This window comes from Bos indicus, chromosome 19 (genome assembly GCF_029378745.1).
Source record: "Bos indicus isolate NIAB-ARS_2022 breed Sahiwal x Tharparkar chromosome 19, NIAB-ARS_B.indTharparkar_mat_pri_1.0, whole genome shotgun sequence".
NCBI classification, from domain to species: Eukaryota; Metazoa; Chordata; class Mammalia; order Artiodactyla; family Bovidae; genus Bos; species Bos indicus.
The window spans coordinates 20,315,933-20,601,545 of NC_091778.1; the positions used below are offsets into that span (position 1 = coordinate 20,315,933).

Below are 285,613 nucleotides of genomic sequence, written 5' to 3' on the forward strand. Positions count from 1 at the left end.
CAGGCAAGAATACTGGAGTGGGGTGCCATTTCCTTCTCCACGGGATCTTCCTGACTGAGGGATAGGACCAGTGTCTCCTGCATTGGCAGGTGGATTCTTTACCACTGAGCCACCAGGAAAGCCTGCGGAGACATACACAGAGGCAAGACAATATGAACACACAGACACACAGGGAGGGGGCCGCGTGCAGACCGAGCACGGGTTGGAGCGGTGCATCTAAAGCCAAGGAAAGCCGAGGGTTGCCAGTCACCACCAGAAGCTAGGAGGAGGCGGGCAGGCCCTCTCCCGGGGACTTCAGCGGGAGCAGGGCCCTGTCGACCCTTGGATTTTGGAAGTCTGGCAACTGGAGTTCTGAGAGAATAAATTTCTGTGGTTTTTAAGCCAGTCAGTTTGCGGTCATTTGTTATGGCAGCCATGGGAAACTAATATAGGGGTAGAGAGAGGGTTAACAAAGAGGCACTGGGAGTCTGGAACCATAGACTAGACAATCTGAGACCTAGACAAGCACGGGCTCAGAGACATGGGTGTTCATGTCCTAGCTGTGTGAACTCGGGCAGGTTGCTGTAGCTCTCTGAGCCTGGACTTCTACAAAGTGACGGTCAATAAAGTTTAGGGCCTGCTAGAGCTCTTGGCTGGGAGAAGAAAAGACAGGGCGGGGAGGGGAGGGCGGATGCAGCCTTTAAACAGATGAAGGCTGTCATGAGGACAAGACGCTCAGTCCGTTCTGTGTGACAGGAGCCTCAAGGGAGAAGTGAAGCCAAGCAAGGCCAGGACTGAATCAGGGAAGAGCTGTCTCTCAAGGAGACCAGCCCAGCTGTGGCAGGGGCTGCTGGGAGAGGTAACGAGCTCCCTGTGACCAAAAGGAGGTGACGAAGAGGCCAAAGGAATGGCCATCAGTGAGAAACCCTCCCACCACCCCGAGTGATCCTCTGCTATGACACAGCTAGGATGTAACCCTGAGCAACCTGATTTCAAAGCCCATTTTCTTAACTATTAACCTCAGCTTTCTTACCTATTAAAGAGGCTTCCTTGGTGGCTCCACTGGTGAGGAACCTGCCCGCCAGTGCATGAGATGCAAGAGAGGTGGGTTGGATCCCTCAGTCAGGAAGATCCCCTGGAGAAGGAAATGGCAATCCACTCCAGTGGTCTTGCCTGGGAAATGCCATGGACAGAGGAACCGGGGGGGCTACACTCCATGGGGTCAAAAGAGTTGGAGATGACTGAGCACACACACGCATGGTGGAGACATCGTGAAAAGTCAGTGTTTGAGGTCCTTTCTGGCTCTGAGGGTTTCCCTGGTGGCTCAGAGGCTAAAGCGTCTGCCTGCATTGTGGGAGACCTGGGTTCGATCCCTGGGTCAGGAAGATCCCCTGGAGGAGGAAATGGCAACACACTCCAGTATTCTTGCCTGGAGAATCCCATGGATGGAGGAACCTGGTGGGCTACAATCCAAGGGGTCATAAAGAGTCGACATGACTGAACGATTTTTTTTTTTTTTTAAATTTTATTTTATTTTTAAACTTTACATAATTGTATTAGTTTTGACAAATATCAAAATGAATCCACCACAGGTATACATGTGTTCCCCATCCTGAACCCTCCTCCCTCCTCCCTCCCCATACCATCCCTCTGGGTCGTCCCAGTGCACCAGCCCCAAGCATCCAGTATCGTGGATCGAACCTGGACTGGCAACTCGTTTCTTACATGATATTTTACATGTTACAATGTCATTCTCCCAAATCTTCCCACCCTCTCCCTCTCCCACAGAGTCCATAAGACTGTTCTATACATCAGTGTCTCTTTTGCTGTCTCGTACACAGGGTTATTGTTACCATCTTTCTAAATTCCATATATATGCGTTAGAATACTGTATTTATGTTTTTCCTTCTGGCTTACTTCACTCTGTATAATAGGCTCCAGTTTCATCCACCTCATTCTAGCTCTGAAGTTTTCTTTTTCTTTCTTTTTTTTTTTTTGTTTTCTTTTTCTTGTAAAACTCTTCATGTGTGTGTTTTTTTTTAACTTTACAGGGGACTTTATTTTATTTTTATTGAAGCATAGTTGATTTACAGTATTAAATTAGTTTCAGGTATACAACATAATGATTCAGTATTTTTATAGATTACACTCCATTTAAAGGTATTACAAAATAATGGTTATATTTCCCTGTGTTGTAATACATCCTTGTTGCTTATTCATTTTATACAGAGCAGTTTGCATCTCTTAATCCCCTTTTGCTCTTGCCCCTTCCCCATCTCTCTTCCTACTGGTAACGTCTAGTTTGTTCTCTGTATCTGTGAGTCTGTTTCTGTTTTGTTACAGTCACTTGTTTGTTTCATGTTTTAGACTCCTTATTTAAGTGATAACACGGAGTACTTGCCTTCCTCTGTCTGATATTTCACTAAGCATTATATCTCTAGGGCCATCCACATTGTTGTAAACGGCAGAATTTCATTCTTTTTTGTGGCTGAGTAATATTCCATTATATATACGTATAATTTGATTTTTGTTGTTCAGTCACTCAGGTGTGCCTGACTCTTTGCGACCCCATGAACTGCAGTGTGCCAGGCTTCCCTGTCCTTCACTATCTCCCAGTGTTGGCTCAAATTCAGGTCCTTTGAGTTGGTGATGCTGTCTAGCCATAATTTGATAGGGACCGCATTAAATCTGTAGATGGCTTTGAGTGGTATGGACATTTTAACGATACTAATTCTTCCAATTTAAGAACACAGGATATCTTTCTGTTTCTTTGGATCATCTTCAATTTCCTTCATTAACGTTTTATAGTTTTCAAGTATAGGTCTTACCCTCTTGGTTACCTTTATTCCTAGATATTTTATTCCTTTTGATGCAATTTTAAATGGAATTGTTTTCTTGCTTTAAACTCTTTAGCAACTAGAAACGCTTTTAACTAGAAAGTTTTAGCATTTTCTAGTTTCTTCAGGTAATGGGAGGGTTTCTTAAGGCAGAAACCTGATTTTTTATTTTAGATTTCTTCTTTCCCCCGGTAATATGTGCATTCAATGCTATAAATTTCCCTCAAAGCACTGCTTTTACTGCATCCAATAAACTTTGCTATTTTGCATTTTCATTTTCATATAGTTTAAATATTTAAAATTTTCTCCTAAAGCTTTCTCTTTTGACCTATGTGTTGCTTGTTTAACCTTCCAATACTTTGGGATTTTCCAGCTGTCTTCCTGTTATTGATTTCTAGTTTAATTCCACTGTGGTCTGAGAACATAACTAAAAAGGGACAACAGGACACCTTAGACGTTGTGCATGTTTCATTGTAGGGGCTCTGGATACTGTTATGGTCTCAAAACTGCTTGATATTTTTTTAGACAGTTGACTTCAAACTCTGCTCTTTGGATGGCAGCCCAGATCTCAGTTCATTCCTGCCATCCCTACCCTCCACCTCCAGCTGAAGTCATTTCCATGCATTTGTAATTCAAGGATCAACCAGAGATTTGAACCAAGTTTATACACAGGACTGAGGCGCTCCCTCTTCGGCTGAGGCTCCTTCCTCACTTTCCGGTGCCTGTGGTTGATCTGAAATTTGTCCTTTGGTTCCTCGAGCCAGAAAGACTGCAGATTGTCTGTCTGTGTTGTGCTGGCTGTGTCTGCTCTCAAGTTCAAAGCCATAAAAAATGGCTAACTTCCCCCTTGCTGTTCCCTTTTTCCAGAGTCTATTTGCTTTTATGTTCACTCTCCAGTGCCTTGAGGGTGTGTGTGTGTGTGTGTGTGTGTTTTGTCAACAGTCATTATCTGTGGGAGGGTCAGTTCAGTAAGATCACATGTGGTTACACTAGAAAACACCCAAACCAAGTCATAGAGAGGTATGATCCCCAGCTCAAGGCCACCAAGCCAGCAAGTTGAAGAATCAGCATTCAACCCTGGGCTAATCCACTCCACTTCCTGTGTGTAGTTATTATACAGATCTGTTTTCCACCCCTTATTTGCCAACCAAAGCCCAGGACTTCACTTTTTTCCTCCCTCACCCAGAACTTCTTAATGTTCAGGTGACAGTGGTGGGGCTTTCCAGACTCTCTGTCTTTTCCTTTGTGTAAAATCCATTCCAGTCAAGAAGGGGATTTTATTCATGTGCATTTGGGGTTTTTTCATTTGTATTTTGGGTTTTTTGGTTGTTGTTGTTTTTGGCCTGTACGTGATCACCAGAGAAAGACTTGGTCATCAAAGTGAGTCAACGTTGAAGAGAAAGTCGTCTTCTAGTCCTGCTCCTGACTTGCATGTGACCTTGGGCAATCAAGTCAGTTTCCTCCGTATTAAACTGGAGGAAATTAAAAAGATTGTGGTGAAGGTTAAATGAGCTAGTTCACAAAAGATCAAAGCTCAGTATCTGCTGAAGATGAAGCAGTATGGCCAAAGTATCACCTGATGCAAAGAGCTGACTCATTGGAAAAGACCCTGAATCTGAGAGAGGTTGAGGGTAAAAGGAGAAAGGGGCGGTAGAAGATGAGATGGTTGGATGGCATCACCGACACAATGGATATGAGTTTGAGCAAGCTCTGGGAGATGGTGAAGGCCAGGGAAGCCTGGCGGGCTGCCGTCCGTGGGGTCGCAAAGAGTCGGACACGACTGGGCGACTGAACAATAACTGTGCCTGAGAGAGAGCGAGTACCGGCCAGGGTTTCCTTCTTCCCTGAGGTAGTGGTGGTCACGGTGGGATGCCCCTCGAGGGGCTTCACCGAGGGAGGGTGCAGCGGGAGCCTGGGACCCTGACAGGACACTGCTGACCTCTCTGATGGGACCGGGCTTCTGTCACCCCAGCCAGAGTGGCACAGGAGCCTGGAGGGAGATGATCGGGCTACGTTTGTGGGAAAAGATACCTAAACCCGGGTAGATTTCACCGCCACCTGAGGCCCCTAGCGGAGCTGGGAGGTGAGGCAAGCCCTCTGAGGTCCACTCCCTGCATCAGTGATGTGTTCATTCTAGAGGCCCCTCGCCTCCCAGGTGGAGCCTCAGGAGCAAGGGGTGGGCCCGGGGGGTGGGAGGGCTTCTCGGGGTCCCGGGGCCCAAGAGGAGGGGGCTGTGAGCGCTGACACACTGGAGAGTCTGAGGAGGAGGTTTCCGCTTTATTCTGCTCCAAGGTGGGGGTGGGGGTGATGGGGGACGGGAGTGGAGGGGGCGCTGGAGCAGTGTCTAGAAGGGACATGGAGAGACACAGGGAAGCCTCTGAAGGAAAAAGGAGAGGCGTGGAAGGAAGAGTCGGGGGCTGGTGAGTGGGAAGGCAGGGAGGCAGGAAGAAAGGGAGCGGCTGTATCCAGGCTGGTTGGGGCCTGGACGCGGGCCAGCTGGCAGCAGCCAGTGCAGGGCTGCCAGCCCCTCCTGGGGAGCTGGCACTGCATTGCGACAGGAAGAGAGGGCAGGGAAGGGCACCCAAGGGGTGGGGGCGGGTCTGCTCGCCCTCTCTGCCTTGCCAGTGTAACGCCCGTGCACTGAACACTGACCATGTTATGCCATCTTATCCATCATATTAATTTCATTTTCCCCCAAATCCTACCCAGCTACTTGGGGTCTCTTTCTTGTATTAAATAGATGGGGATTATGAGGCTCAGAGAGGTTAAATGGGGGAGGCTGAAGTTACCCAGCATGTCGGTATAGAGCTGAGATGCTCCTCGGCCTCCACCAGCTTCCTCTACCATCCCGAGCTGTGGTTTGGCTGGGGGTGAAAAGGGTCCACAGAGCAAGGCTTTCTTGGTCTTGTTCCTCTGCTCACACCTGGTAGGCTTTCCCTGAAAATCACCCTCTCACATCATTTGCTCATCCATTCATCACTCCTGAGTTCTAGACCCTGGGGAGCAAGCTGGAGGTGGCCCTTCCTATCAGAGCTCACAGGCTTGTGGGATCTCACAGGAAATTCAGAATGATCCACAGTAAATATTATTTTTTAATTTTATTTATTTAAAAATTTTATTTATTTTTAATTGAATATTGTTTTGGTTTCTGCCATACATCAACATGCATCAGCCATAAGTATACATATTTTTTATTAAAAAAAATTTTTTTTTGGCCATGCTGTGTGACATGTGGGATCTTAGTGCTCCAACCAGGGATTGAGCCTGTGTCCCCTGCAGTGAAAGCGTGGAGTCGTAACCATTAGACTGACTGGGGAGTCCCTGGAGTAAACTTTAAACCCAGCCTCCGAAGTTCAGTTCAGTTCAGTCGCTCAGTTGTGTCCGACTCTTTGAGACCCCATGGACTGCAGCATACCAGGTTTCCCTGTCCATCACCAACTCCCGGAGTTTACTCAAACTCATGTCCATTGGGTTGGTGATGCCATCCAGCCATCTCATCCTCTGTTGTCCCCTTCTCCTCCCACCTTCAATCTTTCCCAGCATCAGGGTCTTTTCAAATGAGTCAGTTCTTCGCATCAAGTGGCCAAAGTATTGGAGTTTCAGCTTCAGCATCAGTCCTTCAAATGAATATTCAGGACTGATTTCCTTTAGGATGGACTGGTTGGATCTCCTTGAAGTCCAAGGGACTCTCAAGAGTCTTCTCCAACACCACAGTTCGAAAGCATCAATTTTAGGAACTTACACACACACACAGAGTCCATCTATCCTTTGAGGGTCGTGGAGAAGGCAATGGCAACCCACTCCAGTACTCCTGCCTGGAAAATCCCACAGACTGAGGAGCCTGGTAGGCTGCAGTCCATGGGGTCGCTAAGTCAGACAGGACTGAGCAACTTCACTTTCACTTTTCACTTTCATGCATTGGAGAAGGAAATGGCAACCCACTCCAGTGTTCTTGCCTGGAGAATCCCAGGGACAGGGGAGCCTGGTGGGCTGCCGTCTATGGGGTCACACAGTCTAAGACTGAAGTGACTTAGCAGCAGCAGCAGATACTAACTTTAGCCCTCAGCCTGGGTCACGCATCTCTCCCCAGCCACCAGGAGGCGCTGTAAGGGCGGTGAGCAGGATTCCTGGGCTGGAGCCGCGCCCCCAACCCCACTCCCACCCGGGGATGTCAGCCCCTCAAGCTCTGTGCATCCTGCCCCGCAGGGGTTTCTGGGATTTCTCCCCACCTGCTGGCCTCTCGGGTCCCCATTTCTCTCCCCTCCTTCTCCAGCCCCATGGGGAGGACCTTTCCGCCTTCATGATACCAGGTCTTGATGTTGTCACAAAGCCAACCGAGGAAGCTCTTGGATCAAGCCTGGGCCCCAGCCATCAGTGGAGGTCGCGTTTTCCCCCGTGAGCTTCCAGAGTTCCTCATGCAGACAACCTCTCCCCCGTCCAGCCCTCCTCCTCACAGGTCCGCATGTCTGCGGTCGCTCAGGCTCGAGCGGAAGAGACTGCTCCCCCCTCCCTCATTGACCGGCCAGCTCCAAATCAGGCAGTTCGGGCTAGGAGTCCCCCGTCATCTGAACCTGAACCCGAACCCAGGCTCTCTTCCTCAAGCTGATGCCCTTTCAGTGGCAAACCTTAGAAACCATAAGGGGCGATGGTTGCAGCTCTTCTGGCCTTCAGTGGTCCAGGCATCTGCAGAGGTAAAAGGGAGACAGACGTGCCAATTTCATGCCAGGTGCTGTGTTGTGGGAGCTCTTCAAACATTCTCAGTCCTGATAGTGACTGTGGCAGGACCAACTTTGTATTTTTACAAGGTAAGAAATGGAGACTCAGAGAGGTTGATTAACTTGTCTAAGGACACACAGCTAGGAAGAAGCAAACCTGAGATTCCAGCACCTGTGTTCCTGCCCGTTCCCCACACGGAGTGGTTTCTGGTCCCCCTAGCCCACTCCCTGGCAATGCAGACAGCACAGTATCCTCCTCCTCTCCCAGTCCCCCAAGCTATTAGACATTGCTTCTCATCTTTTCCTCTATTGCCCAGCAGGCAGTCAGCGTTGCCTTTCTCTGTAGTGCTGGAGAAGCTTTGAAAGAGAAGCACAGCCCCTTCAGGCCAAGACAGGCCAGGATGCCATGGCACAGGTGACTCCAGAAGAGAGCTGTAGGGAGAGCTTAAATGACCTCTTTCTGAACCAAATCACCCAAGCTACAGAGATGCTGGACCAGAGCCAAGGGAGGAGAAAGAAAGCTAAAGGGATGGTTTGGAAAATGAAATGCTGTGATGGATGCCAGGGGCCTCTGGGGCTGCCCACGTGATGGGAGACCAGATTCACAGCCCATCCAGCCCCAGCCACGGCTGCTCTAAGCCTGGGTTATAAATAGCTGGGAATAGAAATGGTGGGCAGGGAGAGAAGTGTCCAGCTTGCTCCTGAGCTGAGAAACATAGAGTCAGGGTAGGGGTCATGGCTGATCTGGATCCAGACTTGAGGTTTGCTGGAAGGATCTGTCTCTTCTAGTAGCAGCTGTAGGAGAGAGCTAGGTCTCTAGTGGCCCTAGGATGGAAGCCTCCACAGCACCCTGGGATTCACACGCATGCTGCTCTGGGTACCCGAAGGTGCCTAATTCCATCCTAGACAAGCATGGACTCTTCACCAGGATGAGGATGCTCTGAGGTCTCTGCTGATGAGGAGGAAACTCACATGCATTGAGTACCTGCTGGATGTTGGGCCCTGGGCGTATCATGATGCCACTGCTGAAGCGAATGCATTAATAACAACCACTTCTGGCATAGCTGCCAAATCAGGAAGTGTGTTAAGCCCTGTATGCACAATGATATTGTTGTATTATGATTACAGCACAATCAACAGAACCTACAATTTCCTGAACATCTTTTATGCTTCAGACTCTAGTTTGGGTTTTACAGATTATTATCACCACCACCACCACCACCACCATCATCCATCATCATCATCACCATCACCAGGCTGCCACTGTTCTCTACTTACAGCTGCCGTGTTCAGCATTTATTAAAGACTCTTGTTTGTCTAGTTTAACTTAATTCTTACGTCTACCTTATGAGATAGGTATTCTTACCCCCATTTTGCAGATGAGGAAACTGAGGCACACAGAGATTAAATGACTTGCCCAAAGTCACATGGCTAGTAAGTGGCAGGCAGAGATTTGAATTTGGATCTCTGACTCCAAAATCTTTGCTTAACTCCAAAACCTTCTGCCCATGACACATCCCTTTCCAAGGGAACAGATGCTGAGAAATGCTTTTTGGGTGAATGAATGAATGAATGAGCGATGGAACATGTGTCTGTCAGAGGCAATGGGTGGAATTTTTAAGCCTTGAGAGGTTAAGCAGATTCAAGGTCACAGAGCCAGACAGCAGCAGAGTGGCGAAGGGGGCCTGGCTCTGGTCTTTTGGGTTGGTGTCCTTCACAAACTTCTTTTTTTTTTTTTGGCCAGGCCACGGGACATGAGACATTCAGGATGCAGGATCTTAGTTCCCCAACCAGAGACTGAACCTGTGCCCCTTGCAGTAGAAGCCCAGAGTCTTACCCACTGGACCACCAGGAACGTCTCTTTTACAAACAAGCCTTCTTGGTACTCCAAGCAAAAGAAGCTTCTTTTTGGCAGCCCTTGTGTTCTTGCTCAGGCCTAGGATAAAGGTGGGTTCTGATTTCTAGACTGCATTCCCATCCTTCAAGGAGCCTGGCAGGAGGCCCAGGCCCAGGCTGCCCCTTCCCATACAAGCAATCCAGGGCAACTGGCCGGCCAGTCATGGGAGAGTCATTTTATTATCTCTTCCTTCTCTCAAGGAGCTTCCAGCTGGAGGGATCAGCATTCCTGCCGAGTGGGAAGGGGTCCCTTGGGGCCTCAAGCCTGGCTGGGTACCTCCTGCCACCCAAGTCCTCTGTGACATCTGCCACGGAGGGTCTGTGCAGTGGTGTGGGGACTGCTTGGTGGCTTTGGGTAAACCGGAGACCCTGCTGGGGGTCTCAGTTTTGGCTCGTCCCCCCAGATGCGGGGATTGGGCCAGTTGGCCCTGCCGGTCTCGCTCTGTTTCCTGGGCTTTTCCGTGATGGAGTGTCTGCAGCTCCCCCAGCCTCACTCTTGCTTAGAAGTCGGGATGGGGTGGGGGTGACAGGGAAGGAGTCGGGGCCTCCTGCCAGGCTCCCTGAAGGGTGGGAAATGAGTCGGCCAGGAAATTAGAATTTTGCTGTTAATCCAAGCATGAGTAAGGGCAAAACGGTTGCCAAAAAGAGGCTGTTTCTGCTCCAAGTAGCAGGAAGGTTTGTGGGGGAAGCCTGTGCCGAGAGACCAGAGCCAGGCCACCGCATGCCCTGATGCTGGGTTCCTGTCCTGCTCCTGTTTCCTCAAAGAGCAGACCCCTCCTCCTTCCCTTGTGCAGTCGCACTTAAAAAAAAAAATTATTTTTAATGAATTTTTAATTTAAATTGTTTTGTCTTATATTGGAGTATAGCCAACGGACAGTGTTGTGATAGTTTCAGGTGGACAGCAGAGCGACCCAGCCATGTATGTGCATGTGTCCATTCTCCCCTAAACTCCTCTCCCACCAGGTTGCCATGTCAGCCCTGCTTTTCCCAAGGGGATCTGCACAACCTGCCTTCACATCCTCAGTGTTGCCCTTTCGCCTTGTGCAGTAGAGTGCCTGTCCCCTCTCTCCTGTCCCCCGTCTCGGGTCTCATCCCCTGTGACTGTTCTGTGGCAGCTGGCCTTTCTGAGGACGCCATTGCTATTGTAGTGCCCTGCCCTTGTCTTCCTTGGATGTTCACTGGCTGCATTCTCTCCATCCCTTCCCAAATATTCACTCATTTTTTTTTTTTTTTGACTGCGCTGCAAGGCTTGTGGGATCTTAGTTCCCTGACCAGAGATTGTACTTAGGCCACAGCAGTGAAAACACCAGGTTCCGACCATTAGACCCCCAGGGAGCTCCCTCCAAGTGTTCACTCTTAAGTACCAGTCTTCCCCAAGTCTGCGCTCTCACCTGACTTCCCACCCCTCAAGTCTCTCATTCACGCCAAAGACTTAGCATGACCCCCACGATTCTGCCTTCAGCCCACGTTGCTCTTCTGAACTCTGGACCCAGGAAAACTCTGATTTCCCCACTTTTTTTGAAGGATGGCTCACAGCTTCTCAGGTTCAAGCTGTCACAGCCTGAACTCAGCTTCTTCCTCCCCAACCCTGATTGCTTTTTGAGGGCTCCGTCATCTACCTGGCTGCTAAGGCAGAATCATGAGTTGCTCTAGGTCCTGTTGTGCCCCCGCACTGCTTCTCAGCCCCTCTCCCACAGCCAGAAATGCTTGAAAGCCTCCACTCTAGCCCCATAGGTGTCCAAACCGTGTATGTTTAATGATCAAAAGAGCAAATGAGTGGCGTGGCTGTGGCCTGGCAAGGTCTCCCAGTTTGCTGGATTTCTCAGGATTCATGGCATTTCAGCTCAGAAAACAGTCCCTCCCACAGCAGCAGCAGGAAGAGCCCACTTCCTATTGCCCACTTCCTTTCAGCTGAGATTCCAGGTTGGCAGGTTCTCTTCAGTCAGGTCTCTGTCTTCCCAAGTATATATCTTGACACACCAATCCTTGGGATTTCTCTGTGTGAAAGACTACAAAGGAAGTCTGGTTGCACCAGGTCAAGTAAAGATGAATAGTGGTCTTTACTGCAGGACTTCTCAGAGCCTTTAATATGCTAAGGGACATTGTGAATCTAAAGAGGGACATAGAGCTGCTGACATCACTCTTCAAACTTACGTGAACATCAAAATTTTCATCAATCGTAATAGCCAACAAGTGGCAATAACTCAAATATCCTTCAACTGATGGATACATAATCAAATGTAAGATACCCATACAATGAAATATTATTCAGATGTAAAAAGGAAAGGAGTGCTGACTCATGCTACAAAATGGTGGAACTTTGCAAACATTATTAAGTGAAAGTGAAAGTTGCTCAGTCGTGTCCGACTCTTTGCAACCCCCATGGTCTATATGGTCCATGGAATTCTCCAGGCCAGAATACTGGAGTGGGTAGCCTTTCCCTTCTCCAGGGGATCTTCCCAACCAAGGGATCTTCCCAACCAAGGGATCAAACCCAGGTCTCCCACATTGCAGGCGGATTCTTTACCAGCTGAGCCACAAGGGAAGTCCACAAAGACTGAAATGGGTGGTTTATCCCTTCTCCAGTGGATCTTCCTGACCCAGGAATTGAACCAGGGTCTCCTGCATTGCAGGTGGATTTTTTACCAGCTGAGCTATCAGGGAAGCTCCACCTGAAAGAAGCCAGACACAAAATAGCGTATGTTATATGATTCCATTTAGATAAAATGCCCAGAATAGGCAAACCTATGGGGACAGAAAGTAGAAGAGTGATTATCTGGGACTTGGGAAGATGTGGAATTAGAGGGAAATCTAACGGGATTCAACAGTCAACATGGGAAATCAACATGGTTTTCTTTGTGAAGACAGCCAGAATAAGAGTAAATGCTCTGCATCCTTAGATTCCCTCTAAGGGCAGCTGAAGGGTAGCTGAAGGGCAGAGTTTATTTTAGGCATGATGAAATGTTCTAAAATTGATTGTGTGTGATGGTTGCACAAAAACCATTGAATTATACGCTTTAAATGTGTGAATTGTATGGTATATGCATTATTCCTTAATAAAGCTACTGTGGTTGTTGGTGGTGTTTAGTTGCTAAGTCATGTCCAACTCTTTACAACCTCATGGACTGTGGCCCGCCAGGCTTCTCTGTCTGTGGGATTTCCCAGGCAAGAATACTGGAGTTGGTCTCCATTTCCTTCTCCATGGGATCTTCCCGACCCAGGGATTGAACCCATGTCTCCTGCTTGGCAGGCGGATTATATACCACTGAGCCATCTGGTATGCCCCCCAGTAAAGCTGTTATACAACAGGAAAAACAAGAAAAACTTTCCTCAAGGAGCTTTTTGAAGGACTGATGTTTTAAGGAACTTGGAAGAGAAAGACCTAAGTCAGGCCATCTGGGTCCCCCTGGTGGCTTGGAGGACAAGTTTCACCTGCGAGTCTTGAACTTCCCCATCGGAAATCAACATGGTTTTCTTTTCGAAGAGAGCCAGAATGAGAGGAAGTGATCTGCATCCTTAAATTCCCTCCTGAGGGCGCAGGGACAGAGCCAGGCCTGGGCGTCCCCCTCTGGGACCCGTAGATGGGACTGGGCCTCCACTGGTTGATTACCAGACTCACCTGGGAGCCGGCAGGCTGGGCCGAGCTGGTCGGAATTCGCCCTCTGTCCCGGTGGGGAAGCCAGCCCAAAATAGCACAGGCTGGGACACCAGTTGGGAAACCAGATGGAAACGTCTGGGGCTTGGGAAGGAGCAGACGTGGGTTTTGTTCCCAGCTCTGCTCCTTTTCTGTGTGACCTTGGGTGCAGTACTCAGTTTGGGTCTGAACTTTCCTTCTTTGGAAAAGAAGTGAATGTCTTCCCTTTTCCCTCAACAAACCTTCTGGGGGAATCCAAGCCGAAAACTGTTAAGGTTGGAAGGAAATTTGATGCTTGAATCTGCTTTCTATTTTTCCCACAAAGTGGACCTGCTTGAAGCCTTCCAGTGCCAGGGATCTCACTACCTCTAATTTCATTGCTTAATAACTGGTCCTCTGACTTCCCTTGGTGTCAGGAAGCCACTCCCCTTTCAAGGCAAGCTCTACCCATTCCTGCCCATTCAGGGCCAGTGTCCTGCATCATTCCAGCCCCCGTCCTGTCCCAGCCTCCCATCACCTCTCTGGTGATGCTGTATGATGTCCCTTCCCAGCTGTGACTTCTGTATGTTGCTCAGGTGAACACTCCTCCTGACCTCAGCAAGGAACCCTCAGCACCCACTTGGCCCCGGGGGGGCCCCTCCCCATCCCACTGGGCCTGTGGCTGGTGTTCCTGGGGGGTGTCCCAGCCTCTGCAGAGGGGGTCTGACCTCCCCCTGGGCAGCCCATGGACTCTTTATAGTGACCATGCCCGTTTGTGTCTGTCTTCCCATCCAGTGGCAAACCCCAAGTCCAGCTGGCCCCTCCAAACAGCCCACCCTCTCCAGGAGTACCACTACTTTTCCACCTTCTAGAACCCACCTTCTATTTCTTTTGTATTTATTTATCTATTTTTGGCTGCACTAGATCTTCGTTGCTGTGCGAAGGCTTTCTCTAGTTGGAAGCGAGGAAGGGGGCACTAAAGTTGTGGTGCCCGGGCTTCTCATTACCGTGGCTTCTCTTGTGCAGAGCATGGGCTCTAGGTGCATGGGCTTCAGTGTTGCAGCGTGTGGGTTCAGTACTTGCAGCTTTCCAGCTCAGCAGTTATGGCGCAGAGGCTTAGCTGCTCTGCGGCACGTGGGTTCTTCCCCAGCCAGGGATTGAGCCCATGTCTCCTGCATTGGCAGATGATTCTTAACCAATGGACCACCAGGGAAGTCCCCCACCTTCTATGAATGCCTAGATACGTAAGATCACAGGGAGGGGAATACCCTTGGTCCCTAGGAATGCCATCCTCCTTAAATGTATCCATGTGGCACCATTGTCTCCCTGGTTCTATGCTCTGATGGGCGTGAACATCTCTTCATATCTCCAATGATATGTGAAGTCTCATTGGATGACATCCCCGGGATGGCTCCCTCCCTTGCTGTCTGACCTTGCCTAGTCCTTCACTCCCTAGACCCCCCAGGCCTTCATTTCCTTCTCTGTGCATTGATAAGTTGGGTTCTGCCACCAGCAAGCCTCTTCAGCTCTTCAGGGCAGCCCGGTGCCCAGGCCGTCCTACACTGGAAATCCCTGCTGTGTTGAGGGGGGGATGTCTCAATCTACTGTGTCCCTTGTCTGGTTGACTAGAAGCAGCCACATCCCACACCTGGCTGCTGTCTCGTGAGTCACTGTACCATGGCGTGTTTATTAGGATGGCGGGAGCTCATTTTGCCAACTTTGGAACCACGGGAGCTGGCTAAGTTTAGAACAAGCCTTGAGCATGAGGACGCCGTGTTCCTTCTCCTTCTGGCAAAACACGAGACTTGAGCTATTCTTTTCATCTTCATTCTCCCAGATGAGTCCCAAGCTTCATTTACCACTCGATCTTCCTTCTCCCAACACAAACTCCTCTGTAATTAAGCGGGGGAGGGAACACCGCCCCCCCAAATCATCCTAACGTTGAAAAACAGCAGATCATTGGGCTATTTCAAGGAATAAAACACAGGCTCCAAAAAATAGGATGCTGTTACACTTCAAGCAGTGGTACTTAATCCTGTGGAAGGGCATCATGGGCTACGTGTGTCCCTGCTAAGTCACTTCAGTCGTGTCCAACTCTTTGTGACCCCATGGACTGTAGCCTGCCAGGCTTCTCTGTCCATGGGATTCTCCAGGCAAGAACACTGGAGTGGGTTGCCATTTCCTCCTCCAGGACGTTCTTCCCGACCCAGGGATTGAACCCAGGTCTCCTGCATTGCAGGTAGATTCTTCACCACTTGGGCTACCTGAGAAGCCCTCATGGGCCACAGGACCCCCTAAATACTTGGATGAATGTGCTTTTCCCTGGGAAAATGGTCCACAGGTTTTATTCGATTCCCAAAGGGCTTCATGACTCCTGCTAAAAATGACAAATCTCAGATTTAGGAAAAGATGACTGCCCTGTTTTTGTGTGGCAGAGTCCTCCCCAGCTTTGGGGTTTCCATTATTAGATATTAGATACCCCCTTGGGATTGGCACTGGGAGTGAAATCCCCAGAAGCTGGATCAGGCCGGGTTTGCTGAAACTGCACTGATGGGAGGAGAGAGGCCTGGAGCATTTGATCTGGAGGGCAATGAAATCACCAGCAGAATTTGAGGAATAGGTCAGACAGGCCAGGGCTGGTGATTCCGAATTAAAAGGATAATAAAAAGATGTGAGAGGCCAGCTGGGCTGTGCTACCAGCTAAATCAGACGCTGAGATGGGTCCAACACGAGCACTTAAAGGGCCAAGGAATGTTGGTCTGTTAACTTTCATTTATCCTACTCAGCGATTTGCTATTTTCCATCCTGGAGAGCTCATAGTTTAGATTTGATGGCACATGCTTATTCTCTTGGTGGCTGCCTTAAATCACCTGAGCTCCTTCCTGTCCCCTAATCTCACTGCCTGAAACTCATGTGTTCTGCAAACATGAAGCACACGGCGTTGACACGATAATTCGTGTGAAAGTAACTGAGATCCTTCGTAACTGGGAAGGTAAGTCTGCTGTCAAAAGAATATACGTGATTAAGCAATACGTTCCAGTGTCAAATGCTGGTGACCGTTTGGTTATCGACAGCCCCACCATGCCTCTCTTCTTCCCCACGAAGTTAATAGAGCGTTCTGTGTATCCTGCCAATGTCTCCAGGGCGTGAAACTGGAGGAGGGCAGTTATTTGGCTAGTATCCGTTGTGTGTGCGTGTGCACTCAGTCATGTCTGACTCTTTGTGACCCTATGGACTGTAGCCCACCAGGCTCCTCTGTCCATGGGATTTTCCAGGCAAGAATACTGGAGCGGATTGCTATTTCCTCCTCCAGGGGATCTTCCTGACTCAGGGACTGAACCCACTTCTCCCACATCTCCTGCATTAGCAGGCGGATTTTTTACCGCTGAGCCACCAGGGAAGGCCCCTAGTATCCATTAGTAGTCAGCAAATTAGTTCCTGTGCTAATATCTCTGCCTTCCATTGTGTAGTCTGGCCATTTAACTGATGGTTGCTATCTGCATTATAAGAGCTAGACTCCAAATTGAGAAATGCCATATGTAGGGTGACCTTAGGAAGTCTCTACACCATTGAGAACTTTATTTTCCTAACTTAAAAAAGGGAGAAGATGATGAAACCTGGCCTATACACCCTAGAGAAGAATTCGGGAGCTAAAAGAGCTCACATGTATTGACTGTACTGTGTGGCAGGCCTTCTGCTTACAATTATTATCCTTTTTAAATGTTACAATCTTTAAAGAAATCTCTCAGGATGGCTGGAAGTACCCGCTGAGACCAAATACCTAACAGATGTGTAGCGAGCACTTTATTCCAAGTCCCGGGGAAATAGCAGTGAGCGGAACAAAGCCCCGCCTCTTGGAGCTGACATTCTAGCAGAGGAGATGGACAATAGCAAATAAATGTGCAAAATGTCAGGGAGTGGTAAGGGTAGTGAAGAAAAACGAAGCAAAGGGGAAAGAGAGAAGGGAGGATGTGTGTGTTGTTCGCTGATGGAGGGTATTTGATCAGAGAACTGAGGAAGTGAAGGAGCAAGGCAGACTGGGAGGAGATGGTTCCAGACAGACAGAACAGTGAGTGCAAAGGGCCTGGGGTGGGGACATGTCTGGCTTCTTTAAGGAACTAGTGCTGGTGGGGCTGGAGCAGAGGGATCTGAGGGAGAATGACAGAGGGGAAAACTGGGGAGAAAATAGAGACCCAGTCAGGACTTTGAATACAAGGAACATGCATATGAAAATGTACAGTTGACCTTTGAACTGTTGGGGAGTGAGGGGTGTCAACACCCCCCTCCCCCTGCCCCATGCGCTTGAGAATCCACGTTCGGCTATCTTTGCCTCAAAAAAATGGTGGGGTGGAGGTGGGATGGGGAAGAATTGATAAATGACTTAACCCAAAGGCGAGAAACTTAAACAGTTTGGATATTTACAGGTCTCAAACCCTAATTCTTTTGATTCCACATATTGTGATCTGTATTCAAATGCAAACTTTTCCCTAAACTTAGTAAACTTAAAGATCTGTAAAATGAAAATGGGTGCATGCTAAGTTGCTTTAGTCATGTCTGACTCTTTGCAGCCCCATGGACTGTAGCCGGCCAGGCTCCTCTGTCCATGGGATTCTCCAGGCAAGAATACTGGAGTGGGTTGCCATGCCCTTCTCCAGGGATTGAACCCATGGACCCAGGGATTGAACCCATGTCTCCTGCATTGCAGGTGGATTCTTTATGACTGAGTCACTGGGAAAGCCCAAAATGGAAATATGAGTACTCTATTTGTTGAGAAAAAAATCCACATACAAGTAGACCCACAGTTTGAACCTGCATTGTTCAAGGGTCACCTGTACATCAAATAAGTAAATACTGGGCATAACAAATGTATTTCTCCACTTATCTGTGTAGGGAGGCTTTACAACTTTTTAAGCTTTTGTATATTTCTATAGAGGTGTATTTTTCATATGCTGAAAAAATGACAGATTTTTAAAGTACCATCCAATACAACCATCATGCAAATCAAAGTAAGAACATTAAAAAAAAAAAAGTAAGAACATTTCCTGCACCCCAGAAAGTTGCCTGGTGCCCTTTTGCAGTCAGTACTCAACTCCCCAGAGGCAATCATTGTTCTGATTTCTATCTCTAAGAGATTAATTTTTCCTGTTCTTGAACTTCATGTAAATGGAGTGGATTTATACAAAGTGTAGTCTTGCATGTGTGTGTGTGTTCAGTCACTAAGCTGTGTCTGACTCTTCGAGCCCCCATGGATTGTAACCTGCCAGGCTCTCCTGTCCATGGGATTTCCCAGGCAAGAATACTGGAGGGGGTTGCCATTTCGTCCTCCAGGGATATTCCCGATCTAGGGATCTAACCTGCATCTCCTGCATTGGCAGGCAGATTCTTTACCACTGAGTCACCTGGGAAGCCCTTGTACCCTTGCATACGGCTTCTTTTACTCAGTATAAAACTTTTGGGAGATTCATCCATGTTGCCACATGTATCTGGACATCATTCCTTCGTATGGCTGAGTTGTAGTCCATTTCCTGACACCTGGAATTGTTAGACTTTTTACTTTGAGTCAAGAATATGAAGTGGTAACTCACTGTGGGTTTTTTTACCCCCTTGGCCGTGCCATGAGGCTGTGGGATCTTAGTTCCCCGACTAGGGATTGAACTCGTGCCTGAAAGTGTGGAATCTTAACCACTGGACCACCAGGGAAGTCCTCATTGTGGTTTTAGCTTACATTTGCCTGGTAATAAAAAACGGCAACACACTTCGTTTGCTTACTGGACATCTGTATGCTTTCTTTTGAGAAATATCTGTTTAACCTTTGTGTTTATTTTTTTTAAAGTTGATTTAGTAAGAGTTCTTTATATGTTCTAAATATGAGCCCTTTGTCAGCCCTTTATCTCCTGTGAATATTTTCTCCCCATCTGTGGTGTACCTTTTTACTTCCCCGAATGTGTCTTTGGGTACTTTAAATTTTGATTATGACAAATTTATCGATTTTTGAAAACAGTTAATGCTGTAGTGTCTTGTCTAAAAAAATCTTTGCCTATCCCAAGGTCAAGAAGATATTCTCCTATGTTTTCTTCTAGAAGCTTTATAGTTTTATCTTTTACATGTACATCTGTGGCCTATCTTGAATTAATTTTTGTATGTGATATGAGGTAGAGGGAAAGTTTTTTTCCCCTATGGATATTAATTAATTTGTGGAACATGGGACTCTATTTGTTGGAATCTCAGACATTAATTGTCTGGGGTAAGTTGTGCTTGTCATATACTCTGTCTCCCAGAATTTATTATCCAGCTTCCTATAAAGCCCTGCTTAGAAGATAAAATGATGATGATAAAAGAGACAAATCCCTAGACAGAGAACAGAAACATCAGAAAAAATTCCAACTGCCCATCTGTAATTTTGTCCAGCCTTTAGCCTCCCTCGTTGTCCAAGTTGTGTTTGCCTTCCCATGGCCTGAGCCAAAGAGGACAGAGGTGAAGGGGAAGCCAAACTGGGAGGAGGATGAGAGAAACACAGGAGCAGAGGTTGGGAAAGTACCTCAGTGCTGAGCCAGGCTGGGTTGGAAGATGGCTGGTTCTGTGGGGCCCTTAGCAGGAATGTGGACCGCCCAGCCTGTCTATGTCTCTCTCCTGTGCTTTGTGGAGCCTAGGAATATGAAACCTCAGAGGTGCAATGCAGGTGAGTGGGCTCGTGGGCCAAGCCCTCCCCCTACAAGCCTGGACTCTCCTCTGCAGCATTGCAACCTGGGATCTAGAGGCAAGGTGGGTGGGAGGAACCAATGCTAGTTGAGCATTGACTGCGAAACAGTTATCTCCACCCTAGGGGCCTGTGTGTGGGATATCATTCTTTCATTCATCCCGTCTGCCTCACCACCTTAGGAGAAAGATACTTATTCCTCACAGATAAGGAAGTTGATTATCCAAGAGGTTAAGGATGTGTGTGCGCTTAGTTCACCCAGTTGTCTCCAACTGTCTGCGACCTCTTGGACTATAGCCCTCCAGGCTTCTCTGTTCCTGGGATTCTCCAGGCAAGAATATTGGAGGGGGTTGCCATTCCCTTCTCTAGGGGACCTTCCTGACCCAGGGATTAAACTCTGATCTCCTGCGTTGCAGGCAGATTCTTTGCTGTCTGAGCCACCAGGGAAGCCTGAGGTTAAGTAAGCTTCTCAAGATTTCTCAGCTCATAAATGAGGGAGTAAAGATTCTCTTTTTCCACTATCCCTTCCACTGCAGCTCGTCTCCACTGTGCTCCAGCCCTTCCCAACCATCTGCTGCATGAGAAATCAGATCACTGCATGACTACAGTCTTCCCTCCTGAGGAACTTGCAAGCAAGCAAGCAAAAAAAAAAAAAAAAAAAAGCATATGGGATATTCCCCATTGACAATTCCTCCCAAATAACCCCAGTTTCTTATGGCACAAAGAGACTTTCAAGTCCAAGGTAAAGATTGTTTGTACCAAATAAAATCTAATATAAAACCATTTTGAGGACTTTCCTGGTGGTCCAGGAGCTAAGACCCTGCACTCCCAATGCAGGGGTCTGGATTTGATCCCCAGTACGGCACCCCGCTCCAGTACTCTTGCCTGGAAAATCCCATGGACGGAGGAGCCTGGTGGGCTGCAGTCCATGGGGTCGAGAAGAGTCGGACACGACTAAACGACTTCACTTTCACTTTTCACTTTCATGCATTGGAGAAGGAAATGGCAACCCACTCCAGTGTTCTGGCCTGGAGAATCCCAGGGACAGGGGAGCCTGGTGGGCTGCCGTCTATGGGGTTGCACAGAGTCAGACACGACTGAAGTGACTTAGCAGCAACAGCAGCAGGGAACTAGATCCTGCATGCCTCAACTAAAGATCCCACAGGCTGCAACAAAGATCCTGCCTGTAGCAATGAAGATCCCACGTGTGTGCTGCAACTATGACCCAATGCAGCACATACATAAATAAAACATTAAAAAAATTTTTGGACATTCCTTTGGTTTTCACTGACTCAACCAACCCTCTTGAGATGGTACTGAAGAATCACCAAGCTCTTCCCACAATGCCATGTCTTAGCGCATTTGGGTTGCGCTAACAAAAAGACCATGGGTTGGGCAGCTGAAACAACAGACATTTAGGGAAGCCCCATCTGTGCACACTCAGTCCAGAACAACATGTGGTCTAATCCCTGGTCAGCCGAGGCCCATAGAAGTGTTTCTTTCTAAAGAAGGGCTTGAGGCCCAAAGGTTAATTTAAGACATTTGTTTCCCCCAGCACAGAGAATAAGGAAGTTCTGAAGTTTATATTTCTTTCTCCCAAGAAAAAATTTCAGAAGTCTCAGATAAGGGTTTTAGACAAGGCTCAAGGATAAGGCACTGGACTTGGGCCCCCTCCCCTCCTTTTCCCTCTGGATCTTCCCCCTGAACCCAGCCCCCTTGGGGGGAAAGGAGGAGGAGGAGGAGTAGGAGAGACCGCCCATCCCCCACCCCACCCCAGACTCCAAGGAGAAGGTTTAAGTTCTATTTGTTGTTTTCCCAATACACCTAGTTCTGTGCCAGGCTTGGTAAAGGATTGTACTGAGGGACTTCTCTGGTGGTCCAGTGGACAAGATTTTTCATTGCAGTGGGGCGTGGGTTCTATCCCTGGCCAGGGAACTAAGATCCCACAAGCCACTCACCAAAAAGCCAAAACATAAAACAGAAGTAATATTGTAACAAATCAATAAAATGGTCCACATCAAAAGAATTCTTAAAAAAAAATAAAGGATTGTACTGACTCACGGCAAATAGAAGGGGAAAAAGTGGAAGCAGTGATAGATTTTATTTTCTTGGGTTCCAAAACCACGGTTGATGGTGACTGCAGTCATGAAATTAAAAGATGCTTTCTCCTTGGAAAGAAAGATATGACGAGTTTAGACAGTATGTTAAACAAACAGAGACATCACTTTGCTGACAAAGATATGTATAATCAAAGCTATGGTTTTTCTGGTAGTCGTGTATGGATATGAGAGTTGGACCATAAAGAAAGCTGAGCACTGAAGAACTGATGCTTTTGAATTGTGGTGCTGGAGATCAAGAGTCTCTTGATTGCAAGGCGATCAAACCAGTCAATCTTAAAGGAAATCAATCCTGAATATTCATTGGAAGGACTGTTGCTGAAGCTGAAGCTCCAGTACTTTGGCCACCCAATGTGAAGAGCCGACTCAGTGGAAAAGACCCTGATGCTGGGAAAGAAACTGAAGGCAAAAGGAAAAAGGGGTGGTGGGTGATGAGATGGTTAGACAGCATCACTGACTCAATGGACATGAATCTGAGCAAACTCCAGCAGACAGTGGAGGACAGAGGAGCCTGGTGGGCTGCAGTCCATGGGGTCACAAAGAGTCAGACACGACTTAGCAACTAAACAACAACTGATTCTTAGATGCCAATGGAGGCTCAGGAGGATGTAACATGGGGTCACACAGTCAGTGACAGGGTGAGCTGTGTGATTCCAGCCCAGGCTGGCTGACCCTAGCTCTAACGTTGAGCCAGGAGCCCCTCCCGTCTCTAAGCTTTCTCATCCACCCAGCCCAGGGCGCCCTCACTCTTGTCCTGCAGGAAGATCCCTCTAGTCTAGTCTACCCTGAGTCTCTCTTGCTTTGTTTCCCATTCCCCAGGCAGAGACCCTACTCCTCTGGCAGTCTCGGGCACTCCTGACCATAGCCATCTTTTGGCTGCTCTCTCCTTCCCCAAGCAAGAAGAATCCCATCCTCAAGGCCAGCAGTTTCAGATAAAGCCTTCATTCCAAGCCTCTTTAGGTTATCACTTTGTGTTTCAACACTGGCTCCTCTCCACCTCCTCCCAGAGTCCTCCTTGGCCCTGACTGGGTGCCACTGTGCTCCTCCCTCCTCTGTGTGGCTTTCTCCTCCATCTCAGCAGCTACACAGCCTTCATCATCTAATGCTTTCAATCCAATTTATGGAAGTCATATAATTCAACTGCTCTTTCCAACTGCTCTGTTCTAGTTCCTGGAGGCCTCACGTGGTATGTTCTATAGAGGTGATATTTGCTCTTGGTCTAGGGTAATGGCAAGAAGGCAAGTTCTCAGGCCTGAAAAGTAACCACTGAATTCTGCTTTGGTCACACCGACTCTGTGACTTCGAGGGAGTTTCCGACCCTGATGGACAGTCGGTTTCCTCTGCCTTAGTTCCCTGACCAGAGATAGAACCCAGGCCCCTGCAGCGGAAGCCCAGAGTCCTAACCACCAGGGAATGTCCCAGTTTTTTTTGTCTCTAATGCTCTTCTCCTTGGACTCTTGTGAGGATCAATTGAGATAAGTGTTACATTCATTCCAAAAATATTTCCCTTTTGAGCGAGTGATACCCATTGCGTATCCACCTTCAGTTTAGTAGCTTACTGTTAAGCAGATAAGGCACCTAGTGGCTGTATCTGACGCTCACGAGGGACTCGGAAAATGTGTGGTCCCTCCTCCCTCTCCAGACTGGGAACAATCTCTTTTTATTTATTTTGCTGGAAAATGTCCCATTTCTCTGCAGTTTCCCAGGAACAAGCAGTCTCTGCTGTGGTTTAGCAAATGAGTACATCCCTCCGCAGATGGCAGGCCTGAGATCAGAGAAGTACACCCTGGGTACAAAGTCACACGGCAGGCTGCTGGGTGGGTGTCGGGCTCTGTTTGCCCTCCCTCCCCCATCCCCACCCCTTCTATCCTGCTTGTGTCGGTCCAGGCTTTGCTGAGCTCCCAGTCTGCCCTCTCATCTTCTCCGTTCCGTGTGCCTACATTTCTCCTGCTTAAGTCAAAAGGAGAACTGATTAATTTGTGTATCTGGGTAGCCCAAGGACAGAGCAGGTGAGGCTCAAACAAGGCTTTAGGGCACCCACTATCTTATCTGCTGCCTGCTTTGAGTCTCCAGTTCACATAGCAAGAAAGATGTCCCATGGCAGCTCCACTTCTATTTCCCACACTTAGAACCTCTGTAGGAAAGACCACCTTCCCCAGTAGATTCAGCACAAAACTTCAGGGAAGGCCTCTGATTGGTCCTGACGGATCACAGGCCTGCTTCGGCAGCATTAGCTGTGCAGGTAGGGATGGGTATTCTAACAGAGTGTGTGTCTTCCTTTGGGAACTGGGGTGAGAGAGGGGCAGGTCAGCTCCCCAGAACCTCACAGAATGAATTTCCCCCCGGAAAGAGGAAAGAGTGGTGTGTTGCCAGAGGAGGGCTGTTGGACAGACAGACTCAGCAGATGATGCCCCAGGATGCTCTGACTTCCCAAGCCTCAGGTCTGTTCCCCCAGCTGCAGGTGGTGCCTACACCTCTTGTTCAGAGAAGCTATGGGAGTGCGGTTGTTGGGGTCAGGTGGATCTGGGTACAAACTGTAGTTGTGAGAATTCTCTGGTGTTTCAGTGGTTAAGACTCAACGCTTTCACTGTCAGGGCCTGGGTTCAATCTCTGGTCAGAGAACTAAGATCCTGTAGCTGTGTAGCATCACCCAAAATAAAAGGAAACAAAGACAAACAAATAAACAAACAAAAAAGCATACCCAGAACTGTGGTTTTGAAACTTTGTGACACTTCAGCAAATTCCTCAATTTTCTCATCTCTAAAATGGGGGTAACATTTCCTAACTTCACAGACTTACTGTGGAGTTTAAACAAGTTAATTACTAACTTGTAGCCAAGGTAATTAATCTACCTCTGATCTCCTTGCCTTTGGTTCCTGACCTCCAGCTTGACCGCTGGATCCCAACTCCTGAACTCAGACCAGGTCCATTTGTTCTTGGGGGCCTGCCCGCTCCTCCCACCTGGATCGAATTCACAGGGGGCCTCACTCTGATCAAGGAGCAGAAGGTCTTGCCATGGTCAGGACTCTGTGGTTTTGTGTTTGTTTGTTGTTTCCACCTTGAAAAATGTGCTGGTTTTACGCTGTCACAGAACAAAGAGAACCTTGACATATGGGCCTCTATTTATGTGCCTGATTCAATCAGTTAAGACACATGTTCAATCATCTCTCTATTACTAAGAGCGCTCAGGGATGGAACTTTCTCTTCCTCCCTCCCTCCTTCCGTCTTTCCTTTCTTTCTCTTTCAACTAGTATTCCATTAGTATGTGCCCTGTGCCAGGCTGTGGGTTACATGCTGGGGGCCTGGTTGTGGGAAAAATGATCACAGACTCAACTTTATAGAACTGACCATCTAGCAGGGGACACACATACACACACACACATATACACACACACATATACACACACATGTCTTTTAAGTGACAGGATTGTATTGGATGTGGGGGAAAGAAACAGAAGAATCAAGAATTATTCCAATGTTTTGGGGACATCCCTAAAGTCCAGTGGTTAGGACTCGGCACTTTCACTGTGGGGGCCCAGGTTCAATCCCTGGTTGGGGAACTAAGATAACATGTATTGTGAAGTGAAGAGAGCGAAAAAAAAAAAGAGAGAGAGAGAGAGAATGATTCCAACGTTTTTGGCCCAGCAAGTAGCAGAATGATGTTGCCATTGTCTCAGATGGGGAAGACTGTGGGAACAGCAAGCTGAAGGTAGGGAGATAGGGGAGATCTTTTTATACGCAGTGAGTTTGAATTTGTCTGTTAGAAATCCACAGGGAGGGACTTCCTTGGTGGTCCATGGTTAGGACTCTGTGCTTCCAATTGCAGGGGCTGCTGGTTCAATCTCTGGTTGGGGAACTAAAAGCCCAAATACTGCTGCAGTGTGGCAGAAAAAGGAAGAAAAGCAGAGAGAAAGAAAGGAAGAAAAAGAATCCACAGGGATACTCAGAGAGGAACCTGGAGGTTGGGGCAAGGTCAGCTCCTGGATGAGACGGCTAGGTGAGCCCAGAGAGGAACAGAGGACCAAGGCCTGCCCCAGGCCTCTGCAGACAGAGAGACCCAGAAGGAGCAGCCAGGGACATGTAGTCACTGTCCGCAGTTTTGGTTTCCTTGTGTAACTAGGCATTAGTGGTTAATTGCCCTTCCCTCCTAGTGTGGGTGAGACTCCCGGGGGATGCAGTGAAAGTGCTCAAGACAATGTAAGGACACGCTAGCTAAAGATGAGCAGGTTTTCTCTGACCCATCTAAAGAATGGCTAAACCTGCCTTCTGGTTTTAGCTGTGCAATGAGAGCATCTTAGGGACGGTTGGAGCTCTCCTTGACCAGGCACCTAGCACTGGGGACTGCCTGAGGCCCATCCCTGAGCCCGCAGGCTTGTGCAACAGGCTTGGCCCCTGGAATAGATGCCTGGCCACCCTCAGGGACAGGGCCTGGCCGAAGCCTGTGATTAAGGAGGGTGAGTGTCTCAAGTCCTTGTAATTGTGCTGTTCAAGAGAAATGAGACCTCATTTTGTGCTTCTGAGCCCTGAAACCCTCTCAGAGGCCTGGGGACAAAGGGAAAAGAGGCAGGTTTGCTGCATCTCAGCCTTCATAAAACGCTTAATAGTTATAAGTCTGTCATAAGTGTAGGAAGTAATATCTTTCAGTAGCCCTTCCCCGCTTAGGCACTTAACCATGCATGGGTCTCACTTTAGTCCCAGCTAGCCCCTTCCCTGGTGGCTCAGACAGTAGAGAATCCACCTGTAATGCAGAAGACCTGGGTTCAATTCCTGGAGAAGGAAATGGCAACTCACTCCAGTATTCTTGCCTGGAGAATCCCATGGACAGAGGAGCCTGGTGGTTGGTGTACAGTCTATGGGGTTGCAAAGAGTCAGACACGACGGAGCAACTTAACAGGGGAATAAGATCAGTTAAAAAAATAGACAATAAATTCTTCTCAAATGGTGGCATTTGGAGGCCCACAGTTATCAGGGTGAGGGTTGTGTTTATGGGATGGAGGTGGCACAAGAAAACATTTTCAAGTCTTTGCCATCTGCCTGGGACTAGGTCAGAGTTGCCTCTATTTCCAATAAAAACAAGTCCTCCCAGGATATTAAATTCATCTTGAGAAAGATCCATTTATTAATTAAATTGGCTCATTTAATTAAAAAATGACCCTCACACCTTTGGGAGCATTCGGTGCCCAGTCCAGTGTAGGAGAGAGATGAAGAAATGAAGTGTTTCAGGGATGTCTTATGATGCTGGGGGCAAGTTATGAGGATCTCAGGATTTTAACAGCTTGGAAGAAGTGAGCTGGGCCAGTCAGAAGGAGAGGGAGGGCTTCCAGGAGGAGGTAGCAACTGAGTCCAGAGCCATAAGTTGGATGGAATGAATAAAGGTGAGTGGTTGGTTTCTGGACAAAGGGTAATTTGAAGGTCATTTGGCTTGTGATTTGATAGGTTCAGGGACTGAAGATACTTTTCTGGTTATTCTGGGAATGAGAGGGTGACCCCTGGCAACCACATAATGTCTCTGGATTTAAGACCATGGAGCTACTAACCACATCCTGGAGATGTGGAGTTTAAGCAAATTAGTATACATCAAAGAATTCTGAAGAGTTCAGAATGATGGGACAGTAGAAATGCAATGTATTATCATTAATTATATTACAGGTGGAGAAAATAGCTCTTGGGACTCAGATCCTAGGTATTTTTCAACCTGGAATCCAATGGGTGCTGGGTGACCTGGAGGTAGTGAACACAGAAGGGGCACTGGATAAATAAAAAGCTTGTCTTCAATGAATGTATCTAGAGTTATGCAATCAGAGAATCTCAAAAGAAGCTGTTTTCATTTTAGCATATATTCAGATTTAGTGATTCATGGTTTTTATATTTTTAATTTTTTAAAATTTAGTTAATTAATTTTATTTTTGGCTGCACGGGTCTTTGTCGCTGTGCATGGGTCTGCTCTAGCGGTGGTGAGCAAGGGGCTCCTCTTTGTCGCCATGTGCAGGCTTCTCATTGCTTTGGCTTCTCTTTTTGTGGCACAAGGTCTCTAGGCTTGCAGGCTTAAGTAGCTGCAGCTCACAGGCTCTAGAGTGCATGGGTTTTAGTAGTTGTGGCACACGAGTTAGTTGCTCCTTAGCACATGGAATCCTCCTAGACCAGGGATGGAACCAGTGTTCCCTGCATTGGCAAGTGGATTCTTAACCATTGGACCAGCAGGTAAGTTCCTGACTTTTGTTTTGATTTTGATTCATGGTTGTGGGCATGGGCACTGCCATCTTTTCAATGCTTTGACCCTGGACAGGATAGTACAGTAATTTACATTTCTAGTCATTTCCCACTCCCTTCCAAACAACCTTCCAGAAACAGCTCAACCTTAACTCCCTAACCGCGTTCATCACTCCCTTTTGGAACTGTGATCATGGAGAAGCTTCTGGAATTAGAAGAATCCCATCATAATTCTGGAAATGATTGATGCTAATTAGTGTCCTGTGCCAGGCTCACAGGTTGAGGGCTTTCTGTGTCTTGTCCCCTTAATCCCTCTTGACAGCCTTACCCGGGCAATTTATGCAGGAGAACATTGAGACTCAGAGAGATAAAGTGGCTTGGTCGAGGTCACATTGGGAATGAGGATTAGAAATGGAATTTAAACCTGGTCTGCCTTATTCCACAGCAATGGCTCTTGACTACTCCCTGTGCTGCCTCCTAGGCTAGAACCAAATGGGGCAGAGAGATGTTCTCATCCTGAGTCTTCACTTTACAGGATTATCTGATATTAACACGGGACCTCATTTACTTCCAAATCCATATGGCCAGATTCTCTGCTCAGGTCATTTTCATGTGTATATGTGATGTTAGAGGAGGTAGAGGAGGCATGCTTGCGTGTGTGCTAAGTCACTTCAGTCATGTCCCACTCTTTGCGACCCTGGGGACTGTAGTCCGACAGGCTCGTCTGTCCATGGGATTCGCCAGGGAAGAATACTGGAGTGGGTAGCCATTCCCTTCTCCAGGGGATCTTCCTGACCAGGAATTGAACCTGAGTCTCTTGTGCCTCTTGCATTGGCAGGTGGGTTCTTTACTACTCGTGCCACCTGGGAATGCATGTGAGCATAAAGTTAAAAGGAAAGGAGGTTTCTTTTAAAAGACCCAGGAGAATATTTAAGTGCCTATCAAGAAATTTAGTTTTACAATAGCAAAACAGGTTCCTGACCATTCATTCAACAGCTATTTATTTAGTGTCTGTGGAAACCACGCAACTCAGATTGGAACTCGAATCCCACAGTCTTTTAACTGAGATCACACATCTGGTTTTGGCATTTAATGAAACTCAGGTTATTGATGTCTTATCGCAGAACGAATGCAGTGGGAGACAAAGTGATAGGTGAGAAGTGGATTTATTTAGAGAGAAACACACTCCACAGAATGTGGGCCATCTTAGGTGGCCCCAAAATACAGGGTGGTTAGTTTTTATGGGTTGGGAATTTCACAGGCTAATGAGCGGGAGGATTATTCCAACTATTTTGAGAACTGGCAGAGATTTCCAGGAATTGGGCCACTTTCTGGCCTTTTATGGTTGGCCTCAGAACTGTCATGACACTGGTGGGTGTGGCATTTAGATGCTAATATATTACCATGAGCGTATAATGAGGCTCAAGGTCCAATCATCCACCATCTTGGATTTGTTGCTGTTCGATTGCTCAGTCATGTCCAACTCTTTGCAATCCCATGGACTGCATCTGGCCAGGCTTCCCTGTCCTTCACCATCTACCTGAGTTTGTTCAAACAGGTCCATTGAGTCGATGATACTGTCCAACTACTTCATTCTCTGTCACTGCCCTCTCCTCCTTCCCTTGATCTTCCCCAGCATCACGATCTTTTCTAATGAGTTGGCTCGTCGCATCAGGTGGCCAAAGTACTGGAGCTTTAGCATCAGTCCTTCCAGTGAATATTCAGGGATGATTTCTTAAGTTCTAACCAATGTTTGTCATGTCCTATGTCATTCTTTTAAAGGTTGTGGTCTGCCTCCTCCTCTCCTATTTCACTGCTGTCAACCATGCATGAAGTCCTAGGGATATAGCAACGGGCAAGGCTTCTGGATAACTAGTGCCTGTATAAACCAACCAGGTGGACAAACAGTGATAAAGTTGATGAAAGAAGCAAATAGGGCAGCATGACGCAGTGATGGGGCAGGGAGCGGGCTGAGTTTGGTCAGAGACAGCCTCTCTGGGGAGGCAGCATCTGAGCCAAGAACTGAAGGACAAGAAGGCCCCGTGCATCTGGTCAACCACAGAGCAGACACAAAGGTGATGGTCCACATGGAGAAGAGGAAGAGGCCTGGGACTGGGCTCTGGGTGGAGCTAATGTAGAAGGTGAGGGTGGCCTCCAAGCAAGACCAAGAAAGAGTAGCTCAAGGGGAGGAGAAAAACCTGAGGCACCAGGAAGCCAAGAGAATTGTTTCAACAAAGGAGTGTGTGGTAAGTGTGCTTGAGAGGCTATCTATCAGGCTTGGGAAAGTGGAGGCCACTGTGACCTTGAGAAGAGGAATTCCCATGGAAAGGTTGTCAGGCTGTCCAACGCAGACAAGAGCTGGACTAGTGGTTTGGAGAAATCATGAGAGGTGACGATAACTGCTCCAAGAAATTTTGCTGTGAGTGTTGTCAGAGAAATGGGGCAGAAGCTGGAAGGGAGTGTGGGGTCGAGGGAAGGTGTGCTGGCCAGTCTCCCTTCCAAGACCCCTTCTCTGCTCATGTTCTACGCTGGGGGCTGGGAGGATGATGCTTCTGCACTGCATCACCTGAACTCTTCTGTTAGCATGCACCAGATGGCTTCAGCCCAGGGAAGGCAAAGGCAGGAGAGTCGAATGAAGGCTGGAGATAAGGGAGGTCCATGTTCTGCCCCGTACTCCTCCCTTGCTGCTTCCGCATCTGGTCTTGGGGCAGGAGCTGTGTACTCTATGTCTGCAGGTCCTTCTGGGCTGCCCCTCCTCCTTGGCTCTCAGAACACCATTTCTTCCCCGGGCTCTTTCTGAGCTAGGAGTTATCACCCGCACTGAGCTTGGCTTGTCTCTGGGTGCCCAATATCCTTGATTCTTCCTTTAACTTTGTAAGTAGCCCTTTCTTTGATGTCAGTTGAATCCTCTACACGAATTCTGTTTTCCTGCTAGAACCTTAACTGATGTGGTGGTGTACTTTCCCTCCTTCCTTCCTCTTCTTCTTCCTTCTTCCCTCCCTGTCTTCCTTTCCTCCCTCCTTCCTTCCCCCTCTCTCTTTCCTGAAGGAAGTTATTAGAACATTTGTGTGTGTGCAAAAGAGAACGATAAGGCAGAAAGGGAGAAGGTGCTGATGCTGAGAGAGGCAGGATACTTCCTGGAGTGGAGGCCCCAGGCCTGCTGGAGGGGATGGCTCCAGAGTCCAAGCAGCAGTGGTGTCTTGGGCTGGCTGCAGGAGGAGAGGCAGGGAGCAGAGGCATGGGCAGGAGGGCGGGCAGATTTGGTCTGATGGCTTCTAGTTTCTCAAGGAAGTGTGCACCAAGGACCTCTGCTGAGGGGAGCAGGGGAGTCTGGGGAGACAGAGGAAAGTATAGAACAGCCATCCCTGAGAACAGGAAAATGAACTTTCTAGGAAAGGTTGGTAGGCTTGCCAGGCACCAAGAGTGCCAATTTGAGGTTTGTGGTCATGAATTTAAACAGCAGCCATCAGCAAGGCTGTGTGCTTTTCCCCAGCACCCAGCTGCTTGGGCACAGGCCTGGAGAAGGTAGAGGGTGGGCTTGGACCTGGCCATGTGCAGATGGTGGGGAGAAGGGTGGTTTATGGAGGGGATCCACTGGGCAGTGATAGTCACTGTGGAGCATGGAATCTGCATGGGGTAAGAAGGGAAGTAAGGCCATGAGCACATGTTAGTGGAAATGGATGGGGTTTTGATGTAGCACAGAGGTGGAGAGGGCTTCCTAAGTGGCTCAGCAGAAAAGAATCCGCCAGCCAAGGCAGGAGACATGGGTTCAATCTCTGGATGGGAAAGATCCCCTGAAGAAGGGAATGACAACCTACTCCAAAATTGTTGCCTGGGGAATCCCACAGACAGAGGAATCTGGAGGGCTATATAGTCCATGAAGTTGCAAAGTCAGATACTACTTCGTGACTAAACAAGAACAGATGTGGAGAGGAAAGTCACAACAGAAGACTTGACGTGGTGGGGAGATTTTGGTACAAGAAGCCACAAAGTTGGGGAGCACATGCTGGACTCCAATGGCTTCAGAAGGACAAGCAAGGCCTTGGAAGCAGAAGAGGATAAATGGTTTGGACGAGGTCACTGGGAGCAAGGAGGGTACCCTCATCACCTCCTGGCCTTCCTTGGACTAGTTTCTCCCTGCATCTCCCAGAATAGTCCTCTCCCGGAATTGGGCCTGACAAGCCTGTGACAATTTGTGTGTCTTCTGTTTCAGGCTGAGAAGGCCACTTGTCAATGTGGCTCCTTCCTGTGGCCTGACCCAGAGCTGGTTCTGACCATATGGTGCAGGTGCTGGTGATGTCTCCTAGAATGAACTTAAGGTCACAGGGCTCAGTGTCTGTGAACAGAGGCCCTGGTTTCTTCACCTGTAAAATGCAATCCATCCTTGTTCATTCAAACGCACGTTAAGCACTGCTGTATACCAGGTCTATCTGCTTTATTTCCTCTACCTCTCTCAGCCATCCTGGAGGGAGAGACTATCCTCATTTTTGCAGAGGAGGAAATAAAAGCTCAAAGAGGTGAAAAACTTGCCCAAGGTCATACAGAGTCTATCTGAATCCAAGAAGACTCCCTATCTAGTCAGGGAAACAGGCAGGGAGAGAACCAAAGATATGTGATCTATGCAAAGTTCTATGGAATACGGAAGTTAGAGATTGCTTCTATTGTGGGAAATGGGGTGGAAGGGCATGTGAACTACAGCTACAGGATGAATAGAAATGCATTTTGGGACGGGGCTTCTTTGGTGGTCCAATGGTTAAAAATCCACCTTGCAATGCAGGGAACACAGGTTCAATCCCTCATCGGGGACCTAACATCCTACATGCCACAGAGCAACTAAGCCTGCATGCTGCAAGGGAAGATCCTACATGAATACAATGAAAAAAAGAAACGCATGTGGGGGACCATGGGAAGAAATGACAGCTTGAGCAAAGGCGTGGTGACAAGACACTATACGGCGTGATCCAAGACTTGCGTAAAGGCAGTGAGGATCAAGCGGTTAAGCGGGGCTCCTAGCTGTGCCTACAGCCCCAGAGTTCAAGGCTATGCTTAAAGGAACCTACAAACCTCCTGAAGTTGTATCACAATGCATATTGGGCTGGGGCTTCTTGTGAGTAGACGTGTATGACTTTTCTGGAAAGATCATTTTATTTTTATTATATCCTTATATTGAGGCACTGACTCAAAAAAGTCTTGGGTAGTAGATGCCTCGAAGAGAAATATAGGGCCTGGAAATGAAGGACCTCATAGGCCTTCTTTCAGGAATTCATACTTCCCTCTGAGGTCATCAGAGGCCCAAGGGATGGGCCTCAGGAAGACAACACAGGTGACTTTGAGCTCAAATCAAAGTCCTTTTATGAGTGATAAAGGGATATACTGTTTATTGCTCTATTCCCAGAGTCTGGCAGAGCACTGAACACATATTGGGGGCTCAGTAAACATTTGCTGAATGAATGAATGAATACTTGGTTGAACAAGCACGAGAGTGTATAATAACAGAGTTCACCTCTCCAGGGCAACTCCATGAATTTCCTGGACAACGTAACTGCAGGTGAAATCCAGGAAGCCAAAGTTCTCCCTGCACTGTACTAGGTTCTTACTATGGACTCCTAAGTTGGGGGTGGAGGTGGGAAGGGGAGGTTGGTGGGCGTGGCAAGGAGGCTGTGGCCACACCTGACTCCAGGGTAGGGCTCGACAGCTTCTCCCATATTGCCCCAAAGTGTCTTTGGAGGAGAAAAGGATGGACGGAATCATTTCTTTCCTCCTTCAACACTGAACCCATCAGCTTGCCCTGTTGACTGTATCCCCAAAACGTGTCCTCCAACCCCTCTATTTGCTCTGTCTCCTCTTCTCCCTCCCTACTCCTGCTTCCACACCTCGTCTGGACTGTTGCAGCAATCTCAAACTCAGCATCTCTGCTTCTGTCCCTGCCTCTTGACCATCCACTCTCCGTGTGGTGGCCACAGGAATTTTAATTTTATTTGGCCCTGCCTCAGACTTCTGGGATCTCAGTTCCTGGACCAGGGATTGGATTCAGGCCACAGCAGTGAAAGCCCAGAATCCTAACCACTAGGCCACCAGGGAACTCCCCAGAGGAGTCTTTTCTTTAGAAAAATATTTATTAGGCTGCACTGGGTCTTAGTTTTGGTGTGTGGCATCTTTAGTTGCTGCATGTGGGATGTAGTTCCCTGACCAAGGATCGAACCCAGACCCTCTGAATTGGGAGCACGGAGTCTTAGCTACTGGACCGCCAGGAGTTCCACCCCCAGAGGAAGCTCTTAAAACGCCTCTCAAGGAATGTGGTTTTCCTTCCACGTACTTAGAGAGCTATGCTTCCAAAACTTAAAAATCCATTCAAGTCACGTGGGGCTCTTGCTAAAATCCAGGTTTAATTCAGTTGATCTGGGGTGGGGAGACTGCATTGCTAACAAGCTCCCAGGCAATGCGGTATTCTTGGACCACACTAGGACTAACAAAGACTTAGAGAAAAATCCAAACTTCCTGCCCACGTCTTACTTTATCTGACCTCTCTCCAGCATCCCCACGTCATCTCTAACCCCTGTTTTGCTCCCACACCACGCGGTAGCCACACTGGCCTTCATTCTGTTCCTGGAGTGTGCCAGTGTGTTCCTTCCTCAGGGCCTTTGCACGTGGTGTTCCCATTGCCCAGAATGCCCCTTTCTGAGAGCTCCAGCTGGCTGGTTCCTTTTCTTTATTTAGATCTCAGTTCAATGATCCTTCAGATAGTCCTACTTTGACCACTTCATCTAATGAGGCACTTCATCCCCTGGGAACTTGCTATCACTGTTTGCTTTCTCCCCCCTTCATAGCACTTATCATCCTGCAAATTTATTTTGGCAATATATTTGTTGACTTGTTAATTAGTGGTCTTCATTCTCACATTTGTTCCACGTGAATAAAGACTTGGTTTTTCTTGTTTGTTGGTCTGTTCATGAACGTGCTTGCGTGGCTGCTGGGGTGTTGATATGTAGGTAGGGGAGTCCAAGCTGGGGAAACTTAAGAGGGCTGCCAACAGAGCGTCCTGTGGCAGAGGGGTAGGAGGAGAGATGAGGGGAACTTTTTGTATTGAGGGAGTCACAGAAAAAGTTTCAAGAGCCAAAGCCCAACCTAATAGATGGGGACTTCCCTTGTGATCCAGAGGCTACGACTGTATGCTCCCAATGCAGGAGTCCTGCGTTTGATCCCAGGTCAGGGAACTAAATCCCACATGCCATGATTAAGAGTTCAAATGCCCCAGTGAAGATCCTGCAGCTGCAACTAAGACCCCATGAAGCCAAATAAATAAATAAAAATTTGAAAAAATGTTAAAAGATTAAAATAAACATCTGATAGATGAATTCATCTCACTCACACTCTGGAAAATGAAGAAAATTTATTGTGAATTTACTTATTGGATAAACAAAAATATGTGGAACCCTTTCTCTGTGACCATCATTTACACAACGATCTCTGTTCATCCTCACAACACAGAATCTCCAACTTGCAAGTGAGGAGCAGGGCTCTGAGTTAAGAGACTTGCCCAAGGTCATACAACGATTCAGAGACCACACTCCAGTTCCTAAGACAGCTCTGAAATAAGACACTCCATGTCCCCTTCCAGGCTCTATGCCTTCCAGGCACCTGTTACCACCTAACATACTGTACATTCTCCTTATTTATTTTCTGTCTTCTCTCACCATAATATAAATTCCCAGAGGGTAAAGATCTTTGTTTTGTTCACTACTGTTTCCCAGAGCCCCAAACAAGGCCTGCCACATAAGTAGACACTTGTTGTTTAGCCATTAAGTCATATCCGACTCTTTGCAACCCCGTGGACTTCAGCATGCCAGACTCGCCTGTCTTTCATTATCTCCCACAGTTTCCTCAGATTCATGTCTGTTGAATCAATGATGCTATCTAACCATCTCATCCTCTGCTGCCCCCCTCTCCTTTTGCCTTCAACCTTTCCTAGCATCAGAGTCTTTTTCAATGAGTTGGCTCTTTGCATCAGATGGCCAAAGTATTGGAGCTTCAGCTTCAGCATCAGTCCTTCCAATGAATATTCAGGGTTGATTTCCTTTAGGATTGACTGGTTTACTGAATACTTATGGAATGTGAAAAGGATGAACGAAAGGATTATTTTAAAATCTTTGCTTTCTGTATCACTAAGAGGCAGTTCTGTAAATCCAGTTGAGAAGGCTGGAGTGTGCCTGAGATGAACTGGGAAGGAACACACGGCTTACTGAGTGCTCTCCACAAACCAGAAGGAAGACTGTGTCCACAGAGGAGGGACCGCTGCATGGTCTGGCGGGAGAGTAGCCAGGGATCTGGGGCTTGTCCAGTCTCCAGCCCTAACACCATTGCCTCATAGGCGTGGATGCCACAGGATGCCAGTGGCCCTTCACAGGATATGGCTTCCACATAAAGTGGCCCCAGGGAAAAATGTGTTGACCCAGGCCCAATTACAAACTTGATGTAATTGCATAGTAGGCATTTATCAGGAAATCTTTTGTGAATTCAACTAGAGAGAGCCAGTCACTCAACCCTGGCAGCTCTGGCTGCTGAACAAACAGAGGTTCTGAACCAACTGCTGTAGCCTGGGTATGGATCCTCCCTGGAGATAGTTCTCCTGGGCCATGACCTTCCTCTGTGAAAAAGATGCTCAAAGTTCAGCTCCCAGACCAGCGGCATCAGCATTATACAAGGACATGTTAGAATGCAAATTCTCCAGCTTCATCCTCGACCTACTGACAGAGAATCTCCATGAGTGGGTTTCATCATTCTGTGGATTAAGAAGCCCTCTAGGAGATTCTGATCCACTTTCAAGTTTGAGAACCACCGTTACGCAGTTTCTCTTTCAGGGGCTAGGACCTGTGTGAAAAACTCCTGAAGTGGATTGCACAGCTTTATGGATCCCCTGCTGTGTGCCATGCTCTGGATTTGGTTCTGTGAAGAGGATACCAAGGTATTTAACCAGCAGCTTCTGCAGCCAAGGAGTTTAGGAGAGAGATTTCTTCTGGCTGGCAGATGTTGAAAGTATGGATGTGTAGGACCTTTGATCTGAGTCTTGTCTATTCAGTTTAGGCAGATAATAGAGCCCACAGGAACTCAGAGGAGGTGGGAGGGGAGGGTGGGGGAATATGCTGGGGGTGTTGAATACTGAGTTAGAAGGTACAGAAAGGCATAAACAACAACTACCAGCCCAGGAGCAGTATTTTGCCCATGCCCACTGCTCAGGTGTGGGGCCACGGTTAGAAAACCTGAAGTGGAAGAGTAACCATTGAAAGCATTTCTCTAGTGCCCACACGTGGCAATTATCAATTCAGGTTCTGTATACACATTAACTCATTCTTCATATGAGGAGGAGAAGGAGATGACAGAGGATGAGATGATGGGATGGCATCACCGACTCAATGGACATGAGTTTGAGTAGGGAGATGGTGAGGGACAGGGAATCCTGGCGTACTTCAGTCCACGGGGTTGCAAAGAGTCGGACATGACTGAGTGACTACACCACCATATGACCCATACTGTGCGTGTGTGCTCAGTTGTGTCCGACTCTTTGTGACCCCCTGGACTGTAGCCCGCTTGACTCCTCTGTCCATGCAATTTTCCAGGCAAGAATACTGGAGTGGGTTGCCGTTCTCTCTTCCAGGGGATCTTCCCAACCCAGGGATTAAACAGGTATTTCTGGTACTGGCCGGTGAATTCTTTACCACTGAGCCACATGAGAAGCCCCATGAACCCTATCAGATAGGCTCTATTATCACCCCATTTTAACTGGTGGGGAACTCCGACACTCAAAGGTGAGCTAACTGCCTAAAGTCAGTTTGGCAGTTGTTTGTTATTCAGTGGCTCAGTCACTCTGGACTCTGCGGGATCCCATGGACTGCAGCATGCCAGGCTTCCCTATCCTCCACTACCTCCAGAAATTTGCCCAGACTCAGGTCCACTGAGCCAACCAGGCCAGTGGCTAGGCAGTGGTAGACACTACTTGAACTCAGACTGTCTCATTGCTCTCGAGCACTTCCAAAGGCACAAGAAATCAACTGCCACCCCCAGTGTCTGGACTGGCCTGCTGGGTTGAGGTGGTGGAGGGATGGGACCTTTATGTTGGTGGGTAAATAGCATCTAGAAGAATGTCCTGTGTCTTTCCAAGCCTGAGCCCTTCCTCTGGCTAGACAATCGGGAGTCCTGGGCTCTGCGAACCTCCGCCCCTTCCCACTAGATGGCGGCCCCTAAACCTACAGAGAAATTCTGAAACTTCCATTGTCCCTGTCTTCCAGGGTTCGGCTGAAGCCGAGGAATTGCAGGATGCGAACCCTCCTCCCGTCCAAGGGCCGTCGGCTCCACCTCGCCTCATCTGGGGGATCGTGGGAAGCCCCCAGCTAGGAGAAGTGATGGGGAGCAGGCGGGGTGGGCGGGGAGACAAGGATCCCCGGGATCCCGGCGCCGAGGGAGGAGCCGGCGCGCAGCGGACCCTCCGGGGGCGCAGAGGCGGGGCACTCCAGCGCGGCCGGTGTCCACGGCGGAAGGGAAGGCTGGGACCGCCGGGCGCCGGAGCCCGCGGGGACCCCGAGGGCGCGGGCGGCGGCAGGTGCGCGGCGGGGACTACAAGTCCCAGCATGCCCAGCTGCTCTGACCCGGCCCCCGCTGCCGCTTAAAGGCTCAGGGAGCCTCAGCCGTCGGGTCGCCGCGGCTTTCGCTTTGCCGCCGCGGCTGGGCGGGCGGACTCGGCTGCCGTGCGGTCCTCGCGTCCCAGCTCCCACAGCGCCGAGGGGCGCTCTTCGTCCAGCCCTCGCGGCTCGAGGATTCCCTTTCGAGGCGCCCGCACCCCCGGGCTCCGCCGCCTCGGCCATCCCGCGGCCCCGATGCCGAGGCATGGATAGAGCGGCGCTGCGCGCGGCGGCGATGGGGGAGAAGAAGGAGGGCGGCGGCGGGGGGGACGCGGCGGGCGCGGATGGGGGCGCCGGGGCCGCGGCCAGCCGGGCGCTGCAGCAGTGCGGGCAGCTCCAGAAGCTCATCGACATCTCCATCGGCAGCCTGCGCGGGCTGCGCACCAAGTGCTCCGTGTCCAACGACCTCACCCAGCAGGAGATCCGGACCCTGGAGGTAAGGGGCCACGACGCCGGAGAATCGGGGGCCCCGCGCGGGGTTTGAGGAGTCAGGGCTTTGCGCCTCGGGAAGCGCCCCAACACCTCCTTCGCGGCTCCAGTTCACTCCTTCCCCAGTTGCATCCTTAAGCCCGGTCACCTCCTTTGCGGCTTCCTCTCCCTCTTCCACTCGCTGGCGCGGCGGCCCGAGGACCCGGGACCAGCCCCGTTCACCTTGGGCGGGATTTGGGGGGAGGGGCGTGGTGCGACCTGAGAGGGAGGGTGGAGGAGCCCGCGGGCTGGGTGGGCTGCGCACGGACATCCCCTCCGCCGCCCTCCGCCCCCACCGCGTTTCCAGCTCGCCGGGCCGCAGGACTCATTCTCCCACTGAGTCACATGGTGGACTTTTCCCTGGGTGACGGAGCCCAGCCGCTGTGGGCTGGGGTGACGGGGCGGGAGGAGGTCCCCCTGAAGTGTGAGCGCAGGCCCTTCGTTCTCTGCCCTCCTCGCACGCCCCAGACTCTGTCTTGTTTCTTCCTTTCCTCTCCTCCAGGTTCTTGTCTGCCGCTTATCAAAGTGTTTGCTGAAACTGCATTTTTGCCTTGAGTGCGTCTCTTACGCACTGCCACAGCGTTTCACTGCTCAAAATGTAATAACCTACCGACGCCGCCTCCCCCTTCCCCCTACTGAAGTTTGGTTTAGGAATGATTATGCTGAGGACCAAAGCCTTCAATGGGAAGATGACACTACTTAAGGGGTTCTAGTGGAGACAGCCTCCAGTGTAAAGAAGAAATAAGACATGCGGCCCCTACTCTCTCAAGTGATAGCTGGCTAGCCCAGTATTAAAAGGATTTGGAAGAATCAACCAAAAGGGTTATTGCATTCTTAGAAGGGGTTGGAGGGCGGTCTCTCCCTCTCCTATCATACACAATAGAGGGAAACTAGTTGCATTTCCAACTTGCTTTTGTCCAGAGGCTGGGAAAGCTGTGAAATTGCAGGCACCACTTGGTATTAATAGCTACCCTGTTTTGAAGAATGGGCCTCTTTCCACCTTGCTTGATCACATCTGGCCTTCTGCAGATCTGGAAATGTTTTGTTTTATTAGAACCTTAACTCTTCATCCCAAACCCTCCACACCCTCTTATTGCTGATTGCCTCTGCCAGCCACCTTAGGGCCAGTGGGTGATTTGTGGCTATGATAACCAGACCCCATCCTCTGTGTGCACCAGAAGCCTGAAGCCCTATTTGATCTAAAATGCTCGGGGTAGACTTCTTTCCTTCAGTTTTATTTTCTTAAAAGCGACAAAACCAGGGACATTGGAAGGATATAATCAGTGCTGGCTATTATTATTTTTGTTTCAGTTGCTATAGCAGTGCTGACCAGGGCTTGGCTTAAAAAACAAACTGACCAGCACCCCCGCTCCCCCCCCCACAACTGTCCCTCTTGCATGCATGCTGCTGTTTTCCAAGTGGTGAAGAGAAACTGGTTTCTTGAACACAGCCGGGTGTGTTTGCCCAGCAAAGTTCAGTTTTTAAACCGACACAATAGGGGGCCTGTGTGGCTCCGTTCTGGGAGGAGGGGTCCTTGTCCAGCAGCATGTGTCTGGTTGGACTGCTGTGTTGTTGGGATAAGAGGTTGTCCTCTGTTGGCTTCTCTTGGATTGTCCCCCCTCACCCCCCCCCCAGGTTGCTCTGAAATGCTCCTAGCTCGAAGAGGGAACCTGGGAGAATGATGGGTGATTTCTCTGGAAATGGTACCTTGCCTTCTTGGTACCCTGCCTCCCAAAGTCACTCATTTTGACCAAGGAATGGCATCAGGACACCCTAGAACATCCTATATTTAGGTCTCTGCACTGGTTTATTCGGTGACCTGCCTCCTAAGCGTTTATTGGATGATCAGCTGTGGCAGCCAAAAACCCATCCCAAGGCCCAGAGGGGATTGGTAGCGGGAATTAAAACAAATACCCAGCTCCCCATCTTCTCTACTGTGCTGTGGATTCAGGTCCACGCTCCTCCCTGAAAAGGCGAGACCCGGGCTGTTTGGGGGATGGGACTTTTGACCCCAGGATCTAGCTCCCTAGGCCTCTCCTCCTTATCTGAACAGCGGGGTGAGAGGTCTCTGTGGGCTCTTGCAGTTCTCAATGCTGTGGTCTATGAAGGGGCCTCAGTTGGGTGGAATCAAACATTTGTTATACACACCCCTGTGTAAGAATACCCCTGAGTAAGAATGGTTCTGAAATCTAGATTTACCAAACTGATAAAATAGGGGGAAAGTTTGTTACTCAAAGAATCCTGACCTTTGAAGGCAGTGTGGTAGGTGGAAAGCCTGAGGCTTAGAAATCAGGTCCAGGGTCTGTCTATCTGACCTTGGGTAGTAAGTCCCATGACTTCTGAATCTCAGGCTTTCCCATCTGTAAAATGGGCCAAGACTACTTAAACCTACAACCTCACATGTGTCTCTAAGTCCTTATGCTTTCTACCAAGAGATTCTGCCCATGAATTTTCCTACTGAGGATCCAGTACGGGTCACATTTGGGAGGAAGGCCCTTTGACAGCTGGCTCTTGTTCCCTAGAGGTGGGTGACACAGGCCAAGAGATAGCTCCGAAGCCCGTGGTGAGGTCACGCGGGGCAGTGGTGATGTCCATTCTGGCTTTCTTTCCTGTTCTGCAGGCTCCTCTCACATACCAGGCCAGGGCCCCCAGAGACTGGACTTGCAACATTGGATTCCTGGCTTTTGAAAAAGAGGGCTTGGCTTACGTAAGCATGCCAGACTTCTCCCAGAATCCAAGGAACCTCAGCCTACCCTGGCTGTTGTTAAATAAGCACTCAAGGAGAAGCCCTGGCAAGTCCTGACCCGGGGCCCAACTGCCGGTGCCTTATTGTAGGTCGGATGATGTGTAAAGTTCAGTCTGCCTGGCTCTTTCCTTCCACCATGCAGTGGTCCACTTTGGATCCAAATGAGTGGAAGGAACCAAGGTTTAATGTCTGCCTCCTACCTGTCAGTCAGCGTGCTGGACCCTTTTCAATCTCCGAAGATTTCCAGACGTCATCATACACTTATTTTTTTTTTCCCTCTCGCTGTGAAATGAGGAGGGAGATAAAATCTGACCCTAGAGTCTGAATCGGTAAACAGAAGTAGTGAGGCTACTTTGAAGATCCCAGCAGAATATGGCGCCTTGTCTCCACCAGGCCGTCCTCAGGGGCTGAGAACTGAGCAAGATAGAATGTTCTCGTTCCCCAGACGTGCTCACAAAGGGACATCCGACTGACCTCGCAGCCCTTGCCAGTTCATTCCCTTGCTTGTGCATCTTCTTTGGGCCGGGTCTGGGCCAGGCCGTGGGGAGAGCAGGGCCGTGGGGAGAGCAGGGCGTCTCGTGAAGATTCTTGTCTTATGGACCTTGTAACTTTGCCTTTTCCTGCCAGCCTCCTGGTTCTTTTCAGAGGCAGGCCTTACCACACCGAGGAGTCTTCCCATCTGCTGCTCTTTAAAAAAAAAAAATTTATTTTAGTTTTGGGGGCGCTGGGTCCTCGTTGCTGCACGTGGGCTTTGTTAGTTTCTTAATAGCAGAGGCTACTCCTGGTTGTGGTGCGTGGGCTTCTTGTCACGGTGGCTTCTGTTGTTGCCGAGCATGGGGTCCAGGGCATGAGGCTCGGTAGTTTTGCTGCCTGGGGTTAGTTGCTCCAGCATGTGGGATCTTTCCAGACCAGGGAAGGAACCCATGTCCCCTGCCCTGGCAAGTGGATTCTTAACCGCGGGACCACCAGGCAAGTCCCAGCTGGTGGTCTTATGGAAAAAAGTCCCTCGTAAGCAAGCTGACCTAGAGAAAGGGGTCCCCACTAGGCCTTGACCTTCACTCAGCTCTGCCGTGGCAGAGGTCAGAGGTCAAAACCCTGTGTGGAGGGCCTGAGCTTTCCCCTGTGGCCCCCTCCCCAGCCCCCTGGGGCATCTGGATGGTGGAGCTGCCAGGAAAGGAGAGGGCACTGTGGGTCCTCACAGAACTGGTCCTTGGGGTGTGCATGGATGTGCATTCACTCAACAAACCTGCGGTTATTACTGGTTTGCCTGCTGAACTGCTCACTGCTGCCACCCCGGCAAGGATTCTGAAGTAGGTAGGCTGTGTTCCTGGTGTTTGGGGACACTCTCAGACTATTGGGGAAGCCAGGCAGTTGAGCAGGACTGACTCCATTACTGTAGCCTGCTGAAATCGCTTCGGAATTGGGAATAGGACCCGACGGTCGACCAGTCCAACTCCTGCTTTTCTGGGAAATATTTCCAGAGTCTTGGTGATGACTTGTCCACGTCACACATCCCTGGCACAGCTTCTGTTTCCCCAGCCAGCCCCTGCCTCGGCGTGTGGCATTTCTCTGCTTGTGCCCTTGTTGTTGTGTTGTGTACTCAGTCACACAACTCTGTGACCCCACCGATTGTAGCCCACTACACGACTGAAGCGACTTAGCAGCAGCAGCAGGCTCCTGTATCCATGAGATTTCCCAGGCAAGAATACTGGAGTGAGTTGCCATTTCCTCCTCCAGGGGATCTTCCCGATCCAGGGATAGAACCCATGTCTTCTGCATTGGCAGACGGATTCTTTACCACTAAGCCAACTGGGAAGCCCCTACCTGGTAGTGTTAACCTCCTGCTGGAGGCTCTAACTGCAGCCGTCCCTGGAGGGAGCCAGAACTGGGGCACCCTTTGCTTTCACCTTGGCAATTTGTTTTCCTGGTGAAACTTGCTACCAGCGATCCTCCGAGGTGGTCTGGAGAAGGACCTGCGGTTTCCACGACTGGGGAGGCCTGCGGGGTGCTGGAGGGAGGCCCTATCAGATTTGCAGCCCTGGTGCCAGGAGGCCTCTGGTTTGCTGCCTGGGGACAGCGATGGGAGTGCCTCCCTCCCCGCCAGGTTAGCTCAAAATCTGGGAAAGCTGCATTCCCCACCACTGTTCTGGGCCTTCTGGGCCACTGTGGCCTCGAGAATGCACCGGTTGTGGTGCTTGGCGGCAGTGTCTGCAGTGGTGGTGGCGGTGGTGGGGAGTAACATGGCTAGTGCATGTGGCCATGCCTTCCCCAGCTGTGCATTTGAAAAAGGACATGCTTTCAGAATAGGCTGACGGGAAACTTCTACACTCAGTTCAAAGGAAAAGCTGCGCTGAGTTTATGGGAAGGGCCCTAGAGCCTGGTGAGGGGCAGGGTTTCCTCGTAGTGGAGGGATCCCGTTCCTTACAGTGGAATGAGACACCCTCTCGGTCACCTGCCCTGTGCTCGGCTCTTGGCATGTGTTCCCCATTGAAGGCTCATGGGGACCCTGCCGGGTTCTCTCTCCATTCTGCAGATAAGGACGTTGCGGCTCAGAGGGACTGAGAGACGGAGTTAGTAGGCGGTGGAACTTGGCCTGACTAGTTTTCAGAACTCATGTTCTGAACTTCGCGCCTGCTTCTAGAAACCATAGTGGGTGGGGGTGGGGTTTCTGGTCAGAGTCGTGACTGCGGAGCCCGAGGAAGTGGCCGGTAACGCAAAGGGCCGGCCCAGGGGCACTTGGTGGCCAGTTCCAGATGACGGGGCCTTCTGGTGGCCGCGCCAGACTGCGCACCCTCTGAGCTCGAGCTTCCCTAAAGTGCGGCCTGGCACATCCTCAAAGACAGGTCCCCACCAGCACACTGTGATGCAATCGCTCTGTGCTAGTCTCATTCTGAGAAATGAGAAGCTGCCTCGAGATCATCTTACTTGTCATTGTTTTAATGGATACCTGCTTTATCCTCACTACATAATTCCTCTGGTAAGCATGACATTCTTTAACTTTCCAATTGTATTAAAGTATTTTAAAATACACTTAGTGATATATGCTCACTATTGAAAAGAAAATACAGATTAAAAAAAAGAATAAAAACCACCCATAATGCCACCTCTCAGAGTTAAATCCTTTTTTATTTATTCATCTATTTTTGGCTGCTCTGCATCCTCATCGCTGTGCTCAGGCTTTCTCTAGTTGCGGCGAGCGGGCTTCTCATTGCTGGGGTGTCTCCTGTTGTGGAGCCCGAGTTCTGGAGCATGTGGGCTTCAGGAGTTGTGGTGCATGGGCTTAGTTGCCCCGAGGTCCCTGAGCAGGGATCACACCTATGTCCTCTGCATTGGTAGGCAGATTCTTAACCACTAGACCACCAGGGAAGTCCCTCAGAGTTAATTCTTATTAACATTTGGCAGTTTATTCTTCCAGTGTTTTAATCCTGTGCATCTGTATACAAATATACAGAGATGTATTCATGGAGCTCACCATGCTCATTGTCTTGTAAATGTCTTCTGTCTGTTCCAGTCCATACAGATATGCACCATCATTAATCGTGGCTGTCTCCTGTAATCATATCAGTTCACTGAACCCGTCCCCACTTGTCGCCATTCGGGCTGTTTCCATGTCTTGCTGTTATAAACCTTGCTGCAGTGAGTGCATGAGTGCATTCCTAGAAGTAGAATTTGCTGGGTCAAAGTATATGAACACATTTAACAGCAGCTCCGTTCTTTGAAATCTTTAGGGCCTGATATGTTTCTCCCACCCTGCTCCCTAGCCGGAGGGCTACGGTTTACAAAATGGCAGCCTTCATGCATTTACCTCTTTGCCACTGGATCTGTGTCCACCCTGAGGGCAAGGAGTGTGAACAGGAGACGGGACATGGCCCCCATGGCTGAGGTTCTGGGTGCTGGGTCAAGGATTGTGGGTTCTCATTTTGTGGTTTCCTGTAGCAAGGGCTGCCCTGGGCTGACCATTTAGAAAAGGGATCTTTCGTTGCTCCCAGGCAGCAGAGCGGGAGCTGGATGTCGGGACCCCATGGAGGGGTTTTCATCACTTGAGGCTCATGAAAGGCACCTTACGGAACTGTAAGCTCGGTTTCATCACCAGCCACAAATATTGATCAGTGCAATTTGGGTGCCTTGGTTGTGGGGTTGATTTAATAGAGTTGTGGACTCCTAAAGATCCTGAAATTCCCATCTGGTCCAGCCCTCTCATCTGCAGGTGAGGAAACTAAGTGCCCAAAGGGAAAGTGACTTGCTAGGAACACATATTAGGTTACTAACCTGAACAAAGAGTAGAGAAGAGACGGGTGGTTATGAAGGAGCACTGAGTGGGGGGTCAGACCTGAGAGCTCATGCCCTGAAGTGAGATGTTATGCCACCTTGACTGACTGCAAACAGCAGTCTGCCACCCCACCCTCCTATGTTGGAGGTTGGGGGATAGGAAGGGATCCTCGACCTCAAGGAGTTTCCTGCAAGAGGAAGCCAGCGGGTTTGCTTTCCCAGCCCCATCTCAGTATCTTAGGCACCCTGGGGACTGGAGATGTTCTTGGGGACCTGTCTGGGGTGTCCAGTAGGTGGGACCTTTTCTGAAAGCCAGCTTGCCCGATGGGCGGGCTCAGCCCCGATGGCCTGTCTTGAGTCTTTGAACCTGACCTGACTATACTTTCAAGGGCTTCTCATCCTTCGACTGAAAGATCCTCTAGGACTTGGGTGGGTGAACCTTTTCTCCTCTAAGGGTTGTGTTTATGTCCTAAATTTGTGATGATTTTGCATTCCATACCATGATACATTGTACAGGGTTTACTGTTTTGCTTCCAGAAGGTACAGCCTTTGAATCCAGTGTCTTTGTGTCTGTTTGACTTTCTGCCCTGTTCCAGAAGCATACCTTGGGGATGGATGTTGGGATAAAAAATGCTTTGTCATTTATTTCCAGGCACAATTGTTTCTCATCTGTATTGAAAAAGTCTTGATTCAAATTGCCGCCACATGCAAAACCTGCCTATTTATATACATCTGTATTTCTCTGTCGTTCTAGCCTTGGCGGGCGATAGTGTGTTTTAACAGGGAGGATTGCCTTTGACAATAATGGAGCTGAAGTCATCCTGTTTGCTTGCCATTTTTCTCCCCTCTTTTCATTTTTCCACCTTCAGAATAATTGCAAGAATGAATTAAGAATTGTGTTTAAAATTTAAATCAGAGCCAGGGGAGAAAGCATAATGCATTATGTAGAAGAGACCAGCTATGGTTAGGAAAAAGAACTTTTCATACAGCATAAACTGTAGACTTCAGTGTGTAATATATTGATCATGAGGGTTTTGCTTTCTGCAAAGCTGATGAGATAAGCTGCTTATAGAGTGGTGGGGCTTTTCTTTGACAAGGCACCTGGAGGTATTGAGTCCAAGTTTAGCCTGTTCATTTGGATTGGGTTTGGATATGGATTAGTGGAAGCAGCTTCACTCATGGTGCACAGAAAGTTTTGCTGGTCAGAAATAAGTGACCCGAGAGTTCCCTGGCGGTCCAGTGAGTAGGACTCAGAGCTTTCACTACCATAGACCCGGGAACTAAGATCCCACAAGCCTCATGGCACTGCAAAAAAGAAAAAAAAAAGCAAACCAAAACGTATAAAAAGTGACCCGTGTGTTCTCACACATTGGGCACATATGGGGCACTATCCCCTCCTCCCAGTCTGGGACCCTTGAAAGGGCTTTATGCAGCCTTTCCTATCTGTATTCTGTGTGATGCTCTCGTGAAAGCAAGCTTCAAGTAGCTGAGAATGGGCCCCATCAGCCACCTCCTTGAACGTAGTTGGGGAAGCAGGAGCAGGAAAGGAGACGAGAAATGGTAGGTGGTTTCACCTACTGTTGGTTTTATGATACTGGGCTCCCATTTGAGGTTCCAGCTAAAATTGGGGCGGTTGAGGAGAGGCTGGTGACCCCGTCCACTTATCTACCTGTGCAAAGTTACCTTTTGTCGTGGGGAGGTACTTTCCGAAGGGAGACAGGTTGTGTTCTGGGCACACAACACCACCTGCATAGAGACAGATTTCACTTAATCCTCCCAAAAAGATGAGGAAGATGTACCCAGAGAGGTCCATAGGTCTGGAGTCGTTGAGTCCTGCCTCCTCCTGGCCCCACTGGCCAGTTAGCCTGGTGCCCGGGACACGCTTCTTTGGGGTCTACCAAGGAACCTCTTGACCCCCCATGGAGGGCGGAAAACAGTCCAGGAGAAATGCAGTTGTCTGTGAGTGTGTTTGAGCCTGGGGCTGCAGAGGGCAGGGGAAGGGCTGGGCTGCAGACTGAGGAATGCTTTTTAAAACAAAAAAGGAAATGCTAGCTCAGAATGGAAAGGAAAGGAAGCAGCTTCCTGTTTCTGGTGCTGGCTCTGTGAAAGGAGGAGCTCTCTAACCCCTTGGCCAGTGGAGGCCCCAGGCCGGCTGGGGCCACCCTGGGTGCGAGAGACAGACACACAGCACCCAAACAGCTGCTCGAGGCCCAGAGGGCTGGGTCCGCCCCTTTTCATTTTCTCCAGGTAACTGATCAAATGGATATGTGGTTTTCAAAATGAATATCTATACGTGTTACAAAAGGGATGTGTCGCAATAGCTGACATTTACTGAGAGCTTACTCCAGGCCTGGGCCCCTTCTTAGGAGTTTCATGTGGCCTGTACTCCTCCCAAAGACCTTGTGAGGAAGAGTCTACTGTCATTCCCATTTTACGGATGAAGAAACTGAGGTGCGGAATGGTTAAGTGACTTGCCCAGAGTCATAGATCCAAGGAGAGACTAAGCTGTGACTTGAACCCAGATCGTCTTAATTACCTGCTGGTGCTACCTGACTTGTGTTTGCAAACTCCACATCCACCTAGAAAATCTGTTAGCAGAGAATAATTTTTTTAAAGACCTGTGTCTTTTGGCTCCAGAGGGCTGCCCCCAAACCTTGGTCAGGCCCTTGGTGATTCTTTAGGTGAAATGCCTGCATTTGATAGATTAAAGTTGCCATGTGGCACGTGGGATCTTAGTTCCCCGATGGTGGATGAAACCGGTGCCTGCTGCAGTAGAGGCACAGTCTTATCCACTGGACTGCCAGGGAAGTCCCAAGTTTATATGTATATTTTAAGTTTGATTATGGGAATGTTCACAGATGTACAAAAGTCTGGAAAATGGTACAATGGATCCCTGTGCAGGAATCCCCCCACCACAGCAATAACCGGCTTCATCCAGGCTTGGATCATTTATGGTGTTTACACTCGAATAAGCCTGTTGAAAATGGTGGTGGCGTGGGGCAGTTAGTGTCAAGGAAGCAGAGGTCTTCTGGTCCAGCCTTCTGCCTCCAGGCAGTGCTATGCGGACCCCAGCAGGCTGGGCGGAATCTCTGTACCTTTCCCCAGAAAATAACCCTTTAAAAATTTCCCCTGAAGCTTAGTGTGGCTCCTGGCGGCCCTCACGTGACAGGCAGGTAGTCTCATTCTGTAAACTGAAGCTCCCAATGCACTGAAAGCTGTTCTCACATGGCAGAGTCAGGGAATGGCCATGGCCTTGTGGGAATACTTCCACAGCCCCGCCCAAGGCTGACCCTGCAGTCACACTGCGACAGTCCCAACTTCCAGCCACTCTTCTGTATATCCTAGTATCTCCTCTCCTACTCTTCCTCATTGCTTTATCTGCACATCATGAGATGAGTGTATTTCAGCCAACATTTACTGAGCGCCACTGGGTGCACCCCGGGAGAAGCATCAGTGAGCACAGGCAGCCCGCGTCTCCAAGGAGATCCTGGCAAATCCTCATCTCTACGGTTCTGGCCTAAAAATGAGATCCAGGACCCACTGAGGGGCTTCCTTAACCTTTGTGGTTCTTCCTGTGGTTCTGCACGGTCCTCCTGAAGCCTGGTCTTGCCGGCCACTGGTACATTTCTGTTCTCTGCGGTCTCTTGCCCCCAGCAGAGGTGGTTTTCTCTGTTGCTTTCTGTTTGTTTCATTTTGTTTTGTTTGGGCTGTATTCTCACAAGCATTTCTCAGCCTTTTGCTTTTGGCCAGCTGTTTCAGATCTCTGAGTTCGGCCTCTCAAACGCAGTCATGATGTTATCATGGGAAAGGATGGTCTTGGGCACACAGTGGGACATTGAGGGCTGCCTCAGGACTTCAGGGTGTGCCTGGGCTCCGGGGGAGAGGGCCCCAGTAGCCTCTTGACTGGTAATTCCTTGCTAGCTCTGTGACCTGTGTGGCCAGTTCCTTAGCTCTGTGGACCTCAGTTTTCTTGTTCCTTAAAAGGCATAAGAGGGAGTTCCCTGGTGTTCCAGTGGCTAAGATTTCACACTTTCAATACAGGGGGCCCAGGTTCGATCCCTGGTCAGTGAACTAGATCCCACACACCACAACTAAGAATTTGCATGCTGCAGTGAAAAGATCCTGCAAGCTGCAGCTAAGATTGCAGATGCTATATGTGGCAACTAAGACCCAGTGCAGCCAAATAAATAAATACAAATATTTTAAACATAAATTAAAAATTAAAAGATAAGAATAGCTTTATTTTAGACTCTCGAGAGAAGTCATTGAGATACAGAAGGTGTGCTAGACGATACTTAGAAGGGATTCAGTATTTTCATTTCTCCTCCTCTCACTTAGCATTATTCTAAAACACTTGTCCACATGTCTCCGTTATCTCCCTTTCCGTCATTTTAATCAGTGCCTGCTATTTCACCCAGTGGGTATGCTGTAATTTACCAAAACATTTCCCCTGTTATGGGACATTTCGGTTGTTTCCAGATTCCTGCTCTTATAAACACCGTGGCGGGAATCATCTTTATACAAGCACCTCTTTATTTTTTTTCCTATTCTGAATTCATTTCCTTGGGATAATTCCCAGGAATGGAATTACTGGGTCAAAGAGCATGGATATTTTTTGTGATGGGAGTTGCAAAACTGTCCTCCAGTTTCTGCTTTTTGTACAATAGCTCTCTTAAAATTTGTATTCTTGGTTGAAAAGCTCATTTTTTCCCTTTGCAATTCTTATTGATCTCTGTGCCTTTCTTCCCCTACCTACCTGACCTTTTTTGGGGCCTTGTTAAACCATTTCCCATTTTCCTCTTTTAAAAAGCATCTTTATTGAGTTATAATTGCCAAATAAAATTGTAAGACATTTAAAGTGTGCCAGTCATCCCCTGTCTTGAATTTGCTATTTATTTCTATCTACTGCCTTCTGCCCATTCATTCACTGACTGTTTCTTGAGCATGTACTCTGTTTGGTTTTAGGTACTGGGAAAAGAGCAGTGAAGAAGACAGAGTGGTTCCTTTAATGGAAAGAGAAAAATAAGAAGTCAATAGATAGTGACAGGTAGACTGAGGAAAAGAACACTGAGAATGGGTTAGAGTGATGGGATGGGGAGAAGGCTGCTTTATTATTATTAGTTTATTTTTTATCTTTTGGTGGCACCTTGAAGCATGTGGGATCTTATTTCCCTGACCAGGGATTGGACCCAGGCGCCCTGCATTGGAAGCGCTGAGTCTTAACCACTGGACCACCAGGGAAGTTCCTAAAAGGCTGCTGCTTTAGATGGGGTCATCAGGAGAGCTTCCTTCCCAGAGAAGGTTTGAGCTGAGTGTTAAAAGATGAGAGGGCAGCAGGCTTGTGAAAGCTTGGGTGAAGAGTGTTCCAGGCAGAGGGACTAGCATGTGCAAGAGCCCTAAGGCAGAAGTGAACTTGCTGTGTTCAAGGACCAGAAAGGAGGCCAGCCTGCCTGGACACAGTGGGAAGTGGTGTTCCGTGAGGGCTGTGGTCTGCCATGACCTCAGGGAGGTCCCTTGGGCCCTTTTCCTCAAGTTGGGCCGTGGTCAAGAATTAAGGCACTAATTCATCCAGTGGTTGTGCCTGCTCCAGTTATGTGCTAGGCACTGTTGTAGGATGTGAGAGTGGATGAGAAAGTTAGCTTGGCAGGGGAGTCTGTAGATGAGTAAACCAATAGAAGGTGCCAGTGAGGTGTGAATGGAGGCCCATTGTACTGCCCGGCTGACTCATCTCTGCATCCTGAGATGTGCGGGGACTCGGGAAATGTTTCTTGATTTGAACCAAGTCGGGCTCTGGGCTGCGAGCCTTCACCGTGGCAACTGAAACTCAATTGTCTGCTGTCAGGCCTGGCAGTCGCAGCCTGCCAGGGAAGAGGCCCCGAGGACTGAGGTTGCCAGCTCAGAAGCGGGGCTGCCTGTATCAGGTATGAGTAGCTAGGCAGCACTTATGGGAAACAAGCCTGAGAAATAGGCGTGGGAAAGCCCCTGTTTACCACGCTGCTTTGCCTTGCCGCAGTCTTCCCTGATTTGTGACTCTCATTGGAAATGAAGGCTTGCAGGCTCTGTGCTTGTCCTTGTTTTCTTCTCTTGTACTGTATGCTGTGCTTAGTCGCTCAGTCGTGTCTGACTCTTTGCGACCCCATGGACTGTAGCCTGCCAGGCTCCTCTGTCCGTGGGGATTCTTCAGGCAAGAATACTGGAGTGGGTAGCTGTTCCCTTCTCCAGGGGATCTTCCCAACCCAGAGATCGAACCCAAGTCTCCTGCATTGTAGATGGATTCTTTACTGTCTGAACTACCAGGGAAGCCCGAGAACACTGGAATGGGTAGCCTATCCCTTCTCCAGGGGATCTTCCTGACCCAGGAATTGAACCGGGGTTTTCTGCGTTGCAGGCAGATTCTTTACCAGCTGAGCTACCAGGGAAGCCCTTTCTTCTATTAGGGCAGGGCAAAGAGAAGGGGATCCCAAACTTTGGGACAGCATTGACTGTATACACCTAGTGAGCTGTGACCCTGTGGCAGTTCCAGGAAATGGACCTGGTAGATGTTGGCTGCCATTTTGTTTGGAGGTAACTCATGAGCCAACTTTGTGACTGGGGAAGTAAGGCCCAAGGTCACAGTAGTCAGTGGAGCTGGGGTTCCAATCTGGAATTGCCTGACTTCACACCTGTGTGCATTTCACCACATCCCTCAGAAACTTGCTTGACCTTGGTTGACCTTGGACCTTGTCTGGAACAGAGAGAGGTCAGCTCTGCTCAGAATTTTGAAAGCAATAATGCTATGTGGAAAAGGGTCTGAAAATCTCTCCTTTTCCAAACCATTTGGATGGGATTACCTCAAAGTTGTAAGCAGGATGAGATGACCATGGCATCAGGGTCCAGATTAGCAGATTTGCAGAGGTGGGTGCTCCTTGTTGAGGACAAAGATGGAGAGAAAAGCATCCTGGGGGAGGGGGAGGGGGGCATGTTCAGAGCAAAGGCTCTTCCCTGATTCCATTTCAGATGAACTTGGCTTCTCTCTCTCTTTTTAAAAAATCTTTTGGCCACACTATGTGGCATGTGGGATCTTAGTTCTCTGACCTGGGATCAAACGTGTGCCCCCTGCATTGGCAGTCAGTTTGGAGTCTTAACCACTGGATCACCAGGGGTGTCCTTTGCCCTCTGTTTTGAAGCGCTCTGCTTAGAAAGGATAACGTTAGTTGTTAGCACTGGGCAACACTGGTGCCTGGTGGGGATGACATGCAAGCAGGGTTATATTTTACATGTTGGCGAATCTTAGGAGAAAGGAGGTGAGAAATCCCTGGGGAGATTTCCCCCTGGTGGCCCTGACTCATCATGGCCAAGGGGACTGAGCAGAGCAAGGAGGAGTCCGTCAGTGAATGGAAACTTGCCTTTTAGGGGACAGGAACCCTTCTCTGTTGTGGTTGGCCTGGTGGTTTAGGAGGAGAGGTGAGCATTTGAGACAAAGCGCTGGGCTAGTCGTACAGCTGCATCTTTGACAATTTTGAGAGTTTTAGGAAGTAGTTCTAAAAAAAAAGAAAAATGAAAAGAAACCAAAAGCCAAAGAGGTCGTTACTCTCCGTACCTGTGTGCAGCCAGGCGGGCTGTGAGTTGCCATGTAACTGATGGAAACTGGCTCGTGGGCCCCGCTTCACGTGTGCCCTCCCCCACGTTTTGTGGTCCCTAAGCCGGAGGGGGGTTCTGACTGTTCTCAGAAAAGGACTTAGGTGGCCTCAAATGACCAGACCTTGTCTCAGGCATCTAACAGCTTAAACTAAACTTCCTCTCTAGCCCTGTTTGGTTTAAGCAGTTTCCTGGTCTGGCAGGATTTGTTTTCTTAGCATCCGTCTTGTCAAAGCCCCAGTTCCACTTGTCACAGCAAACAGGCCCCCCTGGTCACCCTGTAGCTGCCAGACAGTGCCTGTCTTCCAAAACTCAGACGTGCTGTTCCCCTGGGGAAGTGGAGCCCAAGTGAGTGGCCTCCTGTGGTCCTCTGTCTGGGCTCCTGCCTTCTCTTCCCCATTTCGATCACAGGATGGTGCTTGTCCTTATTCTAGAAAGATCTGCTGGTTCACGGGCTGCCTGTATATTTGGAGGAAAGGCCGAGTGAGTGAGCAGCACCCTGAAGTAGGTGAGAGCATAGGTTCTATTGTTTGGCATGGATTTACACTCTTCTCCCTTCCTGGGTAAGCTGCATGTCTTTGGGCAGATTACTTAATCTGTCTGAGCAATAGTTTCCTCATCTGTAAAATGGAGATTATAATAGAATTGCTCATAGTAAGTGAGATGAGTCATGTAAAGCACAATGCCTGACACAGAGAAAGAATCTGTCTATATATTTTATTATTCTTGGTTTTTTCAACAGGTATTTAATTAGCACCCACTCTGAGTTGGGTACCCACTCTAGGTTGCTTGTTCTTCTAAACAGGGAAGTAAGTGAACAAGATAGACAAAATTGTCAGCTCTGTGGAACTTGGGTTTTGGCTGTTAGAAGGAGACATTCACAATAAGTGAATAAGGGAAATATATTGTTTGTTAAATGGTGGATGTGCTATGGAAAAAAATGAAAACAGGAAGATGGCCAAGGTGACGAGTGGTATACCTTAAATGAAGGGTCAGGATGGTTTTGCAGAAATGGTAGTATTTAAGATCTCAGCAGCCTGAGAGGGCCTCCCTGGGGATGTATCTGGGGAGGAGCTTTGGAAGAGGAGTCTAACAAGTGCAAAGGTAGGGAGCGGGCCTGGCGTCCTGGGGCTGGGTGAGGCTTCGAGATGCCCTGAGAAATGCCTAAGTGGTGCAGCCCTCGGGTGCCACCTGCCCTCAGGTGACCTTGAGCCTGGCATCTAGGAACAAGGGGGAAAAGGGTGATGAGAACAGACATTTGTGAAGGGTACCAGGGTGGCATATGGGCTTCTCAGCAGACCCACCCTCCATCCAGTAGAATCAAAGGAATTTTGAAACTCAACCCTCCTTTCTTTCTTTTTTAATTTTTTATTTTGTTTTGGAGTATAGCCGATTAACAACACTATGATAGTTTCAGGTGAACAGCGAAGGGACTCAGCCATGTGTATCCATGTATCCATTCTGCTCCAGACTTCCCTCCCATTCAGGCTGTCACATAACACTGAGCAGATTTCCCTGTGCTTGACAGTAGGTCCTTGTTGTCAATCCTTATTTCTTACTAACAAATGGGAGTTTGGGGGTTGGTCCTCACTCACCTCCTATAAAAAGTCTTGTTGTTGACTTTCTGACCGTGTAGGTGAGTGGTGGGGTCCTCGCTGGGACCCCCTGTGGCCCTGCCACCCACTAAGGACACGTCACTTGGGAGAGTTGATTTCATTCATTCCACAGCATTTGCTGGATCCCTGTGGGGGTAGATCGTGCCTGCACCTCCTGGTATTACTCTGCTCATCTGTAACCCCAGGCCAGCAGCTCCTCTTGAAGTCGGTCCATCCTTCCAAGGGAGCTTTCCTAAGGCAGTCATTCAGTAGAAGAGAAAAGCAACATTTATGAGGGTATTTGCATTATCCATAATACAGAAAACAAACAAACAAACAAGGTAGCTGTCCAGTGGCGAGGAGGTAGTGGTGCATAGCACACCATGGGTAGTTGACACACGCAGCTGTTAATTATGAAGACTGGGTAGAAACATGACTGTATTTATGTTACATTGAGGGAAAACATAAAGAGTACAGAACTGCATGTATGTAGTCTTTGTAGTTACGTAAATTGTAAAACTCTGTCTGCAGATGGAAAAAACTAGAAGAGAAATGAGTTGTGTATGTGGGGGGTAAGTATTTTTGGAAAAATTCTATTGTATCATTATTTTCATTCATTTGTTTATTAAAGTAACGAATATTCGAGTGCCTGCCACACCAGAGGCATAGATACTGGTGGTCTTGACCGGAGAACCCTGCAACCCTATCCCACTCCCCCAGCCCCCAGCCGCACTCTAAAGTGCTCAGCCCCTCCCTTCTCAGTGCTCCTGGATCAAAGGCTTGCCACACGTTGTGATGCAAAACTCACACCTTCTGGAATAAACATCAGACTCTCTGTCCCACAGCTTCTCCCTCAGGGCCTTCATGGAGTCTGCTGAGAAGCAGAGAAGTTTCCAGAGCTGCCACCCCTCCTGAGTGACATGCTGTTTCTAGCAAGCAGTCCCTGTGGGTGCAGCCTGCCTGGCACCCCGAGGTCTCCCCATGCCTGACGATGGCCCTGAGTTGAGATCCAGTCTTCAAGGGGGCACCCAGTCTTGGCTGCAAGGCCCGCTGGGTGAGGGGCCCTTTCGGAAAGGAGAACCACTGCTGTGGCTGTTTACACTCATGGAACAAACACTGCTGGTGATGCTGCCCAGGAAGTCGGTGGTGGGCTCAGGGAGACCTGAGCGCAGATATTGACAAGCACTTACAGCCTCGCTGGCCACATTCTGTGCAAAGTTCTCTGGCTGTCTGGACGGTGATGTGGTGGTGAGGAGGACATTCGTGACCAGAGCAAACATTTACTGGGTGCTCGCTGTTCTAGGCTCTTAGCACAGAAAATGCTGTAACCGCCAGTCCTTCCAGCACCCCAGGGGTGGGTGTAGGTCTCACCTGCATTGCATAGTGGGGAGCGGAGGCCCAGAGAGGTGGGTGGAGGTGGTTTAGCCTCCTGAGGTCACACCCATGGGGACAGAAGTGTTAGTCTCTCAGTTGTGTCCGACTCTTTTCGACCCCATGGACTGTAGTTTGCCAGGCTCCTCTGTCCATGGAATTCTCCAAACAAGAATGCTGGAGCAGATTGCCATTCCCTTCCCCAGAGGATCTTCCTGACCCAGGGATTGAACCTGGGTCTTCCCGCATTGCAGGCAGATTCTTTACCATCTGAACCACAGGGAAGCCCCATGGGGACAGAGGTGAGGTTCAAATCGGAGTCTAGCTGGTTATAGCGCCCACACCTTGGTGTTTTCTGTGGCATGATGCATTCATTGGGGGAGAGGTGCTGAATCAGGCTACGTGGTGAAAACTGCAATCAGGATGCCCCTCTACCTTCCCCTTCCCTTCCCTGCTTTTCCCTCCTGGAGTGGAGTGCCCTAGCCTCTCCACTTGGCAGCCCCTCTGCTTGCCACACCAAATGCTCTGGAACAGCCTCCGGTCCTCCAAGAAGGATGACTACTGCACTTTTGCTTTAAAGGAAGGATTTCCTGTTTCTTTCAGGACAAAGACTGTGTTTGACGGCTTTATCCAGAAGCTTCAGGGCCTAGTACAGTGCTTGGCACATACTAAGTACTAAGGAATCAATGAGCGTATATTGTGATCAGTATATTGAGATCAGTGCTAAATGAACCTCCCGACATTTCTAGAGAAATAATGTGAATCATTGAGAAGGACCATCCAGTGCAGGGGATGAAATGTGGCCTCCGGAGTCAGACAGCCTGGGTTTGAATTTTTCGTGGCTGTTCCATGGACTGTTTCTAACCTTGGGCAAGTTTACTTTTCTGGGTGTCAGTTTTTCCATCTGTATAATGGGGACAATCATAAGACCTTGTGGGGGCTGCTGTGAGGATTAAATGAGTAAGTGCATAAAGTGCATGGAACAAGCTTTGCTCACAGTTCAGTTCAGTTCAGTCTCTCAGTCGTGTCCCACTCTTTGCGACCCAATGAATCACAGCACGCCAGGCCTTCCTGTCCATCACCAACTCCCGGAGTTTACCCAAACTCATGTCCATCAAGTCGGTGATGCCATCCAGCCATCTCATCCTCTGTCGTCCCCTTCTCCTCCTGCCCCCAATCCTTCCCAGCATCAGGGTCTTTTCCAATGAGTCAACTCTTCACATGAGGTGGCCAAAGTATTGGAGTTTCAGCTTCAGCATCAGTCCTTCAAATGAACACCCAGGACTGATCTCCTTTAGGATGTTAATACAAGCACTGTGTACTGGCTCTCCCATGGCTTTTTTTTTTTTTTCCTGCTCAGTCCCCTCCTTCCCCTCAAGATGATCACCTTTCAGGCTTCCCTGAAAAGGTGGTCACCTCAGGTCTCTGCTGGGGGTTTCTCCTGGGTTCCCATGGGGTGGGTTCTGCTTGGAAGGAGGAAGGACTTCTGTGGGGCGTGAACAGCGAGCGCAGGAGAGAAAGGTGACCCTGATCCCTGAGCCTTGTGCAAGCACGGGTGTGGTGAGACCCCCACGCCATTGGAGGGTCCAGGTCACTGCCGATGGAGGGGCTGCCGTACAACACAGTCGGCAGCCTGATGCGTGGGGTCATTTGGGGTGCTGCAGGCTTTCGGGGTGAGCTGTGCGGCTTGGGGCATCAGGGTCAGACGACATTCTCTACCGGCTGCTGGTCATGCAGGCAGCGGGTGGGGGGTGTCCTGGAGAGGAACCAGAGTAAGGGCGCGTCTTTGCTTTTCCTTGATGCGTGTGCGCATGCACGCACCGGTGTGTGTGTGGCCATCTTTTTTTTGGCGCGCATGCGCGTACCTCTGTGGCGTTAGATCTCAACTTAAATAAGATCTTGATAAGAAGTTCAGGGAAAGATTAAATGATACAAGCTTCTCTTAAAACACATTAGTCAGCTCTTGTCAACCGTCTGCTGAGAACCCTCAATGACTGTCAGATTCCACTTGGTGTAAAAGCCAAAGTCAGGGTCCTGGTTTCTTTCCTTCTCCCCCATGGCTCCCTCTGCCCCAACCCTACTGGCCTCCTTCCTATTATTGAACAGCCAGGCACCCCTTGCAGCCTTTGTCTCTCTTGGAATGCCCTTCCCCAGATGCCCACAGGACCCAACCCCCCTCGCCACTGCCCAGTGAGGGAGGTCTTCTCTGACCACATTCCCATCTGTCTGTCCCCTGCCCACTTAATTTTCCCTTTTCACACACACCGTGTGGTTTTACCTCTTGATTGCCATCTCCCCTCTCGAGAATGAAATTTCCAGAAGGGTAGGGATTTTTATCTGCTTTGTTCACTGATACATCCTCAATACCTAAATAGCGTAGACTGCAATCATAGTATTCAAATGAATGAGACAATGAACAAAGTTATAAAGGAAACTGCCAAAGCCTCCTGCAGCGTGCATGTCAGAGCACAGTAGGATCCTTTGAGTAATTTTCTAGTTGGGGAAAATTGGAGTGATTGTAATACCACCTGTCAAGAGTGAGAACCATCTCTTTGTGTGTGTGTGTGTGTGTGTGTGTGTTCTTCTGTGTCTACCAGGAATGTGCTGGGTGTGCCCCAGGCTTCTGTAATTGTTGTTATTGTTGTTCAGTTGCTAAGTCATGTCCAACTCTTTGTGACCCCATGAACTGCAGCATGCGAGGCTTTCCTGTCCTTCACCATCTCCCAGAGTTTGCTGAAATTCATGTCTACTGAGTCAGTGATGCCATCCAACCATCTCATCCTCTGTCACCTTTTCTCCTCCTGCCTTCAATCTTTCCCAGAATCAGGAACTTTTCCAGTGAGTTGGCTCTTTGCATCAGGTGGCCATAGTATTGGCGCTTCAGTTTCAGCTTCAGCATCAGTCCTTCCAGTGAATATTCAGGGTTGATTTCCTTTAGAATGGACTGGTTTGATCTAACAGTCAAGGGACTCTCAAGAGTCTTCTCTGGCACCACAATTTGAAAGCATCAGTTCTTTGGTGTTGACCCTTCTTTATGGTCCAACTCTCATATTCGTACATAACTACTGGAAAAACCATAGCTTTGACTATGTAGATCTTTGCTGGCAAAGTGATGTCTTTGTATTTTAATACTCTGTCTAGATTTGTCATAGCTTTTTTTCCAAGGAGTAAACGTCTTTTAATTTCAGGGCTGGAGTCACCATTGCAGTGGTTTTGGAGCCAAGAAAATAAAATCTGCTACTGTTTCCAGTTTTTATTTTGCCTTGAGGTGGTGGGACCGGATGCCATGATCTTAGTTTTCTGAGTGTTGAGTTTTAAGTCAGCTTTTTCACTGTCTTCTTTCACCTTCATCAAGAGGCTCTTTAGTTCCTCTTCCCTTTCTGCCACTAGAGTGGTATTATCTGCATATCTGAGGTTGTTGATATTTCTCTGAGCAATATTGATCCCAGCTTATGAGTCATCATGGCATTTCGCATGATGTATTCTGCATATAAGTTAAATAAGCAGGGTGACAATATACAGACAATATGCAACGTACTCCTTTCCCAAATTTGAACCAGTCTGTTGTTCCATGTCCGATTCTAACTGTTGCTTTTTGTCCTGCATACAGATTTCTCAGGAGACAGGTAAGGTGGTCTGCTATTACCATCTCCTGAAGAATTTTCCAGTTGGTTGTGATCCACACAGGCTTCTGTGATTCCAGTTGTAATAATCCTCTGATGTCAGTTTACAAAATGAGACAAGCTTTGACTGAACCAGTTCTCATCACTCCTTTAGTTAGTGCTGTGGACATTATATCCCTTGTCTTTTTTGTTTTGTTTTATTCTGGTCAAATATACCAGAGAGATTGGACTGAATCCTTGATTTGCACGGACTGATTTTCTCTGCGATCACTTTCACCTCTAATTCTATCTTTCATGGATGAAACTAATAGAAATCATAATGTAAGTTCATAGCACATATGTACCTCACTGTAGCCAATGAAAGCATGCTGCACTTGATATGTATGAAACCATAGGATTGGTCAAAACCTGAACAAACTTTTTGGCTAATGCAATACTTACGTCCTGAAAGTGTTAGTCACTCAGTTGTGTCCAACTCTTTGTGACCCCATGGACTGTAACCTGCTAGGCTCCTCTGCCCATGGGATTCTCCAGGCAAGAATACTGGAGTGGGTAGCCATTCTCTTCTCCAGGGGATCTTCCTGACTTATGTCCTGGTTCAGTTCAGTCGCTCAGTCATGTCCGACTCTTTGCGACCCCATGAACTGCAGCACGCCAGGCCTCCCTGTCCATCACCAACTCCTGGAGTTCACCCAAAGCCATGTCCATCGAGGCGGTGATGCCATCCAACCATCTCATCCTCTGTCGTCCCCTTCTCCTCTTGCCCTCAATCTTTCCCAGCATCAGGGTCTTTTCAAATGAGTCAGCTCTTTGCATCAGGTGGCCAAAGTATTGGAATTTCAGCTTCAACATCAGTCCTTCCAATGAACACCCAGGACTGATCTCCTTTAGGATGGACTGGTTGGATCTCCTTGCAGTCCAAGGGACTCTCAAGAGTCTTCTCCAACACCACAGTTGGAAAGCATGTCCTGGGGTAGTAAGTAATTTCTCTCAGAATAGTTAGGAGGGTTCAATGTGACAATACTTTCCCACTGCTTAGGAAAAAAAAATGTACATATTACTGATGGTGCTGATGATAAAGGAGTACTGCTCTGACGTAAGGGTAAAGACTCTCCAAAAGCTGAAAATAGATCATGCAAGCTTAGGAGATCTGTAATCTACAATACTAATTTTTTGAATCAGAACTACGTTAGTGCTGCTTGGCTTAAAGTAGGTCAGAAGTCAGGTGGGATGCCTGGGGAAAGCTGGGGTTCATCTGTGTGTGCAGGTGCCTCAGGGTGCAGCGAATAGAATGTGGGGAGACCCTGGCCTGGGGTGGTTTGGGTCCTCAGCTCTTCCTGAGTTTGCAGACACAGATCTTGGCCTCAAACACCAACAAAGAGAAGGCTGGTCTGTCTCTCTGGGTTGTTGAGGCTGAGATGGGCATTAGGCTGCAGGTACCAGGAACCCATTATTTAGATTCCTCAGATGCACGTTCAATAAAGTTATATGAGTGTAGGACCTCCTTGATGGTCCAGTGGTTAAGAATCCACCTACCAATGCAGAGGACACAGGTTTAATCCCTGGCCAGGGAACTAAGATCCCATGTGCTGCAGGGCAACTAAGCCCATGCATGACAACTGCGGAGCCCACGTGCCTAGAGCCTGTGCTCCATAACCAGAGAAGCCAGGGCAATGAGAAGCCCGAGCACCACAACTAAGAATAGCCCCTGCTCCCTGCAACTAGAGGAAGGCCTCAAGCAGCAGTGAAGACCTAGTGTAGCCAAAAAATGGTATGTGAATGTCGGCACTGGGATTTGGGGTTAAGGACCAATTAGTATTTGGCCTCAATGATGTTAACCAGCATTATTTATACTGATGCCAGTGTTCTTGGCTGAAGAATCCCATGGATGGAGGAGCTTGGCGGGCTACAGTCAATGGGATCCCAAAGAGTCAGACATGACTGAGTGACTAACACTCACTTATACTGATGAAGAATTGCAAATAATTTAAATATCCATCATCCTAAACATACAACCTTGGGATATTGTGTAAGTGAGTTCATTTAGCTCTTTTGGCCTTTAAAAACAGCAAGCACTTGCTGTGAGGAATTACTGATTGAAAGAACATTTGCAATGGGGAAAAAAAAAACAGGTTACTAAACAATATTTGTTGTTGTTCTGCTCAGTTGTGTCTGATTCTGTGCGACCCTATGTACTGTAGCCCGCCAGGCTCCTCTGTCAATGGAATTTTAACAATATGACTCCAGTTAATTATTAGGAATGAAATACGTGGAGGAAAGAAAAGGTTATGCATAGGCTTGTTGATGGTGGGTCCCTTCCCCGTGAATAATGGGATAATAACCTAATTTTTTCCGGATGCTTTTCTTCCCAGTTTTTTTTTTTTTCCCCCAGTAAACATGCGTTTTTCATGTATAGGGGAGGGGAAATCAGGTTATAAATATAAAAATATTTTGGATCGATTTTTATGTTCTTTAAAATACGACAAGCATTTTTCATGTTTTATTTTTACCCCCACTATAAAATTTTACCTGCTTGATTACCCAGACCTCACCCCAACATAATGTAAATATCTGCTTAGATGAGGTGGCTTGAGTCTACAGATAAAAAAATAGACTTTTTTTTCAAACGTGTGATCTAGGAACTTGAGAATGATGAGGGATAAATGGAAAAATTCATAGAGCAGCTTGTTGATGGGTTCTTTGAAGTGAAATGATGTGTTCTTAAAAAGAATCTAAAACCAGGAAAGAGAGCATTAGATCCTATCAGCTCAGTTATGAATGACATAAAAATAACAGACAAGTGCTTTTCCCCTGTGAGCTTACATGTCATCTCATTCTGAGATCATTGGGATGATCTGGTTTAAGCGAAATTCTTGAGGGAACCATTTGCAAAGGTTGAGATGCATCAAAAAGATTGTGTTGCCCAGACTTATGGCAGAGCTCACTCTCACGTCCCAGCAGCCATGGGTGATGGCTGATTAGAGTCCAGTCCCACTGCAGGAATTGCCTTCAGGCCCAGGGAGCTTCCTCTCTCAAAGTAACCTCCCATCCACGATGGGGTACAAAGGGCTGGCCCCTTGTTTCCATCTGGGACAGCTCTGATGGTTTAGCTCCAGAGTTCCAGAGTTCCGCATGGGCCTGGTTGCAGTCTCTTTTTTGAATGTGAGTCATACAGAGCCCGACTGCCCAGGCTTGCTTCCCCGCACGCAGACATCCATTCCAGTCTGTTTCTCGGGAAACCCTACCTCAGAGCCCCGATTTTACAGTGAGTAGGTTGTGGGGAAGGAAGTGGGACCATCCTCTCTCAAACTCTGGCACTCTTGGTTGGCATTACCCTCAGCATTGTCGTCTGGCGTCTCCTTGCCCTCTAACCACGTTCAGAGCAAGTGGCTTAGATTCTTGGGGTCCCTAGTGAACACTGAAGGCTGCAGACCTGGGTGGGGGCCAGTGAATTTTCTTAACTCTCCCCGTGCGCCTCCCCCACCTCCACCTTCTGGGCCTGTTGACAGTGGCTGCTCCCAGAGGCTGGGCCAAGCTGCCTGCTGGGGACAAGCTGCCCAGCACAATCCCTGCCTCTAAGAGCTTGGACCTGAAGGGCGTCCACCTGTACCTGGAACAGATCTGTGCTTCTGCTGAGGCCAGCATCTGTGGCAACGCTTTGCCTGGGGCATCCAAGCACTAAGTTTTACTGCTACAAAGATCTCAGATCATTACCCAGTCAAGTGGCCGCCTGTTGATAAGCAGACGGACAAATGGAGGACGGTTGCTTCCTCTGTGTTGGGTTGGGGGCCACTCCTCATGCCTGCAGGACCGAGTTCCACCTCCTCAGCATGACACTGCCTGCCTCTGCTCCTGTCTGCTCCCTGTCCCCACCCCCGGAATCTCAGAGCACACGGCGATCTCCCTGAGTGCCTTGCTGTTTCATGCCTTCTAGCCTCTTCTCTGTGGAATGTCCGGAATCCCCCTTGTCTCACTGATGGCCCCTCTCATCTGTTTCCTCTTTCTCGCCCTGTCTTTCCCCAGCAGGGAATGTGCTAGGCCCTGAGCAGCTCATTTTCGAGACTTCCCCTGTCTTTGTTCCTTCGTGGCCCCCCCACCCCCGCACCCCGCCCTAGAAACCCCAGAGACTTCTCTCCTGCCCTTACCTTGCTGTGTTGGTGTGGCCCATTCCCTGGCTGGACCTCTGGTCCCTAAGCTTGCTCTGGTATGCCTACCAGGAAAGAAATATTGATCATGGGTTCCCAACATAGGCATTTTCAGGTACAAATTATATCAGGCTTCCCTAGTGGTCCAGTGGTTAAGAATCCTCTGTGTTTAATGTATGGCAAAAACCAATACAATATTGTAAAGTAATTAGCCTCCAATTAAAATAAATAAATTTAAATTAAAAAAAAAAAAAAAAGAATCCTCTGTGCACTGCAGGGGACACGGGTTTGATCCCTGGTCCGGGAAGATTCCACATGCCTCAAGGCAGCTAAGCCTCTGCACCACAACTGCTGAGCCTGAGCGCTCTAGAGCCCCTGAGCTGCAGCCACCGAAGTCTGCAGGCTCTAGAGCTGTGCTCTGTACCAAGAGAAGCCATTGCAAGGAGAAGCCCACACAGCACACAAAGCGCACTTCCTGCAACTAGAGAAAGCCTGTGAGCCCTAAATAAATAAATAAGTAAATACTTAAAAAAAATAGACGCTCGAAAGGGTGGAATTCCTAGATTGGGAGCTCCTGGGTTGGGGGAGGGGGCAGGTCAGAGACTGAGTCTTGCCTGCATCCTCAGTGCCAGGTACAGACGAGGCGGACTTTGCTTCACGGAGGGAAGTTTGTGGGTATGAGAAGAACTTGCTGGAAAGCAGACAATGCAGGGAGATTTGGGTGTTCTGTTCTGATGGTCCTGGTCAGTCCCAGTGTTGGAGGCCTTTGTGGGGAGCCACCCTCCCTCCCCTGCCCTGAGGGTTCTGTCCTGTTCACAGATTCCAGGGAGTGATAATGACAGTACTGATAATTCTCATTTATTTAGTAAACATTACTGAGCACCTAATACATGCCAGACACCATGTTGTTTCTGCTGCTCTTCTGGGAGTGGTGGGGCTTTCCCAGGTGGTGCAGTGGTAAAGAACCTTCTTGCTAATGCAGGGAGCAGAAGAGTGGGTTCGATCCCTGGGTTGGGAAGGTGCTCTGGAGTAGGAAATGGGGACTCTCTCCAGTATTCTTGCCTGGGAAGTCCCATGGACAGAGGAGCCCGGTGGGCTGCAGTCCATGTGGTTGCAAGGAGTCAGACATGACTGAGCGACTGAGCACGCACACATGCACGCACTGGGAGTGATACCTCACATGTGTAAACTCTGTCTTGTGTGTTTTTAAGCTCTTTCAAGAAGTTTACATGACTGAGTCTCTTTAACAATATTCCCCTGCCTGGGATTTCTCTGCTGGTCCAGTGGCTAAGACTCCATGCTCCCAGTGCAGGGGGCCTGGATTAGAACCCTGATTGGGGAGCTAGAGCCCACATGCCACAATTTAGGGTTCGTATGCTGCAACTAAGACCCAGAGCAGCCAAATAAATAAATAAATATTACAAAAACCCCAACACTCCCTTCCCCATGGGATTTGGGGGTTTACCCCATTTTTACACGTGTGGAGACATGCAGAGAGAGAGATTAGGGAAATTTCCCAAAACAGCCAGTGGCAGAGCCTAGATTAGAACCCACTTTCCATGGCCAGCCAAGTTCCCTAGCCCTGCAGCACCACCCCCTGCCTGCTGGAAGGACTGTCCTGGCCTTCAGAGCAAGGGAAGTGCGGAGAGGGTCCCGCTTCTCTGGGCCCCTGCGGAGTTGGGTCTCCATCAATGGGGGTGAGGGTGTGGAGTCCCTTCTCACACGAATCCTCCTGGCTCAGGCTGTCACCCTGGCTTGGTGTCAGTATGTAGGTCATCAGGGCCCTTAGTCTGGAGCTGAATCAGAGAGGCAAGGTTCATGGATGGATTCTGGGCTCTTGATTTGTTTGGAACTCCTGGGGAGAATCTCCCCAACCCCAGAGTTGAGGAGGGAATGGGAAGTAACAGGCCTGATTAGCCCTTCATAGGCAGAGCAGATTTAGAGGAAGCCCAGATTCACTCCCTGCCCTCCACCCCCATCTCCACCCTTCTCTGCTCTAGAGCCCTTGCGCACTGGGCAGTGTCTCACTCAATGAGTGGGAATGGGCTCTGGAGACTGGCAGACCTCAGTTTGCTATCTGCTAGCCGTCTGACCTTGGACAAGTTACCTCCCCTGCCAAAGCCTTGACTTCCTCCTCCGTGAAATGGGATAACAACAGATTATCCCACAGAACTGCTCTGAGGACTAAATGAAGTCCTGTGTGCTAGGAGGCCAAGTATGTATTAAGCCAGGGGTCCCCAGTCTCTGGAATCTAATGCCTGATGATCTGAGGTGGAGCTGATATAATAATAGAAATAAAGCGTACCATAAATGTAATGCGCTTGAATCATCCACCCCTTGCCCAACCCCATCCTAGTCGGTGGAAAAATTATCTTCTGCGAAACCAGCCCCTGGTGCCAAAAAGATTGGGAACCGCTGAGTTAAGTTATAGAGTAAACGTTTTCCAAATGTTAGCTGTTCTAATTGCCATCCGTGCTCCCAGTGCCTGGCTCGTGGTGAGGTACTGTTTGCTGAACAGAATATATGAACTCAGGTTTGTTAGCATTTGTTAAATAAGGAAGTATTAAAATTTGGTTGGAGTTGCTTGTGGCCTTCCATGAATGAAGCAGACATGGTGGATTTTAGGATCCAGTTTTCCTAACCCCCCTCCCCCCACCCCCAGCTCTGAGGTTTTATGATTCTTCTGCACTGCCCTTAAGATGCCTTTCCATGTAAACACACCGACAAGGTGGGTATTTTACAACCAGCATCTGGTTTGGCTCCTGGTGTCCACCGCTGGCTTGGGTCTGGATCTAAGGCTGTTGAGCTGGTCGGTCTGGTGCCTGGTTGCTGGCAGGAAGACCTCAGGGTAAGTGCTTCCCCTCCTGTCCAGCTGTGGTTATGACTGCAAAGTGGCCAGAATGTGGGACTCCTCCAGCGGGTTTGCTAGGGTAGGGGCGTAGGGTCAGTTTTCCAGGAGGATGCCTGCTGAGGACAGGGGAGAAGCCATGCGATTACAGCGCCCGGCGTGTCAGGATGGGAGCTAGGAACCCGGAAGCCTGCCCGTCGGTGTGCCCACAGGCCAGAGGCAGCCTCCAGAGCTGGTGGCTCCAGCCTCGACTCCGCCCCTCACTCCCATCCCAGGCCCCTCCCCTGATTCTCCTTGCCCCATCTGTGACTGAGGTTGGGGGAAGTGGGTGCCGGAGGCTGTGGCCAGGCTGGGTGGGGGTGGTCTTTGGGTAGGAGCTGCCCAGGAGCCCCTGGTTGAGAGAGTGAGGGCGGAGGACACTGGCCTGCACCTGGAGTCCTGGCTTGGCTTCCTGAGTCTGTCTACACGCTGTGTGGCCGTGGATCGGAGCTCTGAGCTTCTGAGCTGCGGCTTCTTCAGCTGTAAAATGAGGAAACTGGCCCTGTGGGTGCTTTCCCGACTTGTGATGCTGAAACACCCTGGAGAATTGCCAGTGACTGGTGTGGGTTTTCTTTTTTTTTTTAAGATGGGCAATTCCTGCCTATGGTAAAAGATATTGAAAAGTTATAAAAGGATGTAGAGTCAAAGTAACTCTCCCTCCTGTTACCCCACTGGCTCCCCCACCCCCAGTTTCCCTTCTCAGAGGCATTCACTCTTTGAAGTTTTTAGAGATTTTCTGTGCATATGCGCCCATAAATGTATACACATGTTCCCACCTTTAAAATTTTTAGTTGTGAAATAAGTGAAAGTGCAAGTCGCTCAGTTGTGTCCAACTCTTAGCGACCCCGTGGACTATACATTGCATTGCAGGCGAATTCTTTGCCAACTGAGCTACTAGGGAAGCCCAGTTGTGAAACAGCATACATCCAAAAACATGTACGCAATGTATGTACAGTCTAAAGAATGAATACCTGTGTACCCATCACTCAGGCTGAGAAGCAGAATTCCCAGTGCCTTAGATGGGAGTCTCCCATATTCTTGCCTGGGAAATGCCATGGACAGAGGAGGCTGGCAGGCTACAGTCATAGGGTTGCAAAGAGTTGGACACCACTAAAGCGACTGAGCTCGCACATTCCATAGGAACACATTCCATGTGTTCCTCATGCCGTTTACTCAAACAAACATGCTCTTTATGTTCTTTTGTACTTTATTATTATTATTTTTTAATCTTTTGCTGTGCTACATGGCACGTGGGATCTTAGTTCCCCCACCAGGGATCGAACCTGTGCCCTCTGCATTGGCGTCTTAGCCCCTGGACTGCCAGGGAAGTCCCTTTCTTTTTAACTCATTTTATCTGGGGGATTGGCTTATATCAGGACATATCAAGCTACCTTGTTCTTTTTAATAGCTTCATGACATCCCCTATATGTGGATGTGCCATTATTTTATTTGTTTAACAATTCCTTTTGATGGATATTCAGGGTGTTTCCAATCTTTTGCCATTACCGACAATGCTGCAATAATTCTTCCGGCTTCCAGGAACTGACAGTAATCAAAACACACTGTAAGAGGTTCAGTTGCTTCAGCTGCTTCTCTTGCATCGAAACAGCATGGAGTCAGACCAGGGAAGCCCTGCATGGATGGCGCTGGCCTCCTCTCACCTGGATGTCCTGCGCTCCTCTCCTCGCGCCTTCCAGGAGCCAGCAATGCCTGTCTGATGCCATGCTTTCCTTGAAGCCCTCAGGGCTGGGGCCTCTGGGAAAGTACGGGATACCCCGCTGATGGGAACTCAGCTGCAAGCTTCTCTCCAAGCAGAAATGTTCCTTTTCTTTTGATTATGCAATGTTCCTGCGAGGGACCAGGGTCTGCACTTCTGCTTTTCTTCATCTTCCTGCAGATGGAATGAAGCAGGGACCTGGTTTGGGGGTTCAAGACTAGGCCGCTGGTGCTTTTGAGACGATCCTTTTCACGTTCCCTTTCCTTCTCCATCTTCCCCTTCCTCATTTCTTCTTTTTCTTTTCTCTCCCCCCATTTTGCTTTTTTTTCCTTTTTGCATCCCCACACCTACCCTTTTGGACTGAAATTCCTGGAACTCAGGCTCGTGCTGCCATTCACACTTGGAAATGTTCTGGCTCCTTGCCTTCTGAATGTGGATGGGCTCCATGAGAGGAATTGAGGGGTGGCAGATGCTAAGGTCAGGGGCTTCCAAGGTGGCACCAGTGGTGAAGAATCCCCCTGCTACTGCAGGAGAGGTGAGAGATGCAGTTTTGATCCCTGGGTCAGGAAGACCCCCTGGGGAAGGAATTGACAACCCACTCCAGTATTCTTGCCTGAAGAATCCCATGGACACTGAATTGGAGGTAGCAGGGCCTTGGCTCCTTCCTGCTGCTTCTTGGTGAGCGATCTTCTGCCTCTGGTCTCTTTACTTCTTCCTTCTTCAGGGTGTGCAGCCGTGAAATGGGAAGGGCAGCCCTGAAACAGGAGGAGGCCCTGAAGAGTCAGTAATACAGATGATGATGGCCTTTGGGTTTGAGGGGCAAGGGAATGGGAGGTGGCAGGGCCCTCAGGGAGAAGACGAGGTGCAGGCATCTTCTCAAAGTGACAGTGTTCCCTGGGTTCACCAGTCTGGGCAGAAAGCTGATGACCTAGAAGCTTCTCAAATAAAGTTGGTTCAAAGAAGTCAATAGGCCTAGCTCTGGAAGCACATTTGTATTTGTGGGTCTGTGTGTTCAATCCTCTCTCTGGAGGGTAATAAAAGTGCAGTTGCCTAAGTCTGTCTAGGCTCCATCTCTTGTTAGCATACTTATAAAAGTCACTTTTCTATGCCTCAGTTTCCACATCTGTAAAATGGGGCTATTGAAGCATGAAAGGAAATTTTCCTTGTAAAGCATTCAGCACACAGTAAATACTGCATCAGTGTTAGCAGTTATGAATATCATTTAGGTGGTTTTCAAACATTTTAGGCAGAGCAGCCCTCCTTTCTTTCCCTGGTAAAATTTTCCATGGAAAGCCAATATATTAAGAGAATGAAATGGAGTGGTACTGATTGAAAGGATGGGGTGAGGTGGTGGAAGGTGGCTTAGGGGTCTTTATTCTGGGCCCCTGAGCTTTTTTCCTGTGATCCAGGGAGCAGCTTGCAACTCTTGGACATATTGAGTTGTGCAAATTGGTACTACCTTTTTGGATGGTACTTTGACAGTACTTACTAAAACTGAAAATTCCTTGGATCCAGTATTCCAAGTCCTGGGAATCTGACAGGTGTACATATAGGCACAGGCTGCTCAGTGTATCATTGTGACTGCAAGTAAAAGTTTAGAGATGCCCAAGTCTAGTAGTAAGGGAAAGAGTGAATCAATTATGAAATCTGACATACTATAAAGTGGACTGTCTTGGAAAGAGTTTCATGATATATTGTTAAAAAAATCAGATACAGAATGACATATCTGGTGTATTCCTGTGTTTTGAAAGCATGTGCATATGTATTTATACCTTTAGCTGCAGATATACACAGATGCATGGGGACCCCATCATTCCCTGGTACAAGAACCAGCTAGGAAGGGTACCCACAAATGGTGAACTTGCTGTTTAGGCAATGAAGGGGAGGCTGGTGTTTCTTATTTTCTGATGTTCTTCCTGGTCCCCCCAAAGACTAGTGCTTTGGGTAAATTTGCTTTCTAGTTGGTGTTTTCCTCCAAATTAGAAAGACAGAGGTCAACTTGGAGGTAAGAAAACAGCTCCACGCCGCGTGATGGGTTGGCCCAGTGTCACATAGGTCTTTGCACAGGGAGCCCGGCTGCAGGTGCAGGCTCTGATGTTTTGAAAGCTGGCCTGCTGAACGGGGTCGGGGGGGGCCCTGGCTCCTGCCTTGTTTTTCCCCTTGGCAGGCTGGCTCCGTGGGCTGCGTTCCTGATACAGTCTGCTCACCATCTGTTGAGGAAGCAGTTGTGAGGCTGTTGGCGGCTCCTCCCTACCATGCCTAATTTAATAAGCCGCTCTTCTCTCAGTGGGCCTCACCTAGGCTAGGGGATCACCCTTTAATTATTCACAGGGGTCAGCCACCTGATGAATCTCCTTTGCTGGAGACAGATGGTGCAGACGAGCAGATGCGTGGCTGTTGGGAGGCGAGGAGAGACTCCTTGTGTGCGATAGCAAGGAGTGGGTGGCCTCAGAATAGAAATCCATGAAGCATCTAGGAAGGTAATTTTAAACACCAATAGTCTCGAGACTGTGGTTCAGCGGTGAGCCAAGCTGAAGACCTGTGAGCCTGGGGAGGGAGGGGTCAGTTTAGCTCACCTTCGCATCACTCGGAGATCTGTTTGGAGCTCTGCCTGCTTGTTCCTGGTGCTGGCTCAGTCCCCCGGCAACCATCTGGCATCCACTGGTCAGATCCTTGTCCAGAATCACTGGACCTGAAGCCGAATACTGGCTCTGCCTCTCACCTGTCATGTGACCTTGGACGGGCCACTTCCCCTCCCTTGGACTTAGAGAATTTCTAATACTCCTCGAACATTCTGTGAGTGATATGCCCTACATTCCATTTTCAGGGAGTCATGAACTGGATAAAAGTCCCCGAAAATTGAGGGTGGTTGCAGCTAGGCAGATCCTGAGCAATCACAGGGCAACGAGACTGGCCTGGAGTTGAGAGGAGGAGGGACACCTTTTGAGCTTGAGTACCCCACCTGAAAAATAGAACTGACAGTCCTCACCTTGCAGGATGATGAGGATCTGTGGAAACATGGTTAAATTCCTGGCACGTGGCAGGTGTTTAAATGGTATTATACACTTAGTACTTGGCATTCCCAACCCTGCTTTTTCTCTTAGCTGGAAAATATATTTCATGTTGGGGAGGGGATGGGCATCATCTTGCTTTATAGATGCCACTTCATAGAAAGCGTTGGCCTCATTAACCTTTCCCAAAGCAATGTGTGTTCCTCCGTCACTCTGAATATGGGTCATGTTGAGCATCTGTTGTGTATGATGCTCGTGACGACTTTGATCGCCTTTAATCCTCATGAAGCCCTGTGAAGTAATAGGGACTATTATCCCCATTTTATAAGTAAACAGATTGACACTCTGGGAGGTTAAGTGACGTGCCCAGGGTCACACAGTCAGTTCAGTGGTGAAGCGGGGGCTGGAGTCGTGTCTTTCAGATCTTACAGTCCTTGTCCTTAATCATCGTGTGTGCTTTTCAGAAAAGAGGCTGCATTTGGGGATCAAGAAGAAGCTCTTGGACAGTCAGATGGGAAGTCATGTCCTTGAATTCCTTAAGGTGGTAGATTTTTCTAAGTCATAGACCTTAAGGATCAGCCCCGTACAGTGCTTCTGGCTTGTCAGACCCTGGGATGGTGGAGCCTGTGGCCCACATAGACCTGATGATTCAGTTTTGTCTTGTTTATTTGCTGGTGACCTTGAATTACCTAAACCCCAGAGAAATGTGTTCTTAATTTGCCCTGTTCACGATGCTGATATTCTTCCCCCCTGTAACTCAGATTTAAATAACCCTTCCTTCTGTGTTGTCACGCACTTAAAAAGCAGCATCATAAAAAACCCCAGCCCTCAACTCTCTAATTATGGGGTATAGTGGAGAGGGAGGGGCACGGAATAGGAAATAATGGGATCATCAGAGCATTCTAAGTTGTAGGGTGACATTCGGTAGCGGGGTTGAAGGCTTGTGTCTGCTGCTGGGACGGTTAAAACGCAAAGCAGCCCCTGCTTCAGCCAAGATGGTTGCCTGTTGGGTTTACACCCTTTAATTTGGGACACACAAGGGTCCCATACTGGGGAACATGGACGTGGCTGAGCCCGCCTCTTCCTGGCTGGAGGGAAGCCTGGGGCTCTTGGGGAGGTTTGGCTTTGTCCCCACCATTCGAGGTGGCTGCCATCCTTGTGGGCCTTTGATGTCTGCCAGGGTCTGGAGTAGAGGTCCGGAAATGCTCTTGGGTCTCTGCGGACTAGAAACCACGCTCTTTCTCCCCCTCCTCTGTCTGACCACAGGGCGAGGGGGGATGGGAGTACAAAGAGCTACCGGGAACAAGCAAGGGTTTTATTTTTAAGCCCTCAAACAAAGACGGGAACATTGAGAGTGATATAGTGGGAAGTGTAGAGGATCATGGGCGTCCCCAGTGGCTGAGATGGTAAAGAATCTGCCTGCAATGCAGGAGACCCGGTTTTGATCCCTGGGTCAGAAAGATCCCCTGGAGTAGGAAATGGCACTCCAGTATTCTTGCCTGGAAAATTCCATGGGCAGGGGAGCCTGGTGGGCTGCAGTCCATGGGGTTGCAAAGAGTTGGACACAACTGAGTGACTAACACATGCGCGTGCACACACACACACACACAGAGGATCATTCCTGGGGAGGCGGGCTTGTGAGGATGAGGAATGAAGGAAGTGCATCGGCCTGGACATCCAAGCAGGCGATGTCGTGGGCCTGTGGGAAGGAAGGGAAGGCCACAGCAGGTGGCAGGAATGTGGACCACCTCTGAGTGAGGTTAAGAGAACGCCTCTATCTCAGGTATTTAAAAAGCTAGTGAAGGGACTTTCCTGGTGGTCCAGGGGATAAGACTCCATGCAGCTCCTAGGGCAGGTGTCTTGCTTCCATCCCTGGTTTGATCCCTGGTCAGGGAATGAAGATCCCACATGTGGCAACTAAACCTGAGTTCCACAACTCCTGAGACCCCGCCCTGGAGCGCAGCGCTGCAAAAAGAAGTCATAATAATAATAATAAAAGTCGAGTGAAAGGGATTAGATTTCACCAGCCTGGGGTCATGTGCCTGGTCTGCAGCCTTAACCGGACCTGGGATGCAGCGCCTCTGACTCGCTGAGCATCCAGCTTGTCTCGACTCTACAGGGTTAATGTTTTCTCAGAGACCTGTTCAGGGACGTGTAGGTTAGAATACTCTGGAGACGTGAACAAACAGGCCTTTGAATTTACATTCAAAAGCCATCAAGAGCGGGAAGGAGATTTCTGGCACTTGCGCTTGTGTGAAAGCCAACTGGATGTCGGATCCCGATGGCGCTGTTTCCGAGTCGATGGCCCCGTCGTGGAGGCTCCCCTAAGCGGGCGGCGTCCCTTCCAGGTCGTCCAGGAAGCCGACGGTGGACCCTGGCCGCTGACTCAGTGTGGCCTGCTGGGTGGCTCCCTGCTCCCGGGAGGCGGCCCTGGCGGTGTCCCTGGGCCCAGCCCATGAGCAGGTGCCCCAGGTAATCCTGCCCAGACGCTGCGGCAGCGGTGGCGGTGGCGGTGGCGGCGGCGGCGGCGGCGGCGGGAGGGACCGCGGGAAGGAGCCGAGGGCAGGGCGGACCGAGGTGGGTGCCGTGGGTCAGCCGGCTGCTGGCCGGGAGTGTGCAGGGCAGGTGTGAGTTGCCTCCAAGTGGGGGAGGCCTGGGATTGTTGGCTGGTTGTTTCCTTTATCTGTCGGGGTTGCAGGGGGTGGGGGTGGGAAAGAAATTGGAAAAGCTGAGCTGATTTTGGAGGAGTCTGCTGGGAACTTGGTCTCAGGAGAGCAGAAACTTCTGGGCTTTTGAAAAGAATGTGCAGCTTGGAGGTGGAGGGGATGGGATGTCATCAGGAGCTGCTCCTCTTTTACACCCCCTCCAGCCCCGGCCCTGCCTGGGTCTCTCACTTCCAGTTGGCAGAAAAGCAAGTCTGCGTATGTCTAACTCAGGAGTCCAGGGCACCTCTCACACAGAGTGGGTGGGGTGAGTAGTCAGCCTGGACAGGAGTTTGAGGACTTGGGGCCCCATGTCTGTCCCGATGCTGATGTAGGCCTGGTTCCTTGGTCTCCCTGGCACACAGACCCCTGCCTTCTCTGCCCTCAAGGGTGGAGATGAGCAATGAAGGAGAGGGAGGCTGGGTGATCCTTTCCAATGCCCCTCCAGCTCTGAAATCCTAAGTGTGATGTTGTCCAGAAAGACCGCCTCCTCCAGGTAACACATGACTGCCGAGTGGGTATTTTAATCGCTCTGACTTCAGAATAACAGGGCCAGTTTTCATGAGGGCTTACTGCTTCGCCGCTCATGCGATCCCGGTGGAACCTGAGTTGACGGCGAGGCTACAGTCGGTTCAGTTTTCTTGGAGCGGTCTGACACTGATCGGGCCCAGATACTCTCTTCAAAGCCTATGATTGCCTTATTTTTTAAGATGGACTCATGTTTGCCTGTTATGGTTGGTAAAATTTTGTTTCCCTGTGTTTCCCCTGGTACCTCAGAGGGAAGAGTTTGGAAAATGGGTCCTTTTCGGGGATGGGATTCCATTGCCTGTAAGCCTGATTTATGCCTGGGTCTTTTGTGGGCTTCTGGAACCGTCTGGACTCTGCCCACTGCCCCGAGAGGAGCCCCAGACTCTGGCTTGTTGGGTGGGACCTCAGAGGCCAGTGGTCTGACTTGGCATTTTGCTCCCAGAATGGGCCTGTCTCTTCTTTAGGAAATGCATCATGAGCAGGTGTTACTCTGAGCAAGAGACTGAGGCCCGAGGGTGGTGTTTGATGTTTGCCCAAGGGGATGCCTCATCTTCTATAACCACCTAGATACACCTAGAAAGAAACAGTCATGATGCTTTTGTCTCCCATTCTGTTTAATAAGATGTGGGGGTGGGGGATACACATAAGAGATACTTCCAGTTAATGAAATTCCAACTTCTCCTAAAATTAGAAACCTTGAAATCCACGAGTTGACTAGAAAAAGCCAGATTATTTGCTGCCTTCTGTCTCTGTCTTGTCGAACCCTGTGGCTGATCCTGTTGGATTTAAGTCTTGTAAATCTGTCACAGCCTGGTTTCCTGGCCCTCCTTCCTTGTCCCCCTGGACAGAGGGGAGGGTCCTGGCATGACACTGGTGCTGCCCAGCTGGGCCTCTGGCTGAGAGGACCCTGGAGCAAGAATTTGGGTTGGGACCTCATGGGTGTCATGGTAACCAGCAAGCAAGGTCTGGGGGACCTGAGATTAATGATTAAGCCCTTCATGCCATTTCAGATGAGTCAGTGGCCCTCAGCATTCCCAACCCCCAGTCAAACTTGAGTGCTTTTGACTTCTGATAGTCGTTCCCGCTGAATGAAGATGAAAAGTGTCTCGGAGGGGTACTGAGGGGCTCGCAGGGTGGAGGTTGGGAGCGTGGCTGTCAGTGGGGCCAGTGAGTGTCCTGGTAGCCACAGCCATGCCAGGACATCTTCTAAAGGTGAGAGTGCAGGACGAGCCCCCCAGGCCTACCCTGAAGTTCAGCTTCTGATCAGAAAGTTTTAAAAGCCCAGTATTTTCATTTTTCTGTAAATAGGAAGCATCAGGTGCTGACTGATCTGGCATTTTCTGTGGGCGGTGGCGGGGAGTGGTGCAGCAGTAGGTGGTCCTTTCTTCCCTCCCACTGGGAGAAGGAGATGAGAAGATATTTGGTCTTCAGCTCTTTTAGTCCCATCTTTGTTTTGTGTGAGGACAGTGGACGTCTGCCTGGGGCTGGCTGTGTGCGTCCCTGATGGTTCCATTCTATCCCATAGTGTTTACACAGAGAGGAAGAAGCAGCTTGTTGGTGTTTAGTCGTGCAGTCATGTCCAGCTCTTTGTGACCCCATAGACTGTAGCTCGTCAGGCTCCTCTGTCCGTGGGATTTCCCAGGCAAGAATACTGGAGTGGGTTGCCATGCCTTCCTCCAGGGAATCTTCCCAACCCAGGCATCGAACCCACATCTCCTGTACTGCTGGTGGATTCTTCACTGCTGAGCCACCAGGGAAGCCCTGAAGGAGCAGCAGCCCCCTGCAAAACACTGAAGCAGGGAAAAGTTGAGTAACCAGTGTCAGGTTGGGCAGAGGGGAGTTCCGGCCAGTGGATGCGATCTTTCTCTTTGTCATTACAGGGCCGGCAATCCCAGCGTCGCACATCTCAGTATGGCTGTCCTTCCTAGAAAACTGGGCTGAGGACAAAGGGCAGGGTGGGCACCGCAGTTGATTTTAGGGGATGCTCAGATGTGGCATTAGCTACATTAAATCCCATAACAAAGCACTTGGCTCCATAGAGCCCCTCTCCCAGCCTTCAGTGGGCCTTTGAATCCCAGGCTTTCACAGGCAACAAGGTCTGCTAGATTTAATAACATTGTCTTATTTCAATTAGACTTTTTTTTTCTTTTTTCGGCTTGTGGGATCTTAGTTCCCCAACCAGGGATCAAACTCTCATCCCCTTGCATTGGAAGTGCAGAGTCTTAACCATTGGACTGCCAGGGAAGTCCCAATAAGACTTTTTTTTTTTTTTTCCAATAAGACTTTTTTTGTGTGGAAATCCTCTCAGTTTGGCATGGATAATGGTGTCTCTTGAAGGCAGTGATATTAATTTTTTGAAAAGTGAATAGATTTAATAAAAAATATTAAAGAATAGCACTGGTGGTATATACATCAGAAGAGAACAATATTTGAGAAACCTTGCTCAGCTATAACAGCAGGTATGCCAGGAGGAAACTCAGGAACTGACCCAGAAGGGAATGTATCTTTCTGGAAAGTCAGGCAGAGGTGATGCACACGTGCACGCGTGCGTGCACACACACACATACACTGCTGTCAGGGTGGCAGTTTCTTTCCGGAATGGGCAGACAGGTTTGTACAGGTTTTGCTGCAAAAAAAGGGGAGTGTGTGCTGTTTTCGCCTTCAGCAGTAGTATTACTTTGCCCTGATGCCTCCCGACTGGCTGGCCCTACTTACCGTCAGCTTGGTGTGACCATTTCTGTTTGAGTGATTTTTATCCACAAGAAAGCAGCCCAGGAGTTTCCAAGGAAGAAGCCCAGTTGTCCACCCCCGCCCTTTAAATTATTTATTTATTTAGTTTTGACTGTGCCGTGTATTTGTTGCTGCGCGGGCTTTCTCTAGTTGCAGTGAGTGGGGCCTACGGTCTAGTTGCGATGTGCCAGCTTCTCCTTGCAGTGGCTTCTCTCGTCGTGGAGCACAGGCTCTAGAGCGCTGGCTCAGTCATTGTGGAGAACAGGCTTAGTTGCCCCGCAGCATGGGGGATCTTCCTCGACCGGGGACGGAACCTTCGTCCCCTGCACTGGCAGGCGGATTCTCAACCACTGGACCACCAGGGAAGTCCCAAACCCCATTTTAAGACAGTGTCTAATGTCCTGTTTTCCAGACAGTCTGGTGGTTCTCAAAGTTTAGCCATGACCAGTGTCACCTGGGGAATCTTGTTGTTCAGTCACTCAGTCGTGTCCGACTCTGCGACCCCCGGACTGCAGCACGCCAGGCTTCCCTGTTGATCACCAGCTCCCGGAGCTTGCTTGAACTCATGTCCATTGAGTCAGTGATGCCATCCAACCATCTCATCCTCTGTTGTCCCCTTCTCCTCCTGCTTTTGATCTTTCCCAGCATCAGGGTCTTTTCTCAAAAGTCATCTCTTTGCATCAGGTGGTCAAAGTATTGGAGCTTTAGCATCATTCTTTCCAATGAATACTCAGTGTTGATTTCCTTTAGGATTGACTGGTTTGATGTCCTTTCAGTCCAAGGGAGTCTCAAGAGTCTTCTCCAACACCACAGTTCAAAAGCATCAATTCTTCAGCACTCAGCTTTCTTTATGGTCCAATTCTCACATCCATACATGACTACTGGAAAAACCATAGCTTTGACTAGATGGACATTTGTCAGCAAAGTAATGTCTCTGCTTTTTAATACACTATCTAGGTTTGTCATAGCTTTTCTTCCAAGGAGCAAGTGTCTTTTAATTTCATGCTGCAGTCACCATCTGCAGTGATTTTGGAGCCCAAGAAATCTTGGGGACCTTGATGGGGGACAAAAACTCTGGACCTACCCCACCTAGCAGGGCCTCTGTGTGCCCCAGACGATCCCCATATACACTGGTGTCTCAGCGCATGGTCCCATCATAGGCTGTGGGTCCCAGCTCTGACTACCCGTGGGAGTCACTTGCAGAGCTGTTGAAGATTTGAGGCCTGGATTCCACCTCAGAGAAGCCTGCGCCCAATCTGTGGGGCTGGGGCTTGGCTTTAAGAATTTTTAAATGCTCCCCAGGTGCTTCTGCTGTGTGGTGGAGATGCACTGGCTTGGTAGAGACTTTGGGGTTGACTTTAATCACACCTGGGGATGCTCACAATGAAGAGGTTAAGGGATGTGTGAGGGCTTTACAGAAATTAGTGTGTCTGCAGAGAAAACTCACAGGTCTGAGTTTAGGGTTTGTTCAGAGTGAGAAGAGCAAGGGCACAGTAAACTGCAGCTCGGTCCAGGCCACGCGGTGGAGAGCTTTGGGAGATAGAGGGTGGAGGGGAACAGGGTGACAGCTCATGTGGCCTCTCTGTTCTGTTAGGTCCCTGCGCAGCAAGGGTGCCCCACCCAGAAGCAAGTGAACGGAGCTGGAGACAGCCGGAGAACACTGGCTGCTTTCTTTCCTTTCCTTTTCTTCCTTCCTTTTTTTTTTTTTTTTTTTTTTGTTTAAGCTGCATCTTTTAAAAAAAAATTATTTATTTTTAAATTGAAGGATAATTGCTTTACAGAATTTTGTTGGTTTCTGCCAAACATCGACATGAATCAGCCATGGGTATACATATGTCCCCTTCCTCTGAACCTCCCTCCCACTTCCCTCTGCATCCCACCCCTCTAGGTTGTTATAGAGCCCCAGTTTGAGTTCCCTGAGTCATACAACAAATTCTCACTGGGTATTTATTTTACATAGGGTAGTGTAAGTTTCCATGTTACTCTCTCCACACATCCCACCCTCTCCTTCCTCCCCGCCCCTCACCCCGTGTCCATAAGTCTGTTCTCTATTTCTATGTCTCCATTGCCGTGTTTTGGCTGCATCTTGCAGCATGCAAGATCTTAGTTCCCAGACCAGGGATGGAACCTGTGACCCTGCAGTAAAAGGAGAGTCCTCAGCACTGGACTACCAGCAAATTCTGTCTCCCCTCACCTTTTGTTCCAGCTGCTTTCAATGAGGCCACCCCTGTGTCATCCTGGGCACTGGGGAACCAGGTCATCCATCATTTTTGGTCAATTTAAGGAGCTTTCAAGGGAGAGCCAGGCTCCTGAAGACTGCAGGGAGGGGAGGCAAAAGTTGTCCTGGCTTTTAAGAAGTTAGGAAATAGTGAATTCTAGAAACCCTAGTCCGGTGATCTTGGGCTTACCAAGAAACTTCCCCCAAACATGACTAAGCAGCTGTTTTGTGAGCAGGTATGAAGCCCAGTCTGGGTCAAGGTGATGGCTTTCTTTTTTTTTTTTTTTCAGATGAGGCATGCTAGGCTGGCCTTTCCTGTTCTGGTAGGTAGCTGACTGCCAGGTGGGGGAGTGCCTGAGGCCTCTCGACTAAGCATTTGGCCAAGCACCTGTGCTGTTTCTTCATGGGCTGCCCGAGTCTAATGGGTCAGTGAAAATCCTCATGGAGAGATAGGAACTGGAGGGGATACAGCTGTGTGTATGGCTTCAGAGTCAATTCATCAGCCACCCCTCAAAGCAGAAATTGGATGTAGAAGAGGTCTGGTCAGGCTTTCTCCCTGGAAGGAGAGCAAAGGGGATTTGAGAGTGTGGCAAGCATCCAAGTTCTTATTTAAGTTGCCTGTTATCTGAGGGTAGTCTGAGAGGACTGGTGACGATGGGAGAGGCTGAAATCATCTGTCATGTCTGTACTGCGCTCTGCCCTCTTCTTGCTGGTGGATCTGAGTCAGTCTGGAGAATCTTTGCAGCACTTGGATAAAGGCATGTTTCCTAACGGGTAGTCCTGAGCCAGGGTGGGTGACCATCCAGCTTATAAAGAGTATAGTGGGCCGTGGGTTCCAGTCCATGGGTTCAACCAACCATGGATCAGGTGTGGTGTTTTCTGTCCCTGGTTGGTTGAATCTGTGAATGTGGAACCTGCGGATTTGGAGAGCTCATTCTGGGATGTGAGCATCCTCGAATTTTGGTCCCCACAGACGGTTCTAGAGCCAATCCCCTGTGGATCCTGAGGGTCAACAGTATAGGGTCGGTAGGCTGACCTGCCTGAGGGAAGTTTCCTGTAGTACTGGGGATGTAAAGCTTCGCACCTGATCAGAAGGCTCCTAAGTGGTACCCTTGAAGCCTGCTCTTTAGTGTCAGAAGTGGGCCTTGAGATGATGAAAGTTGAGGCTGGAGAGGTGAAGTGACATTCCCAAAGCCACCCAGCCAGTAAGTGACAGGTGCGCAAGTGCATATGGAACAGTCTAGGTTTGACAGTGTGAACGAGACGGATTTCAGTTGCCATTGTGCTCCAGAGGCAAGGTGAAGGTGGGGCTTGGGCGTGACAATCAAAGTTTGGCATTCAGACGTCATCCCGGCTCAGGTGGACCAGCCAGGCCTAATCTGACACTCATGTTCTATTTTGCATACTCCATTTTAATATTCGATTAAGTTAGAAATCATTTTTAAAAGAATATTTTAAAGTTCTAGTAGTAACATTGTATGGAAAAGACCCTGATGCTGTGAAAGATTAAAGGCAAAAGAATAAGGGGCCGGCACATGAGTACATGGTTAAATAACATCAGTGACTCAATGGACATGAATTTGAGCAAACTGGGAGATAGTGGAAGACAGAGGAGCCTGGCGTACTACAGTCCACGAGGTCACAAGAGTGGGACACAGCTTAGTGACTGAACAGCAACAAATAACATTGTAACAACAGAAAAGTTTGGAAAAACTGAGGCTACATTTTGGAAGGATGTTGACAGACAGGGTAATTAAGGTTATGGAGATATGAGAAATGGGAAGACAAGGCCTGGATTGTCCTTTTGCAAGGAGGAGGGGAGAGGGGGCTCACTGGTCATAGTTCTGACTCTGCCAGGTCCAGCCCAGGTCACATGGCTTCACTCTGAATCCTTGGCACAGTCTTTCCAAGAGATCACACTTACGTGAACCTCCAGGATTCTGAAATCAAATCAAAGGGTATGCAAGTTATGTAATAACAGCGGCTGACATTTTTCTGACCCCTTCCTCTGAGCCAGGCGTTTTGCTAAGATTACGGTTGTGTGAGCTCCAGGATGCAGAATTCAGACTCAAGGTTGTGCACGTCTCTAATAATCATTGCTGATGTTTGTGGAGCCATTCCTATTATGCTAAGCGACTCTTGTACATTATTTCATTTAATTCTCACTGCTGCCCCACACGGCAGCATTTAGGTTAGTTCTGGTTGCTTTGGAGGTAAGGCATTGACCAAGGTTATAAAGTACATCATCGTCATCATTGAGAGTTACATTAATTTTCATGCAGTGATCACTGAGCACTTTCTATATGCCAGGCACTGCAGAACACTTTGCGTCATTAATCTTCATCACACCTCAGTGGAAGTTTAGGGATTTTTATTCCCATCTTGAAGTGGAGGAACTATCAGTTTGCCCCTATGGCAAATCCATGCTCGTTGTTTAGTCTCTAAGTCACGTCTGGCTCTTTTGCGACCCCATGGAGTCTAGCCTGCCAGGTCTCTCTGTCCATAGGACTTCCCAGGAAAGAATACTGGAGTGGGTTGCCATTTCCTTTTCTAGGGGATCTTCCCAACTCAGGGATCGAACCCGCATCTCCTGCATTGGCAGGTGGATTCTTTTACCACTGAGCCATCAACTGCATGCAAATTACTAAAGGGTGTCCCTCAGGTGAACCAGGCCAGGGTGCCTGGTTTGGTGAGGTTGTGTGGGCTGGTTTCCTCCCACCAGCCTGTCCCCTGGTCTGGTGTCTTTAGTGCAGGGCTCAGACTGCATAGCTGTAGGCGAGGACCCTGGGGATGAGCAAGGCTGAGGAGCTGATGAAAGCCACACAGGAGATGCCAGAGCTGGAATCCCAAGCCACGCCTGTGATTTGGGAGCTCATGCTCCTAACCAATACCCAGGAGAGAGCCTTGTGCCCATCAGAGCCTTCCAGTTGGACGGGACCATCCTTGGGCTCATCCTTGGACGTGTTCCTGAGAAACAGGTGTCAGGGTGGAGGACGCTGGCCTCAGTGACTACGAAGGGCCCTTCTGCCAATTCAGAGAGCTTGTGCTCCAAATGAGGCATTCGTGTAAGCCTAACATCTTCAAATCCACCATCTCTCCTCCATGTGCCTTTTGTTTCCTTTGGCTTAAAGTCAACTCCGACCTCTCCTCCCCTCCCCACCCCCACCCACACCCTTCAGCCCTGGGTGAAAAGGCTACTTGACTCCGGTGGGGGCTGGGTCACAGATGCTGGGAGGGGTGGGGCCAGCCTGGAGCTGTGTGCAAGCCTCACAGATGGTCATTGTAGCCGGCGGGTGACCGCGTCGCTGGCTGTAGACCCTCGTTTATCATCTCTCCGTGCTTGCCCACACTTGAGTGTCAGCGCATTCTGCCTCCTCTGTCTGGCATAATCATGACACAGATGTTGTTTGACTTGGAGCACTGGGGGCTGGATTGCAAATAGCAAGAATTCTGCAGCAGCCTCCCAGCCTAGACTCGGACCCCTGCCAGGAGGTAGGAATGACCTTGGGCTGAGTGAGTGAGTGGTCTGCCGTTTTTTTGGGAAGAAGTCTATGCTGGCCGTTCCCATATATTCACGTGCGCGGCAGAGCTCGCAGGAGCGCTGGTGGTGATGGTCACACTGCACCACAGCTGGCTCGCCTTTCCCATGTGCCAGGCCCTTACCAGCACTTGCTGATTTAATCCTCACAATGACCCTGTAAAGTGGCTTCGATGATTATCCCTAGCAAATGAGAAACCTGTCTTTTAAGCTAATTCTGAGTGGGAAATCTTAACAAAAGACGATGTTATTTTCCACTTAAAGAGACAGTATGCTTCTTGTAAATCTAAAGCAGAGGTTTTCAACTGGGAGCCATTTGGCTTCTAGGGGACATTTAACCATGTCCAGAGACATTTAAAAATTTATTTATTTGGCTACTCTGGGTCTTAGTTGCAGCTTCTGGGATCTAGTTCCCTGACCAGAGATCGAACCTGGGGCCCCTGCGTTGGGAGCCATTGGACCATTGGGAAGTTTCCCTTGGAGACATTTTTGGTTGTCACAGTTTGGGAAAGGATTTGGTACTGGCACCTCGTGGGTAGAGGCCAGGGATGCTGCTACATATCCTCTAACGCACAGGACAGCACCCCCATGACAAAGAATTATCCATCTCCAGTATCAATAGTGGCAGGTTGAGAAACTCGGATCTAAAGGGAAGAAAAAGACAGTATTTATCCTGTCACCCTCTAACTCCTGCTCAAACCCTGCTTGTGGTCATTGGTGCTATTCATCACCTCTTTCTGGTTTGCCCACGAAACCCGTGGGAGGATTGCGCTTCCCTGCCTTCTCTTAGGTGGAGATGTGGCTTATGTTGGCCAAAGAACTGTGAGCAGGAGGTACCATGGCACTTTAATGTTGAAAGCTTCATGAACTCAGGTGTAATTTGCCACATTCCTTCCCACTTACGATGGCAACCACCAATGCTTCCAGCTGGTAGAGGCTCCATCAGCCTGTGTCTTGGAGTCAGGAAGCCAGAGGGAGAGCTCCTGATTAACTCACATGGATGTGCAGGATGAATGAGGAATGCGTGCATGTGTGCTAAGTCGCTCAGTCGAGTCTGACTCTTTGCGACCCTGTGGACTATAGCCCGCCAGGCTCCTCTGTCCATGGGATTCTCCTGGCAAGAATACTAGAGTGGGTTGCCACGCCCTCCTCCAACGGATCTCCGCAACTCAGGGATCAAACCCGCATCTCTTATGTCTCCTGCGTTGGCAGGCAGGTTCTTTACCACTACTGCCAACTGGGAAGTACTGAATGAAAAATACTTTGTTATTTAAACCACTGAGATTTGGGAGTTGCTTTATTACCATGGTATATAATCTATCAGATCCTGACTGATGTATTCTAAAGAGAACAAAACTAAGAAGTTTAGGGGGCTTCCCAGGTGGTGCTAGGGGTAAAGAACCCACCTGCAAATGCAAGATACATGAGATGAAGGTTCGATCCCTGGGTTGGAAAGATCCCCTAGAAGAGGGCAAGTCAACCCACTCCAGTATTTTTGACTGGAGAATCCCATGGACAGAGGAGCCTGGTAGACTACAGTCCATGGTGTTGCAAAGAGTCGGACGTGACTGAAGTGACTTAGCACACACACACAAGAAGTTTAGGATTTGAATCAGCAGGTGGTATGTGATTTTGTTTCTGTCTGGATTCTGATGTGGGCTACTCAAGCATCAGGTGTTTATGGATTTGTTTACTCTTAGGAAGATATTGTGTTTAGCTCTGTGGGAGATTTGGAGATGCTGCCAGATTGATGGCTTCATTGAAGGAATGGAAGGGAGTGTAGAAGATCTGTCAGGGCCCATCTAGACCTCTTTGATGTCTAAAGAGGTTAAGTGACTCACCCAATCATCCGAATCTCCTACTGGGATCAAGAAAGCCTACTCAGACTGTGGCTCTGTGAAGCTGCGCTTACCGAACTTGGTGAGAGGCTTTTAATCAGTTAACTGGTCTCTGAAGGCCTGGAGGACAAAGCCTGTCTTTACCTGCCTTGGGCTTCGTGTAGCATCTGGCCCAGTGGTGTTCGTTGAGTGAATTGAGTTGGGGTTGCGGATGGGGTAGGGAGTGAGTAGTGCCGTGATGGGGGCACAACTTTGAGGGCTCTGAGGGTTCTGGGGGAAGAGATGACTGGAAGTGGCCAGTGGGGACACAGAGCCTGCTTTCTGGGGTGGGTACCATGAAGGATGGGACCTGAGTGGAGGGGAGGGAGGAACTGGGCATTTCTCACTTTTCTGTGGGTTTCACATGTGAAGCAGCAAGCACTCCAATTCTGGGGTCTCCATGAAGAAGGAGGACTTTAGGGTGGGTTGTCCTCTTTCAGCAGGTCTTGGAGAGGGCCTCCTGGCTTCCCAGGTGTCTCAGTGGGTAAAGAGCCCGCCTGCAATGCAAGAAACCCAGGAGACACAGGTTCAACCCCTGGGTCAGGAAGATGCCCTGGAGGAAAGCATGGGAACCCACCCCAGTATTCTTGCCTGGAGAATCCCATGGACAGAGGAGCCTGCTGGGCTGCAAAGAGTCGGATGTGAGGAAATGACTGAGTGTGTGTGCACCCACGGAGAGGGCCCTTGGTGTCCCCGGCTTTGCCTGGGCAGCCACTACCTTACTGGGCAGAATGTACCCTGGGAAGCGGGTGTTACCTCCTGGAATTGCTCTGAAGGTTCATGCGTTGTGCTCGTCTCTTGCTTCGGGGGCTTGGGGGTTGATCATTTGGTGCCAGGAGCCAGCTTATCCTGGCACAGAGCCAGAGCCCTTCCCAGCAGTGCAGAACAAAGTCAGCTTGACTCATACTCCCAGCACCTCAGTGTTTCCGTCCACAAAAGGGGCATCATCGGGAGAGCTCACCGGATCTGCCTTTGGCGAAGGTTGTCGTGCTGGAGGGTTCTGCCGTGTAAAGCATTTCCCTGGCTTTAGAAAGGGAGAAAAGGGAGGAATCACAGATCAGTCTCTTGCCACCCAATTCAGTTCTCCAAGGAGCTCGGGCCTGGCGGGGGATGGGATGGGAGCCTGGGGACAGCTCTGGCAGCACCGGCGGGCTCTGCTGACCCTTGGGGGTGGGATTGACCATTTGGCTGCTCTGGGTGCGGGCCAGAGGGGTTTGTCTTTCTGCCTCCTGCAGGCCCAGCCTCTCCCTCTGGGTGCTCCTAGCCTCACAGGTTGATCCTAACCCGTGTGGCTTCCGCAGTGCAGCCCACTTGCCCAGCCAGCTTGCCTTTCCCACGGTGCCTGCAGGTGCATGGGCGTGTTTCCTGTAAGTCAGTCCCCTCCCCCCGTCCACTGCCCGCATTAACCCAGCAGGGACTGGATCTTAAGTCTACTGAGGTACCAGCAGTCTCCACCTCAGCTGGGTGATTCATGCAGATTCAGGCAGCCAGGAGGTTATTATTATTGTTAAAAGAGACTGAATATACAACATAGAGAGGTCCTGCTTGGGAGCCAGACTGTTGGGGCTTGAGGCCCAGCCCGGCCACTCCCTAGCTGTGTGGTCTTGAGAAAGTTATTCATCTCCCCGAGACTCAGTTGCCTTATCAATAAAACTGGGTGATCACAGTACTTAGCTCAACTGGGTTGTTGTGAGTTTCAGATGAATGAGTATATTTAATACCTGCAAAATGCTTCCAACAGGGCCTACCTGCCTGCTTAGTCGCTTCAGTCTTGTCCGATTCTTTGCAACCCCATGGACTGTTGCCCACCATGTTCCTCTGTCCATGGGATTCTCCAGGCAAGAATACTGGAGTGGGTAGCCTTTCCCTTCTCCAGGGGATCTTCCCAACCCAGGGACTGAACCCAGGTCTCCCACATTGCAGGCAGATTCTTTACCAGCTGAACCACTAGGGAAGCCAAAGAATACTGGAGTGGGTAGCCTATCCCTTCTCCAGGGGATCTTCCTGACCCAGGAATCGAACCGGGGTCTCCTGCATTGTAGGTGGATTCTTTACCGATGAGCCACTGGAGAAGCCCAGGACACCAAAAATGTACTGGCTGTTCACGTTTTTGTGCCAGGTATTGGTGTCACTGGGCTTCCCTCGTGGCTCAGCTGGTAAAGAATCCGCCTGCAACACGGGAGACCTGGACTGTATAGTCCATGGGGTCGCAAAGAGTCGGACACGACTGAGTGACTTTCATTTTCGCTTTCACTATTGGTGTCACTAAGGGGTTGCCATCAACCATGCCTCGGCCCAGTTCTTTGATGTAAACAATTCTGTTTTCAGTCTTACTGGAAACATCATGCAAACATAGTTCAAGCCTCAGTCCTGCCTGCCTTGGGGAATGTGGGACTCCAGACCTTGGGGGTGACCAGGACAGCTACCTGCATGGTTTTCTTGGTATTTCTATCATTTTTACACTCTTCCCAGAATACAGCTGCCTTTAAAAAAAAAAAAAAAAGATGCATTACATAAACAAAGTAACAGTGTTAAAAAGGAAACAATTGCCTTATTGCCCCTGACCTAATTTAAACTGTTTTTCTGTCTCTGTGTTTTCTCCCTATCCTTGTCTGGAGCAGATATGCATCTAGCAATGGTTAATTAAAAAGCAAAGACACTTTTTGATGATGTTACACCCTGCCCCTCTCCCCAGTAAATAACTGTTCTATTAATATACACCAGGAGCAGTAGAATCATAATACATTTGCGGCCTGGGGTCTGGTGGGCTGTGGCTCAGTGTGACCTTGGCCCTTGCTGGCCGGCTCATCTTGTTGTTCACTTGCTAAGTCACGTCTGGCTCTTTGTGACTCCATTGACTGCACCACCCAGGCTTCCCTGTCCTTCACCATCTCCTGGAGTTTGCTCAAACTCGTGTCCACTGGTGCCATCCGACGATCTCATCCTCTGTCCCCCCTTCCCCTCCTGCCCTCAGTCTTTCCCAGCATCAGGGTCTTTTTCAAGGAATCGGCTCTTTGTGTCAAGGGGCCAAAGCATTGGAGCTTCAGCTTCGGTTCTTCCAATGAATCTTCAGGGTTGACTTCCTTTAGGATTGACTGGTTTGATCTCCTTGCTGTCCAAGGGACTCTCAAGAGTCTTCTTCAACACCATCATGGGCAAGTTAATCTGACTTTGCACTCTCCCTCGGGTAGCAGGGGAGTGACATTGCTGCTATCATGGAAGAAATGGTCTAGGTAAAGGATCTAGCTTGGTAAAGGCATACTTTTTAGAGTTTTCATGGTTGCCTGACATGTGGTCGTCTAGACAGAGGTGGATTTTTCCCCTCTGGAGGGAGCAGTCCTGGGGGTTGGCAGCTGGGAGCCTCTGGAGTCAGACCTCTCCCTTTATCGTCAGTAACTTGGTGTTTGTCCAGCTAAGATGCAGCCCAGAGCCCTGCTGAGGGTCAGCCTTTATCTTCTGTCTCCCTGCTCCCCCGCCCCCAGGCCCTAGGCTGGATTTTTCTCTTCTGTGGGTCTGGGTGTGGGTTTAGCTCCCTGGGGGGACACGGCTTTGGGTTCTGCAGGTGCCCTGGAAACCCCCCAGCCCTGCCCAAGCCTGGGGAAGAAGGAGGGGAAAACTTTTTCTTAGGCAGACAAACAGGTATTTCCTGTCAGCCCCCAGCTGTCTGAGAAATCAGCCCCCTGTGTAATTCGGAAAAATGAGCCCCACCCAGGCCACTCCCCAGCCCCGAGGGCCTGCAACCCCCAGGACTTAGTGAAGGAGGACGGCCGCACTGTCCAGTAGAACTTTCTCCCGTAATGGAAATGTTCCTTCTGCTCTTTCCAATATGGTAGCTGTTGGCCACACAGGACTGTTGAGGCCTAAAATGGGGCTTAGTCTAAACTGGCACGTGACGTGTTCTAATACGTGGCAGATTTAGCACAAACAAAAGAATTGACTGCAGCTCATTGGGAAAAAAAAAATTATTTATTTGGCCGAGTCAGGTCTTAGCTGCAGCACGTAGGATCTTTTGTTTCCGTGCAGGGACTCTCCAGTTGTCGCGCTCAGGCTTCCGTAGTTGTGGCGTGCAGGCGTGTGGGATTGCCCGACCAGAGAGCAAACCCATGTTCCCTGCACTACAAGGCAGATTCTTAACCACTGGACCACCAGGGAAAGTGTTAGTCGCTCAGTCTAACCGCCTCTTTGCGACCCCATGGAATGTAGCCTGCCAGGCTCCTCTGTCCATGGGATTCTCCAGGCAAGAATACTGGAGTGGGTTGCCATGCCCCCCTCCAGGGGATCTTCCCAACCCAGGGATCGAACAGGGGTCTCCTGCATTGCAGGCAGATTCTTTACAAGCTGAGCTACCAGGGAAGCCCATTCATGTTGGCTAGAAAGTATAAAATTTATACTTATACTATAAAATTATACTGATTTTTATACAAAAAAGTATAAAGTTCCCTAGGGACTAGTATTGTACTTTGGTTGGAGGGTACTGTTTTCAAGTGTAGACTGGAAGCTGCTGTCCTGCCCCATGAAAGGCTTAGAGCCGGCAGAAGTGAAACCCACCTGGGCACCCACCTAGTCCCCATGTGCCTAGTGCCTCCTGCTGCCAGACCTGCCTACATGGATGAGAAGGAGCAAGTGTCCTGGGGCAGAGAGTTCACTGTGGCCGCCACCCTGGTAACACCTCTGGGTGTTAGGCCTAGACAGTCAGTTCCCTGAGCGAGCTTCTCAGTGGGACTGAATGGCTTAGGGTGAACCTTGGAAGGCACGGATGTGGGCTCCAAGGTGCCATGCTGGACATTGAGGTCTTGAGCCCTGGCTGGAATCCTGATTCTGGGCACTTAGAATATTGGCTACCATTTACTGGTTGCTTATGACATGCCAAGCCCTGTGCTGGGCACTTTATCATCCCACTGAATCCTCCCACTGGGCTGGGAGGTGCCATGGTGCCCATTTTGCAGATGAGGATCACTGAGGGCCTAAGTAGTAATATATAGGCCTGGGGTCCTGCTGTCTGGCAAGTGTCAGAGCTTATAGCGAGCCCCCTGTCTAACTTAGTGTCCTGCTCTTTGCCACACACCAGTCCTCTCAGGATTCAGTCCCTCTGGCTCCTCTGACCCTCAGTTTCATGACAAGACAGAGCGGCAGATGCTTGCTCACAGGAGGCAGAGGAAGGTAGGGGTAGATAGAATGTTGCCTTTCAATTCAGGGTTCCCATCCTGGAGGGAGAGGGGACATGTGTGCTTGTGTTGAGCAACCTTCTTTCCCGTGTTAACTGAGTTTGAGTTTGGGTCTGAATTTTGAACAGACCCGGAGAGAACCCAGGTGCTCAGAGGCTGGACAGCGAGACCTGAGGCCCCAGCACATCTTCTGCAGGGTAATGGGGGAAGGCCCAGGTTTCTGTGTTGCAGGCACTTGGGTACAGCTCTGCTTCACAGTCAAGTGCCTTTTAAACACTGAATAAATATTGGTCTAAGAGGTCAGAGACCTCTATTAGGTGTGCGCTAGAGAGAAGAGGCAAAATCCAGCCTTGGCCTCTAGCCCCTGGCCCAGGGGCTAGGAGTAGGGGTGATCATGTAATCTAAACTCGGGGGCCAGCGCCCCCCAACATCTTCCTCCTAGCATCCAGGGAATTGAGCTATCTGTCTCCGGAAAAATCTACCTGGGCCCACTTCACTGCCCACTCCACCCTGACCAGAGATAACCACTGTGGTTTTCCCTCTTCTGTGGACTTGCCACCCTCCCTTCTGAGGGCAGTGAGTCATGGCAGAAGCAACAGTCGGGGAAAGACCACCCCTGATTAGCCTGTGAAGGTGGCAGGGCCTGCCCTCCTTGATCTCAGTGACCTTGTGCAAGTCACTCCACCTCCCTGAGCCTCAGTTTCCTCGTGTATAAAATGGGAATGTTGGTGGCGCTGAAACAGACCCCAGAGCGTTGTAAGGGACAAGGGAGAACGTGTACTAGGGTTTGGTAAAGCGTGTAAGAGCCGTGTGAGGGTCGTTTTCTATAGTGTCATGGACGTCTTGCAGACAAAATGGAGTTGGAAAGAAAATGGGAGCTAGAGTGTATCTGAGTCCTGACGCTGAATAGCTGAATGGTCTTAGCTTAAGGTAACCTTCCAGGCCTCAGTGTCCTGGTCTGTAAAATGGGCTGGTTGAAGAGGCCTTGAACATGACTCTGTGTGCCTGGCATGGGCCTGGCGGATGCTTTGTAGAGTCTCCATTTTCCTGAACGCTTGGGCGTGATGGGATCTGCTTAGCTGAAGGCCATCAAGAGAATGCTTGCTTAGCTTCTTTTTAAGGTGGATGAATACCATTTCCTGGTTTATTTCTGAGCTGCGGATGAGTTTTAATCCTCTGAGCATCCCGCGGTGCCTCCTGGGTGCACTCCTGGGCCAGTGTGATCTCCATATTGACAGCTGTTCTGCCCCAGTAACTGTGCGGCATCTTAAATGACAGAGCGCCTTCACACCCCCCATGCTCACAGCTGTCCTGACTGTGGGCAGGACCTGCACTGTTCCATCTTAGAAGACAGGGTCTCAGAAGGTGGCAGTGATCATACCTGTGCATACACAGCCCTGGGAAGAATAATCCAGAAATTCTCTAGATAAAAAACCCTTGCCATAAGCTTCTTTGCTGTTGGTTTCTTTCTTAGCAAAAGAATGAGAAAGATGGGATAGAGATTTTAGTGTTAATACATCTTGCTTATGCAGAAGGGTTGGCTGTGAAGAGATAGACAAGGAGCATGGTGGTGGGGACAGCGGGCTGGGGCTGGAAATTTTGTTTATATGTTGGCTACACTTGGTCTTCTTTGCTGTGTGTGGGCTTTAGTAGATTCAGCTCAGAGCCTCTAGAACGTAGGCTTAGTTGTTGTAGCACATGGGCTTAGTAGCCCATGGCATGTGGGATCTTCCCTGACCAGGGATCGAACCTGTGTCCCCTGCACTGGCAGGCAGATTCGTACCCATTGGACCACCAGGGAAGTCCAGGGGCTGGAAAGCTGTCATTGATAGAGCACCTTGAGGGAGCTGACAGTTGAGGGTCAATACCTTCATGACAACTCAGCCAGGAAGGGTCTCTGCTTTTATGTCCCTCCCAGTCTGAGTGCTTTGAGGGTTCTGGGGTGGTGGTAGGTAAGCAGCTCGAAGTAGCTTTGCTATGGCCGAGGGTGGAGTGGAGGGTAGTCGAGGATGTGCCAGGGACTGTAGGCTGCTGTACTCTGCTGGGAAGAAGCTTAACGCCCATTAATGGGTAGGAGGGTCAGGACATACTCCGGGACTGGAACTCAGGAAGGAAGTTCAGTAGTCTGCCCCCTGGACGTCTCAGAGTCCACTTGTGAGGAACCTGTGGACGGCTGGGCAAAGTATCCAACAGGATCCCATGGCGGGTGGGGAGTGGTCCCCGGACCAGCAGGGTTTGGCTGTGGCTCAGTTTAGGTATCTTAGTAGAGAGAATGTATGATTTTTTTGGGGGGGGGGGGGTTGCTGCATCTTGAGGCTTGTGGGATCCTAGTTCCTCTGACTAGGGACTGAACCCAGGCCCTCACGGATAGCTCCGAGTCCTAACCACTGGACTGCCAGGGACTATGTGATTTAAAGGTGGCTTGGTTGGGGGAGAATGGATACATGTATATGTATGGCTGAGTCCCTTTGCTGTGTATCTGAAACTATTACAATCTTGTTAACTGGTTACACTCCAATATAAAATAAAAAGTAAAAAAATAAAACAACTAGAAAAAAAAATATGAAGATGGCTTGGTCATCCATGGAAGCTTAGAAAAGGGGAGGGGTCCTGAGTCAACCTTGGCAGTGCCCAACAAGGTTGCTCAGGGGAGCGGGCACCCAGCCATTAGACTTCTGTGCGTTTCATCACTATGCTTAGCTGCAAGCATTCCACACGCCCCCCACCCCCACCCCAAGCCCCCCCCGCCCCTCGCCCCTTCCCTTCGATCCCACTAAATATAGCAGTTCTCAAACTAGGTGCTAGGTAAGGACAAGCTCACCTAGAAGACATCTGCTGAAGTGTGATAATAAGCCTGTGTACCAGGAGGAGAATACACTGATTTATGCAGACTTTCTAGGATAGCAGAACCCAAGGTGGCCATTTCTCACCATAAAACAATAAAGTGGCTTTTTGCTAGTGTATAATAATCTTGTGGCTGTTCAGTTAGGTTGGGCCGCCTCTCAGGGCTGGGACTGGGCCAGACCCTGGACCTCTGTCTCCTTGTAGAGGTCCTGACCATGGACTGGGCTCTAAACTTTGTTGTGATGACCCAGCAAAATGTCCATCTCCTCCTCCTGCAGTGACTTTCCTAGTGCTTTCTGTTCTAGTTGGGCTTCCCTGATGGCTCAGCTGGTAAAGAATCCACTTGCAATGTGGGAGACCTGGGTTCAGTCAGTCCCTGGGTTGAGCAGATTCCCTGAAGGAGGGCAGGGCCACCCACTCCAGTATTCTTGTGTGGAGAATCCCATGGATAGAGGAGCCTGGTGGGCTATGGTCCATAGGATCACAAAGTTGGACATGACTGAAGCAACTTAGCATACATGTACTAATCTGTCTAGTTAAGTATGTGTTCCAAGCTGTTTCCTTCCTCCAAGGAGCTTGCAATTCTGGTTTGGGAAGATAGAGCTGAATATACTGGAGGCATCAGAGAGGGATGAAATGCTGAATCTTTGACTTGGCACTGATATGGGCACCCCTCAGTTTCTGAAGAGAAGGCTGGATTTGTTATCTAGGCATCATTCTTTTTCACTTCTAATTTTTGGCTGTTTCTATTGCACAATACAACACAGATTCAGAAAAGTACACAAAGCATAAATGCACAGCTCAAGGAGTTATCTCAAAGGGAACACCCTCGTAACCACTGTCTAAAGCAAGAAAGGGAACCCTGCCAGTACTCCAGAACTCTCCTGCTCCTAACCCCTTCCCTTACTACCAAGATCACACAGGAGACTTAAGAGACTCGGGTTTGATCCCTGGGTTGGGAAGATCCTCTGGAGAAGGGCACGGCAACCCACTCCAGTATTCTTGCCTGGAGGATCCCATGGACAGAGGAGCCTGGCTGGCCACAGTCCACGGGGTGTCAAAGAGTCGGATAGGGCTAAAGTGACTTAGGACAGCACAGTGACACTGGCCTGACTTTTTTTTTCCTCCAAAAACAACTTTTATGGAATTATAGTTGATTTGCAATGTTATAATTTCTGCTGCAAGGTGATTCAATTATACATACATATTCAATTATACACATATAAAAGTGATTCAATTGTACATATATATTCTTTTTCAGTTTCTTTTCCATTATAGGTTATTACATGATATTGTACTATATAATAGGTCCTTGTTATTTACTTAGTCCGTACATAGTGGTGTGTATCTATTGATCTCATACTCCTAGTTATCCCTCCCTACTCCCTTCCCCTTGATAACCATAAATTTGTTTTCTATCTTTGTGAAACTATTTTTGTTTTGTTTATTTGTATCTTTTTTAAGATTGCACATATCAGATCAGATCAGTCACTCGGTCGTGTCCGACTCTTTGCGACCCAGTGAATTGCAGCACGCCAGGCCTCCCTGTCCATCACCAACTCCTGGAGTTCACTGAGACTCATGTCCATCGAGTCAGTGATGCCATCCAGCCATCTCATCCTCTGTTGTCCCCTTCTCCTCTTGCCCCCAATCCCTCCCAGCATCAGAGTCTTTTCCAATGAGTCAACTCTTTGCATGAGGTGGCCAAAGTACTGGAGTTTCAGCTTTAGCATCATTCCTTCCAAAGAAATCCCAGGGCTGATCTCTTTCAGAATGGACTGGTTCGATCTCCTTGGGGGAGATCCTCTCCAAGGGACTCTCAAGAGTCTTCTCCAACACCACAGTTGAAAAGCATCAATTCTTCGGCACTCAGCCTTCTTCACAGTCCAACTTTCACATCCATACATGGCCACAGGAAAAACCATAGCCTTGACTAGACAAACCTTTGTTGGCAAAGTAATGTCTCTGCTTTTGAATATGCTATCTAGGTTTGTCATAACTTTCCTTCCAAGGAGTAAGCGTCTTTTAATTTCATGGCTGCAGTCACCATCTGTAGTGATTTTGGAGCCCAGAAAAATAAAGTCTGACACTGTTTCCACTGTTTCCCCATCTATTTCCCATGAAGTGGTGGGACTGGATGCCATGATCTTAGTTTTCTGAATGTTGAGCTTTAAGCCAACTTTTTCACTTTCCACTTTCACTTTCATCAAGAGGCTTTAGAGTTCTTCTTCACTTTCTGCCATAAGGGTGGTGTCATCTGCATATCTGAGGTTATTGATATTTCTCCCGGCAATCTTGATTCCGGTTTGTGTTTCTCATGAGTCCAGCGTTTCTCATGATGTACTCTGCATATAAGTTAAATAAACAGGGTGACAATATACAGCCTTGACGAACTCCTTTTCCTATTTGGAACCAGTCTGTTGTGCTATCATATGCTATTGGTCTTTTTCTGCCTTACTTCACTTTGTATGACAGTCTCTAGGTCCATCCAGGTTGCTGCAAATGGCATTTTAAAATTACTTTTATGGCTGAGTAGTATTCCTGTGTGTGTGTGTGTGTGTAACGCATCTTCGTTATCCATTCATTTGTCTATGAACATTTAGGTTGCTTCCATGTCTTAGCTATTAAAAATAGTGCTGCTATGAACATGAGACTGCATGTATATTTTTGAACTAGAGTTTTTGTCTTTTCTGGACATATGCCCAGGAATGGGACTGCAGGATCATATGGTAGCTCTATTTTTAGTTTTTTAAGGAACCACCATGCTGTTATCCATTGTGGTTGCACCAGCTCACAGTCTCACCAACAGTGTGGGAGGGTTCCCTTTACTCCACACTCTGTCTAGTATTTATTTGTAGACTTTCTGTTGACGGCCATTCTGACCAGGGTGAGGAGTTACCTCATTGTATTAACAGTTTTGATTTGCATTTCTCTGTTGATTAGCAATGTTGAGCATCTTTTCATGTGCCTATTACTTCTCAACACAGTGATCTCAGCACTCAGAAGTGCCCCTAAGCACCGTGATTTAGTTTTGCCTGTTTTTTTTGAGCTTTCTAGATGGAGAATGGTTACATATTCTTTGGTATTTAGCTTCTTTTGCACAACACTATTTGTGAAATTAATGCAGTTTTACATGTGTGGGCATGCTAAGTTGCTTCAGTTGTGTCCGACTCTTTGCAACCCCCCTGAGCTGTAGCCCACCAGGCTCCTCTGCCCATGGGATTCTCCAGGCAAGAATACTGGGGTGGACTGCCGTGCCCTCCTCTAGGGGATCTTCCTGACCCAGGGATGGAGCCCACGTCTCTTAAGTCTCCTCCATTGGCAGGTGGGTTCTTTACCACCAGTGCCACCTGGGAAGCCCTGCAGTTTTGCATGTAGGTATCATTTATTCATGTCCATTGTTGTAGATCACTCCGTTGAATGATTTGCAAAATTTTGTCTCTGTTTTGCTGATACACACTTGATTTGTTTACGGTTGGAAATGTCACCTCAAAATGCTGCTGTGATCAGCATTGGACACGTCTCTTGATAAGCGTGTGTGTGTGTGTGTGTGTGTGTGTGTGTGTGTGCGCGCGCGCGCACGTGCACGTTTTCTCTTGGGTATACTTGGCAGTGGATTGCAACATGTCGGTCTGTCCTCACAGTGGCCTTGTCAGTGTGTGGGGAGGGTTGGCTGAGCTCAGCAGTATGGGAAGCTTTCCTCACTGTCCTGCCTCTGTGCACCTTGACTTGTCTCTGAGCTCCCACTGGGGCCATATCACCTTTCCAGGCGATGAGAGATCAGGGCACTAAATCTTGTGTGTGCTGCACATGGGTAGCTCTGCAGGTGTGAGGTGTGAGTGGCATGTAGCAGCCTGGTCGGGGGCATGCAGGCGGTCTTGTGGGCACAGCCTGTTCATCACAGTCCTCCAGGTGGACCTGAATGCCTGGCCCCGTAAGCTTGAGTGTCTGCTTGCCTCGTTTCCTCCTGAGTGGCTTGGGCCCCCTTCCAGCATAGTGAGTGAAGAACGGTCAGGGAGGCTGAGGCCTCAGCCGAGTCTCCTGGCCACTGCTTGCAGGGCAGCTGAGCTCTTAATGTGTTTCCATAATCAAAGCAGAAAGGTCCCATTGTGGGACTAACGCTTTTGCCATAAAGCGCTTTTTGTTTCCTAACAAAATTCCAAGTTGCAAGAGCAAGTCAGCTTAGCAAAGACACAATACCAATTAATGGCCATTTGCCACTTGCAGCAGCTAGGCAAGCTCCTAGTGAGTAATGGTCCGCCAGCTTGTTTTTTATTGGGGTACCCCAAGGACGCAAAAACACTTTTGCAGCTTCTTGGAAGAACACAGTAAGGTATTAGGAGTCATCTTTATCAACCCAGAGTTATAATCTGATATTAATATGTCACTTAGTGTTCACTTGGACTTCCCTGGTGGCTCAGACGGTAAAGTGTCTATCTACAACGTGGGAGACCCGGGTTCAATCCCTGGTTTGGGAAGATCCCCTGGAGAAGGAAATGGCAATCCACTCCAGTACTATTGCCTGGAAAATCCCATGGACAGAGGAGCCTGGTAGGCTACAGTCCATGGGGTCGCAAAGAGTCGGACACGACTGAGCGACTTCACTTCACTCTAGGGTTCACTTGGCTCCATGTTTAGAAAATACAAATAACACTTGTATTATTCAAGTTCAACACTTGGTTGAACAAGGAAGGGAATTATTGGGTTGGCCAAAAAGTTCATTCGAGTTTTTCCATACAATGGAAAACAGATGGTATGGGAAAACGGGAAAACAAATCCCATTACCACCATACTATGGTAACAGAATATGCAGTGTTTTTCTCATGACACAAGAGGTCTAGAGGCAGGCCGTGAGTCCTAGGGCTCCACATTGATTCCATATGTCTTTTTGCTCTATCGTCCTCAGCACGTGGCCTCTTTTCCTCATGCTCTCAAAATGGCTGCTGTATCTATAGGCTTCACATCTGCATTCCAGGCAAGAAGAAAGGGAGAGGGAAGCTGGCTTTTGCCAACTGACTTACCCATTTTAATGAGGGACACTAACTTTGTGGAAGTACCAAGCAATAGGCTTCCCGTTACATTTCATTGGCTAGAACTGGGACATGTGGCAACTGCTGATTTCAGGGGTGTCTGGGAGCTGAGCACATTGTTACTCTGAACAAAATCAGGGATCCCCATAGTTCAGGAAGAAGGGGAGAATGGACATAGGAAGCCAGCTAATAGCAGATGCCACAATTTCATAGATACTGTAGGGAACAAGTTTCAAATGGAGTAAAACATTCCTTGGTAAGAAACTTATTCCTGTGAGCACTGAAATGTATTTTCATCATTTTAAATGGTTAAAGAAAGGGACTTCCCTGGTGGTCTCATGGCTAAGACTCTGCACTCCCAAGGTAGGGGACCCTGGTTCGATCCCTGGTCAGGGAATTAGACCCCACATCAGGGAACTAGATCTCACATGCTTCAATTAAGAGTTTGAATGCTGCAACTAAAGATCCCTCAGCCGCATCATAAGACCCAGTATAGCCAGCTAGATAAATAAAAATAAATATTAAAGAGAATACAAAATAAAAAGCTGGGACCACCTCGTGCTCTGTTCTGTAACGTGCTTCCATTTCTCTAGTGCAGTAAATCACAGGTGAATGCTCACCTGTTAAGTACGGCCGTGTAGCTTCCCTTGGCTAGATTTTTTCCGGGAATTGGATGACGCCTCTGAGATTTGAAGACTGCCTGACTCTCCTGGGCATTCTTAGGGAAAACCCCCTTGGCTCACTTCCAAACTGGAAAACCCTGCTAAGGGGCCGAGTGGATTACGATTGGGTCCCTATATTTGGGGCTTCCCTCAGCTCAGTCAGTAAAGAATCTGCCAGCAGTGCAGGAGACCTGGGTCCGATTCCTGGGTTCGGAAGATCCACTGGAGAAGGAAATGGCAATCCACTCCAGTATTCTCGCCTGGAGAATCCCATGGACAGAGGAGCCTGGGGGGCTACAGACCGTGGGATCACAAGAGTCGGACACGACTTAGCGACCAAACCACCCCCCTGTATGCTGCTATTGTGAGTGTTATAAGCTAGGATGGTGAGTAGAAGATGTGGGGGCCTGCAGCGGTTTCAGATATAGGCAGGAACATACTTAAGGAGGCTAAAGCGGTCCAACAGTTCAAGCTGTTTGTTCATTTAGTCATTATTGAGGACTTGCTGTGTGCTGCCACATCAGGCTAGGTGTTCTTGATGCAGAAACAGACAAGACAGGGCCCACCTGGATCTTCCCTGGAGGTCCAGTGACTAAGACTCTGCACTCCCAATGCAAGGGGCCTGGGTTCGATCCCTGGTTGGGGAACTAGATTCCACATGCTGAAACTAAAGTCCTGCATGCCATAGCTAAGATCTGGTACAGACAAATAAATAAAAATAAGTATATATATATATATATAAAAGGTGGGGGGAGGAGGCCAGGAGCCCTCATGGAGCTTCTAGTCTTAGAGTCAGACTAGTCTCTGGGGGATGACTTAGAAAAGCAGTTGTTAGGGATGCTCTCCCCAGAGGGAGCCCCACGGATGGGGAGCTTAGTCTTGCTAAGGGGGCCGAGGTGGGTTAGGGTGGTGGTGATGGGATTTGGAACCTCAGAGTCTATGTAGGAGGTCATTCCAGGTGAGGGAACCTTGGGAGCAAGGCCCTGGAGGTGTGAAACAGCTTGACTGGATTAAGTTAGCAACAAGATGAAGTAATAGCTACATCTTTTCATTTCTCAAGCCACTTAATGCTGGGCGGGGAAGTTCCACTTGTGAACTTTAATATTCTTAAAGTAAGAAGAAAAGACCGAAGGAACTTGTTTTGTAAGTATGCCCAAAGGTTTGTAAACCTGAAGGTTTTCCTGCCATTCTTTCTCTAAGAACTGCAGATGTTCCCCCAGAAAATCAGAGAAGCCGTGTCTAGTAATTCTGGTCTTTGCAGTCCTTCTGCCCATCCATCCATCCATCACCTGGTAGAGTGCCTACTCTCTACCAGGCCTTGTCCTGGGTGACCAGAGCCTGCCCTTACTGGGCCCCCACAGGGTGTGGAGGGAGGTGGGCATCTGGGTGAACAACTGACGTTCTGGGCTAGTTCCTATGGGAACTAGGGAGGTCAGCCAAGAATTCTGTCTTCAGGAGTGGGGCAGCCTTAAGGTTGTGATGTTGAAAGGGGAGGAAAAGTGTTATTGAGATCCCCTTCTGTCTCCCTAAAAGGCATAGTCCCCCGCAGTGCGGGGGAGGAGTTTCCACATGCCTTAGCTGTGCAGCCGTTCGAGGGAGCTGCCATTCACTGGAGCTGGCCCTGAGTGGGGACTGTGGTGGGACACATGTATCAGCCCCCGAGTGGTGTTTTAGAGCCAGGACACCGTGGCTCAAGTGCTGGGTGGTTTGTCCAGGGTCACATGGCCTAGAAGTGGTGAGACTGGTGTTTCTCCTGGGCTTACTTGATCCTGAAGCCTTGAGCTGCAGATCTCGATTCTAGGCCTTGCAAGCTGCTGCTGGATGTGGGATTGGGGACTAGAGGAGGCCTCCTCCCGATAATGACTTGGGGTGGTCAGCAAGTGGAAATCGGCTGAGCTTCTACTGCAGAGGGCAGTCCTGATGACTCGGACATGAGGTTTTTGTTTAATCAAGGTGGTAACTTACCGGGGAATTTGTGTGGTGGTTCAGTGGGTAAGACTCCATGCTTCCACTGTAGGAGGCACGGGTTCAATCTCTGGTTGGGAAACTAAGATCCCACATGCCGCCCAGTGCAACAGCAACAAAAAACAAAATGTGGACTCAGGATTCAGTAAATAATTGAATTACTTAGATGCAGAAAATATAATAAAGTCCTTTAAGAATATTTTTATTTTTTATTATTTGTTTTATTTATTTATTATCTATTTGGCCATGTGTGAGTGTTCTCTAGGTGTGGCGAGTCGGGGCTTCTCTTTAGTTGCAGTACGTGGGCTCCTCATCATGGTGGCTCCTCTCGTTTCAGAGCACAGGCTCTAGGCTCTTGGGCTTCAGTAGTTTAGTTGCTCCTTGGTACGTGGAATCTTTCTGGACCAGGGATCAAACCTGTGTCCCTTACATTGGCAGGCAGATTCTTATTCACTGTACCACCAGGGAAAGTGAAAAAGTGAAAGTCCGACTCTTTGTGACCCCGTGGGTTATACAGTCCATGGAATTCTCCAGGCCAGAATACTGGAGTGGGTAGCCTTTCCCTTCTCCAGAGGATCTTCCCAACCCAGGGATCGAACCCAGGTCTCTCTCATTTGCAGGTGGACTCTTTACCAACTGAGCCACAAGGAAAGCCCACCACCAGGGAAGGGCAAATCTTTTTTTTTTTTTTTAAGATTTTTTTGTTGTGGACCATTTTTAAACACTGTTGAATTTGTTACAGTATCACTTCTGTTTTATGTTTTGGGTTGTTTGACTGCTAGACATGTGAGATCTTAGCTCCCCAACCAGGAATCAAACCTGCGCCCCACCCTGCATTGGAAGGCAAAGCCTTAACCACTGGACCATCAGGGAAGTCCCTATAATAAAGTGTTAAAAAAAAAAATTTTGTAACTTACCTGGATGGCCCTCATCCCTTAACAATCCCCAGTAGCTCCCCACCCTTCTGACGTGGGAGTCTGGGAGCCGCTGTCCTCCTCTGCGCCCTGGTTCCCACTCTCCAAACGCGGGTCCAGGCCTGCCCTGTGGCTCAAGCGTGGGGCAACACTGGGGTTGAATCAACCGCTCCCCTAGGGCTCCCAGAAGCAGGAAGACAGGAAATCCCTTCGAGGTTGTTTCGTTCAGCCCCGTGCTCCCCACACCCATGTTGCAGCCGAGGAAACCGAGGCTCTTGAACCCCAAGCGTTTGGCACTTCTGTGGTGTTGGCGCGATTTCCTCTCTTCCTGTACTAGGCAGCTTTGATGCCACAAATGAGTAAGTGGGATGGTGACCGTCTATGGCACATGGAAAGTCACAAGACTAATTGTCCCCAGAGTGAGACCCCCCCTCTTCTCTGCTCAGCCTTGCCTTGGACACCTGACCCAGGTGGGGACCGAGGTTCCTGCCCTGAGGGGACTGCAGTGACAGCGGCCAGGTTGCAGGGGGTGGGTTTGACATGGTTCAAACCGAACCGAACCGAACAAAAAAGCAGGAGTGCTACTGAGCTTTAGGATTGTTTAAACCCTAGACCTGGGTGGGGCACAGGACAGAGGACAGGGACTCAGAGCCAGGGCCACAGGAAACTCTGTGGTGCAGGCTTTGAACCTGGGCTCCACAGAAGTTCTTTCTCCAGGGTTGCCACAGTTTCCCCATCTGGAAATGGGGGTTGTGACTCAGCTTCACTGGGCTGCCGTGAGATTAAGGGAGTGAGGTCCAGTGATGATGGGATGGCACTTTGCAGGTGGGAGAAGGGAAGAGCCCTCAGTTGATGTCAGGCCATTTGCCGAGATTGTCACATCTAATTACAGTAAGCCCCCTATGTATAAACCAGTTCCACTTCCAGACTGTGTTTGTAAGTCCTGTTTGTTTGTAAATCCAACAAACTTAGCCTAGGACCCAACGAACACATTCGGCTATTTAATACTGTACTGTAATACAGTAAGATAGTACTGCATTGTAATGGGGCTTTCTGGCGCTAGTGGTAAAGAATCCACCTGCAAACGCAGGAGGTATAAGAGATGCAGGTTCGATCCCTGGGTAGGGAAGATCCCCTGGAGGGAGAAATGGCAACCCACTCCAGTATTTTTGCTTGGAGAATTCCATGCACAGAGGAGCCTGGCAGGTTACAGTCCATGGAGTCACAGAGAGTTGGACACAACTAAGTGACTGAGTAATAGTAGTTTCTGTACAAATAATATGTAAAAAACAATAAACAAAAAATAACATTTTTAATCGTATAGTACAGTATCTTGAAGTACAGTAGGACAGTATAACAGCCTCCATACAGGGGCTGGCATTGAGTGGACAGGAAGGAAGAGTTACCGACTCGAGGAGGGAGAGGAGGTGGGAGGTGTTAGGGCTGAAGGATCATCAGGAATAGGAGATGGAGGGCATTTCACTCATGCCTGGCTTTGATGGAACGCACATTTGCATCTTTGAAAGTTCGCAGCCTGAAGGTTCATATGTAGGGACTTCCTGTAATCCATTTCACCCCCACACCTCCTCTGAGGTCAGTGGTGACACTGTTCTTATTGTACAGACATAAAGGCGAGATTCGGAGAAGTCATGATTGTTGTGTGAGTTCACATATCAAGTGGAGTTTGACTCCCCAGTCCTTTCCATCTCGCCATGACACAATTTCTGTTCCTACGGAGGATGGTCCTGCATTATAGCAACAGAGGAATTTAGGTCACAGCCTGGGATGCAGTCCCAGATCCAAGTGGTATGTGTATCTCATCTCAGGCCAGGCAGTGGCAGAATGCAGGGGGTAAATATCATCCTTGGATGGTTCATATACCTGTGGAGGAGGGAGAATTAGATCTTCCCCCTCCCTGGATGTTGCCTTTGGAAAGCTTGACCTGCTAAATTTGTGGCCAACAGTGTGATCAGAAACTAAACAGGGACTATTTGGAAGGGCTTTGGGCTATGCCTGGCACATACTAAGTGTCCATTAGATGCAGTGAAGGTAAATAAATAAATAAGTAAAATGCTAATGCCACCCCCGTTGGCCCCAAAGTCTCCCTGTCTCGGCTGACTTTTTCAAACGTGCACAGTGGAGCTTTGTTCTTCTGCCCCTTTGTCTGAAAGCAGCCTCTGTGAGGCTGACTCACAGGCGGGAGGCTGGGCTATGCCCGTCCACAGTTCCCAGGCTCCGGCTGCCTCTAACTCCTGCTCTTCTGCACCAGGAGCTCCCTTAAGGGGAGGTGACCCCTGTTCAGTGGATGGAGGGGATGCCGCTGTGTCCTGTGAAGGTGACCTTTTTTTATTTCCTAACCCACTCCCAGGACTGAGCATCTTCAGCCTGCGGAGAGCAGGTAGAGAGAGAGAGAGAGCTTTGGAGATGGTGTATGCCTTATTTCCTTGTCTTCCTAACTGGATCTTAGAGAATTCTGCCTTGAATCATTACATTCCTGAGAGAAGAGAACAGGTGCTTAGGGGCTCTGTGGCCTCTGTCTGCTCCCTGACTTGGGCAAGTTCTGGGTTGTTCTGTGAAACGGGATACCCATCCTTCAAGCATCACCACCAGAACATCATTGGCCTCATGGTTCTTAACCCTGTCTGCACGTTTGAATCACTGCTGCTGCTGCTGCTACTGCTAAGTTGCTTCAGTCGTGTCCGACTCTGTGCGACCCCATAGATGGCAGCCCACCAGGCTCCCCTGTCCCTGGGATTCTCCAGGCAAGAACACTGGAGTGGGTTGCCATTTCCTTCTCCAATGCATGAAAGTGAAAAGTGAAAGTGAAGTCACTCAATGTCCAACTCTTCGAGACCCCATGGACTGCAGCCCTCCAGGCTCCTCCATCCATGGGATTTTCCAGGCAAGAGTACTGGAGTAGGGTGCCATCGCCTTCTCCGTTTGAAGCACTAGAATGCTTTTTTAAAACCTATGGATATTGGGGGCACAGCCCCAGACCAATTGACTTAATATCTTTGGGGTGGGTCCCAGGTGTCCATTCCTATACTTCCTTCCTGTGGGTATGGCACACAGAGAGGGTTGGAGCTGAGCGGACTGTTCTGAGACACTCGTCCACCCTTCAGTTTACCCACCAGAAGGATGTTGACTTGGCAGAGTCGATGTTGGTGGAGGCAGATTGGGTTAGAACCAGGTCTTCCGTTGTGGGACCTGGGGCTTTCCTCCAACACTGACTGCTGTGTGGTTACTTCTCATGTCCATGGTTATGGGAAAGGAAGGCAGTGGTTGGGGTTGTGATGTTGATAATCAAATGTATGCTCATCACCCAAACTGGTAGGGAAACCAAGCTTAGCATCACCATGTTCAGAAAGTCTTGCCAGAGTTTTTCAACTCGAGTTTAATCTTTCCCTTCTCTGTGCTTCCTTTTCCTTTTAAAATGTTAATCACATATTTTAAAAAATATATTAAAAATTTTTTTAATTTACTTATTTGACTGCACCAGGTCTTGATTGTGGCATGCAGGATCTAGTTCCCTGACCAAGGATTGAACCTAGGCCCCCTGTATTGGGATCGTAGAATCTTAACTACTGGACCACCAGGGAAGGCCCTCTCCAACCTTCCTTTATCTCACACCCAGTAGTCAGCCCTCTGTGTCTGTGGGTTCAGCGTCCGACTGAACCACATCGTTTTATATAAGGGACTACTTGAATATCCTCTGATTTTGGTATCTGGGGGTGGGGTGTGTCCTGGAACCAATCCCCCCCAGGTACCAAGGGATGACTGTATTTACCATTGCATCTTTTCACTTAGCATCACACGTGTTTACTTACTAGGCCCTGAGCTTCCAGGGGCAGGTTCTGAGTGAAAGGCATCATTCTAAACCAACGCCTGGATGGAAGAGGCACTCAGTAGGTGTTCATGGAGCGAGAGAGTGGATATCCACCCGGGAGCATCTGTCGCTCTTCGTGAGCCCCTAGGTTAAGTGGGTCGAGGCAACTGCTTTCTGTGTTTGGGGCAAGTCCAGATGAAAAATGCACCGCCAGGCAGAGTCAGGAAAAACAAGACTAGGAGGGAGCTGTGTGCTTGATCCAGGGAAGACCAGCTTACCTAAAAATAAACAGCCCTTTCTCATCCTGTGCAGCCTTAGTCGTCCCTCCCTCAGCCTCCCGCCCAGCTCCCTTTCTCAGTGGGAAGATCCAGTGTACATGTCACAGCTGGAATCTGGCTTGTGTTTGGAAATAAACAAGTTGGCCCCTCTCTCTGCCTGGAACTTTCCTTTATCAGGAAACACTAGCCACCACCCGAGAGATGAAAGGTTTCCTTCCAGCCTCTGGAGAACTCTGGGGAAAAGAAGGAGGGCCCAGGGGACTTCCATGGTGGTCCAGTGGCTAAGACTCTGCACTCCCAATGCATACAGCATGGGCTCGATGCCCGGCCTGGGAACTAGGTGCCACTAAGAGTTTGGATGGCACAACTAAAGATCCTGCCTGCTGCAATGAAGATCACACAGGATGCAATTAAGACCCAATGCAGTCACATATAAATGATTTTTTTTTTAAAGGGACGACTTGGGGTGGGCCAAACACCTCTAAATTGTCCCCTTCTGTCTTCATGTTGGTAATTGGGGCGGGCTTGAGCAAGTGAGAATGGCAACCCACTCCAAGTGTTCTTGCCTGGAGAATTCCATGGACAGAGGAGCCTGGTGAGCTACAGTCCATGGGGTCACAAAGAGTCAGACACGACTGAGTGACTAACACTTTTCACTTGCTTAAACAAGTGGGCTTGATATAAGATAGTTTTGCGCAGGGTGGGGGAGTTTGTGGAGGACCCCCTCCCCACCACTCCAAATGCTGCTGGAGGGAAAAGAATCTGATTCCATCTTACAGGGAGATGTGATACAAGGAGAATAATGTGTATCCTCACTCAGAATGTTGGCTGCCCAGCTAGACGGCTTTTGACATAGAAGTCAGGCAGCCTTTTGGGAAGAGGAACTCAGGCTGAGGGTCTTTCTGTGTTTCTGCTGTAGCTTATTCAAAGTATTAGGATGCAAGCAAGAGAAGGGGATGACATGAATGAGAATGGGAATGAGAGAGTTTCCTGCCACCATAGAGTTAGGCAGGAGCTAGTGGTTCAGGAATAAATATGGCATGGCTGGGAGGAAAGGCCCCTCTCTCACACAAGGGGGACCATAAATTGGTACAGCTAATCTCAAAAGGAAGTTGACTAGATGGTAAAGTTAAGGGTGCCCGTGTCCTACAGCCAGAAACTTCTAGTATCTGATTTAGGAAATCTACCATGCAGGTGCTCAAGGAGAAATAGATAGGGATGCACATTGTAGCATCTTTTATCCTGAAAAGCTGGGAGCAACCTAAATGCTTATCAGGAGGGAAATATATCAGTAAATGGTGGAACTATTCAGAGGTTAAACCTAACATGAATCAGCCTGGCTACTTTAAGAGAAAGATGGGTAGAAAGTCAAGTTATAGTATATGTGTAGTCATCATGACCATTTGTAAGTTAAAACAATCAAAACGATGGAGCAAAACTATAAAATCCTCGACAGGAAGAATACCCATTAACTTCACCCTAGTGGTTGCCTATAGAGGCACTGCTGCTGCTGCTGCTGCTGCTGCTAAGTCGCTTCAGTCGTGGCCGACTCTGTGCGACCCCATAGATGGCAGCCCACCAGGCTCCCCCGTCCCTGGGATTCTCCAGGCAAGAACACTGGAATGGGTTGCCATTTCCTTCTCCAATGCATGAAAGTGAAAAGTGAAAGTGAAGTCGCTCAGTCGTGTCCGACTCTTAGCGACCCCATGGACTGCAGCCCACCAGGCTCCTCCGTCCATGGGATTTTCCAGGCAAGGTTAAAAGGCTCTAGGAGCACTTCCCTGGTGGTCCAGTGGTTAAGACTTCGAGCTCCCAATGCAGAGGGCCTGGGTTCAATCCCTGGTCAGGGAATTAGATTCCATATGCAGCATCTAAGGCCCAGTACCACCAAAAAACAAAAAAGGCACTAAGTAGCACAGCCAAAAAAAAAAGGCTCTAGGAAGGACTATAAGGGAATTTTAACCTCAATTATAATGTTTCATTTCTTACTAAAAATGTCTGAAACAAATGTGATAAAGTGTTAACATTTGTTAAATCTGGTGGTGAAGGTATGTTATGTTGCACTGTTTGGGGGGATGTTTGAAATATTTTATGTAAAAAGTGAGAGACATGTTCCTATCATTTAGTTGCTAATAATCTCATGGGGGGAATTGACAAATAAGCAGCCAGGGGCCCTCAGATATGAATGTTGATATTATTGACCGAGACTGCTTTAGATGGACTATTAGTTAAAATTAAGTTAAGCTTCATTCACAATGACATCAGCAAAGTAAAATAACTGTGACTTAGTCACCAAATCAGTGCTTCTGTGTATCTTGTCTCACAGCTTCAGGACTTGCAGCACTCTGGCTCAGTAGTTGTGGTGCACGCCCTTAGGTGCTCTGTGGCATGTGGAATCTTCCCAGACCAGGGATGGAACCTGTGTCCTCTGCGTTGGCTGGTGGATGCTTATCTACTGTGCCATTAGGGAAGCACTGCATGACTTCTGATACAGTCAAGGGTTGTGCACTGCACAAGGAGGTGAGAGGATGCTGAAATCCAGACTGTCTCCAGTTGCCAGGTGTGTGTGCTGTGTAGGGCTGTGCTGCGTCTCTCTAGAGGTAGGGGTACTCTCTTCCAGCTTGCACAAAGGCCCTGGATGGGCTGGTTCTGGCCCTGACCGCAGGCGAGTTGCTTACCCTCTTTATGCGTGTCTCTTCTGTTGTGAGCATCAGTGAGTTACTGTATGTAAAGTGCTCAGAACGGCACCTGTCATGTAATAACCACTGCGTAAGGGTTAGCTTGGAGAAGGCAATGGCACCCCACTCCAGTACTCTTGCCTGGAAATCCCATGGATGGAGGAGCCTGGAGGGCTGCAGTCCATGGGGTCACTAGGAGTCGGACCCGACCGAGCGACTTCACTTTCACTTTTCCCTTTCATGCCTTGGAGAAGGAAATGGCAACCCACTCCAATGTTCTTGCCTTGAGAATCCCAGGCACGGGGGAGCCTGGTGGGCTGCCGTCTATGGGGGTCGCACAGAGTCGGCCACGACTGAAGCGACTTAGCAGCAGTAGCAGCAGCAAGGGTTAGCTGCTGTGATCATACATAATTGGGAATGAGCCAAGCCTCCTGGGTCTCTTCTTCCGAAGGCTTATCTTGTTGGATTTGCCAAAGCCTGGCATTGGGAGGGGTTGAGGCTCTGGATTATTTATAATTTGTTCCCTGAGCTTGCATTTCTTTCCAAAAGATTCTTTCCAAAGCTTAAGCTTTTCCAGGGTGTGGCTTCTTACCCCCAAGGCAGCTGACCTTGGCATTTTTGGTGCCTTTTTCATCTGAAAGAAGATGGGGTGGTCGGGACCAGGGTACCCCAGGTAGGCTGGGAAGAGAAATTTGCCTCAATTCTGTTTTAGTGTTGAATTGGGGAAATATAGGCAGATTCCGGAGAGAAAAAGAGTGGTGCACTCTAATCCAGACTTTCTGTGGAAGGTGGAGTCTCACCCCTGCAGTCTGCTTAGGAACTGGAATCTGACTTTCTTGTCTATTTCCTCATTTTGGACACAATTCAGACCCATTAAGCAGCATTCGGATGACATTAATGCTTGAGTTGTGACCAAAGGCTTCACCTGGTCATCACCATCTTTAGAAGAGAGAGATTTTCATATTTTCTTGATTTTAGACAAATATCTTGTCAGAGTTTACTATTTCTGAAATTGGGATGCGTTACATACTGGCTTCTAATATAACACTTCTTTGTATTCCCCAAATGCTCTTATTACATACCTGGTGTGTCTTATAAATGAGAACTCCTACCTTACCTGTGTGCATCCAAAGTGAATTTTGGAGACTTTCCTGGTAGTCCAGTGGCTAAGACTCTGCACACCCAATGCAGGGGGCCCGGGTTTGATCTCTGGCCAGGGAACCAGATCCCATATGCCGCGATGAAGAGTGAAGATCCCGCATGCTACGAATAAGACCTGGCACAACCAAATAAATAGATGAATATAACACACACACACAACAACAACAAAAAACAGAGCCAAAATGGATTTTGTTTCATGGTTGGTAGAAAGGGCTCTAAATGTACAAACTTCTGAGAGAGCGTTGATGGGGGCCCCTGGCCAGCGTATTAAGTAGGTGCTTTGTTTAAGTTGGGCCTTCCCTTGTTTAAGATGATGTCTTTGAAGGAGACCAAAGCTCAAGAGGCGTTCTGTTCAGTACTTTGTTGAAGGTCACACAACTAGAAAATAATGGATCCAGCACTTAAACTGAGCTCTATCTTGCAAAGTTCAGCCATTTTTCCTCCACAGGAATCCCCATATTTCTCAACTTCTGCTTTCTGCTGTGTTCTAAGTCTGTAATGCCCTCTTCTCGCCCCATTGAAAACCCATCGAACATATCTTATACTTTCATTTGGAGTAACATTATACAAATGTCATTATAGGAAAAATACCAGAAAGTAAAAACATCAACATAGACTATATTTCCAGTGTCAAAGTTTTGATATATTTATTTTGCTACAAGATATAAATTGACTTCTATAAAGGTGAAAAAAGAAAAATAATGCTTTAAAATTTTAAAAAGTTAATTTGGGGAGGGGTTTATGCTGAAAATAGATTCTCTGGAGTTGTTAAGTTGCTATATCATGGACATTGTCCATGTCATTAAATGTTCTTTGAAAATGGGATTTTTTTTTTAGTTGCTATATAAACATATCAGAATTTAGTTACCCACTTCCCTATGGTTGGCTATTTTAAGTTACACTTCCGTGAATAGCCTTCAGCTCATGCTTAATTGTTTCTTTAGGATAAATTCCTAGAAATGGACTTGCTGGCTCAAAGTGTGCGTGCCGATTTGCAAGCTGCTGCTGCAGAGTCGTATTTCTTGGCTGCCATCCAGCAAGGCTATACCGCTCAGCTCAGCGCTCCCACCACAGCCCAGCCAGGGACTTTTCGGAGTCACCCTGCCATTTGTTTTCATTTTGCACTTCCTTGCTTATGATTCAGGTGGAGAGGTTTGCTTCCATCTGTAACTTTCTTTTGAGGTAAGCACGTGTATTTACCTGGCTTATCTTCCTGACCCTTTTCTGGACACCCGCTCTTTCTCCAAGACCAAATTCAAAGCCCACCTCGGCCACGAACCCTTGTCTGCTGTTTCTCAGAAGCTGGAAATGATGTTTTATTTTCTCATCTCTGAATTCTCACTACAGCTCACATCGTAGAACAACTTGTCAAATACCCCTCTGTGTTGTCACTTGGTATCTTCGGCCCCTGTTAGAATCTAGTCTTTCAGGTGGGAAATGGGTCTTACTCGTTTCTGTATTACCTGTAGGGCGTGGCATAGTGGGTACTCCATATTCTTAAATGGACACAGACTGTTCTTAAAAATTAAGTTAAAAGTTTTGGTGAAATGAATGCCATCTCATCAAATTGTTTTCTTCCCTTCCTCCCCTTTCCCTTCGGAATCAGTGAGTTTTTTGCTCCATCTGAGACCCAGCCGGGCAGGTGGAGTAACCAGCTGTGGCAACCTTTGTGGGAAGGCTGGGTGTGGCCGCTCCGGGCAGGGCTCTGCTCCGGATAGGACTTGAGGTTGGCTGCCTACCCAGACTTTTTGTCTTTTTGCTGGAAGAGAATCACCACCACCCTCTTTTGACAATTTAAAATGTATTATTAATGGGATTTGCCTGGAGGTCCAGTGGCTAAGACTCTGAGCTCCTGATGCAGGGGGCCTGGGTCTGATCCCTGGTCAGAGGACTAGACCCCACATGCTGCAGCTAAGACTTCACTTGTTGCCACTATAGGACAAGGTCCTGCATGCCACAACTGGAGACCCTGCATGCTGAAACTAAGACCCGGTGCGGCCAAATAATTAAATACTAAAAAAAAGCAAAATGTATTATAATTGTCAATCGCCTTATATTAATAAAATCAGGATATGGTAATTATAGAACATTTGGAAAACAGAGAAGGAGAAGAAAAGATTACCTACAGCCCTCCCTCCCCCTCCCCTATACTCAACTCACTTGGCCATAGATGTTTCTTATAGATGCATTTTCTAGGCAAAAATGTTTTATGTTTTTTCCCCCCAACATCTATAGTGCAGTTCTTTTTTCCTGCCTTCTCAATAGAATGATACAAAAAACTTCCCATGTTTCTCATCAGCGCGTTCAATGGTTTTGTAATACTTTAAGTGGTTTTACCATAACCTACTCAGCCATGCTTCTGCGATTGGGTCTTTGGGTTGTTCCCATCGTGTCAGTGGTGAACAGGAGTGGACAAGATCAGGCACATTGTCTCCTCGTGTTTCACGAGGGCACCTTCAGGCTCACCAGCCCACGCCAGCCCCTCCCCCTCAGTCTCTTCCCTTTGGGGCCGGTGCCCCGTTTGCCTCTCGGCTTGTGTTTCTCAGTATCCGCGTGTAGCAACCCCGTTGAGAAATGGCTTCCTTTTTCAGGAAGAAGACTCAAGTGCTTGAGCCTCGAGGAGTCTGCACAAGAGTGCAGAATCATGGCCCCTGGGGTCAGGGCCTGGGGGCTGCACAGCGGTTGCTCCTCTCCTTCTAGGCCCGGGGTGCAGGGGAGGGGTGGCTAGCCTTGGGAGGGCCACCGGCCTCAGACCTGACCACGCTGCTCTTCCCAGCTGCAAACTCTGGTCCCCGCATTCCAGGCCCCCCAGGAGTTTACGGATTTTCCTGGTGGCTCAGTTGGTAAAGAATCCACCTACAATGCAGGAGACCCGGGGTTCGATCCCTGGGTCAGGAAGATCCCCTGGAGAAGGGAATAGCTATCCACTCCAGTATTCTGGCCTAGAAAATTCCATGGGGAGCGCGGTGGGCTACAGTTCATAGGGGCTGTAAAGAGTTGGACACGACTGAGCGACTAACACACACACACACACACACACACACACACACACACACCGGAGTTTACAGAGTCCCTTCTCTGGCTGGTCCCAGACTTGCACCCTGGGTGGCAGGTCTGTTCCCTGCATTCTCTGGGCAAATCCAGGGGAGCTGCTGGGATGGGCACAGTCCTGGAGTCATCTTTGGGGCCCTGCTTTTCTGAAGAACAGCTGTCCTAACCAACTGTTTACCGTGAGGGGCTGCAGTCACAAAGGCAGCCTGGGCCAACGGTCCAGGCCCTGGAGGTGGAGTAACACTGTCTGAGTTCACATCCTGCCCCCGACAGTTACTTTATCTCTGTGTCTTACTTTCATCCCCAAGTGGGGATGGTAATAACATCTCGCTCCTCTGATGAAATGAGTTAACGTGTATAAACTTCTTTAAACAGTCCCTAATTTGCTAAATAAAAACTAGAGAACTGGAGGCCCAGCCAAGCGTCTCTCTCATACAGCAAGTTGAACCCAGACCTTCTATTGTCCGGTAAGGAGAAAAGAGCCCTGGGTAGGAGCCTGGGGGCCTGGGTTCTGTCCTGGCATTGCCTTCTAACTTCCTGTGTTTCTTTGACAAGTCACTGCCCCTCTCTGGACCTCATTTTGTTTTTTTTTGTTGTTGTTGGGTATCCATCTTTGTAAAATATTAATTAATTTGGCTGCCCCAGGTCCTGGTTGCATCATGTAGGATCTTTCCTTGCCGTGAAGATGGTCTATTTGGGGTACACAGGCTTAGTGGCTCCACGGCATGTGGGATCTTAGTTCCCTGACCAGGGATTGAACTCATGTCCTCTGCATTGCAAGGTGAATTCTTAACCACAGGACCACCAGGGAAGTCCCCACAAGTGAGGCCATCTTGAAGGTTCTTCTCATTGTAGAAAATTCTTGGATTTTTGTGACTTAAAAGGATGCGAGAAATCTCAAGAAGTGTCGGGTTTTGCCAATTGAGCCCCCTGCCGACCCCCGCCTCAGTCCTCGGTGGGGGCTGGCTGAAAAGACTGCTGGGCAGGAGGTCCAGAGCCCTCTAGGATTTTTCCAGGTTGTGCTCTGTGCAGGTGAGCCCTCCTCCACCTGGATGGGGAATTAGAGTATCTGGGTCACCTGGAAATGGGCCATGGGAGAACTCGCCTCCTCAGAGTGTGAGACGTGTGCCGTCCTGCCCTGTGGTGTGGGCCGCCGGTACACCCCGGCCCTCAGAGCTCACCACTTGCCCCCGAGTTCTGTGTGTGAGTGAAACCGGTCCTTATCCAAGAGCCTGTGTGTATCTCTCCACCTCGAGCAGTTACATCAGAAGGCCAGATATGCAGAGCTCCTGCCATCGGGGACCCAGCAGTAGGCTTTTGGTCTGGTTCTTTCTGTGGACAGCTAGGAGGGAGTAGGAGATGGCTGGCCAGGCCCCAGAGGAGGGAGCTGTGCCGAGGAAGCGGGTGGAGACTCGTGGGTTCTCTCCTGGGTTCCGCAGGTTCCCCAGGCCTGCTGGCCAGGCAGCAGAGCCTCGCCTGGGTTTGTACGCAGTGTGTCGCTGATGTGTCTGTCTGCATGGTGGGAAGGTCCTTGTCTGAACTGTAGGTTTGGGCTGGGGTGTTCTATAAGGTCAAACCCAGCATGGGGCATCAGCTCCACCCCCAACCCCCCACCAGGTTTAAGTCGGCTGTTGGCATGACCAGCTAGGTGGGTCCTTGTATAAATGAGAATCCTCCTACCATGGTGGCCAGCACTGGCCTGACTCTGGTAGGGGCCTCAAACAGCTCAGGCACTCCTGGAGGTAGCAGAGCCCAGGGGCAGATCGTGGACTCAGCAGTTAAAGGACCTGGGTTCAAGTCCCTGCTCTGCCACTTCCTATTTGTGTGACTTGAGACCGCTCTTTGTGCTTCATTTGCGTTGTGGGCTCAGTCCTGTCCGACTCTGCAGCCCCATGGACCGTAGCCCGCCAGCCTCCTCTGGCCATGGGATTTCCCGGGCAAGAATACTGGAGTGGGTTGCCATTTCCTCCTCCAGGGGATCTTCCCGACCCAGGGACTGAACCTGGGTCTGTTGCGTTGCAGGCGGATTCTTTACCGTCTGAGCCACCAGGGAAGCCATATATACCAATTAAACCAATGCTTGGCACATGATGGACCCCTTGTCAGTGTTCGCTATTATTATCTAGTTTCTTCAACAAGTTGCGGTTAGTTGATTTCCTGGGCAGTTGGCAGCCCACCTGCTCTGTTTATTTTGAAATGGGGTCCCTCTTTGTTCAGCCATAGCTTGTCTAGGATGGCAGGTGTGTGTGTGTGTGTGAGAGCTGTGTCACCTCTGCCCGGGCCTGGAGGACAGCTCCTGTGACAGCCTGTGTGCCAGGCCTGGTGGCCACCGTGCCCACCCCTCCCAGGCCCTCCTGGGCTTGCCACCTCAGGTTGCCTGCATCTTAATAGCTGTCCTGGTTTGTCTCACTCTGCTGCTCGGTCAACTCACTGGGGCACCTGTCAGAACAGGTCCGCTTGTGTTGCCTGCTCTTGACCTGTCAGTATTAGTAGGGTCAGGAAGGCTCTGGGGTGAGTGTGTTCCAGCCTCTCCTGGCCCTGTCTGCATTTGCCCCTTTTAGGGGGACACATGAAAATAGCTTGCAATTTGCCATGTGTATGGACTCGCTCAGGAACATGCTCAAGAATCTTAAGGGAATCAACAAGTCAGAATTTTAACTAAATTTAACTATTTTCAAAGAGAGCATTTTCTTGATAAAGATGTCTGGCTGTGAGTATTAACCATCTACCAGGCCTAGTGCTGGGCTTCCCGGGTGGCCCTAGTGGTAAAGAACCTGCCTGCCAGTGCAGGAGACGCAAGAGATGAGGGTTCGCTCCCTGGGTCGGGAAGATCCCGTGGAGGAGGAAATGGCAACTCACTCCAGTATTCTTGCCTGGAAAATTCCATGGACAGAGGAACCTGGCTACAGTCCACGGAGTCGCAAAGAGTCGGACACAACTGAGCACGCGTGCTACTGATACTGAAGCCTAGTGCCGGGCATCGTACATCTCCTGCCATGAAGGTGGTCCTGTTATTCCTCCATTTTACAGATGAGGAAACTTAAGGCATAGAACGGCTGAATAACTGGACTCAGGCAACCGTCCAGCAGTAGAGCTGGGATGTGAACCCAGGTCTGACCATCCCTCTAGGGAGAGCTGGGCTGGCATTCCTGGGATGGCTCAGTAGTGACATTCTGCTGTCTGAGCCCTTTCTCACTCTCCATAGTGTTGGTGATGTCAGCCCCGTTACAGCTGAGGGACGTGCACAGGGCTTAGGGACAGACACCCTGTATCTTTGAGCCTTTGTGCGCTGGAGAGGGTGGTCCCAGAGCTGATGTCACCTCAACCCCACTGCAATTCCGTTCCTGGGTTCCAGGTCCGATTTCTTTCTTGTGTTACCTAAGCCCTGTATGTCCTTATCTTGCTCTGCCCAGATAAAACGGTCTCTTAAGAAGAGAGCTGGGAAGATTTTATAACAGAGAAGGCTGTGGGTAGTCGAATGGCCTTGGCAGATCCCTGGTGAAAAGAGGTGTGGATACACTTGCCAAGCACCCCCGGTCTTCCTTTCCTGAGAGATGTCTGAGGGGTCCCAGCCGGGAGTGGCCCCAGGGAGTCCCACTGTTTCAGCTGCGTGCTCGTTTTTAGTCTATTAAAACCATTTTGTCTACTCTGGGGGCTTGGGGGAGGGGTGAAAGCACTGACAACTGGACTGAAGATCGTGGCTGTGGGGACTTCCCTGGTGGTTCAGTGGTTAAGACTCCAAGCTTTCATTGCAGGGAGCACAGGTGTGATTCTTGGTCAGGGAATTAAGATCCTCCATGCCGCAGGGTGGCCAAAGAAAACAGGAAAAAACCCTGATTCCTACCGATAGGTCATTCTCTGGGAATACGTCTAAAATAATATATATATATATTAGTCCCTCAGTCGTGTCTGACTCTTTGTGACCCCATGAACTATATGTAGCCTGCCAGGCTCCTCTGTCCATGGGATTCTCCAGGCAGGAATACTGGAGTGGGTTGCCATTCCCTTCTCCAAACACATATATTTATGTATATAAAATACATATATATATATATATAAAACATATATATTTGTATATATACATATATAAATAAAAATACATAAATACATAAATAAAACACACATATATATGTAAAATACACACACACACACACATATATATATCTAAAAGCATGGGTGTGGAGTTGCTGCCTCAATGCAGTAAAGGCCGTGTGATCTGAGGGATGTCACTTAGCCTCTGAGCCTTGGGGATGAGGATGGTCCTCGTGGGCCCGTGGGGAGGGTAGGTTAGGATGAGGGCTGTAAACTGTGACGCGTGTGAGGCATCTGCCCAAGATGCCTGATCTGCACACGATCCAATGTCATCTCTTGGGTGCGCTTCAAGCTAGAACGGACAGTCACATCACTAGTGGGGCATCCTGGTCTCACCTGGAGCTCAAGGTGGTGGTTCAGTGTCAGAGGTGTTGCTTAGACCTTGATGGTAGAGAATGGATTGTAAAAGTGGGGGTAATGCTGACCCCACCCCACCCCCCACCTTGTGCTCAGAACTGTTTCTACAATCAGATCTCTGCTTTGTTCCATGGGAGCCTGCAGGTATCTCAGCAGATCAGTAATCCACCCCGGCCATTTGGACACTCACCTTTTGGGATCTCCCCCCACCCCCTGTCCTGGGCTCCCTGCTAGTCATCAAAGCCACAGCCTTACCCATGACTAAGGCCACAGAGATGGGAGATGGGAGTAGATATATGCAGGTGCCTGCGGGCATACTGGCTGCATATGGGCATTCCAGCTGCTGGATACGTCTTATCGTTTTGTCTCCATGGTGATCTTTGGAGGCTGATCTTTCCCCTCATTTACAACAGAGGAAATGATGGCTCAGGGACATGGTCCATGGCCTGCAGTCCTTGAGCTGGTAGGAGGTGGGGGTGAGATTTGAACTTGAGTATCTCTCTGGCTCTGATCCCCATGATCTTTCCATTGAAGATGGGGAGAGCTCCCTCTTTCTCTTGCAGGAACACCTGGGCAGCTCTCCTTGAAGGGGATGCAGTGCTCTGCGTGTGGCCTGGAGCGGGCAGGCTGGCAGTGCTCCTCCTGGAGCTGGCTGCTCTGGCAGTTTCTGCGTCTCTCCAGCCTCTTTCTGTCTGATCTCCTCTGGGGGTTTCAGGAGGAGCTGAAGATGGGGATTCTGGGGAATGACTTTTACCTTTGGTGGGTGCAGGGCACCCCTCTGCCTGGGAGGTGGAGAAGGGGGCAGACCTCAAGTGGGGAGCCACCTGGGCTGAGGTGCCTGGGCCAAGTTAGACCTTGGGGCCTGAAGGCTTCTGGTGGGTAGCCGGCCCCCTCCCCACTGAAGCACCGAGCTCTAAGAAGTCAAACACGTGTTGACTCATTTGTTGGAGAAATTCAGCTCATGGGCTTCCTGCATTCCAGGGTGCTGGTATGCCAGAAATTCTCTGGAGGAGCAAGCAGGGAAGTCTTGTCTTAGAGTAAAAATGCTAATAAAACATCTCTAGAATCTGCTCCTTCCTTTTCACCCACACAGCCACTGACTAAATTACCTTTTGTTCTCATTTGCTGAATTGCCTTGGCTGCTTAATTGGCTTCCCTGTTTCTGGTTTCTCCACACCCACTTCAATCTGTCCTCCACATGGTTTCCAGAATGATCATTCAAAAATGCAGATCTGACCACGTTTCTGCCTTTGTATTCCTCCCCACGCCTGCAAGATTGAGTGCAGATGCCTTAGTGTGGCCTTCCTGGACCTTCCAGAACCTTCTGGGGTCTGCATGAGGGGTCTGCCCCCTGGCTGACTTTGCTCTCCCGTCTTCCCCATCCCCTCTAGTCTCTGGCTACTTGCCATATACATATATCCCTTTCTTTTTTTCCACATAAAGGTTTTCTTGTGACTCTGGCCTTGCCTCTGCTCTGCCCCCCACCTGGGTGTCGTCCCTGCCCCTTACCTTCTGTCCATGTGTCACACTCCACACCCCACCCCAACCTATTGAATCTATTTCGGGGATTATCTCCTCTTTGATGTCTTTCTAGGATTTCAGCCCCCCCACCCCACAGACCCAGTCCCCCTGGGATCCCACAGACCTCTGTGGCAGGACCCAGGTGGCATACTCCATGTGGCATCAGCTGTCCCCATCTGGAGGGCCCCACACTCCCTCTCTGTACGGGCTCAGAGTCTCTCCACGTGGTCCCTCCCTCAGAGTGGTCATGGCAAGAAAATAAAAAGTACAAACCAAAAAAGAAAAAAAAAAGGCTAACTTGGGCTTAATAAAAATGTAGCTGCTCTTTGAAATTTGCGAAGACGTTTGGAGGAATGCTTGTGGATTGCACGGGACCCCAAGAAGAATGGAGAGATATCTTTTTTTTCCTTCTGTAGGTTTTCCAGAAGCAAACAGGAAGACTTACAAGATTTTAGAAGGAGGTTTGAGATGGTGCTGGGAGGGATTGGGGGCAGGAGAAGGGGACAACAGAGGATGAGATGGCTGGATGGCATCACCAGCTCGATGGACGTGAGTTTGAGTGAACTCCAGGAGTTGGTAATGGACAGGGAGGCCTGGCGTGCTGCAATTCATGGGGTCGCAAAGAGTTGGACACAACTGAGCGACTGAACTGAACTGAACTGAACTTGAGATAGTGCAAGCTTAATAAATGTTAGCAGTAAAGACTGCTTTCGACCGCAAGTAACAGAAAATGTGAGTTCCACAAACAGACTCTGATGTCTCTCCTGCAATGAGAAGTTTGGAGTTAGGTGGCTCATGTGTTTAGCAGCTGGACAGAGGTGTCTTTGGACAACTCTTGGCTATTCTAATCTTCAAAGCAGGGCTGTGGGAAGCCCCAGAGACTGCCCCACTTGTGAGGGAAACACTTTCCCGGCATTTCCAGTGGACACGCCCTCGTATCTCATTGCCCAGACCTGTCATACATAGTTAATTTCAAAGGGAGCTGGAGGTGGGGCCCGATCACGAAAGAGCCACGCTGGATCCCATCCTAGGTTGATTATGTGGATGTAAAGTCAGGGTTGAGAACCGCTGACTCGGATCAGTTCATCACCGGGCATGGTGCTGCCCTAAACAAAATCAGCCTGTGAGTGCAGAAGAGGTCAGGCATGGCTATCAGATGGGTAGTGAGCAGCACCTAACATGGCACCCATCATGCCAGGGGAGATGGCTATCACATTTGTCAGCCCCGGGTATTTGAGGAGCTCCCCTGCCCTGGCCGCTCACCCCTGCACGGTTCTTTATCCTTTTCTGTGACGGTCTCAGTTGCTAGGCAAACAGTTGTGTTTCTGGAAAGAAAGACCTGCCTCCCCAGTATACACATTGCAGGCGCTTTCAGATCAGGGTTTGAAGTGGGCCCACTGGCAAGAACCCCTCTTTGCCGTTAGGTGCAGCCTCTGCCTTTTTTCCAGGTCTCTGCTTGATAACTCACATCCGGGTCCCTTCTGGTGTGCAGTGTCAGGAACTCTCTGGGATTTCCTCTTGTCATCCAGGGCTTGAGAGCTAAGCCGTGCTCTGTGGGCTGGTGAACTTCAGACAGGCATGTGGAGTATGTTTGAGTTGAGACACAGGCTGTGTCGATTAAGGGGTCTGGTTTGTGGGTGCCTCAACCCCTGTGTCTCCTGACGGCTGCTCAGCAGACGCGCTGAGTGTTGGGGCCATCAGGGATGCTCCGACGGTGGACATACCTTCTCCCCTTTCTTTGTCTCCCCCTGTCCGGTCAGATCTGTCTGTGGACACATCTGTCACTAGTTGATGACGCATCTTACACATCAGTTCTTCAAGCTTATGCGCCAGGCTGCTTATGGCCATGTCACAGTGCCTCTCGGTGCTGGGAGCCCGGACCAACTTTCCCGATGATTTGTTGAACGGATGGGTGATGTATAGAGGTTCTTCTTCCTTCTCTTGTGTCGTCAGTTCAGGCCCAGGGCAGTTAGGGGTTGAAACAGGTGTTTGGCTTTCTCATGATTTAGTCCAGTATGTTCCCGCAGCCCCTGAGGACTGCTGGTTCTGAAAAGCCCATGGGGGTATTGGGTGCTTGTAGTGTTGAATTGACGTGGGAAGCAAACCTGCCACGGCAGCCCCAAGACTGCTCACGCACTGGCTTTTTAAGGCCAGCGTTGCTTTCTAGAGCACGTTCACTTGGCCCACCCTTGGCCTCTCAGGTAGCAGCTGTCTTAGGATATGTAGGTCAAGGGAATGCCTTTCTCTTGGAAACCTTTCCTTCTGAGTCTCAGGACCTCAGTGGAATGGCAGGTGTTGCCGAGAAAATGAGGCTCCTTGGCTGTCCACCCTAGCCTGGCTCAAGCTCCCTCTTTCCCCAGAAGCCTCTTGGATACTTCTGAGCCTAATCGGTCCCTCCTTTCCTGCGTACTTAACACCCCCAGCACCAGAGCAATTAGAATGGGCGATGCTATCTAATGGGGATGCTAATTGCGCAGAGGAACTAAACAAAGTCATCATTGCCTCTGGGCAGGGTCTCCTGCTATAATGGCCCCTGGTACTCTCAGCCATCAGCAAAACCAAAGACAGATCCTATTTCGTCTTGGTCGGGGGTGGGGTGGGGGGGTGGTTTGAAGCTCCCATTTGCGGCTGATTGTCAGGCCCCAGAGTTCGCAGCCCCACTGGAGCCAAGGAAGAGGGCGGGAGGCCCTGAGTTTCCAGCTGTGGCCTTCTCACCCCTGGCCTCCTTGGGAACGGCTCCACTTGTGGTCTGGGGCAGACTTGTTTGTTTGTGTTTGAAGTTCCCCGACTCCGAGTTTGACGTCAGGGCAGGGTTGCTGGCGGGAGGCTTGGCGGGGAGAGTGTCTCTGTAACAAATGCACGTGTCTGGCAGCTTCTCCTGGAGGGAGAGCACGGGTGCGTGGGGTGGAGGGAGCGAAGGATGGCTGGTTGCGAAATGCCCAGTTTGGGAACTGAGGTCACTTTCTCCTCTGCTCATCCCCACTTTCCCTGGCATGCTGGCTCTGTCCCTTGCCTGCTCACGGCAGCCCCCCGGGTACCCTTGAGAGATCCGTGGGACTCAGCAGTGCCAGGGCTGAGGCACTCTTGGAGCCAAGCTCCTGGTCACACCCACAGGGGAGTCGTCAGCCGAGTCATGACCTCCAGAGCCTTCCTTACTATCTCAGAAATAATTTCGCAACATGTTGGCCATGGCAGTCAGACCAGACTGCTTAGCTGGCGGGGTTAGCCGGGGGTCCCCAGAAGCGCACTCCAGTTTCGGGGAGGAGATGGGAGAAGTAAGAGGAGCCGCCCCAGGCCCTGGCAGACCTGGCTGGTGCCCAGGAAGGAGCTGCAGCTTCAGGGACTGTCTGGGGAAGGCTGGAGTAAGTCCTGAGAGCTTTGGCGACTTCGTAAAGTTTGGGATGGGTTAGACAGGGACCTGGGCTTCCCAGCTGGCACTAGTGGTAAAGAACCCTCCTGCCAGTTGCAGGAGACATAAGAGACACGGGTTCGATTCCTGGGTCGGGAAGATCCTCTGGAGGAGGGCTTGGCAACCTACTCTAGTATTCTTGCTTGGAGAATCCCATGGACAGAGGAATCTGGAGGGCTGAGATCCATGGGCGTCGCAGAGTCGGACATGACTGAAGCGACTTAGCATGCATGAAAGCACAGGAATATGGCACTAGCAAAGACTGCCATGGACGTCCTCTTAAGAATATTTCGTGCAGCCCACCTAGGAGGAAGGAGTCAGGGTCCCATAGGTGTGGGTGAGCTGGAGGCTGGTCCGTGAACTGTCCCTGCTGGCTGGAGGGCTGAGTGAGCCGGGGGAAGGGGTGGAGGTGTGCAGGGGCCTGCAGGGGCCTCGCTTCACTCTGCAAAGCATGGTAGGGTCTCCTTGAAAGGGGCAGTCCCCTGGCATCGGGCAGGGTGGTAGTTGGTTTTAATGATTTCAGAGCAGGGGTCAGGTGTAGCCCAGAGGGTAGGTTCTTGCACAGAGGACCAGAGGCGGTGGCCCATCGTGGCTGGAGAGCGTGGAGAATGTAGGGCAGTCTGTGGCTTTTATTCAGAGGACTCACCTCCTGGGACAGTCTGGACAGGACTGGATCCGATTGAGCCAGGTAGGCTGCCCAGCACCCACATCTTGACATCGCTCTTCTTGTCTCCCATCAAGAGTCTGAATGGGTTGTGACCTTTTTGGTTGTACAGAGCTATTCTGTGGGAAAATGCTATGCTTAGGGGCTTTGGGGTTGTGTGAGTGTTGGGACACCATGCTTACCTCCTGGAATTTTCATTGAGAACCCAGGGAGAGAAGAGGATAATTTACTAAGTACTAAGTAAATAGAAGAGAGAGACTTGCCTGGCGGTCCAGTGGTTGAGACTCCAAGCTGCCAATGGAGGGGGTGTGGGTTTGATCCTTGGAGGGGAACCAGGATTTTTACAAGCTGCATATATGGAGAAAAAATAGATACAATTATGATTACTACCAGGGTTGCTGATTGAGGATTGAGGTGATCTGCATAATTGAGAGAGCTCACTGTTGTACATGGGAGTCTGGTGTCCCTCTCAGCCTGTGTTGGGATTCGTTGCCCATTTATGCCTGTCACCTCTGTCCTTATAGACTGGCCCGCCTGCCCTGCTTGAGACGGCACGTCCTGGGACTCTGGGAGGGCCTGGCACTTTGCCGAACGTTTTACATCCGGATTTTCTCATGTAAATCGTCACAGTAGCCCTTTGGGAAATCAGCCCCATTTTACAGATGGGGAGCTGAGGCTGACAGGTTACATCTGTGTTCACTGCTGGGGGAGGGTGATGGGGAGGGGCTTGGAGGCCAGGTCTCTGTGTCCCGAGAGCCAGAGTTCTTCCTCGGAGCTACACTGCGTCTTGGGTGTGTTTGGTGTAACCGGTGGAAACCTTCTGGGGCTTGTGTTTTTGTTGGTGGTGTTGTTCCAAGCTCTTTCACATATAGTTATTTTGACTCCAGCTTCTCTAAAACAATACCGTTTTATGGTAAGATTGAAGCTGAGCTAAGGGAGATTTCCCCAAGAGCCTTGATCTTACATGTCAGAACTGGAACCGGAGCCCAGATCTTTGAGCCTCGGACACTTGGTGAACACTTGCCATGCGTCATGTCTTGGTGATACCAGCGGCTGTTTGTCGGCTGACTTGATGCTCTTCTGCTCCTTCTTTAAGTCTGACTGAGCCTCAGGGCAGGCGCAGGATGCACGCTCATGACGTGAAAGAGTATCAGAGGCGGACGGAGACTTTCGTTCCAGCCTCGGTCCGCCCCTGTGGCCATGGTGCTGATGACTCTTTCCCTCTCGCCGCTGGGTCCCATTGCTGAAACCCCAGGTGTTCTTCCCTTCTGGAATTTCTATCTGGCGGTTTTGTGGTTAAGAGAAAATGACGCTACCCATGAAAGGCCCTGGTGGAGGCCCCTAGGGCTGGGCTGGCCAGCCCGCTGTGGTTTGTCTGGGAAAGTAACCCCTGGGTGGTTCTACAACTGTGGCCAACTTTCCAAAAAGTGAGAGCAGTCTTATTTTGCTTGGGTAGGCACTGTGCGCAGCACGCCGGACACCTCCTCCAGCAGAACACAAATCTGCAGGTGTCGTTTCTTCTTTCCAAGCTTCAGGACACCAACCCCCCCTTGCCCATGACTCATTCTCCTTCCTGGTCTTCACGGCCAGCCAGGGCTATGGATTGTCACCTGGGTACAGTGAGGAATTCCTTTAAGTTCTGCTGGGTCCTACCCACTAGTCACTCTGGCTGCCTTTTGACAGGAACTCTGAAAAAAAATGAAAGTGTTAATTGCTCAGTTGTGTCCGACTCTTTGCAACCCCATGGACTGTAGCCCGCCAGGCTCCTCTGTCCATGGGATTCTCCAGGCAAGAATACTGGAGTGGGTTACCATTCCCTTCTCCAGGGGATCTTCCCCACCCAGGGATCAAACCTGCGCCTCCCGCATTGCAGGCAGATTCTTTACCATCTGAGCCACCTGGGAAGACCAGTGAGGACCTCTAGCAGCCTTTAAAAAAAGAAACCTTTCACTCCGCTTCAGGGGAACCCACTCTGATTTTTGAGACTTTCCTGAGCCATCACTTGTCCAACTAACGTTTGTTTTCAACTCTCATTTTAATAAACATGAGTGCCTGTCAGGGCTACAGAATGTAATATGTGTTCAGTTGTTCATTCATTCAACAAAGGTTTTACCATAGCAGACCATGCGCCAGGTGCTATGCTGGCTCCTGGGGACACAGTGGTGATCAGGTGATCAAGAACATAGACTAGGCACCTGGCCTCAGGGATTTTCCCATCTAAAGAAGGAAGAAGACAAGCCAAATATTAAATGTGTGATCTGATAGAGGACAAGGGCTGAGGGCCTGGAGGCTGAAAAGGGCTGGACTTGGTGATGGGGCTGAACTAGAGAAGCCCCCAGATCCTGGCTCATTGCCAAGGCCAGGTTGGCTGATCTTGATGTTGCCCTGTGTTGGCCAAAGTCTTAGCACAATGAACAGGTTATTCATCGGCTCCCAGGGGTGTGGCCCTTGAAACACTCCGGCTGGGGACGGATAGACCTCTTTGCTGCTGATGTCAATGTCAGCAGCCCGACCTTGTTGCTTCATGCGGAAGAGAATGGTTTTGACTTTGCACAGTTAATTGATTTATTGCCCTATCTCCGGTCAGCAATTTGACACTGTGGTTTGAGAGCAGTTTGGAGTGGAGGGCAGGCTGTGGGAAACCATTTAATGTGGGGATGAGGCCCCTGTATTTCCTTCTCTCCTTCCTTTCTCAGGCATCTTTGAGCACACATTATGTGCCAGGTGCAATAATAGGTTTGAGGGGACAGTCCAACGCGGTGGGCATAGTTCCTGCCCTGATGTATAATAATGGGGGACTAAGCAACCCACTCCAGCATTCTTGCCTGGAAAATCCCATGGTTAGAGTAGCCTGATAGGTTACAGTCCATGGGGTCGCGAAGAGTCGGACACGACTTAGAGACTTCACTTTACAACCTAGTTTTGGGGGGAAGTTTCCATACTATAGTTCAATCCTCCCACCTGACTGTGAGCTGGAATCATCCTTGCTTTGTACAGATGAGAGAACCAAGACTCAGGAAAATTAATGAACTTTCCTAAGGTCACACAGTTAAATGACAGAAACTAGATCTGAATCAGATTCTTTTTTTTTTCTTTTTTTAAAATTATGAAAGTATGATAACACATTTACATAACACATTAAATTATCAAAGTCTGATAACACATTTATGTTACAAGACATTGCAAAATACAAAACAAAGTTACATGTAGTTCTACTATATATTACAGTTCTTTTTTTAAGTGGATAAATTAAGATTTTCAGTTGGAGTTCCAGTATTGAATCCAGATTCTGTTCAACTCCAAAATCTGTGCTGTGTTCACTGCCCCGGGAGATCACATCTGGAGGGGGGGACCCGGTTAGAAGCTTGAACATGAGGCCCTCTGTAATAGCGGCTCCCAGAGAGGTGTGGACAGGGCACTAGGAAGGGGAGAACGGGGAGGATTCTAATTAGCCTAGGGGGTCTTGACCAGACCAAGGACACTGTGGCTGGAAGAGAGAAGGACGTCCAGCTGCTACAGACATTTGAGCAGAGGCCCAGGAGTACAGACGTACAGAAAGTATTAATATTTGAGGACCAGCTCCTAGGTGAGTGCTCACCTGGAGGACTGGGTGGGTCAGGGGTAGGGTGGAATGGAGATGAGGCTGGAAAAGAAAGCTGAGGTCCTGAACTCGGAGTGGCCTCTTGTCACACTTGGAGAAGGGCTCCCCAGGTGGTGCTAGTGATGAAGAACCCGCCTGCCAATGCAGGAGACACAAGAGACGATCTCTGGGTTGGGAAGATCCCCTGGAGGAGGGCACAGCCACCCACTCCAGTATCTGGAGAATCCCTTGGACAGAGGAGCCTGGCGGGCTAGGGTCTATAGGGTCCCAAAGAGTTGGACACACTGAGATATTTACAGATAAAAGAACAAGGAATGAATTAGCAATAGCAAAAACTCTCGGGGGTGGTGGGGGGGCAGTAGGTACTGGGAAGTGGCTCCCGAGGGCAGGGTTCATTCATGCAAGACTTTGAAGGTGGTGCTTGTCTTGAGGGGAAGCTCCCGAGTTGCCATCTCGGCAGCTCTCATGGGGTCCCCGGGTCGCTGAGTCTCAGTGGGACCTTCCCTCTTTGGGTTGTCGCTCATTTCCCTCTGTTTGAGTCCACTCCCTCTTCTTAATCAGTCCCAGCTGCACTCTGCCCTGAAGGTCTTGCCCCTCCACATTCCTCAGCACGGTGTGAGGCTGTCGGGCCCAGCATTTGTCAAACAGAATACTAGTATTTACTCTTATTTGCAGCTTTAGCCTTTTGAGACTCTTTTGAAACCCGTGGATGGGCTTTGCCCGGAAAACGCATAGATTCATGTGTCTGAAATTTGCATGCATTTCAGGGAGCGGGTCTTGAAAGCCTCTTGGTGGACCCCAGTCAGGGACCTTGGCCAATAGAGCCACAGCCCACCGGCCTGGCCGGCCCTCAGGATGTGCGTGCCGTGGGCTGGGCACTCATGCTGAGGGCTTCGTTTCTTCTTAGCCTCCCTGAGAGGGAGGTTCTATTCTTACCCCCCATTTTCTGGAGCAGGAAACTGAGACTTTCCTGGGGGCTGGGCGTTCTGTAGCTTGTCCGAGGTCACAGGGCTCGGGTGTGTCTGAGCCCTCGGGTCCTAGCCCGGGTAATCTGATTCTTGGCTGGAAGTCTCTTAAGTGGAAGGTTACTCATCCTCCCCAGGCCCCTGCGTTTTTCACATCATCCATCGCTGACTGCCCCTACCCCTCCCCTCCTCCCAAGCAGGAAGCCCTTCTTCTTCCCGTTCTCTGTCCTGCCCAGTCTTGCCCATTACTTTCTGAAGAGCGTGGTCCTTGGTGGGAGGTGGGGAGGGTGGTGTGGCCGCCGGCCTTGGGTGGGACAGAGGGTGGGGGTTGGTTCTCTAGGCTTCCCTGCTGGCTCTCCCAGACCCTACTCCTCTTCTCCTGCTGCCTTGGTTTCCTGCTTCACCCTGCTTGAATGGCAGCAGAGGGGCCACCCGGCAGGCCCCCGTCCTTATCTCACGGCTCGTGTTTGCCAGAGCTCCCCGAATCACGTCCACGTGCCCCGAGTGAACCCGCTTTTCTGTCCTGGGCTCCCCGCAGGCGAAGCTGCTCCGGTACATCTGCAAGCAGTGGCACTGCAAGCTGAGCGTGGCCCCGGGCGAGAGGACCTCGGAGCTCGACAGCTACCCTCGCTTCAGCGACTGGCTGTACACCTTCAACGTGAGGCCGGACGTGGTACAGGTACGGGGGCTATGCCATGGGGACTGGGGTCTTCGGGTGGGAGGTGGGCGAGGTGTCGAGCAAAGGGACCACACACAAACCCGAGGACCGGCTCCACAGTGGCTACGACCCATGGGGCAGGGGACGGCAGCCACAGGAGGGACCCAGGGACACGTGGCTCTAGCATGCGTCCTGGGTGCCATCACTCTATGAGCCAGACAGCCTGACCCCACCGCTCATAGGTTCATCATGAGGACAGCAGCCAGCGTTTCTGGAAACACTGACTGTGCAACAGACACGGTGTTGAATACTCTGTATAAATAATCTCACTGCATTCCCAAAAAGCCCTGTGAAGGAGTTACTATCATGATTGCTGTTTTACACTTGAGAAAATTAAAGCACCATTTTATACTTGAACAAATTAAAGCGTGGATAGGTCAAATAGCTTGTTTAAAATCATACAGCTGATAAATGATAGTTTTGGAATTTAGAAGCAAGGATCTGAGTTTAGTTTTCCCCTGTAAGGCCAGTAATAATACTGTTTTCCTTCCTTTGTTCTCTTTTCCCATCCATCTAACCTACCTACCTACCTACCCACTAAAGTAATCAACCAGTATGCAAGGAGAAGGTCAGAGGTCAGAGGCAGCTCTCCTGGGGTATCAATAAATCAGTGCTTGACAGGTGTTGTTCACCCAGGCAGGTCTTTTAAATCCCTCATTTCTCTTCTAAAATGGAAAAGATGGACTTTACTGTTGTTGTAAAAGTAACACGAATTCATTTTATTTAGACACTTTGGAAAACAGAAGAAGAAGGGGGAAAAAATCACATACATATTACCACCACTCAGAGAAAAATCTGTGATCATTAAGATTTTGATAGTTCCTTCCAGCCTTTTTTTTTACCCTAATACTTAAGTCTTTTAAAAAAAAAATCTCTAGATGGGTTAGACCTGTGCTGTCTAGTAAGGTAGCTAATATTATGTTCTTGGAATGTGGCAAGTCCACACTGAGATGTGTTATGATTTCAAAGACATAAATTCAAAGATGTGCTGAATTCTGACGACGTGATCCAGAAAAAAGAAAATAGTAATAACTTAATATTTAATCTGTTGAGATGCTGTTTTGGTTATATGAAGCTAAATAAAATGATTTAAATTTATTTCATATATATTTACTTTTTAAAGTGTGGCTATTCAAAAATTAAAATTTAAGTATGTGGTTTGCATTATATTTCTCTAGGGCAACACTGATTTAAACCATCCTGAATAAACAATTTTATATTTTACTCTTATCATTGGACATGCTAACCAGCATGTTTTCCTTGTATTTTCACACTTGGTAACCACCTCCCACCCCACTTTCTTTCAGGAGCTTTATAATGTCTGAGTATATGTGCTGTCGTTTACCAGGCAGAGGTTAATTCCAGTTGTTGACTATTGTATATGTCATGGTGGTTAATATTATTTATGAAGCTGCTTGTATATTTAAGAATTTTCACTAGGAGAGAGTCCTTGGACAGGAGGTGACTTGAACTTAAGAAATTCCTGTCATGGGTGAGAGAAGATGGGGTGAATGCGGGCTACCCACAGGGCTCTTCTAGCGCCTTACATGCTCCCAGCCCTGACCCTGGCCCCAGTGGTCCTCACAGTTGTGACCTACGTCAACTTTTAAGAAGCTGGCAGAAAAGAGTTGGCTCATGAGAAGTTTGAAGGAAACTGCTTTGTGAGATGGAGGTGCCTTGGGTGTATTGTTAACAGTCACAGGCACGCATGCACATAATATGTGTGTTGTTAGTCGCTCAGTCACGTCGGACTCTTTGTGACCCCTTGGACTGTAGCCAACCAGGCTCCTCCGTCCATAGAATTCTCCAGGCAAGAGTACTGGAGTGGGTAGCCTTTCCCTTCTCCAAGGATCTTCCTGACCCAGTTATTGAAGCCGGGTCTCCTGCACTGCAGGCGGATTCGTTACCGTCTGAGCCACCAGGGTACCACCCCCTGCTTAGTCGCTCAGTGTGTCCGACTCTTTGTGACCCCATGGACTCATGGCCCACCAGACTCATGTCTGTAGCCTACCTGGAAGGTGCTGGGGCCCCACGTGGGCAGTGACTTGCCCAGCATCGCATCAGCGTCATCCCTACTTGATGATGAGGACCACCGGCTTCAGAGTGGCCAAGTTACTCTATGAAGGTCCCCAAGCTGTTAACAGGGGCAGACTTGAGGGTCAAACCCGGGGCTGCTGGACTCCAAACTGTGCCTTCTAACTTCCTTTCTTGGGCTTAAGACATCTTTGGCAGATGGCTTTGCTCCGTGAGGGATTTCCCTCAGATCTGCAGAGATATGAAATATCTTGGAGACCCAGCCTCACCCATGTCCGTCTTTGAGTCTTTGAGAGAGGAGCCAGCCGTGCCCAGGGCAGAAGCTAGGACCCTGGAGGCAGGCTGCAGGAGCTTTTTGGCCTCTAGGGAGCCCTCTGGTGGCAGCCGGGACAGGGGTCTCCCAGCTGGGCCCAGAGGTGTCGTGGATCCTGAGCTAAGTGTTGTCTGAATCACAGTCACGCATGAGGACTTGCCTAGTGGTCCAGTGGCTAAGACTCCATGCTCCCAATGCAGGGGACCCGGGGTTTGATCCCTGGTTGGGGAACTAGATCCCACATGCTGCAACCAAAGAAGACCCCACGTGCTGCAACTAAGGCCTGGTACAGCCAAATGAATAAATATTTTTAAAAAGCAATCAAAAAACAAAGTCATCTGTAATAGTCAGAGCTGGGTGTAAATGAGGGGAGAGCTCATTTGTGCACAGGTTCAGGCAGGCTAGAGAGCCCACGAGCCAGGTGTGTTTGGGAGCCTGGATGCTCCCTGGCGGAGGGCACTGGGGCAGAGTCTGAGCAGAAAGCAGCTGTGTGTGGGTGCTGGGATCGGGGTGAGATGGCAGGAGTGTCTCCGGTTGCTCTGTGTTTTACTTCAAGATATAGTGGAGACGCATGCCCCTCCCTCCGTGTCCCCTCACCCCTCCACCTCCCTGCCTACACCATGGTCCAGGCCCCCATCCTCTCGCCCAAGCTCCTGCAGCAGCCCCAGAACTGTCTCCCTACTTTATCATTGACCTGCTTCATTCCGTTTTCCACACAGCATGAAGAAATGTAAATTGGACCACGTCATTTTCCAGGGCTTCCCATTTCTTTCCGAATAAACACCAGATGCCTCACACACTTTGACCTCTGCCTGTCTCTAACCTCATTTCACTAACCCTCCCCTTTACTCCCTCTGGTCTGACTTTTTCACCCACTCCCTTGCTCCCTGGGGTGTTCTTTCCTAGGCTTATCCCTTGGACATCATTGTAGTGTCAGAGCCATTGTCACCTCCTCCGTGCAGTCTTCCCTGATGAGCAAAAGGCCACTCATATTTCTTTTTCTTGAATTTTTTATTTTGTACTGGAGTATAGCCAACTTTCAGTGTTGTGATAGTTTCAGGTGAAAAGCGAAGGGATTCAGCCAAACATATACATGTATCCATTCTTCCTCCAAACTGCCCTCCCACCCAGGCTATACAGTAGGTCCTTGTTGGTTATCCAGTTTAAATATAGCAGTGTGTACATGGCCATCCCAAACTCCCTGACTATCCCTTCTCCCCAGCAACCATAAGTTTGTTTTCTAAGTCTATGAGTCTCTTTCTGTTTTGTAAGCTCATTTGTGTCATTTCATTTTAGATTTCACATGCAAGGGATGTCATACATTATTTCTGATATTTCTCCTTGTCTGTCTGACTTTCTTCACCCAGTATGACACTCTCTAGGTCCGTCTATGTTGCTGCAAATGGCATTATTTCATTCTTTTTAATGGCTGTCACTCCATGTTTCTTAACCCCACCAATTGTGTGGACTCTGACCGGCTCCCACTCCACTCTGCTAGGCCCTGATGCATCCTATGTGCTTACAGCCAGAATTGGTTCTAGAATAGGTTGTTGTTCAGTCACTCAGTCGTGTCTGACTCTTTGCAACCCCATGGACTACAGCATGCCAGGCCTTCCTGCCCTTCGCCATCTCCCGGAGCTTGCTCAAACTCGCCCATTGAGTCGATGATGCCATCCGACCATCTCATCCTCTGTCACCCCCTTCTCCTCCTGCTTTCAATCTTTCCCAACGTCAGGGTCTTTTCAAATGAATCAGTTCTTCGCATCAGATGGCCAAAGTATTGTAGCTTCAGCATCAGTCCTTCCAATGAATATTCAAGGTTGATTTCCTTAGAGATTGACTGGTTTGATCTCCTTGCTGTCCCACTTAAGAGTCTTCTCCAACACCGCAGTTTGAAAGCATCAATTCTTTGATGCTCAGCCTTCTTTATGATCCATCTCTCACATCCATACATGACTACTGGAAAAGCCATAGCTTTGACTCTTCGGACCTTTGCTGACAAAGTGATGCGCCACCTAGGTAGGCAGGCGCACATTTCAGAAACCAAAGTTCCAAATGGCATGAAAGCCACACCCCTTTCCACAGTTGAACTCAGACAGAATCCTTTGACTTCTGAATGTCAGCGAAACCACTGTTTATTTTCCTAAATGAATGTTTTATTTTGGAATAGTTTTAGATTTACAGGAAAGTTGCAGAGTCCGTGCAGGGTTCCCGTCTGCACTCCTCACCCAGCGTCCCCTGTCATTAACATCATATATTACCAGGGTACATTTGTGAAAACTCAGAACATGGCATTGGTTTATGACTACTAATTACACTCCAGATTCCATTTGGATTTCACCAGTTTTTCCATTGTTGTCCTCTTCCTGGTCTAGGTTCCAATCCAGGGTACCATGTTGTTCTCTTTAAACATGTATTCATTTAGTTGTGGCATGCGGGATCTAGATTGAACCTGGACCCTTTGCTTTAGAAGAGCTGAGTCTTAGCCACTGGACCACCAGGGAAGTCTCACCATATTGTTTTTATTCACATACAAATTTGTTTCCCCCCCCCTTTTTTTTTTTTTAATATATATAAGATGCTAAAATGGGATCATAGGATAGTATCATCCTGAGGTGTTTAGTTTGAATTTCATCTCTGTGTTGGTCCATGCAAGCCCACCTCATTCTTCTTTCTTTTAAAGTTATTTATCTACTTGTTTGGCTGTGCTGGGTCCTGCAGGCTTTCTTTAGGTGCAGACTTTCTCAGTGCTTCTCACTGAGGCAGCTTCACTTGTGGAACATGGGCTGTAGGGCGCACGGGCTTCAGTAGTTGCGGCACGTGGGCTCAGGAGTTGCGACTCCCGGGCTCTCGAGCACAGGCTCAGTAGTTGTGCGTGGGCTGAGTTGCTCCAGGGCATGTGGGGTCTTCCCAGACCCAGCCCTGCCTCCTGCATTTGCAGGCGGATTCTTTGCCACTGAGCCGCCAGGGACGCCCACTTCATTCTTCTTTAGCAATAGAATAGGAAGAAGTTGGGTTTCTCCTCAGTATTTCAGGAATGGCTCTGTTGGAGCCCTCCAGAAGGTATCAGCTTGTGCCCAGTAGAAGCTGTGTGCCAGGCAGCGTGGTGCCTGGCATGTGGGAAGCCCTGGCATGTATTTGCTGGTGAAAAGTGACTGAGGAATGAGCAAGAGTCACAGTGGGATGCAGGCTGGGGGTGCCAGACTTGAAAACGGGGTCTCTGTCTTTTTTCTGTTCAGTTTTTGGAGAAAAGATCCAAATCCATGAAGCCTGGCATTTCCTTATGCTGAGCTGTGGGGGTGCACTGGTGCAGTGAACACCCTCAAGACGGTTTTGCCAGGACTGCTTCCGGAGGCCTCTGGGAATGCTTTTTGTGTGATGGGACTTGTCTCTTCAGTCTCTTGGGGTTTTCTGTTGCTCCTGACCCTTCATGGCTTCGTGACTAGGGCTCTGATTTTTCTCTCAGAAAAATACCTGCACTGTATGTGTGTGTAGCCCTGTGTCCATGCATAACCTCCTCCTTCCTTTTCAAAATCTCCTTCCCGGGCTGCATCCCTCTCCACGCATGTGTGCTAAGTCACTTCAGTCATGTCCAACTCTTTGTCTATGGACCATAGCCCGCCAGGCTCCTCTGTCCATGGGATTCTCCAGGCAAGAATACTGGAGCGGGTTGCTCTGCCCTCTTCCAGAGGAATCCTCCTTATTCAGGGATTGAACCCACATCTCTTAGGTCTCCTGCATTGGCAGACATGTTCTTTTCCATTACTGCCACCTGGGAAGCCGTTTGTCCTTCTAGAGTTATCTAAACATTATTTCAGCTTTGTCTTTAAGATTTCAGTCACCAGTTTGTGGTCATACAGTCTCCAGGAAAGAACGCCTTTCCGCTGTATGAAGAGAGGGGCTGGACATGGAAGTGGCCACAGGGCAGTGTGGCTCCCCTGGGGTCCTGGTGTGGACGAGGGAACTCTTCACTCTCCCTTCTTTTCCCACCAGGGACACACCCCAGCCCTCTCCAGCTCCAGAGCCTGCTTCGGGCCCTTCTGACCTGTGTGACCCCTGACCCCTTCTCCTCGGATGCTGGAGACAGGCAGCTCTGGAGACGCCTTTATCTATTCACCCAACCATCACACCTTTGTCTAGAGTGACACCATCCAACAGAACTTTCTGTGATGCTAGAAGCATTCCATTCTGCCCTATGCACCATGGTAACCACCAGCCACATGTGGTTTTTGTGTGATGGGACTTGTCTCTTCAGTCTCTTGGGGTGTTCTGCTGCTCCAGGGAGCACTTGAAATATGTATAGTGCAATAGAGAAACCGTAATTTAAATTTTATTCTGTCATGTTGGTATGTATGTAAGTCGCTCAGTCACGTCTGACTTTGCAACCCCATGGACTGTAGCCCGCCAGCTCCTCTGTCCATGGAATTCTCCGGGCAAGAATACTGGACTGGGTTGCCATTCCCTTCTCCAGGGAATCTTCCTGACCCAGGGATCGAACCTGAATTTCCCGCATTGTAGGCAGATTCTTTACCGTCTGAGCCACCAGGGAAGCCCCTGTCATGTTGGATTTTCATATAAATAGCTACTTGGCTGTTGCTGTGATGGAGCAGTGCAGGTCTGGGTCCTGTGCTGGGAGCCGAGACTCTAATCGCTCTTTCCCCAGGGCCAGGAGCTCCCAGGCTGGGGAGAGGCACGGTCAACAGCCGGTGCTGAGTGCCCGGATGGAAGCCAGCCTGGGATCCGTGGGAGCCGGTGGGCAAACTCACCGTGGGTGCTAGTGGGCAGCTAGATGGGCAGGAAGGGAACAGAAACTGCAAAGACCTTGGGGTTAACAGAGCTGTGCTGTCCCTTCCAGGAAGAATTTGCAAAGATCTGGAAGGAATAGGTGAGGAAACAGGGTTGGTTCATGGGAACCTCCATGCGTGGAGTGTAAGGGTTGGGATTTTTACCTGAGAGATCATGGAAGGGTGTATATGTGAGAGAGGAAGAGAGAGAACTTTACGGTTGTTTGAAGACAAGTAGATCTCCTCCTGGACTTCCTTGGTAGTTGGGCTTCCCTGGTGGCTCAGACGGTAAAAAAAAATCTGCCCACAATGTGGGAGACATGGATTCGATACGTGGGTCGGGAAGATCCCCTGGAGGAGGGCATGGCCACCCACTCCAGTATTCTTGCCTGGAGAATCCCATGGACAGAGGAGCCTGGTGGGCTGCAGTCCATGGGGTTGCAAAGTCAGACATGACTGAGCGACTGCAGTCCATGAGCGACTGATACACACACACCCAGAACTCCTCCTACTGAGGAGGCTGGGTTCATGGGGTGGGGGGGGTGGGGGGGTGGAAGGTGAGATGGTGCCCCTACTGGTGAGGAGTAGGAACGCCTGCCCTGAGCAGATCTGGATGGTTGGGGGTCGTTAAGATGAGGGAGTGGGCAGGCGAGTGAGTGTAGAGGCAGGGCCCATTCTCTGGGCATCTAGAGTCACACACTGTGATTATTTCCACCCTCCTCCCACCCTCTTCCTCATGTACAGGTTAAAAACTAAAAATCACAGCTTCATGTTCTGGCTGCAGCTGGGGAAATGATTTCACAGCCTGCTGGCATGGAGCCATTTTTTTTTTTCCTTTGGCAATTTCCCTGTTGGAAGTTGTTAAAGGAAGTGGCAAGCGCTGGCTGGGGCCAGTGCTAGCAGCGAGCGTGGGGGATGCAGAGGCTGGATTCCAGGGCTGCAGTCACGGTCCACAGGCTCTTTGAACAAGCTCTTGCTGGTGGCGTGTTCAGAATTGAAGATGCAGGCGGGTCCGGTAAGGGGTTTATGTGGTGGCTCCCGCTTCCTCTTTCCTTGTATCCCCGTGTCTAAAGTCAGGTCTTCTCTTGGGGATGGAGAAGAAAGCTGCCTGACCTCTGCTACCATCTTGGCTTCCCACTGGCTGGGAGTGGCTGCAGCTCCGTGGGCCCCAGGAGGTAGGCCGTGTGGAGCGGGAGGCTGTAGAAGATTAGACCAGAAGAATGAGTGGGTATATGGCTCCTGGATTCAGCTTTAATAGACGTGAATCCTGCCTCTCCTCCCGCCCTCTTCCCGTCCCTACCCTCTCCCTCTGGAAGCCCGAGCCCCGCCATCCTGACTGCCTTGCTCATTGGCAGCTGGGAGCATCCTTGGAATGCGGCCCACACCCTCAACCTGCCGCCTGCAGGGATCTGGGCCGGCTGTCAGTTCTACGGGCCCAGGGCTGCCTCCATACAGAGGAGTTGAGATCTCTGGCACTGATCTCAGTACCAGCTCAGTGTGGCTGGCAAGTGGAGCCCTGGCCAGTGGACTGGCCTGTGGGCATCACCCAACCAGTCAGGAGAAGACCTAAAGCCAGATATAGAAGGAAGAGGGAAAACTATAAGGGAGCACTTTATAGCTACTATCCTCTTTAATCCCTGGGATGGGGGTTGGGGGAAACACTAGGATCCCTACTTTATAGCTGAGCAAACAGGCTCAGAGACGCTGAGTGACATGTTAGCGTCACACAGCAGGCAGATAACCAAGTCAGGATTCAAACTCACATTCTTGTGACTCCAAAGCCAGGCTTCCTTCCCCTGACAGATTTTGTCCTCTGACCTCTGACCCAGAATAGCCTGGCCTGGGGTAAGGATACTGTATGAGTTGCCTGGTTGAATTGATCTTTTTTTCTTCCAGTCTTCCTCCCTCTCCACTCCCCTTCCTGCTCCCCCTGCCCTCTTCCTCTCTCTCAGTCTCTTTTCTCTTTTTTTCCAGCCTTCCTTTCCCCCCTTCCCCACTCTTCCTTTCTCTTCTTTCATCCCTCCATCCTTTTCCTTTCCTCAATCTCCTTCTTCTTTCTCTCCTTTCCAACCACCTGTTTGACATCCCATGATCACTTACCTTGTGCCAGGTACCCAGATTCATTACTGCAGGGGATTCCTTGATGAACAAAGTACAGTCTGCCCTGAGGGGCTTACAGGGTGGTGGGATGTACTCATCTCCAAATAACCATGGTGATGGGTCCCCAGGGAGGAAAGGATGAAACACGGCAGGATGCAGAGCAGAGGATGCCTGCTCACGTTTCGCCTGTTCATCCACGCATGCGCTCGCCCAGTGAACATGCACTTAGCTCCTGTTGTGAGTCAGGTCCTGATCTAGGCACTGCTCATGAGTTCCTGTCCTTACAAGACTTGCAGACATCACCCTCTTCCATGGATGAAGTGATTTATTTTTTGATCATGAGCCAAAGTGCCCTCTTTTAAGCTTTGAGTGAAGCTTAAAAGAAGAGTTGACCTGGTTCCTAGATATCTGAAAAATCATGAGATGACTGCTCTGCTCAGCCTGTACTGGTTGAGCATTTTTTACAGTGAGCTCATTTCCTCAATCTTTTAGATTTCTGGGCTACCAAGTCCAGCAAAACCCGACGAGACTGGAAGTGCCACGTGGGCCGGGACCTGGGTGTCTTGCTCATTGCTCTGTCTCCAGTTCCTGGCATGTAGGAAGTGTTCTTGATGAATGACCCCTGCAGCTAAGTGAGATTATCCAAAAATTTTGGTCTCTTTGGTCTCAGGAACTCTCTGATCTGAGCTAGTGAAAGTTGAATTGCAGGGGTCTCTGGGGAGGTCTTTGGGGGCTGCTGAGGCCTGGGGTTGCTGAGCTGCCTTTGGTTTCCGTTGGCAACAGGCAGACTTGAGCAAGACTGTGTGCCTGTCACTTCCTCCAGGGCCACTGGCTCCTGAGGCCTGCCTTCTGTGGGGACTGCCTCAAAGGCAAGATTGCTCTAGAACAGATCTGCCCAGCTAGATATTGGGAAATTCTTGTGTCAACACTACACTGTTTTAATTACCTTAAAGAAAAAGTCTCTTCTTTCATTGCTCTTCCTTTTTAAAAAAAATCAGCATATAAGTTTCACTGGCTCCTGCTTCCAGCTCTGTGCCTTTGAGCAGGCAACAAAATTAGAAAGCAAGATTGCTTAAGGGCATGACCCCTGGAATTAGACAGCCTAGCCCCTGGTGCTGGGAGGCAGATATAAGCTTCACTTTGCCACTTGCCAATGGTGTGATCTTGGATAAGTCCCTTACCTTTCTGAGCCTGTTACTAGTCTGTCGGTTGCTCTAACTAGAAACTGAGGAGTCATTTCTAATTCCTTCTTCTTCCTCCACCTTGACATTCAGTTGACTAGCAAATCTCGCTAGCTCTATTTCCAAATATATATCCCCAATCCATCTATGTCTCTTTTTTCACCACTGCCACCTCCCTAGTCCTTGCTACTTCATGGACTTGTGCATTAGTACCTACATTGCTCTTTGTATCAGTCTTGCCCTTCCCTCCGTTTCATTGTTCATGAGTCAAGAGTGATTTTTATTCTTCGTCGTCTTTTTTTTATTGTTGTTCAGTCACTAAGTCATGTCTGATTCTTTGTGACCCTATGGACTGCAGCATGCCAGGCCTCCCTTTCCTTCACTGTCTCCCGGAGTTTGCTCAAATTCATGTCCATTGAGTCGGTGATGCCATTTAACCATCTCACCCCCTTCTACTTTTGCCTTCAATCTTTCCCAGCATCAAGGTCTTTTTTCAGTGAGTCGACTCTTTGCATCAGGTGGCCAAAGTATTAGAGCTTCAGCTTTAGCATCAGTCCTTCCCATAAATATTCAGGGTTGATTTTGTTTAGGATTGACTGGTTTGATCTCTTTGCTGTCTAAGGGACTCTCAAGAGTCTTCTCCAGGACCACAAATTTGAAAGCATCACTTCTTTGATGCTCAGCCTTCTTTATGATCCAACTCTCATATCCATACATGACTACTGGAAAAACCATAGCTTTGACTATACGGACCTTTGTCTTCTTTTTAAAATATTTCTTTATTTATTGTTTGGCTGTGTTGGCTCTGCAACATGCAGGCTCTTCACTGCGGTGCTCAGGCTTCTTTCTAGTTGGGGTGCATGGGCTCACCATCTCGAGTTGTGTTGCAACTTGAGGGCTTAGTTTCCCTGTGGCATATGGGATCTTAGTTCCCCAACCAGGGATCAAACCTGTGTCCTCTGCATTGAAAGGCAGATTCTTCACCACTGGACCACCAGGGAATTCCTACATGATTCTTCTTAAAGCCCCAGCACAACCCCCTCACTTTTCTGAGTAGGGTGCTTCACTGGTATCTTGTTGCACTCAGCATCCAATCCAAAGCCCTCACCATGGCCTTCAAGGCTCTGGAGTATTCGCGTCTGCCTCCTTCTGTGTCTCCTGCTGCCCCTTCTCACTCGTCCCCTCATGTTAGGACAGGTCAGGTTATTTCCTGTCATAGCCCGGGGCCTCTGTGTATTCTGTTTCCTCTGTCTGGAAATTTCTATACTGTCATGGCTAGCACCTTCTCATCCTCTGATGGGAGCTTAGAAGTCAGCTCTTCAGAGAAGCTATCCCATCTAAAATTAGATGCACACCCCGCCCCCCGCCCCCATAGCCACCACTTTGTCTCAGTATGCTATTTCCTTTTAGCACTTATTCACGAATCTCGATTACGTATTTTAGTTATTTTTGAATATGTTTTTTTATTGTCTCTTGATAGAATATAAGCTCCCAAAGGAAAGAGACTATATATTTTGTTCGCTGCTGTATCCTCTGTGCTGAGTAAGGTGCCTGGCCCACCCTGGCTGTTCAGTAGCTGTCTATTGATTATGGGTGGATGGATGGATGGATAAATAGGTGGAGAATGACATGGTACCAGGGCACATAGTAAGCCCTTACTAAGTAAAAGCTATTATGTTCTCCTACAACTAGTTAAAACTTTTCTGTAGCAAGTTCCAATACAAGCTGGCTTGAAGAAAATAGTCTTTTATCAGCCTAGGTAATAAAAGTCCAGGGAAGTCTGGATGCAGAAGCTCAGATGATGCCTTTAGAGCACACTTCTCAGACAGGCCCACTCCACGTGGCAGGCTTGAAGGGCACCAGGAGCTAAGCCTCACTTTTTTTCAGTAGAGTAGCAGTATTGGCTACTAAGAGCTTCTTACCCTAGAACTGTGGGTAAAAAATCCCAGGGAAGGCTCTGATTGGCTTGGCTTTAGTCATGTGCTCACATCAGAACCAATCATAGAGCTAATAAGACAGAGAACTCCCATTGGCCAAAATTAGGTCATTGGTTCAGCCCTTTGGCAGAAAGATGGTGAGCCTGAAGGATCAATGCCACCTGCACTTGGGAAATGTGTCTTGGAGGAAAGACCACCCTGCTGACAGAAGAAGCATGCACAAGCACACACTCACTCCCAACTGTTGCTACTGCAGCTCCCCACCCTCACCCTCACCAGGGGCTCTCCATGGGGCTGGCTCACCTGGCTTTCCCCTGGGGGGATCTCTGGGTGCCACTGTGCCTGCTTTTCCCAACAGTGAGTAGAACTCCTTTGTTAGTATAGGAGGTGAAGGGCCTCAGGCTCAGAGATGTGTCATCGAAGGCCTAGACTCTGGCAGGGAGTCCTCAGAGATCTTATATCTAGGATGTAATAGGTGAGCCTATTCCTCAGTTTTTTTTTTAATTAATATTTATTTTTGGCTGCGCTGGTCTTCATCCCTTTGTTGGGCTTCCTCTAGTTGCGGTGCATGGGGGCCGCTCCTCACTGGGCTGTGAGGGCTTCTCATTGCAGTGGCCTCTCTTGTGGAGTACAGGCTCCAGCACGCGGGCTTCAGTAGTTGGGGCACGCATGCTTAGTTGCTCCGTCACCAGGGAAGTCCCAGGTTTTGCTTTTAATAACACCTCATTTTCTTCACTGTGAAAATAAAAAATATTTATTTTAGAAAGTATACAAAAGCAAAGAAAATAGGTCCTCTGTAACCCTACACAGAGGTAATGATTGCTTCTTGGCTTTTCAGGGTGTTTTTTGTTTTTTCTTAATAGCCAATAATTTACACAAATATCCATTTTCAAAGTATGAAAAGTATAGAAATTAAAGAAAACAATACTACTGTTTATTGATGGTTTACATCATAATCTTACAACCAAGAGGAAATTCTGGAAACATTTTGGTACCTTTCCTTCAGCTGGCATTCTTTGTTGGTTGATCTTTCTTTTCTTTTTCTTCTTTTTAAATGTCATCCATTTGAGAATTTATACTATGATTGTTTCGCAAGTGTTGCCAATGTGCCTGGCACTGAGCTGTGAGCTTTACGTGGAGAGTCTCTCTCAGTCTTCGCAGTAAGCTTCTGGGGAGATGTCTTATATTCCATTCCAGCTGCTGTAACAAAAATAACATAGAGTGGGCTTGGCAGCTTATAAACAACAGAAATTTATTTCTCACCGTTCTGGTGACCAGGAAGTCTTAAGGTCAAGGTGCCAGTAGACACTGTGTCTGGTGAGGATCCACTTCCTGGTTCATGGATGACCATTTTCTGCTGTGTCTTCACATGATGGGAGGGACCAGGCAGCTCTCTAGTGTTTTTTATAAGGGCACTAATCCCAAACTGAGGGCTCTACACTAATGACGTCCCAAAGACCCTACTAACACCATCACATTGGGATTAAGTTTCCACATATGAATTTTGGGGAGAACACATGTTTAGTCTATAGTAAGAGGCAATGCGTGTATCTCCAAAATAAGATAGAGATAGGCTTCCCTAGTGGCTCAGATGGTAAAGAATCTGCCTGCAGTGCAGGAGACCCAGGTTCGATCTCCTGGAGAAGGGAATGGCAACCCATTCCAGTATTCGTGGCTGGGAAATCCCATGGACAGAGGAGCCTGGTGGGCTACAGTGCATAGGGTCACAAAGAGTTGGACAGAACTGAGCGACTGACACTTCCATAGGCTAGAGATAGAGAAACTGACAGCATCACTTATCCCAGGTCATTTAGATGGTAAGTGGAGGAGCCAGGATTCATACCCAGGAAGTCTGGCTCCAAAGCCAAGGTCACAACACACACACAGACATACAAAACACACACTTTATATTCTCATGGATGGGCCCATGTTGTATATTCCCTCTGTGATCCTGAACATTTTTTCTTTTTAAAAATTTCATTTTAAAAGTAACATTTTCTAAATCTAATGACCCATGTTTATTGTAAGAAAATTTGAAGATACAGAGAAGCTCAAAAAAAGAAAAAAAAAAAGTCCCCCCACAACCCCACCAGCCACTGTTAGCCAGCCATATAACTTTAGACCTCCCCGCCCTGCCGATCTACGCATAGTCAAGTGCATCCTTTTTGGCATACGGTTCTGAGTTTTGATAGCTGATAGCTCTTCCCACGGGTGTCTAAACCACCCAGCCCCAGATCTGTGAGAACCGCAGAGGCAGTGGGAGCAGTTGGAGTTCACGCAGGGGTGGGGCTTCCCCAGATGATTCATTGGAAGAGGGGGGATGATCATGCTCCTTGTTGACTCAAGTCGGAATCTTTGGAGGAGGGCTGGGAGGCAGGGAGCACCTCTCTGTCTGCCGCCTGTATCCTAGGTACCCTGGGTGCCTGGCCCCCTGCCTGACACCCGGCCCCCTGCAGCAAGGCCGGCTGGAACCTGCGTGTCTTACACCCAGCACCTGCTCCGGGAGCTATGTGCTGACTCCCCAGCGCCCGGGCACAGACTATTTTTGGCTGCAGTGACTGTTCACTACAGTCATGAAAACAGAAACTCTTCTCCCTACCTTGTCCTTCCCTGGGACACCACACCAGGGGCCAGGGCTGCCGGGGACCCTGGACTCAGGCCCCTCGTCATGCATTGCCTATGGAGCTGGGTGCCGGCCAAGGCTACGCGGGGCTCAGGGACCCCACCTCCCGTGGTGCTGCGCGAGGCACGGAGCCTGGACCAGCCCCGGCCGAAGGGTTGCGAGGTAGGCACTGGGGTCTGGGATCAAGTGGCCTTTCCATGAGAGCCTGGAAGGGGGTGTGTTTGGCTGGGCTCCGGGTCCTCAGTTTGCCGTCTTATAGAACACTTCAGGAAGAATGAGCATATCAGGGTAGAATGTGCATTCCATTTCATAGGATTTCATTTGCTTTCTTTTTTGCCGTGAAGTGGCTGGTGGGGACCCATCGGGCACTGACTGAAATAGATTTTTCCCCATTCTCCTGGTGAATGGTTTGGGGCCCATTTGTGTTTTTGGTTTGAACAGGGCACACACTTGTTTTGAGCCAGCTTCTTCCTCTGGGAGCTTAGGAAACTGGAGTTGTATGGGCAGGCCCAGCCCTGCCTCAGCGCTTCTGGTCAACCTGATAAGAGGAGGCCAAGCTGTGTAGAGACTGTGTGTGCTAGATTTGGAGGTACACGGACCAGGGTCCAACCCAGGCTCCATTGCTCACTTGCTGTGTCCTAGGTGAGTAACCTAATCTCTCTGAACTCCACTTTCCTTCACAACGAAGCAATCGTGCCCAAGCCACTTCACGAGTGGCTGTAGTACAAGGAGTTGTTATTTGATGATTGGATTGGTTGTGAAAAGAGGCAGGTCAAGAAGCTGGGTGAGAATCAACGTGCCACAGCCCTGGGTGGGTCTTAGAGCTCAGCTCAGAACCTGGGTGTTTGGCTGTAGCTGGTGATGTAGGGTTTGCTTCTTCTTTACAAAAAGAAGAAAAATGTGTGTCACTAAAGTGGGCATGGGTCGGGATGAGCAAGAGCAGGGATTTCTGCCCATCTACCATCTTCTCAGCCACCAAGACTTTAGGGACTTGCCAGGGTGAGGCCATTAGCCAAGAACCCCTCTGCTTCCGATTCCATGGGGCTTTGGACACATGAGCTGAGCACATAGCGTGGTGTCCCTTAGGTCAGCACCTTTGGAAAAGATTCTCAGGGCAGACCTCAGGGAAGTCTTCCTCTTGGCTCACCTTCTTAGAGCAGCTCAGAAAAGTTGGCAGGAATGAAAGCTTTATATCTGGGTAAGGAATGCCCACCAGGGGTTGATAAATCCTGGTGTTAGTCACTGGCAACGCCTTGATCCTATTGTTCTGGGTGACCCAGATAGGTCCCCTCCCCTCTCTGGGCCTCTATTTCCTCCTCTGTAAAATGAGTATTGGACTAGAATGTCTCTAAGGGTCCTTTGAGGGGTTCCTGGGTAGCACTAGTGGTAAAGAACCCACCTGCCGATGCAGAAGACAAAAGGGACACGAGTTTGATCCCTGGGTCCAGAAGATTCCCCTGGAGGAGGGCATTGGCAACTCACACCAGTATTCTTGCCTGGTGAATCCCATGGACAGAGGAGCCCCGCGGGCTACACAGCCCGTAGCGCTGCAAAGAGTCAGACACTGAACAGTCAGACTGAAGTGACTTAGCACACCCTCAAGTGTCCTCTGCCTTTGATCTTGGCGGAGGAAGACTTTCTCTCCTGTCTTCCCAGCCTCATGAATACGCATTGGCCCCTTCTTGCCCTCAGCCCCTGATGGCTCTGGCGATGGTCTCCTTGGCTTGAGTCCTCTGTGACTGCCATGGGCCAGGAGCTGTTTACAGAGTTTCTGGAAAACTACAGAGAGGGGGCTGCCTCCTTCCAGGGTCTCCCAAGAGATCTCAGTCTCCTGCTTGGACCTCATGGGGCAGCTTGGAAACAATGGGCCTCTGTCATGAGTGGAGCAGCCTGCCTCTCAGGTCTCCAGCTCTGCGCTCACTTCCTGCAGTGCGGCTTATCCCCGATCCCTCCCACCACCCCACCCCAGCCCTTGACCCATGGCCCCAAAGGACAGACTTTGCGCTGAACACTGGGATGTGCCCCTCTGGTGGAGGGAGGGATCTGAGATTTGTCTCCTGGCTTCACAGGAGGGTCAGACTCCACGGCTGGGGCCGGGCATGTGCCAGGGCCCTGAGCGAAATCACTGGGCCCTGAGTTTGCCGGCTAGCCAGTCTGGCATGGGGCTGGGTAAGGGGCTCACTGGCTGCACTCAGAGTTCTCACACTGCAGGTTTGGAGGAGAGGGAGTAGACTTGTCTGGGAACCCTGTCTTGATTGGTATGTTTGCACAGGGGAGAACTGGAAGGGGAGATGTTGGGGACCAGCCGGCTACAGACAATGGCCATGCCTGACCCCTCTGTGTTTCTGTTGGTGCCTTTACGCCCTGGAGAGCTGGGGCTGCCCACGGGGAGGTGCATTTCTAAGCAGACCCTGCTCCCTGTACTCTCTACTGAGGATCGCTGAGCATCCCACTTTGCCAGAGCTGTCATCCTGGGCAGCCTCTCACATCTGCCCCTTCCCATCTCAGAAGTGTCCCTGTTGAGATGGTCCGTCCCATGCTCACCCTCTCCCTGGAAGCCCTCCTCTTCACCCGGCTGCTGGCTTGGCCAGTGGACACTGCCACCCTGCTCGTCCATCTGCTGTGTCAACAAGGGATGCCATGAGGGCCTACAGGCTTGGGGAAGCTGCTGCCCTCGAGTGGTGCTCATGGCGACAGACCACTGACCCCCAGCTGCCCCAGCTGTGGCCCCTCCACACTGCCCTGCTTGTGCCAGAAGGGACCTCCCCCCACCCCATCTGCCAGTTCCCTAAACATCACCCAAGAGTTAAGGAAGTGTTAATCACTCAGGTGTCCGACAGTTTTCGACCCCATGGACTGAAGCCCTCCAGGCTCCTCTGTCCATGGGATTTTCCAGGCAAGAATCCTGCAGTGGGGTGCCATGCCCTTGCCCCTCTCCAGGGGATCTTCCTGACCCAGGGATTGAACCTGCATCCCCCTGCAGCTCCAGCATTGCAGGCAGATTCTTTCCCACTGAGCCACTGGGGAAGCCCTACCCAAGGGGGCTCGTGTATTCTTTTGACTGGTGTTACACCCACCCCCTGTCCTACCCTGACCCCAGTCTTACTTTGGAATGTTCTTTTTCTTGTAGCCAGTGAGCCCCTTTTAGAGTATTCAATTTTTGACTTGCGTTTTACTGTGGAGTCTAATGGACAATATTGTGTTCTTTCCGACAGTCAGGGAGCATCCTGGGGGAAGAGAACCCCCTGCTCTAGAAGCCCACCCATCTCTCTCCATCTTGGGAGTAGTATGTATGGGGGAAAGCACACAGCCCCAGACCTATGGGGTGTGTGTGTGTGTGTTTCTCTAATGCTGGAAGTATCCGGCGGTTTTCAAACAGCGTGCAGGAGAATTGGTTTTGGAAACGTGTGTTGAAGATACAGAGAAAGGTGACAAAAATGTGGGCCTGCCTTGTCTCTCCTCTGGGCCCAGCATAGCTGGTGTGTGTTTGTTGAGTGGCTGAATGACCCACTTCAGCCTGTGGACCCAGTCCAGCCCGCTACTGGTTTCTCTACAGCCTGTGGAGCTATGAATGGTTTTCATGTTTGTAACTGGTAGGAAAAGGAAAACAAAAAAAATTTTGTGACGTGTGAAAATTAAATGAAATTCATGTTTCCGTGTGCATAGTTAAGGTGTTACTGGCACCAGCCACACCCATGTGTTTCCATATTGTCTGCGGCTGCTTGGGAGCTCTGATAGCAGAGTTGACCAGTTGTGACAGAGGTCATATGGCCTGTAAAGATGAAGATACTCTATGGCCTGTTCAGAAAAAGTGTGCCAATTCCTGCAAGATGCCTAGGGTTTATGGGAGGAAGAATGGGACCTGGGAGGCAGCCCCAAGACAGGCCTACCAGGAGGGTGAGGCCAGCCCCCTGGGGTGATGGTGGTGGCCGTGGTGAGAGCAGATGCTGTCGGAAGCTAGAGATTTGGTCTCAGGCAGACTCGGAGAGCACCCGCCTCCTCCAGAGGGCAGGAGGGGGACTGAGGGGCCTGGCAGGACTGCTAAGGGGGTTCAGAAGTCCTGTAGAGAGAAGAACTGCCCTCCCTCCCCCCCCGCCGGAGGCCTCCTGCAGCTGCTTTTAACCCCACAGCCAGAGTGCACCCCAGCTGGCATGGAAGGAGGGCACAGTGTGGAGCCTGGAAACCAGATGGGACCTGTGATGCCAAGAAGACACTACCCTGGGAAAAGGATCCCACATTATAGAGCAGAGAAGTGGGCACCAGTGCAGGCAGAGCCAACTGACTATGAAGAGGTGGAGATGGCCATGTCTCAGCCTCACCAAACAGGCTGTGTGACCTTGAGCCAGCTGCCTAGCCTCTCTGAGCCTTGTCACCCATCTCAGGCTTTTATGAGGATCACCTGTCCTGGCCTCTATAGTTGATTTAACAGAGTGCCTGGCACCCAAGAGCTGAGTAGTAACTGCTCGTTGCTCACCCTGTTTTGGCCCCCTTCTCACCTCCTCCTCTTTGACCTGCACCCCTCCACCTCCACACCCTATCCCACTACTGTGCCCTCTTTCAATCCCAGATGTTCTGATGTGTAGGCCAGACTCCCTGAAGAGTCCGCCAGGTTCCCTGCTCTGCAAACGTCCACCCCGCCTTGTGGGAGGGAGGGAGGCACCAGAGTACAGGAGAGTGCATCTCCTGGGATGTTTGTGAGCTTGGGTTGGGCTGTGGTTGAGTTGAAGGATCAGAGGCCTCGTGAAGGGACAGGTGGGAGATCAAGCCCCCAGGGTGCTGCCCTGCCCTGGCCAGCCCCACTTTCTTAGACCTTTCTGCCTTGGACTACTTTGGCCAGACTTAAGGCCCCACAGCTTGTCTGCCCTCATGGTTCTCACCCCCGAGAAGTTCCGATTCAGTTGATGTAAGGTGGGGCCCGGTTATCAGGATCCTTTTCTTTTTTTTGCTTTGCTGCTTGGCATGTGGGATCTTAGTTCCCTAACCAGGAATTGAACTCATGCCCAGCCCCCACCCCGACTCCCCCATAGTGGAAATGAGGTGTTTTAACCACTGCACTGCCAAGGAAGTCCCAGGATCCTTTTTTAAAGCCTCCCAGGCGATTCCAGATTGCTGACAGGGTTGAGAGACAGTGACCTGATCTAGCCAAACCTGCTGCTGCTGCTATTAAGTCGCTTCAGTCGTGTCCGACTCTGTGCGACCCCATAGACGGCAGGCCACCAGGCTCCTCTGTCCATGGGATTCTCCAGGCAAGAACACTGGAGTGGGTTGCCATTTCCTCCTCCAATGCATGAAAGTGAAAAGTCAAAGTGAAGTCGTTCAGTCATGTCCGACTCTTAGCGACCCCATGGACTGCAGCTTACCAGGCTCCTCCGTCCATGGGATTTTCCAGGCAAGAGTACTGGACCTACTCACTTTATAAATGATGAAACCAAAGCCCAGAGAGGGGCAGGGACTGGCCCAAGGTTGGTAGAGTTCCAACCAAATCTGACCCCTCTTTCACTGGGAAGTGATGGAGAGAAGCCCTCTCTATCAGGGTGACTTTTCCCAGGAGGGGCTTTTTCTCATTTCCCAGAACTGGGATAGTGACTAGGTCCAGACATGGTTCAGAGACAAAGCCAGTATCCCTAAGCTATTTGCTGATCTCCATGGAAACCCCAGGAGGCTGCCTCACCCAGGCCCCTCACTGCCTCAGCCCCTCCTGTGCTTCCTAGAATATCCAGCTATTATTATCCAAGTCTCACCCCTTCTTCTCCCTCGGCACCAGTGGTGGTGAGAAGGCAGGAAGGAACATCTGTCAGGTGCCCCCTTGCCAACTGGAGAGATGTGGGCTCCCCGCCTGGGCTGCTAGAGAACCCCCTGCTCCTCTGTCTCTGCTGCGCCGGCCACAGAGGGGTGTACAGGGCTCTGGGAGTCCATCTCTGGCCTCTCTGCTGTGACCAGCTCCTGGAAAAGCATCTGAGGTGAAGGATCCCGGCTCTTGAATTAAGCCCCAGCCAAGCCAGTTGGGGACACGTCTGCCCACCCACCAGAAATCCAGGTTTGGTCGATGGACCATGCGTGCTGGATGTGTTGGTTGAGGCGGTTACCACTGTGACCGGTCCGTGCTATGCTCCAGGACTAGACTCAATGCCAGAAGGAGACCCCAAGTGTGGGCTTGCCTCTCGGCCTTCCCTCAGGCCAGATCTTCATCCCAGTTACGTCCTGAGCTGCATGGATTCTTGTGGCACGTGGTCCACTCGGAGTCTGTGAAGTCCCTGGCGTTTCCACAGCCCGCCTGACTGGCCATGGCCAGGGGGACAGCTCTCCATGTCAGCCGGCACCGTTTGCTAAGTATAGACCCCAGGCAGCCCCGTGGCTGCTGGTAAGTCCTGGGACACCATTTGATACCCAGCCGGGCCTGTGACACCAGTCGCTGCCAGCTGCGGAGGGGAGGGGCAGCGTGCTTGGGCGAGCCCGACCCTGCCTTCTGCTGCTGAGAACACAGCCAGCAGTTTCACGATCACAGACTGGGAGTCACCTCCCTGCTCCACTGGCCCTGCCCTCTAATTATTATCAGAAAGCATAACTTAATGTCACCTACGGGAGAAGTAAGTTGTGGCTCGAGGGGACAGGCAGAGAGGCAGGGAGCCAGTGTGCCCTGTCCCACAGCCCCGCTGCCCGCCTCCACGCTCACGTGCTGACCCGGGGCTGGGTGGAACCGGGGCATCTCCAACAATGGGTCAGACAACACGTCTTCCCTTCCTGGTTTCTAGTTCATATTTTTTTCTTCTTTTGAAGTATTTATTTATTTATTTGGCTGCTCCGGGCCTTAGTTGCAGCACGCGGGATCTAGTTCCCTGACCAGGGATCGAACCTGGGCCCTCTGCATTAGGAGCACAGAGTCTTAGCCACTGGACCACCAGGAAGTCCCTCCCATATTTTCTTCTTTACACGGAAGCTGGGGTGGGATGGACATTAATTCCTGAAGCAGTGTGGATCCTCAGCCTGTCATCTCCAGAACTCCAGGGCCTGGACGCCTAGCTTGAGACAACTTGGCATCTTCACGTGCCTCCAGGCGGGTGAGAGACCCTCCCACAGTCTCAGGGCCTCTCAGACCTGAGAGCATTTCCGGGCGGCTTCGCCTGCTGGGTTGTCAGTGAGCCCGTGAGTTCACCTTCAGCAGGTGGTAACACTCATTCCCTAATTTGCTTTCGGTTTAGAGATTATGCAGGACAACTATACATGAATTACCCTGGTCCGAAATAGCCTCCTAACCCAGACTTGGCTGTGCTTGTGTCTGAGTAGGAGGATCACATCCACGTGTGAGGCTTGCTGGTGGGGGCATTGCCTGAGTCTTGATGGGAGGAGACGTCAGAGCCCCTCCCGGGGCCGGCACAGCCACTAGCCCAGCCTGACTGGCCAGAGGCGCAGCAGAGGCCAGGGGAGGCATTTTTTTGTATCCTGGCTCACCTGGTTCCAGCGCACTTCCCTCATGGACTGTCCCTTCTCAATTGGATTAACTTTGGGTCCCTGGTGGCTCAGATAGTAAAGAATTTGCCTGCAACGTAGGAGACCGAGGCTCGATCCCTGGATCGGGAAGGTCCCCTGGAGAAGGGGATGGCAGCCCACTCCAGTATCCTTGCCTGGAGAATCCCACGGACAGAAAAGCCTGATGGACTGCAGTCTGTGGAGTCACAGAGACACAACTAAGTGACTAATATTACTTTCTGAATAAACTCATAGGAGTTGGAAGGCCAGGGCCCACTTGGCTTTCATGGTGGGGTCCCAGAGCCATGGCAGCACCTGGCTGAGAAGGCCTGGCTACCCGCTGATGTGTTGCCCAAGCCCCTTGCTGCTGGGCTTTCTGTGCTGTCATCTGGGGGCTCTGATGTGATTGGTCTGCACAGATTTGCATGAGTTGTCACCATATAAAAATCAGCTGTTTTAAAATAAAAATTCTGATTTCTTTATAAGATGATATGGAGCCCCTCTCATAGCCTCTCCTCACCCCCTGACACAGAGAGAGCGAGAGTGGGTTTCTGATAAGCATTGTCCTTGAGATTCTTGTTGTCTAGTAAAGAGGCAAGAGAAGCGTTTCTAGTACTTCTGCGTGCGTGCTAAGTTGCTTCAGTCATGTCTGACTCTGTGTGACCTCATGGAATGTAGCCAGGCTCTTCTGTCCATGGGGTTCTCCAGACAAGAATACTGGAGTGTATTGCCATGTATTGTATGTACTGCCATGCCCTGCTCCAGGGAATCTTCCTGACCCAGGGTTCAAACCCATGTCTTTTGTGTCTCCTGCATTGGCAGCCAGGTTCTTTACCCCTAGCACCACCTGGAAAGCCCCTTCTAGTACTTTTATCTCCATCAAAAGATAGATCAAGGGGCAACATGCTCACATACCTCATTTTTTTTTCTGAAACCTCATCCTGAGGCTTGTGTGTTTGAGACCCTAACTCTACCAGATAACCTGCTAACTGGTGGATAGTGTCACTGACTGCAGCTTTTAGGCAGAACAGGGTGGTTCCCTCTCCCCACTTCAATGATCCAACTTTGCAGGGAGGAGGGATTAGAAAGCAGAAGAAACAGTCAGAAATCCTAGTGATGCTGGTGTGCTGAGCACTCCCATTTCACTGAAGACATACATAGCTCACTCCCCAGAAAGTGATGCTTGTCCTGGGAGATACTGGGCAGCTCCCGTACAAGCGGGACCCTGGGTTGGCTTTTCTATCCCAGGAAAGGGTTCCGTACCCTACCCCTCCTCAATTTGTCTAGCCAGCCCCTGGTTTGAACTGGAGCATGATGAGAGCGCACAGCGGGAAGGGAAAGCAGACCCTGTTCCCTTATTCCCGTGGGATGAACTGATCCCTGCAGCCTCAAGAGATGGAGACAACCCTTCTAGCTCATTCAAAGCTATAAAGGAAAGTTTTTTCTTTTCATTCTTTTTTTTTTTTTTTTTAAGACCATGAATTTGAACCTATTATTTCTCTTATTTAGGGGGTTCCTTCACTTGCCAATGACAAAGGACTTCCATTTACAATACAGGTTTTAGTTTTAGTTTTGTTTTTTTTTTTTTTCAGAAAGCAGGTAGAAATTAGTTCCTTTAATTTACTTTGAAAAAAAATCATTTTCCCCTGGGTAACTGCTTTGCCCAAGTTCATGAGTGACAGTGAGGGATAACTGAAGGTGCTTTGGGACTCGACACCCCTGGGTTTGGGTTGTGGCGCCTGCCGTTTATTAAGCTGCATAGCGTGAGGTCACTGAGCTTCAATAAAACAGGCTTAGCGGCATCTCCTTGCTGAATTGTTTTGAGTGGAGTCAGTACACAAAGCCCTGGACATCTTGTAAAGCGCTAGCAAATAGTTTGTAATAATAAATGTAGTTATTATGCTGGAGAAACTGAAACTTAAAGTGGGTGGGGAGGAAACATATATAAAAGAAAAAAAAATCCGCCTTTGCATTGTAGTCAGATTGGGGATTGGGTTCCTAGGCTTGTCTTTGTCGTCATCAATACCACCTCCACCCCCAAATCAAGAAGATACTGGAATCTCTACTTTCGAGAGAACTGCTGAGTCATCACAGCCTTGGGAAAACGCACACGTGTGGGTGAGAACAGAGGCCACCCCAGGGAGAGGGGGAGGGCTGTGTTGTGAAGGGCAACGTCCACTTGCTTTTGGTCTTCCTTGTTGCCAAATGGCTTTTGAAGCCAATGAAGCCATTGCCAAATGGCTTCTCTCAGTGGAATGAGGGGCACAGATGTCAAAACTGCATTTTGATGAAGGGCATTGTTGAAGAAGAAGACACATGGATTGAATAAAAGCTTCTGCCCAGGGACCATTATCTAAGCATCCTGCTCTCTGTGTTGTTCTTACCAAGGGTTTCCTGTGACGTTCTCATTTTATCATCTGGAAGGATTTCTCACCACCAAGGGTTTGTCCAAACCACTGATGAGCTTCTTGGTGCTCTGGGGGTATCTGTTTATTTCTAATTTTTGGAGTCATTCTAAAGAGCCATGAGATTTCTTTTCCACAACCCTGGAGATGGAAGAATATTCCCACAAGACCAAAGATGGGGAGAGGGGACAAGGCCAGATACCAGAGGCCACATGCCGGGCTTCAGATGTGGCCCCAGCCCCCAGGCATCACAGAGTCCCCAGACCATTGCCCTAATGACTCATAGTTGGTATCTTCATCAGGTTTTGTTTTGACACTTGAGTCTAAGATTTATAGCACCATGGATTGACTGACCGCAACATTGCTCGTGTTAAATTAGACACAGTTTGCTAATAAAAATCAGTGAAAATCAACTTAGATTCTCAAGAGCTGCAAGTTTATATGAATCATTTGATGTGGGTTGTCTGGCTTTCCCTGTTATAGAAAATCCGGAAACAACTTCTCCCCCCTCTGCTCCCCCGCCCCATCTCTCCACTGGTCCCATAACTCTTTGAGCTTTCTCTGTGCTGGTCCATATCGTATTGCATTGCAATAACTTCTTTTCGTCTTTTTTTTTTTTCGGCCACTCTTCGTGGCTTGTGGGGTCTTAGTTTTCCAACCAAAGATCAAACTCCGGGCTCAGCAGTGTAAGCAGAGTCCTAACCACTGGACTTCCAGGCAATTCCCAGTAATAACTTATTTTCATGTCAGTCACTCCACAAGCCACTTGAGGCCAGGGATATGTGCCATTGTTTTATGTGTCTGCTTCAGGCTGTGTATGACATGTGGCTCAGAGTACTCAGAGCTGGATGGGTTTCCCCTCTCCTTGATGAGAGGAAAGAGCACAAATTTTGGAGTCAGTTAGGCCTTGATTCAAACATTTGCTGTCTATAATGGTTTTATTATTTGTTTGTTTGTTTGGCTGCTCCGCATCTCAGTGTGGCACCTGGGGTCTTTCCTTGTGGTGTGTGGACTCTCTAGTTGTGGCATGCAGGCTTCGTTGGGGCATGTGGGATCTTAGTTCCCCAGCCAGGGATCGAACCCACGTCCCCCTGCATTGCAAGGAGGATTCTTAACTGCTGGAACACCAGGGAAGTCCCTGTGTTCGTTTTCTTTGCTGTGTAATAAATTACCACGAACTTAGCTGCTTACACCATCCCGCATGTGTTAGCTCACAGTCCTGCAGAAGGAAGACTTTATGGAAGAGTCCCCGAGGACTCAGCCAGCTTCCCTGCTTAGCATCTTGCCCGGGTGAAGTCAGGGTGTCATCCAGGTGGGCCTCTTACCCAGAAGCTTTGAGAAGAAATCACATCCAAGTATTTTTAGGTCATTCGTTGGCAGAATCCACTTCTTTGTAGCCTCACACCTAAGGTTCCCTTCTTGCTGGACAGCGGGGGGCCACTCTGTCCCCCGAGGCCATCTTGTTCCCTCTATGTGGCCCCCTCGATCTTCAGAGTTTGAATGAGTCTTTTATATGCTTCAAGCATCTCGCTTCTCTTCACTACCTTGAAACCTTGGAATAGTCCAACTGAGAATCAGATAAGGCCCTGTAGTAAAGACCTACACAGATCTTTGTTGCTGATGATGTTCGGTCACTCAGTCCTGCCTGACTCTTCGCGACCCTATGGACGGTAGCCCACCAGGCTCTTTGGTCCATGGAATTTCCCAGGCAAGAATACAGGAGTGGGTTGCATTTCCTTCTCCAAACACAGATCCTGGTGAGGGTTAATTCTTTGTAATCCTTTTCTTGGAAGCTAATTTTATTTGAATCCTATCTGGTCTGATTCAGATATAGCAAAATTATAAAGAACCGTGTTTATCTGAAGTACTTGTCATTCTCCAAAGTTGTCATGATTCATCATTTTCCCGTCCAGAGGAATAAATAAAGAGACCAGAGGGGCAACATGCTCTCATCAGAACGTTTCTGGTTTTTTCCTTCTCTTCTCCCCAGCCCCCATCCCCAAGTTCTGGCGTCTCGGCTTCAGCTGCTGTCTCTGGGATGCTGGAGGTGGGGGCCGGGGTTGGCTGCTGGTGTCCTTAGACAAGTGGTGGCTGCGGGTCGGAGGCCGGCCCCAGCAGCTGGCCCCTGCCACTCAGCGGGAGGCTGGGCCTGGCTGCGAGGAGGATGACTGCTCACCCAGTTCTCTGCCTGTCTTGTGCCTCCCTAGGAGATCCTCCGCGAGCTCACGCTAGATGCCCTGCTGGACATGAACGAGGCCAAGGTGAAGGAGACGCTCCGGCGCTGCGGGGCCAGCGCCGAGGAGTGTGGCCGCCTGCAGTACGCCCTCACCTGCCTGCGGAAGGTGACAGGCCTGGGTAGGTTGGGCCAGTCCCGTTGGCCGCCTTGCCCTCCCCCTCTGCCTGGATGATGCATTTCTCTCCCAGGCCTGGCCTGGTTCCCCGGGCACCAGGGCTTTTGCTGGGGTGGATGAGGGGCTGGGTGGGGCCAGTGTGACCAGGGTCTCTGGGCCGGCTTGGAATGGCTGGAGTCCACGCTCAGAAAGTACGTGATGGACCCCACTCGAAACAGAGGCTCTCCCTGAGACAGAAGGCTCCCAGCTCCCACTGGTCTGGCCAGTGTAAAGCTTTAGCCATTGTTACCAACCCCAGGCTGGTCTGCTGGGCGGGGCTGCATGACTTCCCCTCTGTGGAACACCTCTGTAGGTAGGGCTCTGTGACCCTTCCCTAGCTTCCTTCTCACCAGCCCCCGTCCCCGCCCAGTCCTCTCCCCACCCTCCCCCTGCCTCTCCATCCCCATCTGGGCTGTGTGCTCAGAAGGCATGCGCTGGTGTGGGCTCAGCCTGAGCCAAGCATGCGGAGAGAAACTGTACACGTTTCAGCTGTGAGTATGGACATGGTTGCCCCAGGCGAAGTGTGTAATCCTGGCATGATGAATAGTGTTCCTCAGGAACTTATTTGCAGGCTTTCTCAATCTTTCCCTGGAAATAGCTTCAAATGCCCAGACTTAGTGCTCCCATGACCACACAGATAAGCCTTTAAAATGAACCTGATGAATGGAATTAGCTCCATTTTTTAATTAGCTGAGCTTCTTGTCTTATCTCCAGCTGCCTGAAGCTTAAGAAAGGCTCTGAGGTTTATATTCAGCTTGATATTTTTTTTTTTCCCCCAGAGAAGATGGTGCTTAATTTCTTCCCTGGCCCCATTGTATCAAGTCTTCCTCTGAACACAGAGTCCAGAGTTTTACTTGATTTGGAAAACCTCAACACATCAGGCCTCTGGCAAGTGCCAGGAAGTAAACAGGACAGGGACATAGTTAGCATTCTTATCTCTGCATTTTACAGAGAAGGAGACTGAGCCCAGAGAGGGGAAGGGGCTTACCCAAGGACACACAGCAGTGGGTGGCAGAACTGTGACTCGAGCCTCAGCCCTTGCTGCCCAAGCACATTTCACTGTCTTTTTCTTTATATTAAGAGAAAAGATATTTCTGATGTGCTAAGTAAACCCCTGGAGGTAAATTAGCGGCATGACTAATTTAGCCATGTCAGTCTCCTTCAGACAACCATCAAACAAAAGTACTTGCCTCCCAAGCTGAGAATCTGGGGGACCTTGTCAGTCCGCCCTCTTTATGCCTGTGTTGTAAGGAGTTGAGGAGGCTCTGGCCACTGGGTGGTGGTGACCTCTGTGTGTTAAGGCTGCTATCTGTCCATCCTGAATGCCAGGATCAGAAGATCACTAATATATGAAGCGCTTGCTATATGTTCCCTTTGTAGCTGAAGCACAGAGGCTCTGGATGAGTTGTCTGGGATCCCACACCCGAGCTGGACTTTGCTCTCAGGTTTCTTCCTTAGAAGATGCTTTCCCCATAGTGCCCCAGAGCAGGCCTTGGGCGGAGGGTCCTTCCCAGGTGCTTTCTCATTCCATCTTAGTTTGTGGTGCCCTACATCTCCAAGAGGGACCTGCCACACCCAAGTCCAGGGTGCAGGCAGGTGGATGGGCCTGCCCAGCAGTGGCCACACTTCAAGTGAACCTGCTGGGTGGTACCTGTGATCGCCCTGTCCCTCAGGTCCTGCATTCAGTCTTCATGGCTCCTGGCAGGCTAGTTACTGAACCTCAGTGTGCCTTAGTTTCCTTATGTGTAAAATGGACATACTAACAAGACTTCCTCTCATGGAATTGTTGGAGGATTACATGAGTTAAATTCATCTACTTAGTCTAGAGCCTGGCACATATTAGTATCTATTTTTCAGTATTAGGCCTTTGGGGTGATGGCAAATGTTCACATCTCTGGTCTTAAGGAAGGTGATAAAGGATGTTTCTTTATGCCTGTGGCTAGTGAACAGGGTAGGCTCATGCGTGCTGAACCTCCCCATCCTTCATCCATAGCAGACATCACTGGTCAGTCCCTGAGCTCTTCCTGCTTAGTGACTCCAGAGTCATTGTCAAGCAGCCACTGCCAATTGACTAGTGTCCACGTGCAAAACCAGAGCCATATCCCTGAGCTGGCTAAAGCAATGGTGATTAAATAGACAATTTGAAGAATTGGGGGCTTGTTCCTTTGGTGGCAGACTTGCACATAGATCCATGGAACTCATTCTTTTATCCCCTCAACAAGAGCAGTATTTAAGTTCAAGTGTAGGTCTTGGCCATGGCTTCCCAGGTGGCTCAGTGGTAAAGAATCTGCCTGCCTAAGCAAGAGAGCTGAGTTCAAGCCCTGGGTCAGGAAGTTCTCCTGGAGGAGGAAATGGCAATCCACTCCATTATTCTTGCCTGGAAAATCCCATAGACAGAGGAGCCTGGCGGGCTACAGTCCATAGGGTTGCAAAGAGTCGGGCGCAACTGAACACGCATGCATGTGTAGGTCTTGGCCACAGTTCTAAAGGAGCAAGCATAAGGAATACACAGACTAACTCATCCAAGTTGATTCATGAATAGGAAGTCACCATGCAGTGAGGTAGAAGGAAGGGCATTTGAGGAGAGGATGGAATAGACAAACTCTAAGAATCGAGAAGGTTAATATCACTCCACCATCCCTCATAGATGGCTCTGTGGGCTGGGCTTTATCATCTTTGATGATAGAGAGCTCATTCCCTCCCAAGGCTATGTCGTTACAGGTTATTCAGAATTGGTAGCTTTGAGGGAGGAGGTCCGGGGCTGTGGTTGAGATCAAGGGCTCAGTTCCCATCCCACTGCTTACTTTGCTGTGTGAACTTGACAGTATACATAGGCTCTCTGAATCTCATCAACCTCGCCATGCTGGGTGGATTGAGGGACGCAAAGTAGAAGAATTACAGGGTGGAAGTTCATTTTGTCTTGAGTCAAAGTCTCCCCTCCTGTGCTTTCCACTCATTGATAAATACAAGGAGGGAGGTGTCCTCTTCCCATGACAGGGTCTCTGTAGACTGGCGTCCTTTCTCCGTGCCTCCACCCCTTCAGTATCTCCCCGTCTCCTGTAAGGTCAAGCCTCAAGCCCTTGGCAAGACATCTAAGGCCCCTCTGGAGCTGGTCCCCAGTGGACTGACCCTCCAGCTTCATCTCTCACCTCTCCCTGGCTTGTCCTGACTTCTCAAGGCATGTGGGACTCTGTGTAGCTGCCGCAAGATGCCCTGTGCTCCCCACACGTGCTGTTCCCTCTCCCTGGTACACCTTTTCCAGTTCTCCCTTAGCTGGCCCAGCCCAGGTGCCACCTCCTCTAGAAAGCCCCCTGACCCTCAAGCTATTTAGGGGCCTCCTCCTCTGTATCCCCTCAGTCTCCATTCGTCTCTGTGTCAGCACACAGCACACCAAACTGAGTGTCCCTCACTCTCACTGGACTCGTTGTGCACCGCAGACGTGCCTTTTTATGCCCTAACATCCGCATACCAGTGAGTGCTCGCATGAATGGACAGACGTGTCATTGATTTGGAGCCCTCAGAGCCCCAAAGCCTTGGGAGCCTCAGACAGAGGGTCACCGTGGGAGCAGCCCAAAGTCACTCAGAGGCTTCTCTCAAAAGGAAGTGGCTGCTGGGTCTCTCTTCTAGCAAATTCCCAGGGCAGTTTGCTTTCAAAAGGTCCGTGCAGCCCCTTTTCCTGACGATTGAATTTTCTCAGAAGAGAGTTATCCCTTTACAGCCTAACTCTTTGAAAAAAAAAATATGCATCTTTACTTTTTATTTGTTTACTTTTGGCCACGCCGAGTGGCATATGGGATCTTAGTTCCCGGACCAGGGATCAAAGCCATACCCCCTGCAGTAGAAGCACGGAGTTCTAACCTCTGGACCACCAGGGAGGTCCCTACACAGCCTAACTCGTAGAGATCACTCACCACTTCCCTCTTGGAGATCACTCACTTTGGGGGTGGGTTTCCACACAGCTGCCAGCGGGAGCCCTGCCCTGTCCCTCTCTGGGTCTCATTTTCTTCTCTATATGTCGAGGATAGTAGTATCTGCACTGGTGTCCTGACAGTCAGCCAGATAGCGTGCGTGTTCGAGTGGCCTTTATAAAATAGGTGACGGCTGGCAGCTGGAGCCTCCGCTGAGGGACTGTGCTTCTTGGGTGGGCCCTGGCCCCTCACCTGTGACTCCCTTGACTCTTGGGCCCACAGGCGGGGAGCACAAAGAGGACTCAGGCTGGAGTTCATCTGATGCCCGGCGGGAAAGTGGCTCCGGGCCTCCCGCAGACACCCTCTCGCCAGCCAGCCTGCCCTGGCCTCCGGGGAGCTCCCAGCTGGGCAGACTGGGCAGCAGTGCCCAGGGCCCACGCTCCGTCTCCGTGTCCGCTCTGCCCGCCTCGGACTCCCCAAACCCCGGCCCTGGTGAGGGCCTGTCGGACCCCTTTATCTCCCTGCACGCCAGTGGCCGGTTGACCCCCCGCGCCCTGCCCAGCTTCATCACCCCGCCGACCACGCCCCAGCTCCGACGGCACACCAAGCTGAAGCCGCCCAGGACGCCGCCCCCGCCCAGCCGCAAGGTCTTCCAACTGCTGCCCAGCTTCCCCACGCTCACCCGAAGCAAGTCCCACGAGTCTCAGCTGGGGAACCGCATTGACGAGGTCTCCCCGATGAGGTAAGTGTCCTTGCCAGGCAGGTGCCGAATTTGCTACCTACTGGGAGTTCTGACTACAGTTTTCTCGCTGTAAAGGTAATATAGGCTCGATTTCTAAAGGACAAAATTGGCCAACATAGAAACCACAGCGTAAAAAGTGAAAGATGCCCCCATCTCTCAGTCCACTACCCAGACTACCTGAACTGTTCGGGCTGAATTCTATTAGATTTCTTTTTCTCGTACACACACACGGACACGTCAGAATAGACTGGGTTATGATGCAATAACAAATACCCCCAGGTCTCTGGGTCTTCAAATAACCAAAGATTTATTTCTTGCTCATGCTTCCTGTCCATCACAGGTCAGCCCCATTCCAGATTCTAGGCCAGAACATTGTCTAGAACATCCCACTGTGGCAGAGAAAAAAAATAACACTTTAGATAGTACAGCTGAGCAATAATACCTTAACAGTTTGGGCTGAATTCTATTAGATATCTTTTTACACACACACAGACTCGAAGTGATACTATGTATCAGTCAGAATAGACTGGATTATGCTGCAATAACAAATACCCCCCAGGCCTCTGGGTCTTCAAATAACCAGAGATTTATTTCTTGCTCATGCTACCTGTCCATCACAGGTCAGCCTCATTCCAGATTCAAGGCCAGAACATTGTCTAGAACATCCCACTGTGACAGAGGAAAAAAAAAAAAAACTTGACATGTTACAACTGAGCAATTAAATGCTCTTTCCCAAAAGTTCTACACACCATTTATGGCCCTACCCAAATAAAAGAACCAAAAAATGTCATCCTCCTATATGCCCAGAAGGGGGAACTAGAATATCTTGCTGAAACTGCTAATAATTATCAAATACTATGTACTCTATGCTATAACCTATTTTTTCAACTTACTTTTATTTCTGAGAACTAAATATCAGTTCATCTTGAACTACCTTACTCTCGTAATTTATAAAAAAATTATCTATGTGTTTTATTTTATGGCCACAACATGTGGGATCTTAGTTCCCTGAGCAGGGATTGGACCCTTACCCCTTGCATTGAAAGTGCAGAGTGTTAACCACTGGGCCACTAGGGAAGTCCCTTGATCTATGTATTTTAAATAGTTAGTGACAGTCACGTGGTCCAGGATTGCTCACATAGAACTTTGTAGAGGTTAAAGTTGTCCCCTACCATTTTTCCTTTTCCTTTCAGGAACCAACCAGGTTATCAGTTTTGTATATATCTATAATTATTCAAGCTATTTCATCTTTTAAACTTTTTAAAGCCTCTTTCCAGTGTATAGTTTAATTTCTCCCCTCTTGGTGGATATTTAGGTCTTTGTCCTACTCTATTATAAAATTCACCCTCGTCTATATACCCTTGTGGAAGGGAAGGGATAGAATAGTTTTCCTTGGGTGCCTCTTACCTTCTTGTGCTTCTGAGGGTTGGGAACCCAGCCTCTCTCCTGACATGGTCGTTTTGGGTCTCAAGTGGGCTTGTTCCCCCACCCCAGGGCAGACTCTCTTGGGTCCCTTGTGGGATAGACCTTGGACAACTTTGATGATTCTGAGCATATGTCACCCAAGGAAAGAAATCTAGCTGTGACCTACCTACCACTCCCGATCAGACTGTCCTGCTGGGGCCTGGGGCTTCCCTCCTCCCTGACCCCCAAAAGGGGCTGAGCCTTCCATCCCCCACCCCCCCCCGGATCTTCTTCTCTCTGAAGCACAGTGATAACAGCCATGTGGACACATGGACATGGGTCATTCAGAGGGCGTCTCAGTGGGCAAAGCCCAGTGCCTCTCTTCCTCATTTTTTTTTTTTCCTGAAAAGAGTCAGGGGGGCTCTGGGTGGAGAACAGAGACTCAGGCAGATGACACCACTTCCTTGGATCCCGCTGCTGGTGAGCTGGGCCTTGCGCCCTGGGATTCTGAGTCAGAATCCCACAAAGACCAAAGCTGACACCGACATGAGTACTCAGGCCACCCTGCCGCCCTCGATGAGCCCTGAGGCTGGACTGAGCGCCCTGGGCTCCCAGCTGTCTTCGTCCCTGGGACAGCGGCACCCCCAGGAGATGTTGCTCAGGCCCTGCTTGGGGGCTGCCCCTCTGCTCTTACAACTGTCCTCCTTGCCTTCTGCCCCAGCCACTTCTTCTCTGGCTCCCTGAGCCACCCTCCTGCTTGGTCCGAGCACCCCTCCTCCCAGGGATTTTGGCAGGGCTCCTCCACCTACTGGCATATGATCTTGGGAGACTGTGAGCCTGTTTCCTCAGCTGTGAAAAAGAATGAACTCTAATTACAATGCAGGTAGCTGGCAAGGGCTAGGAAATCTAATGTATTAAAGCACAGTGTATGGCTCCATTGTCCAGTGAGGAGTTGGGAGGGGGCCACCTCTAGCCCTTGTCGTTGAGGAAAGTCTCCAGTCACTCAGCCAGCCCGGCCCCACGCAGGGGCTCAAAGTCCTCATCCAAGCACTGTATCCGCTCCTGCCCAAGGACTGATGTTCCTGGGGACACCAGGCCAGCACGGTGACATAATCCCGCTTTCTCTCTTTTTTGTCTCCTCCAGGTTTGGTAAGAGTGATTCATTTTCATCCCCTCTGCCACCCGGGAGTCCTGTTTCTGTCACCGTCCCCATCGGGGGTGGATTTCTTCGACCCTCTCTTAGTCCTCTGGCCTTTCTGTGGTCCAGAAGCAGAGATGCTGGGCTCCGCCTCAGGAAGTAGCTCTTAGGACAGGGAACCTTCAGATGATAAGGTGGTTCAGCCCAGCCCACAGCTGCCCTGAGAAGCAGGCACTGTGAGAATGTCACTGTCTGTGGGCAGCTCTGTGGTGGGCCCCACTTGCACCTTGCCACCCCCGCAGGTGACCTCTGGCAGGAGTTGTTTACCTGCTGGGCTGCCGTGGTGATGCCGTGCTCCTGGGAGAGAGGTTCCTTATGTCCAGTGTAGATGGACGGTAGCCATCTGCAAAGTCCAGCTGACGTCTTGGGACCCTCCACCCTGTTCAGGAGAGGGACATCCCTGGAGGCAGGAATGTGGTCCACTCTGAATGAGGCCTGAGAGATCAGCGGGTGTGGATGTCCCCTTGGAGGGGGATGGTAAGGATGCCCAGGCAAGCTCAGAGTCCCTTTTCCACCACTGGGTTGAGAGTTGATTCTCGTACGTGGCTGTGCTGCAGGGCCTCTCTCTCCAGAGTCAAAGCAGAGGGAAACAGCCTCTGGGGTCTGCTTTAATAATTGTATCTGTGGAGATGCAGAGGCATCTGGTTTTTGCCTGAGCAAAGTAGCAGCTTGTTTTTGTACTATCCTATACTGGCTAGAATGAAGAGGCTGTCAGCAGGGTCTGAGAGATGTGGAATGGGGTAACAGTGACTTTGCCAAAATGGATCTGAATGCAGGACCACCAGGGAGGTATAGGACAAGGAAGGAGGGAGACTGCCCTTCCCTGTCCCCAGGGCACAGGTGGAAAACTCCCAAGACCCCTCACAGATCCTTGGAGGAGAATCCAGCATCTGCATCCCTAGGACATCCATCTTCCTGGTTGCTATAGTGATGCAGGGACCACAACAGTGAGGCTGCTTCCCCAGTTTGCCGGGAAGGTGGGACGAGGCCTTCAGGACCAGTGTTTTACCTCCATCAGGGATAGCATCATCTCATATCCTTCCTATCCCAGGCCTGTGGCAGACATTAGTAATCAGTTGTAGGGTGTCTTCAGGATCAGAGACAGCTTCATCTCACCTCTGTCCTATCCCAGACCTATGGCAGACATTACTAATCAATTGTAGGTTGTCTTCAGGATCAGGGACCACCTCATCTCACCTCTGTCCTAGCCTAGGCCTGTGGCGGACATTACTAATCAACCACAGATTGTCTTCAGAGATAGATGGTTAAAATTTCATTTTCCCACTGTCTGTTTCTCCTAGTCGGGTAGCCTAAGCCCTTTTAGATCCATATGCTTTCATGGCCTTGGCTACTGACTGGGGTGGGGTGCCCCACCCGGACCCACCCCACCCCCAGACAAAGGAGTTGGGAGGAGTCAGCCCCATGGCAGATGCGCTGGAGAGATTGTGAGTTCAGTCATCAGCAGGTGGCGGAGGTCCCCATCAAACTCCCCTTGTTGTAGGAGGAAAGTCAGTACCTCCATCATGCCCTTCTCTTGTGGTTGGGTATCTGGTACACAGCTTTAAGTGAACCACCACTTATTGAGCACCAGCTGTGTGCCAAGCCAGCATGGGGGGGAGATGGCCACAGATCTCTAGAGTACTGTGCTCCCGACCTTTCTGAGTCACAGATCTCTTTGATAATTGGATAAAAATCTAGACCTTCTTGCTAAGGAAAATCATCAACCATCTCCAGCCTTTTTGGCACAAGGACTGGTTTCCTGGAAGACAGTTTTCCCATGGACAGTGGTGGCATGGGGGTGGGCAGGGGAATGGTTCAGGCAGTGATAATGCAAACAATGGGGAGTGGCAGATGAAGCTTTGCTGTCTCATCTGTCACTCGCCTTCTGCTGTGTGGCCCGGCTCCTAACAGGCCACAGACCAGTACCAGTCCACAGCCCAGGGATTGGGGACCCCTGCCCTACATCATCTGCTTACCAGTCCAGAGGAGTCCCAGACCCCCTGCAGCACATCCATGGGCTCCTTTGAGAAACCCTGCTCTAGGAGGAGATAGGCAGTATTGAGTATGGGCAGAAGGTGGGGTGGGGAGGAATGGGGGTCTCTCTGGTGAAGGAGGGGAGAGGGAGTTAGACATATGGGCTGCCAGTGGATGACAGATTGCTTCCAGCTGCTCCTCTACTGCCCAACCTATTATACCACCAACCCCAGGGATACCCATTCATATAAGGAAGCCAGGGCTGGAGAGAGAGGCCAGGGTGCCCTGTTGGAAAGCATGCAAAGCTCAAGGCCTGAGACTTCCCCTGAGGCTCAGACTGAGTGCCTGGCTGGGTCTGGGTCACATGGGAACGGGTGAAGCTTCACCTCATCTTCTCTCTACCTGCTGGGATCTGGCAGTGGTGGCTCTCAGAGCAAAATACCCAAAGTGCTTCTGCCTGGAGAGCTGGGTGTGCTGCATGGCCGCCAGCCTCACCTCCTCCGCCAAGAGTCAGGCACCTTCTACCAGCGTAACAAGATTTGGTGACCTGTGGCTGCCTCCACGAGGATGTGCAGGAGGTGGGGGGAGTTGAGCCGCTGTCCTCACCTTGGCTTTGCCTTCTGCCTCACAAGCCTGTCTTCCCCCAAAGCTAGAAATCTCCCAGGGGCTATTTCTGAACTGTCTGCAGAGGCTAGGTGGTAGCATCTGTTGGGGGATGGGGGTAACCGCACTGGCCCCGCTTTGGTCTCGCCTGGCCATCCCTGTGTTGATTAGAGGCAGGCTCAGGAAAATGGCCCTCTGCCATGTAGTTGGTTTTGCCCCGCCCACCCCCCAACCATGTGGTTGGTCTCCACCCCACCCCCCAGCCTGTGATCTCTGAGACAGCAGGTCCCAGGTACACTCCGTCCAGGTAGGAAGGACCCCTCAGCCTGCCGACCTGGCCTCTCTCCCTGCAGATCTCCCTCACGGATCCCCGCAGATGGTACGAAGGGACATCGGGCTCTCCGTGACACACAGGTAGGCCTGGCCGGGCTGGGGTGGGGAGGAGGCACAGAGCTGGGCTGGGACCTGTGTAGGCTGAGCCCCGCTGGGGGGTCACTCTGCATCGCTGGAGCTCTGTCCTGACCCTGTCTCTCAGGGCTCTTTGTGTGTCTGTCAGTCCATTCTGTGGTCTGTCTGTCCATTCCTCTGTGGACATGGCACCCGCCTGGAGCCCTTGCCTGTCACCAGCAGCCCTTTTGGACTTGCTGGCCCTCCCCTGCCCCTCCTCAAGTCTCCTCCATCTGCTGAGGGAAAACACAGGTCCCAGGGGAAACGAAGCTGAGAGCATCGCCCTGGGTCCAGCATGACATCACTTCCATGGACATAACTGGCCACACATCAGAGCCCCTGGAGCTTGATGAAACACCAGGTTCCATCTGTAAGGTGCTTGGCTTGCCAGTCAGGATTCTAGCAACTTCCGGAGACTGATGCTTATGCAGCTGTGTGGCTGGTGAGGGCCCATGACATGGACCACGCAGAGGCCTCAGCCTCAATGCTTATGAGGCTGGTGTGTGCTGCCAACAGCAGGTCTGAGCAGCATCTTGTCTCCCCACTGACGGCCAGCAGTACAGTCCTTTGGGATCCCCGCCCTCTGGCCACCCCATTAAACAAGTTGTGAACATGGCTGGGCATGCTCATCAAGAGCCTTGCAACTTGCCAGGGCCTTTGGTTTCCCTGGAGTGTGTGCTGAACTCTGGCCCGTGAGGAAGGTCAGCCCCGAATCCTCGCCCCATGAGACAGGCTTGGCTCTGAGGGGTTGAGTAGTTTGCCTGAGGTCTCACGGCCACTGAGACATTCTTAAAACTGTTGGCTGGCGCCCAGGCACTTCTGTCCCAAGCCTTGGCAGGGCCCAGATGCCCGTCCCCAAGATGCTCGGGGAGGAGAGTCCCTGGCACCAGGAGAAGCCATTTGAGTGAGGGTCTTGAGGGCCTCCCTCAAGCACACCCAGTGCCATCTTCCCTGCCAGTAACCCCTCCCAGCCTCAGTTTCCCTCTCTGTGATTGGAACTTGCTGCCAGTCCTGTCGGGAGGATAAAAGGGGGTGACATGCGTGTGAGCCTCATGCATCCAGTGCTGGGAAGCACTTGCTGTTTAACCCCTGGCTCTGGCCTGAGACAGGCTGACTTAGGTAAGTAAGGGACACCAGGATCAGCAGGTTGCTCTGTTTCCTTTTTGTCTTGGCTGCACCTGGTCTCACGGAGTATTTGAGGCCGTGCCGGCTAGACCCTGGGCAGCAGCATCCATCCTGTCTGGCATCTCCAAGTGGCCCTGCCCACCCAGGCTCTGGTCTTGGGTATGGGACATCATGGTCACACTCTCTTGGATTTTTAAATTCATGATCCAAGCCTCTCTCAGCAAGAAGTTCTGAAGCATTTTGGTCTAATCATAGGGGAAAAAATATTTTATGATGCTTACTCCACACCCCCAAACCTCCCCAGCGCCTGCCCCTTCTCTGGCCGAGCCCCCAACTCTCATTTCAACCTGTTTTTGGGATTTTCTAGTGGAGGCCATCTCGAGTACCACTGAGCTGCTCCCCTAACCCCCTTGTTGACAGGAGATTAAAGGCCAGAGAGACTGTGTGGATCCCAGAGAGGCCGAATCAGAGCTCCTTAAAAGGCTTTCCAGGGACTCCCTGGTGGCCCAGTGGCAAGAATCTACCTTGCAATGCAGCGGACATGGGTTCAATCCTTGGCTGGGGAACTGAGACCCCACATTCCGTGGGGCAACTAAGCCTGAAACTGCTAAAGCCACTCAAGAGAGTCTGTGCTGCAACGAAAGATCCGAACGATGCAACGAGGACCCGACACGGCCAGATAAATACATGAATTAATATTAAAAAAAAGTCATTCCAAGGGGGTGGCTGCCTTTCTCCTAGGCCTGGAGGCTCCCATCTTGTCTCGTAGAAGCAGCGACGTTCACGCCCACAGTCCAGGCCCTGCACATTACACGGCACACGTGATTCTCCTCAAGCCCTGTGAGGGGAGAGTGTCGGCCTCATTTGCAAAGACTTGGACCCATCCCACAGCCAGCAGTTGTCAGGATTCAAACCCGGTGTGGTCTGACCCCAAAGCCCAGGCTCTTTCCCTCGTTTTCCATCCCCGTGCTCTCTCTAGAGACCTGGGCTGTGCCCCCACTGCACAGCAGCCCAACCGTGTGGCCTTGGGAAAGTCACCTAAGCTTTCTGAGCTGGTTTGCTTGCCTGTGTGCTAAGAATCCCTGACCTGCCAAACTTCCTGGGGTGGTCACTCCCAGGAGTGAGCTAATGTTTGTGGATACATTACAAACTGTTCCCCAAGTCCTGTTGCTATTTGTTCTGTCGTTACTATGATATCCTATGCTTTTAAAAATCTAGTCCTCCAAAACTGTGAGTTCTTTCTGCTCTGAGGCTCCCCATCCTGTGCACAGACCTTGGACTTTTTCTCTGGGAGGCAACCACCCACTCCATCCCCACCCTTCTTTTCAGTATATCTTTTGTGGATTGTTAAAACATTGAGTTTGGATTGAAATGCATTTATAATGCAAACCTCCAGAGGATGTGTATTTATGAGAAAAGTCCCCTCCCGCTGCTGTCATCACCCCCCCAACCCCCCCCACGGGCAATCTTGGCCGTCTTCTATGTGTCCCCTGGAGATATTTTTGTACAATCAAATACATATGTAAATTCTTCCACCTCCCTTTTTATTTTCACAAAAATATTGCATATATTATACACACTGTTCTATACTTTGCTTTTTTCTTTTAAAATTGAGGCGTAATTTATATGGAGCTAAGTACACAAATGCTTAACATATGTGTACACCCACGTATACCACCCATACGAAGATTCAGAACGTCCCCACCCCAGAAGTTCTCTTTGGCTCTTCTTAGTCCATAGTGCTACCTTCCAGAGATGCTATTCCCTTCTGTCATCATAGATTAGATTTCCCTGTACTTGAACTTCAAATAAATGGAGTCATGTAGCGTTGTACCTTCCTTTTTTCACTGACAGTGTAATTTAGTGATCATGCCCCGTTTGCATAAAAAGAGCTTCCTTACTTTATTTTCCGACTGTTTGGTGCTCAGTTGTGTGCATGGACCATACTTTATACAGTCAGTCACCTGTACACCTATACAAACAACATAGCTTGTTTCTAGTCTCTTCTGCCACAAACATGCTGCAGTGAGTACCCTGTCAGTGCATCATTTGACACCCGCGGGAGTGTCTGTTGGATGGATTCCTGGGACTGGAAGTGCTCCATGGGTGCACTTGTAATTTTGATTGCTTTTGCCAGTTTGTCTGCCAGAGAGCTGGCATCAGTGACCAGATCAGCTTTGGCAATGAAGACTTTGTGGCCGAGAAATCTGAAGGCCTGAGGAAAGCAGGGGTCCTGGATGTCCCTGCCCTCCACTTGAGAGGGCGCCCGGGTGTCTGGGGTGGAACCAGTTTTTCTGGTTTCCCTGTGGCTTGGTGGGGATGCGTCTCCATCCTGGCCCCTCTGAGCATTTTCACATGTCCACCCTACAGGTTCTCCACCAAGTCCTGGCTGTCGCAGGTCTGCCACGTGTGCCAGAAGAGCATGATGTTTGGAGTGAAGTGCAAGCATTGCAGGTAATAAGCGGGGTGGGGCAGAGGTGGGAGAGGGGGCACCAGCTCCATACTTTCAGTTCAGTAAGTCTTGCCACTTGGTTCTTGGCCTCAGGTCAAATCACAGTTCAAAGGAACTCGTTTGAGAGTTCCAAAATCTATGTGTAATCTCAGCACATCAGGGAGTGATCAGCCCTCTCTAGGAAGAATAAGGAAGCATCAGGCAAAGCATTGTTAGAAGAAGGGACTGTTTGAGGTGGGCTTTGAAAGATGAATAGAAGTTTACCAGGTGGACTAAGGAGGTAACACAATTCCGGGTCAAGAAAGCACCTTGTATAAAGGCAGAGAGGAATGGCAGGACTTTTTGGGAAACTGTAAGGAGTTTCTGAAGTTTAAGGTTAGCACATAAGGAATCGGGAAATGGGGCCAGGGAATAGTAAATACGGAGAAGTGGCTTGTGGTGTTTAGAGAAGAAAATGAAGGAAGAATGTAGATTCTATATAAATTCAATCCTTTTCCTACTGTTGAGGTTTCTGGTGAGACAGAAGGGCAAGGATAGTGAAGAGTGGGGTGAGCAGAGTCTGTTCCCTGCTATCGAGCTACTCCCACTTAACAGGATGGACCTGAAGCCTGTTGCCAGTCCACTTTGTCCTTGCATTGCTGTGTGACCCGAAGCAAGGTGCTTGCCCTTTCTGGGCCTCATTTTTGGCTTCCAGGTCTCTCTGTGCAATCAGGATTACTCTCAAAATCAGAGCTAGAGTGTGTAGTAAAAGCATTTGGGCTCCCGCCAGACTGTAGGTGATAGGTCTCATGTGCGTCTATTGGATAAATTGTGGTTAGGAGAGAACCACAGGAAAACGCGAAGGAGATGTCAGACCTTTCTCACCAGTCTAGGTGTTTGGTGGCTCCTGGCCATTTGGCTTTAAATCAGGGGCCTCCAACTCCTATTCAAGTAATGCCTTTCATGCGGAGAGCACAGGATAACCTCTGAACCCCAAGCTCTGCTGTAGTTGCAGTGTGAAGTTGGAGGACCCCAACTGTCAGCCCATTTGATCGATGAGAACCCTGAGGAGGGTTCAGCAGGCAGAACCAAACCAAGAATCCCAATCCAGCTCTTTCCATTGCCTTGGCTCTGATCCTCAGACAACGTGGCCTATGCAGGAAGGTAGCAGGAGAGGCCTCCCTGGGATCCTTGGAAATGGAAATATTTCCTTCTAATTCATCTCTTTCAAGTTCAGATTTGTCTCAAGCTTTCTGAACGTGGGTAGAGGGTCTCCTTTTCTTTAGAAAAGATGACCTGCTGCTGCTGCTAAGTTGCTTCAGTCGTGTCCGATTCTGTGTGACCCCATAGACGGCAGCCCACCAGGCTCCCCTGTCCCTGGGATTCTCCAGGCAAGAACACTGGAGTGGGTTGCCATTTCCTTCTCCAATGCATGAAAGTGAAAAGTGAAAGTGAAGTTGCTCAGTCATGTCCGACTCTTAGCGACCCCATGGACTGCAGCCCACCAGGCTCCTCTGTCCATGGGATTCTCCAGGCAAGCGTACTGGAGTGGGGTGCCCTACAGGACGTTAAAATAGGTGAAATTAGACTTGTTTGCACCTTGATGGGTGGCATGGGGTGGGATGTAGGTGAGAGATACAAGAGGAAGGGGAACATTGGTTGATTCAGGTTGATTCATGTTCATGTATGGCAGAAACCAATGCAACATTGTAAAGCAATGATCCTCCAATTAAAAATAAATTAAAAAAAAAAAAACTGCTTTGCTGTGAAGATGAGGCAGATGACAGCGGGGACATGGCCGTGCTCAATGGATACCAGCTGCTAGTACTATTAACACGAGATGCTCTCCACTCTAAAGCTAATGTTTGTTGAGACATTAGTGGGAATTGAGGCAGTCAGGGTTGAGTGTTGTACAGAACTGCCAGGCAGTGCTTCCGAGCCCGTGTGTGTGTCCTGGGGCCCATGTGTCCCCTCTGTGCACTGACCCTGCCTTCTCCACCAGGTTGAAGTGTCATAACAAGTGTACAAAAGAAGCCCCTGCCTGTAGAATATCCTTCCTCCCACGTGAGTGTCCTGCCCTTCTCCCCTCTATCTTTGGGATTTGGGGTGCATCTTTCTTGATCCTGTTCGCTGCTGATGGTTACAACCCTCCCCTCAACCCCCGCCGCTATCTTTTTAAACAGTACCCAAGCTTCGGAGGACAGAATCCGTGCCCTCGGACATCAACAATCCGGTGGACAGAGCCGCTGAACCCCATTTCGGAACGCTCCCCAAAGCACTGACAAAGAAGGTACCATGTCAGGAGAACCCTCGTCCAGGGTCCCTTTCTGTGACACATGCCCAGGGTGGCCGTCCAGAAGGAAGTGTGATGCTGCAACCCGGTTGCATGGCCGGAGGGCAGCCTGTGGGGATCCCATGTTTAGCCACTGCGTAGGTTTCACATTTGTGTGCAAATCATAGTTATGTGGCAGTACTCACCCCCCGCGGTTTTTAATTAATTGTTTTTTGGCTGCAGCGGGTCTGCATTGCAATGCGAAGACTATCTCAAGTTGCCGCGAGCCCGGGCCACTCTGAGGTTGTAGAGCGTGCTCAGGCTTCTCGTTGTGGGGCTTCTCTTGTTTCGGAGCAGGGGCTCTAGCACTCGCGGGCTTCAGTTGTCGTAGCGCCCTCCCGTATTTTGAGCCACTGTTTCCTGAGTACTTCAGCGTCAGGAATGGAACTTTCTCCATTGATAACTCATCTGATCCCCACAGTGGAAATAAAAGTCACATGCTGATGGCACCGCCCCTTTTTTTTTTTTGGCTACACTGTGACTTGTGGGATCTCCGTTCCCCAACCGGGGATCGAACCTGTGCCCTCGACAGTGAAAGTACAGAGTCCTAACCACTGGACCACCAGGGATTTTGTATCACTTCCATTTTAGAGATGAAGAAACTGCCTGCGAGGTTCCCTGTGGGTGAGAGGCAGGCCCGGAGCGCGTGGGTGCTGTGGAGGGCAGGGCTGTGGGGTCATGCTCCAGCCGGGCCCCTGATGCCTGCCTTGGCAGCGAGGAAATGTGTCTATTGAACGCTGAGCGAATGAGCGACCCCGTGAGGCAGCAGCTGATGCCCCGCTTATGTAGACAACATACTGTGTGGCTGAGAAGCGTGGGCCAATTCGTCCAGGGTCACACAGGCGCTGACTCTGGGCTGGGGTTCAGCCTGCCTCAAACAAACCCCCTGCCCTTGCTGGCCTGGCCTGATCGGGATGGGGGATCTGGGACGTGGTGTGTGAGGGGGCAGAGTTGGGGCGCAGGGGTGCAGCCCCCTCCCCCTTTAGCTTGGCAGCAGACGGTGTTGGCTGTCACTGGACAGTGAGACCCACTGCGTGGCTTTGATGGTTTCCAGAATCCCCCCTGCATCCCAGAGCTTTGAGGGCCTGCCAGAGAAACCGGTTCAGCTTAGCTTTTAACCCAGGTTAGCCCCAACTTTTTTTGAACAGAACTGCCTGCCCCACCGGCTGAGGAACTGGCATTTGGTCTAGGAGACACTGGTCAGGCCCATGATCCCCCAGGCATGGACTCGGTTCCCCCTGGGACCCTCCCTCAGGGGTCCTCTGGCCTTGCTAGGGTCCACACCACTGATGGCCTGGCTGGCAGATCCACCTGCTGAGTGGCGGGAGCACTTATTAGGCACCCACTGTGTGTGCGCCCAGTCACTCAGTCATGTCTGACCATTTGCAAACCCCATGGAGTGTATGTAGCTCACCAGTCTCCTCTGTCCATGGGATTTTCCAAGCAAGAATCCTGGAGTGGGTTGCCGTTTCCTCCTCCAGGGGATCTTCCTGACCCAGGGATTGAACTGTATCTCCTACACTGGCAGGCAGATTCTTTTACCACTGAGTCATCTGGAAGCCCCACCCACTGTGAACCACCCACTAAAATAAATACTTGTCAGAGGCTGAATTTACTTCATTAAAGGACCCTACTCTGTGGTCAGCCAAGAGCTAGGCCCTGGGTGTGTGACAAGATGTGGCTCTTGCTTTCCTGGGACTCACACAGTGTGGTGGAGACAGTCTTCAGAAAACCACCCCTGCAGCTGGCAAATTGTAGTTCAGGTGCCCTGATGGAAAGTTCCAGGGCCCTGGTAGGATAAAAGGGGGGTGGGGGGAGCCTGGCTCCCACCAGGGCTGGGGGAGGACTTCTGGGAGGAAAGGATGTTTGAGCTGAAATCAGAAAGACGAGAGGAGCCCTCCAGGGGTCAGGTGTTGAGGTGCAGGTCTCGCTGTGCCGTCCTTCCCTCTAACGTTATACCCATAAATGCCAGGACACCCTGGCTCACCTCCTCCCTTTTAGGTGGGGAGGGGTGGGCGGGCAGGCTGGGCTGGGTGGTCCCTGCCACTCCCCGTGTCTCTGGTCCTGCAGGAGCATCCTCCAGCCATGAACCACCTGGACTCCAGCAGCAACCCATCCTCCACTACATCCTCCACGCCCTCCTCACCCGCGCCCTTCCCAGCGTCGTCCAACCCATCCAGTGCCACCACGCCCCCCAACCCCTCACCTGGCCAGCGGGATGGCAGGTTCAACTTCCCAGGTACCACACCTTGGGGCTTTCTCGGGCCTGAGGGATGGGGTTGCATGTCCCTTCTCTGCTCATCCTGGCTGACTCAAGGCTAAACCGTCTCCACCGCTAAGAGCAGTAGCTGGACACTCAGTGTTTCACCATATTTAAACCTGCTATGATTGTACCCATTTTACAGATGGGGACACTGAGGTTCAGAGGGAGTAAGTGGCTTGCCCCAAGCTGTAAGCAGCAGAGGCGGGCTCAAAGCCAAGTCTGTCTGATGCAAAGCCTGGGTAATCCCCAGGCTGCCCTCCTGTGTGTGGGATGGCTTCTCGGGGGCATTGTTCACTCACTCGGGCCTTCTGGGCTCCTGAGAAGCAGGGCAGGCAGCAATGAGACCTGGGGCAAGCCCAGAAGGCCAGAGCAAAGGAATCCGGGGCTCTGTGGCTTACCTGCTCTGGGTCTGGACGAGCTGCTTAAGGGGGCACTTCTGTTCCCTTTTCTATAAAACAAGGGATCAGGTGAGGCTGGAGTTAGGTTATCCCCACTGTGTGAGTGAGGCCTCAGAGTCCACCCAGGGGTGTGTGCCAGAGCCGAGCCGACCTCTGACCACAGCCCTGGCTACCCTGGGTCTATAGGGACAGGGCTCCTGCCACTCGGCCGGGCCTGGAGTGTCCCACCTCCTCAGGGAGCAGAACAAAGCCCACTGGCCCCCTTCAGGACTGAGCCCCAGTCCTGGCCTCCCAGGCAGCCCCTCGAAACCGGTCTCGGCCCTCAGCGTGTTTTAAGCTCAGGGAAGGAGGGCAGCCCCAGTTCACTCCGGGCCCAGCCAGGCTGGCTGCCAGCTTCACCCTGTGGACTCCAGGCCTGGCCCCACCTGTCACCGGTCCCCAGGGCTCCAGGCCGAGGAGGACAAAGGCATGCCTTTTCTGTGTCAGGGGATCCCTGGCTGGGCAACCTCACTCGCCTCATCTCCCCAGGGTCCCAGGGACTTCTTTTGGGGGGTGGTGGTGAGACTTTTTAGGACTCTTTCTTCTTTTTTGCCTTAACATGCATGTGGCTGGCTATCTCCTGACACTAATGCATCGTTCCAAGCCCGCCCCTCCCTCCTCCGACCCAGCAATGGCCACGTGATTACACTCCTCTGTTCTGCTCTGTCATTGTGATGCTCTGAAACCAGGCCTTTTGCTGAACCTCCTAGTCTGAAAGGAAAGAAAAGGCTTTTTCTGAAAGGAGGGGCCTGTTTGAAAAACAAGAGTCACTGAAAAAGTCCTTTGTGTGACATCAGCCAGAGCTTCTTAGCTTCCCTGATGTCCCGGGCTGGGCCCGCATTGTACCCTGCACGGAGCCCTCTCTCTCTGGTCATGGGCTGGGCTGGGCTGGCAGTTAACGTGGCATGGGACCTCCTCCTAGTCCACCCACTCCATACTGTGAGGGAGCACTTCCGTGTGTATCTGAGGCTAACCTTGGAGAAAGGTTATTTTTTGGATGGTAATATTGAGAGGCAGAAGCCTCGGTACCTCCAGGTGTGAACGTGGGCTGGTGGATTTTCCCTTCTCCTGCACACAGCGTTGTCCAGTGTTCTCAGAATCTTGGGTTTTTCTCCCCATTATATTTTGCCCTCCTGGGCTCACGCACAGTTCACAGAAGGGAAGGGGGCCCAGCAGATGAACGGAATTGGCCAGGGCTCTTCAGCAGGGTGGCTCCCAAGACTGGGTCTCTGAACCCCTGTCCTCCAGTGCAAGACCCCTTACTCCCGGGGGCTCCTGCGGGCACCCACTTTTTCCCAGCTCTTTTCCTCCTTCCTGCATGGAGCGCCCCATCCTGGCCAGGCCCACCTGGGACAGGGCAGGTGGGGCAGGGGTGCCCCAGCCCTATAACCAGCCCCTCTCCCCCAAGCCCCTGCCTCTGTTTCCTCTCCCCATGCTGCATTTGCTATTCTGTGTGTGACTCACCTCCTCTTCTGTTTAAAGCTGCCTACTTCATTCATCATAGACAGCAGTTTATCTTCCCAGGTGAGTCCTTTGCATGGTTCCACTAACTGTCCCTTGCCGTGACCCCCTCTGTCTAGCCCTCTCCCTGAGGACCTGTGTTTCACACCCATCTGCTTTGAGAGCTGACTGTCTGTTGAGGGTGGGTAAGGGGGCAGAGTGAGTAACCTTGAAGCTGGCCCTTCACAGGGGCAGTGCATTACCGCGAGGACCCTTGGCATCCACCCTCCCCCGCCTCTTTGCAGAGACTGTAGGCGACTTGTCCAGGGTCACAGCCAGAAAGTGGCAGAAATCCAGTTTGCAGAATAAGGGGAGAGGACCTTTTGCTGATGCCTTTTGAGCATCTGACAAGTCATCTTCTACATAATGGCAAGGAAACTGCTACCCTTTCTTCAAGAAGGGGATGCCAGTTTGGGAAGGTCTGCAGACTTCATTTATTTGGCGGGTCTCTCGTTCCAGAGCCTTGCCGCACAGCGCCATCTGCTGGCCGTTGTTGGAAATGCCTGCCGTGCAGAAAGCTGAAAGAAAACTTTTAATTTAATTAATTTCCTTCCACAGAAATTGTTTTGCACATCTACTATGTGCCGGCCTTTGCATGTGACCATATTCCTGCCCCTAAGGAATTTATACTCTTTAGTACTTATTTCTCTAATTGGAGGTGACAAGCAATAGTATAAGTAATCTGTGACTTTAATTCTGAGTTTAGTCATATGAAGGTTCTGTGTGTTTTTGATGAAAACTGTAGTTAATTGTTTTTCCCTGGATTAAACAGGCCTGTCTTGAAGTCATGGTATTTTGGTAATTGCAGGCCTTTCTATTCCCCATCCCAGCTCCATTAGGGGAGTGACTAAGAGCATTTGTTAGCTCCTATAGGTGGTTTCTCAGGCTGTGCAGGCTGGTTGGGGGTAGGGCCAGGCTCCCTGAGCTGCCTCTGTGGTTTCACACCCATTTTTTTCTGTGGCTCCCCTCCAAGAGCCTGCCTGGTTACTGCTCTAGGGTGGCATACAGGGGAGTACCCTTGAAAGCTTTGGGAGAACGTGGCTTTTTTTCTAGTAGGGTCCATCTTGCTCTGAAGATGTCAGGGGGGAGAGGAAGGAAATATAGTTCCATTAAAACAGATACGGACACATTTGGAGCAGAATACAAATTACACTCTTAATGTTTAAGGACAAGTGTGAAGCTTCAGAGGCATTTTGCCGCCCCCCAACCTGAGGTGCTGTTTCTCCCCAGACTCCCATCTACCCTGTGTCACCCTATCTCTGTGCGTGTGTTTTTCTTCTGTGGAAACATTTGAGCAGTGTTGGGTGGGTAGAAACATCAGACTGCCTTTGACGGTCTGCAGACGCAAGGTAGTGGTGTCTGGGGGAGCCTTGGCAGACTTCCGGGTTTAGGATTCCCCAGAAATTGCACACAGGATGTTGGGTACATGTGTGCATTTCTCTGATAAGAAGGTCCACGGCCTCTATCAGACTCTCCCAAGCCTGTGAGGTTCAAGAAATGTTGAGAGGGCTTCCCCAGGCGGTAAAGAATCTGCCTGCCAATGCAGGAGATGCTGGTTTGATCCCTGGGTCGATAAGATCCTCTGGAGGAGGAAATAGCAATCCACTTCACTATTCTTGCCTGGGAAATCCCATGGACAGAAGAGCTGGTGGGCTGCAGTGCATGAGGTCGCAAAGAGTTAGACACGACTGAACACGCAGGCAGAGATGTTGAGAAAGCTTCAGGAATAGCCTTGCGGAGAGCGCAGAGGGAGGTGAGGGAGATTTGCTGGCTGATGGGAATTCTCTTTGTTCCAGCAGACAGGGAGAGGCCCTGATTAGCTCCAACCACCGCCACCTCCAATCTCTTCTTTTGCTGCAAAAGGGGGTGAGGGGCCCACCCAGCCCTGAGGCAGCCAGCCTCTCTGAGCACGTTGAGAAGGGACCAGAGAGAACAGAAAGCAGCCAGCAGCAGGAGCAGCCATGGGGAGGGGGGAGAGTTGGCCTGTGCCACATTGGCTCCACCCTGGGGTGACCATCTGTCCAGTATTCCCCGGATGGGGGGCTTTTGGTGCTGAAACTGGGAAAGCCACCGACTCAGGCGTCAGTGCCAACTTCTTGATCCCAGGGTCCCTGATGCGTGGACTGTGCATTTCTGTCTCCGCAGAGTGCTGCTCCACCAGCCACCAAAGCTGGAAGCTGAGGTGATGGGGCCTCTGGCTCCCATCCGAAGTGCCCGGCATCCGTGCCAGGCACCCGGTGTCGCTAACGAGCCACCTGTGAGTCTGGCTTTTGGCCTCTTCTGGCCCAAGGGTCTTGCCACAGTCAAGGGTTGTTGCAGCCAGCAGCCCCTGCCTCAGAGGCGAGGAGGAGGGTCCAGCCCACAGGTCCAGTCAATAGGGGCCCAGTTGCTTTTACCACTTGCTTGTAGGGGGCCTCAGGGCGATGGTGGCAACTGAGAAGTCTCAGCTTCCACCCCGCCTGGAGTCCCTGCCCAGGGCAGAGCCGTGTGGGAAAACCAAGTGCCGCGGAGGCTGCGTCTGCGCTCTGATTTAGGGAAAGCACATGGAAGTGGCCCTGAGAGCCCGCGTGCGACCCATGCAGGGGCCGCTGGGGAAGCACCTCTGCCCTGTGTCTCTGGGGGTAGTGGGAACGGGTCTCATGCCTCGTATTTTTTTTCCGTTTCCTCCAGACATTTCGGCATTTCCACAGGCAGCGCCGTTCACCGATGGAGCGGACAGTTCCCGGTAGGCGCTTTTTCTTCCTTGGGGACTTGTTAAAGCTGGACCCACATCCCTGACCACCTCCTTCATCTACCTTTATTAATACTGTTTTTAACATTTTATTTTATATTGGAGTATGGACGATGAACAGTGTTGTGATAGTTTCAGGTGGACAGCGATGGGACTCAGCCATACATATTGCGTTTATCCATTCTCCGCGCCCCAAACTCCCCTCCCATCCAGGCTGCCACATAGCCCTGAGCAGAGTTCCCTGAGCTCTATAGCAGGACCATGTTCTACCTCCACATTTAAATCTCTGACCCTCTAATTTCAGACCTTACCATGGACCTGGGCAGCCAGATGGAGCACTCCTTGGGCTAATTCTCCCTGTGATCCAGTTAACTCAGCCACAGGGTTTTATTTGCCTCCTATCACCGCAGTCAGCATGGGGTGGGGCTGCCTGTGCAATGGAGCTGTCTAGAGACCCAGGAGGGCTGGGCGAAGGCGCCCAGCCTTAGAGAAACCTAATAATTCAGCTCCTGTTCATGATGCTCCTTGGGCGTCAAGGAGCCCTTTCTCGGTCAGGCCACGCCGAGCACCTAACTCACCTTGTTTGGTCGAGTTCTCAGCCAGGTGTAAAGTAGGTGTCATCCTTGACATCCAGATGAGGGGATCAGCTCAGAGAGGTTAAGAAATTGCATTAAGTCACACAGCTAGGGAGTAACGGAAGCAGTCCTGAAGTAGAATTCCAAATCCTGTGTCCGTGCTCGGAACCCCATACTAGTTGTCAGATTTGAAAGGTCCCTGATGGTCACTGTCCACCCTTCAGCCCCCACCACCCTCAAGTTCAGCCTGGGGAAGGCCAAGGCCGGAGAAGGGAAGTGGGGTCTGGCCTTCAGCCTGCTGTGTGTTTCCACAGCATCCAGACCGCCTTCCCCGTGACCAAGTGGGTCAAAGGAAGGGTCCAGGCCTGGCACCCCTTTCTCAGACCTCGCGTGGGGAGTCCCCTGCCCAGCTGGGAGCTGAGTGGCCCAGCCTTGGGGTCTCCTTGACAAACCCTGCTTTACTCTTAGGCTTGACGACCAGCCAAAAGCAGATGTGTTGGAAGATCATGAAGTGGAGGTGAGTGATGGTAACCCGTGAGCCGTAGACGGGGCATCTCTTTCCTCTCTCCCCGGCTCAGTGCGTGGAGGTGTCTGGGAGCGTGTGGGCACCCGGCTCTGGTGGGGGCTATCCCAGGTGCCCACCTGCTGCACCAGACGCGGGCAGTGTGCAAGGCAGCGAGAGCAGTGAGGGGTGCCACGAAGCAAGCTTCCTTTTGCTTTTCTGTTTTTTGAGGCTAAAGTTAGCTCTTTATTCCTGTGGTTTCCACCTCCAGCCGAGAGGCCTGGGCCCCAGCCCAGGAGACTTTCCCTCAGTCTGGGGTGGGGCCAGGCAGTTGGATGTTATCAAATATTCCTGGGTGATTTTGATTGTAGCTGGGGCCAAGGACTGCTGCTTTGACCTTTGAACCAGTGTCACCCGAGCTTGGCAAGTGTGGTGGCTTATGAGCCTCAGCAGACTGATTTCCTCTTGCCCAGAGGAGTCACAGGCTTCCCAGGGGTGCTAGTGGGAAAGACTCCACCTGCCAAAGCAGGAGATGCAAGTGACATGGGTTTGATCCTGGGTCGGGAAGATCCTATGCAGTAGAAAATGCTGGAAAATTCCATGGGCAAAGGAGCCTAGCGGGCCCCAGCCCATGGGGTCCCAAAGAGTCAGACAAGACTGAGCGACTAAGCACAACACAGCACACAGAGGAGAGTCTCAGACTCTGTGTTTAAACAAAAGCCTAGGACTTTCCTGGTTTTCCAGTGGCTAAGACTCTGCACTCCCAATTCAGGGGGCCCAGGGTTGATCTCTGGTCAGGGGACTAGATCCCTCATGCAGCAACCAAGTGCTCATGTTACAACTAAAACTCCTGCATGCTGTAACTAAGAACAGAAAAAAAGATCCCACATGCTGCAACTAAGACCTGGTGCAGGCAAATAAAGTGAATAAATATTTTTTTAAAACTAAAAGCATATCCAGAAAGGGTGTTAGTGTTCTTCCCCAGCGATTAGGTATTGCTCCTAGGAGCAATGTCTTGGAACATTGGCGGGAAGAAGGGCCACGCTCCGTAGTTTGTGGATTAGGACCTTAGGACCGTGTGGTGCTGAGTGACCCGTCCACTTCGCACATGAGGTCTGCACAGAGCTGTGACTAGAGCCCAGGCCTCCTGACCCTAGACCCCTCTGCTCCCTGACCTGGTGGGGTCTTGAGGGAGGGAAGTCACCTGGCCCCAGGCCTGCCGCCCCTTCTATTCCGTCCTCCTCTCCTTCCAGGCCGAGGAGCCTGAGGCCGGCAAGTCAGAGGCCGAAGACGATGAGGACGAGGTGGATGACCTGCCGACCTCCCGCCGGCCCTGGCGGGGCCCCATCTCGCGCAAGGCCAGCCAGACCAGCGTGTACCTGCAGGAGTGGGACATCCCCTTCGAGCAGGTGGAGCTGGGCGAGCCCATCGGGCAGGGCCGCTGGGGCCGGGTGCACCGCGGCCGCTGGCACGGCGAGGTGGCCATCCGCCTGCTGGAGATGGACGGCCACAATCAGGACCATCTGAAGCTGTTCAAGAAGGAGGTGATGAACTACCGGCAGACGCGGCACGAGAACGTGGTGCTCTTCATGGGGGCCTGCATGAACCCGCCCCACCTGGCCATCATCACCAGGTAGCCCGGCCCCGCCCCCTCCCCTTTCCCTGGGGGCCTGGTGATTTGCATGCCCCTGAGGGCGTTTTCATGTAGAGACCTACTTCCCTGACTGTCCAGGGGTTAGCACTTCGCCTTCCACTGCAGCAGGTGCGAGTTCGACACCAGATCCCACGTGCCTCAGGGCCAAAAAGACAAAGCCTGTTACACAGAGTGAAGTAAGTCAGAAAGAGAAAACCAGATATTGTCTATTAATGCATATGTATGGGGTCGAGAAAAATGGTCCTGATGAACCTATTTGCAGGGCAGGAGTGGAGACACATAGAAAACAGACTTGTGGACATAGCGGGGGAAGGAGAGGGTGGGACCAACTGAGAGAGTATCACTGACATATATACACTGCTGCTGCTGCTGCTGAGTCGCTTCAGTCGTGTCCTGCTCTGTGCGACCCCACAGACGGCAGCCCACCAGGCTCCCCCGTCCCTGGGATTCTCCAGGCAAGAACACTGGAGTGGCTTGCCATTTCCTTCTCCAATGCAGGAAAGTGAAAAGTGAAAGTGAAGTCGCTCAGTCGTGTCTGACTCTTAGCGACCCCATGGACTGCAGCCTACCAGGCTCCTCCGCCCATGGGATTTTCCAGGCAAGAGTACTGGAGTAGGGTGCCATCGCCTTCTCCGACATATATACACTGCCATATGTGAAATAGATAGCTAATGGGAAGTTGCTGTACAATACAGGGAGCTCAGCCGGATGCTCTGTGACAACCTAGAGGGAAGAGATGCAGTGGGAGTAGGAGGCAGGCTCAAGAAGGAGGGGACATATGCACACTTACGGCTGATGCACGTTGTTTTATGGCAGAAACCAACCCAACATTGTAAAGCAGTGACCCTCCAATTAAAAATAAATGTTACAATACTAAAGCAATATTGTAACAAATTCAATAAAGGCTTTAAAAATGGTCCACATTTTTAAAAAAAATCTTAAAAAAAGAAGAAACCCCCAAAATGGAGTCTTAATTTCCCCATCCTATAACCCCACTGACATTAAATAAATAAATTAATGAAAGGATACCTAAAAGAGAGAAAATTCAAATCTTCTGGAAAAGCACAAAGTGAAAACCAGTCTCCTCCCACCCTACCTGGGTGCTGTAAACAAAGATGGGTACTGTAAACAGTTCCTTATCATGCCTTCCATCAAGGAGTTTGTATACACTCATGTTTTTAAGGGCTTCTCCGGTGGCTAGTTGTAGAGTCCAGCTGCCAATGCAGGAGGTGCTCAGCATCCCTCAGACCCCAGCCTCGGTGCTGTCCATCATCCAGCCTTCCGTCTCTCTCTCATCCACCCAGATGAGAGATCCGAGTCTGCTTAAAGGGAATGTGGCACTAGTGGTAAATATCCTGCCTGCCAATGCAGGAGACACGAGACTCGAGTTCAGTTCCTGGGTCGGGAAGATCCCCTGGAGGAGGAAATGGCAACCCACTCCAGTATTCTTGCCTGGAGAATCCCATGGACAGAGGAGCCTGGTGGACTACAGTTCACAGGGTCGAAAAGAGTCAGATACGACTGAAGCTACTTAGCACATATAGTAGAAGAATAAAAGAACATTAACAGAACATTTAACACAGCTGAGGGGGCTGGAACATGGAAAAGTAACCATCAACCGATACTCCAGACCCTGAGGGTCGTTATCTCATTGGAGACGTTTCCTAAAAACCAGCCCCTACCTCAGATGGCTTAAGGCTTCTCCCTGGAGCAGCAGTAAAGCCACCCATTTTCTCTAGGTCCTTCCTCACTCCAGGTTTTGCTTTAAATATTTATGTATTTATTTGGCAGTGTCTGCTCTTAGTTGCAACTCACGAGATCTTTCATTGTGGTATGCCGGCTTAGTTGCTTCATGGCCTGTGGGATATTACTTCCCCGATCAGGGATCGAACCTGAGTCCCCTGTATTGCAAGGCGGATTCTTAACCACTGAAGTCCCTCACCCCAGGTTTTAGGAGTCAGTACAGGTAGGGACCGGAGAAGGCAATGGCACCCCACTCCAGTACTCTTGCCTGGAAAATCCTATGGATGGAGGAGCCTGGAAGGCTGCAGTCCATGGGGTCGCTGAGGGTCGGACATGACTGAGGGACTTCACTTTCACCTTTCACTTTCATGCATTGGAGAAGGAAATGGCAATCCACTCCAGTGTTCTTGCCTGGAGAATCCCAGGGACGGGGGAACCTGGTGGGCTGCCGTCTGTGGGGTCGCACAGAGTCGGACACGACTGAAGCAACTTAGCAGCAGCAGCAGCACAGGTAGGGACTCCAAGATCCAAGCCCCTTATCTAATATAATCACCCTGACACCGCTGATAGCCACCCCCGCCCCTGCTCCACTGCACATTCAGCCTTGTCATAAGAAAACCCCGTGATCAGAGAACAGCACCATCATGAAAGTCATTATGGAGATCCCAGAGCCCTGATGCTGCCTGGTTACAGCCTGAAAAGGCCAGGTTCTTCCCTGGTTGACTTTGAGTGGTTGAGTTCCTGCCTCGCACCACGAGAGCAGGTGGACTGCTCTGAATGTGGGGCTCAGCTGGTAAAGAATCTGCCCACAATGCGGGAGACCTGGGTTCGATCCCTGGGTTGGGAAGATCCCCTGGAGAAAGGAAAGGCTACCCACTCCAGTATTCTGGCTTGGAGAATCCCATGGACTGTATATCTTAGAGAGTTGGACACAACTGAGCAATCCTTAAACTTAGTGAACTATTTCCTGTTCTATGGTGGGTGGGCTAGAGGTCTCAGGGGACGTGTGTTCTTGCCCCTTCAGGCTGGGCCCCTGCAGCATTGAGCATCAAGGGGACTTTCCTGGTGGTCCAGTGGTTAAGACGCAGCACTTCCATGATGGGGCAGGGTTCAATCTCTGGTCCCCATGTGCCATGAAGTGCAACCAAAATGAAACAAAGAAGGAATGGCCTCAGGTTGGTCAAGAAGGATTCTGGCACCCAGGGTCCAGGGCATGGAGCTGGTGGACACAGCTCTCCCTGGCTCCACAAGGGCTGAGGTCAGGCTGCACGGGCCCCAGATCTCTGCCTGACTCTCCGCTCTTCACAGCTTCTGCAAGGGACGGACGTTGCACTCGTTTGTGAGGGACCCCAAGACATCTCTGGACATCAACAAGACCAGGCAGATCGCCCAGGAGATCATCAAGGTAATGACTCCAGGGCTCCTAGCTGTCTCCCGATCCGTCTGCCGGTGTCAGGCTTGTGGCGGCGGCTGTTCTGTCTCTCCCTTTAGCTTGGGTGCCTCATGGATGGGACCTCCATTTCCTTCCCTCTTTCTTTGTCTTGTCTGCTGGGAACTGAACACACTGGAGAAATGCAGTGGGCTTTAAAGACAGATGGCCTGAGTTTGAATCTTGGTGATACCAGCTATGTGACTTCGGGCAGGTCGATTAGCCTCTCTGAGCCTCGGCCTCCTCCCCTGTAAAATGGGGTTGCCTGCATCACCTCCCTCATTGGATTGGTGCAAAGGTAAACTGCGATAATCCATGGAGAGAGCATTGAGCCCGGGTGAGAATCTGTTAGATTTAAGGTTTGCGGCAGGTGTTCTGCCTTAAAGTTTCTGAATCTAAGTTTCATGTAGACCAGGCCCTCAGGCTCAACTCAGGCAGCCTTTTTTCTTTTGCTTCCATCTTTTCCAAGTAATTAAACAAAAGTGAGAGAAATGCTTATTTGTTTCTTTATTTAGCAGCAGACAGGGTCTGAGAAAAACTCCATCAGGGCTGGATGGGCTTCCTCTTCCTGGTTCTTGTTTTTGCAGAAAAGCTTTCTCTTACCAGCTCCCACCACGTTTTTGTCCCTGTCCTGTCTTCAGTTTTGCTTTTTTCTTTTTTTCTCCCTCCCTCCTTCCATCCATCATGTGTGCACATCATTGGAAAGGAAAAGATGGAAATCTCAGTGACATTTAGGAACACCAAGATTTCTCCATGACATTTCCACATAGCAAAATGAACGCATGGGCTTCCCTGAAGGCTCAGTGGTAAAGAATCCACCTGCCAATGCAGGAAACACAGGTTCAGTCCCTGAATCGGGAACCCCTGGAGAAGGAAATGGCAGCCCACTCCAGTATTCTTGCCTGGGAAATCCCATGGACAGAGGAGCCTGGTGGGCTACAGTCCATGGGATCAAAAAGAGTCACACAGACACACACAAAAAGACAGCTTAGTGACTACACAACCACAAATGATTGCATTAAACTTTTGCAGCCCCCCCAAACCAAAATATCACATGTATGCCTTCATCTGTAGTCTGTCTCATCACAGAGAAGTTGGGGGGAGCTGCAGTGTTAAACCTACTCTGTGATATCCCCAAACCTGCTGGGCCCTGCTCCCCCACACTGTTCTGTCTCCTTATTGTCAGGACACTGGGGGAGTCTGGGTGTTGAGTTTGGCTGAGTTCGGCTGAATGAGTCATCTGGAAGATTCCAGGGTAGAAGTTGCTCACAGGTTTTGGAGCTGCAGAGCCAGAAGCAAGCTCTCTGCTGGCTCATTTATTTTCCCCATCCCCCTTCTTCTGGGAACTTCTAAGCCACTTCCTTTTGTATGCATCTGTGATACTTGGAGGCTCAAAATATAATAATGGGGTCTTGACCTTTGGTTCAGAGAAGGCAATGGCAACCCACTCCAGTACTCTTGCCTGGAAAGTCCCATGGACGGAGGAGTCTGGTAGGCTGCAGTCCATGGGGTCATGAAGAGTCGGACACAACTGAACAACTTCACTTTCACTTTTTACTTTCCTGCATTGGAGAAGGAAATGGCAACCCACTCCAGCGTTCTTGCCTGGAGAATCTCAGAGACGGAGGAGCCTGGTGGGCTGCCATCTATGGGGTAGCACAGAGTCGGACACGACTGAAGTGACTTAGCAGCAGCAGCAGCAGCAGACCTTTGGTTAGAAGGTTTGGGGGGCCACCCCTGAAGTGTTGTGAAATTATAGGAAGGGAGGAGAGTTTGTGTTCCAGACCCGGGCACTTTCTTTCTTGTCTCTGGCTGTTTGAGGCTGTGGCACCTGTTTTATTAACAAGGCTCAGAGAGGTGCAGCCACTTATCCTCGTCACACAGCTGGTCCCTGTTCAACCCAAGGTGTGCTCTTTGGCTCTCTTCGGTCACTGGGGAAGCCTTGTGCCTTGGTTTGGTTTGGGAAGTAGGCAGATATTTTCAGGGGGATCGTCTTGCATTCAGGATGGAATTTTGGGAGAGAGTAAGTCACTCTTTTTGAAACCTGCCCGCTTCCGTGGTGGGATGACAGCTCTCAGTAGGCCTGAGGGAAGTGGCCACAGTGAACCCCGCGCCCTCCCATCTCTTACAGAAGAGCATCTGCCTGCGTACATTCTTCTCTGACGAGCTCCAGGCCCACTTGGTCCAAGCTCTGGGTTTGGCTGAGTTCTGTCTGCTTCTGCCTCGCAGCTCGTTCCTTCTCTTACCTCAATGGGACTTGTTGACCTCTCCCCTCCTCACCCCGAGATACCTTTGAAGGCAGGGAGATTTTTCACATGTGAAGCACCCCTTGATGCGGGAGGTAGGGAGGTGGGTTTGCATGTGCCTCTTTCTGACCTGGCAAGGATGCCCACTTCAATCGTGACATCGTGTACCCCCTCCCTGTTCCCAAGCACATCAGGGTGCCCGGGAGTCCTCGGTTTGGCCTGGGATGAGAGCATGCCTGCATCAGGTCACCCACGTTCCTGGCCAGTCAGCGTTCGGTGCAAATAGGGCATTGGTTAGAAATCACCCAGCCCTGACCTGGCACTTGGCAGATAAGGAAACTGAGGCTCAGAAGTCAAGTCCAAGGCCACACAGTGAATTCGAATCATCTGACCCAGATTTCAGTCCTAGTCCAGGACTTCTACGGCAGCACTGGCAGTGGGGCCGCCTGAGCTCGGGGACTCCCCCTGCGGGAATTCCACTCTGTTCCCCACTCCCAGCCCAAGCCTTGGCTCAGCCTGAGAGGTGAGGCTAGCTGTGCAAAGCCTGATGAGACCTTAAATCCTTGGGTCTTTTATGACTCAACAGAGAGGGTAAAGACGCCCTGGAGGTCCAGTGGTTAAGACTCCATGCTTCCAGTGCAGAGGGCACGGGTTTGATCCCTCATTGGGGAAGATCCCACATGCCTCACAATATGGCCAAAATATTAAAAAAGAAATCAAACAAAACACGGAGGGTAGCATCACAGTGAACCTTCATACACTTCCTGACCACCCCTCCTCCAGAGCCCCCCATCCCCACTTTCTGCGCTTCTTCTGAGTATAAGGTGGGTGTGGGGCAGCAGCGCTGACCGGAACCAGATCTCAGCTGTGCTGCCTAACCGCTGCATGACCCGGGCAAGGGACTGCCTGTCCCTGAGGCTGGGTTTCCTCCTCTGTGAAGAAGAGACAGCACTGCATAGGGCTGTGAAGGTTAAATGAGGGGACTGGGGTAAGGCATCTGGCTCAGGGCCTGGCCCAGGGTAGAAGCTAAGGCCATCATCGTCCGTTTTCCCTCCGCCCCTGACGTGAGGCTCTCTGTCTTCCAGGGCATGGGGTACCTCCACGCCAAGGGCATTGTGCACAAAGATCTCAAATCCAAGAATGTCTTCTACGACAACGGCAAAGTGGTCATCACAGACTTCGGGCTGTTCGGGATCTCGGGCGTCGTACGAGAAGGACGGTCAGTTGGCCTTGGGCGTCCAGAGAGACTGGGGCAGTGCTGGTGGGCCCGAGGCCTGGGCACTCTCGCTGTCAGTGGCCAAGGGCCAGCCTTCCCTATAGGAAAGGCCAGGCCTGCTCTGCTCCTGCTCTTGTGGTTCCAGTTCAGAATCAGATTTGGGTGACCTTGAGGTCCCTCGTAGTGCTTAATTCTCAGGCTGACCGCTGAGGAGGCTGGGTCCCCTCACTCCCATTTTCCCAGCGTCAGGTTCTAGTTCTACGAATCCTGAAGGAGAAGGGCCACTCCCCCAGCCTCAGGACCCCAGGAGGGAGAGCCAGCCCCAGGCCAGGTTGTGAGCTCCACAGGCAGTTCCCGTCTCCTGCACGGAGATTCCCTCTGCTCTCCCAGGGTAGAGAATCAGCGCCCTCGGGAGCAGCTCCCGGCCAATACAGTCCTTGGCCTGCTTTTCTAGAAGAACCTGCTTATCACTCCTCTGTAACATTCCCCCACTTGCCTTGGCAAGTGCCCCATTGGCGTGCTGCTTTTCTGGGCCGTGCAAGGGGTTGCAAAGAGTCAGACACGACTGAGCAACTGAGCACACGCCCATGGTGGCATGCCAGCCCTGGGGCAGACATGTGCCCTGCAGGCCTCGCTGCTGCCCACTAAAGGCCCTGTCCTTGCCCTGGCTTCTGGCCTCCAGGCGTGAGAACCAGCTGAAGCTGTCACATGACTGGCTGTGCTACCTGGCCCCCGAGATCGTGCGGGAGATGACCCCCGGGAAGGACGAGGACCAGCTGCCCTTCTCCAAAGCTGCCGACGTCTATGCATTCGGGTGAGGAGGTGCCTGGTGTCCCTCTTCCTGGGGCCTCTGAGGCCAATTGTGGCTGAAACAGAGGATCCTGCTGGCTACTGGGGGGCAGGGGGATGTGCTTTGAGGCTGGTTCAGCTGCTTCTTTGGGCCAGTGACTGTGCCCTTGACCTTCTGTTTTCCCCACCTGTAAAATGGGACGAATAGAGCTCCTCCCTGGTAGAGCAGTTTCATGAGGACCGATTAGGTAATTGTATAAAATACTTAAGGGGCTTCCCAGGTGGTGCTAGTGGAAAAGAACCTGTCTGCCAGTGGAGGAAACCCAGTGAGATGTGAGTTTGATCCCTGGGTCAGGAAGATCCCCTGGAGGAGGAAATGCCAACCCATCCCAGTATCCTTGCCTGGAGAATCCCTATGGACAGAGGAGCCTGTCAGACTACAGTCCACGGGGTCGCAAAGAGTCAAACACAGCCAAAGCGACTGAGCACACACGCATAAAATGCTTAACTCTGGGTGTGCTTCTCACCTGTTGCTCCCCAAGGACAGTCTCCAGAGCTAACCAAGAGCTGTCCTCCTGGGAGAAGGGGGCAGCTTCCATCTGTGCCCTGAGAAGAGCTGGCCTGCTGATGGACAGACACACAGAAATGTAGAAATAAAACACGAGCCAGATGCATAACACCTTCTCTGAGCCACATTAAAAAAGAAACCGGTGAAATCAGTTTCAATAGGTATTTAACTCAGTATGGCCAAAATATCATTTCAGCATGTGATCAAAATAAGAAATTCAGGAGATATTTTATGCCACAGAGCTTTCAAAAGTGTGGTGTGTTTTACACCTCAGTTCCTCTCCCCACATTTGAGTTACTCAGTATCCTCACGTGCCCTCCACCCCGTCCCTGTGTTGGTCAGGGTGGGTCTAATGGAGACGGTCCCGTGCAGATAAGTCGAGAAAAGCTAGGGGACTTGGAGGGTCAGAGTGAGGGCCCCATGCCATCATCTCTTGGGCGATCCTTTGCTCATGGGTGGGCTCTTCCTGCCCTGACCTGTCACTGTCATTTCCTGAGCACCTTCGTGTGCCAGGCCCAGGGCTGGGCATTCCTATCACTCCTCAGAGGACCTTGGCCATGGGTACCCACCCCACTGAGGTTGAATGGTTGTACCAGGACCTCTGCCCAGAGCCGGTGGTGTCTCAGACTTCTCACCACATGGGAGCACAGGGCCCCTGGTGGACTCAGGGTGGTCCCAGAAGTCTGGCGGGTGACGAAGGTGGGCCGAGGGTCCCGGGTCCTCAGGCTGGGCTCCAGGCATCATGGCAGCAGGCGCCACCCCACCCCCCCCCCCCCACCCCACGCCCTGCTAGTGTGAGCTGAGCGGAGCCATTTAGGAGCTCACGCCATGTGGATGGGTGGTCTCCACAGGACTGTTTGGTATGAGCTGCAAGCCAGAGACTGGCCCTTCAAGAACCAAGCTGCAGAGGCCCTGATCTGGCAGATTGGAAGTGGAGAGGGCATGAAGCGAGTCCTGGCCTCCATCAGCCTGGGGAAGGAAGTCACTGTGAGTAGCTGCCCTGCGCTGGAGAGGGTGGTGGGGCTAGAGGGCCAGTGCCTGGCTGCCCTTCCTTCACCCACCTGAGAAGTAGAACCACTGCATGTCAGGCTGGCCTCCATGCTGCTGGCTAGGAGGCCTGTGAGCTTCCCAGGTGGTGGGTAGTAAAGAATCCGCCTGCCAATGCATGAGACGCAGGAGATATGGGTTTGATCTCTAGGTTGGGAAGATCCCCTGGAGTAGGAAATGGCAACCCAGTCAAGTATTCTTACCTGGAAAATCCCATGGACAGAGGAGCCTGGCGGGCTACAGTCCATGGGGTCGCAAACAATCTGACATGACTGAGTACAAACACACACATATACACACACATGAAGCCTGTATCCTCCACTACCCCACTGTTAACCTTTAAAAAACAATTATCTTTAAAAAAAAGGAAATAAAGCTCTTGGTTTTGTTAAATTATGAGAAAGATAATAAAGCCTGTATGTTACTTACTAGAAAGATAATAACAAATTTCACTCCCTAAAGTACAAACAGTGGGGTTGTGGTAGTATCAGATCTTTCTCCTCCACGTCTTTCTCGAGTGTTCGAGAACTAGTCAAAATTTCCCCAGCAAATTCGTTTTCAAGAGGCCAAATCATCATAGGTTTGCTCCCCTCGCGTGACTGATGGTTTCTCTGCATCGCAGTGTGTAAATTCACCCCGCCTGGCACCGTGATATGTGCAGGAGTCCAGGGGCGGTGTTTTCAGTGTTAGCCATGCGCTCATGAGTCAGGTGGGCCTGGAGCAGACAGATGCCAGTGGGGTGTTGATAAGGAGCTCCAGGGGGTTCCTGGGCAGCACTGCAGTGGAGGCCTCTGGGGGGACCACCTGGTGCTCGTCCAGGTAAAGTGCCACCTAGGCTGTGAGTCTCGCTGGGTCCCCACCTGCCTGGTCATGTGTGCAGGCCTCTCTTCTACAGGAAGTTCTCCTGAATTGAAAGGCCAATGGGGATGCAGTGTGGATGATTGGATCCAGAGAGTAGGCCGCAGGAGAAGGGCTTTGCCATCACTTGGGGTGGTCAAGACAGCTGTTCTGCCGACTCCTCTGCCCTACGCCCAGTCGGTCTTGTCACTCCAGCCTCCATTCCTGCAATGCCCAGGCTCCCACCTCTGTTGCAGCCCCGCCCTGTACACCTTCTGAATATCTTGTGTCTCACCTGTCAACATGCTGCCTTCTGCTTTCCATTCTAAACGTCTGTGATCTCTTTCTTCTGACCTGTCTTTTGGCTTTGTGACTGTTATTCCAGGGAGGTCAAGGAAGGAAGAAGGAGAGGCAGGCCCATGCTTTTCATTTTAACTGGAAGCCTTAGAGTACTTCTGAAATTAAGTTATTTCTTGGCTGTATTCCAGCCATGGCTGGTCACCTCAGTGTCGGCAGGAGGGTCGGGGGACCATCAGCTTGCGGGGTGCTGGTGCCCGGGAGCATCAAAGGGACCCTGGGCAGAGGGCCTCTGCTGCGCCCCTCTTGCTCCCTGCCAGCTCTCATGCCTTCTCGTGGCGTCTCGCCTTGCAGGAGATCCTGTCTGCCTGCTGGGCCTTCGACCTGCAGGAGCGGCCCAGCTTCCCCCTGCTGATGGACATGCTGGAGAAGCTGCCCAAGCTGAACCGGCGGCTCTCGCACCCTGGGCACTTCTGGAAGTCTGCTGAGTAAGTACCCCTTGGAGCCAGACCTGCAGCCAGGTGTCTTGGGGATAGGGCACCATCTGCTCTGTCTGCCTGAGACTTCTACCTAGGGAACCCCTAGAGCTGGTTAGCCAGAGGGGACTCATTCCCTTGCCCAAGGGGTACTGGGATTCTGTTCACCACATTTTAAAAAACTTTTTATTTTATGTTAGAGTACAGCCAGTTAACAATGCTGTGGTAGCTTCAGGTGCCCAGCAGAGCGACTCAGCCATGCATATACTGTATCCATTCTCCCCCCAAACTCCCCTCCCATCCAGGCTGCCACATAACATTGAGCTGAATTCCCTGTGCTATACAGTAGGTCCTTATCAGTTATCCATTTTAAATATAGCAGTGCATACATGTCCATCCCAAACTCCCTAAATCCCCCTCTACCATCCTTCCCCCGGCAACCATAAGTTCATTCTCTAAGTCTGCTGTTCATCACATTTATTTTGGAGACTTTTCCACAGGCTGGTGTCTCCCGTCCTCCTCTGTGAAAACCTCCATATCACTGTTAGCAGCTCAGTGCTAAAGCTGGGCCCAGGCTAAGGCCCTAACAAGAAGTTTCTGCCTGGGAAAGGGCAAAACAGAGCTTCACCAAAACCAGCAGAGCGGCTGTTGCTTAAAATGGCAGTCTCCTGACAGAGCTTTCAGCCCCCTGAGCAGCCACCTGTTACTGGGGCTGCATCTCTGGGGTTTAAGTGCCACTTAGACACTGGAGGCCCACCCTCCTTCTGTGTAATCCTGATCCTCGGCAGCCTCAGTGCCAGGGTGGTCTCCACTCCTCTCTTCTGAGTTCTGCCTCCTTTCCCTTTTTCTTTGTCTCTCTGGCTCTCTCTGCCAGATCCCTCATAAACAGACGCCTGCCCTGCCTCTGCGAGAATCTGGGGAAGTCCTTCCTTGTTCCGGCCTCAGCTCCACAGCTGGACAAAGTGGAGGGGTGGGCAGACATAGCCTAAACATGGGAAATAGTTCAGCTTTGCAGGCCGAGAGGGAAACTCGAGTGACAGCTCTTGTCAGTGGGGTTTGTGGGGCACCCAGCAGTGTGCAAAGCACTGATACAACTGCATACAGTCTGTGTCATAGCAACTCAGCTCTGCTGTTTGGTGTGGGGGCAGTCACAGGCCTATAAGCTCACGGGCTGACTGCTTCTAGTAAAACATTACTTATGAATGCTGAAACTTGAATTTCCTATTATTTTAGGCCATGAAATAGTCTTCTTTTGATTCCCTCCCCGCCAGCAATTTAGAAAGGTGAAAAAAAAAAAAGACATTCTTGGTTTGTGGATTGTACAGAAACAAGTGGCAGGTCACATGTGGCTGGACTCTTGGGCAAGATTCATGGCTTTGAACTTTCTTTTAAGGTGAAAGGCACTTTCTAGAAGTGAAATCTGCCACAGCCCCAGAACATGAAGATAGAACAGATACAGTGGGGCTTCTCTGTCTCTTTTTAAAATATTTATTTGGCTGCAGTGGCATCACTGACTCCATGGACATGAGTTTGAGCAAACTCTGGGAGATGGTGAAGGACAGGGAAGCCTGGTGTGTCATAAAGTGTCGGACACAGCTATGCTGCTGAACAACAGTGTGTCTTAGCCGCACCATGTGAGATCTGGTTCCCTGACCAGGGGTCAAACCCAGACCCCCTTCGCTGGGAGCTGGGTGTCCTAGCCACCGGACCACCAGGGAAGTCCCAAGTGGTGCCTCTCTTGATGGGAGTTGGAGGGAGGGCAAGAGCATAGCCCCCGGAAAAGCTGTACCCAGATCTCACACCTCCCCACGTGTGTGGTGGTGTCGGTACCTCCTTCTTCCAGAATGAGCTACATATGGTCTCTGTCACACTTTTTTTTGTTGTTTGTTTGTTTTGTATTTTTTACGACTCTAAAATGATCACTTTTTGTGGCCTGATTTGACAGACACTTAGTTTGCCAGGTCGTTTTGAAAATAAACCAAACCAAGCTTTGAGTTGAAGGGGAGGAGAGGCCCAGGCTGGGTCAGCCCAGCAGTACCTGTGAGGAGAACTTGTTGAAGAAATGTGGCAACCGAAGCCCGTTGTAGGGACAGTCTGACAAATGACGATATGTGGTGAGGGAATACTTTACCTTATGATGAAGATTCGATTCAGTATTTTGCACTTAAGATGGATCAGAGTCTAATACAAATAGTGGGTGACAGGATGTTGCTGTCAGAGGCGTGGGCTTTTCCCAGAGATTGCTGGCAGCTGCACCACCCCTGAGGTCACATGCCAGGGCCGGGCCTCCACCAGCACAGAGCTGATGGTCTGGGATAAAGATGGGCAGACGTGTGCTGTAAGCCCTCCGAGCAGGACGCTGTCTTGTCACCTCTGTATTCTCAGCTCCTAGCACAGTCCCGGGGGTGTAGTAATCACTCAGTAAATATTTGGTGGGTGAGGGGATGAAGGAGGGAATGATGACAACATGCTGAGTGCCAGGCAAAAACCCAGCCTCTGTGGGCACACTGCCCTCACCCCCGGGAGCTTGAGGAAGGGTCTCCAGAAGAGAACAGTCATGGGAGCTGGGTTTGGGTGGGAGCCTGGGGCTCTCCTGGTCTCATAAGAAGTTCAAGGATCTGGTCTGTCAGATGTTGGGTGGCTCGTTTAGCAAACTAGGCCTTGATTTTCTCCTCCCCCAAAGAGAAGCCTGCACTGAGTGGGTGCTGACATTCAGGAGATGATTCCAGATTCCTGAAAAGCCATGGAGCCCCACCTTCTCTTTCTACACGTGGGGCACAGAGTCACAAATAGGGAGGTTTCCTGCCCAAAGTGATCAGTTTTAGCCCCTGCAGGGAAAGAATGCCAGCGTACCTCAGCAAATCTGTATCAAAGCTTTCTGTTCATGATTTTTATTTCCACACACTCAAGCCTCTAATTCTCATTTTCTCTTTTCTTTTCCATCGATCTTGTTGCTTATTTTTATTTTCTGGGGGTGGTGGATGTGCTGGCCTGTCCTGTCATCTCCCCCCTCTCCTGCCATCCTGATTCCTGCGGCCCCCCTCCACCCACCCACGCTGGGTGTCCATCTCCATCACCTGCTGGACCGCGCTCCTCCCACGCCTGGCAAAATGGTTGCGGGCGCTCCCAGGCGCTGGCGGAGCCGCTACTACGGGAAAGGACGTTCCGGTCACCCCGACTTTAGGAACAACTGTCCAGTCCTGGAGGAATAGTGTGTCTTCTGCCGTTTCCCTGATCCTCGGCCTGTTTGCGTTTAACCCTTTGCACATCCTGTTTCCTACTGTTTCTGCATCCAGCTTCCCCTTCTTGGCGTGTGGTATTCCCATAAATAACAGTGATGCTCTGGCGGCTCACATGGCCACTGGCGAGGGCCCTGCAGGCTGTTTCTCTCCCCGGGCTGAGAGCAGACTCACAGCGTGGGGCAGGGCCTCAGTCCACACACCGTGGCAGATGATGGCTTGTTCTAGGGAGGGCAAGAACTCAGATTGCTGGCCTGAGTCCCCAGAAGCCCCTCTGGCTGGATCTTAAAGAAGAGAATGCAGGGAACAGACACAGTAAACTCCAAGATGTCAGTTTCAATGAGGAGCCGTGGGCCTGCTGGTTGACCTCTGTTCAGCATTCTGTGGCCGTGTCCCAGAGGAAAGCTTGGGGGAGGTTCTCTATGCCAGGCTCTCTTCCAAGCTTGCTCTGCTGCCAAGCATGGACTGGAATGGGGATGTCCTTTCCTCTGTCCACAGGGAAAGAGGGGCCCCTGCCCTGTGCCCTGGCCAGGCCTTAGCCGTGCCCCCTGCCCCCTCCCCATGGTCTCAGGCTCTGACTCTGCTCTCTCCCTTCTTGTCTCTCCTCCTGTAGGTTGTAGGCCTGGCTGCCTTGCATGTTCGGGGCTTTCTTCCTCCTAATCCACGCTGGGCACTGCGACTTCTACTCCAGCTCAAACAGCGCTGCGGGCACTAACCCAGGGAATGCGATGCTGCCGCCCCAGCCTCTCTGCTGAGACTTCTTTCTGCTTTGTTTGTTAAAACTGGCCCTCGCCCCGCCCTGTGGCCCTGTGTGTGCCTGAGTAACAGCTTTCCACGGAGGGTCTCCCTAACAGCACCCCCCAACCCAGAACCTCCTCCCTGGACGCAACTTCATCTCTCTGCAGCACTTCTGTGGGGTGGTCCCGTCTCCCTACTAACAACTCAACGAGAGAGATCCCCCTTCTCCCGCCCCCCGCAACATACCGGCCCTTCGCAGGGTGTGTCCCTGGGACAGGGGGCGGGGTTTTGCTTGGCTCTTAACCCACGAGGATCTTGGCCAAGGAGTGGAATGATTTCAGAGCTGCCTGCGGTCCCCTCTGGCGGGCTGGTGTGTAACATCACAAGTTCTATTGCCGTGAAAGACACCAGCTTGAAGGGGTGTGTCCTCGGCCGCACAGACACCTGGGAAAGTCGTCCTGAAGCAAGGGGGTGGGGCCTGTCTCCAAACAACTGTGAAAAAGCTTCCCGTCCATCCCTCCGCCCCCCCAGCATCACTCCCCTTCCACCTGCCCTGTGTAAACAGAAAGTACCAGACCCCAAGCCAGCATTTGGCAAGAGTGTGGCTGACAGGTCACGCACAGGTCCTCCAGGTATTACTAAACGTAGGTTCCTGACCCAAGACCTGAATCTGGGTGTCTGGAGGCAGAAGCTGAAAACCTGTATTTCAACCCGCTTCCCAGATGGCCCTGAGGCACCCCCGCGTTTGAGGACCATTTCTAGAAGGAGCATGCAAATATCACTCTCAAGGCTGGAGCTGAGTTTCTCTTCCCACCCAATTCCACCCGGAGCAAGAGCTTTGAGAATGAGCTGCCAATGCGAATGAGCCCGCAGAAGTTTCTGGGCACGCGGGGTGCTGGGGCTTTCGAGACAAACAGGCCACCGCCCTCCAGGAGGGAGCTGAGGCTTAGCACCTCTACCCCCCACCCCCACCCCGGGCCAGGTGTGACCAGGAGCAGCTCTGCCAAGGCCACTGGCCTGATCATCACTCCCACTTCTTGGTGCGGCCGGGTCCTCTACGGAGCTTCTGGAACTGGCCCGCTCATTAGCTAACTTTGCCCAAATTCTGATCAAAACTTGCAGGGCTATAATTCTTGTTTTTGTTCCTCTTTTCAGCATTAACAGCAGCAAAGTTGTACCCCGGTTTGAAAGGTTTGGCTTGGGCATCCTGGAGTCCAGTAATCCAAAGATGTAGCCAGCTGTGCGGTTTTTCTGACAACGTATTTCTTTCTTAAATGTGTCTCTCAAACATCCGAACCACCACCACAACAAAAAAAAACCCAATGCTCTTCAAAATACCAGCCACTCTTCTAAGTGCCACAAACCAGGAGCACGAGGCCTTGGCTTAGACCGTTCATCTACAAAAACACTTGGGTCCCGGAGATGGAGCTGCACCTGCCGTTTCTTAAAATGACATCACCAACAACCAGACCTGTCCTGACAGGCGGCAAATGTTTACATATATGTTCGTGTGGAGTTGGACTTGAGGTTGTACAATAGGTAATAATAAAAAAAACAGTCTGTGCAGAGGTTGCTGGCACCGTGGGCCAGGATGGCAGAAGTGGCCCTCCCCTCTGGAGGCGCCCACACTGGGCCAGAGGAAGAAAAACATCATGATTGTGGCTGGTCTCCTGGCAGGATGGGCGGGGTTGGGGGGTGGCAACCACAGGGTTTGACCAGGCTTCTACTTTGGCCCCAAATCCCATCACCTCTCATCCTATCAAAGAGGTGCGGTCTCTTCCTCCTCTTGCAGGTGAGACCCTGACCAAGAGTTGAGCTGGATTAACAGGGTCAGGAGTTTGCAGACAGCTTGAGTTCACCTTTGACCCCTGTAATCCAGTCCATATCTTCTGGAAAAGCAGAGACAGATCAAATCCAGATACCATCTGGACTGATCCAGTGGTTCCCAGCCAGGGTCTCCACTGCCTATGGAGGTGTTTCTTTCAAGAAGCCCCCAGCGGGGCACCTGGGAGATAGGATGAAAGGCTTTAACTGTTTAGATATATCCCAGTCCTTAACTAACATTTGACCCCAGTGCTAAGGCCCAGCCCAGCAGCTGTGTACACCGTGAAAGCTTGATCCATGAAAACAGGGAAGGTAGAAGGTGGGGGAAGAGGCAGGCAGGGTCTCTGAGCCCACTCTCCCAATCACAGGGTGCCCTGTGATTTAGAAGCCCATCATCGATCTTGCCAAAGTTCTGTAACTGCCCACCCCTGAGTCCTGTTGAAACACCCTAGCCTGCTCCTGACTCCTCTGCCCATGTTCAGAGCTCTTAGATAAGGTGGGAGGTGTGCACCCCGCCTTTCATTTAGACCCAGCTAGCAAGCCCCCCACCTTCAGAATCTTCCCAAGCACCAAGGCTTGTGTCTGTTGGAACCAGGTTTGGGAAAGTCCAGCATATGAGAGGGTCCTGCCTGTCCTCATTAGAAGCTGACTCCTAAAGAGGAAAGTTCCAAATGGCAGAGAAGCCCTTCAGTGAAGGTTAGGGCGTATCAGGCTCCAAAGCCAAAAATGACCCAGGGTGATGAAAGTGGAGAGGAGATTGTCTTCAGACCCACAACTCATGTCCACATTTGGAGCCAAGACGAGAAGGCACGTGGCCCTCCCACGGGGTTTATGTACACCTGTCTAACCAGGCTCTGAACCTGGAGTCTGGCCAAGTTGTCACATGAAATGGGCTGCTTGGCCTGGAGACTGTGGGGCAACCTTCCCGGCTCTGGGCTGAGCATCCCTTGGCGGCCCTGCTGGGAGGGCACAGCCGAACAGCTGTGCTGGGTACCCGGGCCTCCCGGCCAACAGCACCTCAACCCTGCCTGCTGGGTGTGTGGGGAGGAAGATGGAGAAGCTGTAAACCAGCTAGACTTGGCTCTGGGGTCTTTTGTCTCTGTGGGATGCTTGGCTTCTCCCCATCATCCATTTGACTGCCAGGTCAGCCTCTCCCCTGATCTCCCCACTCGACATGGCATGTGACTCTGCTTCCTCTGGTCATCAGGCTCCTCCCCCCACAATGGCTCCTTCGCAGAGGTCACAGTTCATGCCTCTCACGTTTCCCCTCTGAACTCTTGGACGAGCAGGTGGCCTGAGGGGTGGGACGGCAGCTGAGTAAATGGGACTCACCTCACTGCCCATGGACAGTCAGTCTGGGTTTTTTTTCCCTTGAAGGGTGTCACACTCTTGGGTCAGTTCAAGAAGATTTCTTTGAGTGCCTACTGTGTGCAAGTAGTACCAGACCAGGAGGGGAGCAGTCACAGTGCCCGCGTTTAGGAAACATGATTTGCCAGGAACCCGGAGGGTGGGACTGGGGCCCACCCTCTTCCTCTCCCGGGCCCTGGGATGCCTTCTTATTCTCAGTCTGAGCCTCTGCCCTACCTGTCATTGAAGAGAAGCAGCTGAGGAGCTCCCCAGGTGGTCCCCATCACCCTGTCTCTATTTAAGTGACTGTGAATTGAGGTTAGGAAGACACGCCTGCCCTTCCGTGTGCTCCCCCCATCTGCTTTGGAAACACATGAAGGATGGCAGATACTGTGAATTCAGCCCTCACAGCCAACTGTGAAAGGGATGGAGAAGCTGGGAGCCCTCCTGGACAAGATCTCGGGGGCTGCAGAGGTCCCCTGGGGTCTGAGAATGGAGCCCAAGTTTCAACCTTCAGCCTGCGCCCTGCCCCCCACCACCCTCCACTCCCCAGCCTCACCTCCAAACCCCTGGGATCTGTTCCTGATGCCTTTAAACACCAGAGCCAGAACCCTTGGTCTCCATCCAACCCAAGGTCTTGAATCCCGAGTTCCCCACCAGTTGTGAGTGGCGTGTAGCCAAGATGACGTCTCCACACCAACCACCAAATCAAAGACGCGTACAGGGCCTGGAATCCCTCTGCCCTCTCACAGCATTTCTTCCTGTGATCACTGAGGGGCATGGCATGCCCTGTAAGCCCCTGGTGGGGGTGGTGGGGGTTGCTGTGTTGCTTTGGGGGCCGGGTGGAGATATAAATGTGAAGCAAGTTAGGGAGCTTGTGCGATGCTGCAGTGTCGGCCAGGATTTCATCTGTGTGTGCAAACCCAGCATCTTCTGTGGCCACGAGGCACACACTTGCTTTTTTGAATGTGATGTAAAATTTGTATATTAAAAGTTTTTATATTTTCTATCAACTGCATTTGTCTTCCAGAAATACTATTAATTTAAATTAAAATGGTTAGTATTAACAGACGTGCACTATCCATTTTTGTGGTTTCTTTTTTTTTTTTTTTTTTTTGCCATTGGCAAGAACACTGTGCCAGGCCCAGCCTGGGTGTCTAGAGTCTGTGAATAAAATTGTTACCAAGGTGTCTGGGCCTTGTGTCTCCTTGGGTCCATTCCAGATGAGTGGGGCAGAGGTGGGGGGCTCTCGGATGGGTGGCGTAGGAAAGCAGGAAGGGAGGGGGCAGGGTGTTTGGCCCCATCTGGGAGCTCCCTCCAGGGAAAGAAATTTTGCCTGGACCTTGGAGGCAGATATTTCTAAACATATGAAGGAATAGAGATAAGAGCATCAAAGCCCATGATGTACAGAAGAAGGTCATCCTACCCCCAACAGTGACAGCCTGGTAACATACTCAGACCCGTCACTGTCTCCTCTGCTGGAGGGGTCTTTGACTTATGAAAGCCTTGAGGGGAGGGAATCATTAAGATTCATCTCAATATTTTTGGGAGCCTCTCCTTGCCAGTTATAAAGAGAGAAATGTGAGACTTCCCTGGTCGTTCAGTGGTTAGGACTACACCTTCCAATGTGAGGGGTGTGGGTTCAACCCCTGGTCAGGGAGCTAAGATTCCATGTGCCTTACAGCCAAAAAACCAAGATACAAAACAGAGACAATATTGTGAAGACTTTACTATATTCATTGGTTAGCTCTATAAATTTTCTGGTGGCATCTTTAGGGTTTTCTATGTATAGAATCATATATACAAAGGGAGATTAGTCAGCCATAAAAAAGAACACATTTGAGTTGGTTCTAAAGAGGTGGAGGAACCTAGAGCCTATTATACAGAGTGAAGTAAGTCAGAAAGAGAAAAATAATTATTGTATACTAATGCATATATATGAAATCTAGAAAGATGATACCAATGAACCTATTTTCAGGGCAGCAATGCAGATGTGGAGAAGGCAATGGCACCCCATGCCAGTACTCTTGCCTGGAAAACCCCATGGACAGAGGAGCCTGGTAGGCTGCTGTCCATGGGGTCGCTAAGAGTCGGGCATGACTGAGCGACTTCACTTTGACTTTTCACTTTCATGCACTGGAGAAGGAAATGACAACCCACTCCAGTGTTCTTGCCTGGAGAATCCCAGGGACGGGGGAGCCTTCTGGGCTGCCTTCTATAGGTTCGCACAGAGTCAGATACGACTGAAGCGACTTAGCAGCAGCAGCAATGCAGATGCAGATGTAGAGAAAGGACTTGTGGACACAGTGGGGGAAGGAGAGGGTGGGATGAATTGAGAGAGTAGCAAGGAAACATATACCTTAACCGTATGTAAACAGCGAGCCAGTGGAAATTTGCTGTATGATGCAGGGAGTTCAAGTCCAGTGCTCTTTGACAACCTGGGGAGCTGGGAGGGAGGTTCCAGAGGGAGGGAACATAGGTATGTGAGCGTTCTCAGCTGTGTCCAGCTCTTTGAAACCCTATGGACTGTAGCCTGCCAGGCTCCTATGTCCATGGGATTTTTCAGGCAAACATATGTATGCTGCTGCTGCTGCTGCTGTGCGACCCCATAGACAGCAGCCCACGAGGCTCCCCTGTCGCTGGGATTCTCCAGGCAAGAACACTGGAGTGGGTTGCCATTTCCTTCTCCAGTGCATGAAACTGAAAAGTGAAAGTAAAGTCGCTGAGTCTTGTCTGACTCTTAGCGACCCCATGGACTGCAGCCCACCAGGTTCCTCCATCCATGGGATTTTCCAGGCAAGAGTGCTGGAGTGGGGTGCCATTGCCTTCTCCAAAACATATGTATACCTATGGCTGATTCATGTTGATGTATGGCAGAAACCAACACAATATTGTAAAGCAATTATCCTCCAATTAAAAATAAATTTTAAAAAAGACTAAAAATGGTCCACATTAAAAAAAAGTCTTAAAAAAATTTTTTTAGAAAAAAAAGAGAGGTAAGCAAGAGGTTGGGGTAAGCACAACAGATGGGGGCCAAGGGGAACCAACGTCCTCTGAGCCAAGGAAGTGCTTTCTGCACATCATCTTACCTTAACCTAGTCCTCACAGCAGCACCCCCCGGGGTAGGAACTGTTGTGATGTTTCAGCTGAGGCACAGAGAAGTTAAGATATCTACTCCAGATAACACAGCTGGCCAGTGGCTAGTCCAGGACTTGGGCCACAGCTTGACTCCAGAACATCCTTCTCATCAGAAACTGGGCAATTTATTGGCCAGACATTTATTGAGCACCTCTGTGTTCAAAAGATGGTGCAAAGTGCTGGGGCACAGGAAAGAGGTAGAACCCTTGACTTCAGCTGGTGGCTGACCCAAGGAAGGAGTCCCTCAGTCTGTCTAGCAGGCTTCATGGAGGATGTGGCCTTGGAGCTGACTTGAAGGGTGAGTAATATGCCTGTTGCGTGTAAGTGAGAGTGCTTCCCAGGTGGTTCCGTGGTAAAGAATCCACCTTCCCAGGTGGTCCGTGGTAAAGAATCCACCTGCCAGTGCAGGAGATGTGAGTTTGATCCCTGGGTCAGGAAGATCCCTTGGAGAAGGAGATGGCAACCCACTCCAGTATTCTTGCCTGGAGAATCCCATGGACAGAGAAGCCTGGTGTGCTACAGTCTGTGGGATCACAAAGAGTCAGACATATCTTATCGACTAAACAACAACATGGAAATAAGAGGAGACCATTTTACTTTGAGCAAAGGTTTAGATCAGATAGGCCGCTCAGTTGTGTCCGACTCTTTGTGACCCCATGAATCGCAGCACGCCAGGCCTCCCTGTCCATCACCAACTCCCGGAGCTCACTCAGACTCATGTCCATCGAGTCAGTGATGCCATCCAGCCATCTCATCCTCTGTTGTCCCCTTCTCCTCCTGCCCCCAATCACTCCCAGTATCAGAGTCTTCTCCAATGAGTCAACTCTTCCCATGAGGTGGCCAAAGTCCTGGAGTTTCAGCTTTAGCATCATTCCTTCCAAAGAACTCCCAGGGCTGATCTCCTGCAGAATGGACTGGTTGGATCTCCTTGCAGTCCAAGGGACTCTCAAGAGTCTTCTCCAACACCACAGTTCAAAAGCATCAATTCTTCGGTGCTCAGCCTTCTTCACAGTCCAACTCTCACATCCATACATGACCACTGGAAAAACCATAGCCTTGACTAGACGGACCTTTGTTGGCAAAGTAATGTCTCTGCTTTTGAATATGCTATCTAGGTTGGTCATAACTTTCCTTCCAAGGAGTAAGCGTCTTTTAATTTCATGGCTGTAGTCACCATCTGTAGTGATTTTGGAGCCCAGAAAAATAAAGTCTGACACTGTTTCCACTGTTTCCCCATCTATTTCCCATGAAGTGATGGGACCACATGCCATGATCTTCGTTTTCTGAATGTTGAGCCTTAAGTCAACCTTTTCACTCTCCACTTTCACTTTCATCAAGAGGCTTTTTAGTTCCTCTTCACTTTCTGCCATAAGGGTGGTGTCATCTGCACATCTGATGTTATTGATATTTCTTCCGGCAATCCTGATTCCAGCTTGTGTTTCTTCCAGTGCAGCGTTTCTCATGATGTACTCTGCATATAAGTTAAATAAACAGGGTGACAATATACAGCCTTGACGTACTCCTTTTCCTATTTGGAACCAGTTGTTCCATGTCCAGTTCTAACCGTTACTTCCTTACCTGCATACAAATTTCTCAAGAGACAGATCAGGTGGTCTGGTATTCCCATCTCTTGAAGAATTTTCCACAGTTTATTGTGATCCACACAGTCAAAGGCTTTGGCATAGTGAATAAAGCAGAAATAGATGTTTTTCTGGAACTCTCTTGCTTTTTCCATGATCCAGCGGATGTTGGCAATTTGATCTTTGGTTCCTCTGCCTTTTCTAAAACCAGCTTGAACATCAGCAAGTTCACAGTTCATATATTGCTGAAGCCTGGCTTGGAGAATTTTGAGCATTACTTTACTAGCGTGTGAGATGAGTGCAATTGTGCGGTAGTTTGAGCATTCTTTGGCATTGCCTTTCTTTGGGATTGGAATGAAAACTGACCTTTTCCAGTCCTGTGGCCACTGCTGAGTTTTCCAAATTTGCTGGCATATTGAGTACAGCACTTTCACAGCATCATCTTTCAGGATTTGGAATAGCTCAACTGGAATTCCATCACCTCCACTAGCTTTGTTCATAGTGATGCTTTCTAAGGCCCACTTGACTTCACATTCCAGGATGTCTGGCTCTAGGTGAGTGATCACACCATCGTGATTATCTGGGTCGTGAAGATCTTTTTTGTACAGTTCTTCTGTGTATTCTTGCCATCTCTTCTTAATATCTTCTGCTTCTGTTATGTCCATACCATTTCTGTCCTTTAACGAGCCCATCTTTGCATGAAATGTTCCTTTGGTATCTCTGATTTTCTTGAAGAGATCCCTAGTCTTTCCCATTCTGTTGTTTTCCTCTATTTCTTTGCATTGATGGCTGAAGAAGGCTTTCTTATCTCTTCTTGCTAATCTTTGGAACTCTGCATTCAGATGTTTATATTTTTCCTTTTCTCCTTTGCTTTTTGCTTCTCTTCTTTTCACAGCTATTTGTAAGGCCTCCCCAGACGGCCATTTTGCTTTTTTGCATTTCTTTTCCATGGGAATGATCTTGATCCCTGTCTCCTGTACAATGTCACGAACCTCATTCCATAGTTCATCAGGTACTCTATCTATCAGATCTAGACCCTTAAATCTATTTCTCACTTCCACTGTGTAATCATAAGGGATTTGATTTAGGTCATACCTGAATGGTCTAGTGGTTTTCCCTACTTTCTTCAATTTAAGTCTGAATTTGGCAATAAGGAGTTCATGGTCTGAGCCACAGTCAGCTCCTGGTCTTGTTTTTGCTGACTGTATAGAGCTTCTCCATCTTTGGCTGCAAAGAATATAATCAATCTGATTTCGGTGTTGACTATCTGGTGATGTCCATGTATAGTCTTCTCTTGTGTCATTGGAAGAGGGTGTTTGTTATGACCAGTGCATTTTCTTGGCAAAACTCTATTAGTCTTTGCCCTGCTTCATTGCGTATTCCAAGGCCAAATTTGCCTGTTACTCCAGGTGTTTCTTGACTTCCTACTTTTGCATTCCAGTCCCCTATAATGAAAAGGACATCTTTTTTGGGTGTTAGTTCTAAAAGGTCTTGTAGGTCTTCATAGAACCGTTCAACTTCAGCTTCTTCAGCATTACTGGTTGGGGCATAGACTTGGATTACTGTGATATTGAATGGTTTGCCTTGGAAATGAACAGAGATCATTCTGTTGTTTTTGAGATTGCATCCAAGTACTGCATTTCGGACTCTTTTGTTGACCATGATGGCCACTCCATTTCTTCTGAGGGATTCTTGCCCGCAGTAGTAGATATAATGGTCATCTGAGTTAAATTAACCCATTCCAGTCCATTTCAGTTCGCTGATTCCTAGAATATTGACATTCACTCTTGCCATCTCTTGTTTGACCACTTCCAGTTTGCCTTGATTCATGGACCTGACATTCCAGGTTCCTATGCAATATTGCTCTTTACAGCATCGGACTTTGCTTCTATCACCAGTCACATCCACAGTTGGGTATTCTTTTTGCTTTGGCTCCATCCCTTCATTCTTTTTGGAGTTATTTCTCCACTGATCTCCAGTAGCATATTGGGCACCTACTGACCTGGGGAGTTCCTCTTTCAGTATCCTATCATTTTGTCTTTTCATACTGTTCATGGGGTTCTCAAGGCAAGAATACTGAAGTGGTTTGCCATTCCCTTCTCCAGTAGATCACATTCTGTCAGATCTCTCCACCATGACCCGCCCGTCTTGGGTTGCCCCACGGGCGTGGCTTAGTTTCATTGAGTTAGACAAGGCTGTGGTCCTAGTGTGATTAGATTGACTAGTTTTCTGTGAGTATGGTTTCAGTGTGTTTGCCCTCTGATGCCCTCTTGCAACACCTACTGTCTTACTTGGGAGTAAGTAAGACAGAGCGTGCTTGGGATATCAGAAGTAGTTCAGCTTTTCATTGTGAAATGGAACCCGAGGAGTAGAAGGAACCTGAAGAGGATTCTGTAGGTGCCAAGCTAGGAGTTTAGGCTTTAACATGACACCCCTGGGGAGCCATGAATTGAACCTGGGCCTCCTGCAGTGGAAACATAGAGCCCTAACCACTGGACCACCAGGGAAGTCCCTGAACTACTACTGTTTCTTGACTGCTTCTCCTTTGTCTCTGCATTCCTTCACTTCACTAGTTAGGAACTGCTTGAGTCTGCTTTTGGAACTAAAGGAAGTCCTAGGAGACTAAGGAGAAGACAATGGCACCCCACTCCAGTGCTCTTGCCTGGAGACTCCCATGGACAGAGGAGCCTGGTAGGCTGCAGTCCATGGGGTCTCGAAGAGTTGGACACGACTGAGCGACTTCACGTTCACTTTTCACTTTCCTGCATTGGAGAAGGAAATGACAACCCACTCCAGTGTTCTTGCCTGGAGAATCCCAGGGACAGGGGAGCCTGGTGGGCTGCTGTCTATGGATTCGCACATAGTTGGACACTACTGAAGCGACTTAGCAGCAGCGGGAGACTAAAGTCTTTTTTTACAAACAAGTAATGGGGGATCACTTTTTGTGATATAAATAAAATCAAGTGGTTGTTTAGGAGAAAAAAAGAAATGGGGGACACAGAGGGGCTTTTGTGCCCGGGAGGGCCCTGCAGGGTCTCGCTCAGTTTCAGCGGAGGTGCAGCAGGCTCAGGTGACCTGCCATGAGAAGGTGCCCCCAGGTCGAGCCAGAATGCAGGCTTCCAAAGTTTCCACCTGTAACAAAGATGAAAAAGACTCCAGTTATCAATTTATCTTTTGAATTTTTCCATGGTTTCCCCCTGTAAGGTTTAGAATATCTCACAGGGAACCAGAGGCTTATCTGGGTGGGTGTGTCTGCCTCATTTCTCGATTGCCAGGTAGGAGGGGAAACTCAGGCCGAGGAGGCGGTCGTCACCACCCAGGCAGGTGGAGAAGCAACGGACCACGAGGAACAAACACGCGGAAGAGAGGGTGCGTCCCTGCCCCCAGACAGAGCTGGATTGTTCAGCTGTGAAGTTAGGGGTGAAGTGCGGCTCTGTGTGCACATGCCAGGATTATCTGTGTTCAGTTCAGTTCAGTCGCTCAGTCGTGTCCAACTCTTTGTGACCCCATGAATCGCAGCACACCAGGCCTCCCTGTCCATCACCAACTCCTGGAGTTCACTCAGACTCACGTCCATCGAGTCGGTGATGCCATCCAGCTATCTCACCCTCTGTCGTCCCCTTCTCCTCCTGCCCCCAATCCCTTCCAGCATCAGAGTTTTTTCCAATGAGTCAACTCTTCGCATGAGGTGGCCAAAGTACTGGAGTTTCAGCTTTAGCATCATTTCTTCCAAAGAACACCCAGGGCTGATCTCCTTCAGAAAGGACTGGTTGGATCTCCTTGCAGTCCAAGGGACTCTCAAGAGTCTTCTCCAACACCACAGTTCAAAAGCATCAGTTCTTTGGTGCTCAGCTTTCTTCACAGTCCAACTCTCACATCCATACATGACCACTGGGAAAACCATAGCCTTGACTAGACGGACCTTTGTTGGCAAAGTAATGTCTCTGCTTTTCAATATGCTGCCTAGGTTGGTCATAACTTTCCTTCCAAGGAGCAAGCGTATTTTAATTTCATGGCTGCAATCACCATCTGCAGTGATTTTGGAGCCCCCAAAAATAAAGTCTGACACTGTTTCCACTGTTTCCCCATCTATTTCCCATGAAGTGATGGGACCAGATGCCATGATCTTAGTTTTCTGAAAGTTGAGCTTTAAGCCAACTTTTTCACTCTCCTCTTTCACTTTCATCAAGAGGCTCTTTAGTTCTTCACTTTCTGCCATAAGGGTGGTGTCATCTGCATACCTGAAGTTATGGATATTTCTCCCGGCAATCTTGATTCCAGCTTGTGCTATTATCTGTGTGGCAGAGGCTAATGAGTTTGGAAGCACTGGCTGGCTGCAAACCTTCAAGACGTGTTGGCTGTAGAAATGAATGAGCAAGGGTGGGAACTAGGAAACTGAATCATCAACACTGGAAACGAACATTGAGCATCGATTCTGCTTTCACAGGACACATTCCTCCACTCTGATGAAGGATGATTTGCAGGATTCTCAGAGAAGAAGAAATTGTATTGCTGAATCTAACTGCTTTGTGAGACTTAAAATGTTTAGGGGTTACTGTGGACAGAGGAGGTGTTTGCAAAGATTTATATGTTTTCCCTTAAGCTGCAGTGGAGGGTGGGCTTCCCCACTGGTGCTAGTGGTAAAGAATCCACCTGCCACTGCAGGAGACACAAGAGATGCAGGTTCAATCCCTGGGTCAAGAAGATCCCCTGGAGAAGGAAATGGCACACCATTGTTCTTGTCTGGAAAATTCCATGGGCAGAGGAGCCTGGGCTACAGTCCTGCAGGCCGCAAGGAGTCAGACATGAGTTAGTTGACTAAACCAACCGACTGGCCTTTGCACTTTTTTCCTTTCTCGATAGGTTATTTTTATCTTTTGAGGAAGCAGTAATCAGTGGCAATGGAAACCTCTTTACCCAGGGCCTGAGTGTAGGTGGGGGAGGTTGACGATTAAACAGGGCAAATTGAGGTCCTGGTGGGAGTTCCTCTGTCCTTCTGCTTCATCAAAGCTTCCAGACTGACTTGAAAGCAGTAGAGGGAAGGAGCTTTTGGCAAACCAGGCTCTGTCTTCAGCCCACTGTTTCACATCTAAAACCTCCTAGCTACCTCTATGCCCTGAAACCCATCTTTAAATGCTATTCTATTCAAGTAGGTGGTACATATAGGGCCTGATGATGGGGCTCCCAGGCACAAGGCCTTCCTATGTCTCCCATTTCTTTGATTATAGGAAACAGCCTTCATTTGGCCTACATGACCTTCCCTGAGTTCCAACTGTAAGAAATAAAAACTCAAAATGGTCCATTTTCAAGGACAACTAGCCTAGAGTGACACTCTGCTGATGTAAGAGCCCTTAGGATGCTTGCATAGGAAAATCCAGACAAAGGGAGAGTAATAAATCCAAGTGGCTTTCTCGGGAAGATTGTTAACCCTGTAGTACTTAGTCAATGAGAAACCGGGGGAGGGACTTGCATGCTGAGAGGATAAAAACCCCACTGACTCTGGGTCTACAGCCTTCCCACCAGACATCTGATCTTGCAAGACTGTCATTAAAGCCTTACTTCTTGCTGCACCTTGTATCTCCAAGTCTATTCCTTGGGTTGGGGCTGGTGGGCTTTATTTCCCACACAAGGGGCAGATTCAAGCTGTTGTTAATTAGGGAAAGGAGAGAGTTAGAGACCAAGGAGAAACAGTCAAGAGCAGCCTTGGGACAAGGTCCTGTTTCCCCATCAACGGATACATACCATAATATCTTTGAGCTGTTTGGCAGATACTGAAACCCCTTCCAGGTGTAACAATTAATGATGGTATGCTGACCACAAGCATGTAGACCCCAGACCAGTTGGACCTGAAGTCTACTCACCTCACCACCAACCCATCAGAAGAATGTCCATGGACTGAACACGCCCTCTTTGAACTATTACTATAAAGCTTTTTTTATAGTAATAAAAAATAAGGTTTTTTATTCCTCACTATTTTCCCCAAGTTGGGACACAAGGTTTTGAAGGCATTTAGCCCAGGGTGGCCCCCTTTTCCTGGCACAAAAATAAAGCTGCTGTTTTCTACTTCACTCAAAACTCTGCCTCTGAGATGTGATCTGGCGCCAGTATACAGAGAAGCTGAGCTTTTGGCATCACAAATGCATGTCCTCTGCAGGAGTAGATGGTTCCAGATTTGGGCACTGGAGAGAAGACTTCCCTGGAATATATTGGTGAGTGGGCAGGGTGCTGGCGGATGCTTTGGCTGGTCTATGGAGAAGGGAGACACAGAACCACCAGCTGCTAAGATGAAGATGAAAGCTGATAAAAACAAAATTCCACTGAGTAAATCTGAAGATCTAATTGGCTTTATTATTCAGTGATTCATGAATCAGGCAGCATCTGATGTTGTAAACAGAAACTGAAAGGTTGTAAAAAAAAAGAAAAAAGAAAGGTTTTTAGAGGTAGAAGGAGGGTGGGGAGTAGGAGCTACTAACAAAAGCTAACAAAGGACTGTTTCATACCCACTCACCTTCTTTTGGAAGCAGGGCAAGTGTCACTCTTGTAGATTGCTTATTCCTCCCAAGGATGGAGAGGGCCCAGGAGACGGATTACCACCAGGGTGCAGACCAGAACATTCCAGTCTGGCTGATTAAGACTACGTTCCTAGGGGGGGGTTCCCTGGTGGTCCAGGGGTCCCAGCTTCCACTGCAAGGGGCTTGGGTTCACTCCTTGGTTTTGGAATTAAGATCCCGCATGCACAAGAGAAGACTCTACACATGGACATCACCAGATGTCCAACACTGAAATCAGACTGACTATATTCTTTGCAGCCAAAGATGAAGAAGCTCTATACAGTCAGCAAAAACAAGACCTGGAGTGGACTGTGGCTCAGATCATGAACTCCTTATTGCCAAATTCAGACTTAAATTCAAGAAAGTGGGAAAAACCACTAAACCATTTAGGTATGACCTAAATCAAACCCCTTATGATTACACAGTGGAAGTGAGAAATAGATTTAAGGGACTAGATCTGATAGAAAGAGTGCCTGATGAACTATGGATGGAGGTTCATGACATTGTACAGGAGACAGGCATCAAGACCATCCCCAAGGGAAAAAAAAAAATGCAAAAAAGCAAAAAGGTTGTCTGAGGAGGCCTTACAAATAGCTGTGAAAAGAAGAGAAGCAAAAAGCAAAGGAGAAAAGGAAAGATATTCTCATTTGAATGCAGACTTCCAAAGAATAGCAAGGAGAGATAAGAAAGCCTTCCTCAGCAATCAATGCAAAGAAATAGAGGAAAACAATAGAATGGGAAAGACTAGAGATCTCTTCAAGAAAATTAGAGATACCAAGGGAATATTTCATACAAAGATGGGCTCGATAAAGGACAGAAATGATACGGACCTAACCGAAGCAGAAGATATTAAGAAGAGGTGGCAAGAATACACAGAAGAACTGTACAAAAAAGATCTTCATGACCCAGTTAATCATGTCGGTGTGATCACTCACCTAGAGCTAGACATCCTGAAATGTGAAGTCAAGTGGGCCTTAAGAATCCTCACTATAAACAAAGCTAGTGGAGGTGATAGAATTCCAGTTGACCTATTTCAAATCCTAAAAGATGATGCTGTGAAAGTGCTGTACTCAATATGTCAGCAAATTTGGAAAACTCAGCAGTGGCTACAGGACTGGAAAAGGTCAGTTTTCATTCCAATCCCAAAGAAAGGCAATGACAAAGAATGCTCAAACTACCGCACAATTGCACTCATCTCACACGCTAGTAAAGTAGTGCTCAAAATTCTCCAAGCCAGGCTTCAGCAATACGTGAACTATGAACTTCCAGATATTCAAGCTGATTTTAGAAAAGGCAGAGGAACAAGAGATCAAATTGCCAACATCCACTGGATCATCAAAAAAGCAAGAGAGTTCCAGAAAAACATCTATTTCTTCTTTGGCTTGTGCCAAAGCCTTTGACTGTGTGGATCACAATAAACTGTGGAAAATTCTGGTAATACCAGACCACCTGACCTGCCTCTTGAAAAACCTGTATGTAGGTCAGGAAGCAACAGTTAGAACTGGACATGGAACAACAGACTGGTTCCAAATAGGAAAAGGAGTACGTCAAGGCTGTATATTGTCACCCTGATTATTTAACTTATAATATGCAGAGTACATCATGAGAAATGCTGGGCTGGATGAAGCACAAGCTGGAATCAGGATTGCTGGGAGAAATATCAATAACGTCAGATATACAGATGATACCACCCTTATAGAAGAAAGTGAAGAAGAACTAAAGAGCCTCTTAATGAAAGTGAAAGAGGAGAGTGAAAAAGTCGGCTTAAAGCTCAACATTCAGAAAACTAAGATCATGGCATCTGGTCCCATCACTTCATGACAAATAGATGGGGGAAACAGTGGAAACAGTGTCAGACTTTATTTTTCTGGGCTCCAAAATCACTGCAGATGGTGATTGCAGCCATGAAATTAAAAGACGCTTGCTCCTTGGTAGGAAAGTTATGACCAACCTAGATAGCATATTGAAAAGCAGAGACATTACTTTGCCAATAAAGGTCTGTCTAGTCAAGGCTATGGTTTTTCCAGTGGTCATGTATGTGAGAGTTGGACTACAAAGGAAGCTGAGTGTTGAAGAATTGATGCTTTTGAACTGTGGTGTTGGAGAAGACTCTTGAGAGTCCCTTGGACTGCAAGGAGATCCAACCAGTCCATCCTAAAGGAGATCAGTCCTGGGTGTTCATTGGACAGACTGATGCTGAAGCTAAAACTCCCAATACTTTGGCCACCTGATTCAAAGAACTAACTTATTGGAAAAGACCCTGATGCTGGGAAAGGTTGAAGGTGGGAGGAGAAGGGGATGATAGAGCATGAAATGGTTGGATGGCATCACTGACTCTCTGGACATGAGTTTTGGGCAAGCTCCGGGAGTTGGTGATGGACAGGGAGGCCTGGCATGCTGCAGTCCATGGGGTAGCAAAGAGTCAGACCGACTGAGCAACTGACTGCAGTGAATAGTCCTCCTCAAAGGACCCTGCCCCTCTGCCTTACTATTAAACTAAAGTGCCTTTGTTCAGCTCAAAGAGAGATAATCTGACCCTGCCCAGCTGTGAATGGCTTCAAAGAAAAGAAGAGATTTACACACCTTTTCCAAAGGCTGGCCCTTCCCAGAGATATTTTGCAAGGCTAATAGCATTTTTACTTACTTCCTCAGTGCCTCTCTCTTTCTATTCTACCTTTTGACTTAAGATCCTCACTGCTTTTCTCTCCGATTCTTAAATGAACCTGGCATCCAGACCCCTACAAGATGGTCATTTTGAGACATTAGTCAGCCATCTTCTCAGTCAGTTAGCTTCCTGAATAAAGTCCCATTGTTACCAAGTCCAAGTTTTTTCTGTTTGCCCTTGACCGACCAATGAATTGGAGATAAGGTTTTGACTCAAGGAATATGACTTTGTTTGAAGAGCTGGCTGACTGAAGAAGACAGCAGATTAATGTCTCAAAATAACCATCTTATTGGGGTCTGGATGCTAGGTTCTTTTATAGATCAGCGGTGGGGGTTGGTGAGGAAACAAAGTAAAAAGACCATTAACCTTGCAAATATCTCCTAGAATGGCAAGCCTCAGGCAGGGAATGTGTTAATTTCTTCCTTCCTGCCATCTTCTACAGGTAGACAGGGATCTGAACAAAGGCTCTTTAGTTTAACAGTCTGGCAGAGGGGTAGGATTCTCCAAGGCAGTCTATAAGATTATGACAAAAGCAATGTAAAACAAGAAACAGTTCCAACATGGAGTCAGAATCGGCTTTTCCCTGCAACAGTATTCCTTGCCTCAACACAGCTTGTCTCTCAGATTCATTGGCCAGTTGTGCAGCAGGCACAACAAGCTTGGACTTGGTAAGAAATTTGGCTTAGCCAGGCAGGAGCCTTGCTGCTCATGGTGAGAGAGTCATTTCCTAGGCAGGTTGATAGGGAGTCTAGGGGTCCCCAAGGAGAGAGGGGTCTGGAATTCTCAAGGAGGAAGAAAGGACAAACTTTTTTTCTTTCTCCACATTCCTTAGGATTATAGAACAATAATGTATCCTGCCTAAGGACAGTCTTTGGATTCAACCTTCTGTTATCTTAAAATGTTAATTATGGGAGTAGACCTGGTCTTTACAAGGATGTATCTTGCCTGAGGACAGTGTTATCTTAAAATGTAAATTATGGGAGTAGGTCTGATGAGGTCTTTACAACCTCCAGATAGTTTTTGGATTATATAACTTCATTGTTAACACTAGCAAGCAGGTACTCTTTCTACCCCTTTCTGATACTTATGTCAGAAGCTTTCTCTATCTCCTTTATACTTTAATAAAACTTTATTACACAAAAGCTCTGAGTGATCAAGCCTCGTCTCTGGCCCCGGATTGAATTCTTCTCCTCTAGGGGCCAAGAATCCCGGTATATTCGCGTGATTCAACAACAACCTTTCAATGGTTAGCTGGCCCTAGTCAGGGAATATTGGAGCAAGGCTCTAGCAGCTGCTGGGACCATTTGTCCTGAAGATCCTTCGCTCAAGATTCCCTGAAGTGGCACCAGCTGCCCCAGCACTTGGCAGCTGAAGCAAGGAACCGACAAAGTCGATTTTGTTGGTAAGTCTGTGTGCCCTTTTGTGTTGTGAGTCAATGTATTCCCGCCTCCATTTGTGGAGACAGGAATTGTTGGACTCTACTTGAGTTGGAACCAGTTCATTGGGGAACTAGTTCTTGTGGGGATAATCCTACCCTTGTTGAAACTGGCTCATTTGTTTGTGGGGTAAATTTATTTGCCTGAGTTGGGAACTGGTTCATCTGTGCCGTGTGCCTTTTTGTATTACCGATCGATGGACTAGATTTTGTAGGGTAAGTCGCTCCAGTGTGCCCTCTGGAAACATATTCCCCCCTCAATTTAGGCTTTTCCTCTACAAGACAAGCCAATTTGATTGGGGTAACCAACCTAGATGGCATATTGAAAAGCAGAGACATTACTTTGCCAACAAAGGTCCGTCTAGTCAAGGCTATGGTTTTCCCAGTGGTCATATACGGACGTGAGAGTTGGACTGTGAAGAAAGCTGAGCACCAAAGAATTGATGCTTTTGAACTGTGGTGTTGGAGAAGACTCTTGAGAGTCCCTTGGACTGCAAGGAGATCCAACAGTCCATTCTAAAGATCAGTCCTGGGTGTTCATTGGAAGGAATGATACTAAAGCTGAAACTGCAGTACTTTGGCCACCTCATTCGAAGAACTGACTCATTGGAAAAGACTCTGATACTGGGAGGGATTGGGGGCAGGAGGAGAAGGGGACGACAGAGGATGAGATGGCTGGATGGCATCACTGACTCGATGGACATGAGTCTGAGTGAACTCTGGGAGATGGCGATGGACAGAGAGGCCTGGCGTGCTGTGATTCATGGGGTTGCAAAGAGTCGGACACGACTGAGTGACTGAACTGAACTGAACCTTGAAGAAGGGGAATTGTGGTTGGACTGTTTCTGAGTCGGAACCAGTTCATGGGGGAACTCGTTCTTGTGGGGGTAGGAACAGCCTAGTAGGAACTAGGTCATTTGTTTTGTAGGGTAAATTTATTTACCTGGTTTGGGAAATGGTTGATCTGTGCACCAACGATGGAATTTGTGCCGTCTTTGTTGGAATTTTCCTGTCTTTTGTGTTTTGGTGTTATCAAACTTTTAAAAACGGGAAGTATTTCATGTCCTGAAGGAAAGCTCTTTGAGGTATATATTAGATATGTTAAGATAAGGAGAGCAATGGCCCCTTAATGGCTCACATTTATACAATCTTGAAGTCAGAAATGCTTTGCAAAGGAGAGGGACACAATGATAATAAATGAAGAGTCCCAGAGGCTCCTTTGAGCTTGAGGTGTCTGATTCTAATTTCCCTACAGGAGCCCCAGGTAACTTTGACAGTCGGAAGCTTCAGCTCCAGTTTGGGGCGCTCCCCCTGTGAAGAAAAACTCTGGCCCTTTGGAGAAAGGTCACAGATCTAATGGGGCTAGGAAGTCACATTGATGTGACTTTCCAGTTTTGCCAGGAGGATTCATTTAGGCTGATTCTTTATTTTATTGGCGGGGTCGGGGGGGTGGGGGGTGGGGGTTGGTACGTGGCTTGAGGGATCTTAATTCTCCTACCAGGGATTAAAGCCACACTCCCTGCAATGGAAGTCTTGACCACTGGACTGTCAGGGAAGTTCCTAAACTGATACTGGGGGCCCTCACATGGGCCTTTACTTCTCGTGGAGGTCCCCACAGGCATTTCCTCAGCTGGTGCAAATGTTATGGTTCTTACTACAATTGAAAGATGCAGCTCAGCAACAACCAAGAGGGAGCTTTGATAAAACAAGGATTCTTACTCTCACATCTTGAGGGCCATGCAGGACAGTGGCCAGTGTGGAGGGGGGAGGGAGCACAGAACTGGGCTTCTGCCTTTATTGGAGTCCAAGGGTGGGGTGGGGTGGTTAAGCAAGAACCAGGGGCAGGAATAGACATGTGGGGTCACTCACATGGTTATCTAGGTTGCCCAGGGTTTTCTAGAAAGGAGAACTTGATGGGGGAGGCCGGCGTGGGGGCTTACGTAGAAGCCGGTATACAGCTGACAATGTGTTCATGCAAAATGCGTGTTTGAAACAGAAGCTTGAGCAGTCAGAAGCTTAATACCAGTCCCTTAGGATCAGGCATGTATACTGTGTTTCCAACAGTGCCAAAGGCCTCCTTTCTCCAAGACCTCGTCAATACTTGTCAGGTTTTTGAGAGTGTGAGGTGGCCAACACATTTAGAACAGATCCTATGGTCTACAGGGCAGAGAACGGATAGCCTCAGATAAGTGTCTGCAACTTTGAATAACAGAGCTCTGAGGGGTGCCTCTCACCTCCTTAAGACAAGAACCAGGCCCTGGGAAAGGATCTCAGTGACTGCACGGTGATGCCAGGCTGCTGAGGTCAACTGTGCCAGGCCCTGGGTCTTGGAGATGGCCTCCCTACTGTCTCCATTCATCTGAAAATACACTGACCCTCAAATTTGGCTGTTGCCTCTCTCTGTGGAGTGGGAGCAGGGCCGTGGACTCTTCTTTTTGGGTTGGACTCACTGTGACTCAGTTGTGCTCATTTCACATGCCAGCAAGGGTATGCTCAAAATCCTTCAAGCTAGGCTTTAGCAGTACGTGAACTGAGAACTTCCAGGTGTACAAGCTAGGCTTCGAAAAGGCTGAGGAACCAGAGATCAAATTGCCAACATTTGTTGGATCATAGAGAAAGCAAGGAAATTCCATAAAAAACACCTACTTCTGCTTCATTGACTAGCCTTTGACACTAAAGCCTTTGACTGTGTGGAACAAAACAAACTGGAAAATTCTTAAAGAGTACCAGATCACCTTGGGCTTCCCTGATAGCTCAGTTGGTAAAGAATCCGCCGACAATGCAGGAGACCCCGGTTCGATTCCTGGGTCGGGAAGATCCACTGGAAAAAGAATAGGCTCCCCACTCCAGTATTCTAGGGCTTCCCTTGTGGCTCAGCTGGTAAAGAATCCACCTGCAATGCGAGAGACCTGGGTTCAATCCCTGGGTTGGGAAGATGCCCTGAAGGGAAAGGTTATCCACTCTAGTGTTCTGGCCTGGAGAATGCCATGGACTGTATAATCCATGGGGTGGGTGGTAAAGAGTCCGACACGAGTGAGCAACTTTCACTTACTTACTCACCAGACCACCTTACCTGTCTCCCGAAAAACCTGTATGAGGGTCAAGAAGCAACAGTAAGAATTGGACATGGAACAACTGACCTGCTCAAAATTGGGAAAGGAGTATGACAAGGCTGTATGTTGTCACCCTGCTTATTTAACTTTATGCAAAGTACATTATGAGAAATGCCAGGCTGGATGAATTATAATCTGGAATCAAGATTGCTGGGAGAAATATCAACAACCTCAGAAAGGCAGATGGTACCACTCTAATGGCAGAAATTGAAGAAGAACTAAAGAGCCTCTTGATGAAAGTAGAAGAAGAGAGTGAAAAAGACGGCTTAAAATCCAACATAAAAAAAAACCTTAAGATCATGGCATCTGGTCCCATCACTTCATGGCAAATAGAAGGTGAAAATGTGAAAACAGTGACACATTTCATTTTCTTGGGATCCAAAATCACTGCAGGTGGTGACTGCAGCTATGAAGTTAAAAGATGCTTGCTCCTTGGAAGGAAAGCTATGAAAAACCCAGACAGCATTTTAAAAAGCAGAGACACCACTTTGCCACAAATATTCATAGTCAAAGCTATGGTCTTTCCAGTAGTTAGGTACAGTTGTGAATGTTGGACCATAAAGAAGGTTGACGCCCGAGAATTGATGCTTTTGAATTGTGGTGCTGGAGCAGACTCTTTGAGAGTCCCTTGGACAGCAAGGGGATCAAACCGAAAGGAAATCGACCTGGGATATGCATTGGAAGAACTTGTGCTGAGGCTGAAGCTCCAGTACTTTGGCCACCTGATGCAAAGAGCCTATTCATTGGAAAAGGCCCTGATGCTGGGAAAGATTGGAGGCAGGAGGAGAAGGGGACGACAGAGGATGAGATGGTTAGATAGTATCACCGACTCAATGGACATGAATTTGAGCAAACTCCAGGAGATAGTGTAGGACAGAGGAGCCTGGCACACTTCAGTCCATGGAGTTGCAAAGAGTCAGACGTGACTTGACGACTGAACGACAGCTTCCAAGTTGTCCGGTGATGCCAAAGTGTGTTTGCTGGAACTCTAGCTGTCTCTGTGTCTCCCTGGGCTCTGAGAATTAAAAAACAAAACAAAACAGTATTTTATTGAGTTATGGTTCAGGTAAACACATAGACCCTAGTCTGTTGGATGAATTTTTATGTTGTAAACAGCTGTGTGACCATCATCCAGGTCAAGCTCCAGGACATTTCCAGCACCCAGATGATTCCTTCGGGTTCCTCCCAGGTGGAGCCCTCCATGGGTCATCACTTTCCTGACTGATTGTTGGATTTTATCTAATAAAAGACTCCCAGCATGTGCTCAGTCATGCCTGGCTCCTGTACACAACTGTGAGAGTCACTGATGATCTTGCCTGTATCTTTGATCCCTTTTTATTGCCAAGGGCTAGTCCACAGTAGTCACATCATCATTCATTTTTCCTTTCTGTTGCTCATGAACAGTGTGATTCCAGTGTGGGGCTACGGTGAGTGAAGTTGTTATGCATGCCTGCATATGTTTTCATCTCTCTTGGGTAAATATCTAGAAGCAGAAGAGCCTGGACTCAGTAGAGGCAGAAGACCCACCAACAAGGTTCCAACACTCCTGTATTTTACACTCAACCTTCAGTGAATGAGAGTTCTGTGATCTTTATCCCAGTAGATGAGGAAACGGTCCCCGTGTTCCTGGTGTCAAACAGGATTGCAAAGCATTTCCCTTTCTTTTCCTCCTTTCTGCTTCAACTGTGCCATCTGCCCCTTAAATCCAGTCACATTGTGGTTGATCTAGAAATGTAGAGGGGACGGAGGGTGGACAGAGAAGGCATGTGTGCTCAATCTATGGGATCATCTCAAATAAGTCAGTCTTTGCAAATTCTGGGGCTCCGAGGCAAGCCCAAGAATAGAGAGAGGTGCAGACAGGTTCTCAGCCCCAGGGTACCTGCTCCACACTGAGTACCTATAGGACCCCCAGCTGCTTGTCCTGGCTGGACATGGGGTCCCGTCTCTAGCACACGGTGGGGGCCTACTGAATCTCCGGTGAGTCTGTTGCTGTGTGTTTCCTCCCCAAACCCCTTTCCAACAAAAGCCGATCCTGAGTCTCTGTTTCTGTCAAACATTTCCACTAACAAGGTACTGGAACCAATTAAAGACAGTTATTCAATATATTGCCTCCAACTCAATGTCACTTGGAATATTCTAATATGTCTGAGTTGTCTCTGCTCCCCATTCTAAAGCCCAGAATCAAGAGAGAGAAGAGAGAGAGAAATTCACAGAGAGGAGGAGTCAGAAGTTCCCGGGGGCATCATTATGCACAAGGATAAGGGAACCTCCATCACCAGGTTTTCTATTTTCAAAACATTTCTTTTTATATGATTATGCTTTTATGTGAGGAGGAGAATTTTAAAGGGGAGGAATACCTTTTTAAGAAGTGGAGTAGCCTTATATGGCTCAAGCTGCCGCTAGTGAGCTGTGTGACCTTGGATATGACCTGTAGATTCTCTGAGCCTTAGTTTCCCGGTCTGCAAAATGGGTATAACTAGGCCTTCCTGCAGCACTGCCACCCCATGCCCTGGCAGCGCCCCATCACACACACTGTTGTCGGGACATGACACAGCCACACGCGCAGGGACAGTGTCTTCTAGAAGCTGTGCATGTGGTGAGAATGTCCGAGCCTACGTGAACTATTCTGACTTGGGGTGGAGGGTAGGAGGAGAGCAGAAGGTCTGAAGGCCTTGGGAGAGGGGCACCCACTTCTGTCCTCCATCTTCCTCCCTACATTTCTCCCTTCCTCTAAACTGACTTTCTCCTGCTCCTGGCTCCTCCCCATTTAATAACAGATTATCTGCATTGAATTCTGTATCTTGGTGAGTCATTCCTGTTGCAGAGGTCTGCCTGGACAGCATGCAAAGCGGCAGTGGTCACGTAGGCGATGAAGACATGGCCTTCAGGGACACCCAGCCTCCCTACATAAACCCAGTGAGTTCCAGGGCTGGGAGAGGCCTCGGCCAGGGGGACGCAGCTCTGGGGCTCTGAGGAAACAGCTCCTGCTGGGGTGACAGGAGGCTGGGGGGCCTCGTTCCAAAGAGAACAGACGAAGGGCAGACATACCAACCAGGGCGGCCCTGCCACAACTTCTACCTGTGCCCATCTCCTCGGTGCCGCTCAAGGCTGAGGGTCACCAGGATTTGTGCGTGTGACAAATGTTTACTGAGCTTTCTCCTGATCTCTCTCCTGTTCTAGGTGCTCAGTGGGGGAAGAAGAGTCTAAGTAATAAATAGAAAAGTGAATTTCCATTTTTTTTTTAACTGAAGGAAGGTAAACGTCTCCTGGGGAGCATGGCACTTAAGGGCACTTACTTGGAAGATGACCTCCCTGGATTCAGCCATTTACTAGCTGGATGACCTCAAGCAAGTTACTTTACCTCTCTGGGCCTCAGCTTCTGCTTGGGTATAATGGGAATAATCAAGTCACCACCCAGAGCTCGGGTAAGGATTAAGCAAGGTAGCACGTTGAGAGAGTTTGAAAGATATCTGGCCCACTGTGGGGGGCTCTGAAAGCGTTTAGAATTGTTAGGAGTCTGGGCGCAGGAGGAAAGGCTACCCAAACAGGTGTCTGGCATCTGAGGGTTGAGAGAGCTAGGCAGGGCAGGTCAAGGGTGTCTGAGAAAGACTGTCCCAGGAGGGTGGAGGAGGCTGCCCCTGCACTGTGGGGTGCATAGGGCTCTCTCCTGGGCATTTTTACCCTCTGTGTGGAGGTCTTGTCATAGGTAGCCTTGTTTAAACCAGCGGTCCCCCACCTCCAGGCATGGGCTGGTGTTTGTGCCGGGTAGGAACTGGGCTGCATAGCAGGAGGTAAGCAGCTTGCAAGCTAGTGACGCTCCATCTGTATTTATAGCCACTCCCCATTGCTCACATCTTCCCTGCCTTGTAAAAATTGTCTCCCGTGAAACTAGTTCCTGGTGCCAGAAAGATTGGGACAGCTGGTTTAAACCCTTATCATCTCCACAACATAAATGTATTACTGAGCTCACAGAGGTGGAGGCCACTTGTAAGGTTCCCAGGTGATAAGGGCTGAGGAGGGAGGTGCCTTGATTTCCCCCATCCTGGGGGAAGGAGGTGTCCACAGAGAGTCCCCTGGGGGAGGAGGAGGCAGGCAGGCGGCGGCCTGGGTCCCAGGAACTTTCTGAGCTCACTGAGTCCTGGCCCAGCCCTGCAGTAGGAGCCTCTCCCGGGCTCAACTTCCTGGCAGGCTGGGCAGGGGGGCTGATGGAGCCCTTCATGGGGAGGGGGTGCATGGGGCATCAGGTGCTGGGGAGCTGCTTGATCCATACTCAAGCCCACCTCCCCAGGAGCCCTGGTGTGGTCTATGTGCTCCATGCAATGGCCAATGCCCTTCAGCCCGTCTAGTGAGGGCTCCCGGGTTGGGTTGGAGGAAGCTGGGCTGCCTGGTGGGAGCCTCCACAGTGGTCTAAGTCAGGATGTGTCGCCTGGGTCTTGTTCTCCATCAGATGGGGGACCCGGAGCCACTTTCAGGTTCAGCCATTTTATTATTCTGATGACATGTTTTTACTCTCTAATCCTTGGATTCAAAAGCCCAACTTTTGAATAGACAGGTCACGTGACTTGGTGACATCAGAGCTGCCAGCACAGGGAGTTGGGAGACCAGCCTAATCTGTGAGGCTATAAATCCAACATAAAAATCCATCTTCCTGGGTCATAGGAAGCAAAAGCCTATGCTACTCTTTCCTGCTAAGACCACACACACACACACACACACACACACACAGAGGGGTCTTCAGCCACACCAGGCTTAAACCATACAAATGTATTTCCTTACAGTTCTGAGGTTAGAAATCTAAAATCAAATGTCAGCAAAGCTGTTTCCTTCTGGAGCCTTCAGAGGAGAATGTGTCGTTTTTTTCCAACTTCTAGAGGCTGCCCGCTTGCCTTGGCTTGTGGCCCCTTCCTCCTCCTGTGATTTTTTTTTTCTTTTTTGACTGTGTCAGGTCTCAATTGTGGCACAAGCGATCTTCATTGTGGCCCATGGGCTCTCCAGCTGTGGCCCATGTGGGATCTTAGTTCCGCAACCAGGGATCTAACCCTCAATCGCTGCATTGGACGGCAGATACTTAACCACAGCTGGACCACCAGGGAACTCTTCACTTTTCTCCTTCTCTAAAGCCAGCAGCTTCTTGCTTCTGTTGTCACATCTCCGACAACTGACTCTCCTCCTCTGCCTCCCTCTTTGCAGGCCCTGTGACTATTGGGCCCACGCAGATAGTCCAGATAACCCCCCACAATCTCGCGATTCTTAATCATACTTGCAGAGTCCCTTTTGCTGGGTAAAGTAACATATTCACAACTTCTGGGGATTATAATGTAGACATTTTTGGTGGGAAAAGGGGGGGGGTGTAATTACTCAGTCTACCATAACCTTCTTGGAGTCAATAAATATTAGCTGTTTCTTTGAATCTTTCCAGAAAATTTTATTTATAATAAGTAAATATATGTATATAGCCATTCCTACCCATTTAAAAAATATTACAGAGGGCAATATTACTTATCAGTTTTCAAAGTGGTCCCTTCTTCCTCTTTTCTTGTTAAGTCTCCCTAGAATCTGTTGTATGGAAATACCATAATTAATTTCACCATTTTCTTCCTAGTGGACTTCTGGATTCATTTCCAATTCTTTGCTATTATAACGCAGTAATGAGTAATCTTGTCTTCGGATTATACTCAATTTGAAATCATCTTGTGTTTCAGAATGTAAGGGCACCATTTAAGACATTAAAATCTCATGAAGTTTTTTTGGGGGGAATCATTCCTTAAGATTAACCTGTACTGCCCGCCCCCATGATCCACTCAGGGCTTCCTCCATCCTGCCTTCCTTCTGTGCCCTGAGGACCCCTCCTACCACTCTATACCTTAGTGTGAATATGCTTAAGGGAGGAGCCCATGCTGCCAGGCGGATACATTTTAGCCTTGTCTCTCCTGATGGTGAGAAAGGCTCTTAGGAGGCTTTCAAACTCCAACAAATGAGGGGATTCTTTTTCAGGGAAGAGCACCATGCTAGTCAGCCTGTGTTAGGCTGATTCTACTTCTCCAAACTCACCGACATGGATTTTGACAGAAAGAACTCAGAGATGCAGAGATGTTGTGATTTGCTTAATGTCACCAAAGTTTTTAATGGCAGAATTCAGACCATACCTGGGGCCACAAAAGACACCTCTGCCCAAGGTCCGGGAGCACAGTCTGTCTGAATGGGGTTCTGGCATCACTGGTTATCTCCCAGGGCCAGCTGTGCACACTGGGTTCGGAGGGGCTTCCCTGGATTCTGGGTGGTCCTACAACTGAAGGACAATGGACTAGGCCTGAATCGAGCTGGTGTGTATTTTTTTGTTGTTGTTTGGCCTTCAGACTGTTTGTTTTATTTATTTATTTTTTTCAGACTGTTTGTTTTAACTCATTGCCAAAGAGAAAGTATAATACAGAGATATTAGTATCATAAACAACACATACCAGTCACTCAGTTTCAACTCATGAACTATCTGCTTTATCTCTGCCCAGCTCTACTTTCCTTTCCACCCCTGGATTGTTTTGAAGCAAATTTAGATATATCAATTCAATGCAAATATTTCATTATATGCAAAGGAAACCTACTACAATCTTTTTCAAAGCATTTCGCCCCCCAAAATTAGAAAGTTTTAAAGAAGAAAAAGCTCAGATTTCTATTTTCTCCTAAAGACTTGGAAGCTCTGACAACACAGCCTGAAAGGTAATCAGGTTACAGCTGAGTGGACACTGCTCTTTAGATAAGGAAGATGATGCCTACTTTGCTGCAGTCCCCACCACTCCCGACTCTCCCCCACCTGGCCAGTTCAACTATGCAAATCACCTGCCTGGTTCCTGAAAGCATTTAATCTTTGTAAAATGTTACTTAGAGGAGAAGGTAGAAAATTCTTCAACAGTGTGAAAACGTGAAAATTGACTTGGAGACAGAGCTGTGTTGAAGGCAGTTTGTAGAACCACGTTAGATAAAAAGTATTCTGGAAGGATGTGCCAGTCTCTCCCCACAGACATTTTTTCACTAATCATCAATGCCACCCAGAAGCTGGGACTTGTTCTCATTTCATGGATGAAGAAATTGAGGCAAAGAGAACTTAAATAAGCTTCCCAACGCCACTCAGGTAATGAGCAGCAGAATTAGGATTCAAACCTGCAGGATGCCTGACTATAAAATGAAGCATCTTCACCATAATGCTGGGTCCTTTCAAAAGGCTCAGGAAAGAGAACATGACAAAGTGATGGGGCCCAGAAGGGGTGGTGATGCCACGTGAAGACTTGGGAGGCTTCCCAGGGCCTGGAGGAAGGATGGGAGCCCAGGAGCAGAAGTAGAAGAGGGGGCTGCCCTCTGGCTGCAGAGAGCACCTGGGAAAGAGGCACTTTCTGAGGCTGCATGGGGGACAAAGGTCAAGGTCACCATTGTTCTCTGGGTGGGGTGGGCAGGAGGGGGAGGATGGCTTCTTGGCCTGCTCAGGTGAGCAGAAGGTTTATCCTCCAGGATGGGTGGGTGGGTCTCTTTGGTCCATGGTGGACCCCTGAGTCCCCAGCTAGGACTTGGGTCTTTACTAGCAGCTTGGCTTGGGGTCCAGCCACCCCCCTCCCTCCTCTGGTTCCGTCCCATCTCAGGGCTGTGTACTCGCCACTTCTTCCTTTGCCAGCTGCCAATCTGACCTTGTTACATCCTCTCAGAGCCTGAGGGGCTCCTTCTCCCAGTCGCAGAATATCTGTGTAACTTCCTTGCTCCAGGGCTGGAAGGTCCGTGGAGCTGAGGCTCCTTCTGTCCTGTTCGTGGCTGCACTTGGTCCCTAGGCTATGGAGCGAAGGAGGCAGGCCAACTGACCACTGTCTCCTCTCCACAGCCTGTTCCCTTCACTGGGATGATCAAAGGGGGTCTCCAGGATGGACACAAGATCACCGTCATGGGGCGTGTTCTTTCCACAGGCGAAAGCAGGTACCGGGAATTGTTGTCGCTCTCGGCCTCACCCCTGAGTGAACCAGGGTGCTGTCATCTCAGGATGGTCCACACAGCATCCTCCAAGCTGCCCACACCCAGTTCAGGGGATGGGAAGGGCCTGGCCCTGCCAACAATGCTCAGTGCCCCCTACCACCTACCTGTAGCATCCGGGCACCATTAACCAGACTCCCCAGAGACAGGGGAAATGGAGGCTCACAGTCTAGGGAGGGAAACAGGCCAGCCCAGAGGTGGAGTTCTGGGACTGGACTTCGTATACAATGACCCAGAGCTGCAGATACGTCAACTCCCTTCATTTCCTCTAGCCAGTCTCATCTACTTTGGAAACTTCATTTGAGGTGACCTGGAAATATTTAAACTTGCCATCAAAATTGTATTCGGTCTCTTTCAGTCTCAAGGTTTTTCCCACTAAAGTCAATTCAAAATATAGATAACTCAGCTCTGTTTCCCATTCCCTTTCTCCCGAGGGGGACTTTCTGAGAACAGAGAAGAACTTACACGTATTCCAGAGGTGGGAGGTCCTCAGGAGTTCATGCAGCCCTGGCTGAACTATATTTAGTTCTGGGTGGCGTGGAGGCCTGGGGCCTGTGCACCCTGAGGTCTGCCGTGCCCACGGGGGCCCCTCTGCACACGTGGCCTCTCTCAGAAGCCTCTCTGTCCAATCCCAGCTGACTTCTACCCCCGCTGTTCCTCTCATTACTTTGCATGGGGCCTGGGGACGTTCTGGATCCCTCCAGGCCCCTCCCCCCACAGCCCTACTTCTACACCTGGCTTCTAGATGACTTCCTCTGCCACTGCCTCTGCCTCTCCTACCAGGTGACCCGGCCACAGTGATGTGGGACTCTGAGGCCCTCAGTGCCTGCAGGGGACTGTGAGGGAAATGAGGCACCCAGTTCTGAAACCCTGCCCGCAGGGGAACCCGGGACCTTGACTATGAACTCCACCCCTCTCTCCCCCTCCCTGTGCTAACCCTTCCTTCCAGCACAGGAGGGCTTTCTACTCCCACTCTGTCCAATAGAGCCTGTATCTACCTCCGAGTAGGTCCCCCTTCCGATGGGAGCTGCCGTTCTCTCCTTCCCTGGGGCAGAATTTACAAAGGAACACAGGAATGAAGCTGGGGGTCTGCAAAGGGAAAACGACACCCAGAGACATGTCAGAAAAACTATTCTCCACTTTAAGAGAAATTGGAACTTAAAATTTCTCATTTCAGGGTCACTTGGAGCTTCGTTTTCATTGGAGGGAGGGCTGCTGGGTTCAGAAACACACCAGTTCCTCTTGCCCCTGATGGCTGAGGGGCAAGAGGAACACAGAGCATCCTGGTATTTAGGTATTTAGCATCCTGGTATTTAGCATTCAGAACTCACACCCTTATCCAAGAAAGCAGATGGGCCCTGGGGGTTTCCTGGTGGTCCAGTGGTCAGGACTCCAGTCGTTCACTGCAGAGGTCATGGATTTAATCCCTGATCAGAGAACTAAGATACTCGAGCCATGAAACCAAAAGAAACCCCAGATAAACAAGCAAAACAGAGCACTCTGCAGGTTGAATGCCCACTGAGGGCCACCCGTGGGCGTGGGGCAGTGCCCAGTTCTGTGGTGATGACATGGGAGCCAGACGTGCTGTCTGACTGTTGTGTGTTAGCTGGCAGCCTGAGTGACCCCAGGAAGCAGACTGGGAACCACACTGGCGCCGAGTTCAGGCAAGGTGTTGGGACAGAGGTGCTCATTGGATAATTCGGGCTGGACCTTGGTTAGGGGACATGCATGAGCTCCATCTGGGAAAAAGCAGAACAAGGATTTATCGCACCCCTTTTGTGAGCTAGGCCCCTTGGAAGCTCCTTTTGTCTTCACCCCTCACCCTATAGTTTCAGCTATATCCCAAAGAGATGGAGATGGTGAGGGGCTTCCTCTGAGGTGAGATGGGAACAAGAGATACTTATTTAGGGGTGCCCTTGGGCCGTTTCAGTTGTCATCCCTGAAGGAAGGCAGTCACCCCTTTGCTGCATGCGGCAGTTCGAGGATAGCATGGTCCTGGGTCATTGCAAATGACAAACAGGGCCAATCTGGGGTCAGGGTCCAGGCCTGCTGACCTCATAAGTGAGGAGGGGTCAGGGGGTCATAAGTGACCTAAGGGTCAGGTGGACACACGACACCCTCTGAAGAGGGACAGACGCACACTCTGAGGTCCCCATGCCCAGAGATCTAGGGTTTTTTCTGTGTCTCCCCTTTAGACACCATCTCTGTAGGTGTCCCATCAATGCACCTGTTCTTTCCATTTGTCCTCTTTCCCAACTGAGCAGACACAGGCTGACCTCCAGGGAGCCACCACTTGGCCCCAAAGACTCTCACTTCTAGGCACATTCCTCTACTTCCATCTTGGACACAAATTTCTTTACCCATTTCCTCCTTACTTTTAGAAAACCACACTGTAAGGGCAAAATGCAGTAACTGCACAAAACACAGTGCAAATTCAGTGAACCAAAGGGATGGGACGAGACTAGGAATGGGTACCAACCAGCCACGCAGGTTGTATGCAGGCTCCCAGACAGATGTCAGTCAAAGAGCGAGCACCTCCTGTTCCCACCCTTGGCAGTAAGCCGGGATACTGTCTGATTTTCCTTGACCTAGGTTTTCAGTGAACTTTCAGATGGACCACACTGACCATGAAATTGCCTTCCACTTCAATCCTCGGTTTGAAGAAGGCGGGTATGTGGTCTGTAACACGAAGCAGCTAGGAAAGTGGGGGCCAGAGGAGAGGAAGATGCAGATGCCCTTCCAGAAGGGGAGTTTGTTTGAGATCTGCTTCGAGGTAGAGAGCTCCGCGTTCAAGGTGAGTAGGAGCTCTCCTCTCTTCAGCTATCTGTTCCCCAGCCCCATAAGGTGCTGCGAGCAGCCTTTAAATAGCCATGTGAGCATCACTTTGTACAGAGAAGAGGACTATTTCCTTGTAAGGCCGCCGTCTCCTTACACACCTTCACCTGCATCTACAGGCACACCTGTTGCTTCTTTTACTCTGGAAGTAAGCACTGGAGAAGTCACCGTGATGCCTTTCGGCCTCCTGGGTCCTTCAGTCCAAGTTATTTCCATTTCTCTGTTGTAGCCCCTCTTCCACTCCAGGTCCCTGGGAATATTTGTTTTTCTGTTACCTTGTTGCTGCATTTATCCAGGTGTTATTAAAGACTTAGTTCTGCCTGGCATTGCACATTGGTTTTGCAAGCAGAGCGGTGTCTCTGGGCTTGGGGAGATGGGAGGGGAGCTGAGTACATCTGTGTCTTTTTTCTCTGTGTGAACATGAATGTCCCCACTCCCTCATCATACAACCTGACATCACTTCTTCTCTGCTCCCCGTGAACATTTGCATGTATATTTCAGTAACACCACAGGAGAGCTAAGACTAGAAAGACAAACCTACACCACAAGAATGAAGAAGCCAAGGACTAGAGTCAGGTAGAGGTTGCCCTTCGATGCACTTAGGATCCCAAGCATGTTCCTGTGACTGGCACAGCTCTGAAGGCTGTTGCCCTGACCTACAGGGGATTGATGTAAAAACCAGATACAGGGCTGAACGTCTGGAAGCAGGGGTCCTGGAGGCACGGGTGTGCTCCCACCTGGTCCTGGACCCCCTCCTGCCACGTGTGCTCATCTCAACAGGTGATGGTGAACAAGAACATCTTCCTGTATTATGTACACCGTGTGCCCTTCTACCAACTCAATGCCATCTCCGTCAAGGGCGGTGTGCATCTGTCCTACATCAGCTTCCAGGTCAGACTCCACCCAGCACTCGTCCCCAGGGGCTGGGTGTGGGGCCCCGTCCCCTGTGTGGGTCCTGCTGTGTGAACCCAAAGGTGCCAGCCAGTCTCATCTCCAGGTGGTTCTGGGTTCCCCAGTCTGTCCTCGTGTCTCTGTCTCTGTCTGGGACACCCACTCAGGCTCCTGGACTAGTAGATTTCTTGTCTCTTTCACTCTCTGTCATCCCCCTGGTGAGGAGGCCCTGTGCTTCTAGAAAGAACTTGGAATCAAACTGAATCCAGCTCAGATCCCCGGCTCTGCCATTTTCATCGGCTGGGGAATCTTAGACGAGTGACTTCACCTCTCCCAGCCTTAGTCTCTTCACCTGTGGAATGAGTATGATCGGCCAACCCACAGGTCGTTTTGTGAGTTCAATAAGACCATACACATCGAAGGGCACAGTATATCCTTTACATGGCCATTCCTGGGTTTATTTGACCCTCTCTGTGTATTATAATTTTTGAATGTGTTAGCAACATCTAAAAGGTCAGGACCAATTTTGCAAAATGAAAAAGTTCTGGAATTGGATGGTGGTGACTTTTGCACAACCACAGGAGTGGACCACTGAACTGTAGGTACACTTGTGTGTGTGTGCGGTTGCTCAGTCATGTCCAACTCTTTGCGACCCCATGGACTGGAGCCCGCCAGGCTCCTCTGTCCATGGCACTTCTCCAGGCAAAAACACTGGAGTGGGTTGCCAGGCCCTCCTCCAGCAGATCTTCCCAACCCAGGGATCAAACCTAGGTCTCCCACATTCTTTACAGTCTGAGCTAGTACACTTAAGATATTTTGCGTAATGTGCATTTCACCACTGTTTAGCAAAAGAGGTCAGGTAGATTTCTTCTTTTTCTTGAAGATGGAGAGGTCCCAGGAGACTGATTACCTCAAGGATGCTGACTAGAAAATTCCAGACTGGCTGATTAAGACTACATTCCTGGGGAAGGGCAAAGCTACAGCTAGGTCAGGTGTTAAACTTAGGGTTGGTATCATGGGCTTCAGCAAAAGTGAGGCCATTTTGAACCTGTGGTTTTCTCTTTAACTATGCCCCACTTTGTAGCAAACTCTCAGCCTAACCAAAAGATATAATCAGAATGTAAGGCATTAGCATCACTCTCAGCTACCGATATATAGTCCCCACAGCTTTGTTCACCCTTGGTGTGGTCTCCATGGCCATGACTGTTTTGCTTAATCCCTCTGACATTTGTAACCCAGCAGGACCCTATGGGGGCATCCTGGGACAGCCCTATGACCCATGAGTGTTATAAACCTTTAGCCTCCTAGGCCTTCCCCAAGCTCCAAGGATAAAATTTAAGTGAGAAAATGCAGAAGCAAAGCGTAACAGTCAAGCAAAACAAAGTGATAATAGGTTAACCATTAAACACCATCAAGGACCTTTAGTTCCTCCTCAAGAGCTATAGACAGTATTCTGAACCAAATTCTTTGTGCTGTTTTACAGATATAGAAATCCCTATCGTGTGGAAGATGTTCACTCTATGGTGCTCACATGGTCATAGAACCCAGAAGCTTGATGATATTGGCTCCTGATGCTCACATGGTCATAGAACCCAGAAACTTGATGATATTGGCTCCCAATTACCTCACCACCAACCAATCAGAAGACATCCATGAGCTGATCGCACACCCCGCACCCTCTTGCTCACCCTGTGTTTAAGACCATTTCCCTGAACGTCATCATGGAGTTTGGGTTTTTTAAGCTTGCCTGGACTCCTTGCTTGGGAACTGCAGTAAATGCTGCACTTTCTTTCATCATAACCCTGTATCAGTAGATTGATTTTACTGTGTGTGGATGAATCGTATTGAGTGGAGGTAAATCTGATCTAGATAGGGATGGATGGATTTGAAATTCTGATGATAAGTTCAGTTGAAAGATTACTTACTTTAGCAATGTATTGGGGGTTATAGATTGGGGCTTTATCTTTCCTAGTCAGTGGCAGAGAAAAAGAAAGGAAAAGAAGGAGAAAGAGTGTCATGTATAGTTAAAGTGTGAAGACTTGATCCATTCTCTCGGGCCAGAGCAGCCTACCTGAACGTCATCTACTGCTCTTCCCCCTCACTTTGATTCTGAAGTCTCCATCACTTGGACAGGACCAGGTGCCATGTGGGGTCTTCTTCAGTCCTGAGACATATATCCAAGATTCAAGAGCTTGACTGTCATCCGTGTAGTTGGGATGATCTGGTACAGTCCCTTTCAAGATTAAAGGGAAGTTTTTGCTCTTAGTGATTCCAAATCAGACGGTAGAAGACAACTGGAACTGAGTTTGGTGAGTTGTAGCCAGACTAAGTGCCCTCCAAACCTCAGCTCTTTTAGTGCTCACGACAATCGTATCAAAGGAGGCCCATGATTAGTTACATCTCACAGATGAGGAAAGACTGAAACTTAGAGAGTATAGGGGAGAAAAATTTGCCACCCCTAAATGTGTCACTTTGGCATGAGTATTCATTTAGGCTGATTCTTCTTAAGAAACTGAAGACTCTAAGTTTTTCTTTTACCTCCTCCTCAACACAGGGTCGCAAAGAGTCGGATACGACTGAGTGACTGAACTGAACAACTGCAGCAAAGAATGCAGACGAAGGACCTGTTATAGAAATAGAGCCGTGAGCAGTGATACTTACAGAAGAACTCAAGCGAGGTGTGGAGATCAGAGTCCACTCTGCACCCAGCAAACACTTACATACTGAACACTGACTTTTCTGTGAATAGCCTTCCTCATCTTTGAAGTCCCAAACCATTGCCCTCAACGTCTTCTTGTGATTTTAGCTGAAGGTGGTATTTATTTATTTATTTTTTTGGCTCTACTTTTATTTTTATTTTTTTAAATTTTATTTAATTTTTAAACTTTATAATATTGTATTAGTTTTGCCAAATATCAAAATGAATCCGCCACAGGTATACCTGTGTTCCCCATCCTGATCCCTCCTCCCTCCTCCTTCCCCATACCCTCCCTCTTGAAGGTGGTATTTAAAGTGATGGTTTTGACCATTTTGGTGGGTAGTTCTCCTGGGTCTCTCCTATGTATGCAAGTGTTAACTATACCTTTGTTAGATTTTTTTCCTTTTAATGTGTCTCATGTCAATTCAATCTTAGACCAGCCAGAAGAACCTAGAAGGGTAGAGGAAAATTTCTTCATTCCCCAACATTCATGTTGTAACTTGTGGCAGAGTTCACTTCCTTTTTAGGGCTGAACAATATTGCATTGTATGTATAGACCTCATTTTTTTATCTAGTCATCCATCAATGGACACCCGTGTTGCTTCTATCTTTTGGCTGTTGTAAATAATACCAGGTACATGGGTGTACACATATCTCTCCAAGCCTCTGCTTTCCGCTCTTTAGGGTATATAGCCAGACATGGAATTGCTGGCAGTGGGAAGTTGCTTCCGTTGTGTCTGACTTTTTGTGACCATATAGCCTGTAGCCTGCCAGGCTCTTCTGTCCATGGGATTCTCCTGGCAAGAGTACTGGAGTGGGTTGCCATAATCTTCTGCAGGGGATCTTCCTGACCCAGGGATCAAACCCAGGTGCCCTGCATTACAGGCAGATTCTTTACCATCTGACCCAGGCGTGGAATTGCTGGACCAGATGGTAATTCTGTGTTTAGTTGTTAAAGGAACATCCGTACTGTTTTGTAGGGTCGGTCTCAGACTATGCATAGTGATGCTTTCTGTTCAGGAACACTGGGGGCACTCACGTGGGTCTTTACTACTCATGGGAGCCCCAAAGACATCAGCCCAGCTGGAGCTAGTACTGTGGCCAGATGGGCCCCTGTGGTTCTTATCATGACTTCAAGACACAGCTCAGCAACAACCATCAGGTAGCTTTGAAAAAAAGAGGATTATTACTCTCAAGTCCTGAGGGCCAATAGCACAATGACCAGTGGGAAGGAGGGGGTGAGAGCACAGGCTGGGGTTCCGCTTTTATTGGGGTCGAAAGGTAGGGTGGTTACGCAGGGGACAGGAAGAGACATGTGGGGTCACTCAAACAGTTATCTAGGTTGCCCAGTGTTTCCTAGAAAGGAGAACTTGATGGGTGGGGCAAGCGTGGCAGCTTATCTAGAAGCTGTCACACAGCTGGCACCATGTTTACGAAAGATGAGTATCTTTGAAATGGACGCTTTAGCAATCAGAAGCGTAATGCCAGTCTCAGGGTCAAGCACACACACTATGCTTCCCAGCACAGCCTCGCCGTTTGGCATCCCACCGACAGCACAAAAGGCCTCCCCTCTCCCTGTCCTCATCCACACTCGTCAGTTTCTGCTTTTTGAGAGGGTGAGGTGGCCGACACATTTAGAACAGATCCTATGGTCTACAGTGCAGAGAACAGAGAACCTCAGACAAGTGTCTGGACTTTAAATAAGGGAGCTCGAGGGCTGCCTCTCACCTCAAGCCAGGTCCTGGAAAAGGGTCTCAGTGACGGCACACATGGTGACCCCAGGTTGCTGAGGTCAGCTGTGCCAGCCACTGGGTCTTGGAGACACCTCCTTACGGTCTTTATTCACCCAAAAACCCACTGGCCTTTGGGTTTGGCGGTAGGCCCTCCCTACAGGGCTGGAGCAGAAGAACCTGGGCTCTCCTTTTTGGGCTGGACTCTCTGTGACTCACTTCCAAATCACCTGGAGATGTCAAAATGCATGTCTGCTTGAACTCTAGCTGTCCCTATTTCTCCCTGGGCTCTGAGAGTTTTGGGGTGGTTTCTAAATTTTTAAAAATTCACTTATTTTATTTTCCTTTGGCTGTGCTTATTCTTCGTTACTTTGCAGTGGCTTTCTCTAGTTGCAGCAAGTGGGGAGCTTCTTCAGTGCCATGTATGGTTTCTCGTTGCTGAGCCAGGCTGTAGGGGTGTGGGATCCAGTATTTACAGCAGGTGGCCTCTAGAACCTGGGCTCAATAATCGTGGCACATGGACTTAGTTTCTCCACCGCGTGTGGAGTCTCCCAGGACCAAGGATCAAACCCGCGTTCTCTGCACGGTGAGGTGGATTCTCACGCACGGTGCCACTGTACGTGGCCTGCGGTGTTTTTTAACAGTACTTCATTGAGGTATGGTCCATGTAAACACACAGACCCTAGTCTGCTGGATGAGTTTTTATGCTGTAAACAGCTGTGTGACCACCATCCAGGTCAAGTTCCAGGACATTCCCAGCACCCAGATGACTCCTCCGGGTCCCTCCCATTTGGTGCCCCTCATAAGTCATTGCTTTTCTGACCCGCTTCTGGATTTTATGTTATCAGAATGCTCCCAGTGTGTGCTCACTTGTGCCTGGCTCTTGCGCTCAACACTGGGGTTCACTGAAGACCTTGCCTTTATCTTCAGTCCCATTTTCTTGCTGAGGGCTAGTCCATAGCAGGCAATTCCCAGGGGGCTCAGTAGTAAAGCATCTGCCTGCCAATGCCGGAGACCCAGGAGACATGGGTTGGATCTCTGAGTTGGGAAGATCCCCTGGAGGAGAGAATGGCAACCTGTACCAATATTCTTGCCTGGATAAATCCACAGACAGAGGAGCCTGGTGGGCTATAGCCCAGGGGTTTGCAAAGAGCATTCACTGTTCCCCTTCTCCTGTTTTAAACAGTGGTGTTTCCAGTGAGGGGCTGTGATGAGTGAAGCTGTTAAGCACATGTACATCTGTTCTTATCTCTCTTTGGTGAATATCTAGGAGCAGAAGAGCCAGGACATAGGAGAGGTAGAGGATTAACTTTATTATAATCCACCAAGTTTCCAACGCTGTTGTATTTTACACTCCAACCTGCGGTGAATGAGTTCCAGTTGTTTCCTATTTCAGTCAATGAGGAAAAATTTCCTGTATCCCCGGTGTTGAAGAGGATATCTTCAAAGAATCTCTCCTTCTTTTCCTCCTTTCTGTTCCAAGTGTGTCATCTGCCCCTTAAATCCAGTCATATTCTAGTTGATTCAGGAATCTAGTGGGATGGAGGGTGGATGGAGGAGGCAAGTGGGCTCCGTCAATGAGAACGTCTCAGAGAAGTCAGTCTTTGCAAATTCTGAGGACCCAGGCAAGTGCCAGAAGGGAGAGAGGTGCAGACCTGTGTGTGGTCCCGGGGCACCTGCTCACCTGCTCTCCACTTGGTGCCTGTAGGACCCTCAGCTGCTCATCCAGGCTGGACCCCAGGGCCCTGTGTAGAGCACACGGCGGGGTACCGCTTGACTTCAGGTAAGTCTGTTGTTGCTATGCATTTCCTCCCTACCCCACTTTGCTACCCAGCTGATCCTAGTCTCTGTTTTAGTCAATCCTTTCCTTTAACAAGGTGCTGGAGCCAATTAAAGACATTTATTTAACATAGTGACCCACCTCCATGTCATTCAGAAAGTTCTGCTGCTGTTGCTGCTAAGTCGCTTCAGTCGTGTCCGACTCTGTGCAACCCCACAGACAGCAGCCCTCCAAGTTCCGCCGTCCCTGGATTCTCCAGGCAAGAATACTGGAGTGGGTTGCCATTTCCTCCTCCAAGGCATGGAAGTGAAAAGTCAAAGTGAAGTTGCTCAGTCGTGTCCGACTCTTAGGGACCGCATGGACTGCAGCCTACAAGGCTCCTCTGTCCTTGGGATTTTCCAGACAAGAGTACTGGAGTGGGGTGCCATTGCCTTCTCCGTCAGAAAGTTCTAGTATGTCTAAATCTTCTCTGCTCCCCAGCTACAGCCCAGAAGGAAGGGAGAAAAGAGAAAAGAAGGGAGAGAGAAATTCTTAGAGAGGAGGGATCAGAAGCTCCTGGGGCATCATTAAACACAATGATAAGGTAACCTTCATGATAAGGTTTTCTATTGATATTTATAAAACATTTCTTTCCATCTGATCATATATTGTTTTGTTTCTCTCTCTTTTTTTTTTTTTTTTTTTTGACTGGACCATGCTATATGCATGTTCTTAGTTCCCTGACCAAGTATTAAACTCATCCCCCCTGCAGTGGAAGCACAGAGTCCTCACCACTAAACCAGCAGGGAAATCCCTCCATGACTAGGTTTTTATGTGAGGAATAGAATTTTAGAGGGAACATACCCCTTTTTGAGGCCCCAAGAAGCCTCATATGGCTCAGGCTATCACTAATGAGCTGTGTGACTTTTGGAATGACCTTTAAACACTCTGAGCCTCAGTTTCCCTATCTGGAAAATGGGTATAACCAGGCCTTCCCTGCACAACCTCCACCCCGTGCACCAGTAGCACCCGGCTGCCCGGGCCCCAACAAGCAGCTCTGTTTCTGTTTGGACCCGCAAGAGACAGCCACGTTCTCAGGAACAGTGACATCTAGAAGCTTGCTGCAGTATGAGTGTGGTCAGGATCTCTGAGCCGATGTGAACCTCTATGCACTATTGGATCTCAGTGCAGATCACAGGAGGCGAGCAGAGGGGAAAGGGCCCTAGGTGAGGAGCACCACTTCCACCCTCTCCTCTCCTCCCTACCTTTCTCCCTTTTTCTAAACCTACATCATCTCCCGGATCCTCCCCCATTGAGTAACAGTCCAGTTGCTTTGGTTTCTACACATTTTTAAGTTCTCCAGGCGCAGTGGTCTTCCTGGCCAGTGTGTAAAGCAACAGTGGCCACAGAGGTGGTGGAGAGATGGCCTTCGTGAACACCCAGTCTCCTTACAGAAACCCAGTGAGTTCCAGGGCTGGGGGGTGGGGTGTGTCTCAGTGGACAGGAAGCAGCTCTGGGGTTCTAAGAAAACAACTTCTGCAGGTGACAGAGGAGGGGAGCAGCAACATAAAAAGAACATGAAAGGGCAGACACAACTTCTTCTCCACGACCATCTCTTGGGTGCTGCTTAGGACTGCAGTGGGTAAGCATCCCCAGGATTCCTGCATCTGACAAATGTTTACTGAGCTCACTGTGGGTGCCTCTACTGTTCTAAGTAATAACTAGAAAAATGATGGTTGTTTTGCATGAAGGGAGCAGGGCTTCTGGGCTGGGTAACAAGCAAGCATGGCAGCAAGGGACATACTTTAAAGATGGCCTCTCTGTGCTGAACCATTTACTAGTTGGATGACCTCAAGCAAGTTGCTTTACCTCTGGGCCTCAGTTTCTGCATCTATATAATGGGGTTAATCCCGGAGTCACTGCCCAGATCTGGGGGAAAGACTAAGCGAGCTTGAATGAAGACTGAGAGATCTTGAATGGTGTCTGGCCCACTGCACGAGCTCTGAAAGTGTTTAGAGCTGTTAGGAGACTGGGCGCAGCAGGGAAGGCCTCCTGAGGAGGTGTCTGCTCTCTGAGGGGCAAAAGAGCAAGGCAGGGCAGGTCAAGGGAGTGTGAGAAGGGGCCATCTCAGGAGTTGGGGGGAGCTGGGTGCCCCTGCACTGGGGGGTGCAGAGGGCTTCCTTCTGTGCCTCTTGGCTTCCTGTGTGGAGGCCCCATCACAGGATGCCTTGTTTAAACCAGGGGTCCCCCACCTCCAGGTCACATGCTGGTGCTGGTCCAGGGCTTCTTAGGAACTGGGCCCCACGGCAGGCAGTGAGTGGCAGGCAAGTTAGTGAACATTCACCTGTATTTACAGCCACTCCCCATCATTCGCATCCCCTTGTCCTTGGGAAAATAATCTTCCACAAAACTGGTCCCTTTGCCACACAGGTTGGGGCCAGCTGGTTTAAACCCTTATCACTCCATGTCATACATGTAAAATTGAGCCTCATAGAGGTGGAGGTCACTTGTTCAAGGCCCCTGGATGGAAAGTGGCCAAGGAGGGAGGTGCCTTAATTCCCCGGACCTGGAGAAAGGAGGTGCCCACATTGCCCTGTGGGAGGAGACAGGCAAAGAGGGGACGGCCCCAGGGCAAGCGGTTTCTGTGCTCACCGTGTGCTGGACCCGACGCTGCGGTAGGAGCCTCTCCTGCCTCAGCATCCCAAGAGGCTGGGCAAGTGGGCTGACAGGGCTTCCTGGGCGTGGGGAAGAAGAGGGCTTCCTAGACACACACCAACCTCCACTGAGGGAAAGACATGCACACTGAGGTCCCTACACTTGGAGAGCTACTGTTTATTCTGTCTCTCTTTTAGACACCAGATCTGTTCATGTGCCATCAATGTCACCAGTCCTTTCCATTTGTCCTCTTCTTTCCCAACTGAGCAGACACAGGCTGACCTCTAAGGAGCCACTACTTGACCCCAAAGCCTCTCACTTCTAGGCACATTTCTCCACTTCCATCTTGGACACAAATTTCTTTACCCATTTTCTCCTTATTTTTAGAAAATGATACTCTAAGGGCAAAATGTGGTAATTGCACAAAAGCACACTAAGTGCAAATTAGGTGAACAAAAGTGATGGCAACAAACTAGAGACGGGTACCAGCCAGCCACACAGGTGGTATGCAGATTCCCAGATGGGTGTCAGTCAAAGTGTGAGCACCTCCTGTTCCGCCCTTGGCAGTAAGCCAGGACACCGAGCCCTGTCTGACTTCCTCCACAAAGGTTTGCTGCGAACTTTCAGACCAGGTGCAGTGACAGTGACATTGCCTTCCACTTCAGCCCTCGGCTTGAAAACACAGCATACGTGGTCTGCAACGGGAAGCAGAAAAGAAGCTGGAGCCTGAGGAGTGGAAGATGCAGACGCCTTCCCAGAGGGGGAGCCAATTTGAGCTCTGCTTCCAGATACAGAGCTCAGAGTTCAAGGTGAGCAGGAACTCACTTCCCTTCAGCTGGCTGTCCCCCAGCCCCATCCGGTGCTGTGGACAGTCTTTTAACAGTCACGTGAGCAACACCTTTGTACAGAGAAGAGGACCATTTCCTTGTAAGGCTAAGCCTGCAGTCTCCTTCCACACCTTCGCCTACAACTCCAGGTGCACCTCTTGCTTCTTTTATTTTGGAAATAAGCACTAGATAAGTCACCATGGTGCTTTTTTGGCCTGCTGGGTCCTTAAATCCGAGTTAATTTCAATCTTCTGCTCTGGCTTTTCTTCTGCTCTAAGTCCCTGGGAACATCTGAGTTTCTGTTACATTGTTGCTGCCTTTATCCAGATGTTATTAATGGCTTTGTTTTGCAGGGCATTGCATATTGCTTTTGGAAGTAGAGCAGTATCTCTGGGCTTGGGGGGATGGGAGGGGGAGTGAGTACATCCGTGTCCCTGCTTCTCTGTGTGAACGTGGATGTCCCCCTCATCCTGCTACCTGACTAAGTGTAGAGGTTGTGTTTGGATGCATTTCGGGTCCCAAGCATGTTCTTGTAACTGATACAGATCTCAAGACCGATGCCCAGACCTATAGAGGATTGATGTGAAAACTACAGACACAGGTCAAAACTTCTAGAGGCAGGGGTCCCAGAGGCTCAGGGGTGCTCCCACCTGAACAAGGACCACTACTGGCGTGTGCTCTCATCTCGGCAAGTGATGGTCAACGGGAAGAGCTTCACGCAATATGAATGCCGTGTGCCCTTTGGTCAAGTCACCACCATCTGAGTCACGGAATCTGCGCAGCTGTCCTCCATCAGCTTCCAGGTCAGGCTGTCCCCTACCCGGGGCTGGGTGTGGGGCCCTGTCCTCTGTGTCTGGGCCCTGCTGCGTAGATCCAAAGTTGCCAGCCAGTCTTCTACCCAGGGGCTCTGGGGACACCTCTGGCTCCCTTGTCCTGCCCTTCTTGTGTCCCGTCTCTCTTGGGATATCTGCTCAGTCTGCTGGACTAGTAAGGCGCTTGTCTCTGTCACTCTCTGTCCCCACCCTGCTTAGGAGGCCGTGGGATACTTAAAAAAAACTGGGCTTGGGAATCAAACTGAATCCTGCTCAGATCCCCAGCTCTGCCATTCTCATCGGCTGGAGGAATCTTAGACACGTGACTTCACCTTTCGAAGCCTTGGTTTTCTCACCTGTGGAATGAGCAGTCTGAGGCCCCACAGCTCACTGTGTGAGTTCAGTGAAGCAACAGATCAAAGAGCACAAAGTAGCCTGCTGGGGACACTCAGGTCTATTTGATCATCTCTGTGTTTTACAATTTTTGAATGTTTCACCAACATCTAAAAGGTCAATTGTAATTTTGCAAGATGAAAATTTTCTGGAGCTGGACAGTGGTGATGGGAGTGAATTTAACACGGTTGAAATGTATTTACTCTTAGTATGGTCAGTTTTCAGTGATTTGCATTTCAGCACTGTTTAGGAAAAGAGATCAGGCAGATTGCTCTTCCTCCTGAGGATGGAAAGGCCCTAGGAGACAGATTACCTCCAGGGTGCTCACCAGAGATTTCCAGACTGGCTGACTAAGTCTTCATTCCCGGGGAAGGTGGAAGCTACCAGCTAGGTCAGGTGTCACACCTAGGTTTGGTATCATGGGCTTCAGTGAAAGTGATGCCATTTTGAGCCTGTGGTTTTCTCTTTAACTATTCCCCACTTATTGAGCAAACTTTCAGCCTAACCAAGAGATCAATCGGAATTTGAGGTCTTCAGAATTGAAAGAGACAGCTGTACCCCAAAGTTCATCACAGCACTGTTTACAATAGCTAGAACGTGGAAGCAACCTAGATGTCCATCCGCAGACGAATGGATAGGAAAGCTGTGGTACATATACATAATGTAATATTATACAGATATTAAAAAGAATGAGGTAGATGAAACTGGAGCCTATCATACAGAGCAAAGTAAGTCAGAAAGAAAAACACCAATACAGTATATTATTATGGAATTTAGAAAGATGGTAACGATGACCCTATATGTGAGACAGCAAAAGAGACACAGATGTAAAGAACAGACTTTTGGACTCTGTTTGAGAAGGCGAGGGTGGGATGATTTGAGATGATAGCATTGAAATGTATATTACCATATGTGAAATAGATCACCAGTCCAGGTTCAATGCATGAGACAGGGTGCTCAGGGCCAGTGTACTGGGATGACCCTGAGGGATGGGATGGGGAGGGAGGTGGGAGGGGGTGTTCAGGATGGGGAACACATGTACACCCATGGCTGATTCATGTCAATGTATTGCAAAACCCACTACAATATGGTAAAGTAATTAGCCTCCAATTAAAATAAATACATTAATTTAAAAAAAAAAGAATTTGCGGTCTTATCATCACTGTCAGCTACCAATCTATAGTCACTGTAGCTTTGTTGACACCATGTGTGGTATCTAGAGGTCATGACTTTTAACCTAAATCCCTGTGATGTTTGTAACTGAGCAGGACCCTTGGGGGCTTCCTAAGACATCCTTACACCCCGTGTTTGTAATAAACCTTTAGCCTCCTAGGCTTTCCCCAGTTCCAAGGAAAAAAATTTAATCAGCAAAGTGAGAAAATGCAGAAACAAAGGAAAACAGTCAAGCAAGACAAAATAATACTAGTTTATCCATTCAATACTCAAGGACCTTTAGTTCTTCCTCAAGGACTATAGAAAATATTCTGAGCCAAATCCTTTGTGCTGTTTGCAGGTACAGAAATCCCCTCTAGGTGGAAGGAGTTAACTGTATGCTCCCCACAAGGACATAGAACCTGGAACCTTGATGATGTTGACTCCCAGTTACCTCACCACCAACCAATCAGAAGATATCCATGAGCTGATCACACACGCTGCAACCCTCTCCTTCACTGTCTTTAAAAACCTTTCCCTGAAAGCCATCAGGGTTTCATTTGGGTTTTTTAAGCACTAGCTGTCTGGACTCCTTGCTTGGTGCCTGCAATAAATCCTGTACTTTCCTTCGCTGCCCACTGCTGTCAGTAGGTTGGCTTTATTGCACACGGATGAGTTATTAGTAAGTGGAGGCTAATCTAATCTAGATAGTTATGGATAGATTTGTTTTATTCTCTCTACCTGGTTGATCCTGCCACTAATATATATGCTTGTCTCAAACGTTAAGCCATGCATGAAGTGTGAATGGCTGGTACAATGAAACTGCAGATAGCTCATAAAATCTGTGTGGCTCCTTTGGTTGCTTGATTATTGCAACTGGATTATAGTTAGTTATAATAATTGTTGCTTAAATTTATTCTTTGTTTTCAAATCGTGCTTTTTCTTTCCCTGATGCGCTATGTCGTTATCAATGTTACTAGCAGCATTGCTTATATCCTGTCGAATTTATAAGATTACAGTAACCAGTGTGTAATCGGGCTTCCCACAGAACTTCTATGGCTAAACATTTTGATAAAATCTCATTTATAACATAAAATAATTGCAATAGTGTGATTCTAGATATGGGGAGAAGCAACAAGGAAAAATGACTCTTGGATTAAATTAGGCAGAATCCAGAGAGTCTTTAATTATTGATGAGGCCTGTTCAAAAATTTAGCACCTGAGTGCCTATGAAAAATTTTTGCCAGATCTGGGATGAGCCTCCCAGTGCCATGGGACAAAGGTGATCGTGAAATGTGTCCCAAATATTGGTCAACTTCCTGACCAAGAGAAGAAGACCTGAGAAGTGGAATCAGCGATTGCAGCCCTTCAACGTGAGACAGTGAGCCCCAAGAAAGGGGAAAACCTGCCATCTAGCAGGCATCAGATTGCAGCCACTCCCTATGGTGAACCTTGAGGAAATTCTGAGAATACAGGATTACAGGCCCACAAAGAGCTGAGGCACATACCAAGGACAAAATTTTAATGAGCTCTGACTCTTAAATCTTCCCACATATAGAAAAGTGCCAAACTCCTTAACTTGAAATGCTGCCTCTTGGGTTTGAAGTTCAGTATTTCTAAGTCTACAGGTGTCAAGTAGGCACTTTCCAAAGAGGAACAAAAAGAAGACAAATATCAACATTTGGAACAGAGGCATTAATGGCAGACACTCCCAGAAAGATCCATCTGATTAAGCAGAACGCTCATTACTCCCTTTTTCCACAAGATTGTGGAATGAACTTTGACAGTGGAGAATTGTTGCAGAGAAGAACCAATTCTGACTCCATGTTGGAACTGTTTCTTTGACCTGCTTTTCATTGCTGTTGTTTTTATAAGCATACATAATGGTCTGCCTCAAAGGACACTGCCCCTCTGCCTGATTGTTAAACTAAAGTGACTTTGTTCAGCTTATAGAGAGATAATCTGACCCTGCCCATCTGTGAATTGCTACAAAGAAAAGAAGAGATTAACACACTCCTTCCAAAGGTTGGCCCTTCTCAGAGAAATTTTGCAAGACTTATGGCCCCTTTTACTTTACTTCCTCATTGCCTCTCCCGCTCTATTCTGCCTTTTAGACTTTGGTTCCTCCCTGCTTCTCTCTTTGGTTCTATAAAAGAACCTGGCATCCAGACCCAACAAGATGGTCATTTTGAGACATTAGTCTGCCATCTTCTTGGTCAGCTGGCTTTCTGAATAGTAATATTCCTTGCCTCAGTGCCTCGTTTCTCAGATTTATTGGGCTGTCATGTGGTGAGCAGAGTGAGCATGGACTCATGGTAATATGATAGTGTTTTTGCTTAATCCCTGCGACATTTGTAACAGAGCAGGACTATATAGGGGCTTCCTGGGACATCCATACCCCCATCTCCATGACTGTAGTAAACCTTCAGCCTCCTAAGCAAAGTGAAGAGTTAGTTGCTCAGTCATGTTTGACTCTATGTGACCCCATGGACCGTAGCCTGCCAGGCTCCTCTGACCATGGATTCTCTAGGCAAGAATACTGGAGTGGGTTTCCATTTCCTTCCATAGGGGATCTTCCCAATCCAAGGATTGAAGGCAAATTCTTTACCATCTGAGCCACCAAGGAAGCTCATAGCCTTCTCAGTTCAGTTCAGTTCAGTTCAGTCGCGCAGTCGTGTCCAACTCTTTGCGACCCCATGAATCACAGCACGCCAGGCCTCCCTGTCCATCACCAACCCCTGGAGTTCACTCAAACTCAGGTCCATCGAGTTGGTGATGCCATCCAGCCATCTCATCCTCTGTCGTCCCCTTCTCCTCCTGCCCCCAATCCCTCCCAGCATCAGAGTCTTTTCCAATGAGTCAACTCTTTGCATGAGGTGGCCAAAGTACTAGGTCTTCCCAAAGTTCCAAGGAATAAATTTAATCAGAGATGTGAAAAAAATGCAGAAACAATGGAAAACATTCAAGGAAGACTAATAACAATTTAGCCATTACTACCCGTGGGAGACCCTCACCTCGCTAACCCCTTGTGCCAATATTTCCTCAGCTGGTGCAAATGTTGGATGGGCCCTTGTGGTTCTTATTACTATTATAGAATGCATCTGAGCAGCAACCATCCGGGGGCTTTGAAACAATAAGGATTATTAGTCTCATGTCCTGTGGCCTAACAGGACAATGGCCAGTGGGGAGGAAGGAGAGGGAGCACAGACCTGGAGTTCTGCCTTTATTAGAGTCCAAGGGTGCTGTGGTAGGCAGGAACCAGGAGGCAGGAAGAGAAATGTAGTTATCTAGATTCCCTAAGGCTTTCTAGAAAGGAGAACTTCGTGGCAGAGGGCGCAGAGAGGGCTGGTCTAAGAGCTTCCCTAGAAGCTGTGATGTATTTATGCAAGATGGGTGTTTGAAATGGATACTTTGGCAATCAGAAGTTTAACGCCAGGCCCTTAGGATCAGGCATTTTCCATCATGCCTCAGCATTTAATATTCCCACCAAAGTGCAAAAGGCCTCCTTTCTCCACGTCCTCATCAACACTTGTCAGTTTTCGTAGAGTGTGAGGTGGCCGATACATTTAGAACAGATGCTGTGCTCTACAGGGCAGAGAACAGAGACCCTCAGACAAATGTCTAGAATTTGAATAATGCAGCTCTGAGGGCCACCTCTTGCCTGCTTAAGACCAGAGCCAGGGCCTGGGAACTGGTTGTGGTGATGGCATGGGGATGCCAGGCTGCTGAGGTCAACTGTACCAGGCCCTGGGTCTTGAAGATGCCTCCCTGCTGCCTCCATTCATCTGAAAATGCATTTGCCTTCAGACTTGGCTGTTGCCCCTCCCTACAGGGTGGGAGCAGAGGGCTCTTCTTTTTGGGTTGGATTCCCTGTGACTCAGTTGTACTCATTTCACATGCTAGCAAGGTTATGAGCAAAATCCTTCAAGCTAGGCTTCAGCAGTGTGTGAACTGACAACTTCCAGATGTACAGTCAGGTTTAGAAAATGCAGAGGAACCAGAGATCAAATTTCCAACAGTTGTTGATCATAGACAAAGTAAAGAAATTCCAGAAAAATATCTTCTGCTTCACTGACAACACTATGACCTTTAGCTACGTGGATCACCACAAAGTGAAAAATTCTTAAAGAGAGGGAAGGACCAGCCCACCTTACCTGTCTCCTGAGAAACCTGTACGAGAGTCAAGAAGCAGCAGTTAGAACTGGACATGAAATAACTGAGCGGCTAAAACTGGGAAAGGAGTAAGACAAGGCTGTACACTGTTGTTGCCGTTATTCAGTCACTCAGGCACGTCCACCTCTTTTCGACCCCATGGACTACAGCACACTAGGCTTCCCTGTCCTTCACCATCTCTCGGAGCTGGCTCAAACTCATGTCCATTGAATCGGTGATGCCATCCAGCAATCTTGTCCTCTGTCATCCCCTTCTTCTCCTGCCTTCCATCTTTCCCAGCATCAGGGTCTTTTCTAATGAGTCAGCTTTTCACATCAGGTGGCCAAAGTATTGGAGCTTCAGCTTCAGCATCAGTCCTTCTGTGAATATTCAGGATTGATTTCCTTTAGGATTGACTGGTTTGACCTCTTTGCTGTCCAAGGGACTCTCAAGAGTCTTCTCCAACACCACAGTTCAAAAGCACTAAAATTGGGAAAGGAGTAAGACAAGGCTGTATATTGCCACCCTGCTTATTTAATTTCTATGCAATGTACATTATGAGAAATTCAGGGCTGGGTGAAGCACAAGCTGAAATCAAGATTGCTGGGAAAAATATCAATAACCTTAGAACTTGATGATACCACTCTAATGGCAGAAAGTAAAGAGAAACTAAAGAGCCTCTTGATGAGAGTGAAAGAGGAGAGTGAAAAAGCTGGCTTAAAACTCAACATTCAAAAAACAAAGATCATGGCATCTGGTCCCATCACTTCATGGCAAATAGGTGGGGAAACAATGGAAACGGTGACAGACTTTATTTTCTTGGGCTCCTAATTTTACGTTCTTGGGCTCCCTGTCTCTAGCACGTGGCAGGGACCCACATGACTTCAGCTAAGTCTGTAGTTGCTGTGTTTACTCCCCACCCCTCTTCTCTACAAAACCTGATCCTGGGTCTCTGTTTCAGTCAAACATTTAGTTCTCCTGTGTATTCTTGCCACCTCTTCTTAATATGTTCTGTTTCTGTTAGGTCCATACCATTTCTGTCCTTTATTGTGCCCATCTTTGCATGGGCTTCCCTGGTGGCTCAGATGGTTAAGCGTCTGCCTGCAATGTGAGAGACTCAGGTTCGATCCCTGGGTCAGGAAGATCCCCTGGAGGAGGAAATGGCAACCCACTCCAGTACTTTTCCCTGGAAAGTTCCATGGACAGAGGAGCCTGGTAGGCTACAGCCAATGGGGTTGCTAAGAGTCAAACACAACTGAGCTACTTCCCTCCCTTTGCATGAAATGTTCCCTTGGTATCTCTAATTTGCTTGACGAGATCTCTAGTCTTTCCCATTCTATTGTTTTCCTCTATTTCTTTGCACTGATCATTGAGTTCAAATGGGTATACCTTTCCTTTTCTCCTTTGCCTTTCATTTGTCTTCTTTTCACAGCTATTTGTAAGGCCTCCTCAGACAACCATTTTGCCTTTTTGCATTTCTTTTTCTTGGGGATGGTCTTGATCCCTGCCTCCTGTACAATATCACAAAGCTCCATCCATAGCTCTTCAGGCACTTTGTCTATCAGATCTAGTCCCTTGAATCTACAATACCTAAAAAGGTCAGGAGCAGTTTTACAAAGTGAAAAAGTTCTGGAGTTGGGTGGTAGTGATGGTTGGACAATTATGAGAGTGAATTTAACACCACTGAAATTTTGTATACTTAATATGGTCAATTTTACCTGATATATATTTCACCACTGTTTAGGAAAAGAGGTCAGGCAGATTGCTTCTTCCTCCCTGGGATGGAGAGGGCCCAGGAGATTCATTACCTCCCAGGTGCTGACTAGAAAATTCCAAACTGGCTAATTAAGACTACTTTCCTGGAGAAGGTGGAAGCTACAGTTAGGTCAGGTGTTACACCTAGGTTTGGTGTCATGGGCTTCAGCAAAAGTGATGCCATTTTGAGGCATCAAAAGTGATGCCTGTGGTTTTCTCTTTAACTAGTCCCCACTTTTGAGCAAACTCTCCGCCTAACCAAGAAATGCAATAAGAATTTAAGGCATTAGCATCACTCTCAGCTACCATTCTATAGAACCCACAGCTTTGTTGACCCTTGATGTGGTATCCAGAGGTCATGACTTTTGGCTTAGCCCGTGTGACATTTGTAACCAAGCAGGACCCTATGGGGGATTCCTGGGACAGCCCTACCCTCCATGTTTGTAATAATCCTTTAACTTCATAGGCCATCCCCAAATTCCAAGGAAAAAATTTAATTAGAGAAGTGAGAAAATGCAGAAACAAAGGAAAACAGTCAAGCAAGACAAAGTGAAAACCATTAAACATAATCAAGGACATTTACTTCTCCTCAAGAGTTATTGATAATATTTTGAGCCAAATCCTTTGTGCTGTTTTGCAGAAAAAGAAAACCCCACCAGGTAGAAGAAGTTAACTGTGTGCTGCCCACAAGGACATAGAACCTGGAAGCTTGATGATATTGATTCCTGATTCCTCACCACCCATCAATCAGAAGATATCCATGAGCTGATCACATACCTTGCAACCCTCTCCCTCACCCTCTGTTTAAAAACCTTTCTCTGAAAGCCATTGGGAGTTTCTATGCTCTAGGCACTAACTGTCTGGACCCCTTGCTTGCTGCATGCAATAAATGCTGCACTTTCCTTCACCACAACCTGGTGTCAGTAGATTGGCTTCACTGAGTGTGAACCAGCTCTTAGGAGTAGAGGTAAATCTGATCTAGATAGTTATGGATCAATTGGAAACTCGATGAGGTGTGTCGGGAAGGAATGGGTCCCATGCCTGGGTCCCAAAGTACATGAGCAGTGGAGAAGAGAAGAACATTGGAAAGAGAATGATCTTTCTACTTTCTCTGTAGAGAACATGTCAAATCTTCATCACATGAAGAAGCAAAGAGCAACCAAAAAGCTGGAAAGTATTAAATATCTAGGATATTTGTGAAGAAAAGTATTATTTTCCTGAATTTTGTGATGTTTGGGGTATTTGTTAACTGCTATGGTTCAAGGGCATATTGAAAAGCAGAGATATTACTTTGCCAACAAAGGTCTGTCTAGTCAAGGCTATGGTTTTTCCTGTGGTCATGTATGGATGTGAGAGTTGGACTGTGAAGAAAGCTGAGCACCGAAGAATTGATGCTTTTGAACTGTGGTGTTGAAGAAGACTCTTAAGAGTCCCTTGGACTGCAAGGAGATCCAACCAGTCCATTCTGAAGGAGATCAGTCCTGAGTGTTCATTGGAAGGACTGATGCTGAAGCTGAAACTCCAATACTTTGGCCACCTGATGCAAAGAACTGACTCATTGGAAAAGACTCTGATGCTGGGAGGGATTGGGGGCAGGAGGAGAAGGAGACGCCAGAGGATGAGATGGCTGGATGGCATCGCCAACTTGATGGATGTGAGTCTGAGTGAACTCCGGGAGTTGGTGATGGAGAGGGAGGCCTGGCATGCTGCGATTCATGGGGTCGCAAAGAGTCGGACACAACTGAGAAACTGAACTGAACTGAACTGATGGTTCAAGTATGGTGTATCCGCACCCCCCCACCCCAATTTGCATGACCACTATCATCCATTTCAGCCACAAGTAATTTTTAATCTTTGTTTTAAAAAATATTTATTTGGCCACCTGCGGTCTTAGTTCTGGCACGTGGGATGTTTGTCGTGGCATATAGGAGTCTAGTTGTGAAGTGAGGGCTCAGTAGTTGTGGCCCTTGAGTGAAAGTCGCTCAGTTGTGTCCAACTCTTTGTTACCCCATGGACTATACAGTCCCTGGAATTTTGGAGTGGGTAGCCAGAATACTGGAGTAGGTAGCCATTCCCTTCTCCAAGGGGATTGAACCAGGGATCCTGACCCAAAGATCAAACCCAGGTCTCCCTCATTGCAGGCGGATTCTTTATCAGCTGAGCCACCAGAGAAGCTGAAGAATACTGGAGTGGGTAGCCTATCCCTTCTCCAGGGGATCGAATTGGGGTCTCTTGCATTGCAGGTGGATTCTTTACAAGCTGAGTTACCACGGAAGCCCTTCATTTTAAAAAATATTTATTTATTTATTTGACTGCCTGGGGTCTTAGTTCTGGCACATGAGATCTTTGTTGTCACATATAGGAGTCTAGTTGTGGCACGAGGAGGGCTCAGTAGTTGTGGCCCTTGAGCTTACTTGCTCCACAGCATGTGGAATCTTAGTTTCCTGACCAGGAATTGAACCTATGTCCCCTGCATTGCAAGGAGGATTCTTAACACTGGATCCCCAGGGAAGCCCCATCAGCAGTTTTTATATATGGATGTGGTAATGGTTTTCATTATGGTCACGACATAGCATTTGCTTTTTAAATAAATGCGTATAAGTTTGTTTATAGGAAATTGGGAAGTAAGGCTGGTCCCAGGCAAGTCACACAAAGACTGAAGGCAGAAGCATCTGTGTGTCTGATTTATCCCCTGATACAACGCTGATCATTTTCATGTCTGGTACTAAATGTTGGCTCACGTGGCTTCCCTAAGGAGGAAGTGTGACCAGTGTGACTGAATGTGCTGCATCCTGTGGCTACAAGTGTTGGGTTGCCCAAAAGATCTTTCTGTTTTTAAGTAAAAATGACAGACAACAGTTTTCATTTTCCCCAAGGACTTTATTGAACAACATAGTCACCATTTTGTTCCACTGCCTTCTGCCATGTTTCAGGCAACTTCATAATTCCATCTTCCCCAAAGTTTTTATCTTTTGGAGCAAAGAACTGTTACAGATGCCTTTTACAGTCTTCCAGGGAATCAGATTTTTTCTCCATTAAGATAATTTTTTAAAGACTGAAATAAATGGAAATCTGAAGTTACAGTGTCTAGTGAAAATGGCAGATGAATCAGAACTTCACAGCCAAGCTATAAAAGCTTTCACCTGGTCATCAAGGAAACATGTGATCTTGTGTCATCCTAATGGAAGACTGTGTGTTTTCTGTGGACTCATTCTGGATGCTTTTTCTCAAGTACTGCTTTCAGCTGGGCTAAGTGGAAGCAGTACTTGCTGGAATGAATTACCTGGTTTTCAGGAAGGAGCTCATAATAGAGGGTTCCCTTCCAACGCCACCATATACACATTACCACCTTCTCTGGATGCAGACCAGCCTTTGGTATGTGTGTGGTGGTTCATTTCACTTGGCCCACGATCCTTTCCATTCCACATGATTTTACAGTTTCCACTTTTCATCACCTGTCACAATTTGTTTTATTTATTTATTTATTTATTTTAATTTATTTTTTTTCACAATTTGTTTTAAAAGTGGAATATTTTCATTACTTTTAAGTAGAGAATCACATGTGAAAATATGGCCAAGAAGGTTTTTTTTTTTTTTCCTGCTGAACTTATGTGGAACCCAAACGTCAAAGCCATTGACATAACCAAACTGGTGCAAATGATTTTCAATGTGTCATATGGATATTTTGAGTATGTCTGCTATCTCTCATGTGGTGTAATGTTGATTTTTCTCAATTAATGTTCTGATTTGATCGCTATCAACTTCAACTGGTCTACTTGACACTGGAGCATCGTCCAGAGAGAAATCTCCAGCACGAAACTTTGCAAACCACTCTTGACACATTCAATCAGTCAGAGCACCTTCTCCATACACTACACAAATCCTTTTCTGCATTTCAGTTGCGTTTTTACCTTTCTTGAAATATTAATAATAAAGCATAATATGCCAAAAATGTTGCTTTTTTTACTTCAATATTAAATGGCTACACAAAAATTCACCGATTTTGATAAGTTTTTTTTTAATGCATGCTGATATGCTAGCTGTCACAATATAATCTAATAAAATTGCTTATAATGAAGTTAAAGACCACTAAGCGCTACTATAGCCATCTTACAAAGGAAACTGAATGAACCTTTTGGCCAACCCAACACTTCTTGATCCTTACCCCTGCCGTACACGGAAGGGATGCCACTGACACTTTAAGATGCAGCCCAAGGCACCTCCTCTCTGGACTCTCTCAGGGCCTCAGCATACACAGGTCAGATACAGAGGGACACAGATGGAATCTACAGGGTCCTCGCTCTGTGCCTGGCATCCACTAAGTGTCGTACAAGCCTTAGTTCATTCAGTGCCCACAACGAACTTGTAAAATAAGGTCTGTGATTAGCTATTTAATACATCTCATAGATGAGGAAAGACTGCGGCTTAGAGAATACGGAGGAGCAAAACTAGCCACCCCAAAATGTATCACTCCAGCACGAGGATTTATTTAAGCTGATTCTTTTTTTTTTGATTCTTTTTTTATTTTGGCTGTGGTGGGTCTTTGTTGCTGCACACGAGCTTTCTCTGGTTGCGGCACGTGGGGGCCACTCTCTAGCTGCAGCACTCGGGCTTCTCACTGTGGTGGCTTCTCTTGTTGCGGAGCATGGGCCCTAGGAATGTGGGCTTCAGTAGTGGCGCCTCTCAGGCTCTAGAGCATGGGCCCAGTAGCTGTGGCACACTGGCTTAGTTGCTCCACCGCACGGGGGATCTTCCCAGACTAGGAATCGAACCTGAGCCCTCTGCATTGCAAGGCAGATGCTTAACCACTGGACCACCAGGGGAGCTCTAGGCTGATTCTTTTTAAGAAAAAATAAAAAGACTTCAATTTTTCTTGTTACCACCGTATCAACTGCTGCAAAGAATGTAGGTAAGGGGCCTGTTCCAGGAATAGAACCGTGACCAGTGATATGTACAGAAGAATCTGGGTGAGGTGTGGTGGGAGAACCCAGCAGGGCCTAGAGATCAGAGTTTACTTTCTATCCAGCCAGCACTTATTTACCAAACATCTGCTTTTCTGTGCCATGTGAGTTGCCTTCCTCCTCTCTGAAGTCCCAAACCATCACCCTCAACATCGTCTTCTGTCTTAGCTGAAGGTGGTATTTAAGCAGAGGGCTTCGACCACTGTGGTGAGTTAGCTCTCCTGCGTCTCTCCCATGTATACATGCTATTAAACTTTTGTTAGCTTTTTCTCTCATTAAACTGTCTCCTATCAATTTAATTCTTAGACTGGCCAGAAGAACCTAGAGGGGTAGAGGAAAATTTCTTCCTTCCTCAACATCATCATAGTTCATCCATGTTATAACCTGAGTCAGAATTCCCTTCCTTTTTAAGACTAACGATACTGCTTTGTATGTACAGATCTCATTTTATCTAGCCATCCACTGATGGATACTTGGGTTGCTTCTATCTCTTGGCTATCTTAAAGAATACCATGAACGCAATGTACAAGTATCTCCTAAAGTTCCTGTTTTCAGTTCTTTAGGGTATACACCTAGAAGTGGAGTTGCTGGATCATATGATAATTCTGTATTTACTTTGTAGAGGAAACTCCAGACTGTTTTGTAGTATCCTTCTCAGCCTATGTATGGTGATGTGATCAGTTTAGGAACACCTGGGGGTCACACGTGAGCCTTTATTACTCGTGGGAGTCCCCAGAGACATTTCCCCAACTGGAATCAATGAGGTGGCTGGTGTGGCCCTTGTGGTTCTTATTATGACTTCAAGACACAGCTTAGCAACGACCATCAGAGAGCTTTGAAAAAACAAGGATTATTCCTCTCAAGTCCTGAATGCCTCACGGCCAGATCATCCAGTTGGGAGGAGGGTTCAGAGCATAGACCTGGGTTCCACATTTATTGAGGTCCAAGTGTGGGGTGGTTAGGCAGGAATCAGAGGGCAGGAGAGACATGTGGGTCCCTCACTTGGTTATCCAAGTTCCCCAAGGCTTTCTAGAGAGGAGAATGTCATGGATGGGACTGGCCTGGGTGCTTACCTAGAAGCTGTCATACAGCTGGCAAAGTGTTTATTCAGGATGGGTGTTTGAAAGGGATGCTTTAGCGATCAGAAGCTTAATGCCAGGCACTTAGCATCAGACATGTTCACTCCATTTCCCATCACAGCCTCACCTTTTAACATTCCCACCAAGCGTGCAAAAGGCCTCCTTCCTCCATGTCGTCATCAACATTTGTCAGTGTTAGGTAGGTAGAATAGGGAAAAGGAGTCCAAAATGGTGGTGGCTAAAAGACAAGGAAGGTCAAAGGAAGGTCTGAGGACCAGAGTGAAAACTTCAGGCAGAACAAACAGCACTCCTGGCTAAGCCCAATTTGCATACGGCAGGCCCAGGTGGAGGAAAAAACATATAAAAGGAGGAGCCAAAACGCTCTCTCAAGGACTGTCTCTCCCACGTGCATGCGCGCGCTCTCTCTCTCTTTCTCTCTCTCTCTTTCTCCCTCCCCACGCACTCCTCCACTCTTTCTTCGAGTCTTGGATTCTCCTGCTATCTTCTAAATAAAATGGAGCTGTAACACTGATTTGCCTAAGAGCTGTAACACGGTTTGTCCAAGACCCGAGAGCTGTGATGCGCCGAGGGCTTTAATGTTCGTTGCTCTAAATCTTTGTTGTGACGAGACAAAGAACCGAGGAACATACACTCGCGTGACAGTCAGTTTTTGTTTTTTGAGAGTGTGAGGGGGTTGACACATTCAGAACACACGCCACAGTGTAGGGTGCAGAGAACCGAGAGTCTCAGACAAGTGTCTGGGTCTTTGAATAACGGAGCTCTGGGGGCATCTCTTGCCTCCTCAAGACCAGAGCCAGGCCCTGGAATGGGATGCAGTGACACACGGTGATGCCAGGCTGCCAATCTGTCCCTGTCACATCCTCTGAGAGCTGCAGGGGCTCCTTCTCTCAACCTCAGATTGTCTGTGTAACTAACTCGTTCCAGGCCTGGAAGGTCTGTGGAGCTGAGCCTCCTTTTGTCTTGTTCACGGCAGCACTTGGCCCCTAGCCTGCTGCCCCACACCCAGGCCAGCCCCCGGCCAGTGCTGAAGAGGATGGAGAGAAGGAAGCAGACCAGTGACCACTGTTCCCTCCCCGCAGCACATCCCCTTCACCGGGAGGATAGAAGGGGGTCTCCATTCAGACACAAGATCACCGTCATGGGGAGTGTTCATTCCTTAGGTGGGAACAGGTACTGGGGATGGTCGTCTCTCTCAGCCTCATCCCTGAGCAAACCATGGTGCTGTCAGCTCAGGATGTTCCACACAGCACCTTCTGAGTGCCCACACCAGCTCAGGGGATGGGAAGGGCCCCACGCCCCTACCAACAATGCACAGCCTGAAAGGTTGTTGTTGAATCACGTGAAGACACCGGGATTCTTGGCCCCCGGAGGAGAAGAATTCAATCCGGGGCCAGAGACGAGGCTTGATCGCTCAGAGCTTTTGTGTAATAAAGTTTTATTAAAGTATAAAGGAGATAGAGAAAGCTTCTGACATAGGCATCAGAAGAGTACATAGGCAGAAAGAGTACGCTTGCTAGTGTTAACAATGAGGTTATATAATCCAAAGAATGTCCGGAGGTTGTAAAGACCTCACCAGACCTACTCCCATAATTTACATTTTAAGATAACAGAATTAGCCAGAAGGTTTAATCCAGTGACTGTCCTCAGGCAGGATACATTATTGTTATATAATCCTTGTAAAAACCAGGTCTACTCCCATAATTTACATTTTAGGATAACAGAATTAGCCAGAAGGTTTAATCCAGAGACTGTCCTTAATCCAGAGACTGTCCTCAGGCAGGATACATTATTGTTATATAATCCTAAGGAATGTAGAGAAGGAAAAAAAGTTTGTCCTTTCTTCCTCCTTGAGAATTCCAGACCCCTCTTTCCTTGGGGACCCCTAGACTCCTTATCAACCTGCCTAGAAAATTACTCTCTCAAGCCCCTCCCTGCCACCTACTTGTAGCAGACGGGGCACCATTAACCAGACTCCCCAGAGACGAGGGGAATGGAGGTTCACGGTCTAGGGAGGGAAGCAGGCCAGCCCAGAGTAGAAGTTCTAGGACTGAACTTTGTGCACAATGACCCAGAGCTACAGATACGTCAACCTTCTCCATTTCTAATAGCCACCCCCATCTACTTCAGAACCCTCATGTGAGGAAATGTGGAAATATTTAAAGTTGCCTTTAAAGCTGTAATTTGTTTCAGTTTCTCTTTCAGTTTCAAGATCTTTTCTGGAAAATGCAAATCAATTCAAAATATTAATATCTCATTTCTGTTTCCCGTTCCCCTCCTGCTCAAGGGGGCCTATTGGGAAACTTGCACATGTTCTCAGAGGCAGTAGGGGTCCTCAGGTGTTCACAAATCCCAGGTAGACCTCTCCTGAGGCCCACTCTGTCCACCGAGGCCCCTCAGGACACGTGGTCTCTCTCTGAAGCCTCTCTATCCAATCTTAGCTGGCTTCTGCCCTCTCTGGTCCTCTCATCACTTTGCATGGGGTCCAGGACCTTCTAGATCCCTCCAGGCCCCTCGCCCCACAGCCCTACCTCTGCATCTGGATTCTGCATGACTTCCTCTGCCACTGCCTCCCCTGCCAGGTGACACACACTGACTGTGTGGCCATGGACTCTGAGAGCCCTGCGTGCCCCCAGGGGACTCGGAGGGAAGTGAGGCACCCAGTTCCCCAGAAACTCTGTCAGTGGGGGAATCGGGGACCTTGTCTCTGAACTCCCATCTCTCTCTCTCCCTCTTCCTCTGCTGACCCTTCCTCCCAGCACAGGAGCATTTTCTACTCCCGCTCTGTCTGATAGACCCGTCTCTACCTTTGAGGGTCCCTCTTCTGATGGGACCTGCTGTTCTCACCTTCCCAGGGGCGGAATTTTCAAAGGAACACAGCAATGAAGCTGGAGGACCCCCAAAGGAAAACTACTTCCAGAGATATTTCAGAAACACTTTTCTCCACTTTAGGAATAGGGACTTAGATGTTGCCATTTCAGTCACTTGGAGCTTCCTTTTCCTTGGATAGAGGACGGCTGGGTTCAGGGCCATGCCAGTTCCTCGTGGCCCTGCTGGATTAAACCTCACAGAGCACCCTAGTGTTGAGGACAGCATCCAGAAATCACCTCCTTCACAGAAAAAGCAAATGGGCTCTGCAAATAAGAGGGCTCCTGGGCACATACCCTGAAGAAGCATAATTGAAAAAGACACATGTACCACAGTGTTCATCACAGCACTATTTACAACAGCTAGGACATGGAAGCTACCTAGATGTCCATCAACAGATGATTGGATGTACCAGGATTGTGGTACATACATACAACAGAATATTACTCCCTTTAAAAAGGAACACATTTGAGTCAGTTAAATGAGGTAGATGAATGAAGTCACAAAGAGGAAAACAAATATCATATATTAATGCATATATATATGGAATCTAGAACACTGGTACTGACGAACCTCTTTGCAGGGTAGTAATGGAGATGCAGACATAGAGAACAGATTTGTGGAAACAGTGGGGAAGGAAAGGGTGGGCCAAATTGAGTGAGTAACATACATATTACCATATGCAAAATTAGATAGCTAGTGGAGATTTGCTGTATGACACAGGGAACTCAAATCTGGTGCTCTGGAACACCTAGAAGGCTGGGATGGGGTGGGGAGGTGGGAAGGAAGTTCAAGAGGGAGAGGATATTTGTATACCTATGGCTAATTCATGTTGATACATGGGAGAAACCAACACAATATTGTAAAACAATTATCCTCCAATTAAAAATAAATTTAAAATAATTTAAAAGAGTTAATTCCAGCTATCCACTCATAGTCCTTCCAAAAGGAGTTACTTACTTGGGGGTTTCCTAGGAAGGCAGTCGCCCTATTTCTGGGCTGGGCCGCTTGAGGATAGCATAGTCCAGGATCATTGCAAATGACACAAACTTCAGAGCTGGGGTTGGGATCCAGGCCTGCTGACCCCACAGATAGACACACACCAGCCTCCACTGAGGGACACGGGCTCACGTGAGGTCCCCACTCCTGAACCTAGTGCTTATTCTATGTCTCCCCTTAGACACCATCTCTGTAGGTGTCCCATTGATGTCACCTGTTCTTCCCATGTGTCCTCTTCTTTCCCAACTGAGCAGACACAGGCTGGCCTCCAATGAGCCACCACTTGGTCCCAAAGACTCTCACTTCTAGGGATGTTTCTCCACTTCCACCTTGGACACAAATTTCTTTACCCATTTCCTCCTTATTTTTATTATTTTTTTGTATATTTATTGTCTTTATTTTTTAATATAAATTTGTGTATTTTAATTGTAGGCTAATTACTTTACAATATTATATTGGTTTTGCCATACATCAACATGAATCCGCCATGGGTATACACGTATTCCCCATCCTGAACCTCCTTCCCACTTCCCTCCCAGTACCATCTCTCTGGGTCATCCCAATGCACCAGCCCCAAGCATCCTGTATCATACATTGAACCTGGACTGGCAATTTGTTTCACATATGATATTATACATGTTTCAATGCCATTCTCCCAAATCATCCCACCCTCTCCCTCTCCCAGAGTCCAAAAGACTGTTCTATACGTCTGTGTCTCTTTTGCTGTCTTGCATACAGGGTTATCATTATCATCTTTCTAAATTCCATATATGCGTTAGTATACTGTATTGGTGTTTTTCTTTCTGGCTTACTTCACTCTGTATAATAGGCTCCAGTTTCATCCACCTCATTAGAACTGATTCAAATGTATTCTTTTAAATGGCTGAGTAATACTCCATTGTGTATATGTACCACAGCTTTCTTATCCATTCGTCTGCTGATGGACATCTAGGTTGCTTCCATGTCCTGGCTATTATAAACAGTGCTGCGATGAACATTGGGATACACGTGTCTCTTTCAATTCTGGTTTCCTCGGTGTGTATGCCCAGCAGTGGGATTGCTGGGTCATAAGGCAATTCTATTTCCAGTTTTTTAAGGAATCTCCACACTGTTCTCCATAGTGGCTGTACTAGTTTGCATTCCCACCAACAGTGTAAGAGGGTTCCCTTTTCTCCACACCCTCTCTAGCACTTATTGCTTGTAGACTTTTGGATAGCAGCCATTCTGTCTGGCATGAAATGGTACCTCATTGTGGTTTTGATTTGCATTTCTCTGATAAGGAGTGATGTTGAGCATATTTTCATGTGTTTGTTAGCCATCTGTATGTCTTCTTTGGAGGAATGTCTGTTTAGTTCTTTGCCACAGTCATCAAGACAGTATTGTACTGGCTGCTGCTGCTAAGTCACTTCAGTCGTGTCCGACTCTGTGAGATTCCATAGATGGCAGCCCACCAGGCTGCCCTGTTCCTGGGGTTCTCCAGGCAAGAACACTGGAGTGGGTCGCCATTTCCTTCTCCAATGCATGAAAGTGAAAAGTGAAAGTGAAGTTGCTCAGTCACGTCTGACTCTTAGCGACCCCATGGACTGCAGCCTACCAGGCTCCTCCGCCCATGGGATTTTCCAGGCAAGAGTACTGGACTGGGGTGCCATTGCCTTCTCCGATGGTACTGGCACAAAGACAGAAACATAGACCAATGGAACAAAATAGAAAGCCCAGAGATAAATCCATGCACCTATGGACACCTTGTCTTTGACAAAGGAGGCAAGAATATACAATGGAGAAAAGACAATCTCTTTAACAAGTGGTGCTGGGAAAACTGGTCAACCACTTGTAAAAGAATGAAACTAGAACACTTTCTAACACCATACACAAAAATAAACTCAAAATGGATTAAAGATCTAAACGTAAGACCAGAAACTATAAAACTCCTAGAGGAGAACATAGGCAAAACACTCTACGACATAAATCACAGCAGGATTCTCTATGACACACCTCCCAGAATATTGGAAATAAAAGCAAAAATAAACAAATGGGACCTAATTAAAATTAAAAGCTTCTGCACAACAAGGGAAACTATAAGCAAGGTGAAAAGACAGCCTTCAGAATGGGAGAAAATAATAGCAAATGAAGCAACTGACAAAGAACTAATCTCAAAAATATACAAGCAACTCCTGCAGCTCAATTCCAGAAAAATAAATAACCCAATCAAAAAATAGTCCTCCTTATTTTTAGAAAACCACACTGTAAGGGCACAATGTGGTAACTGTACAAAACACACTAAGGTGAATGAGGTGAACCAAAGGGATGGGAAGAGAGTAGGGATGAGTACCAACCAGCCACGCAGGTTGTATGCAGGTTCCCAGATGGATGTCAGTCAAACAGTGAGCACCTCCTGTTCCCACCCTTGGCAGTAAGCCCAGATACTGTCTGATTTTCCTTGACCTAGGTTTGAAGTAAACTTTCAGATTGGTTTCAGTGACATCAACAACATTGCCTTCCACTTCAACCCTCGGTTTGAAGACAATGGCTATGTGGTTTGCAACACAAGGCAGAACAGAAGCTGGGGGCTGGAGGAGAGGAAGATGCAGATGTCCTTCCAGAGGGGGATTCGCTTTGAGCTCTGCTTCCAGGTAGAGAGCTGGTTCAAGGTGAGCAGGAGCTCTTCTCTGTTTTCTTCAGCTGCCTGTCCCTCACCTCAATTAGGTGCCCTGAATAGCCTTAACTAGTCAGATGAGCAACGCCTTTGTACAGAGAAGAGGACCATTTCCTCGTAAGGCCGCTGTCTCCTTGCATGCTTTCACCTGCATCTACAGGTGCACCTTTGCTTCTTTTCCTGGAAATTAGCACCAGATAAGTCACCATGGTGCTTTTTGGTCTCCCGGGCCTTTCAAGTCCAAGTTATTTCCATTCCTCTGTTGTAGCCCTTCTTCCACTCCAGGTCCCTGGGAACATTTTTGGTTCTGTTATCTTCGTGCTGCCTTTATCCAGGTGTTACTAATGGCTTAGTTTTACTGGGCACTGCACATTGCTTTTGCGAGCAGCGCAGTGTCCCTGAGCTTGGGGAGAGGGAAGGGGGGATGAGTCCACCTGTGTCTGTGCTTCTCTGTGTGAACATGGATGTCCCCAGCCCCTCATCATGCAACCTGAGGTCACATCTCCTCTGCTCCTCACCAACATTTGTTTGTATATTTCAATATGCATATTTCAGTAACACCCACATGAGCTAAGATTAGAAAGACAAAGCTATTGCAATAAACAATGAGAAGAACTAAAAATCCAACAACTAGAGCCACCTAGAGATTGGATGTGTTTTGGGTCCCAAGCATGTTCCTATAACTGTTGCAGCTCTGAAAGCTGATGCCCAGACCTGCAGAGGATTGATATGAAAACTAGGTCTAAACTCCAGAGGCAGGGGTGCAGAAGCTTGGGTGTGTTCCCACCTGACCAGGGACACCCTCTTGACGTGTATATTCATCTTGACAGGGGATGGTGAACGGGAACCTCTTCACGCAGTATGCCCACTGCGTCCCCTTGCAGAGTGTCGACACCATCAGTCGCCGGCCTTGTGAATGTGTCCAAGATCAGCTTCCAGGTAAGACTGTCCCCAGGGAACCCAGCCCCTGGCTCAGGGCCCCAGCCTCTGTGTGGGTCCTGCTGTGTGGACCCAAAGGTGTCAGCCAGTCTCCTTTCCAGATGGCTCTGGGGACACACCTCTGGCTCCCGTCCTGTCCTCCTTGCGCCGCTGTTTCTGCCTGGGGCCCCTGCTCAGTCTCCTCGTTCCTATGCCACTCGTCTCTGTTACTTTCTATCCCCACTCTGCTTAGGGGGCTGTGTGGTTCTAGAAAGAACCCAGGCTTGGAAATCAAACTGAACCCAGCTCAAATCCCCAGCTCTGCCATTCTCATCGGCTGGGGGATCTGAGACAGGTGACTTCACCTCTCCCAGCCTTGGTTTCCTCCACATTGAAATGAGCACAGTTTGCAGCCCCATGGGTCTTTGTAAGTGAGTTCAGTGAGGCCATACACGTCACAGGGCACAAAATAGTCTGCTGGGGCCACTCCTGGGTCTATTTGACCCTCTCTGTATTTTAAATTTTTTGAATGTGTCACAGCATCTATAAGGTCAGGAGTAGTTTTGCAAGATGAAAAATTTCTGGGGCTGGATGGTGCTGATGGTGGCACAATTATGAGAATGGACTTAATGCCACTGAACTGTATTACACTTAAGATGGTAAGTTTTATGTGATGTGCTTTTTACCACTATTTAGGAAGAGGTCAAGCAGATCGCTTCTTCCTCCCGAGGATGGAGAGGGCCTAGGAGACAGATTACCTCCATGGTTCTGACCAGAAAATTCCAGACTGACTGATTAAAAACTACATTCCTGGGGAAGGTCAGAGATCCAGTTAAGTCAGGTGTTACACACAGGTTTGGTTTCGTGGACTTCCTTAAAACGGAAGCCGTTTTGAGCCTGTGGTTTTATCTTTTAACTATACTCTTGAGCAGGCTTCTCTGATAGCTCAGCTGGAAAAGAATCCACCTTCAATCCAGGAGACCTTGGTTTGATTCCTGTGTTGGGAAGATCCACTGGAGAAGGGATAGGCTATCCACTCCAGTATTCTTGGGCTTCCCTGGTGGCTCAGATGGTAAAGAATCCGCCTGCAATGCAGGAGACCTCGGTTCGATCCCTGGGTTGGGAAGATCCCCTGGAGGAGAGCATGGTAAAAAACTCCAGCATTCTTTCCTGGAGAATCTCATGGACAGAGGATCCTAGTAGGCTACAGTCCATGGGGTGGCAAGGAGTCGCACACAACTGAGAGATATGCACAGCACAGCACAGCTATTCTTGAGCATGCTGTCAGCCTAACCAAGAGACGTAATCAGAATTTAAGGCTTTGATATCATTCTGTGCTACCAATCTCTAGTCCCCACAGCTTTTTGACCCTTGGTGTGGTATTTAGAAGTCCTTGATGGTGGTTTAGTTGCTAAGTTGTGTCCAACTCTTGTGACCCCATGGACTATAGCCCACCAGGGTCATCTGCCATGGGATTTCCCAGGCAAGAATACTGGAGTGGATTGCCATTTCCTTCTCCAGGGGACCTTCCCAACCCAGGGTTTGAACCCATGTGTCCTGTATTGCAAGCAGAATCTTTACTGCTGAGCCACCTGGGAAGTCCTTCAAGAGCCATTACATTTTTGCTTAATCCTTGTGACACATTTATAACCAAGCAGCACCCTATAGCATCTTCCTGGGAGAGCCCTAACCCCCATGTCTATAATAAACCTTTAGCCTCCTAGGCCTTCCCCAAGTTTCAAGGAAAAACTTTAATCAGAAAAGTAAGAAAATGCAGAAACAAAGGAAAACGTTCAAGACAACATGATAATAGTTAGCCGTTAAACAGAAAGACCTTTAGTTCCTCCTGAAGAGCTATAGATAATGAAGACATACTCTCTTAACTCAGCTGTGTCTGACTCAGACAATATTCTGAGCCAAATCCTTTGTCTGGTTTTACAGAAGCAAAAATCCCCACCAGGTAGAAGGAGTTAACTGTATGCTGTCCACAAGGACATAGAACCAGGAAGCTTGATGATGCTGACTCCCAATTACCTCACCACCTACCAATCAGAAGATATCCTTGAGCTGATCACCCACCCCACAATTCTCTCCCTCACCCTGTCTTTAAAAACCTTTCCCTAAAAGCCATCAGAGAGTTTGGGTTTTATTAAGCACGAGCTGTCTGAACTCCTTGCTTGTCTCGTTTTCAGTTGCTAAGTCATGTCCAAGTCTTTTCAACCCCGTGGACTATAGCCCGCCAGGTTCCTCAGTCCATGGGAACTTCCCAGGCAAGATTACTGGAGTGGGTTACCATTTCCTTCTCCAGGGGATCTCCCTGACTCAGGGATCAAACCTGCGTCTCCAGCATTGCAGGTGGATTCTTTATTGCTGAGTCACCCTTGCTTAATACATGTAATAAACACTGCACTTTCCTTCATCACAGCCTGGTGTCAGTAGATTGGCTTTACTGTGCATGGATGAATCTTAATGAGTGAAGAAAAATCTGATCTAGATAGTTATGGATAGATTGGAAATTCTAATGATAAATATGGTTGAAAGACTGATTGCCTTGCTTAGCAAGGAATTGGGGCATACAACTGGGGCAACATCTTCCCAAGTCAATGCCAGAGGAAAGGAAAGGAAAAGGAGGAAGGGTTTAATGTTTGGTTAAAGTTGAAGACTTCATCTGCCACCTTTCAGGCAGAAGCAGTCTACCTGGCTGTCAGCTACTGCCATTCCTCATCAGTTTGATTCAAGGTCTCCAGCACTTGTACAGGACCAGGTGTCAGTTGGGATCTTCTTCAGTCATGAGATGTGCATCCAAGGTTCAAGTCTCTGGAGCTCGACTCCCTTTTGGGTAGTTGGGAGAACATGGTAATCTCTTTATAAGGAGATAACATGGGAGTCTTTGCTCTTAGTGATTTCAAACATGGTAGAAGACAATTGGGACTGAGTTTGCCCAGTCATAGCTAGGCTAAGTGCCTTCCAAGCCTCTGATCATTCAGTGCTCATGACAATTGTATACAACAAGGCCTGTGATTAACTATATCTCACAGATGAGGAAAGATTGAAACTTAGAGAGTATAGGGGAGCAAAATTTGCTACCCCACAACATGTCACTTTGGCATGAGGATTCATTTAAGCTGATTCTTTTTAAGAAACTGAAGACTGGACGTTTTTCTTGTTACCTCCTCCTCAACTGCAGCAAGGAATATAGATAAAACATCTTTATAGAAAAAGAGCCTTGACCAATGTTATCTACAGAAGAACCTGGGGGAGATGTGGTGGGGAAACCCGACAGAGACTAGAGATCAGAGTCCATTCTGTGCACCAAGCTCTTATTTACCAAACACTGGCTTTTCTGTGAATTGCCTTCCTCCTCTTTGAAGTTGCAAACAATTACCCTCAACATCCTCTCCCATCTTTGACCAAAGGTAGTATGCACCCCACTCCAGTACTTTGCCTGGAAAATCCCATGGATGGAGGAGCCTGGTAGGCTGCAGTCCATGGGGTCGCTAAGAGTCGGACACGATTGAGTGACTTCCCTTTCATTTTTCACTTTCATGCATTGGAGAAGGAAATGGCAACCCACTCCAGTGTTCTTGCCTGGAGAATCCCAGGGATGGGGGAGCCTGGTGGGCTGCCGTCTATGGGGTCACACAGAGTCGGACACGACTGAAGTGACTTAGCAGCAGCAGTATTTAAGATGAGGGCTTTGACCATTTTGGTGAGTTAGTTCTCCTGGATTGCTCTCATGTATATATGTTACTAAACCCTTGTTAGATATTTCTCCTGCTAATCTGTCTCATCTCAATTTAATCTTAGACCAGCCAGAAGAATCTAGCAGCTTAGAGGAAAATTTCTTCATTCCCCAACATCCATGTTCTAACCTGTGTCAGAATTCCCCTCCTTTTTAAGGTTGAATGATATTATTGTATGTATAGACCTCATTTTGTGTATCTAGTCATCCTTCGATGGACACTTGGATAGCTCTTATCTAGCTATTGTACTAATACCATGAACATGACGGTACAAATATCTCTTCAGGTTCTTGCTTTCAGTTCTTTGGGGTATATACACAGAAGTAGAAATGCTGGATCATACGGTAATTCTGTGTTTAGTTTTTAGAGGACCCACCGTTTTGTAGTGTCCGTCTCTGACTGTGCATAGTGACGCTCTCCATTCAGGAACACCTAAAGGCATTCACATGTTTGTTTACTACTCATGGGAGCCCCAGAGACATTAGCCCAGCTGGAGCCAGTGCTGTGGCTGGACAGATCCTTGTGGTTCTTATTATGACTGCAAGACATAGTCAGCATCAACCATCAGGAAGCTTTGAAAAAATAAGGATTATTACTCTCAAGTCCTGACCACCACACAGGACAATGGTCAGTGGGAAGGAGGGGGTGAGAGCACAGACCTGGGTTTCTGCTTTTATTGGGGCTCGAGGGTAGGGTGGTTAGGCAGGAACCAGGGGGTAAGAAGGTCACTCACATGGTTATCTAGGTTTCCCAAGGCTTGCTAGAAAGGGAAACTTCATGGGCCGGGCCAGCTGGGAGCTTTCCTATAAGCTGTCGTCCAGTTGGTGATGTGTTTATTCAATATGGATGTTTGAAATGGATGCTTTGGCAATCAGAAGCGTAATGCCAGGCCCTTAGGATCAGGCAGGCACACTGCGTTTCCCACTGCAGGCTCACCAATTAACATTCCTATCAACAAAACAAAAGGCCTCCTTTTGCCACATCCCCATCAACACTTGTTGGTTAATGGCTTTTTGAGAGTGTGAGGTGGCCAGCACTTTTAGAACAGATCCTATAATCTACAGTGCAGAGAATAGATACCCTCAGACGAGTGTCTGGACTTAGAATAATGAAACTTGAAGGCTGCCTCTCACCTCCTTAAGACCAGAGTCAGGCCCTAGGAACAGATCACAGTGACTGCACAGTGGTGCCAGGCTGCTGAGGTCAACGGTACCAGGCACTGGGTCTTGAAGATGCCTCCCTACTGTCTCCATTCATCTGGAAACCCATTGGCCTTTGGGTTTAGCTGTTGCCCTCCCGGCAGGTGGAGAGAGACCATGGGCTCTCCTTGTTGGACTGGACTCTTTGTGACTCACCTCCAAGCAGCCTGGTGATGCCAAGGTGTGTGTTTGCTAGAACTCTAGCTTTCCCAGTGTCTGCCTGGACTCTGCGAGTTTAGGGGTGGTTTTCAATTTTTTTTTTAATTTACTAATTTATGTATTTTACTTGGCTGTACTGGTTCTTCGTTGCTTTGTACTGACTTTCTCTAGTTGCAGCGAGCGGAGGCTACTCTTCATTGCAGTGCCTGGGCTTCTCATTGCTGTGGCTTCTCTGGTTGCTGAGCATAGGCTTTAGGGGTGTGGGCTTCAGCATTTACAGCACGTGAGCTCTAGACCATGGGCTCAGTAGCTGTGGCTCGTGGGCTTAGTTGCTCCATCACATGTGGAGTCTTCCGGGACCAAGGATCAAACCTGTGTTCTCTACATTCTCAGGTGGATTCCCATCCACTGTGCCACCACGGAAGTTCTGTGGTGTTTTCTAAACAGTTCTTTCTTGAGATATGGTACATATCTCAATATGTTTATTGAGAACATATTATTTATGTTCTTGTAAACACACAGATGTTAGTAGGCTGTACAAGTTTGTGTGTTGCAAACAGCTGCATGACCACCATCCAGGTCAAACTCCAGGACATTTCTAGCACCCAGATGACTCCTTCGAGTCCCTCCTAGTTGGTGCCTGCCATGGGTCATTGCTTTTCAGACTTATTATTGGATTCTATCTGATAGAATGCTCCTGGCCTGTGCTCACTTGTCTGGCTCCTGTGCTCAACTGTAAGGTTCATTGAAGACCTTGCTTGCATCTTTGGTCTTTCTTTATTGCTGAGGGCTAGTCCATTGCCAGGGCTTCCCTTGTGGCTCACTGGTAAAGAATCTGCCTGCACCCAAAAGAAACTATCAGAAAATTACTATGGCTAATCAGTGAATTCAGCAAAGTTGCGGATACAAGGTCAATACACAGAAATCACTTGCATTCCTATATACTAACAATGAAATAAGAAAGTGAAATTAGGGAATCAATCCCATTCACCATTGCAACAAAAAGAATAAAATATCTAAGAATAAATCTACCTAAGGAGACAAAAGAACTGTATATGGAAAATTATAAGACACTGATGAAAGAAATCAAAGACGACATAAACAGATGGAGAGATATTCCATGTTTCTGGGTAGGAAGAATCAATATTATAAAAATGACTGTACTACCAAATGCAACCACTCCAGTATTCTTGCCTGGAGAATCCCATGGGCGGAGGAGCCTGGTGGGCTACAGTCCATGGGGTCGCAAAGAGTCAGACACGACTGAGCGACTTCACTTTCACTTTCTGTGTATTCTTGCCACCTCTTCTTAATATCTTTCGCTTCTGTTAGGTCCATACCATTTCTGTCCTTTATCAAGCCCATCTTTGCATGAAATGTTCCCTTGGCATCTTTAAATTTCTTGAAGAGGTCTCTAGTTTTTCCCATTCTGTTGTTTTCCTCTATTTCCTTGCATTGATTGCTGAGGAAGGCTTTCTTATCTTTCCTTGTTATTCTTTGGAACTCTGCATTCAGATGGGAATATCTTTCCTTTTCTCCTTTGCTTTTCATTTCTCTTCTTTTCACAGCTATTTGTAAGGCCTCCTCAGACAGCCATTTTGCTTTTTTGCATTTCTTTTCCATGGGGATGGTCTTGATCCCTGTCTCCTGTACAATGTCATGAACCTCTGTCCATAGTTCATCAGGCACTCTATGCCAAAGAATGCTCAAATTATGAGTGCACAATTGCACTCATCTCACACGCTAGTAAAGTAATCCTCAAAATTCCCCAAGCCAGGCTTCAATAGTACGTGAACCGTCAAGTTCCAGATGTTCAAGCTGGATTTAGAAAAGGCAAAGGAACAAGAGATCAAATTGCCAACATCCACTGGATCATCAAAAGAGGAAGAGAGTTGCAGAAAAACATCTATTTCTGCTTTATTGACTATGCCAAAGCCTTTGACTGTGTGGATCACAATAAACTGTGGAAAATTCTGAGATGGGAATACCAGACCACATGACCTGCCTCTTGAGAAACCTATATGCAGGTCAGGAAGCAACAGTTAGAACTGGACATGAAACAACAGACAGGTTCCAAATAGGAAAAGGAGTATGTCAAGGCTGTATATTGTCACCCTGCTTATTTAACTTATATGCAGAGTACATCATGAGAAACACTGGGCTGGAGAAAGCACAAGCTGGAATCAAGATTGCCAGGAGAAATATCAATAACCTCAGATATGCAGATGACACCACTCTTATGGCAGAAAGTGAAGAGGAACTCAAAAGCCTCTTGATGAAAGTGAAAGAGAAGAGTGAAAAAGTTGGCTTAAAGCTCAACATTCAGAAAACGAAGATCATGGCATCTGGTCCCATCACTTCATGGGAAATAGATGGGGAAACAGTGTCAGACTTTATATTTTGGGGCTCCAAAATCACTGCAGATGGTGATTGCAGCCATGAAATTAAAAGACGCTTACTCCTTGGAAGGAAAGTTATGACCAACCTAGATAGCATATTCAAAAGCAGAGACATTACTTTGCCAACAAAGGTTTGTCTAGTCAAGGCTATAGTTTTTCCAGTGGTCATGTATGCATGTGAGAGTTGGACTGTGAAGAAAGCTGAGTGCCGAAGAATTGATGCTTTTGAACTGTGGTGTTGGAGAAGACTCTTGAGAGTCCCTTGGACTTCAGGGAAATCCAACCAGTCCATTCTAAAGGGGATCAGTCCTGGATGTTCTTTGGAAGGACTGATGCTGAAGCTGAAACTCCAGTACTTTGGCCACCTCATGTGAAGAGTTGACCCATTGGAAAAGACTCTGATGCTTGGAGGGATTGGGGGCAGGAGGAGAAGGGGACAACAAAGGATGAGATGGCTGGATGGCATCACCGACTCAATGGACATGAGTTTGAGTGAACTCCGGGAGTTGGTGATGGACAGGGAGGCCTGGCATGCTGCAATTCATGGGGTCACAAAGAGTCAGACATGACTGAGTGACTGAACTGAACTGATGGGTACCTTATTTTTGACAATGGAGGCAAGAATATACAATGGGGCAAATACAGCCTCTTCAATAAGTGGTTGGTTACAGGAAAACTGGACAGCTATGTGCAAAAGAATGAAATTAGAACACTTCCTAACACCATACACAAAGATAAACTCAAAATGGATTAAAGACCTAAATGTAAGATCAGAAATGACAAGACTCTTAGAGGAAAACATAGGCAGAACACTCGATGACATAAATCAAAGCAAGATCTTCTATGACCCACCTCCTAGAGTAATGGAAATAAAAACAAAAATAAACAAGTGGGACCTAATTTAACTTAAAAGCTTTTCCACAGCAAAGGAAACTACAAACAAGGTGAAAAGACAACCCTCAGAATGGGAGAAAATAATAGCAAAGGAAACAACTGACAAAGAATTAATTGGCAAAATAAACAAGCAGCTCATACAACTCAATACCAAAAAGTGGTATTTCGAAATCAAAAAGTGGGAAAAAGACCTAAAAAGTCATTTCTCCCAAGACATACAGATGGCTAACAAACACATGAAAAGATGCTCAAATTGCTCATTATTAGAGAAATGCAAATCAGAACTACAATAAGATATCTCCTCATACCAGTCAGAATAGCAATCATCAAAAAGTCTACAAACAATAAATGGTGGAGAGGGTGTGCGGAAAAGGGAACCTTCTTGCATTGCTGGTGGAAATGTAAATTGATACAGTCACTATGGAAGACAATATGGAGATTCCTTAAAAAGCTAGGAATAAAACCACCACACTGCTGCCATTGCTGCTAAGTCGCTTCAGTAGTGTCCGACTCTGTGCAACCCCATAGACGGCAGCCCAACAGGCTCCGCCATCCCTGGGATTCTCCAGGCAAGAACACTGGAGTGGGTTGCCATTTCCTTCTCTAATGCATGAAAGTGAAAAGTGAAAGTGAAGTCACTCAGTCGTGTCCGACCCTCGCAACCCCATGGACTGCAGCCGTCCAGGCTTCTCCGTCCATGGGATTTTCCAGGCAAGAGTACTGGAGTGGGGTGCCATTGCCTTCTCCGAAAACCACCATATGACCCAGCAATCCCACTCATAGGCATATACCCTGAGGAAACCAAAATTGAAAAAGACACATGTACCCCAATGTTCATCACAGCACTATTTACAGTAGCTAGAACATGGAAGCAACCTAGATGTCCATCGACAGATGAATGAATAAAGAATTTGTGGTTATATATACCACAGTGGAATATTACTCAGCCATAAAAAGGGATGCATTTGAGTCAGTTCTGATGAGGTGGAAGAACCTAGAGCCTATTATACAGTGTGAAGCAAGTCAGAAAGAGGAAGATAAATATCATACACTGACACATACATATGGAACTTTGAAAGGTGGTACTGATGAATTTATTTGCAGGGCAGCACTGGAGAAATAGACATAGAGAACAGACCTATGGACACGGCGGGGAGGGGAGGAGGCATAGAGTGGAGAGAATAACGTGGAAACTTACAATATCATATGTAAAGTAGATAGCCAATGGGAATTTGCTGTATTACTCAGGGAACTCAGAAGGGTGGGATGAGGAGGGAGATGGGAGAGAGGGGACATGGGTGTACCTACAGCTGATTCTTATTGATGTTAAAGAAAACAACAAAATTCTGTAAAGCAATTATCCTTCAGTAAAAAAATAAATAAAGTGGTTTAAAAAAAAAAAAAGAATCCACCTGCCAGTGCAGGAGACCCAGTAGACATGGGTTGGATTTCTGAGCTGGAAAGATCCCCTGGAGGAAGAAATGTTAACCCACTCCGATATTCTTGCCTTGCCTGGATAAATCCATGGACAGAGGAGCCTGATGGGCTATAGTCCAAGGGTTTGCAGAGAGCATTCACTTTCCCCTTTCTTCTGCTGGTGAATGGTTGTATTGTTTCCAGTGAGAGGCTATGATGAGTGAAGCTGTTATGCACATGTACATATGATGTCATCTCTCTTGGGTAAATATCTAGGAGTGGAAGAGCCAGGATACAGGAAAGGTATAGGATTAACTTTATTATAATCCACCACCAAGTTTCCAGTGCTGTTGTATTTTACACTCCAACCTGCAGTGAAAGAGAGTTCCAGTTAGTTGTCCCTATCCCAATCAATGAGGAAACAGTCCCCATGTCCCCAGTGTCCAAGAGGATTGCAAAGAACCTCTCCTTCTTTCCCTCCTTTCTGTTCCGAGTGTGCCATCTGCCCCTTAAATCCAGTCAAATTCTAGTTGACCCAGGAATCTAGTGGGGATGGAGGGTGGATGGAGGAGGCAAGTGGGCTCTGTCTACGAGAACGTCTCAGAGAAGTCAGTCTGCACATACTGGTCTAGGTGCTCAGTGGGGAGGAAGAAACTAAAGACTTGAAGTTTTTCTTGTTACTCCCCCTCAAGTGCTGCAAAGAATGTAGATAAAGGCCTGTCCCAGAAATAGAGCCATGACCTGTGAGATCTACAGAAGAACACAGACAAGGTGTGGTGGGATGAGGTGTGGTGAGGAGCCCTCCTTAAGACCAGAGCCAGGCCTGGAAACAGGTCTCAGTGACTGCACGGTGATGCCAGGCTGCTGAGGTCAACTGTGCCAGGCACTGGGTCTTGGAGATGCCTCCCTACTGTCTCTATTCACCTCAAAACCCATTGGCCTTTGGGTTTGGGTGTTGCCCCTCCCTGCAGGGTAGGAGGGGGGCACTGTGCTCTCCTTTAGGACTGGACTCCTTGGGACTCAGCCCCAAGGAGGCTGGAGATGCCAGAGTGTGTGTTTGCTGGAACTCTAGCTGTGCCTGTGTCTCCTTGGCTTCTGGGAGATTTGGGTTTTTTTGAAAAACAGTACTTGACTGAGATACAGTTCACGTAAACACACAGAGCCTGGTCTGCTGGATGAGTTTTTACATTGTAAACAGTTGTGTGACCACCATCCAGATCAAGCTCCAGGACATTTCCAGCACCCAGCTGACTCCTTAGGGTCTTTCCTAGGTGGCTTCCCCATAGGTATTTGCTTTTCTGATCCATTGTTGGATTTTATGTAATCAGAATGCTCCCAGCCGGTGTCTGTCTCCTGTGCTCAACTGTGAGGTTCGCTGATGACCTTGCCTATATCTTCGGTCGTTTTTTATTGCTGAGGGCTCGTCCACGGTAGGCACATCACCATTCCATTTGCTTTTCCTTTCTCCTGCTCATGAATAGCTGTGTCATTCCAGTGTGGCATTAGATGAGTGAAGCTGTTATGCACATGTGCGTATGTTCTCATCTCTCTTGGGTAAATATCTAGGAGCAGAAGAGCCAGGACACAGGAGTGGTAGAGATTTGACTTTATTAGGATCCACCAACATGTTTTCAATGCTGTTGTATTTTACACTCCAACCTGCAGTGAATGAGAGTTCCTGTTGCTCTGTATCCTGGCCAGTGAGGAGTTGGTCCCAGTGTCCCTGGTGTTAAAGAGGACTGCAAATAGGACCGTCTTCTCTGCTATAGCTGTGCTTTCTGCCTCTTAAATCCAGTCAAATTTTGGTTGATCAGGGATCTGGTGGGGATGAAGTATGGACAAAGGAGGCAAGTGGGCTTAGTCCACAGGAACATCTCAAAGAAGTCAGTCTTTGCAAATTCTGGGGCACCCAGGTAAGTGCAAGAAGAGAGAGACGTGTGGACCCGTGTGCAGCCCTGGGGCACCTCCTCCCCACTCGGTGCCTGTACGACCCCCAGCCTTTTGGCCAGGCTGGACGGAAGGGGCCCTGTCTGTAACACACAGTGGGAACGGCTTGACATCATGGAACTCTCTTGTCGCTATGTCTTTCCTCCCTAGCCACTTCCCCACACAGCCGATCCTTAGTCTCTTTTTCAGTCAATCATTTTAACAAGGCGCTGGTGCCAATTAAAACAGCTTATGCAATATCTTGCACCTACCTTCATGTCACTTGGAATTTTGCATTATGTTAGACTACTTTGCTCCCCATTCTATAACCCAGATTCGAGAGAGAGGAGAGAGAAAGAAATTCACAGAGAGGAGGGAGCAGAAGTTCCCAGGGCATCATTGTACACAAGGATAAGGGAACCCCCAGTACGAGTTTTCTATTTGCAAAACATTTCTTTCTATGTGATTATGTTTGTATGTGAGGAATATGAATGGACTTTTAAAGGGGATGAATACCATTTTAAGAACCAAAGTAGCTTCATATGGCTCAGGCTGCCACAAGTGAGCTATGTGACCTTGGGCATGACCCATAGAGTCTCTGAGCCTCAGTTTCCCTATCTGCAAAATGGGTATAACCAGGCTTTCCCAGCACCACCACAACCCCACACACAGGCAGTGCCCTGCCACACAGCCTTTCCTAAGCAGCCCCATTGCTGCCTGGACATTCATGACACAGCCACACGCTCAGGGGCAGTGTCTTCTAGAAGCTCACTGTGGTGTGCGTGTGGTGAGGATTTCTGAACATACATGAACCCCTATGAACTATCTGGTCTGGGATCAGAGAACAGGAAGAGAGCAGAGAGAAAGGGTCCTGGGTGAGGAGCACCCACTTCCACCCTCAGCCCTCCTCCCCACCTTTCTCCTCTTCTCTAAATCCACATTATCTTATTCTTGGCTCCTCCCCATTGAATAACTGCTAAGTTATTTTGGATTCTATATCTTGTTAAGTCCTCTCCAGTGCAGGGCCTGATTAGCCAGAGTGCAAAGCAGCAGTGGGCACAGAGGCGGTGGAGAGATGCCCTTCGTCAACCCCCAGGCTCCCTTCCTGAATCCAATGAGTTCCAGGGCTGGGGGTGGCTTCAGCGGGTGGGAAGCATCCCTGGGGCTCTGAGCAAACAGCTCCTGCTGTTGACCAGAGGGTAGGGAGGGTGGCGGTATTCCAAAGAGAACACAGAAGGGCAGACACAACTTCCGCTCCATGCCCATCTCTCTGGTGCCACTCAGGCCTGGCGCAGGTGAGCATCCCCAGGTTTTGTGCATCTGACACACATTTATGGAGCTCTCTCCAGGGGCCCCTCAGTGTCTGCATCTGTGTAATGGGGATAATCCTCAAGTCACCACCCAGGGCTGGGGGAGGGATTAAGCAAGGTAGCACAGCAAGAGAGCTTGAATGGTGTCTGGCCCACTGTGGGGGCTCCGAAAGTGTTTAAAATGGTTAGGAGTCTGGGGGCAGCTAGGAAGACCTCCCGAGCAGGGGTCCAACATCTGAAGGCTGACAGAGCAAGGAAGGGCAGGTCAAGGGTGTCTGAGAAGGACCATCTCGGGAGTTAAAGGGGAGCAGGGTGCTCCTAAACTGTGGGGTTCAAATGGTTGCCTTCTGTGGCTTTTTGCCTCCAGGATGGAGGCCCTGTCATAGGGGGTCTTCTTTAAACCTGGGGTCCCCAACCCTCAGGCCGCGGACTGGTATTGATCCAAGGCCTGTTAGGAACCGGGCTGCACAGCAGGAGATGAGTGGGGAGAGAGCGAAGTTTCGTCTGTATTTACAGCCACACCCCGTCACTCCCATCCCCTCATCAGTTCCTGGAGAAATTTTCTTCCATGAAACCTGTCCCTAGTGCCAAAAAGTTGGGGCCAGCTGACTTAAACCCTTATTATCCCCACATCATACATGTGAAACTGATAGAGAGGTGGAGGCCACTTGTCCAAAGTCCCCAGAGGGTAAGTGGCCGAGGAGGGAGGTTCCTTAAATCCCCCAGCCCTGTGAGGTGAATGGAGAGAGTGGCATGAAAGCATATACACACCATATGTGAAATAGACAGCCAATGGAAATTTGCTCTATGACTCAGGGAACTCAAACAGGGCTCGGTAACAACCTGGAGGGGTGGGAAAGGGTGGGATATGGGAGGGAGGTTCATGGAGGACACATATGTATACCTGTGGCTAATTCATGTTGACGTATGGCAGAAATCAACGTTGTAAAGCAATTATCCTCCAATTAAAAATAAATAAATTAAAAAAGTTTCCCCCACCCTGGAGGAAGGAGGAGCCCATAGAGTGAGCCCCGGGGGAGGAGGAAGCGGACAGGCAGCAGTCTGGGTCCCAGGACGTTTCTATGGTCATGATGTCCTGGACCCAGCTATGCTTCCTGAAAGGCTGGGCAGGTGGGCTGATGGAACCCTACCTGGGGCAGGAGGGGGGCGGAGGCAGCAGATGCTGGGGGTCCACTGAGGCTCACACCCAAGCCCACTTCCCCAGGGGCCTTTGCTCGGCCTCTTTGCTCTGGGCAGTTGCTAGTGCTCCTCGATCCTCCCTGTGGGGGCACCTGGGTGGGGCTGGAGGAAGCTGGGCTGCCCACTGGGTGCCTCCACAGTGTCCTCGGCTCCAGATGCATCACCTGGGTCTTGTTCTCCATCAGATGGGGGGCCCAGAGCCCCTTCTAGGCCCTGACATTTTATTATTCTGGTGACATGACTTTCTAATCCTTGGATTCAAAAGTCAAAGATTTGAAATCAGAGGGGAACTCCTTCCATGGGCAGCAGAGAGTCAAAACAGGGCCTTGGAGTCTAGATGAGAGAGAGGCTTGAGCTGCCCCCACAGGCACCCAGAGCACTGTCCACCCCACGTGGTCACATTCTCCCAGAGCACCCAGTGACCCCCAGTGCCTGGGACCTCACTTCCTCCAAAGCATGTCAGGAAGGTCACCCACTCAGCTGATCGGCTGAGTCAACGCCTCTAGGACCTGCCTCGGGAGCACCTCCCCACAGTTCCTCAACCACCCCCTCCAGCCCCATCTGGTCCAGCCCCCCAGAGGGCCAGGAGGGTAGCTGGCCTCACAGTCAGGACAAGACTTGCTGTTGGGTCCAGGGGAGTGAGGATGTCCTGGGCTTCACTGAGAGAAGCGCCCCGGGTTGGGGCTAAAAGCGTGGTGCTGTGATTCAAACTGTCTATATCACTGCCCAGCTGTGTGATTTTGGGAAAGTTAGGCAAACTTCTTGTTCCTGTTTCCTCATCTGTAAACGTGGTACTAATAATGACCAGCAGTGTTGGGAAGATGAGCTAACTCAGACACGGAAGGGAGGCCACAAGAAGGGTAGCGGTGCTGCCCCCTGTGGGTGAGCCCCTTAGCCAGGTATGGCTGGGTGGCCTCTGTGACACTGGGTCTCCAGAAGGGGGCTGCCCACCCCTGGCTGGTAGGGCCTGGTTCCTCTTTCTGGAAGGATATGAAGAGGAGGAAAATATCCTCATCCTCCAGGCATGGCCAGGAGCTGAGACCAAATTCGGACCCAGCAGAAGTATTAAGTCATTCTGATGCAGAGTTGCCACCGTCACGTCCTTCCAGCCAAGGACTTTGCACTTAGCCTTTCACCTCATCCTCTTAAGGACACTGCCAGGCTGGCCTCGTTAGTGTCTCGCTGTTCCAAGCAGGGAACTAGGGCGCAGACAGTTCACGTGACTTGGTCAACATCGGAGCTGCCGGCTTGGGGAGCTGGGAGGTGAGTCCATGCTGTAGGACCATAAATCCAACATAAAAACCCATCCTCTTCGAGGGTTTGGGGGAGAATGGATACATGTATATGTATGGCTGAGTCTCTTTGCTGTTCATCTGAAACTATCAACTTGTTAATGGGCATTACCCTGATACAAAATACAAAGTTTGAAAGGAAAAAAAATCTGTCCTCCTGAGTCGTACAGGTGCTGCTGTTTCTTGCTAAGATCTCTCTCTCTCTCTCTCTCTCTCTCTCTCACACACACACACACACACACACACACAGAGGGGTCCTGGGCCACTCAGGCTTAAAACAATACAAATTTACTCTGTTACAGTTCTGAGGTCAGAAATCTAAAATCAAGTGTTAGCAAGGCTTCAGGGGAGAATGTTTCCTTGCCATTTCCAGTTTCCAGAGGCTGCCCACTTGCCTTGGTTTGTGGCTTCCTCCTTGTATTTCTTTTTAAAAACAATTTATTTTTGACTGGATCAGGTATCATAATCAATTTCACTATTTCTTCCTGGTGAACTTTGGATTTGGTTCCAATTCTTTGCAATTACAATGCACCAATGAGTAATCTTGTCTTTAGGATTATACTCGATTTGAAATCATTTTGTGTTTCAGAATTTGAAGGCACCTTTTAAGACATTAAAATCTCATAAAACTTTTTGGGGGAATCTCTCCTTATTAACCTCTACAGCAAGCCACCATCTACACAGGGCTTCCTCCATCCCGCCTTCCTTCTGTGCCCTGAGGACCTCATCCCATCGCACTGTACTTTCAGTTCTTTATACCTTCGTGTGAATATGCTTAAGGGAGGCGCCCATGCTGCCAGAAGGATGCATTTCAAGCCTTGTCTCTCAAAGGCTTTTAAGAGAATTTTAAGCAACAAATGAGGGGATTCTTTTTCAGGGAAAGCACCATGCTGGTCAGCCTCACTGTGTCAGGCTGATTCGACTCCAAAATCACTGACATGGACAGACAACAGAAAGAACTTAGAGGTGCAGAGACGTTGTGATTTGCTTAAGGTCACCAAAGTGTTTACTGGCAGAGTTCAGACCTGGCCAGGGGTGCCACAAAAGACACCTCTGCCCAAGGTGCATGGAGAGCACAGTCTGTCTGAATGGGATCCTGGCCTCACTGGTTATCTCCCAGGGCCAGCTGTGCACACCGGGCTCGGAGGGGCTTCCCTGGACTCTGAGTGGTTGCACGGCTCAAGGACACAGGGAAGGACTGAACTAGGCTTGTGGGTGCTTTTTGTTTGGTCTTCACAGTGTTTACTTTAATTTGCTGCCAAAGAAAATATATAATGTGGAGAGAACAGTATCATAAACAACACACACCTACCCCTCAGTTTCAACTCTTGACCTATCTGCTTCACTTCTATCCAACCCCCCTTCCCTTTCCACCCCTGGATTATTTTGAAGCAAATCTAGATATATTATCTCATTGCAAATATTGATATGTCTCTATCACAAAGAAACTCATCTACAATCCTTTATAAAGGCTTGCTGCTGCTGCTGCTGCTAAGTCGCTTCAGACATGTCCGACTCTGGGACCCCATAGATGGCCGCCCACCAGGCTCCTCTGCCCACAGGATTCTCCATGCAAGATCACTGGAGTGGGTTGCCATTTCCTTCTCCTTATAAAGGCTATGCCCCGCAAATTAGAAGGTTTTACAGAAAAAAGTATTCTAGATTTCTGTCTCCTCCTAAAGACTTGGAAACTGCTCACACTGTATTAGGGGAAGCACACTGATTGAAACCGCCCACCCTGGCCAGGCACCATAGTAACCATTCGCATGAGTTGTTTTATGACAGGAGATCCTGATAAGGAGTATGGAACGAGTAAGCCACCCCCAACCAGAAGAGTTCGGGAAAGGTCAAAAGGAGACACCGCTTGTCCATCCACTTCCCAGAATCCCTCTCGCTAGCATCCATCTTGGCTGAGCGATGCATGTGCCACCAGGAAAGACGCTGAATTAGAATGATTGGCCAAAGACCACCCGGAAACTAATTCCATCACCATAAAACCCAAGACTGCGAGCCACGCGGCAGAGCAGTTCTCCTGGGTTCCCTTACCCTACTGCTCTCCACCCAGGTGCCCTTTCCCAATAAAGTCTCTTGCTTTGTCAGCACATGTGTCTCCTCGGACAATTCATTTCCGAGTGTTAGACAAGAGCCCAGTTTCGGGGCCTGGAAGGGGTCCGCCTTCTTGCAACGACTGGACTGGAAGATGATCATGGGTTACAGCTGAGTGGACATTGCTCTTTCGATAAGGATGATGATGCCTACTTTGCTGCAGTCCCCACCACTCCCTACTGTACCCTACCTGGCCAGCTCAGCTGTACATATCACCTGCCTGGCTCCTCTAAGCATTTAAGTTTTGTATGAAACTGACTTAAAGGAGAAGGCAGGAAAGACTTCAACAACTTGAAAAATGTGAAAATAGACTATGAGATAGAACTGTGTTGAAGGCAGTTTGTAAAACTGTTGTAGCCATGCGTTCTGGGAAACAAACTCACTCAGAAGGGCAATGCAGATAGTGGAGTGCAGTTTATTACACTGGCGGGCCCAAGGCAGAGTCTCCTCTTAGACAAGGACCCCAACCAGTTTTTGTGAAAACCTTATATACCTTAAGTGTGGGTGCCCAAACCCACCTCCCCAAATTCCCTGAAACTGGTCTGAACAAAGGAAAAGAAAGATATAAAGCTAACCCATGATTTGTATGCCTTAAGCCTAGACAGTTAACAGTGGACAATTATCAATAGGCCTGTGGTCATACCCCAATAAGAGTAATAGAATTAATGATTCTATTCGGTTACACAGATAATTAGGGCATTCTTTTAGGTGATGGAGAGTCTCCGTACGAGCCCTGGGGCTCTCCCATCCGGAGGAGGGTCTGGTTTTCCAGTTGGTATGTCATTTCCATAGATGCTGGGCATATAGCACAAAGTCCACAGTCTGGCCCAAGATGGAGTGAGTCCTGCTTTCAAGATGGAGCCTGTTCTGTCTGTTTCCTCCTTCAAAACCACATTAGATAAAAGGCATTCTGAAAGGAAGTAGAGACGTAATCAATTTGGAAATTTTGTTTAGAGGGACCAGGGCGGAAGCAGCGGGTGGTAGAGAGACAACCTACTACACGCCGTTCTTATCCACAGACTTTTTCTCAATCACAAGTTCACCCAGAAGGTGGGATTTATCCGTCTCACAGATGAGGAAACCGAGACAAAGAGAAGTTAAACAAGCTTCTCAAGGCCACTGAGGTAACAAGCAGCACGATTAGAATTCAAACCTGGAGGTTGTCTGGCTCTAAAATGAAGCATCTTCACCATAAGCCTGGGTCCTTTCAAGAGGCTCAGGAAAGAGAACATGACAAAGTGATGGGGCCCAGGAGGAGTGGAGATGCCAGTGAGGACTTGGGAGGCTTCCTGGGGCCTGGAGAAAGGATGGGAGCCCAGGAGCAGGAGCAGAAGAGGGGGCTGCCCCCTGGCTGCAGAAAGCACCCGGGAAGAGGAGCTTTCTGAGGCTGTGGGGGGGGGGGGGCAAAGGTCAAGGTCACCATTGTTCTCTGGGTGGGGTAGGCAGGAGGGGGAGGATGACTTCTTATTGGCCTGCTCAGGTGAGCAGGTTTATCCTCGAGAACAGGTGGGATTCCCTTTGGTACCTGGGGCCCCCTGAATCCCCAGCCAGGGCTTGGGGACTTCGTAGGATCTTGGGCTGGGGTCCAGCCACCCCCCTCACTCCCCTGGTTCCTTCCTGTCTCAGGGCTGTGCACGTGCCACTTCTTCCTCTTAGCAGCTGCCAATCCGTTCCTGTAACTTCTTCCTCTTAGAAGCTGCCAACTGTCAGGACCAGCCCAACAACGAACCAACCTGAGGGAGTGGTGCCACAGAAGAGTAAGGAAAAAGAAGACTCAGAAATAAAGTGGGGGTCAGGGGGCTGGTTCCATTTGCAGGCAAAAGCCCAGATCCTAATCCTAGCATGCCTTTTATCGTTAACATCCACTTCCTTGTTCCTTACAATCTCAGATCAGGGATAAAGATACACAATGCACAGTCCTCAGTGTCAAACCTTCAGGCCTTTCAGGACATTGTTTAGCCCTTTGATAATGACGCCCTTTCTCAGCAACTCCCTCAAGGCTCTGGTTAAGGGAACAGTCACTAAGGGTTTTCTATCAGTCCCATCAGTACTCCAACACCTTGTTTTCAAGATGTCTTTCCACGCTATACTTTTTACTGCTCCCAGCCCTTCACCTGGGGTTGATGAGAAAGTCATTCTTATTTTTCAAAGAAGCCCTGTTAATTATAATACAGGCCTGTGCATAGCACATTCCCTTTGTATCTCCCTTTTTTATTTTTTGCAGCTTATTTTTGGTGATTATTGGGGATCATAGAAACCAAAGTGATAATTGATAATTGCTGTTGTTGTCCCTCAACTTTTTAAAAAAATTTTAATTGGAGGCTAATTACTTTACAATATTGTGGTGGTTTTTGCCATACATCCACATGAATCAGCCATGGATGTACATGTGTTCCCCATCCTGCCCCTCCCTCTCACCTCCCTCCCCATCCCATCCCTCAGGGTCATCCCAGTGCACCAGCCCTGAGCACCCTGTCTCATGCATCGAACCTGGACTGGCGATCTGTTTCACATATGGTAATATACATGTTTCAATGCTATCGTCTCAAATTATCCCACCCTCGCCTTCTCCCACAGAGTCTAAAAGTCTGTTCTTTACATCTATGTCTCTTTTGCTGTCACATATAAGGTCATCGTTACCATCTTTCTAAATTCCATATACATGTGTTAATATACTGTATTAGTGTTTTTCTTTCTGACTTACTTTGCTCTGTATGATAGGCTCCAGTTTCATCCACCTCATTAGAATTGACTCAAATGCATTCATTTTAATAGCTGCGTAATATTCCATTGTGTATATGTACCACAGCTTTCTTATCCATTCGTCTGCCGATGGACATCTAGGTTGCTTCCATGTCCTGTCCCTCGACTTTCTTGGTGATTGGCTGCCAGATGTGGTGGTTACCACAGATAACACAGCCAGGAACAAGGTAGCCGAAGTCAAAGGCTGTCCCTGTTCTTTGACCGATTCTTCCCCTTCAATGGTCAATTTCTTCAGCTGACCCCAAGTGGGCAGTTTGGCTTTGTTTGGTCCTTGGAACCGGTTTGGGGTGGTTGCTGATCATCAGTCTTGTTTTCCCCATCACTGGCGGCTCTCCGGGAGGGTTGATGTCGAACTATGTCCTCTTCTTTCCTTTCTTTGACATGTCTTCCTGGTACTCAGTGGTGTTGTCCATCATCTGAAATGACGAGCATAACCTCATCCTTTCTTAAGTCTAAGGCCCTTACACCAATTGTTCATAGCATTTTTCCACCATACCGGAGTATTATCTGCAATCATTTGACCAGGAGTATAATTTTCACTAAGAATGGTGTTCTGAAAATGCAATGTTGCTGCTGGTGTTGTATGATCCAATCTTAAATCCAAAAACTTTAAAGTAAATAAAGCTTGGGTTAATTTCTCTTTTGGTGTCATCAATATGCCATACTTTTCTCCCCCTTTCTATTTAAATAGCATATTTTTAAGAGTACGATGAGTGTGTAAAAGCCTGGCCTTGAAAATTATATGGAATACCTGTAGAATGAGAAATATTCCAATCAGATAAAAATTTTGCAAAACCATGACTCACATATGCAGGGCCATTATCAGTTTTAACATGTTTTGGTAGGCCCATGTAAGAAAAGGCTTGCATAAAGTGTGAGATAACATGAGCAGATGTTTCTCCAGGATGAGCAGAAGCATAAATTATGCCTGAATAAGTATCCACAGAAATATGAACAGCTCCCATATGTCTGAAAGAAGGGACATGAGTAACATTAGTCTGCCAAATATCACTGGGACAAAGGCTTCTGGGATTAACCCCTGTAGTTATAGGAACATGGTGAGTAACAGTACATGTGGGGCAGGCAGAAACAATACCTCGGGCTTCCTGTCTGGATAATTGAAATTTATTCATCAAACCATGTGTATTATATGTGTGAGTTGATGAAATTCATAAGGAGTAAGACAAGCAATGAACAAAGAGTCGATGGAATCATTGCCCTTTGCCAATGGTCCAGGCAAATTAGAATGAGATCTGATATGTGTAATGTAAGAGGGGGCAGAACGAAGCCTTACTATGTTTTGTAATTGAGATAATATTGCATAATAATAGATGATTTAGAAGAAGACCTTGGTAGAGATATGGTTTCAATAATTTGTGTTATCCGTACAGCATATTGAGAATCTGATACAATATTTAATCCTACAGAAATACCCTGTAATAAGGTAGCAATAGCTCCTGTTGAACAGAGGCTAGGGTAGATTGCCAGATCTTTGCTGTGGGTCCAGTATAACTGGCTTTGAGAGTTTTATTTGCGTCAGTAAAATACACAGGGGAGTTAGCAAGAGGAATTTTTTTAGTAATAATAGGAATTATCCATTTGTGTTTAGCAGCAATAGTAATCGAAGGTGATTTTGGAAAATGGTTATGAACCTCACCTATGAAATCAGCAATGGCAATTTCCCAATCCATTCTGGTAACAAGTAATCTATGGGTTTGATCATTAATGAAAGGAAGAAAAATTTCATATGGATCATAACCAGAACGTTGTATACATCTGGATCTCATTTTTGAAACAAGAAAGGAAATAAGCATTATGTAAGAAGTCATTATTTTCTTAGGAGTGTGGGATAAAAATCCCCATTCAACCCTGCAGTTGCCATAATATTCCTGTAGGGGAATCTAAAGTAGGAAGAATAAGTAAAGAAATTGGTACAGTCCAATCTACTTATTTAATTTGTCTTTTCTGTATAGCTTGATTTACAAGATCCAATTCCTCTTTAGCCTGTTCTGTTAGTACCTGCTGCTGCTGCTGCTGCTAAGTCGCTTCAGTTGTGTCCAACTCTGTGCAACCCCATAGACAGCAGCCCACCAGGCTCCCCCGTCCCTGGGATTCTCCAGGCAAGAACACTGGAGTGGGTTGCCATTTCCTTCTCCAACGTGTGAAAGTGAAAAGTGGAAGTGAAGTCTCTCTGTCGTGCCCAACTCTTAGCGACCCCATGGACTGCATCCTACCAGGCTCCTCCGTCCATGGGATTTTCCAGGCAAGAGTACTGGAGTGGGGTGCCATTGCCTTCTCTGGTTAGTACCCCGGGGGTATTTAAATCAGAGTCTCCTTGTAGGATTTGAAATAGCCGTGTCAAGGAATGATTAAGAATCCCTAAAGATGGTCACAACCAATTTATATCTCCTAATAATTTCTGAGAATCATTTAAAGTTTTTAAGGAATCAGTTTGAATTTGTATTTTTTTTGGTTTAATAATATTTTTTTGCAATATATATCCTAAATAGGTATATGGTTCCTGCTCTGGTAATTTATCAACAGCAATATGTAACCTATATTCTTTTAATTTAATCTCTGTATTTAAGAAAATATGTTGAAGTTCCTTGGCAGAAGGAGAAGCTAAAAGTATGTCATCCATACAATGGATAATATAAGCATGAGGGAATTGCTTTCTAATAAATTCAAGTGGATGGGAGACATATAATTGACATAATGTAGGACTATTAGACAGCAGCCATGAAGTTAAAAGACGCTTACTCCTTGGAAGAAAAGTTATGACCAACCTAGATAGCATACTGAAAAGCAGAGACATTACTTTGCCAACAAAGGTCCGTCTAGTCAAGGCTATGGTTTTTCCAGTGGTCATGTATGGATGTAAGAAATGGACTGTGAAGAAAGCTGAGCGTCGAAGAATTGATGTTTTTGAACTGTGGTGTTGGAGAAGACTCTTGAGAGTCCCTTGGACTGCAAGGAGATCCAACCAGTCCATTCTGAAGGAGATCAGCCCTGGGATTTCTTTGGAAGGAATGATGCTAAAGCTGAAACTCCAGTACTTTGGCCACCTCATGCAAAGAGTTGACTCATTGGAAAAGACTCTGATGCTGGGAGGGATTGGGGGCAGGAGGAGAAGGGGACGACAGAGGATGAGATGGCTGGATGTCATCACTGACTCGATGGACGTGAGTCTGGGTGAACTCTGGGAGTTGGTGATGCACAGGGAGGCCTGGCGTGCTGCAATTCATGGGATCGCCAAGAGTCAGACACGATTGAGCAACTGAACTGAACTGAACTGAACTGAGGACTATTAAGCATTCCTTGTGGCAGTACCTTCCAATAATATCGAGACATTGCTTTTTTTATTATTACTTGATGGTACAGTAAAAGCAAAATGGAGAGCATCCAATTCTTATAGAGGAATAGTATAAAAACAATCTTTAAAATTAATGATTTTTATTTTCCAATTTTGTGGTATCATAGAAGGTGATGGAATGCCTGGTTGTAAAGCACCCATAGGTATGATTACAGCATTAATTTTTCTTAAATCAGTTAACATTCTCCATTTCCCAGATTTCTTCTTAATAACAGAGACAGGAGAATACCAAGGACTAGTAGTTGAGGCAATAGGATTAAGAGATAATTGTTCTTCTACTAGCTGTTTAAGATTGGAGAAGGAAATGGCAACCTACTCCAGTGTTCTTGCCTGGAGAATCCCAGGGATAGGGGAGCCTGGTGGGCTGCCGTCTATGGGGTCGCACAGAGTTGGACACAACTGAAGCGACTTAGCAGCTGTTCAAGAGCCTGTAACTTTTCATGTGATAAGGGCCACTGCTCTGTCCAAACAGGCTCATCAGATTTCCATGTCAATTTAAGTGCTGTTTTTTGTTGTTTGGCAGTGGCCTCCACTAAAACCTGTGTATTTTGAACAGGATTGTATCCCATATTTGTCATAATTTGTTTAGCTTGACAGGATATGTAGGAATTATTACATAAGCTCCCCACTGCATCAGTAGATCTCGTCCCCAT

At 49.1% G+C, this 285,613-nt stretch overlaps 2 protein-coding genes, 1 long non-coding RNA gene and 2 other non-coding genes across 10 annotated transcripts; 4 read left to right on the plus strand and 1 right to left on the minus strand.

Annotated features, from left to right (window-relative positions):
* The first annotated feature begins 38,723 nt into the window (after nucleotides 1–38,723).
* Nucleotides 38,724–200,726, plus strand: KSR1 (kinase suppressor of ras 1). 4 transcript variants are annotated; one of them, XM_070772726.1, is made up of 21 exons: nucleotides 38,724–39,173; nucleotides 128,501–128,641; nucleotides 155,732–155,879; nucleotides 160,105–160,564; nucleotides 163,113–163,117; nucleotides 166,097–166,157; nucleotides 169,686–169,769; nucleotides 171,749–171,810; nucleotides 171,930–172,036; nucleotides 174,149–174,317; nucleotides 176,261–176,302; nucleotides 178,949–179,003; nucleotides 180,053–180,101; nucleotides 181,340–181,719; nucleotides 184,792–184,888; nucleotides 188,244–188,377; nucleotides 189,057–189,188; nucleotides 190,583–190,718; nucleotides 192,267–192,400; nucleotides 195,519–195,599; nucleotides 197,521–200,726. In XM_070772726.1, exons 1-21 carry the CDS (start codon nucleotides 38,943–38,945, stop codon nucleotides 197,597–197,599), a joined length of 2,787 nt encoding a protein of 928 aa, XP_070628827.1. In that variant the 5' UTR covers nucleotides 38,724–38,942; the 3' UTR covers nucleotides 197,600–200,726. The 4 variants fall into 4 exon arrangements, with proteins under 4 accessions (XP_070628827.1, XP_019836868.2, XP_019836869.2 ...); XM_019981309.2 differs by lacking the exon at nucleotides 195,519–195,599; XM_019981310.2 differs by lacking the exons at nucleotides 176,261–176,302; nucleotides 195,519–195,599 and having other exon boundaries at nucleotides 38,725–39,173.
* TRNAR-CCU (transfer RNA arginine (anticodon CCU)) lies at nucleotides 150,485–150,557 on the minus strand. The gene has a single exon. It is a non-coding gene; the product is annotated as a tRNA-Arg (tRNA).
* LOC139177854 (small nucleolar RNA SNORA19) lies at nucleotides 156,962–157,085 on the plus strand. Its single transcript, XR_011562320.1, has one exon. It is a non-coding gene; the product is annotated as a small nucleolar RNA SNORA19 (small nucleolar RNA).
* Nucleotides 200,727–220,859: 20,133 nt separating the features above from the next.
* Nucleotides 220,860–230,073, plus strand: LOC109573189 (galectin-9-like). Its single transcript, XM_019980368.2, has 5 exons — nucleotides 220,860–220,934; nucleotides 225,880–225,971; nucleotides 228,618–228,819; nucleotides 229,641–229,751; nucleotides 229,993–230,073. Exons 1-5 carry the CDS (start codon nucleotides 220,860–220,862, stop codon nucleotides 230,071–230,073), a joined length of 561 nt encoding a protein of 186 aa, XP_019835927.2.
* Nucleotides 230,074–237,493: 7,420 nt separating this feature from the next.
* LOC139177513 (uncharacterized) lies at nucleotides 237,494–249,275 on the plus strand. 3 transcript variants are annotated; one of them, XR_011561937.1, is made up of 4 exons: nucleotides 237,494–237,580; nucleotides 239,259–239,402; nucleotides 239,966–240,223; nucleotides 248,325–249,275. It is a non-coding gene; the product is annotated as an uncharacterized lncRNA (long non-coding RNA). The 3 variants fall into 3 exon arrangements; XR_011561936.1 differs by lacking the exon at nucleotides 248,325–249,275 and adding an exon at nucleotides 242,139–247,144; XR_011561938.1 differs by lacking the exon at nucleotides 248,325–249,275 and adding an exon at nucleotides 242,139–247,144 and having other exon boundaries at nucleotides 237,504–237,580; nucleotides 239,202–239,402.
* The last annotated feature ends 36,338 nt before the right edge of the window (nucleotides 249,276–285,613 follow it).

Bases quoted from the DNA above. Each gene is read 5' to 3' on its own strand.
- LOC109573189 (XM_019980368.2), top strand. From the start codon at position 220,860: ATGCAAAGCGGCAGTGGTCACGTAGGCGATGAAGACATGGCCTTCAGG. The intron at 220,935-225,879 runs GTGAGTTCCAGG...TCCTCTCCACAG, and splicing joins AGCCTCCCTACATAAACCCA to CCTGTTCCCTTCACTGGGAT. The intron at 229,752-229,992 runs GTCAGACTCCAC...CTGTGCTTCTAG, and splicing joins TGTCCTACATCAGCTTCCAG to AAAGAACTTGGAATCAAACT.
- KSR1 (XM_070772726.1), top strand. From the start codon at position 38,943: ATGGATAGAGCGGCGCTGCGCGCGGCGGCGATGGGGGAGAAGAAGGAG. The intron at 172,037-174,148 runs GTACCATGTCAG...CTGGTCCTGCAG, and splicing joins CCAAAGCACTGACAAAGAAG to GAGCATCCTCCAGCCATGAA. The intron at 190,719-192,266 runs GTGAGTAGCTGC...CTCGCCTTGCAG, and splicing joins GCCTGGGGAAGGAAGTCACT to GAGATCCTGTCTGCCTGCTG.